This window comes from Hesperophylax consimilis, chromosome 8 (genome assembly GCF_061612785.1).
Source record: "Hesperophylax consimilis isolate HC1 chromosome 8, BYU_Hcon_1.0, whole genome shotgun sequence".
Taxonomy (NCBI): domain Eukaryota; kingdom Metazoa; phylum Arthropoda; class Insecta; order Trichoptera; family Limnephilidae; genus Hesperophylax; species Hesperophylax consimilis.
In genome coordinates, this window is record NC_142843.1 from 36,321,300 (window position 1) to 36,599,629 (window position 278,330).

General features: G+C 34.3%; 1 protein-coding gene and 1 non-coding gene across 5 annotated transcripts; both read right to left on the bottom strand.

Moving 5' to 3' along the window:
- Nucleotides 1-11,638: 11,638 nt before the first annotated feature.
- On the bottom strand, nucleotides 11,639-192,510 carry Traf4 (TNF receptor associated factor 4). 4 transcript variants are annotated; one of them, XM_089634628.1, is made up of 6 exons: nucleotides 192,324-192,510; nucleotides 178,270-178,321; nucleotides 19,238-19,504; nucleotides 17,238-17,555; nucleotides 15,996-16,256; nucleotides 11,639-14,189 (listed from the first exon to the last, which is right to left on the bottom strand). In XM_089634628.1, the coding sequence occupies exons 1-6, from the start codon at nucleotides 192,356-192,358 to the stop codon at nucleotides 13,836-13,838; spliced, it is 1,287 nt and encodes a 428-aa protein (XP_089490754.1). In that variant the 5' UTR covers nucleotides 192,359-192,510; the 3' UTR covers nucleotides 11,639-13,835. The 4 variants fall into 4 exon arrangements, with proteins under 4 accessions (XP_089490754.1, XP_089490751.1, XP_089490755.1 ...); XM_089634625.1 differs by lacking the exons at nucleotides 178,270-178,321; nucleotides 192,324-192,510 and adding an exon at nucleotides 50,864-51,307; XM_089634629.1 differs by lacking the exons at nucleotides 178,270-178,321; nucleotides 192,324-192,510 and adding an exon at nucleotides 30,679-30,778.
- Nucleotides 192,511-231,769: 39,259 nt separating this feature from the next.
- On the bottom strand, nucleotides 231,770-231,841 carry TRNAT-GGU (transfer RNA threonine (anticodon GGU)). The gene has a single exon. It is a non-coding gene; the product is annotated as a tRNA-Thr (tRNA).
- Between the last annotated feature and the right edge of the window lie 46,489 nt (nucleotides 231,842-278,330).

A 278,330-nucleotide genomic window follows, 5' to 3' on the forward strand; every position in this document is an offset into this window, starting at 1 on the left:
CTGGATGAGGAAGGCAACATAATAAGAGTTTTAATGGTAGGTAAAACTCCATCATTATTGTCACTTTTGATATAAAATATAATAAACATAAGCGATTAACTATGAATATTTATATTTTTCCGATATTAAATCACTTATTTTGAGATGTGTATTGACTACACAGCACCGGAACGCGTGGATTTTTGTAGCACAGTATGTGAAAGGTTAAGAGTTAATCCGACCCTATCCTCTTCGGTCATATTTAACTGTATCTTCATACTTCGACGAAGAATTACCAATATCATTTTCATTTTCTTAATGAATAATAAAGACAGCAGCCATTTAAAATAATATAAAAAATAGGCTGAGGTTCTGGGTTCAATTCTTAGACGCGACCGAATCTTTTTCTTCTTTTTTTGATTGTTCCAGTCGCTAATATTATTCAATGATTAAAAAAAGTATAAAAATTGTTTTGGATGAATATAGTAGGGAAAACAGCAATTCAACAGATGACACCTCAATGCTATTGTTGTGAATTTGTCAAAACAAAGTCATATATAATTTAAATGGTTTTGCATGAATATAGTAAGGCAAACAGCAATTCGACAGGTGACAACAGCTCAATGTTATTGTAGTGAATTTGTCAAAACAAAGTCATATACCTATAATTTAAATGGTTTTGCATGAATATAGTAAGGCAAACAGCAATTCGACAGGTGACAACAGCTCAATGTTATTGTAGTGAATTTGTCAAAACAAAGTCATATATAATTTAAATGGTTTTGCATGAATATAGTAAGGCAAACAGCAATTCGACAGGTGACAACAGCTCAATGTTATTGTAGTGAATTTGTCAAAACAAAGTCATATATAATTTAAATGCTTTTGCATGAATATAGTAAGGCAAACAGCAATTCGACAGGTAACAACAGCTCAATGTTATTGTAGTGAATTTGTCAAAACAAAGTCATATATAATTTTAAATAAAAATTTCAAAATACCGGAATTTAAATCCACCCTTAGAGACAAGGAACTACCATAAATAAATAGTACTGATCAAATCAATTCAATCATTATAGTGCATTGTTTTTAGGACACTTTTCAGTACCTAAACATTTCTTCTGTAGGAGGGCAAACCATGTCTTCAACTGATAAGAATGCTGATTTACAATGTTGATGATGATGATGGGTTATGGACTGTCTCCCGCATCGGTAGGTAGAGGGCTCTGCTTGCTTCTGGCGCTTTTCGGTCGCCTAACAGGGCCAACTGGTATTGATGAGGTAAGCACCAGACGGTTCCAAACAGGAACGGGGCGTGGTGAGTCAGCTGATCGTCAGGAGTTACTTTGAAGGTAAGTAAAGGACTTTGTTGAATGGTAAAGTTGAACTGATTTAGTTTGTAAAAAGGTGGTGTTTATGTCTAATTGGGCTGACGCGATGGCTACGAAGAGTGGGGAATCTGCCCCCGCGTGAGATGCTTTATAAGCTGACCAAAAATGTCATTTTGTCAGAGTACTCGACGAAGGCAGTCGCTAAAAATGGGTTTACAAGAATAATTATATTGGCTCACCTGTACAATATATACGATGTTTCAATACATTCCATGTGTTAAAAAGTATGACTTGACAACTAGATTTTTAGTTGTCAAGAAAATAAGAGAAAATTAGTATAAAATTATAAGAAATTTGACTCTCAGACCATCAAATCTATAAAACTCGTACAAATGTTATTTTTCCCTGTGGGGCAGGGCTCGGAAATCTGTTTATTTCACTACGCTACGAGGTTTCTGGATTTTTGTACTCGCAAAAATGTTAATTTTATAACAAAAAAAATTATAAACTGATATTTTCATCGATAACAGTTTAATACTTCCCCATTGGCAGTGTATCCCAAATAGTTTTTATTTTACTGCCGCACAGTGGGCTGAAAATCGCCATTCATAGACACAGATACTTGAATTTTCAAGGGTATTTTTTTTGGCTAGAAATGGATTCTGCTGATCATTTCTATGCTATAAAATTTCGTATGAAGCAATTGCGTGTACAAATGAAGGAGTTATCATTTTTTTAAGAAAAATTTGTATGGCACTGACATTAAAAATGAGGGTATCTCTGGAATCATAAGGTTGGCCATTCTATCCTTACACACATATATACTACTATTTATTTGTATTTTTTTGACATACTTCGTAAGTTGAAATTTTTTTTTTTATGTTGATGATTCATTTTAATGCTTAAATGCTTTACATTAAAAAAAAATCGCAAGTTGCGCCACAATACGAAGTATGTCAAAAAAATACAAATAAATAGTAGTATATCTGTGTGTAAGGATGTAATGGCCAACAATTATGACAACCTTATGATTCCAGAGATACCCTCATTTTTCATGTCAGTGCCATACAAATTTTTCTTTAAAAAATGATAACTCATTTGTACACGCAATTGCTTCGTACGAAATTTTATAGCATATTAATGATCAGCAGAATCCATTTCTAGCCGAAAAAAATACCCTTGAAAATTCAAGTCTCTATGTCTCTGAAAGGCGATTTTCAGCCCACTGTGTGCCGCTGGGGAGATGTACAAGATATAAAGGAAATATAATTGATTTAGTTGATGTTCTCATGTTTTTGGAGAAATCATCATAGAAGTAATTATGAAATGAACAATCCGGCCGCAGTGTGTCGGTAGTGCGGTATCCGTGCTTGCTTGGAATTGGCCAGTAGCGAGGAGTGAGGGTTTTGGCAATGGAGTGTAGTGGAAATATTTTACCAAAAATATAAAATTTTGAAAAATTATAAAATGTCTAGAATGACGCCTGTTACACCGTCTTACCCAGATAATGTGCTTTTATTTTATTTTAAATATGTAATTTCTCCAGAATATCTAGATATATTCAGAAATTGATTTTTTTAATAGTATCCTTAGGGATACGCTGGCGTTAAAGAAACACAAATATGGTATATTCTCACCGTTTTCATAAAAAAACTGACTTAGTGAATGTCCGTGCTGTAGATATTAAAACATAAGATTAACCTTTTCGGGACGATATATATTCTACATGTTTTGTTAGTTTTGTCGTAATAAAACACAACCTAAAACCTTAAAATAATACACATTTACTTCACCAAGCTTTTGAGGTGACCATATTATTATGTTTTTTTAAATAAGTGGAAGGCGTAAGTATCTACATGCAAGGTGTATGGGGGGTAAAGTGCACTTACTTTGGGAGGTGAGAACCACTATATTTAGTTTATTTTAACAAACAAAAATATTTTTGTACTGGAAAAAAACCATGAAATTCCGAAAACAGTTATTTATCAAGAAAATATAGGTCCCGCACGAATTTCTTTAATTTGTTCTAAATCGCTATATCTTCAAAATAATTATAATATTTTAATAAAAATTTCTGCATAGTAACTCAGCATACCCAAGCTATAAAAGTAATAAATGAAAATCAAATATTATATCCTTGTAATATATTTATTACGGTCCGCCTTAAGGTATTTGCCCATACCTGCTTTCTTTAAATACGCCCGACATCTCTCCCTCACTTAAGGCCCGTTCGCATTGGTCGAGTAGTTTAGTCAAGTAGCCAGTAATTTAGTAACTGGACACGTGCGAACACCATAAATTTAGTAGAGTAGTTTAGTCAGCGATTTAGTCAAGTCAATCCATTCTGTTCTATTTTTTCGGGCGAGTAGCGTCCCTCATCATGTGTCTATGGCAGATTTATAGAGTTTATCGATGGTCTATTGTCACTGGCTGCATTAGTCAGTGATCAGTATAGCGAGTATAGCATTAGTAGCCGTCAAAACACGCCAAAATGTCTTGTCGTTGGAGCGAAAACGCTACTGTCAAATTCGTGACGTTGTATTTACAACACGAATGCTTGTGGAAAATAAAGTCGCCCCGATATAAGATCAAACAAATCAGGGAATCAGCATACGCTGAATTAGAAAAAGGGATGAATATTCCTGGATTTGGTGATAGGGAGATAAGAGCGAAAATTAAAAGCATCAGGTTAGTGAAGTTTTTTTATTTATATGGTATATTACAAGTGCCTGTATTATTATAAATTTATGTTAAAGTAGTAGCAGAGTCATTAATCATTAATAATTTCTTTTCAGATCTACCTACTCACAGGAGTTAAAAAAAATAAAGGAGTCAAAACCCTCCGGTGCCGGAACTGACGCAGTATATTCACCATCAGTCAAATGGTTCAATCTATTAGATGGATCCCTCAGAAACATTAATACAATGTTAACAGAAAGTGAAAGCAACTTGGCAAGTACATTTCAATTCTATTCTATCGTTTATACATCAGTTTTTAATGTACCATTCTTGTCTGCCAAGGTACCGATCCATCGTTCACAAAGTAATCTGCATATCTTTCTCGAAGATCTGTAGACCTTCGGGATGAACGATTGGACAGACAACTTGGTAGTGGTTCCAATCCTTGAGGCTCTGGCTCCACCCTCCAATTACCAGGGATAACAGTTCCTGAATCAAAATTGTCTTTGTCTACTGTATATTCCAACTGCTTGTTCTGTAATTTTGTCTCTCTGAGCCAATTATGTAAAGCGCAACACGCCTTTACAATGCAAACAACCTTCTCAGGACTGTAGGGCATCGGTTTCTCAAACACTCTGAATCTGGCAGCTAGTATACCGAAAGCATTTTCAACTATTCTTCTGGCCCGAGACAATCGATAATTAAAAATTTTTTGCTTTGATGTTAATCGATTTCCTGGGAAAGGTTTTAAAAGGTATTCTTTCAAGGGAAATGCATTATCTCCAACTAGTACATGCCCTTCTGGCAGAATACCGTTTTCTAATGCTTGATACAAACTACAGTTTCGAAATACGCCTCCATCAGAAACCCGCCCATTACATCCAATGTCTATATAACTGAAGCAATATTTATGATCTACAACTGCCATTAAGACAATGCTGTTTGTCTCTTTATAATTGTAGTATAAACTTCCTGATTCAGGAGGTGCTTTAATGACGACATGTTTGCCGTCGATTGCTCCACAGCATCCAGGAAAGTTCCATTCTTTTCGAAATCCGTTCTCAATGATATTCCAGTCTGTGGTGGCGGGAACCTGAAAAAAGATTTATAATAATGTATACATTCGATATAAACAACATTCTACTTTATTTTCAGGAAGACATTATACACACGGATACAGATACTGAGGAAAGCAGAATTACTATGAATTCTTTTCGTGAACCCGTATCTAAACCCCCTACAAAAAAAAAGCGGCTTTCCCAACTTTCGAGTATGGTGAGTCAACTAAAGGAGATAACTGAGGTTGCCAACTCTACAGAAGAAGACGAGTTTGAGGTCTTCGGCAGACACGTCGGCTTACAACTGAAATCTTTGCCCTTGCTATTGGCACTTGAAACCCAGGAATATATTCAACTGTACATGAACAGAATTCGACGCCAACACCTTCAAAATTCAACTGAGCAAAATAGATTCACCAGGATAGTCACACCAGTATCAAATGATTCGCAAGACTCTCCATGTAGTAATACTTCGTATTATGATGATGTAATTTATTTAGATGAGCCCCCAGAAGACACATATGAAATTGAAACACATGAAAACCATGACATCGAATAACTTTAATGTAAATTTTAATATTTAAACCATGTGAAAATTAATAAATGTTTCTCAAATTATATTTATAATTTATTTAGAACCGTTTTAGATACAGCTATAATTATAGCGGGATGGCCTATTTTAGTGGCTATTTCAGTGGTCGTTCCATTGGGAATTTATGGCGAATGATATGCTGAAATAAGCCATCTACTATATTTGTAGCTGTGTGAAACAGCTCTTAATCTTACCTTGATAAATTCCTTTAATGATTCATAGATAGCTTCACAAACTTCTATAATGAATTCCGAAACAGTTGATTTTCCAAGTCGAAAGAGATGTGTGATTGTCCTTAAACTACATCCTGTAGCAAAAAAGTAGAGAACTGCCTGTAATTTGGTTTTTGCGGGAATTGCACTTCTGAAAAGGGTATCCGTGCGTTGAATTTGTGACTGCACTTTCATTAGAAGGAAATTAAAACAGCTTTCAGTCATTCTCAAAGTCGCGAAGTATTCTTTCGGATCTTCAAATGCCATTTCCTTCAGAAGAGAATTTGTAGCTCCTAATGCATCTCTTCTATTAATCCATTTTCGTATCCATAGTTTTTTCACTTTCGTCTCACTAATTTCTTCCTCCACCTCTTCTAAAATATCCATTACAATCAGCTTAATTAGCCTATTTACTTTGTTGCGTTGCAGCCCGTTCATCTTACAATTTGACACTTCACTCGTGAAATCTACTCGACCAATGCGAACGCTTTTTGGTCAGTCAAATGGCGAGTAGCGAGCTACTTGACTAAACTACTCGACCAATGCGAACGAGCCTTAACACATAGAAGTTGAGTGGGTGCGGAACAGAGATAGGATTCGAATCAGATTTCACGGTCATAAAAACCCTCATTCCAGGAATTGAATTATTACAATAACAAAATATATTATCTAAATAATATACTATCCGTATTCAGTATCGGGGATCCATAGAAGCCCGAGTAAATCAGGCCTCCAAAAAGTTGGGCGTCTTGTACAGGGCTAGGAGATTCTTCAACAGTGACCAGCTGCTGACCCTGTACAAGTCTCAAGTCCGCCCAACTATTGAATTTGGGAGCCACCTTTGGGCTGGTGCCCCAAAATACTTAATAAACCTGCTTGAATCTGTGCAAAGGAGAGCGATCCATCTGATTGACAATCCGTTGTTAACAGAACGATTACCTTCTCTAATGCATAGACGCAATGTAGGCATGATGTGTCTGTTCTACAGGTATTTCAATGGAGCCTGCTCCAAAGAGCTAGCAGCATTGATTCCTGATGCACCGGTGCACGTGCGCGAAACTCGACGGACACGAACTGAACACCCGTTCACGGTTGACGTTGGCTTCATGAGAACGGGCCGTTTTTACGACTCGTTTTTGTGTAAGTCGGCTCGTATGTGGAACGAGCTACCGGTATTTGTTTTTCCTCCCTCCTATAATCCGAGCCTCTTCAAGTCCCGCATTAACAAATCCCTTCCTACAGCCCCTACCTTATGCCGCCTCACAACGCCGCCCAACCGGGTGGTGACATAGTTCCCCTGTCTGTACACTCCACAGGCAGGGACACTCTTGTGAGGTGTCACTTAAAAAAAAAAAAAAAAAATTTTTTTGTTGAAATACTGATGTAAACGAAAGGCACGAAGATAAACATAAAAAGAAGACTTGCATTACGATTCGATAACTATGTACGTATAGTTGGGACCTTTACAAAGAGATTGGTATGTAATATTCATGTAAAAACATTGAATAATTCCGTCTTTTCTGCCATTGAAATGAGGCGGCCCAAAAGGTAGAACTACCGTTCCTGTCGTTAAGCATCAATCGTCCGAACGGGTAGAACTACCTTTCCCGCCCGAAGTGTGTTAATTATCATCAAACACCAAACAAATTTATGTGGCACTGAGATTTATAATAATAATGTGATAATACATACAACGATTTTTTTAATTAATGGAGAAATTAATATTTGTCTCAAAATTTATGCAAGATGGTCACTGTACACTTGTGTCTTAATCCTAACTATAGACGGGTTAATCTCTTACGAGTGAGCAATAGACAAAATATGAGATTCAAATAATACTGGGAAAATACTTATTTTCGGAAAAATGTGTTTATAATTAAATATTAATTCAATATGAGTAGGCCTCCTTGTAAGGGCGCCAGTGCAATAAAAGAGTGTGATGCACGTGTAGGATTTAGAAAGTAAGTCGATCGACCTAGTTGGCATCAGGGGTCATGTTCCTGAGCATTACCTCGGACCAGCTCTACAAAGACATGATGTGGATTCTCACTCAGGCTCGGTGTCAGCAATCAGCTTCTGCTACCATCATTCAGAGCGAGACAGGGGTTCAGTAGAGACAAAGAGTTAGGTTTCAACGTTATATTATAGCAAAGGGCTATATTACAACATACAAAGGGGTCCTCACAAAGAACACATTCCATACATGGTAAACATTATAGGTACAAAGTATAATCCTATCTAATTGTGATCTCTCTCTCTCTGAATTTAAATTACAAAATCGGTATTGAGTTTATGAAAGCAAATGAATAGGGGGTAGAAAGGTCAAGCTTACATAGTTCTTCTTCTATCGGTGATGCGTACGTGCGGCACAGTTTCTTCTATCGGTGATGCGTCGCGCTACCTGCAATCAGCATGAGTGGAATGGAACATGAGTGAACCAGGTTAGGTTATCAGAGAAATCCGGCCAGGAGTTTATACTATATTCCTTGTCAAAAGGTAATGATTTCAGGGTGATTATCCAGACGCGGTGAGGACAGGATCTCAGAGAGCGAGGCCGGAGAGCGTTTAGGGCCGACAGGTGCTGCTCTATGCGGCAATTGCATGAACTAGTGTGTGGCATATTAGATTGTTATTATTATTAACTATGTTTTAAACTGCTACGTAACAATGTCGTTAAAATTAATAGAGAATTTTCTCCCGATTTCTCAGTAAATGTATTCAAACAGGCTGGACACAGTTCGGCGTACTGTGCGGTGTTATGTATAACCATTCTGATTAAATATGCTTGCCGCGCAGTGCGCGGTATTCTTCCGGAAAGTTATAAGGTGGAACTGTCATCAAGCTATGACCAAACTGCACGGACTATCAAAAAGGCAGAGCCAATGAAATTTATGCATTTTGTGTGTTGGTAGATGCAAAGGCTGTGCGTACATCCGATTTGCAGTGTATAGGTAAAAAACGTAGGCGACGCTTATGTGTATGCGGCGTTATACTTATTATGGTTCTGTGGTCCTTCTCCCTTGTTTCTATTTTTATTCTGAGGAAGACACGGAGAGAGATCGGGGGTGTCGCGAGGCGCCCCTGATGTCTCTACTAAAAATCAAAATTGACATGAATACAAACATTTTATGGAATTGAAAATCTGTATCAACCCTTATTCCACGATTCGAAAAATTGTGCAGTGAGCAGAAGGCTCACCCGTCGCTCTAAACACACACACCTCAAGAGTATGCGGAAGGTGTTTGTAATTATATTTGCATTTTCTTTGTATTTTCCGACCAATAAATGTACTTGTTCATTTTAAATACGAGTTGTATTAGTTTATTACCTGGTTTCTTCTTCATAGTCGTACAAATATGAAATATAACTACCACATATTATATGACTATATGGGTGCCCTGAGAAAATCCAAATTTTCCAAGTGTTCCACGACTTGGAAAAGTTTGGTAACCCCTGCAGTAGGGAAGATGGCACGTTCTCCTACCGAATATTGCCATGATGACAGATAGCAGTTAGCACCAGAAGAAAGCTCAGCTCAGTCTGCAGAATTCTTTCAGCGCCATCCATTACATATTGCAATTCTGATTTGGTCGATTTCAATTTGGTAGGCGGGTATGGGTACCGCCGCTCCGGACACCTTTAACTGGATATCCAATACCTCTGCCACAATCACCCCAAGTGGCAAGCTGTGGCCGGTGACTTAGGTGGGGTTCATGGGGTGAGTTTGTCCAAGTCTTGACAGCAGATGCTTCTTCCCGCCAACTGCACCGCAATGGGAAGGATGGATTCATACATCCTTCATTGTCCCCAACTGACCCCCGATTCCTACTCGCCTCTCATATCTTTTTCCTTCCCAAAACTTCCTCTTCTTCCTTTCTTAAAAATTTCCTCCACACAGCATAGTTCAGAATCAGCTTAGTTCCAGAAGGGATGTCGCATTACTGCTAATAGCTTATAAACTTCTGAATGTTTTACTATCAGGCATAACCTACTAACCATCACGCCGTTTCCCGCAGCGGTAGGCAGAGAGGACGGACCGCCAAACAACTCGGTCTTGGCACACACTTCTTGCCTCATTCACATTCATACATCGTCTTATACATACTCTTCTATTATTCTGACTCTTGACATGGCCCGACTCAAGTATCTGATTCACTTGGTCGTGCCATGTCTTCCTCGGGTGTCCCCGACTTCTGCTACCATTTGCTTCATATATCTTCTTTACACTCCTTTATGGATATCTTACTCATTACGCTTGCACTCTTTGCGGATCTCCACATTTCTCACACGATCATACATGGTTTTACCACACATACGCCTCAGGGATCTCATTTCAACAGCATTCAGTTCTCTTTCATCCTTTCTCTGCCAGTTACATGCCTCACTTCCATACATCAGGGTAGGTACCAGCACTCCATTGTGGACTGCCATTGGAGTTACCTGTACAATAACCTTTTTTTTCATACATTATCTACGTTAAATATATTTTATAATTGCTATTGCAATGTATTGGTTTTTATACTGTTGCTGCAAAATAAATAAAAATACTTTAGGGCCCGTTCCCACTTCCGTTTTCAAATCGGAGGCGGGTCCCGTTTTAAAAACGGATGCCCTAGTGGCTGTAGTGGATGTATGGAGCTGTTCACACTTGTCCGACACGATTTGAAAACGGATCCGACATTTTTTGTCGGATGGCTCGCCTACGCAGCGCGTCCGTTTTCAAATCGTGTCGGAACACGCTCGCTCATAGTGTTGTATGGAGCTGTTCACACTTGTCGTCCAGTCGTTCCGGCAGAGTCCCCGCCAAACCCCGACCCCTCCCCGCCCGCTCCCTGTCGCAAGGAAGCAGGCACGCTGCGTGCTTGTATTTGGTTATTTTGTTAAGTAAATAAATCAAAACTACAATAATGGATAAGGAAATAAATCCCGAAAATTTAATACCACTGGTCGAAGAAAGAGTATGGTAATATTTTATCTTTAACCAAATAAAAACAAAACACTTGGTGTACACAACTTTTGTACATCAAAATTGTTATTTTTATTTTTTTAAGTTTACTTTTTTTAAATTTTAAAGCTTTAATGAGATGCACGGAAGAGCTTATTATTTTAATAAACACATAATAAAAAATATTTGAGTTGTTATTGTTTTCTTACTTTAAAATATCGATAGCCTTTCTTCAGGACAAATGCACTTTCTCAATTTTGTATTTTGATATGTTAAGTTCTCTGAAACTCATTCCAGTAGATGGTTAAAGGAAGTGATAGACATTCTTTTAAGCCATTAAGCGCCCTTGAGGTGATTTTTCATGGTGAAAACGGCGCTATATAAATAATCCAATAATTATTATTCTAAAATAATTAAAGAACTTTAGTTCATCACTTCTCAACTCACCAATTAACACTTGGAAAATTCCTACAGAAAATCATTCGGCTATGATTGGGTGTACCCAAAATTTTCTTTTCACTTTTTTCCTTCTTTTTAATAAGTACAACATGACAACAAGAGCTTCATCGTCGTTCATTGCGCACCATTACTGAAGAATGAGCAAATAACATGTTTTTGTTGAATCGACAATTATTTTTTTTCGTAGAGTATGGTCCGTTTTTAAAACGGTAGTGTGAACAGGGCCATTGGCCATCCGTTTTTAAAACGGGACACGCCTCCGATTTGAAAACGGAAGTGGGAACGGGCCCTTATAATAAGAAATATTACTCCTATTCTTAAAGCATGGTGGTTGTACAGGAGAGCATGAATAAATAATAAAGATAGTCAAACAATGTGATGAATAATTTTTAATTTGTTATTTATTTCTTTGTGATAATAATAATCTTAGAATGACTTAATAATAACATTTACAAATAAAGAAATAAAGTCTTAAAAAGGTTGTATTTTACATACAGCTGTTCTCATATCTCCAGGAATATGAGAATGACCTGAAAACACAATGACATTCAAGAGGTAAATGGAACACATATAAAGCTGTCTTTATATGCTTTTTTATACAATACACCTAATTACTATATGACTGATTATGAAGAACTTTGCATTGAAATTATACAAGTGTTGGTGCAAAGTAATCAAAACAACCTTTGGTTTATCTCCAGCTTGTTATCCGTCCCATTAAACTACATAATACATATTAAAGACATTTTTTAGCACTTCTATATAGAATAATATGTACATTCTAATGCCAGAATTCTCGCACACAGACATTTGAGCGGTGAAAGTCTCACATTACAGTGATGGTATGTCTAGGGAAAAGCACAAACTCTGGGAAATTTTGAAATATCCTGGGGAATTCCGAAAACTTTGAAATTCACCTCATTAATGAAATCTAGGGAAATTTTTTTACTTGGGTATACCATCACTGAAGGATGTGATGCTCATCGACTGCAAATGAGTTTATGCTCGGCGAGCCAATCCGTTGCGTACAATTACGCACAGATCGGTTCATGGCTCACAGCGGACAGATGAACCGGGTCGATCTGTTTGTCGCAGGAATACAAGTGCAGATCTGTTGGAAGTGTGGATTCACATATGTCAGCCAAAAGCTTTCATAATAAATAAATTTGTAACTTTACCATAAATAAAAGGTATTCAGCATGTACCCGAAAGCCGGTGATTCCTGATTAAAAAAAATGATGTCAATGACCTATTTTTTGATTTAAAATAAAACCGAGTGAACATCATATCGTTTTAAGAATGATTTGGAAACCTATCTTATGTGAGTATATTCTATATCGAAGTATGTTTAATTATCTTAATATGCAACATTCACTTATATAAGTACAAAAGTAAAAAAAATAAAATTAATCTAAATAGATACAAAAACCGTTATTAAACAGCTGTTAAAATACTATGTACAGACTTTTCAAAGTACTAAATAAAAGACATGATGTATAATATTATATGAACAGTCTAAATCTATGTGAAGTTTGTATATTTACAATGTTTCTATAAATAATATAATCACTTCTAATTGCAGTCTTACTGCTTATTAATATATTATACGAGAGCATCGCCTAATAGTAAGAGATCCCAGTAGCCTATGTTAATAAATTAATATTATTAATTTCGACTGATTTATATAATTGTGAGCGCCTTTATCGTCGTCTTAAAATAATGTATAACCTTACATTATCAAAATTATATAAATGGCTAGAATTTGAACGATTGAAATAATAATAGTGAAAGTGCCACCTCATCGCAACTATGTGAAAAGGTTTTAGCACAGTCAGAGGATGTCAATATCGACTGTCCCAAGCCAGAACTATGTTGTGTCGTGATGGAGGACTTAGCTAGTCGAGGAATTGAACTCATGACGCCTAGGTGGGACCCAGACGCAATGCCACTGACCAGTCAATGCGTACACTCTACATATACATATTGACGGTCCTGAAGAACTAGGTCGGAGGTGAAAATTTTTAGTTTTAAAGATTAGAGTAGCTGTTTAAAGATTAGTTTCTGCATTTTTACTGTTTTTGATAATATATTTCTACAATTAAATAAATAAGGGTTAATGCAAAACATCAAACAACACTATATTTCTTGATCTAAAAAACAATAAAAATGCAGAAACGAAACATTAAACAGCTTTACTGCAAAAATACAAATTTGTACATCCGACATTGTTCTTCGGGACTGTCAGTATGATTTATATATATATTCATTGATATGAAACAGAAACCCAAAATTGAATCGTCGTCAACTTTCATTCTGTAAATTAAATAGATTCTTATAGAAAAGATCAGATGAGAATGCACCATAAGGAATAAATTATTGTAATAAACACATTTATTCACTGTTTTTTCTCTCCTCAAAAGAAACAATTTGCCTCTTATGCCTTTGTAACTTGGAATAGTCTGTTGATATAAGGTTTGTTCGAATTTGTCGCATTAACAGCAGAACTGCCAACCTGTATTTGTCTGATGCATTCGTTTTTTTTTAAATGGCTAAGTATAAATAAATATAAGACTATTTCAGTTAGACAGCCACAATTTTACTGGGATCCACCTTGACTCTCAGGAACATGACGTCGTCCTTAACAAAGTGGCGCTTCTTGATCATCTCGTGCGAGACGAACCGGGGGAATCCAAAGCCGAGGGTGTCGGGCTCCCGGCTCGGCCGCTGGAAGTTCTTCCACGAGGGGTCAGGGATGAAGCTCTCCACAATGTTGCAGGCCTTCTCGGGGCAGGAGGTCTGATCGAACAGGGTGAAGGACACGGAGTGGGAGAAGGGCCAGCGCAGCAGGGCATCATACTCCCCTGGGAGGATCTTGATGTACACCGACACATGGCTCGCCTCTCCGGCTCCATTGCCGTTAAGGAAGACAGAAGCCTGTAAAAGAAGACATAACACGTTAATTTATTTGCTAGTATTATCTGCCTACACTGTTCAAGCATTTTGATATATACTGGATCTTGTTAGTTCTAAAAAACTCTTAAACTTCTAGTTATAAAATAATGTGTGACAGAGTGTACAGAATCGCTGAGTAAATTTACTAATCGCTAAGTGATTTCCTAGTTTTGTAAAAGGCCCTTGTTGTTTTTAGTCAAGTATTAAAATTATGAATTATGGCTGTTGATTAAAATAAATAGGTAATTTATGAATCGTACAAACAAACAGTAAACACATGACTAAAGTACAAACAGAGATGTATAATTTTTTTATTGTAATATAAGGAATAAATACTTAACAATTTAACATTTTAAATCATCATTGGTTATGTATACCTTATCAGAAAAGAGGAGTTCTTGTGCCTGATAAGGGAGCCACGATTCTTACATAGAATAAATACTAACACAATAAGTGTCGCATGTGGGTGTGTTTCCTGATTCAAATATTTGCTTAACCCATCGGCATCCAAGTCTATCTATCTATATAGCCCATCATCTGCCGCCAAGATTGGGGGCTGCACTTTTTTCGCATCGGCATATTGCCCACCCCATTGGGGCGACTAAAACTTTTCCCACATACTTATATAGTTCAAAATAAAATTATAATCTATATAAAAGCATAAAAAGTGTTTAATCTGGCTAAATATGGGGTGCAATACTGCACAGTAATAATCCTTCTCAAGTATGCACAGATGCCACAAATAAAAATTAGTATGCCGATGGGTTAATCGAGGCTTAAATTAAAATATAAAAGAGATGGAGATCTGCGATGTAAGGCGAGTGTAAGTGAAACAAAGTACTGGGCGTTTTGGGCTAAATGGAACATTGGTTTTTATTCAGATTTGAATGGAAAGCACTCCTAGTGTTACTCCTAATACTATAAAGATATAAAATGTACGGGTAATATTTTGGCAAACAGCAAAATACGGGTTATTTAACAAATTATTTTTATCTGTATTCACAACTGAATTTGAAAGCACACAAATGAACCAATAGTCGATATCTGATAACTGATACAGAATTGGAGTAATGTTTGAGCACTTATGGAAGCAAATATTTAAATGAAAATACATACATATTACGTAGGAATGAATCAGTTAACATTATGTTGATTATCTTGTCAAACAGTATCTCGTAAGTCCGATTGAAAATAAATATTGAGGGGTGATAAAGCATTATGAAAATATTATTTTGATAAAAAATGCCTAATATATAATGTGGACATGTTTATTGCGTAGGTACGATCATATCTCATAATTGATTTTTGGTGAAATTTTTTAAAATATTTTTAAGGCCCATTGTGCTGTATCGCATATTTCAACAATTCCTACTACCTAAAAGATTGACTAGGATTATCGTTGGCTAATTAATTGGTGATGTCTCTTGTTTCCACATCATGGTTTCGCAGGTAATCTGAGCCTTCTTTCCTTCAGGATGGGACATTGAGACCTAGATTTTAATAAATTACAAAATATCTATGACATTTAATGATCATCATGGCGCTACTCCCAGGTTGGGATTTGACCTCCACAAATGTTTAATATTGTGATAGTTATTCCTATTAGAATTTATAGATTTCTCCAAGAGATGTCGCTAGTGTACGAGGTTTGCCCCTCCATATTCAGAACCTAGGTAACTCTTAAATACTCGTTTCTGATTAAGAGTTTCTAGTCTAAATAAAGACAAAGTGTTTGTGAAGAAGGTATACATAACTGTGTGAATCATTCACAACGAATATGATATTTACCTGAAGCTTATATCCATACTGGCTTGTGTAGAAAGGCGGTGACACGAGCTCGGTGCCGTCCTTGGACTTGGCCTCGTGCATCTTGGCCGCCCAGTCTGACAGCTTCCAGATGAGCGTGCCGGAGTAGTTGAGTGATAGGCGTGCCATGGAGGCCTTGAGCGTGGCCAGCTGCTGTTGTTGCTTGGCGGCGAGCGCCGCCACCAGCGTCAGGTGCGTGGCACACTGTTCCTCCAGGTGACGCTCTAGAGACGTCCGTGCACCCTGATACACAATAAACAAATTAATACATGTTTCACAAATTGGAGGCGCTTTGTCGAAGGGATGGTTCCCCGAGCCAAATAGGACAAGGGGAAGAAGATGAGTTATTGTAGAATGAATATGAAAATCACAAGCAAAATAATTAGCTCTTGAAATATTCTGTGAATAATTTTAATGTCCACCCTACTTCAAAATGTGGTCGCTAGATGGCGCTGTACATTTAAAATGGTGTCGTGATTAAGGCAAGCAATCAGTAAAATTCAAAAATCAGGCAAACTCACGTACTCCTTATGCTGATAGCGATTGTTTTAATATGCAAAAAAATAGCCAAAATTTAGTTTTTTTTTGTGAAGTTCAAGCACAAATATTAAAATGTAGGTACATATATCAATCTTAATCTAGATTATAAAATAAAACCATATCCGAAAAGGGGTTCATAAGGTTCACGGAGAAAAATGAGTATTGCTGATTTATTAAAATTCTGTTAAAAACGGGATTGCAGGCCCTTTCTTGTTAAACTTTTCCTAATATTTATTTAACAAATATATCGGAATTGTCCCGATAATATACAATGAACAAATGAAAGTCTATTAGGAAAATCATTTGTTAAAGGTCTGCAATCCCGTTTTTAACCGGATTACGAATAATTTGAAGAGATTCATAAATTAGTAATATATCATAGTAATATAGTTTGTACAGCGCCCTCGAGGTGTTTTTGCACAAAAACGGCGCTATACAAGTCATCCAAGTATTATTATTATCAATATCAGCAAGTTTTCTCTGTGTAGGCGATATTTTTACACATCAAAGCATTTTTTATAGGCCTGATACTTTATTTTTTCTAGACTTAAACGCTCGATTTTAGCAAAGGCCAAGATATTGTGTATGTTTCTCGAAGTATTTAATTAAAATATATAATTTTACATCAAGTACTCCGCATTATATAATAGATTTGAACTGTGATGGTATAATTATGATGCATACCTTAAATCTGCACCCCGCCTCTTTGTAGCTGCAAGGGATGACGAGCGCCGTGCACTGGTCACGCAGGTGCGCGTCGAGCTCCTCGCGAGGCAGCGGCGGTGCGTCGCAGCGGTGCGGGCACGCCACGGGCGCGCGCGAGCACGCGGCGTGGTGCGCGCCCAGCGTGTCCGCCACGAACTCCTTGGCGCAGTGCCGGCAGCCCACTAGTCTCTTGACGCAGTCGTTGGTCTTGTGCGCCGTCAGAAGTCGCCGTTGGATCTTCACCCCGCACTTGTTCTCGCAGTAGGTTGGCTCGTAACCGCAGTTTCCAGAGTGATTCTAAAGAACAACGGCAACGGTTAGATTGCATTCTTCATGATCACAACAGCAACAGTTAATTAAGACGGGTTGTTTCGAAGAATTTGAACAATTCATCAAATTTCAACGTTCATTTCTGGGTTCTGTGAATGTCTTATTCAAGTTCTGTTATTATATCATCATAGGCTAGTTGCTTGACAGAACTGAAATAATAACAGAACTTGAAAAAATCTTTCACAGAACTGGAAAATGAACTTTGAAAATTTGAAGAATTGTTCAAATTCTCCGAAACAACCCGTCCTTAGATTGCATTCTTCATGATCACAACGGCGACGGTTAGATTGCATTCTTCATGATCACAACGGCAACGGTTAGATTGCATTCTGCATGATCACAACAGCAACAGTTAGATTGCATTCTTCATGATCAACGGCAACGGTTAGATTGCATTCTTCATGATCACAACGTTTTTTTTCTCCTATGTTCACTCTTTTCTTGGCTTGGAAAAGCCTTGAATATAGAGGATAGGGCAGTTTTGTTTAATTTGATATTACGGAAATTGAATGAAAACCTAACCAGGCAAAAACCAATAATATACAATATTTATGCCTTCCCATAGCAAAGTTTGGTAATCTTTCATAGTAGCTAAACACAAATAACACTCTAGTTAACTTAACCCCTTGGGCAATTTTGTGAGATATTCTTCACAGACAAGAAACAACCGTATTCTTTTGGGAGATATATCTCCCAACCTGACACGGACTCGTAAAAGTTATGCTATCTCATTTCGTATTACGGTGAGAAATATTATTTAAATTGCGTTAGAAAGAGATAATACGGCGCTTTCAGTTTGCATACAAAAATTTAACGTAAACACTTCCGAAATTAAACAACATTAAGCATTTGAAAATATTTGTCAAGGTTTGCAAATATTTTAATAAATATTTTTGTATTGAACGAAAAAAGGTGAAGCGTCAATAACTTTTATAATGCATTTGTCTAATTAAATAAGTATTTTAGTTTCGTGTAAAGTACTAATTACAGTTTACACGATAAAAACATTCGGTAATCGACTTACAAAACTTTTTTTTTTTTGCGTTCAAAATTTTAATATTTTTAATTCCGTACATTGATTTGTAATACTAAAATCTGAAAGAGTCTTTCATTTACTTCCAAGAACAGTATATTATTTTGAAATACGTTCAAAAACAGCGAATTTATCTGAAATCGAATGTAATGTGAAAATATTTTCCGCGCAATCTGCATTCTTTCAATTCTCGTATGAAAAGTACATTGCAACTATTTACATCGGGAGAAACGGTAAAAGTTCCATTTCCTGTCGCATATTCAAAATTTTCTATTTTTCTTGTTTGACTTATTCATATTGCGTGTCCAGCGATTCTGAAATTTTACCCAACGTTTTATAAGAGTTTCACAACGATATAGTTGGACTAGTTAGTTTATTAGAAGTTATTAAATTCGATTCAACTCGCAAAGAAATTTTGAAACAGTCTTTGGATAACCTAAATCGGTTTTGGAGTGTAAAAACATATGTTGAAAATCATCATCATCATCATTGCGGCGCTAAATCTGAATGTGGGATTTGGCCTCCTCCTGTCCTCTGCTGTCCTTGGACATTCTGATGAAATAAATCTGCAAAACTCATTGATTCAAGTATTGTTTGTTTGTTTGTGTGTTGTTACCTCCAGCATGTGTCCCGAGAACTCCTTGGCGCAGAATTCGCAGTTGGCGCGGCGCTGCGGGCAAGTGTACCGGAGGTGGTCCTGCATGAGCACCCGCGGGATCATGGCGCCGCAGTGAGAGCCGCACGGCACCGCGTCGTGCTTGCACGTGTTCAGGTGTGCCTTCAGCTTGCGCAGCTCGTCCGACCACTTGCATCCCTCCTTGTGGTGGATGCAGTACACCACGGAACCCATGATGGCCTTTTCCGACTCGGGGTCTGGGTAGATCTAACAACAAAAACACTAACATGTTAGAATCCGAATGTTCAGACTGTTTTACAGTTGATGATATAAGAACTGGAAACAACAAATTGCAGGCTGCTCATAGAAAACTCGGGGGCTGAATAGATCTAAGAACAGAAACACGAACATGTTAGATTCCGAATGTTCAATCTGTTTTACAGATATTGTAAAATATCTGTAAAACATCTGTAGATCCAAGAACAGAAACACATGTTAGAATCCGAATGTTCAGACTGTTTTACAGATGACGATGATATAAGAACGGAAAAATACAAATTGAAGACGGCTCATAGAAAACTCGGGGGCTGGATAGATCTAAGAACAAAAACACTAACATGTTAGATTCCGAATGTTCAGACTGATTTACAGATGATGATAGTGGAACGGAAAACAACAAATTGAAGACGGCTCATAGAAAACTCGGGGGCTGGATAGATCTAAGAACAAAAACACTAACATGTTAGATTCCGAATGTTCAGACTGATTTACAGATGATGATAGTGGAACGGAAAACAACAAATTGGAGACGGCTCATAGAAAACTCGGGGGCTGGATAGATCTAAGAACAAAAACACTAACATGTTAGATTCCGAATGTTCAGACTGATTTACAGATGATGATAGTGGAACGGAAAACAACAAATTGGAGACGGCTCATAGAAAACTCGGGGGCTGGATAGATCTAAGAACAAAAACACTAACATGTTAGATTCCGAATGTTCAGACTGATTTACAGATGATGATAGTGGAACGGAAAACAACAAATTGAAGACGGCTCATAGAAAACTCGGGGGCTGGATAGATCTAAGAACAAAAACACTAACATGTTAGATTCCGAATGTTCAGACTGATTTACAGATGATGATAGTAGAACGGAAAACAACAAATTGAAGACTGCTCATAGAAAACTCGGGGGCTGGATAGATCTAAGAACAAAAACACTAACATGTTAGATTCCGAATGTTCAGATTGATTTACAGATGATGATAGTAGAACGGAAAACAACAAATTGCACACTGATCACGCAAGAATCTTTGCAAAACTCAAACTGAAGTTGTAAGAATTCCTGACAAAATCACCATGATATTTTTAAACCACTAGTGTTAGAAGTTGGAAAATATAAAGTATATTATTAATATGTTGCGATGCAAGTGTATTGAACTGTCCACTGCTGAGAAGATAATAATGTGACCGCACTAGCACTGATTAAGAATTCAAAACTTACAAATTCACTGTTGGCTTCAATACAGCTAAATCTTTCTCGCTTCTGCTTGCGAGACTTCTTTAGCTTAAAACTCCCGAACAGACGATTCATCATGCTAAAAAACTATTTGATAACAGAGTGTTTAACGAAATACGATGTCAATCGCACGAAGGACGAGATCGGACTGTCGATAAATGGGGCATCGTATTATTATTAAATGCGACAACAAAGAGGATATCTAGTTCCAAGGATTCCTTAGATATTCCTTTATCGCTGACGTCGGCCAAATGCTGCCAGCAAACGGAAACCGCAAATAACAGTGGGTTTTTTTTCCGGAGCAAAGGGAAAGGATATAAGACCGCCTGGCAGTGGAACTGTCTATAAAGTGGCTATGGGCTGAGTGCTGTTAGCTGTTACCACCAGAGTGCCACCTTACAACTGCTTCCTGCTTCTGCTAGACTGACTGCATCCTCCTCCCTATCTCTGTACCATAAAGCGATAAGGGAACAATGGGAAAGCGCCGCACTTGTAAATTAAACGGGACAACGGAATGCAGCCTTGTTACACTTCTTGTATGTATAATGGTGTCACACAACACAAATCAAATTACGTGGTTGTGATATAAGGAAAGTCCTGGTTCATTTCCATTTCAAGGAATACAATTGTTTGAGGATAATTTGCTCCAATGAATCATATTATTTGGATTACTGCAATGCGTGTCATATTACTGTTTCCTTTTCCTTACTTTGTATCCGGAAGGATTCCTGTATTATGCGGTCACGAAACTGTAACAATCATATCCGTTCTGCGAGTACTTTGGGGTCAATTGATCAAATACAGGTGTTGGCTTAAGTTAGTTCTTACGGAGGAAATATACAGGGGAACACATGCACGTGTTGTGTGCGCGGCCATTTATGATCGTAATCGAAGGCTCTCCAGATATGCGATAAAAACCTCCCGTAAATCCGACAAATTCGTTGATGTTTACATACACACCACGGAACAGTGTTTACACACAGAACAGAAATGTGTGCATTCGGTATAAACTACTCTCAAAGCAGAGATAAGCAGACGTTTCCCCGACCCAGCGCCATCGGATCCGGCGGTGTTTTGGGTTCACTATTATGTAACTGTTTTATTAAAGTGTCATTAAACCCGGTTCCCTATCGTCCTATCAACATAGCTCGTGGATAATAAACATCACATAACTCACTCGGTCGGTTCACACTAAAGAAATTAAACAAAAGATGGATGGACAGATAACTCTTATATTGACCTGACTGGCACACTTCTTTATCATTTCTAAAGCTACCGATAATATGTGTTTTGAGCGATGATTGTAAAACAGCAGTCCACAAACAAGTGAAAGGATTCACACGACCTTCCAGTGCGCCGTTTAGACGTGGACCACCCTTGTGCGTCTTGTCATGGGCGGGGATCTCGCTAATGCAGTGGGCTTAACTGCGACTGATATCTTGAGATCCTCTTTAAGTATACGAAAAGATCACGGTGGCAGTTTATTACCTCCGTTAAATTACCATACAACTCGTGAAATTAATACCCGTTAATGTTAATTTAAAAAATAAGTACTTTTAATAACGGGGTCGCCCACACGTCATTGCGAGAGCTCGATATGTGGCCGAAAACTTAGAATTTCATAACACCGAATAAAAGCCTTCAAAGGCTCCGTGGGAGGCAATACATACTTGTAACAATTATATAAATATTATTAAGAAGTGTTAAATGTTGCGAGCCCAACTCAATTGCCAAATAAATCAAAGCTGCTTGTTGTCTTTGCGTATTCACATAATTCTACTGTTTGGATAGTGTGGGAGGCTTTGGTCTTTTGTTTGGCCGATTCATAAGATTACTTAGAACCTATCGGAGCTCATTCGAGGTATTTTATTATGGAAACCGTGTTTTTGAACGTTTTAACGAACGACGTGACTGCATTTCACATTAAAGGTAACAGTTAGGTTCTAGCCGAGATGGTTTTCAGTAAAAGCACCCGCTGTTTAATTGTTGTCAGAGTTGGAAGGTGCTTTCTGGCTGCCGACACCGATCTACCACCAGATAAGATGTTTGACAGGAGCTGGAAGCTGGCTTGAATTTATCAAATTGTTTCTCAGACCTATTTCAGATGCATCGTTTACTCCATCTAATAATTAGTAAGCATTAATTCTTACAAAAGTAACTGGTTCATTTTGGTAGTAGGTCTTGAGTCTTGCTTTTCAGTTGAAACACGCCTGGGGGAGTCTAATCACGGCTCTAATCAAACTCCTATTTCGTCATCGAACCATATGGTTGATGTTGCTGCAGTTTGAAAATAAACTAACAGTTTTGTTATACCTACATAACTACATATGAGATTCAGGTGATGAACTGATATAACCAGATATCCATCTTGCCGCAACTCTAGAGTCACCGGAAATAACAACGGGTTGAGATTTCAGCGCCACATTACCAAAACACTTGAGTGTTACTCGAGTGTTCTATTACAAGTAGTAGGTAGTATAGGTAGTATGAACGATATTATGCGCATGCACATTACAGTTATGGCAAGAACAAACGTGTATTTTCAGATTAATTACTTCAACTGAGTACGGGAGAAATGTTTGTGGTTGTGTGTATAATTCGATTGTTTCGTCTAATGAAATTCTCCTGCGTTGAAAAACACTTATCATCTCTACAGTTCAACACATTAACGGTATCCAAACATCATTGAAATGATTAAATCAGATTAATTTTTTCCACTTTACGTGTTGATATGATCTAACTGAAACATCAATTTTTGTATGGAAGCAGTTCTTTTGATCGTAGCTATGGCGATCAGATATTTTTAGTTGGTGAGATGTGTGAAGGGGGGAGAGGGAGGGTCGATGATTGATAAAACAATAGAGGACGGTCGTGGGCAATGGAGGAAGTGCGACGCATGACCGGAACGCGGAGCTTTGCCCGAAGCACGTTTTGGTCATTTCCTTCCACGGACTTATTATCTTCTGGTTTATTCACTTTGCTCACCGACTGCCACTGCAAGACGTGGAAGAATCGCTTGTCGGCGGTATTCGATATTAACCGACCTTGGCATTATGAATTTGCAATGATCATCTGCGAGACGTGAAAATTGCGAAATTTTATACTGACGTTATTTTATAAGTAGACACCTGCATATCATTATTCATTATTAGTAATTTAGCTTATTAGTCACCTCGTAAAGACATTTAAAAAAATATTTTCCCACGATACAAAATCCTGCCTGCTAAGTAACCAATAAAGACAACAACGCTTCAAGTACTTCACAATATTTGGTGTGACAAAAGTTTTATGACAATAAAACCCTTAAAAGAAACGCACACATAAATAACGTTCTCTTATATTTTATATTTCTCAATTGGTTCCGAAGTGCCTGTACTTACAATACACAACGCTCGCTTGTGACCGATGTTTCAATTTATTGTTTTGTAGGTATTGCAAGTAAATAATAGAGAATTTGAGCATAAAGCTTCCTAAAGTAGGCCGTTTATGGTTTTAACGACAAAAAATGTGAAAATGTTGTAAATGAGCCTAATGGATGTTTTTGAAAATGCCATAAATCTTCGTGAACATCTCCCTAATTACTCGGGGCTTGCTGTCCCCGCTGTCATCTGCATTTCCCACGCTTCACTCAGGTTTGTGTAGAATTGCGTTACAAAAAGAATTCGCGTATTGTTTATTTTCCGAGGCGTCTCTCCCAAGTTTTGCTGACATGTTTTCGGTCCGACAAAGAGCACATTGAAGCTGGGTTCTTGCATCCGACACATGTCTGCAACGCGGGAGGTTTATTTGTCCCCTCGGCATTATGCAGGATTGGCAGTATTGCACACCCCGCTGATGTATTTATGGTCCAGCAGTCCTGGGATGGTCCTTTATGATATTGTTATCGGCACTCCTTAACAGGGGATTAGATTCTGAGTGGTACCACTTTCAGCGGAAAGAGCTTTTGATGTTTATAATTTCCAAGTTCAGATGTTGGGATAATAGACGTCATAACATAGAGCAGAGTTTAAAATATACCCCATGCGGGAGACCACATACCACAGGCCACCACACGGAGAGTTTAGTTTATACTTCTATAACAGCGAACAATCATAATAATATTGAAGACGTAAATAGCTGACTGCTGCTGAACCAGCTTCGGCATCGGCTCTGCGATACTTTGGTCATGGCGACGGTACGCTAAACGACCGCTCATTTTACGGCAAATATTTACTGAATGCCACACTTATTACTAACTATAGCTCCACGCTGGAGATATTTCCATCTGAAATGGAAATAAAGGTAATAAGATTTTGCACGTGCGTCCAAGCGGCAGGGGACATGACGCGAGCGTACCATTACCCCACCAAGAGACTCTCAACCACTCGAAGAAAACGAGCTTTATTTTTGGACTCTATTTACAATCATAATTACACTGTGCGTGGGAGATCATCAGATTTGTGGGATACGCATTTACAAATTAACTCGTGTTACAACACACCAAGTGAATATCATTTAATATTTTATCCATAGTTAATAAACAAGTTATTGATACATTCAATCTGCTGGTATTCAGTTCAGACTTTGGCAGCAATTGTACACTTTACAAAAGCACGGCTAATTATATTGTAAAGGACGGGGAGTAATACGAAATTGAATATGACAGCAAATGGATTCCGCTTGCCATCTGCCTGTAAATGGAAGCATTGTTGAATTTTCTTTGAATACAAAAAAAGCTTCCGATGAAACCGCACAGAACTTATAATAATTGGTTCTTGATTTTTTTATGAAATTACATTGAATTAGGTAGAATTGAAATAATATCAAGATTAGTTCGGTGACTGTCTTTAGATTAGGTAACTGAATTTGATAAAATACTTGCAATGGATAAATAAGTAACACTAAGACAGCTTTTCAGTGTCTATCATCAGGGCAGATACCCCAAAAATCTACCGACACAAAGATGGCCGTGAGATTATTAAACCTCATCCAAGTTAACAGTGCTTTATGCAATCATGTTTCATAGGCAGATCTGCCAGAACGAATTCTACGGGAATTCTATAGAATTGTTTGGGCGTTGGAGCCGGAGAACATAAAATTAATCAGAGCTCAGAATGCGTCTTGTTCAAACATCGAATTATTTAATGTTCTTTGTTGCTGTGGGTGCGCGTGCGAGTTTGTAAACAATGTTTTATCAAAGGAGGAACTTATATTTATCTCTTAGACTGGACACAAATTGATACGTGGTGCAGTCTGCTATTAATTCTGCATTGATAAGGAAGGAATACTGTTATGTTGTAAAGGTCACCCTAGATTTAGAGACTAAATTTCTTTCCGCATTCGAATGATAGTCATATCAAAATCAGTTGCGTAGTTTACATAGAAGAACTAAGCGCACAAACAGGCAGACGCGAATAGGGACTTTATTTTTTACTATTTAGAGATAAACCTTCGGGAAGAAATTTTCTAAATGATAGTGAAAAACCCTATCAAAATCCGATCCGTAGTTTAAAAGAACTGATCACACAAACAGACAGACGCGGATACCGACTTTATTTTACACTACATATTTAGAGACTAGTCGTTACTACCCATTGTATTAGTTTTAAAGCTTGCCTAATATTTATAATTTTCAAGTTCGAAAGCTCCGAAACTCATGATGGATTTGAGCTGAAAATAATTGCGTTAACCTAGAAATGTGCAAATTTAATGAGGCCAGAGCTCATTGTTGGAGAGTTTCTACGAGAGAATTTTTTTTCAGATCAACTTTCAGATCCTTGCGGAATGCCACGGCATCAAATTTATACATAATATAAATACATACCAATAATATATATATATACCACTTATAGTTAATTATATTAATCTATTTTTTGTTAGAATTTAAAATTAAATAGTTCAATTCCGTGTAAGCCACTATTATTTATCAATTATTCAAGACCAGTTTCAGATCCTTGCGGAATCCCACGATAAACCCCGATCAAATTTCTCCTCGGCTTCTCAGGCTGTACCCGCAATAATATTTATATCTGATAATGGTTCATGTTCCGTGTACCGGATACGACCAACACTCGTGAAATTATAGCTAGACGACCAACAACTTCTAGCCATCTAGCGGGATGGGAGAAAGAGAAGTAAAACGAGTCCGCAAGGTCATTGGACAGAGATGGCACCGGAAACTACCAGGCTATCAGAGGGGCGAGGAGATATACTGCACACTGCCTCAGAGGGGATTGCTTGACCACTCGCAGATATAGGCGTACCATGTTCCACTGATAGCTCAGTTGAAACCTCTCCCTCTTTCTCATGAACGACGCACACAACAGAAAGATAGGTTGCCACGGATCTCTCAGCGGCGGGTCCATAGTATTATTATCGATTACGATCTTTGATACTTAACTGTGATGAATGGATGGTAGACGGTATTATTTATTGATCTGTATCTTTTTATTATATAAACCATGGACCTAAAAGAGGTCTTTTCCATTTTTGGTGTTGTAAAAATCTAAATAAGATAGGTAGGTGATATTACTATAATTTGCTTGTTTCTTAAAAACTTAGTAAAATCTCTGGGAAATTTTAAAAAACACGCAAGTGTCGTAACCTAAATTAGGTAAATTATTATTTTACAGTGTTGTAAATAATGTCATAAAACGCGACGTTTCTACAACTTCGTAATTAAAATAATTATTTTCGTTTTTAGATAATTTAACGGTTTGTCATCAATGAATTTCCATTCAGAAATGGGCATCAAAACATAATAACTATTAAGATTACCATGGGAATTTACTTGGGTGGCACTTGCTGCATATTTTTTAATTTAGGAAGAACACTTATTAAGTACTTCAACTGGGCGTATATGGTAAGTATTGGTTTATGTCTATTTATCTGATAGTTTAATGTCTGTCGGGTTATGCCATACAGAGATCTAAGCCACTTCAACCAAGAGGCCGACATTTGACAGATCTCAGTGTAGGAAGAGATTACACTAATCGACTAATCTCATTAATTAAGTTCGAGTACGTTTTGATTTATGTTAAGAATATGTTTGATTGTTGTTTATTGAGACATACATTATTTATAAAGCCAGTTCTTTCTGATGTCGATTTCGCAAGCGTGTGGGCGCTGCATTCAGTGTTCCCGACATCAAGTATTTATCATTTGATGCGAGGCTAGTAGTCTTTCTTGGAGTTCTGATTCTAGCCCTGTTGTAAGACAGTGAAGCATGAAGGATCTACCAGAGTAAGGACTACAATAGATTGAATGCAGTCAAATTCATGTTTAACCTATTACAAGTATATTCGAATAAGGTCAAGGTCAGTGTACGCACAATTAAAAGTTTGGAAAAAGGACGCTTAGATTTTAATTATTATTTATGATACTTGAATTTATTTCCACACGTCGAAACTTTTTGTATTATTCATGCCACAAAATACAAAACGCGTGTTCTATGTATAACGATACCTCATTATCTCATGTCAAAATCATTGCTAAAGCAAAAATAATTAGATTTATGACAAAGGCAACAACGTTTCATAAGACCCGCGTTGATTTTGCGCTGACTAATGATTAACCTACGAAATGTTTCAATGTTAAAACTTTACTAAAATGTTGGTAGTTTGGAAACACATTTCTAATCATTCACACAACGGCCGAATCTTGTCATCTTTTACCATGCGTTCTGTTTACAAATTTCCACACGAAGAAACATCAAGACCTGGTGTAGGTTTACTTCTGTTAAACTTCATATGATTATAATTTATTCATTTTGGAAGTTTTACGTGCAACAAGTCATATAATTATAATGTATTCATCTTAGAAGTTTTACGTGCAACAGGTCATATAATTATAATGTATTCATCTTAGAAGTTTTACGTGCAACAGGTCATATAATTATAATGTATTCATCTTAGAAGTTTTACGTGCAACAGGTCATATAATTATAATGTATTCATCTTAGAAGTTTTACGTGCAACAGGTCATATAATTATAATGTATTCATCTTAGAAGTTTTACGTGCAACAGGTCATATAATTATAATGTATTCATCTTAGAAGTTTTACGTGCAACAGATCATATAATTATAATGTATTCATCTTAGAAGTTTTACGTGCAACCATAGACATATGAATATTAGTAGACCTGCCCTAAGTGATTAAAAGCGTATTATCCCCACTCCCCATACCGGTTCCATTGGAGCCGGCTGGGCTCGCGTATGGCCTCAAGTGAAATTTGAAAACGTGACGTCATCATTCTTGTGCGAACTATGGTCGAGGCATCATCGGTTCATTTTACGAAATAACACGGCAAAATGTTGACTTGTGATATGAAAACTTGTAAAAATAGATGTGAAAAAGAGAATAAACCCAATTGTCGTATTACATTCCATAAGTAAGCATTATTTTACTTTATTTTAAGCTTATTCACACCGTATTATATGGATCAGTTTTAGAAACATATACTATCACATCACAATGTAGCGATTCTCAAGTGTGCTCATCGTTGTTTACTGGGGTAAGTAAATTATGAAACATTTGTAAAAGTGTCTTAACTAAATACTCTGAAACTAACTACGACTCTGCAAACAGAAGAAATTTACTTTGCCGAATTTGGACTTCGCAAATTAGTTCATAACGTGGCGAGTAATTTGCGCTCCCATGTAAAAATGTCTATTCATTCAAAAGCAGATTTTACTTTTAAGAACTAAATGGTGATATTATAATGCGAGATGCCTATTTACTGTCAGATTGATTTATTGACGAATCACAGTCAGCTTAACCCCCTTCGTTCTTCAACAGTTGATTTTACCCCTCGCCATTATCTTCTCGTCTATTAATTCCTATGTCTGTGCGTGCAACAGATCATATAGATGACATAGACTAGTTTATACCACCATCAAAAGCATTTAAAACGAACTATAGCTTTGTGCCTAACTTTATAGTTAGTAATGAGAAATATCATTGTAGACATATACTATATATTTGTACAGCGCCCTTGGGGTGATTATGCACGAAAATGGCGCTATACAAATCATGCAATTATTATTATTATTTACATTGTACTAAAATTAGAAATGAATCTGATGCATTACAGAAGTGCCTAGTGTATCCTTTGAAAGACGAATTGATTATGTCATGTGCAACTTCGTAAGTTCATAATCTACTTAATAAATATATATGGGTGCTGTTTAATTGTTGGTAGACAAAAAACATTAATTATGTTATTATCTACTTGGTCAGGTAGGTTGCCTTGAGTTATTATAGCTTGCATTGTTGACAAGTTTCAACTGGCAACTGAGGCATCTGAGATGAACTGAGAAAAAAACTTTCGATCTATACGAAGTCACAAGAATGAAAACAGTTACCTGCGTAGCAGTAACAAGTCGCGACATGAAAATGTATCGAAGGTGATATCAAAGGTAATCGTGTTTGTTCAGGTGTTCGTAGTAATTAAATCTGTCCAGACAGAAAAAGGAGAAATGAAACGACTAAGGGACTACCTATAATGATAAGTTGACTTGTAAAATTATAAGGACAATGACCAAAGCATCTGAATAGATTAAGTTAATTCATTAATTAATTTTTTTTTAAAGTTTAATAAAAGTCACCAATATTATTATAGAACATGCATAGTACATATTGTTGTACATATTATTGGTTAAGTTGATTGCGTAGTGAAGCGCACTACGTGATGGATTGTTATAATTTATTGTTATAGAAGAACACAGATAAACTAAGAGATTTATTGACTGGTTTGCACCAGGAGATAAAGATATAAGTGCTAAATAAAAATTATTTGCATCTATTAGAGCCCACATTGTGTCAATAATAAATAGTTGTGAAAGTGTGAACAGAGTGAGGCCATAAAAAAGACGAGAGAAACACAAGTGGAACCATAAACGACTACTTGTGTAAGGCTTTTGTAGAAAAAGAGAAAATAACCTTATTGTGCGGTGGGAACAAGTTCAGACTGGTCAAGAAGGGATGCTGGTTCATCTCGGAGCGGCTAACTGCTAACTGGCTAACACTGCCACAACCTACACATAATATTTACAGCGGGAGCATTTGGCCCGCGGCGCTCGGAGGAGCAGATTGCGCCCGTTTCTCACGATCTGCCGGCTTCGACGACCATCATTTTTTATCCCATCTGTTTTCTGCGTCGTTTTGTTACTGGAAGCACATTACATTAAATAATGTGCAACACACAACACAAACACAAGACACGCAAGATTATACAAGTCAGTTTCGTTCCACACTGACAGACGTGGCATTTCATTACATTTTAATCCGAATGTATTATCACCGCAGATTGAAATGAATTATAATAATCGCCTACTGCAAATTATTTACCAATAATCCGCAAAGTAACAGAGCTGCACACAGAATTGTGGGTGTATAATCACGCAAGCAGGCAGTCATAACTGTCCTTACATTTGTTGAAATTTCACGAAAATATATAAGTATGTCAAACAACGTTGTTACACCATTGTAATTAAAAAGATTCTATTCACAACTGGGTACTGGGGATAATGTACAGATCGGAGTAAGTATTGATGTCAACTACACCTGCGGTACGTTTCCATTTAGTTTTATAGCGGAATGAATGTCAATATCGAAGAGGAAATTATTTGAAATAGCTTTAAAGTTGTTCTTCCTACGCACAACACCCAGCCATTACCGCCGAACGAAAATGTACGTATTTAATCTTTAATACTAGCCAACTCATTAAGCTTGGAGGAACCAACCAATCTATCTGCCGGCGGTTTGCTGGCTTACCATATTAGGGATTATCTCATGAACGTCAGACATTAATTGGCCAAAGTTTCCGACATTCCGCAATAAGTACAAGCAGTCACAAAACGACGACATTTTTTGCAAACCGAAGAACCGAGACCGTGGAAAGGAGACCGCAAACAAAACCATAAATATTAAATTGAAGCATCAAAGGATTATATGGAAAAGTAGATAACGTACAACATTAGATTCCGAACGTAATATATAATATTTAAAAAAATTGATTCCAACTAAACTTCTACATCAGACAAAATATTTATAGATTTGGTAGTTTTGTATTTTTACTGCGGTGTCCACCTAACTAGGTCATTAGAGACCTGTTCTATGGTGAACAATAGCACAGAAAGCAAAAATAATAACCTTGGTGTTCATGCTTAAGAAAACGTATACTTATAACTACGCAAAGAAAAAAAAGGCATAAAGGTTCCTGAGTGGAAAAAAAATCATAAAATATATTTATAAATGGTGTATGATTGTGCGAATCTAATGGCAATAAGGTATTTTTCTGGTTACCCCTTTACGACCTTTACCTAGATCTAAAAGCCCTAAAGTTGATATGTGTTAGAAATACCGAAGGGACATTTGCAACAAGAGGATGGCATAAGACTATATTGAAGGTACTCTCACAGTTCTCATAGGCAAAGTCACTATTTTTCTAGTTTCACTAGTTATAATGGTAGCTTCGGTTCATTTCGACAGTAATCAGGCACCTCATAAGTCATAACACTTCTATTAAGTTCGCAGTGAAGATTTGCATAAGAATATTATACAGCGATGTCATTCATAAGGTTATTATTGCAATAAAACTTTGTGACACTGATAAGTGTTGAATTTGCAATTTTGATTACACATTTTGTAGGTTTGTCCCATGCCCAGGTTTCGGGTAGGAATATAGGAAATGAAAAGATAATCTCTAACAGAATGTTTAAACATTTTGATGTCAATTAATAAATGGTCCTTTAGACCAATGGCAGATTTTTGTAACGACGAGGTTTCCTTTCTCTACAAGTCTGCTGTCAAAAGTTCATAGTCATAATGTAACATTATAATGAATGATTATTTATTTTTGAAGGTACGGAATCAAATCTGCATAACAATTAACAAATTTTTAATTTCGAAATATCAATCAACAACTGAATAAAATTCAAATTAACATTTATATTGGGTTTCTCAATGAAGCCATCGATGCTGTCAATGTGCGGAAGCTGTACGACGTGTTAACATAATGGTAGCCCATAGAAAGTAGTCGTTTAATTCAATAATGGCATTTAAAATGTTAATTTGACCAAATGATGTAACGTGGATCTCTCTGGTCGAGGAATTACAATAAAAATAATTTTTAATTAATCTTCGGTAGGACTTTGAGCTATACTATTAACATAGCCCTAAAACTTCTAACACCCACATAATAATATATTATATAACATCATTTGATGCTATCTCAAATTCTGTAGGAGAATTTCTGTATGGTTTTTTGTGTTATAATCAAGATAAACGTTTGAAGTATTTTGATTTTGCTTTCTTATGTGGTAAAATAAATAACTTATTAAAATTGAACGTTTTTGTTTAGATTGCCACCCAGAAAACTTGTCGAAAAGAGTACATTTCAAAAAATTCTATTTGGATCTGGCTTATAGGATAACGTTCAAAGAGCAAAATAACAAGATAACCACGGCACTACCAGATGTTGTACTAAGGGTCAAACCATTTTCTGTCAGGTAAATAGACAATTAATGCATTGTATTCACGTACAACGGTATGGTATAAGTGTGAATAATAATAGCATTTGTTGTGAATGGTATTGCTTCGCTTTTAGTATTCAGAACATTTAGATTTGAGACGAGTCGGTATGCTTTCTAAGTAAGGCCTATTATTTCATTCAGTAAGGGCATAACTTGGACAAAAAATGTGGCTAATTCTCATGTGAACGGTCGTATGACATCAGCGTTGACACAATACCAAGTTCAGAATAGCGCAACCGTCTACTGAGTATCACAAAGTCACTTGGAAGATGGAATAGAACGGAGGTTCTAGCATTACTTGGCTATCAAGAAGCTTTTAAGAGTGTCACAAAGTCACTTGGAAGATGGAATAGAAGGGAGGTTTTAACAATACTTGGCTATCAAGAAGCTTTTAAGAGTGTCACAAAGTCACTTGGAAGATGGAATAGAACGGAGGTTTTTACAATACTTGACTATCACGAAGCTTTTAAGAGTGTCACAAAGTCACTTGAAAGATGGAATAGAACGGAGGTTCTAACAATATTTGACTATCAGGAAGCTTTTAAGAGTGTCACAAAGTCACTTGGAAGATGGAATAGAAGGGAGGTTTTAACAATACTTGGCTATCAAGAAGCTTTTAAGAGTGTCACAAAGTCACTTGGAAGATGGAATAGAACGGAGGTTTTTACAATACTTGACTATCACGAAGCTTTTAAGAGTGTCACAAAGTCACTTGAAAGATGGAATAAAACGGAGGTTCTAGCATTACTTGGCTATCAAGAAGCTTTTAAGAGTGTTTCAAAGTCACTTGGAAGATGGAATAGAACGGAGGTTCTAGCATGGCTTGGCTATCCAGAAACTTTTTAGTCTGTATCGCTCCTTAATCTTTAAATAGTATAAAATAATGTCGCTATCCGCGTCTGTCTGTTTGTGATCTTAGTTCTTTTAAACTACGCAACAGATCTTGATAGGATTTTCATTACCATTTATTGAATTTCTTCCGAAAGGTTTACATATATGATACATGCTTATTATATTTATAGAAAGTAGAGAAAAGTCGATGTTTTATAATTAAGATATTTTTGGCACTATATTGCAAACGTAATTAAAGTACGGAATTGTATACCTTAAAAAGGCCTACAGACTACTCCGTGATAATATATTTCTATCTCCTAAGGATAAACCCCAGTAACGCCGGGTACACCTTAGCTAGTTGCATTATAAAATAATTGTCGTTCGGCCACGCATAATAAAAAAAATATTCGTTACATCGCGACGGTGAAATGTACAAGGAATTAATAATAATTGCACCTGATTATTTCTTTGAGTAGAGTCTCTTTGTCCAGTCTGTCTATCATTGGTATTATGTACGTTCCGTTGTTATGTTGATACATAACTCCTTTTCCTTGTAGGCGGAACTGCATTCTTCGATAGATTTTCCAAATACGTAAGACACTATCATTAGTTTAGGCATATTACCATGAACCGGCAGTTATACGTAAGTATTTCTGTTTTTTAAACTGGGCTTTGATTTTAATCTGGCATTAAACAAAGTGGCGCGGAATAAAGATGTTTACATCATCTGAGAATTGCCACAGAAGCAGAAATTTAAAAATTTATATAACATTATCAAAAACAGTGGATTTGAGATGTAATTCAAAGTTGATGCTTCATGGATTGCAAAACACGAAGCGATAATCATACTTTCTTGGAAAGTATGAACTCAAAAAACTGGGAGTTATCTCGTCCTAAGACGTTGTTTTAGACTTATAGCATTTATACCTAGGATGATTATAGTATTAGTCAAAATCGATTTTCCAAGGAAATACTTAATAAAGAAGAGATCCGTGACTGGCTATGTTTTTTATACAAATGTTTATTCTTCTATTTTATTCTTTTCATTATATTGATGAAATTTTGCAGACTTGACCTTTAAAATAAGAGGTGACGGTATGCATTAGAAGGAAGAGTGATAGGGCGGCGTGGCTTTGTTTTTTTATAAAAATCTACATTTTTACTCCGAGAATGATGAAATTTTCCACCCCTTTTACCTTCAAAACAAGAGGAAGCGAATATTATCTAAATGAGACATTTAAAAAACCACCCATAATTTCCCAACCCTTAAAGCAGAATGTTGATATTTATTGATGAAATTTTTACACACTTTGAAAATGTTAATAAATTAGAGGTAAATAATTACTTGCTTTTTCGTACACGGAGAAAAATGAGTATTTTTAATTTATTTAAATCTCTTCAAATTATTGGTAATCCGGTTGAAAACAGGATTGCAGGCCATTTCCCGATAAACTTTGAACAAAATCGTAACATATCGGAACACGCGTTTATGCAACTGCATTTGCCTTGATAATACACAATGATGAATGCGGAAATATTAGGATTTTGATGAACACGTGGTACAACATCGTGATAATAGATACTTCGCATTTAACTAATCGTTCATTAGGAAACCTAATTCATTCGCTAAGGGCCTGCAATCCCGTTTTTAACCCAATTTCGAATAATTTGAAGATATTCTCGATAAACAAGCAATATGCGATATTAGTAATTTTTTGTGTTTTTTTTTCAGTTGATAAGTACGTTCCTTTATCTTGTATCCCAAATGTTAATGGCGTCCATCCACAACAACTCTAAGGCAAAGAGTTATAGTAATAACGAGACAATAATAATTATTCGTAAAGGTCGCAGCCGTCCTCCGTATATGGTCCCCACCTGTCCCCTCCCCACCTGCTATGGGGCCGGGGGCGCCCACGGTTCGGGAGCTCACAGAATTACATTATATACTTCATTATCCACGTTGTTAGTCTGATCGGCGTTAAAGTTGGTAGTAGTACTAACAGCTAACAGCTAACAGCCAGTAGTTGGCCGAGATCAAACCTGGCTTCTTCTCGGTTGACGACGGTCTTAGGGCAACAGGTGGAAGGCACAGTCGCCGGTTTGACGACAGATTTCGTCAGATTTTGATTGATTGTAAACTGAATTTAAAATTGCGACACATATTGAAAAATTGTGTTGGTTATTGTAAACAGGACGGTAATGTAGCCCCGTGCTGAGAGTGGACAGATCTTAAGGCGATGCACTACGTAGTGTTTTTGAAAATCATGTGTTTTTGGTTTAAAAATTTGGTAGACTGGAAATGTTTCAGATGCTTTAATTAAATACTGGGAGTAGAATACATTTTGGCCTTTGAAATAATCGAGTATTTTTTAGATAAATATTTTTATAAGCCCAGAAAAGAATTATGTATAAGGCCTATGAAAACTGCTTTAAAGTTCAAAATCTCCTATTTACAAACCCATTTTCGGTTATGATTTTATTGTATAATGTGGAAAATTAAGTTATTTATAAAATGATCGGAAAAAAATTAAATATTTTTCCCTGAACATCCACAAAATAAAATAAAAGGCACTTTTTGGCCATGTTTTTTTCTTGCATAAATCAAAACAGGCGGATGGTGTTAAGCGGGAATTTAAACCTTATCGCCATCTACGTAAGGGGTGTTATTGATAGCGGCTCGATTTAAAATATTACACGACGTATGGCATCGCCTTAATATGTTTGCTCTATGCATTATTGTAGAAAAATACATAGACAATAAACACCAAGGGAGAGTGAGTGCTAACAATTACTGTCACCGAGCAATCACAAAACTTTTACTGCCTTCGCAATTAACTACCCTCTCTCATTTCTTTCTGTCTGACACCAACTTAGTGAACAATGTATTAACACAGCAATTAGTGAAATGTGATATATGTATATAATCTAAGATAAATTAATTGTTGTTTAAATTTTCAGTTAGATGGAAATTTTTGTAACACCTTTAATCAAAATATCATAGAGTTGAAATCTCCGTAGTAAAGCACTGATTCCCATGAAATTGATTTTTATTACATCTGAAAAATAACGTAATTTTATTAAACCGTTACCTTTAGGCTGAATTACCACTTGAGAATTTAAATCGTTTGGCTGAGAGTCGACCTTGAATTCTTGGAACGAATCATTAAATAGAGAGTGAAAGAAATCACTGTAAGTAATAATTTGTTAAATCAACAAATGTTTTGTACCGATGATAAACCTGACAATTATTTATGCAATTTAAACTGCAATTTATTTAGCATTTGAAAATAAATACAGGTTATCAAATTAAATCAAGGTCAAACCTGACACCCTGGAGAGACAGTTTCCGTGGTTTAGTAGTTACGATCCTCGGACTTCGGAAGTCGCAGGTCGCAAGTTCAAATCGCGGCGTGCGCAAGTAATTGTATTTGATTGATTTGTTTAATTTAACAATTTGTTCATAGAATACTTGCGGCACACTTTCAGTATCGCCCTGATGAAAGACCACCATTTAGAATCGAAACTTTACGTACAATTGCTTTAGCCGTGATTGGTGACTAGATCTCAATAGCCAGGTGCTTCCAACCTTTTTATTCCCCAACTTCTCCCCCCCCGCTACCAACAGCCTCAACCTAACATACCACAATTAGGGGTGCCATAGTCTTACTGGCTATAAAGACGGTTGGGAGCAGTTGGGACTCTTGTGCGGAACTTGCATTAAAAAAATAGAAATCTCCCATTTCCTAGTCACACCGTGAGGGACAACAAATAATAGATTAAGGCGCTGTAGGTAACTTAAGTAAGTCTTAGTTAAAAGTCACTAGCTTTAAGTTTTAGTCTTAGACGTACGAGTAAGTCACTAGTTATAATTTGTAAGTTTCTTACTTGCAAGTCAACAGTTATAAATCTTAGTTATAAGTCTCTGGTCATTAATCTTAGCTGTAAGTATTAGTTATAAGTTATAAGTTAAATACATTAAGTTGTAAAGCATCCTTAAGGTGATTTTTCCACGAAAATGTTAAACATAAGTTTAGTATGGATATTATCTTGTACCTAATTCACCAAGTCAGAAGGTGCTGCATGATGCAGTAATAATATAAAGTTTATAGCGTGTCCAGGTGGACAACAATAAACAATAACAATACTCCTGCTAATCGGTTCAACCGGTTGAAACGGGAGAGAACTCCAAGATCCAAGATTGGAGATAGTCATAATTATGGTAAATGAGGCCTCGCGTGTTTCAGAGTCACATCAGAAGACCTTTACACATTACCCCTAACCTAACATTACATCTAACATCTCATCTCCCACCGTACCATTAGGATTAGGGTTAGGGACCAAATCCCTGAACCACGCTTGGATACGTGAGATTTGAGGGGATACACATGAACATTTGAGGTGGGTATAATATAACTCTACCTACATTACAGGATCAGGTGTTGTTCCTGGAAACATGCACTTTGATTAAGTAAGACGAGATGTGAGTTTTTTTAAATTTATTTTCTTGCGTATACTGATTGTGTTTTTTGTTGGTTTCTACTCAAGTATAGTTTTAAGTTGTAATAAACACGATTTCAGTCGTTTAAGTGAAAATAAAATGAGCTTCACAATATCACGATTTCAAATTACCAGTGCTAGAAGGAGGGTTTTTTGTTCACACTTCAAATAAAACGTGATGATAAAATGCATGTAATTAAGTTCCATCTTATGGGAGTGTGTACAGTTTACGGACAATAATATACCTACAAAAAACAATAAAGACAAACTTTGTGAAATTATACAGTGTACATGTACAGATCTCTTGTTTTAGAAAATGTTTATTTTTATTGATGCGATGTATATATTTAATACTAGGTACGTGTTTTTTGTACGATTTTTTTATTTATTTAATAACATGATATTTTTACTATCAACATGTAACTGAATACACTTGATGAAGTTACAGCCAATAAATTGCTGTTATTTCAAATTATGTAAGGAAAACATTAAAAGTGTGAAATAACACACTGAGTGTTTTTTTTAAAGTTTAAATAAAAGGTTCTATTACGGATGAGATAGATACATTCAGCGTCGAAAACCATCGATAATTTATTGAGGATAGAGAAATCATATGAATAGTTTTACCTATATCAAGTGGAAAAAAATATGACGAAATAGAAATAAGTAAAAAAAAACCTTGATAAGGCTTACGCTAAGGGTATATTTACTTAGCGCTTGTTGAATTTAGTATTTGAGGAAATTTTGCATGAATTACTTACAGTAACAGTAGTCTTCCGAGTCCAAAAAAGTATGTTTCTAATTTTCTCTTGTTTAATAAATCAAAACCAAAATTCCCACTAAATAAGGAATAATACAATCTGTCGAACAATATGTCACCATCTTTCTTTTATTAAACTTTCTTTAGGCCGGTAGGTACCATAATATTGAATATTCCGATTTTACAGCTCGTGGTAGGAACCACAATAATGCGAATTCTGGCGGTATAAAAGGGTAGAATTATCTTGAACTGGAACCGGAATGTATCAAACAAATTTACAGATATGAAAATGTAAATAATAATTTTAAAGGTGTGCAAAAAGGGATGAAAGATAAGAAAAGGTAAGCATAATTATATTGATAAGTTTCCAGGTTTCAACACAAGGATAACATTGTAAGCACGTGCAACATGTGGCTATCTATAAATGAATCAGCCACAAGTGTTCAGTGGGAATGTATCGCAGAGGATATTATATAAAATAAAGAAGATATTTGCATGACGCATACGATTTGGGCCGAGACGGCGAAGAAATTAGCTGGCTTTGTTAGAATTCGACCAGAAGTCCCGGGAGGGTAAAAAACTTGATCCAGGGGCCCGAAACTGCCAACACTATTAAATTGTCAACCTAATTCAATTAATTGATTGAATATATAATTAAGTCGAAGGAATTGATCTGACCAGGATTAGACTTGAAAGTGGGCCGGTAATTTGGAGTCCACACCAGGTTCTCTCATATTGGAGAGAGTTCAGAAGAACTTTATGAGATTTTTCTACGATTCGTGGATGGTTTAAAAACTCTGTCATCATGAAGAGCATTTATTTCTATGTTCCCGATGGTTATCTCCGTCACCGAAACATAGACTGTTCTATCTCCCGGTCTGCAGGACTAACTTGCCAATGGCTATGTCGGTGGGGAGATCACTCTTGCTGTTAAACCGGATGAATTCGAATATTGACCTATTTAGCATCAATGAAGCTACCTGTGAAAGCAAGATCTGTTACTACTAGTATAGTTGATATACCAATTTTTTTTATATTTATGTAATAAGTCTTCTTTACAAATGTATTTAAAAACGCACGAAAATGAACAATTTTGTAATGTTTTTAAAAAAAGGCGAAAAAATTAAGCATTTACATTGATCAAACTGAACTTAACAAGCAAAGATTTAAAAAAATATATATTTATTTATAGTGAACGCAACAGAGGGTTAACACAAAAAAAATACATAGAAATAACAAATAATAAATACCAACCGACCAATAACGGTATGTAAACCAAGAACAGCAAAAAACAAAAGACGCTGAAGTTTTGGTCAAGGGAAGTTGAACAAGTGAGAACAAGAGATTCGAGAAATTTTGTAAAGTTCTGGGGGCTATCTACTAAATATGTCCAGAATTTTGCCATTACCGTGGATTTTATACGTCGTCGACAAATTTTAGACAAGAGGTTAGGAAAAGGTTAAGATGGGACTTAAAAAAGGAATATGGAAAGTTTCAGGGTTTCTTAGTTGACGGTGATTGACATTGATTTTTATGAAAATGTGTCGAGGTATTATTATCTGTATGTACAGACGAACAAATACCCTCCAGTAAATTTTTTTTTGAATGAAAAAAACATACACTTAGTAAGACACCACTTTATTTTTGAATTAATAACAATAGCCAACCGGGTTTCGCTTGTCCCAAGCTTCATCAGGACTAAATATCAACTAAAGCAAATTAGATACAGGCACATATAAATATAGGTAAATGAAAACAATGAGTGAAAGAGATACAAAACAGATAGAAAGAGATGCAAATAGAAAATGTGGAGACAAATTATTAAGGATGATGAGGAGGGTGGGGGGGAAGGAAATAACAGTTTCAGCGGCGGAATAAATTTAATATGGGACTATCAGATAAATTAATTTGGTTATTTATTATATTTAAATTATTATTAACTGCTTTTTTTATTTCCCGGTTGGCTATTGTTATTAATTCAAAAATAAAGTGGTGTCTTACTAAGTGTATGTTTTTTTTCATTCAATATGTCACACCCCAAAGTATTTGCTTCCTTCGAAAATTTTTTTTTCTCTGCTACCAGTAAACCCGGATTATGACTGATTACTAATATGATACCTTTAAAATATGCATCATCATTGATCAAGTCTGCATTCGACAAGCTTGTTATAAACACCTCTTCGTTTTCCCTTGAATTTAAATTTCACGGTTGTACAATTGATACGCAATTCAAATCCCAATATTTATTTACCATGTTCTGAACCTCTGCCCGGTTGGGTCGTCCTTTAATTCCCATCAGCACAGTGGCGTACCCTGTCCTGGTCCCACGCCCCCACTCCTGCCACTTCCACTCGCCAGACAGACGCGCACAGGAAACCATTAGCAGAGACCCAAACCCCAAAGGACCAATCCCCAAATCTGCATAATTGTATGCCGAACTACCATCTCCGATGCCCGAGAAATCCGAAGGATTTAACCTAACCTGATCAAATTTGACACAATTCATTCTGAACCCAAGACACATAAAAGAAGCATTGAATTTTCGCAAATAATAATAAAAATAATTGTGAAAAGGTTAAGGTATAACCATTTACAATAAAAAGTATTGTTTTACAAAAATAGGTACTGTTAAGGGATGATGCTTCTCTTTCGAATCGCTCCCACATTGTTATTTATATAGTTACGGCCTAGCGGACACATGTGTTAAGTGCAATTTGAAAATTAAATTTATAAGATTACTCCAGGCTAACTATAAGATGTAAAGCAAACAAAATTAATGTCAATATTCCCTTTTTATCCATTCTAGATGAATAAAGTATTGCGAATTTCCCACGAAACACCTATCTGTTTACAAGTCTTGATAAATGCTTTACAAAATAGGTAAATTTTTTTTAACTTAAAACTGCATTTAACAGCTGCTAGGCCATCGACAGTATAACCCACATTACTTGAAAGCAAAACAGTAATTTTAGTATGAACAAAAAATCATGGTCAATGCGCGATTCATTAAATAGTCAGTGACAATGTTTTAGATGACAAGCATTGTAAGATTTGCACAAAACGTATATAATTATTGAAACAATAAACATTGAAAGACTTATAATCGTAGATGGTATTTAATAATATGAAGTAAAAACGATACATTTTCGCCAGAACTAATTATTTTGGGAAGGGTCTCAATAATTTTAAATGCAGGACTACCCTTTTTGATATCCTGGGAAGCGTTTTGTTAAACAATAACTCAATTCCTATAATTATGCTGTTTAGATATTTGCTAGGCTATCATTTGGTGGCACGAAGAATTCCATTTGTGCGTGATTAATAGGTAATAATGCCTGTGCAATTTATTAGATATTTGAGTAGGAATAACAACGATTAAAGACATGATGGAAAGTGGAAGAAATCAAAAACATAGAAACGGAGCAATTATTAAAGAAGAAACTGAGTTTTTTAAGAAAATATGCGATGACACGGAATGATGGGCAAGATTCAAAGAAAGTGCATTGAAAGAACTTTAATGGTAAGCGCAAATGAGTTCGGTATGAATATTGAATATGGTTTTTGTTCAGCATGTTTCTTAAGCTCTGTCATTAGACACCGAACAATAGATGTAAAAAAAGTTAAATGCTCGTATCCTGGGCTATCCGTATATAGTAGATTGAACCCTTCAGAGAGCACAGCCCGTAATAACAGGGGCAATTAATTACAATAACATGTATGGATCAGATCGGCTCGAAAGATTAGAAGTTTATTTAGGCTTCGGGCTATCCAAGACCATCATCAGGCGACCCGAACAGTCAGGGGTAATTTATGAAGATCCCTGCAATGATCCCGGCCGGGAACTAAGTATTGTGTTTACACGGGTACACCCGTACACCAGCTAGACTTACACATGTTCTAGGTTTAATTCTCCACCTGGGTCTGGGTGCAAGTCAAGTGCCTTCACCGTTACAGAGTATAAACAAAAAGATAATAGACGAATTGATTGCGGAGGTGTGATCTGAGAAAGGTGTGATGCAGTATAAGAAACGATTATAAACATATTAGAGACGCATGATGCATTAGAGCAACAGCTTTAAAGTAAATAAAACGACTGGTTTTTCAAATTAAACATGACAGAAGATACCTTTAGGAAAGACACGAACATATCGTTAATAGAGTGAACTTCGAAAAATTGGTCGGTTTAGAGCAATTTGGTCATGAGTTGTGATTATGGTCGATTTATTTGTTATTATTTGATTCCCAGATCATTGGGTTGTCTGTTACATTATTAGAGCTTCGGGCTATTAATAAACAGTCTTAAGGATGTAGGTAATGTGTGCTTGAGTAGGTATACTGTGTTATCCACCTGAAGGTCAGTGGTTAGTAGTTATGCACACAGCCCCGGGCAGAAAACCGTTCATATCGTGATTCAGGGCGTAGTTATACGTTTGTTTTACTTGAACCATTGGGCAGTAACGAACCGCTTGCTCCTAATTCTTGGATCACGAGCTTGAACACTAGCCAACACTGCCTCGGCACCTGGCCTTACTGTAATACACTGCCTGGTAATAGTAATTAAACAAACTTGTAAGAAAGTATTATACGTTCATTTACATGAGTTCACAATATCATAACACAATCAGAGAAGAAAACAGTAGAATTAGGAAATAAAACACAATGCGCATTTTGTCACAAACAAAGAACAGATAAATAATGAGTTTGTGTACTAATAAGATAAACTGGAACAAGAAAATAAACACGTAGTGATATGTTGAAACAGCAAGTCCAAAAATAAATTCAATCAACAATAAGATAATAAATTGTATTCAACTCGAAAGTCAAGACACAATTGATAAAATAAGGTGCAAAGTAGAGTGATTATTAAATTTATTATAGAAGAGGCGTTCACGCAATTAATACAAACAAAAAAATCAATTATTGGTTTGTCCATTTGACACCACCTTCGTTACATGAAACATCGAATATAAATTAAAATTATAACATACGTGTCGCATTAAACGCATGCTCCACGCAGTGCCTCTCCAATTATCGATCAATTTGGCTACCAACCGACGACGGCGAATGACAAAGATTTTATTGTAAAGTAATCGAATACGGAATGTGGAACTAATAAAATATGTCAATACGTCTCGACGGTAAGTGGTATAATAAATTCAGGTGGGCCCATATGATCTAGAACCCACGCAAGTCTTTGAAATCACAACATGGGAATAAAGACTACCATTATGTTTGCCGTACAACTTAAGTCTAGGACACTAAACTTGTGTAGCTTTGGAAGCGGTCAAATTATTTCACACGACCTGCTACTAAATTGGCATATTAAAAAAGCAAATCAAAATTCTTTTCTCCCAAATCTGATAGAAATCAATTCATTTACACCTCCGCACTTGTACAAGACTCTCAAAGAATGTTTTCAAAACAAAATAAGTATACGTGTACTGTGTACATAAGTATAAAATTATATTGTATTAAACAACATTACAGCCCACATAATGTCGGTCTAGGATGTCGCTCATACATATAACTGATCAATTAAACATTTAACAACCAGCATTTAACAGCTTTTTTTTTAAAATTCCAATGAAAAATTTCTTTAACTATCTGAATAGAATATTTTGAAATGGAATTTTAATGTTTTCGAAAGTAAACAATGTTGCACTCCACGAAGCAAGCGGTTGTTTTTGAAAATTCAGTTGATATGTAAAACATAAAATTACTGAGAAGCACGGAGCGGAACGATCGTAGAAAAGATAAAGGCACTCGAATGAGCCCCTTGAACAAAACTCGTTGAAATTAAACGCATTACGTACTTATTTTTAAATAAGCTAGTTTTATTTTACTATTTTATCAAATTGGATTCGGTAGTTCGGACTCAAACAAAAAACAATTGGCCACATATACAAGAACAACAACACACGAAAAGGCAAGAATGTCCGTGAACTTCGCAATATCACAGCTGATTTAAAGATAACGAAATAGACGTCGCGTGAATCTGGAATAACAATAGAAATAGAAGAAAATAAAAAAAATAATAAAAAAGAGCCATCACACTAAGGGCGCTTTATGTGAAGGAAATAACTGACTTACTTTAATTTACCAAAAATTCTTATATAAAACAAAGTTTTATGAGTTAAACAAAAAATACTAATATTAACAAATGTTGAGGGTCGTGAAAATGTTCATAGTTGTGGGATAAGCTAGCTAGAATGAAGAAAAAATGTACATGTATAGTAAGTAGATAAATAAATAGATAGGTAGATGTAGACAACCTCTGAAATACAGTTTTCAATCATTTTTCAATCATAAATATCTCATCAAAGAAAAACTGAAGTTTTAAAATAATAAATAGAGGATCGTTAAGACCGAAAAATGATGAACAAGATGTCACACTATTTAGCTATATCAATTAAGTTTCGTTCTGGCGACAGGAAATCTTCCGCAGACAGTGTTTACAAAACACTGGAGCGTACCAACTTGTCTCCTAAGTCTAGTTGCATTGCATGAGGCGTATCTGCTGACAAGAGAAATCTTGACACACCAGTCGCGGTCATGGGTCGCATTTCTGTGTTCTGTTTACTGTCCACTGTTATCGGCTTCTCGCTACTTCCGATTGTCAAGCTGGTTGCCACATTTCAAGATGCTGACATTTGGTCGGGTGCTTCCTGGGTTGCATAATTTTGTGTTTTATATTTCGTTAACCCAACGTTGATTTGTTGCATTAAAAATAAGTTAGTAAATATTACAACTCAAGCACCATGCTTAATTCATGACTATATGTATATGAATGAAACGTGTTGTAAGTGTTTGGCAATAAAGATACCTACAAAATTACGTAAGTTTAATAATTTATTCCGGTAGTACAGATTAATTTGCATCAGTTGCTAAGCCATTCTGATAGTAGAACTATAACTATAACTATATAGCGAATATTGATTTCTAACTCAATAAAGTTCAGGTATTGAATATCAGAAGAGATTCGCCATACTTTTCTTCGATTTATAATATCCCAAAGTAAAAGTATATTTTTTGTTAAGTCAACACAATAGACTGCAAGAAGGTAATCACATTTATCGAGACCGGCGAAATTCACTCTTTGAATTTGATTGTGCTCGTGAACACTGGCATTTACTCCATACAATGGGTCTTTACAAAAATGTAGAGCGGCTGGGAATGATTATTTGCAACAACTGGCCAGTGGCGAGTTTACGGCAGTCTAGAATAAGATCGTGCAGAATTTCCGACAGGTGCCGCGCTTGGAATGCTGGGAGCTTTCTCTGGCACAATAGCTACCAGGACCGCAGACCAGGGAACAGACGAAGTTAAAGTTTCTTGCGACCGACCCTCACACGCCCAAGAAAACAGAACTGCTAATCACAGCAACAATGCAATGCGGAATGCACAACCGTTATGCAAAGTGCATCGGCCACGAGCTTGTAGCGGTTCGCGAAACGCATAAAAGACAGACTGCTTAATAATGCTGTTTGTCGGATAAGAGTGCAATGTAAACTGCACAGTGCTCATGGCGCATAACCATTTATCCCACGGTCCGGGAAGACAAGAAGAATCGCATACTTCTCGAACATATTTCTCCGACTTTCTCAAGACGAATGCAGTTTAGAGAAGCTCGATTTCGCATCAAAACTTGGCGATGACTGTTATGGCTTGATGATGATACGATGCAGTTAAATCCCCTGCGCGTGTTTCTTCAATCAAGATATCGGGCCACCTCTCGGCCGCCGAACCTACATAGATACCTAATGTTAATCACAAAAAACCATTTATGTTAGCAAATCGTGATTCTCGCTTGTTTGTGCAATCACTTCAGATTGGAATTCACTTAGAATCGTTTGCCAAATACGTTATTGCATTGTAATAGAAGCAGAGATCACTTATTATCATGGAAGCATTTGCAGAGAAACGAGGCATATACGAATAAATAATTTTCACGTACGTAGCCACATTTTTTTTAAATCAGTCAAATTACCAAGCACACTCTACAATTAACATTTAAACGATAAACGAGTAATTACATGTTGTTTTAAGAATGCGGGTGCAATTACGTCGTTTTTTAAAATTTTTAGTTGACTATTGATCGCACGGCGCCACTCAGAGCCATTGCTGAGGCCATCCCCGCACCACTTTCATCCACACCCTTATTTAATTTACATTAATAGGTTTATCTTTGCGTTTCTCACGAATCTGCCACACCCTACAAGCGTGGCAATACCACTCCCTACAGAAGGGGGATATAGCAAATAGCAATGCTGGACGGTGACGTCACCCCTGACTGTCCCCTAAAAGGACAGATTAGAAAGCAGGGTTGCTATCAGATTAGTTCTTAGTAATACTGTGGCTTAACACGCTGCCTTGCACTTTGCTGATATACTCATTGCCACAAGTGAAATTATTATTATTGTATAGATTCTGCCCACGCCTGCAAACCTGCGGCAAATGTGACTGTTTCACGGTTGTGCAATTGGCTCGTTTGCCTTTTTATTAGACCAGAACCAAATCTAAAATTTAAATTACTCCACGGCTTTAAAAGTGGTTCACATCTGACCCATTATTATGGTGGACTACCACTTTGAAAATAAAACCAACGATAATCTTATTTCATATTACGGTTCATTTATAATAATAAAATTTATGGATGATTTATATAGTGCCGTTTTCGTGAAAATCGGGGCATCACATCAAGGGCGCTGTACAAATATATACATTACATATTCAATAGTGACGTACATCTATATCTAGAGACTTACGACAAAGGCATAAACTACTGATTTAAAACTAGTGCCTTAATGACATACATATTTACAAATGTGGATTAAAGTTAGAGACTTATAACAAACATACTTCCCTTTAAAAAATACATGTATTGGGTTTCGATCGTGTTATCAGTGACAAGTCAATAACATTAAATGATAATAATGAAAAATTAGAAAATAAAATTCATTCATACATAACTCCAAACCCATATAACAAATTCATTCTTAACGTATAGTTGATAATATAATGGATAGAGCAGGTGACCCCACAAACGTATTTACTTTGCAAAAGTCCTCAAATCTCCAATACACACTCGAGAATCAATTAGAGCTAACGGTTAGTGACATATCTAACAAAAGACCTTCCTTGAACAGGCCGGTACCTGGTTGGAGAGTTACGCAACTCTCAAAGACATTAGGGACAACATCTCGAGTTGCCTGAATGACTGAATAGAAGCTAACAACCCCGACTGTTGTTGGGAACTAATAACCGGGTAGCTGTATAGCTACCAGTCGGCAGCAATTATACTAATTAGTGACAAGCATTTCACTTTATTTTCGTTTAAAATTAATGAACTGCCACTGTTTTTCAGTTAGAATTATAACTGAACTTTGTAAACTGCTCTTTTAAAAGAGACATCATTAACATTTTAGTCATTTTAAAAATAAAAATATCAAGTTCTGCCATGTCGTTTATGCATGACAGCTATTTTGTCCTTCGAAGGCACCAAATTTGTATGCATTTTGATACCATAGCGTAAATTAATTAAGATAACAGTTCAATAATGCTTTCCAACTGAAAATACGCTGACAGCATTGTCAAAATATCATCATAACAGATTTTAATAATATACAACATTCACATGATGTTTAGTAGACACAAAGAAAAGACAAACTAAAAATAGACGGTGCGTTTTGTCAAAATTAGTTACATATGACCCAAACAAGATTGTTCGAAATGCAAGGTTGAATGATTGAGAAAACTTTCAGCGTTCTTCTTCCTTGAAGATTCCTTCCAAGCTCGTTGCTTCGTCAAGTTTATTTTTACAAACATCTATCTGTACTCCACGACTAGGTGCCTATAATATGGTATAGCATAGACGGTACTAGCTCCATTCGTCGGCTAGATGGATAGCGTCAGTTTGTTTACATAATTCACTGGATCTATATTTAAAGAGATCTGAAATGTGTTACTTCGGACAAACAGCGCGCAGGAAGATATAATCCGAAATTATTCAATATTAAAACATCATCATCATGGGTTTAGTATGCAAAGGACAAGATGAATTCATCGCAATTCATAGAATACTTGAATCACATTGTATAATGATTGTGTCACGCTTTTCGAAACTCGATTAAAATGGTTTTATCTTTCTAAAATGTTTTGCGGTTTGCTAATTTTGTACAAATATGGAATGTTGCGGTGAGGCTTTATCGAAGTTATTACAGTATTCTAGTTCCATAAAAGGAATTGTGAAAAATTAAAAATTATACTAGATGGTGCTAATTAATTTTGCTTTGTTTAAATTTAACAAATATTATAATAAACTAGCTTTACAACTCGACTTCACCCGAGTTTTAAACACCCTTTTTCGTAACTATTGAACATTTAAAAAAATTATATTTCAAAGCTCCATAGCTCACGAACTGTGAATGGTAGTGTTGTCTAAAAATTTCATGACACCAGAGTTCAGCATTCGAGAGTTTTTGCAGATTAAACAGAGAACAAGCCGTTTTTGGTTTGTAGTTAAAACAAACTTTGTGCTAAACTTTTCGAATGAGAATAAAAAAGATAACGTTGAAAATAGAATGGCCAATATCCAAATTAGTGATGTTTATTATTGCTGGTCCTATTTTCTCAGCGATAAACTTCCAACCGGTTGGAAGTTGTTGGGTAAAGGATGTCAAAAAATGGTGTCTGAGATTAAAGTTGAAGTTTACGATGGGGGCCACCTGTCAGATGGAAGATGGAAACTGTATGGACCACGGCAACAACACACAACACAGACACAACAGATGAAATTTAGAAAATCTTCGACGAACTAAGCATGAATGATTTCAGTTTTAAGGCAATCAATCCAACAATCAATCAAAATAAATCTGAACACAAGAGATGTTAGAGTTGAGCAATGTGTGATAAATGGGACCATAAGATTATACACGAAAGCTTGAGAAGGTTTAAAATATAGTATTATCAAAGATGGCAAACTTGAGCCATCTCTATAAAAATATTAATTTTTACATCAAACAATAAAAGGTTTCGTACAGACTATTTCAATCATACCAAAACAAATTTCTAATAAAACATTAATTATAAAAACTCGATGCTACTAAGCAAAAATACAGATTTACCAAATCCCTGAAAATACTAATATTACGTCCAAATTAAGAACCTTGCGTGGAATGTAACGCTTCAAAGAAAGTAGGAAATCAAAACTTTTTTACATATGGTACTTATATTTTTTTTAACACCACAACTGTTCTTCGTTATAAATGTATTCAAATGATACAATCCGTAATTTAATGGAGTATGAAACACAAGAAGATAGTTAGAAACTATCGTTCGCTGATAATCATCAAGGTCTGAAGTCTAATCTAGTTTTTTATCAGTTTTCTAACAAACAAGACAGTTCAACTGAAGATCGATGAAGAAGTAGACGCCGCACATCATGGCCTACATGGAAAATGCTATCATCTCCGATAAGAGAAATATTTGAAGAGTGTCTTACGATTTGGCTGATCTCCGTGATCTTCTGGTCCGGCGAGCAGGACTGGCGGGGGATGGAGCCCGAGCTGGGGGTAGGAGAGGCCCCGAAGCCAGCTGCCGGCTGCATGTTGATGACGCTCTCCTTGGAGCTCCTATTGGGAGACAGCCTCGACGGAAAACTCAAAGTCTTTGTCCACTGGGATAGACTCCTCACCATCTTGTTGCCTTTTCGATTCACCTTGCTTTCAATTATTATTAAAACCAATAAAAACTCAACGTCAAAATTTAATCACTTTAACACAGTCATATATATTATTATATTCTCCGTTATTTTCCACTGTTCACTTTGTCCAATCTTTTTAGGCTAAGTTTATTTCTGAGAACCGAACGAGTACGAAATGTTATGACGCGAGCGATCAGCTGTTGAACTAGAACTGATCGAACAGACAGACGCACAACCTTCCGTGGCAACAACGCGCTGAAGAATGAATGCTGCGCTCTAAACCAAACGCTAGAGAGCTTTCAAAACGGGTCGGGCCGCGCTGAAATCATATCTTTCAGAAGTAAAGCGGCTTTAATCGAAAAGTCGACTTTTTGAAATCGTTAAAATACTCAGATGGTTTATACTTTTTGATTTGAGTGTAGCATTTTAGCGATCACAACACAGGTTGTATTTCTTATTGCTGTGGGGTTAGATTAGGAGGGGGTAAGGTTGTATTGAAAGGATTCGGTTAGGGAAGGCGAGACTTCCTGAAGAGGATGCATGCACGTGCTTGGTACAGCCTTTGAGTGGCCGTGCAGCAATTCTAACAATACACATAACTGCGTTGGTATTAGTGATTTTGTAACATTTCAAATTAGGAACCCTCCGGATCGAATTGAAAGCTGTTATGGTTTGGGCTGTGTTTTTTTAATTGAAAATTATAGTGCCTACTCATATTGTTAAGGTTTAGTTCTGTGCAATTGTTTTATAATAATTTCATTGTTTTCATTTGTAGAAAAAAACTTAAGCCTTGAAAATCATAATCCACCATTTCCGGAGTAATTTTATGAGGATTGCCTAAATATGTAATTAGGTTTTGCAAATTATACTTTTTGGAAGAAAAAGAATTATGATGATTGTTCCAACCTTGAACTATTTTTTAAACTTAATTATGATAATATTCGTGTATATTGCAGTGAACCGAATTTGACGGTTATAGCGATTTATTTATGGGGTATTATGCCGTGTTGCACTACGTCCTTATTTAGTCAAATTCCCTTATTCGGCAAATTTCGGACAGCATTACAGTGTCTATAGTCAGGGCAGAAGAGTAATGAAATGTGTCAGATTACATATATGCCCTGATGAAGGGCACTGTAATGCTCTCCGAAACGTTGGCTAAAGAAGGAGGTAGCGCAACACTGCATAATACCCAAAAATAAATCATTTTAATATTTTTGGCCGTGAAAGTCTCAAATTATAAACAAATTTGTCTATTGATTTTTTTAACCTAACCTAACCAAGATGGCGACATTTTCTTCAAAGCTATAAATGCTGCAGTTGGTATTCGTTTCTAATTTTCTCTGAAGTTAGCATAATTACCAACCGAGCATACCACAGATTTAAAACCGCATCATAAATCTATACTACTGTTTATTACCTAAATTATGAATTAATTAAATAATGAAGTTGGTTGTGTGGCAGCCCTGTCCCTTCAGGGCTGCTGCAGATGGCAGCTGCCGCCAGCTGTTTGTTGCTCCTCCCCCGACCTTTCCCCAGCCCCTGCCCGCACCCTTACCCTAATGTTAACAACAATAATAATAATAATAATTGTATACACTTCTCTAGCCCTAAGGAGTAAAGGGCGGCCGGACGGACGACCTTTACAAAAAACCCTTAGAATACATTACAAACGTGAATGAGAAATACCGGGTGCCTCAAAAGTATTTATTATATATATTTTATTATTTTTAAACACACTAATCGGGGACGTCCGAGGAAGACATGGCACGATTAAGTGAATCAAATATGTACTTTAGTCGGGTCGTGTCAGAGTCAGAATAATAATAAAAAATAATATAGCATTTATATAGCGCAGTTTAGTGTCATTTCAATTCAAGTGCGCTTAACTATAACAAACTTAATGACGTTAATTCAGTATTAGTGGTCATGTTCGTAAAATTATTCCTACAGTGTACCTTACCCAATATGGATCTAATATTATAACACTAAATATACTGTTTATACAGAGTGATGACAAAACTTAAGAAGAATAACAAAAACAGCAGGACAGGACAAAACAAGAATATTAAAACTAAAACAGGAGGCAGTTTGTGCTCAGAAATGAGAATTTTGCAGACTATTTTAAAGAGGTATAATGAGGAGGCAACCGAAACTAAACAACTACCGGAAGTTTTAGAATATGGCTTATTATAAAATAGAATAAATATGTGAATGGGAAAGAAGCAAGAGGTATTTGCCAAAACAAAGTTGTGTGGCGGTCCCTCCTCTCTGCCTACCCCTGCGGAGAAACGGCGTGATTTTCTAGTTAACATTGATATTTTATCGGTGCCCTTAAGGTATTTTACACTTAAATGGCCCCATAGGAATTATCCAACATTACACGGAGGAAAAAAAAGTGTTGCTAATTTAGACGTTTCCTGATAAAATTTTAGTAAATTCATAATATATTGGCCTTGATAATATATAGTGAAGAAATGCGAAAATATAATTATTTTGATGAACACGCGTTCCGACATCGTGGTAATACATTCGTATTTTACTAAAGTGTATCAGGAAACCTATCAATTCATTCGTTAAGGACCTACAACTCCGTGTTTCACCGGGTAACGAATAATTTGAAGAAATTCCTAATAAATTACCAATACTCATTTTTCTCCGTGTATTAAGTACATATTTGCTATTGCTCAAACCAGAATCTTAATGTAATAAGTGATGAAATCGTGCAAAACAATATTCGGCGCGCGGCCCGGCTTCATTGATGGACCTACGGTCGACTTTGCCCTAGCAGGCTTACAAAATTGATCTTTCCGTGAGGTTTATTTTAATTATTTCTGATGGACGTATTACTAAAATCTTAAATGTTTCCAGAGGGACTTCTCGGGAAGTTACTAATTCATAGTCTAGAAAAATAAAATCTGGTGCTTACCGCTAATTATATAGTTTAAAAACGTGTTACATAAAATATTTTAATGTTTAGGTCCTGTTTTTATTAATTTTTAATATCAATAACTTACATCCGTAGGGATCCCTCTAGAAATATTTAAGATTTTAGTAATACCGTCATCAGAAATCATTAAAATGTAATCGTCAAGCAAACCCCTGTTATTAAAGTCTTATGTCGCCTTCAACGTCGAAAACATTAATCTTATCTTATGTCTATGACTCGCTGTTATCTGTAACTCTTTTGACCGCATTAATAAAATTGTGGTACAAGGGAAAACCCTTAGAAAAGTTACAATTACATTTATTTTATGTGTGGTTTGCTTGGTAAATCCACGTTTGGCTAATAATGAATATAGGATATAAGATAATCTGGTGCGTAGTGAACAATATGAAGAAAAGGGACGCTTATTGGTTCGGACACGTATTCAGAATGGACTGAGAACGGGTGTCCTTAAATATTATACCCAATAAACACCCTGTGCTTGTGTTTCTACTGAATATAGGATGCTTAGCCGACATGAAGGAAAAGGTGGTAGCGACCAGAAAGGTCATTGATCTAAATATTTTTTTATTGTCACTCATGTAAATATCAATATTCTTATCGTAAAGTCATTTCAATTAACGTTTCTTTTGTGGTTAGACTCTAGTAGAATGAAAGTATTATATATATTGATAGCCTTCCAAAATATCAAATTGACAAACTTCAATCAGTGTTTAATGCAGCAGCACGGCTCATAACCGGGGTTTCAAAATATTCGCACATTTCAGAACACCTTCGTAACCTTCACTGGCTCAAGTGCCCTGAAAGAATCCAGTACAAACTGTGCTGGATGGTGTTTAAATCCATCAATGAAATGGCCCCACCCTACATCTCTGAACTATGCTTCCCGGAAAACACTGGTCTGAGGCAGTCAACGCTTAGATCAACAACATCAGCAGCTGTAGGCAGACTGATAGAACCTATGCGCAAGCCAAATACTAAGTTTGGTGATCGCGCTTTCGGAGTATCTGGGCCGAAGGCTTGGGATAAACTCCCTCCGGAACTAAGATCCATAACAAGTCCAACAGAATTCAGGTCTAAACTAAAAACTTACCTTTTTCAGTTGTCGTAACCTTAAATTAAATATACCAATCCTAAGAGAAAGTCCAGTTATATTCAATTTTTCAATTAAGTCCTAAACCCTGTATCTAAATTTCGCCAATAAACAATTATATAATGTTAATTAAGTGTTAATCTCAAGTGACCTACCAGGTAAGTATTGAACTGTATATTTTCTCCATAAATAGTTAAGTAATAACACTGTAGAAATGTATTATAAGTTTGTACAGCGCCCTTGAGGTGTTTTTGCACAAAAACGGCGCTATAAAAGTCATCCAGGTATTATTATTATTATTATTATATATTCGTAGGTGAGTCAAGGTCCAGTTGTTTGGCGGTCCATCCTCTCTGCCTACTTCTACGGTATTAATTAGTTAGTTAATTAGTAAAGAAAATTTTAATACCCACTCGAGCGATGGGTGTTCGGTTTTTGATTCGGCCATTCGTTTCAATCGACTTCGAGTGGCTACAATCATTATTATAAGTTTTTTTTTCATGTATTCATTCCCCTTACCTACTAACTGTCAATGGCATGCCCTTAGAAAACTGATATTCGCATAATTCATGATTACAGGAACTTTGTACCGTACACTATCAATAGACTCTTATCGCATTTCAAAGTCAGCAATTATCGTCATCCAGTTCTAAGCGCGTGCAGTTTGATTGAACAAAGGCATTAGTAAATAGCGAAAGTCCCCAGACCGATAACCAACAGCTGCTGGGCCTATGTGTCAATGCGGATCCACTCCGCGAGGAATGCGCCGCAGGCACACCCACCTAGCAGACAATGGTCCCAGGTCCTAAAGGTCCTTGCCTAGACTAACATCTGCAGATTTAGTCAGCAGTCAGCATCCCTATGGCTACAGCTGGGGAGCAGATGGAAACCCCTAATACGGGGTAGTTTGTATTAGGAAACCCAGTTTAGTTGTATGACTTTGAAGATAATAATACATAATTGGATTAATCCATCGCCGTTTTCTTGAGAAAATCACCTCAAGGGAGAAAATATTGTGAGCATTTTTTAAATTTATGAGTTTTTTAAATCGTCGAATAATTTAGATAAATTGATATATTTCTGTAATTTCGCTTCAGACTGGACTTTCGAAGGCGATTCTCTCTGCATCGCACTGATGGTTTCCTTGCCGGGTAGGCAGAAAGGACGGTTATTTATAATGTCTACCCAATTTAGACAAAGTGATAATTGCCACAGAATTAATCACATTAACTAGCAATTTTATATAATATCTTCGAAGACTTGGATAAGTAATAAAACGAGTAGGTATAGGTAAAGATTATGAAATTACATTTCAATTTGCTTTTACTTTATAAAGTAAATTTAAACTAGGTTGGGTTATTATAGCTTAGGTTAGGTTAGGTTGGGTTATGGTAGCTTAGGTTAGGTAAGGTTGGGTTATTATAGGTTAGGTTGCGTTACGTGAGGTTAGGTTAGGATAGGTTAGGTTAGGTTGGGTTACGATGGGTCAGGTTAGGTTGGGTTAGGTTAGGATAGGGGGGTAACAAGTTAGTTGGACCGTATTTATTACTTTGGCTAACTTTGACCCGATATTATTAGGATAGAGTGATTAATTTATCACATTGTCTAAACAATTTTGTCATTATGTACAATAGCTATTTAATCACTATGACTGTAACATATATACTCTTCCATCGCCAGACTTAAGTATCTGATTCACTTGATAGTGCCATGTTACTTGGGCGCTTCCGACTTCTTGTACCATTCGCATTCGCGTCATATATTCTCTTTTCTTGGTTCATTCACTCTACATGCCTAAACCATCTGAGCGTCCCTTTCTCAATCTTACTCATTATGCTACATGGTTTTACCACACATACATCATCCAGTCTACTTTAATCGTTCCTCTGCCAGTTCCATGCCTCACTGTTTTTATTATTATTTTCTTGTTTAGACATGAAAATAAATACATTAGTGTCAGAAATTTAAAACTTAAATTTTCGGTAGATTTGTATCAATGGATAATGGCTTCTTTTAATATATGTATACAATTTACTGAACACGCCGATTAAGTGAATGGTATATATACATATGTTTAGGTTTGTTTTAACCAAAGAGTTTAAAATATCCACTGGGTTCTAAGTCCCACCCCCGATGAACATCTTCTGACAAACTCCAACCCCTGCCCCTGTTGCGATTCTATTCAACAGTTTCCAGCAGCTGTAACTTGTGAATGTGAAGGTCGGGAAAGAGGCACCTTGCAAAAAACAAAACTCATCTAGAACCACCATTTGAAATACTTCAACTTACATTTTGTTCTCTTTGACTAGTTTGCCTGTTTTGTGACCTGATTTTAGTGTTAGTTTTTGAGTGATTTTCACAGACAAGGCTTTGTCAGCAGCTCACTTCGTGTTAGAGTCTAAGTGAGGTTTTAACAACTTGCCAGTACAAAGAGTCCAAAAGATCTGAAGTTTTTGCTATTTACAAAGTGCCAAAGAATATAAAGAGACACACTGAAATAAAATAACAATTACAAACTAGCAGTTAAAAACCCGCTCCGCGGGTTTTTGCTGCTAGGCCCTGCGGGCGGCACTTGGTTGGGCTGCGCCCAGTTTAAGTGATATTAACAACAGTTACATTTAATAGATAGATATTAGGTCATTCACAGAGAGAGGGTGAGTATATATTGTTAAAACACGGAACAGGAAGGAGTTAATGAATAATAACATGCTCAATTTAGGCATAATAAGAATGACAGTTGTTTGAATAAATGAAATTTTACGTATTTGTGATGGATTATTTCAAATGAAACACTATTATTGACTACATGTCTACAACTGATATTAACTGTTATGGTACCTAATATAATTTGCTCATAGGAGACTTGCAGTGCTTAAATATGTGTTACAACCGTCAATGTCTATAAGTTGAATCAATATCGAATAGTTTGTCACAACAATTAAAGATAGTTACAACAAAGTTGACTGAAATAATACATTATTACATATTGATTAATTGTACCCGTGTTTATGGATAAAAGGAGGGTAATTGTGCAATGTGATAAGCAGTCGGTTTAATTAAAAGGTGTGAATTTTACTCCAACTGGTGGTAATTCTTTTCCTAAAACTGTTACTGTATCTAATAAAGTTTAAAGTTAGATTATATATACACCTTCATCAGGAGAGTAAAAATCTATATATAAAGGTAGATTATTACAATATAGCGCCCCTGAGGTGATATCTCACAAAAGCGGCGCCATGCAAACTGTCCAATTAATAAATAAATATAATGTTTACATTTTATTATGTACGTATGCATTGATATACAATGGAAATAGATAAAATAATGTTATCCGATTAAACTTTATTTTATTAAAAAACAAATAACTTTTTTAACTTCACTTTATTATATACAACCAATACATGTTTCATGAACGAAGTATACACCGAAGTCAAAAATTAAATATAGATTACAATTGGAAAAAAGAAGTGGAAGGAGGGGGGAGGGGTAAGAGTAGGCTGGGTTTATAAGAATTAGGAATTACAATATGAAAGACCAGTTAAGTGGGAAAATATTTAAAAGAGAGTTTATAAAAAAAAATTCTTGTTAATTACATCTACTTTTATAAACATGTTCTCTTATTTCTAAAATTTCGAAATTATTTATTTGTGATGCTTTATATCCTGTGTGAAGTATTTTAAGACCTGAAATTTTTTTTTGCATATAACCATAAAACAATATATTCATAAGACAAATAACATTTAATAACGGTTATTCTAATAAATTGATAGTTGAAATACTAAATAAAATAATTAAACATATTATCTTCAAACGGTATTTTTACCCTAGTTCTTAAGATATAAATAAACAATAGAATTAATAAAGGCGTAGAATTCTGTTTGTGGATAACGACACTTCTAAAATTATATATATAAACATTCCTGGTACTATTCAACCGGCGTTTTACACTAATAACAGAATGAATAAATATATTCTTAATAATATAGATTGCGAAAATCAAACAAAAAAATCAGGAGTTTATAAACTCAATTGGGCTGGATTGTAATTTATTTTACAAAGGTAGAACCAATAGAAACTTTGAAGTCAGAACTAAAAAACATCTCAGGGTTCTAAATGGAAATAGTGAATATGAGTTTGCAAATCATCTTTTGAATCACACTTTCGATAAAAATTCAGGTCTTAAAATACTTCACTCAGGATTAAAGCATCGCAAATAAATAATTTAGAAGTTTTAGAAATTAGAAAACATGTCAATATAAAATCAGATGTAATTAATAAGCAAAAAAAAATTATAAATAATAATGAAAAATGCCATTGCAAAGTAGAACTAAACTTCCAGAAGAAATCTTATTATTAAACGCTTGATGTTCAAGTAATTTTGCATATTTAAATATACGCGCCAGTCATTTGATTCGTTTCTTCACCGCCAGAGGGGCGCTCTGTCGGCCACCTAGCCGCGATGCGTATCGGGTATCGGCCATATTGAATTAACGCGTGCTTTTTTCGTCGAACGTCAAACGTAATCACGTAATTGTGGATAATTTTCACTGTAATGTAATTAATCCAATGGATTATGAACTTTCTAAGACATATTTTCTTCGATATTATCCAAAAATTGTATGAGCAGGAACGATATTTTTTAAGAAATATCGTATTACATGTGGCGATTCTATTTCAGTATGAAATCGTGTCTTAATCTTTAAAGTCTTATTTAAACACAATTTGAATTTGACCAATCACAGGGCCTACACCGTCCAGACGCTGGAGTAATAATATTATCAGATATCGTACATACATACTCTTCTATTATTCTGACTCCTGACATGGCCCGACTCGAGTATCTGATTCACTTGGTCGTGCCATGTCTTCCTCAACCTAATCTAAATCTATGTAATGCTATAAAGCAAAAAAATCTATTTATTTGTGTGGAAAAAAATTTGAAGCTTAAAAAACACTTAGTTCTGGCGTCATGAAGTTTGCACAGCCTGTTCTTTCTGGAATGCATCAATGTTCAATTGCAGAGTTTTTTCCATCATGAGCTATAAATATTAAAATTCTACTATTGAATTGAAACGTTGCTTGAAATGGCTATATTTGTTGACTTTAGGTACTACCCGAACTTCCTCTTCCCCATCTCATTCCCTTCCCCACTACCTTCAGCCGCACAACATGCCCGATTGGGGATGCCATAGTCTCACTGTCTCCAGAGGGATGGGAACAGTTGGGACTCTTGCGGGGTATTCACGTAAGAAATATGTAGTCATTTATCAGTCGAAAATATAAACACACAATGCACCACATTATTCGATTGATATTTTGCAAATCATTCCTCGAAAGGAAATTATCAAAAATACTAATTTCGGTTGTTTGTCTGTGATTGTTACTCCGGTTCAATGAACGAGAATTCACTTTCAATATAAGTGAGATTTTCAAAATTGTAACTGGTTGTGTGAAGAAGTCAGCCAACCGATAAAGTACCTACCTACATATAATGTAATATTTTTACCAGAAAATTATTTTAATTCTATATTTGAAAGTGTATTTCATTTGCTTAAATTTCTTAGGTATAATAATGACAAATAAAGTGAGAGTTTGTGATTTCACGGGTCTGTTCTAGTTTTAATATAAAATTCGAGTCTATGTAGAGGGAAGAAAAATAGAAATAGAACGTAAAGCTCACATCAGAAGATGCAAATATTTGCACAAGTCTTTTTCATAACGGTCTCCCTATCATATTCTTTAGGTTTGTATTTGTTGATGGTGTAGACGAGCATTAGGTTTTTAAGAGGGGGTGCCCTTGAATAAGACAAATACTGAGTTGATGCCTGTCGTGTGCCACCCTTCAGGACCGAGGGTTGTATAGGCAACACCACCCCCCACATCTCACATCCTCATCCCCTTATCTCAAATACTCGGTAAGGGCTTAGGGAATACACTGATGCCATTAAAACTAGATTTTGGTGGATAAGTAAAAGTTGACGAGTTGTTGATTGATTCACATTATTATTGATGTTCACATTATTTAGAATGCAATCGAATATGTACGTAATTACATAGGTATTATCGACACGACATTTTATATTCATTGCAAGTCATGGAAAATGATTTCAAAGCAATGTAAACGTTCACGTCAAGGTCGTTTGACAAAAATAAAATTACCACAACAAGAAATATAGTAGTGTTTTTTTAATACATACATTTATTTTACTTTCACTTTTGTTTTCGTGAATGAATGAATGAATGCAAATCTTGGAAGCGGAAATCAACCCATCGAGCTGTAACTCAATGACAATGCATTCTATCAACTTTTGGTGGCACTCACGCATACACACGTGGACGTATACGCATTTCTCTGAAATTGGATAATATTACAGCAGTTTATTTATGAAATAAAAATCGGGCCTACCCGTTCGGCATTTGGCGAGGTTTGTAGAGTTGTCGACTCCAGTTCCGGTGTAGGAAGATGTTAAATACTCAGTAAAACGAATTTTAAAAAATTGTATGTATTAGAAAAATCAAACAGTTTTCAATAGGTATTGTCAGTATATAAATATAAAAACTGTTACAAGTTAACAATTTTGTGGGGATGGGATGATGGAAGGAATGGAATGGGAATGAGATGAATCTAGTCTGTGAAGATTATGAGTAATATGTATAGTGTGAATTATTTGTTAACTTTAGGTTTGAAGGATATATGATGCAAATACGAATTGTAGCAGAAGTCGGTGACGCAAGAAGTGTGTGCCAAGACCGAGTTGTTTGGCGGTCCGTCCTCTCTGCCTACCCCTGCGGGGAAACGGCGTGATGGTTAGTTAGTTAGTTAGTTAGGTTTGAAGTTGTGAGGTGCTGAGTTCAATAAGTCGAATTCACGGTATGAAGTGTTAAAAATGCTTATTCACGCTGTACCTAATACCTAGTCCTAGTACCACAATAATCTTGACTCGATGGGCAAGCTTAAGCATCATGATTTATGCACAGCTTTCTTTGTTTTAAATATCAGCAAAGCTTTTTCAGTTCACAACATTGTTCCCACCATGAGCTATTTTTTAATGTTTTTTTTTTGTGAGTTCCGCACAAGACTCGCAACTGCTCCTAACCATCTGCAGAGTGAGAGTATGGCATCCTCGATTGTCATAAGATTATAAGGTATCTAAGAAAGACAAGACTCTAAATAGATTGTCTCATTATGTCTCTATCAATCGATTAAAAACAAAAATTATTTGAGTGCATAAATCTCGGCCAAAAGGCGGGTAAAGTATCAAGTTTATAATAAAGAGATCTCACCCCAGTATTACGACATATATATTTGACACCCAGATTTTCATCTGACTATCATTCAAACATCTGCAACGAGAATACATTTAATGGCCACATAAACTAAAATTTAAATACCCCCATAATCCAGGACACGCCATGAAAGCGTGAAATATTAAAGCTACGGTTTTTATGGACTTTTCGGCAAAGAGAAAAGGGAGGAAACGATACCAAAAGTACATAGAGTAGTTGGGGATGCATCTGCATCGTATTACCAACCCTCTAAACTGAAGGGAATCTCCAAAAGGGTGGTCCGGGTCTTCAATACCGACCCTCAGCCCTCATGGCTTTGTGGAGTGCGCTTCCGAGTTCTAAGCAACAGGAATGCACTACACATCCTCTCCAATTTCATCCCTCAACGGTCTGAATATTCTTTCTCCTCTTTTAAAAAATGTTTTATAGGGTCGTAACGGAAATCACTGAATAAAATACATGCAAACGGAAAGTTGGCCTTGGACGCCTAAAAAATAAAATCGGATATTTTTTTCCTTTAACATGTACCTACTTAGGTACAATTTCAATTTGGTAAAGTATGGGTACCGGCGCCCTAGGATCAATTCATTGGATAACCAAAACATCTGTCATAGATCACCCTAAATGGTTCGCTATGTTTAGTGACTTAGCAGGGACGCCCAGGTTCATGGGGATCCGTTGATCGGGAGAGTCCAGTTAAGAGATACCCTTTCACCTCTCAAGCTCTCCAGGAATCTCTCGACCCAACGCCTTGCACCACAGTGGGAGAGATGGACACACTGACCACCAGATAAATATATTATTTTTATTATTATTTAATGAGCTGATGCGCTAATATCTGATTTCACAATAAGTTTACCATGTTTAAATCCTTAACTAACTTAACCATAGTAGGTACAAACTCTGATAATCGAATAAATGTGAAATAAGGCCGATATTTTACACAACAATTGAAAATCATTCATTGCGCACCCCAGTACTAAGATATTCGAACTGCACCACTAGAGAAAACGTTAGGTTTGGCTAAGTATTCTATTAAATAAATTTAATTATTATTAATTTTCTAGACTAGACCTAGACAGTCTTTTCATCGAAAAGGCTTTGTAATTTGATAATATTACATATCTTTGAGTACCTACATACCCAAAGTATAAAAGTTTGAATGCATCAAATTATTCGAATGAAAACACTGGTATTGTGCTTGGTAAACAATGCTAAAGGTTCCTTTGAACAAATCTAAATGCATCTGAAGTGTTGTGTTTCATACTAAAGCCTACCTGCTTATAAAATTCAAATGAAAATAAATACCATTCATGCTCAAAGTGAACCCTTTTAAAAATACAAGTTACAAGTGGTCAGTAGTTAAATCCTTGGGGGACGCCATTGACAATCCCAATGTTGGTCAAAAGTATAGTAACGTATAATTTTAACATATTTGGGTCTAATTATTCTGTAAATGAGGCTTACGATGATGAGATATCGATATGTATACTTGTAGAAACCACGCGAATCAAAGGTCTTGAGTAAATCGGAATGTTTTAAATATTTTTTTAATGTTTTTCGGTCTGAAGAAAATATAAATAATTGACCCATATGTATGTCGGCATACTTGGTACAAAATAGAATTATATTCCTAAAGCTAATACTAGAATGCGCAATATACGAAAATATGTATGCTCAGTTATGTAACATATTTTATAATAAATCACTCGAAATCAGTTATATCTATGTCAAACCTTTGTTGTTTGCACTCCTGTAAAACTGTGTCAGAGGAAGTTGGAATAACCTAATAAAGTTGTTGTTTTGAGATGCTATCAGAATCAGAATGAGCATTTATGATGCAGTGTTGATTGCTAAAGGTTAAATTGCTAAAGAAACGCCTCTTTTTACCCGTTCCACCAGGTCATCACAAGAAACGTGATGAGGTGATGAAGATTGATGAGACCGATATGGGGTGTATATATTGTCTTAGGAGGAGTTCCCTGCCTCTCTGTTCACCACCTTCTGCACTTGACCATTAATTCTGACTGTTAGATAAACACTATCTAGTGCTGATGGACCGGATAATGGATGCCTCGTTAGAGGTAACAAGTATTACTGAACTCAATGGTAATCAGAGTAAAAATTTGATGATAGGCCTATGAAGAGATAATACAAACACCGTATAGGCTTCAGTAAATTTGGATTTAGCAACAATTGTATTTAAATAAATGAAATTAAAAGGTATAGCCGAATCGTGAGCTCGAGAATATAGCGTAGACCTCTGCTATTCCGTCTTATTTATAATAGATAATGCGGAGGGATAAGAACAGGTTAGTAGAAAACGTTACGTATACCGGCCGTATTACTGCAGTATTAGTGGCTATGGCTGAGATTTTTAAACCGTCCGACCGGCAGGATTAGGGACGTATTACTATGGCAAGACGGAGATCACGGACTTTGTAAAAAATCGGTTGGATTTCACAAATATCGATCAGTCGCGCAAATCAAAATGTAAAAAAGTAGTAATACCCATTGGCAGCGTGTTAAAGGAATATTTTCAATCGAAATATCGATTTACCAAAGCAAATATGGAATGCATAATCAAATTGGCCAAATTTCGAAGCAATTCAAAGCAGACCGGGTCAATGACATCGCAAATGTCATCTGAAGAAGTGTGAAATTAGCAACTAAACGCGAAATGCCAAAATTACCGTGTTTTTGAGGATTGGAACAGAGTGGAGAGTAAATATTTTAACTTTAGCAGTATACGACCCTCCTCGCCGTATATCTATATCAGCACTGTAGCAGCATATTATGGAATCTTTATAAGTAAGAGTAGGGTGTTTGGAATGCGAAAAAAACAATAATAAGATTGGTGAATAAATTTGGAATACTTAGATGCTTTTGACATAAGCTTTTATTGGTTAGGTACTGTCGTGTTTGAGAAAAAATAATAGAAAATATGTCAGGACTAAGATTTTAAAAAACATCGATGAATTCACTTATCGGAAACATGGTGTTTTTTATCTAACATTTCAATGGAATGGAACTTTACCTTCTATTTTACTATCAGAGAGGGCACGTGTCCGATGCGATGTCACAACTCCAACACGAGCCGGCTTCCGTGATCATATTGTTTCAAGAGTATTCCCTCTAAAGATTTCCCTTCCATTCTCTTTTGTCTATACTTTGTCGTGTGCCATATCCTCCCTTTGTCTTTGCTTATCTGCATTGTGAGATTTGTGTTAATGAGCGTTGTGTACTTATTATTTGGGGGTCGGGCGGTGAATACAGATGGAAACGTCTCGCTGTCAGGCGCCATTGATATGAACTGTGACCGAAGCGTTGAAGAGTGCAATTACGTAACCAGCAGCACGAATCTCGTGTTTGACAAAAGGGAAATCGTCACGACGTTAATATTATGATTATAAATTAAATAACTAACAAAATACAAAGCAGGGAAGTACTTACTGTGAAGCAGGTAGATGCTAGACATATGGATAACTGCAGAGCATAATAATCGACTGAAGCGAATTCAAATACATACTTCAGCAAAGGGAAAAAGCTTTTACTTATTTTTTACAAGTCAATATGATATCGGAATTTCAATGGAATAAACTCCAACATGGTTTAAGAATGATAACAGACTCGACAGAATCAGAGCAAAACTTAAAACTCATCTTTTCAGGCAATCATCTTCATGCTTTTTTAGACACTTTTTCGTATTCACTGCCCAAATTCAAACGTGGCATCATGTCAATAATTTAAACTATTCAATGCGCATACATACAGACACACACAAACAGACACTCAAACATACATTACACACGTCACACACACACCTATAAACTACACACGTCACCTGGTAATTAAGGAATAAACGTACCACTTACTTTTTTTTATTTTTTATAGTGAATACCTCACAAGAGTCCCAACTGCTCCCGTCTGGAGCCAGTGAGACTATGACATCCCCAATTGGGGGATGTTGTGAGGCTGAAGGTAAGTGGGGAAGGGAAAGAGGAAGGTGGGGAAGTACCTGGCTATTCAGATCTAGTCACTAAACACGGACACTTACTAGACATTACAAGGAATCATATCATGGTTCTCAACATGAAATATCTTATTCTTATATATAGTTTCATCTCTGTAAATCATTAACTGTTTATTTCTATAATATAAAAAAAATAATAATAAATAAATAATAGGTAATAAAAAAAATAAAATAAGCTTTATTTAAGAAATTTGGAACGCTTAATACATGTTAAGTTTTCATAGTGTAAATTTGTTTATAAATTAGGCAGTACATAGAATTAACTACAGAAAATAATAATATAAAAACAATAGTTAATATGTAACAGATAGAAAAAGTTGTGGTTTCTCGTAACCTGCCTATATCTAGCGGCTAGCCTGTGTTGAGGGAGTCACTTTAGAAGTTAATTTAAATACATATAATACATACGCTTATATAATAATATAATCGCTCAATATTTTTGTCGTTTATTAACTGTTATATAATTGTAAATTACTATATGTGTAAAAAAATAAATAACCATCGATAATTTCGTATCTAAACCAATGTAAATTTATTTAAACTTATACATTTAAATAGAGCCCAGGAAGTTATATTTGTACAGCGCTCTTGACGCGATTTTTCACAAAAACGGCGCTATAAAAGTTAGTCAATTATGTATTATTATTATTAATGTTGAATACCTACTGAAGTAATAAATCTCTCTCAAGAAACTCAGATTAATATTATGAATGCATTAGAAATGATATTTTCACTAAACGTATGGTTTTCTCTTCGAAATAAACTCGGTATAAATATAAACAATAATCGATTTGTTCACATGAAAGAAAAAAACATTAGCAAATCGTACTGAACCTTAAATTCTATACGACTCAATTGATTATTATTTTGGGGTATCTAGCAATGTTCCCTGTAAGGTATGCAGCCGCACATTTCATATAAATTGTCCGCACACATGTTTACATCTTCGGCACACACCTCGAAGAAAGGAACGTGTCACAGGTTTGTATGATATACATATTTAAAAAATGTTATTAATTATTTAATGGTACATCCTTTATTACTTAAATTTGTCTACGCATAAATATCCGTATTGGAGCATTTGTATCATTCTTTCTTTAATATCTTGCACAGATAAGATTATGTGCCGCACAAACATTGAAAAAATTAGAGAGAACGTTGGTATCTAGCACATATGTATGTGTAACTAATTAATTAATTCAGACCGTTCAACCCCTTCTGGGAATAGAAAAAACGTTTCCTCCCTTCTCTTAATTAAAATTCACCTCATTCCTTGCACAAGAACAGGCCACAAAATACATTCTCACATAATAAGACCATGTCCTTGAACATAATAAAAACAGTTTGTGGAAGATTGTGTGAATCGCTTCTTTTAAAGACACCTTCGTAATTCTAATCTGAAATCTAAAGACCTTTGATGAATAAATCATAAAAAAAAGTAAAAGAAAATATCTAGGGACATATAATGACAATTATAGGCTTAAGGCGAAGCTTAATGCCAAATCACCATTTTTATTAATCTTTATAACGAATTGGTGTACATTATGAATACCAAATAAATATGCTTTAGATAAATTGAAGGTTTTCCTATCGTTTCTCCTTGAGTAGAATACAAATAAAAAAATAAATTACTCAATAAAAAAAATATATATGTAAACTACAATTTTTTTCAATAGAAATGTATGAACGCGTGAAGGAAACAACTTTTAAAAAATACAGTATTATAGCTAAGTTTATCTGTGACAGTTTCACTTGATTAACTTTTTTATAAAATTATTTACAAAATAAATATAAACGAGTTTTGTGCTTGAAATCGAACGTTTCTAGACTCCGTTTGTCAAGCGATTTTAATGCCTATTACCTACAATATACGGTTTACCAAAAAAATACACAATTTGGCTTGTAGCTTCCTCTTAAAACAGAACTTCTCAAAAAATGGTGTCTAAGAAACTGATACGAAAAAAAAAATCATACACGGATTGGGAACGAGAGATGCAGAGCAAATTAGATTGCCAACAAGTAAGAAATCAAGCACACAAAAATCTCTTATGTATCAGGCCGTTCAACTTTATAATAAAATACGAATAAAATTAATGAGATTGAAAAAAAGGATTAATTTTATAAAGGAATTAAGGAAGTAGGTCTGATTCAAATATTGATGAGATTGAATGTAATTCAATTTAAAATATTTAAAGATATGTTAAGTTTGCCAAATCATGTTAATAATTAGCACACACTACAGATTAATAAATAAATAAGACAACTCTCTTGACCAAGAATACATTGCCTATTCATTTGGAGTTTTAGATTCAAATGGTCCCGATTTGGAGCAACCGACCAAGATTGAGAATGGCTTTGTATTTGAACCAGACGCCACACGTCACCTGTATCGTAAACCCATTCGAAGAAGGTATACAGTATTTGAACGGCATTGTATAAGAACTTTATAAGAATTCGTAGCATTACGAATAAAGTTATTTAGAAAAGGTGACATCATCGCATTGAATTCCGACCTAATATTTTAGGTGCGATCTTTTTAAAAGCCTTAGACCATTAGTTATTGAAAAGAAGGAACAGTTTAGAAAAGAGGTGGAATACCCACCAATCGTATAAGAGGTGTTATTTTGATATTCAATCGTAAAAGATCAATGGTTTCGTTGCTTGTGTGGCACGTAGCGCCATCTTATAGAAAGTAAACGTTGTCCAGATCAATACCATCCAATTCCGGCCATAAAAAATTATTAATCATCTCTCGATAGCGCAATCCATTCACCGTAACTGTTGCTCCAGCCTCATTTTCGAAAAAGTAAGTTCCAAAGACTTCAGCGGACCATAACCGCACCAAACAGTCACACGTTGAGGATAGAGAGGCTTTTCAACAATAATTCTTGGGTTTTCCGAGCCCCAGATGCGACAATTTTGCTTTTTGACGAAGCCACCGAGGTGGAAATTTAATAATTTTAATAATTTCAATGCATTATTGAAGCGTGTATCGTTCCATTTTTATTAATGGCGTAGTTTCTACTTGTCAAATGTAAAAAAATGACAACTTCAAAAGTAACATCTACCGAAATAGCGGGCTATTCAAAATAACACCTATTATTGGAAAACCCTGTACTATCGCAATTATTGTTATCGCTGCAAAATTGTGTGGTTAGAATAAGCGAGGTGGGATTAAATGAATTGCTTTTAATCAAACGTTTTAGAAAATATAGAATGCTGTACTGGTATGATATTATTATTACTAATAAACTGGTACTTCTCGTTGTTTTTATCTGTTCTATTATCTAATTTCTTCTATCAAATTGACGAAGGAGTGGAAGCGGGTTGAATTAAGGTTATTTAATTAAGACATTATATTATTTTCATAAGGGGTAAAATGGTTGAGTGAGAAAATATTCAAAAGAGAATTGGTTTCAATTTTTTACATGATTATTTGACTCATCCTGATGAGGAGATTTTGTATGTTATAAAGTGGTTTAAACAAAATTATTTGATTTATTAGCAATAATAGTATATTATAATTAAATCGTATGTCGCTCATTTCACTAGGAAATTCCCGTGTCGAGATGTTCAGCTTTACATTCATAGTAGATGGAACCAAACGCTCATCACTCCTGGACAGCCTGAACCCCATATTCCTACCCACCCCTCATACCTTTCCATTCCAGACCTTCCTTTCACTATGAAGTGGTATGAACCCTTAAAAAAGAAAAACAAAATTAAAATCATGAATATACATAAAAACAAACTTAACATCATTACAGCGGCGAGTAGCAGGCGTCCCAGGTGCGGGCCAAAACTGTTGGTAAATTTTGCCAACATTCGCGGTCTGCACACTAATTTAAATTCAGTTCATCACCATCTTTTGTCCCAACCAACAACCTTCCCCAACCTTCTTTTCCTATCCGAAACTCAGATAGCCGAGCCGCCAGACTCCTCCTATCTGGACTGCCCGGGCTTTACCCTTGCAAGCAAGTTCCGATTCAAAGGAGGAGTCTGCCTCTATAGTCGAGCTGACGTCAACTGTGTACGACTATTGAGTCTGCATGTCTATACCGCTCCCCGAACCATAGCGAATCAGACACTTCCGAGCTCTTCAAACATTTAAGAGATACTATTGATGATCTCTTGCCCCGCTACCCTTCGGCCGAGTTTATTGTTCTGGGGGACTTCAATGTTCATAACGAACCATGGTTGAAGTTCTCTGGCCCAACGGACTCGGCTGGCCGACAGGCGGAATCCTTTGCCATTTGCTACGGATTAGAGCAACTGGTTCAGGAGCCTACAAGGGTTCCTGATGTCCAGACTCACCGTTCCAATCTGTTAGACCTATTCTTAACTACTGTGCCACACGGTTATAAGATTGACGTCACAGCGCCTCTGGGATCATCTGACCACTGCCTAGTGAAAACATCAATCCCCGTTAGCCTCAGACCAACCAATGAGAGGCTGAGGAGAAAAGTGTGGCACTATAGGTCAGCAGATTGGTTCGGTATGCGGGCCCATTTCAACGCTTTTCCGTGGTCAGCTGTTTGTTTTCGGACTTCGGACCCTTCAAGATGTGCCCAGGAGATTGGTGAAGTCATCAAATCGGCGATGGATGGCTTCATACAATCGACTACTAAAGAAACTGGTGTGGGCTCAAAGCCGTGGTTCAGTCGACAATGCTCCGAAGCAGTTCGACGAAAAAACGCGGCTTACCGAGCCTACAACACATCTCGAACACCCGAAAGCAGATCAGCATACAACAAATCGGCAAAAGAATGCAAGAGAATCATTAATAGGTCAAAATTTGAACACGACCTGCAGATCAGCAAAAAGCTGGCTGCCTGCCCGCATGGCAGCAGAGCATTCTGGTCCCTTGCGGGCTCAATAGGTCGGAATTTTTGCAAACCCAGTTTGCCACCTCTTACCAGACCTGACGGCTCACTAGCAAACACCGCCACCGAAAAGGCTAACTTATTAGGGAAAATGTTTGCGGAAAACTCGACCCTCGATGACGGAGGTGCTGTTCCGCCGTCGGTTCCTCACTGCGGCTTCTATATGAAAAAGCTGAGGATCCGGCATCGGGATGTACTCCACGTCATACGGGGGCTCGATGTTAACAAAGCTAGTGGACCTGATGGAATACCTGCCCTGGTATTGCAGAGGTGTGCTGCGGAAATAGTTCCAGTTTTGACAAAGCTCTTCAAAATGTCCCTGAAGTGTGGCACTGTGCCCTCTGGTTGGAAAAAAGCGTCACAAGTCATTCACCCTATTCCCAAGAAAGGTGACCGCTCCAACCCGGCCAACTACCGCCCCATAGCGATCACATCAGTTCTGTCCAAAGTGATGGAACGTGTGATCAACGACAAACTGCTCACATACCTCGAGAAGAACAAAATTATCAACGACCGTCAATACGGATTCCGGCGGAACCGCTCGTGCGGTGATCTTCTCGCGTATGTGTCGCATGTTTGGGGGCGGTGCCTGGAACGTCACGGTGAGACCCAAACGGTCGCACTAGACATATCCAAGGCCTTTGACCGGGTCTGGCACCGAGGACTTGTCAACAAATTGCCTTCTTACGGACTTGCCGCATCCTTGTGTACGTGGATTGCTGACTTTTTAAGGGATAGGTCGATTCAGGCAGTTGCTGACGGTTTCACCTCATCCTCACACTCTATAAATGCTGGCGTCCCACAGGGATCGGTTCTGTCTCCGACTTTGTTTTTGTTGCACATCAATGACCTTTTGACATGTGCACCGATTCATTGCTACGCGGATGACAGTACAGTTCATGATAGCTTTTTGTTTGACAAGCCCCCAAAGGGCACACAAACTCCAATGGCTCGGAGGGCTTTGAAGCAGAGAATGGACGGTTATCTCGAGAGTATTTCCTCCTGGGGTAAAAGTAATCTCGTCGAATTTAATGTTTCAAAGACCCAATCCTGTCTGATTACGTCTAAAAGGGATCTAAATGATAATCTAGTCTCCTTCAACGGAAGCAATCTTCCGAACAGGCCTTCCATTGATATGCTTGGTGTAACTATAAGTGACCAACTCAGGTATGGGGGCTCCATCGAAGCCAGAGTAAAGCTGGCCTCTCAGAAGCTGGGCGTACTGTACAGGGCCCGCAGATACTTTAATAGTACACAACTGCTGACCCTATACAAATCGCAAGTGCGCCCTACTGTCGAATTTGGCAGCCATCTCTGGTCCGGAGCCCCTAAATACCTGAAAAAAACCCTTGACTCTGTGCAAAAACGGGCGGTCCGTTTGATAGATTCCCCAATCTTAACAAACGGACTGCAATCTTTAGAGCACAGGCGTCAGGTAGGTATGCTGTCCTTGTTCTATCGGTATTACAATGGAAGATGCTCTGAGGAACTAGCGTCATTGATCCCTTCGGCACCGGTGCGTAGTCGGGATACACGCCAAACGCGTGCCCAACATTTGTACACGGTTGACACTTGTCACATGAGAACGGGTCGCTTCTACGATTCGTTCTTAAGTTCAACAGCTCGGCTGTGGAACGAACTGCCGGCCTCTGTGTTTCCTCCCTCCTGCAACATGGGACTCTTCAAGACCCATGTTCACTCCTTCCTCTCCACAAAAAGACCCTCCACACAGCATCCCCAAAGATGACATAGGCCCTGAGGGAAATTATTTTCTTCAGGGCCTCCTGTGTGGAGTTAATATAAAAAATAAAAAAAAAGTAGATAGTAAAAATTACACGTGAACTTATAAAATATAATATTAAAAATACAAACCTACAAAATTATTTCAAATGTTATTCAAACTAAAATCTCAGCTAGTCAGTACGTTTAAAGTTGGCCACAATAACGTTCTACTGACTAAATATGTATTACAAAGTAACAATGTTGGCTTATCAGTCACAATTTTCTTCGAAAGACCATATACATAAAAATATTTCAATTAGGAAAATCACGAAGTAAATATTCATATAGTATTTACAGGCAATTTAAATTATGGAATATTACGCAGAGTAAACGAATTGCTTATGTATTGTTTTCAAGTTTAATTTGTAATTTAATTTTTGGTTTTACTGTTATATATACAATTATATTATTATTAAATTTACAATTTTTTTTTTCTAAACAAGTTCTGCTGACAGGTCACACGTGATAATTACACAGCACAACTTTTGTACTATCTTACTGCATCATCGACCTGTTTTTGAATAATATATTTCAAATACTTGTAGTTAGTAAACCGAAACGCTGCAATAAGCACGGATTCAAATATTAATGTTTCGCATGAGCGGTGAGATTCTTGACCTACTGAATTACTGCCTTGCATAACCCCCGGCGGCCGTTCCTACGTTGTTAATTCTTGGCGACTCAGCAATTCACGAACATGTATTGAAAATTGTAAATCTACATAATTTTCCTTTTTATTTTTGTTCTTGAAACCTTCGGTATTGGCTCGGACTACTTGCCATGGAGGTCGTATAATATATTATTTGCGTTCATATTATGTGTACCCAACCACGTGCAAACTCAACCACCGCAACAAAACAGAACATTACGTCTATTCCGACATTAAATTATCATCATGTCCAGAGGTATTTTGAAAGACATTCTCGCAGAATAAATTATTGGTCTTGCCGGTCATTAAAAGGGAACAATCGTTTTGCACAACTTATTTGACCATGAGATTGGAACTGTAATCAAATTATGTCTTGCTGGTGTACCCCGCAGTACTTCGCTATTGCTGATGTCTTTAATAATAATAATAATCTTGGATGACTTGTACAGCGCCGTTTTTGTGCAAAAACACCTCAAGGGCGCTGTACAAACTTATAATACATTTCTACAGTGATCTATGTTATTACTTAACTATTTATGGAGAAAATATACAGTACAATACTTACTAATTCTGTTGGACTTGTTATGGATCTTAGTTCCGGAGGGAGTTTATTTCAAGCCTTCGGCCCAGATACTCCGAAAGCGCGATCTCCAAACTTAGTATTTGGCTTGCGCATAGGTTCTATCAGTCTGCCTACAGCTGCTGATGTTGCTGATCTAAGCGTTGACTGCCTCAGACCAGTGTTTTCCGGGAAGCATAGTTCAGAGATGTAGGGTGGGGCCATTTCATTGATGGATTTAAACACCATCCAGCACAGTTTGTACTGGATTCTTTCAGGGCACTTGAGCCAGTGAAGGTTACGAAGGTGTTCTGAAATGTGCGAATATTTAGAAACCCCGGTTATGAGCCGTGCTGCTGCATTAAACACTGATTGAAGTTTTTCAATTTGATGTTTTGGAAGGCTGGCATAAATGCCGTTGCAGTAATCGAGACGTGAGACTACGTAAGAGTTGATAAGTAGTTTTGTTGCTTCTGAAGGAAGGTTTCTTCGGACAGACTTGAGTCGGTTTTATCGGGTGTCTCCAACTCCTTCCACCATAAACTACTGTATAGAACAATTTTACAGTAAAAAAACTACATTACATCGACATTAATTCGTCTCTGTATCTCATTCCACTGCAGAGATATTGCGTTAAGTATTAATCGGTCGTCCCCGACTTCCTGTACCATTCAAACTACTCTCTAAACACTCCTGGCACTAATAAGAACAAACTTTGATATTTTCATCGTAGGTCGACTGCTTTTCGAGTTTTGCGAGCACAAACATACGCAGGCTAAATTTTTAGATATACGTATAGATAGAAAGATTCCATGCAAAGGAGTTCGCTTGATAAAAAGGTAAGCACAATTCACGGGCCATCTCACCTCCCACCTGCCATTATTTTAATCAGATTTAAATTTCCGAATGATATAATCAAATGGCTTATCTACAGTCACTTTCCTAAATCAATACCCTTTACCACGCATTACAGCAACGTAACCATCCATTCACAGCTCTCATATTTATAGTATTTGGACTTTTCACCTTTCTTTAATTGAATGTACGATTTACTTTTTAGGAGGAGTTGTTTCATACAATTTGAACAATTCATCAAATTTTCTTTGAAATTCCTTTTCAAGTTCTGTTATTGTTCAATTACTGTGGTTTAACATACCAGCCCATGACGAAATAACTTAACCTGAATAGAACTACTCGTACGTTTGGTGACTTTGAAGGGGTGCCCGGTATCATGGAGGTAAGGTTTTTCCAAGGTCTTGGCCGCGGATGCGTCTACCCACCAACTGCGTGGCGGGCTGGATCGGGAATCGGGATGGACTGAAAGAGACTTTTGACCTCTCCAACAGAACCTAGCCGCATTGCGAAGGAGATATTCATGCGTCCGTCATCCTTCCTACCCTCTCTTATTCCTTTCGTTAAAAAGACCCTCCATAGAGAATCACCAAAGATGAAGTCTTGGAGGAAATTATTTTCCTCAGGGCTCCTATGTGGAGCTAATATAAAAAAAAGAACTTTCACCGAACCTAAATTTTAAATATGACATTTTTTTCTAATTCTGTGAATCAACTCGTCCCTAGAAAGCATGTATAATGTTAATTGTTCCATTTTTTTTGTTCTCAAATTAAATTTCTGTTATGATTTTGGCTCCGTTGTTTTTGCAGCCGTTCTGATAAAAACTCTCTGGGTAAACTGTTTTGGAAGACTTTAGCGTGCTCTCCGAGCGAAAAGAGCGCTCAGCCGCGTTGGAGACGCAGATATTGTAAGTTTGAGCGGAAACTTAACTCAGCGATCATTCAGATTGATTGATGAAAGCGGCTGCAAATTACAATTTGATTTCAATCTAAAAAAACATTTGATTATTTGTCAAGATGACAATATTAATTGACCCAATGACCCTTGATTCATCCGATTATTGTCTGCAGTAGGGGCAGGGGTCAATTGGAGCGGAGTAGGATGTCATTAGATACACACTTAGTTAGTGCTAACAGCTAACAGGCGAAGTAAGTCATTATGACGTTCACTGGGCTATTTCATTGATCATACTTACGTTAGTGCCGATTGATAAATTTTAATTTAGGACATGTTGTTCCCAGAAATTCAAGTGTAACATTGTCCTTAAATGGCCATTCCGAACTTTTTTTTATTTTTTGCCAGCTCTGCCGATTGTAAGTACTTGTACCTTATGTAACGATTGCAAGATTGTAAGTACCTGTACTTTAAGTACCGATTGTAAGATTTCGAACTAATTGTGATCAGTGGAAGAGGACAACTTTCATAACTGAAATGCACCTACAATCGGCAGGACCTTTCGAATTTAAAAAAAAAAATAGATGGCGCTAAATGGCCATTTCATGACAACGTTCTGTGAGACAACTGGCCCTAAGTGATGCAACGATTTTGATTTGCGTGTTTATTTAATTAAAAAGAATACAAATTATTTTTATATCTTTTGCTGACTACTTTTCGGGAACTTCCTACAATACCTACAATACTAAAATCTATGCATATTGTGTTACAGATACGTTTACAGTGGGTTACAAAAAACGAACTGAGCCCCAGGGTAGGACGTAGGTAGATTTTATGAGTGGGATGTGTGCTTTTTATCAATAGGGAACAACTTTAGAAACGTTCGTTTATTTAGGTTCATTTAGTTCTTAATGACTTTACTATTAGTGTTCTTTTTTGCTTTCCTTATCTCTAATACCATTAAGTTGTCTTGAAGAAGTTATCGTCAATTAAACAACTTTAAAATATAATCTAACCGATTTCAAGAAATACGTGTCATATTTCATAACAATTTCAGAGTGAATTATAAAATTGGCCATAACTTCCTGATTCAGAAATTGTTTAAATCAAATTATTAAACGCATTGCAATCTGCAATCTTGTAGTCCTTGGGGTTGGTTGGAGTTTTCCAAGAGATTGATTGACTGGATGGGAATGGGCTCCTGTAATACAGAGGTTTCTCACGTTGCCAGTTCGCTGAGAAGAATCATATTAGCATGCACTCTAGCCGCTGTGCGCTACACTAGTACTGTATATTGCCTCATTATTTCAGCAGTTGCATTCTGCAGGATCCACTGAACAGAAAATCATTAGAAGTGTGATCCATACTGATTTGAAAAAAATAATATTGTCGCCAAGTCAAGGCTTTTCGGTCACAGACAGTCCAATGAAAACGGTTATCTGTTCAAAAAAAAAACTTGAGAACTTTTAATTATTATTTTTTTGGTAAACTAATGTTTAAGAAAAGATTTTTTATGCTTAGCACAAAGGGTAACAATTATTTTACAAGTAATAAATATTAGCCTGAAACACTCATCCAGATTGCATAAAAAATCTTGTCTTAAACATTAGTTTACCAAAAAAATAATAATTAATATTTAACAAGTTCTAGTATCTTCACCAAAAAATGTAGACAATTTGTCTCGACGCCATCTAGTGAGAGAGTTAGCACTTACAATGCATTTCTCATATAAAATAAAGTAGGTTGTTTTCAGGTGAAAAAAATGTAACAAGCAGTAATTGTTGAATGAAACACTAGTATATACTGAATTATTTCGCGGATAAGAGATAAGCCGCCATAGCTCAGTGGTCAGAGCTGTCGACCGGAAATCGAAGGGACACGGGTTCAAATCCCGTTGGCGTTATGTATCTTTTATCAGGAGATTTTTCAATGTGGATGAGTGTTTCAGGCTAATAATTATTGCTTGTAAAATAATTGAGAACTTTTGATCAATTTCGCATAAATGTGGTAATAAATTTGTAGGCACACGTAAGTTTATTTACTTACGCATTTTTGGGCTTTTACAGAACGATTATAAATGAAACGGAAAAGAACAATATAGCATATATAAACAAAATTAAACATAAAGTACAGTACACTTGTTAAGTTATTATCACACTACCATTAAAAAAACCTTGAGATTTAAATACGAGTAATAAAAATTAAGAAATTTAATAAAGTAATCGTGAATACTTTAATAACGCTTTATTTAAATTAACTAAAAAGTGCTGAATTAATTTGGCTTTGAAAGTGTCAATTTTCTAAACGACATCTATTAATTCATTGCCAAGTCTATGTACTCCTCCATAACAGAAATACACACGTTTTTTTGTGATATAATGTATTCCATATAGTTTACTTCGGAGGTACACGTAATGACAACACACTTATAGCGTCAGGTTAGTCCAATATTAAATTAACAATTTTATACAATAGAAGAAGATCAAATATGTTTCGCCTTTTAGATAATTTCGATAAATTGATTTAACTTCGTATTTCATTTGTGTAAATACCAATTTTGAAATTAATCAACCGTAAATAATATTTTTTTAAATATATGCCAACAATACACTTCTGATGGTATACCTCCTCGGTGGCAGGTTCCCACCTACGAGAGTGAAATGAGGGTGTGCGAATTACAGGATTTCTTTAGAGGCACAGTTTTGGCAGGTAATTGCATCAATGCGTCACGATGCGTTTTGTGAGGCAATATCGGAAGTTACTTGGTGCTTAAAATTTCTGGCATTCTGACCTGAGACATTCATTTCTCATTTCCATATTTCTTCCCACGCAGCAATGTGTGTTGAACAGAACCAGAATTTCAAGAAATTTATTCACATACCCTTAATTTATTTATTTGCGGTTATTATGCAAAGTATTACAAAATGTTCAAGCTCTGGGCAATCGTACTTATCATTTTTCGATCATCGGTGTACAATATTACTTGCCAGGATTTATCTTATTACCTGCGTACCAACAGATTTAGAAACGTCGGTTCACTTTAGGATAAAACATTATATTAGAAAGTTTTAGCTTGGGAATATACTATTTTGCGCGCACAGGACTCAAAATTTCTCCTTTGTTATCGATAATACAATATTTATTAGAAAAATTGTAGCAAAAGAAGAGTTGGAATTTAATTTTTATATTTATGAACACCTACACAATGTTTTGTAATATTTTATTTTTAAGTGATTTTCCCTAGCTCATTATCATCACGCTCCATAAACTCAACCTAAAAATGTTTGCGATGACCTAAACAAAATATCCAACCAAAAAAGTTCATAAAATATTACGTATTCACCTTTTGTGAATTTTAGCTGCTTCGGACAACATATTTCTACCACATAGTAATGTGACATTTTTCAAAAATATTTTTCGTTTCGTCATAAATCTTCACCACTTCACCTATGCCTGCGTCAGATTATAGATTAGGTATCGTGGCGTACTCCAGCAGACGTACGATCCCGTTACATTATTTGTCCGTCCATGCGATATTTGTCAAACTCAAATACGGTGCATCAAAATGTCAATAGATAAGAAAACCATGGGGCGATGCTTGTCAAAAATAATGGCCTGCATCAGCCAAGGGAGGGAAATACATATTATAATTGACAACTTAGACCATACCAAAGTACCAGATATGTCATATCAAAGTATGTTTGCATTGGGGCCTGAGGATTATTTGTCACTCTTGGTGGTTTTCTGAAAATTCTAGTACGTTGGGTCCCCCAGAGTTTCGAAGATATTTTTAGATATCATTTTGTAGTTGAATATATAAGGGGCAAACATTAATTGCACCAATAACAACACATTGTAACAGCACGATAAGCTCGGATTTAGTCTCAAACCAACTTCGTTCCACTCGTAACTCAGACGTCGATAATTAGAATTATTAGTAAAATACATTTTATTTAAATTTTTACTTTTTCAAACTTCAGTGCATTAATAGATTAGTGCTCCACATTTAGATTACTGCTCCGCGATATTATATTTGATCAATGAAGTAATTTTGGACCACCTATAAATAATACAAAACAGAGATGTAAATACTAAGGAAAGGCAAATACGCAAAAATTAATCAAATTAGAGAAGACTTGAATTAAATTCCAATGAAAAAGAGACTGTTATATAATAGTGTTCATTTTCAAACATAAAATTATGAAAAACCAATTGCCAAAATACTTTTAGGATGAAATTGTTTTTAATAAAAATCTAATAATCGAAAACTTAACCAAATATATGAGAAAAACATCGTCACAGATAATACATCAATGTCACAGAACTGCTCAATGAATTGAATGCTTACTGTAAAAATATAATTTGATGAACAATGGAGTGTAACCTTGTGCATATTAGTTTAAATACATATATGTAATATAAACTCACTCTATAAATAATTAAAAGTATAGAGGAGTTCAATCGTTACAAAATTTTAGTAGATTAGGTTTTTTACTTACAAATAAGATAGCAGAGACGCGATGAACAAAAACAGACATCAGAATCTTACCTGTAACCAAAAAATACCTTAGTTTAGTTAAAAATCATAAGCAATGCGTCAAATATATTAGCCAGACTGCCAACATTACTGTTTTCTTCTAGTGGAGTATTGTCATAAAAATAGAATTTAAATTGATACTACAGTAAAATACGGAAACGATATCGGGAGCTGAAACTAGTTGGCCTAGAAATTTCAGACATAAAAAGCTGTATCAAGATCATGGATGGCGCTTGATCTATGTTTTAGTGAGACACATAAACAGTTATTCTGCAGTATTTAGTCAAGTTTTCCATTAACAATGTACCTACAAGTATTCTAAGCCATAAAAGTTTCCATGCATTTTATTTGACTTTATTATGCCACAGCCATTAATGAAATTACCTTGGACCGAGTAATAAAACGAGACGATTTCAATTTCGTGGAAAGTCATAAAATAATGTATGGAATTCAAAATGTGAACCGCGTATCTTTATGTAACAAAGTAGGCTGGTATTTCAGGATCCAAATGTATTGAAGTATCGATTGGCTTTAATTTTGGACTTCATTGCCTTGCACATTATTTGATGTATAAATTATTCACACGTGACATTTAGTTACCAATCGTTATCTGGCTTGATTTACACTCTCCAGGAAATGATGCTTCGAAATCGTCAAGAAATTATCACGAATTTTAAACAACATAAGCAGAGCAGGATTTTTCATGGACGTAATTCAGAATTGCTGCATGAAACATGAAACACATTTTTAATAGCAGCTATGGAACATGAAGTACTGCAAGATTACAAAAACATAAATTTGTGACTTTTTAACATTTAAGCTTTATTTACACACCAAATTATTTTGACTAAGAAATGTTAATAATAAAAAAGCTGACAGAATGCATACTACCAAAGTTTTTTTTAACATAAAACAAAATAATGTTTATATTTACAACAGTAGAAGATTCGTACATATTTAACATTTGACGTGTTTGACATGTGAACGGTGTTCTACTAACTCTTGACCGCTGTACTCACTGCTATACCAATACACAGAAGATCAATGTTGTGAGTTTCCCGAGCAGGCTAAATATAATAACAGTCAAACAAATCGTCTCAGCATGCCTACTTTATCCCGGAATTTGCCAATCAAAAGGTCTCAACATGTTATTCAAGTATATTCAGCTTCAGTTCAAAGGTGTCCATCAAATTGACTCCTTTCGGGTACCTACTATTTATAACTTTCATTGGTTTCGGATGTTTATCTCTCATCCTATTTTTTGAAGAAATTTTTCACGATTTGGCGTTCCGCAAGGATCAACAGTTGACCCTATATTAAAATACTTTTTTGTTATTTTAATCAAAAATAAAAATAACTTAGTTCACTTATCTTTATTTTTATATTCACCATATACATGTTTTGTGAACAATGTTCGCTTCATCAGGAGTTAATGCTTAATTGATAATAGTTATCCTGATTTCAACTCTGATCGCTGGCATTCCTATTCTGAAGCCATCACCGTGAGGCGAAGTGAAACAGTCGCGAGGTGGAAAATTTACCGAGAATTTGTGGTTTTGTTTACTCGGAACTCTGAACTCGGAATGTGGCGGACAGTAATTGAATGGCACAGAGATGAGCAACCAACCCGTTACAAGGGACTGATGAATACATAATCATTGGTTACACAATGATAAAAAACACACAAAAAACGTTATTGGTATTATCATCTAGGTTATTGGTATTATCATCAAGGTTATTGGTATTATCATCTAGGTTATTGGTATTATCATTTAGGTTATTGTTATTATCATCTAGGTTATTGGTATTATCATCTAGGTTATTGGTATTATCATCTAGGTTATTGGTATTATCATCTAGGTTATTGGTATTATCATCTAGGTTATTGGTATTATCATCTAGGTTATTGGTATTATCATCTGGGTTATTGGTATTATTAATCAACGTTCCTTTAATTTTGGATATTTTTTTCTTGTATAGTCTTAATAATGCAGATATTTATAATAGTCATTGTTACCGGACCGATTGCCATCTCTAATGCACATACCTAATGTGGGCATGCTGAGTCTGTTCTACAGGTATTTAACGGAGCCTGCTCTAAGGAGCTAGCAGCGTTGATCCCGGGTGCACCGGTGCACCTGCGTGAAATTCGAATCTATTTTTAATTTTCGCCTGTTGTACATATCTTGGGCCGGCTAGTAGCCAATTTCAAAGATTTTTGGTTTGACTGAGGATTCAACCTTCCTCCCAGGGACTGGAGTCAACACCGCTAACACCTGAATCAAATCTTATTAATAAGATATTACCGAAATTTATTTTGTGTATTAATATTATACAAACGCGGTCATAAAAATATGTATAGTTTTAAGTCATTAGTTAAAAGTGTTAGTTGTAAATCACTTACTCTTAGTTATAAACCACTAGTAATAAGTTGTAAGTCTAAGTCATTACCTTTTCTTTTTTGGGTTGAAATTTAATGTTATTATTATATTAAGTTTACATATATGTATTTTTTAAATGATGTAATTGTAAAGCTGCTCATCTTGATACAGGAATGCCCTAGTGGGATGTGCAGAGTATTTTTTTATGTTAAAAACTGTTTTTTGAATAAATAAGTTGATGGGAATAGATCAAATGCATAAATTAAGTTGTTACCGCCCATGATGTGATTTTCTCAGGCTTTACAAATAATCCAATCATTATTATTTAAAAAAGTCATTTCAGAAAAATGAATTTGTGCGCACGTAAGTGCCACTAACACAATGCATTGTCATGATTTTATCAATTCATTAATTGAATAAAAACAAAATCGAAATTCAAATAAGTGTTTTTAAAAATGGAGATCATTTCGACTTATAATGAATGTTTCAATATTTATGATGAGATTTAACACTTCAAGTAGAAGCTAAAAATTTGTTTTATTATTAATCATTCTTGCTTTATAATTTTTATTACGTTAAGAATTGGATACCTATAATATTTAACGGTTACAACATCTTGAAGAGCGATAATTTTTTATAAACCATGATAACGAAGTAGCTTTCAACAATGTGCGAACTGTTTTGTTTACATTGTTGTCACGTTCTTCGGAAGGTATCCCTAACCGAGTTTACAGCGGCTAACAATGTCAGGTAAACACTAAACAAGTAACAAAAACTCCGATATTAGGGTGACAATGTCATCCGCAACAAAGACACCACTTTCTAAGCCCATCCCGTGTTTGTTCTCGTATGTCTCTTTCACTTGCCTAAATTCCAGATAATTCACCATTAGGGCATCACGGCCCGAAGCACAGAGGTTCGAAAAGCAACTCTAGTTGGCCAAAAATACAACACAAAGTAAGGATCTTTAGTTCTTATATTATTGTTAACGAACGCTAGAATAACGCCAGGATTAACATTTTTATTGCATTAGAAAACAAATAAAAAATGTATTGAACCTCGTTCTTCACTATAAATAAATGACACCTATCCTAACCTATCCAACGAAGCAAATATAAGGGGTAATTGAGATGGTTGACTATACAAGGTGTCCGGGGTAAAGTGAACAAAGAGGAGATTCTACATGATGGTAGAAATAAAAGTGATGAATAACTTTTTTCGAAATTCAAACGCTTAAGGGTTGTTTTTCGGTAAAAAAGTTAATTTTTTTGTATGGAAAAAATAATATTCTTCCATTGAATAATATTTTTGTATGGAAAAAATAATATTCTTCCATTGAATAATATTTTCGTACGGAAAAAAAACAATGGAATTTTCAAAAAAGTAATTTATCTTTTTTACTTCTACTGTCATGTAGAATCACCCTTCACACTTTTACCTGTGCACTTTACGCCCGGAAAACCTGTAATCAATACCTGTTTGATCAATAATTAACATTAATCTATCTACATATATGTACGAAGAAGACCGTCCCGGTGAGGGATTGTTTTAGAAAACAAAATCTACAGTTTTATTCCGGGATTGATGAAATTTTGCACACTTGACTTTACCAACAGGGGAAAGCTCTTTGTTTATATGAGATTTCGAAAACCACCCAAATCCCCATTTCCCATTTCTTACAGCAGAGTTTTGATAGTTCTTGATTAAATTTTGCAAGCTTAATGTTCAAAATAAGAGGAAAATTACTGTGACCATATGATTTTTAAAAATTAATAGTAGATGCATCATGCTAAGCACAAAGAGTACAAGTCAAAAACAGCAACTTTTTGGGAGAGTTATTTCAAATATATAAATTTGATTACTTTTATTGTTTTATTTAATATAATACAAAAAAAATTCGAACAAATTATTAAGATAAAAAAATCTTAGATTAATCGAATCGATAAAATAGTTACGACTTGAAGATTTTGTTAAAGAGATTGAAAAAAATGAAATAAACCGAAGTGTATTTTTTCTAATTGTATTCTTAAAAGTATGATAGAACTAATAAATTGTTTTTTTTTTTAACTAAAATTAAAAACGAAATGTTTTTAATTCTGCAGTCATGTGACGGGTGTTTAGCTTTTCGAAGGCATTATTGGCAATCTGTGACAGTTGGACAATTTAAATTGCGTTCGTTGAAACAATGAATACATTTTATGTAATATGGCGAGAGGTTTTTTTTTGTCCAGCTAAAGTTGCGATTGAGATGGTTGTGCGATGGTAGTTTACGTACAGCTTGAGGGCCTTGCGTCAACGGCTAGAGATAAAGTTGATTCACTCCGTAAGTGTGTTTAAATGTTTAAAAGTACCGGCAATAAACTTCTTTGTTCCGCCTTGTTGATTTACGATCGGACCGGGAGTTGTTCCTCGTAATACTTTACGACAAAGGGAGAAGAGTTTCGGTGATTTGCACCACCAAAGGAGAACAACTTCCCAGGGTGCAATGTTCGTAATGTTCATTTTGGGCGGTTCGGCTGGCGTCATAAATTATATATTGCCGTTGGACATTTATGCGGTTTTTGATATTGATTCTTTCAAGTTGCGTTATTAAGGTGATGCACTACGTCGTGTTATATTTTAAATTGAGCCGCTATCAATAAAAACCACTACGTAGATGGCGATAAGGTTTAAATTCCCGCTTAACACCATCCGCCTGTTTTCATTTATGCAAGAAAAAAACATGGCCAAAAAGTGCCTTTTATTTTATTTTGTGGATGTACAGGCATAAACGTATTTTTTTTTCGATCATTTTATAGATGACTTAATTTGCCACATTATACAATAAAATCATAACCGAAAATGGGTTCGTAAGTAGGAGATTTTGAACTTTAAAGCAGTTTTCATAGGCCTTACACATTATTTTTTTCTGGGCTTATAAAAAGACTTATCTAAAAAATACTCGATTATTTCAAAGGCCAAGATGTATTATACTCGCAGTATTTAATTAAAGCATCTGAAACATTTCTAGGCGACCAAATTTTCAAACCAAAAACACATGATTTTGCATTACTACGTATGGCATCGCCTTAAACACATGAGTTTGTATATTATAAACCTTGAGTCATCGAAAAGGTGAGAGAAGTAGGTAATTGTTTCATTGTTAAAAGTGATAACCTCCGTGAAAGTTCATCAATGAGTTCCTCTTTTTTACATGAATCCGTTAATTGTCATCTTTTGGGATGATGTGTGGAAAGGAAGGAAGAGGAAATTCTGGGAAGATACAAGATATGAGAGTTGGGTAGGAATCTAGGGATTAGTGGGTCCAGGAGTGACGGACATATGAATACATCCCTCGATAAGACGATGAGTCGATATACCAGTTGGGGATGTCAAAGGGTTTCCACAAACCAACCTCTCCCGATCTGGCACGCCACGCAGATGGTGGGCAGGCGAATCCTGAACATATCTCACACGATGAAAACGGGCACGCCTGCTAAATCGCCAAACGTTGTGAAACACTTGGGGTGACCTATGTCAGAGGTGTTGGTTATCCAATAAATGGTTCCCGGGGCGGCGGTACCCATACCTGCCTCCCCTTGCTTCTAATAGACCACCCAATTTTGAAATAGAGAGGCGACAAAAAATGGTGTGATTTTATTTCACACAAAAATATTTATCCCTTATTTCACCTGATGAATGGCAGTGAGGATGAAAGTAGACTGAATGCTGTAGAAATGAGATCCCAGAGGCGTGTGTGTGTTAAAACCATGTATGATCGTGTGAGACATGTGGTGATACGCAAAGAACGCAAGGCTGATGTAAGCGTGATGATTTAGATTAAAAAAGGGACGCTTAAGTGGTTTGGGCATGTACAGCGAATAAACGAAGAAAGGATAATATATGACGCGAATGTGAATAGTAAAAGAAGTCGGGGATACCCGAGGAAGACATTGACATTGATCAAGTGAACCAGATACTTGAGTCGGGCCATGTCAAGAGTCGTAATAACACAAGAGAATGTATCAGTGAGAATGTGGCAAGGAGTGTGCGCCAAGACCGTGTTATTAGGAGGTCCGTCCTCTCTGCCTATCCCTGCGGGGAAACGGAACAATGGTTAGTTAGTTAGTTTCAGAATTGAACACTCTATAAGTATCGTCCAACGATTCGCTATGTTTGGTCACCAGATACATATAGCCAGGTACCAAGCCCTCCTTATCTTCAACTACCACTTCTCCTCTCACATATACATCCTTCATCGTCTTAATATCGACCAAATACAACAGCTAGTCTTTTAATAACGGTAATATCAATAGTAAAGAAGTATATAATAGTGACTGTATAATCAATCATACAATGCGAAGAGTTTTTAATATTGTGTCCTATACGTGCAAAATCGTATCGTCTTCAAGCTTAAGCTACCTAATTAGTGATCTGCTATGTGAGCATATTTTTGTGTTCTTCTATCTGTTTGGACATAATTAGATAGAGCCTAGGAAGTCATATTTAACGGCGCGGTGCAAATTATCCAATTATTAATTTCATCAAACTAATTGAGAATGCGAATCACGTTACTGGTGAAGAATTCGATAAAACTTTCCCAAATCACATCCGTACAACTTGCCGTAATAACCCAAGCTAGTAATACATTGATTTCCTAAAAAGCACGTGGAATTAGGAGTCGGTGATTGAAGGGTATTAATTACATGGCAAGAGTTACGGATAGTTAATCTAAAAAGTTGGACATTACCAACAATTCATCAACACCACGCTCCATTATGAGAATAGAGTTCAAAGTTGATCAGTGATCGCTAGATAAGTAAGAAGGATCGCTTTTTTCATCAATTTTGATGTTGAGAAGTATTCTGTTAATTAATGATGGCAATATTTTGAATAAGATTAAGGTTTTGACCTCATTTCTTGGACTACACAAGGTACGGATTGATTGGAGGATACTAAACAGGGGTGCTGCATTCGTACGTGCAATGTTTGCTGTGCACACGGGCGGCCAAAGCCAGTAGCGGGTTCTTTTTGTTACCTCTCTGCACCTGACGTCACTTATTCGACGATTTGTATTCATTCGTTTTCAGTAATTTCAAGTAAATTCTTATAAATTTGCATGTTTGCAAATGCGAAATCATAGAGAAAAAGATTATTTTTAATAGTAAAGACTAGAAATCAAATATTTAACGCGTACTATTAAAAATGAGCACTAAAAGAGAATGCAACAGATATGGACATGGACAGAAATCGATATATCGATATGGACAGAAACTTGCTGAGGGAACTGGTAGGACTACTAACGGGACACTGCCATCTCAGGAGACACGTGCAGATATTGGAAGTGGAAAACACCAATAGGTGCAGGAAATGTGAAGACGATGAAGAGACTCTAATTCACATATGGTGCCAATGTCCTGCCCTGGTTAGAACTAGGCTCAGATACCTGGGGAGACATACAGTGGAACCAGAAGACATAGCCACATACCCAATAACAACCCTGGTGAACTTTATTAAAGGGACTGGGTTGTTGTTAAAGGATTGAGGTAAAACGGGAGATAGTACAATGGGCCTATGGCCTAAGTGCTCACGGGAACTACGAGTAAACCGTCTCCGCCCTTTAAAAAAAATAAAAATGAGGTAAATAAATACACGAAATAAGATATACACTGAGAAAAATGAGCATTGCTGATTTATTAAAAATCTCTTCAAATATTGGCTACCCAGTTAAAAACGGGACTGCAGGCCGCTTCCTGATAAACTTTTAGTAAATTCGTAATAATATCGGAACACGTGCTCATGCACCTGCGTTTGTCTTAATAATGCCAATGTAAAATAGTACCTATTAACTCCCATCTATGTATTGTAAGTTCCTGCCGTCCTAAAATGAGTGTTGGAACTCAACGGGGTCGTTCTTGCAAGAAATAAAAATAATAAAAAATGTACATATAATGACGAAATTCGAAAACGTTAGCATTTTTATAAACACGTGTTCCGACATCGTGACAATACATTAATTTTTACTAAAAGTTTATCAGGAAACCTATAAATTCATTCGTTAAGGGTCTTCAATTCCGTTTTTAACCGTAAAACGAATAATTTGAAGAGATTCTTAAAAAAATTGCAATATTTTTTATCAATTTTTACCGTGTAGATTTAAGCGTAATTAATACCCAGTTATTTGAATGCCCATCCAAATTTGACATTGTCACCAAATCAGCTATCAATAATATTATGAATTTTTTTAAATTGTCACTTAGAATATTGTAGTCTTTGGCCGTTATGGCCTTCTGGACGGCTGATGTTAAATTGACTTAAAACAGTAGCTATATCCTCGTGGCGGTCCTGAAAATACGGATAATTATAGTGATAAAAGTCCATCTCCATCCATCAACACTCGCAGAGAAACTTCTGCTTCGTTTAATACATTGCGTAAAACGTAAATTCTCTCTAATCTGATTAATTAAACACTTTCATTCCAATCTCCTGTTGGTATTGTTCGGCCGATTTCCCAGACACAGTTCACAGCTTGTGATTTCGTTTTAAGTAAACGAAAGATGAACCGATGAGTTTTACAGCCGTTCTCACTAATGGATTGAAGAAAACCTTTCCAATGAACGAATTTACATTTACAAGTATTGTGCGTCGGAGAATGAACACTTTCACTCGAAACATTACCAATGCAGGTAAGTACTAGAACTAACTAGATACTACATTAAATAATTATTTTTATTTCTTGTCGCGACGAAGATTTTGACATTATTTTAGTAACTATTTTTCCGTAATTTCCGGACATTCTTGATGAACTTCCAAATTATGTTCACATAATTATCAACATCTTTCGTGTCAATGGTTGGTTATTATATTCGCAAATGGCTAATTAAAAAAAATCATTTGATAAGGCACCGTAGAATGAGGGTGACTCCGGACATTTTTTAACATTTTTTACCTTTAATTTTTCCGGTAAACTAGCAGAGAGAAGAATCCAAAAATAGGTATTTAGTATATTTGGACCTTAGGGTATTTGAATTATATTTATTTATGTGTATACCTAGAGTAATTGTTAAATAAGCATAAGCATTGTCTCAGAAATATATACACATAAAATAATTATTGATTTAGTAAATAAAAATGTAGAGATCCGTGCATAATAATATGATTCAAATTTTCTAAACAATATGAAAATATTTTTTTAAAAGACAGAAAAATCTAATTTGAAAGAAAGCGAACAAACCTACTCTATTTTTGTTATTTGTTTTTGGGGTGTTATGCCGTGTTGCGCTAAATCCTTCTTTAGCCAACACATCTGCCCTGATGATGGACACTGCAATGCTGTCCGAAACGTTGGCTAAAGAAGGAGTTAGCGCAACACGGCATAACACCCCAAAAACAAATAACAAAAATACTTTTGGCCGTGAAAATCTTAAATCATATTTAAACCTATTCTACAAAATCATGATATAGTGTTGCCTACGTTTTTCAGTGATCTTGTTTTTTTAGTGATGTGGTTTTAAAATATATATTCTGTATTGTGCTTTTATATACGGGATATGTTTCACTCGCAACCCGCAAATTTTGTTTGTTTTTTTTTTCTTTATTCATGGTTATTACAATTATTCGGTGTGTTTAGACCACCAAGCTAGACACATGACCGTGTTATGGTGGTTGACCTCTAATGGACAACTTCTTATTTTGTACCTCCGACACGACATTTTTCAAATTTTTTGGAGACTTACATTGATCCTCCAATCTTTTTTTAATTCGTGGTATGTCCGAAGTCACCCTATATAATACGACTTTTTTAAATTAGTAATAAAAAATACGCTAAACTGCACACATGCTGCAACTTTATTTAAAAGTGTCTTAATAAAATCATTAACAAATCGTATTGATAAATAATAATATTGACATTCACAGTAGTTTAAACACCACACTTAAAAAATCACAGTTTTTAAACATCGATAAAAGTGAATTTTTAAGCAAACTTATGAAGACTGGCCATAAATTAACAACACACGTACATCTATCACGGACGCCGGCATCTAACTGATAACTGATAACCGCTAACCCTTTCTTCTCAAGGGAATGCGATACGTGATTATCATGAACATTGCAAATGTCCGGAGACACCCGCCCTTTCCGAAATTACATCATTATACAGTTATCATGCAAATTTATCGGAATGATAGTTTGAAAGCGATGATTTACACAATCTAGTGCATACCTACGTGGGCACTTAACACATTTAGGATTATAATATTATTCAGGCATATATTTTTACTGTTTCAAGTAGGCTAAATATGTGGTCCGAAGTCCGAAGGTTTTGTTTACTGTCGATATGAAAAGTAACAAAGAAAGTTAAATTGTCAATCATTGCACATTGAGCAGTTGTTGAAACTTGCTTTCCATTGGTTAGACTCATTTCTAAAGAGAATTATTATTTGACTAGATGCTATCGGACATCGGTCAACCTTAGATAAGCTTATAATCTTGAATTGTTTTAGTTTTACTGTTTACCTCGTGCTAAAATGTTTTCCGTGGAAATCTTGGTCGGTTAAGCATGGCATCTTGCGAGAAAACATTGTTTAATTATAGATTCATAAACGGTAAATTTCGTATTTTAGACATATTCAAAATGGCTTTTGGCTCAGAAGTCCAAGAAGAATTGGTTTAATTATGTGCCACCCAATTCCCTCTTCTTATCTTATCTTATAAAGGCTATTATGAATGATCAAATGTATTTAGATTTATTTTTTGAAGACCCTGACGAGACCTTTTAGTTAAATTTAGTTGGCTGTAAAAGCCTTTGCCCTGTAATCTTATTATGAAGAAGCCATTTTTGATGGTCAGATATCTTCAATAGTTGCTACGTCATATCCTGCCGAGCGGAGCCGTCCGAGTTCAATAATCATGTTATTTTGTGCAAATATCATATCGACAAACGAATAATCCTAGTGTTTTTCTAATATGACCTTCACACCTTTCAACGGATCTCTCCTATTCCACGCAGGATTAATAATATAGGTTCGGCTCTCTTTCATCCTTCACACAACAAATCCTGCTCAACGAATCTGTCCCAGTTTTATAATTTCAAATTTTGTTATTGAATGCGAAGATAATATCAACCAACGAATGATCATAGTGTTCCGTGTTTAGATGTTTGTCTTCGGTGACCTTTCCGTTCCATTATTGACATGTGATTATCTTAGTGGTTTATCGCGGCATTTTATCAATTATTAACATAAAGCCATGATCGATCACTCACGGTGGCATATTGTCAAAGTGACTGGCGTGTGACATCCGCCCAGAAGTGTGGCACCAATCCGCCACCGACACGGTACCACTCTGCATAGATAGCTGATGGATTCTAGTTTGATCGTTGTACCTTCCTAAAGAAATAATGTATCACTTTGAGTCTTTGTGGATCACGGAACATCGATGGAGATATATCCGAAGTGGACAATCTTAATCTGATCAGTTTATTACGTCCTATGATAAATGTCCAGTAGAATGACATCCAGAGTAAGAAAAATATGTGTATACCATAGGTACAATAAACCGTATTGTTATGTTTGTACTTAAAATTATTATGGGGGTTGGAACAACACAAAACTTCTAAGCGTCTCTATTCTAATCTACCAGCATTCTTTTCGCCATGCTTTTACCACGAGAGACTGCAGATCTACCATAATGTTATAAATAAGTACCGCATTATCAGCACAGCATTTGAGGCACGTTCCAGACTGGTAGCTACTTTTAGTGTCGCCATGGTGAAAGACCACTGTTCAGAATCGAAACGTTGCTTTTTTTATATTAACTCCACACAGGAGGCCCTGAAGAAAATAATTTCCCTCAGGGCCTATGTCATCTTTGGGGATGCTGTGTGGAGGGTCTTTTTGTGGAGAGGAAGGAGTGAACATGGGTCTTGAAGAGTCCCATGTTGTAGGAGGGAGGAAACACAGAGGCCGGCAGTTCGTTCCACAGCCGAGCTGTTGAACTTAAGAACGAATCGTAGAAGCGACCCGTTCTCATGTGACAAATGTCAACCGTGTACAAATGTTGGGCGCGCGTTTGGCGTGTATCCCGACTACGCACCGGTGCCAAAGGGATCAATGACGCTAGTTCCTCAGAGCATCTTCCATTGTAATACCGATAGAACAAGGACAGCATACCTACCTGACGCCTGTGCTCTAAAGATTGCAGTCCGTTTGTTAAGATTGGGGAATCTATCAAACGGACCGCCCGTTTCTGCACAGAGTCAAGGGTTTTTTTCAGGTATTTTGGGGCTCCGGACCAGAGATGGCTGCCAAATTCGACAGTAGGGCGCACTTGAAATGGCTTTAGCCATGTTTAGTGACCAGAAGAGCCTAATACTTCCCCACATTTCTCTACCCCATCTCCTTCCCCTCCCCACTACCTACAGCTTCACAACATACCCCAATTGGGGATAACATATTCTCGCCCATATTCTCCAGACGTTTGGAAGCAGTACACTATTGTTTGGTAATCACATTAAAAATAAAAAGTATTTTTTTCAATAACATTTTTAATTACATCAGGATAGACAAAAAAAACTTCTGTGGATGTAAGCAGTTATATGGTACGGTAAACTGCATAAGATAATATATTAAATAAATTATAAATATTTATATATACATTATCAAAGATGGTACAATTTACAAAAAAAAAATTATTACTCACCCCCCTCATTATTATTAAGACTAGTCTACCAAACTAGTCGAAAAGTATCTGTATAAAATTTTTAAAACGTTCTTACTGTCGAATGAATCGAAAGTCTAAAATCTCAAGTTAGATTTGCAAATTTAAAGAAAAACATCTCGTGAATTGCGTAAATCGATATGAATTTTAAAAATATAAGTTGATCTATTTCAGAACCACAATACAATTACAATTCCTTGTCAGCGGTTGGTCACATTTAAAAAAATAAATATGTATAGATAATCAAGATTTTTCATTTCAGTGTCTAGAACTACACCTTTTAGTTCTCGAATACAATTATCCAAGTGCAGATGGAAAACTACATCCTTGTATGTTAGGCTGACACAATGGCTAAATAAAATACCCTGACATGAATACTAAACTTAAATGAATCCAACAAATTTACAGAAAAAAATCTCAACGATCCCCTAGAAATACGACACAATTATCGCTTGTGAATATAAAAAAAAAATTATCTCACAAATACAATATCGAAATGACGACAAAATCTACCTCGGCACACGATGTGTCCGATTCTCGCACAGATATGCATCTCCCATGAATAACACATGATTCTATTTCATCTCTTCTGTATTCAGAACCATGATTATTATTCCAATCATGCCTGAAAATGTGGCCAACGTTGCTGTTTCTAAAGCCGAGTGTTGGTCGTCCAAGACTAAAAGGGGGTATTTCACTATGTCGGGCTAAATATCTGACTAGCTATCCGTTGGCTGGCTTTAAAGATCAGAATAACTTCGTTATTCAACGGCGACCGTTTCACCATTGTTTCGAGCTTCCGGATAGATAACACTCGAAATAGTCTGGCAACATCGCAAAATGTTTGCAGTTACTCCATCTACTGCCACGGCTGTCATGCGTCACAGTCCGCACACCGCGAAGTGTGCATTTTTTGGTTATGTTATGTTGATTATCAGGTCATTTTAGATAGATTCGTGTCGAATTAATACATTGTTTCTTATATTGAACACAATCAAATAATTCAGGATGGATCATACAAGCATTCAAATTCATTCAACAATATTCGACTCACTTCTCAGCTGTCAAACTCGGAATGTTTTGACGCCATCTTTGATTCGAGGAATAGCGCCTAACGTGAAGTTCGAGCACTGATTAGTCAAACCGAACTTTAACCCGAGCGTTAGCGTTATTCAGATATAGTGAAAACGAAAAAATGACTAATCCGCGGATTAGTGCTCAGTCAGAACATAAGCAGAGATAGTGAAATACCCCCTAAAGGAAGCACCACGGTTATCCATGTCTACAGCCTGACCCCATCCACATCAACTGTATGAATCATCCTTTGAACGTTGAAACTAATAATACTTGTATATGTAATACGTATTATAATGACGACGATAACACAGATAAACCGGTTACCTGGGAGCTACCACCGAATGCAAAGGTTATTTTGCTGGAACGTGAGCTATGTTACGAGAGGTCAACTGGGACTAAAGAATTATTCAAATGGTGCATTGAATGGAATGAATCAATTTACATAAATACATGTACAAATATATCATTTTTAGAATAGGATCAAAGCGTTAGAACCAAAAGTATAATCGCATGGGAAATATAATATGTGAACATTCTAGATTGGTTATCTCAGTAAATGCATTGTATTATTATGATAAGAGAGGTTAAACACAAAATTCACCTCTTGAGAAAGTCGAAATCTTGTTACTATATATCTCAAATTAGTTTTGAATTCTCATTTTCAAAATTTTAACTGATTTTGAGAAGAATTCAGACAAGCGATAAAGTGAATACATATAATATAATGGGTCAGCAGAAAATTGTTTTAATTGTGATTTTCAAAATTGGGAGTGATATTTATACCCCACGTAAGTATCTAAAGCAAACGATATAATACAATGAATTATTTATTTTTGTACTGAACATCGTCAATTATTATTATTTAATAATAATATGATAATTTATGTAGAGCCGTTTTGGTCAAAAATCACCCATCTCATTTGCATTTTTATATCTCGTCATGCATGGCACTTGGCAAGCCTGCGTTTTATAAATTCACACATTTGGCAAGCGAAATATCTATATTTTACTATATTTGACCAGCCCCAAATGTATGTCAACAAAACGTAAGGTTAATTGATTCATGAAATCCCGAATGACCCGAAGACCTTAATGTTTAATGCTTCAGATACATAAAATTGAATAAAATATGTAATTTGCTCGGCGTTCAACCGTTTTGGTATTTCAGTAACCTGTCTCAAGGGAAGTTCTTCAAATTAAGTCTTAAAAACCATCGTTAAACTCAGTGGCAGTTTTCTCTAAAGTGCATTTGTGCAGTGCACTACCATAAAAAATATAATGAAATAATAATACTCGTACCCGTCTGAATAATACTCGTACTGTCCAAGAGCGAGCCCGAAACGAATCCCAAATCTAATAGGTGCGTTATTAATATCAGCACCTATGGGATCATTGGTCATATTTCTTAGGTTTATACAAAACATACTAGTGAGCTGGAGCGGTAGACCTACAAACCTTGGGAATCTACTAGCTGCCCGAGAGCGCAGCACCTATGAGATCTGAATAGTATTTTGCAAGAATCAACAGATATTTTCTTCTGTGGTTATCGTGTGTAGTTGTTATTAAAATAAGTTAATTAGTGAAACTTATTATTTATTGTACTACCAATCACATAGGCCACGAGCCGCCACTGATTAAACGTCTCGACTCCTTCGACATTTGGGTCACAAATACGTTGAACACGTCCCAAAAAACATGGAATACAAGCCTTTTTCTGACAAGTTACAATATTCGATCATTTGTGTCACAAAAAATGGGTCGGTGGTCGATAGTTTTTGGGATAGAAATAAATTGATTAATATTTCCGTCTAATGACAGGTTTCAAAGGTAAACCACAACAATCTTTCAAAGCAGGATTGATGACCTTGTGGAATCAAGCATTCCTCTTCATTGGATAAAACGATATTTAAAAGACAAAAGGATGTCGACAAAAAATTCAAAGTGGATTTCAATATTTGCCGACGGTCGTAAAAAAGCCATTAACGGTCTTCCAACTTCTTGTTTCAAGAAGACCGATAAATTCAGCATTTTGTAGATATTGTCTACTGTCAAATAAAATACATAAACCTTTCAAAGAATGGTTTTTATCCATGCATAATTGTAATGCTTGGAAAGGGACACAAGAGCCTTTAAAAATAAATTCAGGATAAACAAATTTAATAAAGTAACCACAAAGAGCTGCCGTACAATATGTTCGATAGTTGATTGTTGTGTTTAATTCTCGTATTTTCAATCGCTGAGCTTTATCAAATTTATTATAACGCCACTTTTAACGCTACAAAAAGCTGTTGAACGTCCATTAAATTTATATTCGTGTTACTAGTACAATATAATGAATAATGCGTAATGAAGGAGAGTTGATTTGTTAAATTTGCGAAAACACATCTAAAACAGTTAAGACATGTTTCTTCAAGAATGCACAAAGGTATGTATGGCTGAAAATGGGTGTTTTGATTGAAAATTCTAAATCCATTTTTTCCATATGAAGAAGTAAAGCCAACTCTAAAGCACACTGATAAATATATATTTCCAAATCTCTCATTCTCATAAAGAACATCGCCTCGTACCAGTCTGTGCAAAGCATTTTTTTTTAGTTTTGTTGTGACGTGTGTCCTATCTATAGTCTATACCCGACTCGGCTTCACCTTAGTAGCTTTTAACTTCGGGCGCACCCAGCGAAGTGAAATTAGTCTCCTGCATCGTGTGACTCACAAAATCGGCAAACAGGTTATGCTGTTATTTTAATAAATATTCAAAATAAAACGACCAACGGTCATTTCTTTGTTGATTATTATTGGATAGGAGATATTTGGACTGGAAGCCGGAACGACCTTGTAAATTTAAAAAAGTTATTAACCATTCATTGAATAATTATTTATTCAAATGTTTTTGGTAGCATTGACCAGTGGCCTGTGATTATGTACAGGTGGATTTAAAATTGCTATTTATTCGCGACGTTAATATTAATGCATAATTGATTAACGATTTTTAAGAATCGTTTAAAAAATAATTATGACGACATCTTTGCTTGATTAGCAAACGGAATACATAACTCAAGTCTCAGAAAAGTAAAGAAAGAATGGCATTTAAAAAAAATATATATGTATATATATAGCATTATTTTTTTTTTGATAAAACATTACATGATTTCAAATTGTAAGAGTATGAAAATAAATGTAATTTTCTTTCCTAATTATTCTACTACTCCATAAGGTGAGCTCGTGATTATGGAATGAGTAAGTATATATAAAAAGAAAAGAATGCCTAAAAGGCGATGTGTAAACAATATTCAAAGTCTTATTAAATAACTAAAAACGTAATTCAACATACAAATTAACAAAATTCAATATTCAAATTAACTACAAACATAATTCATCATACACAATTTTAGAGAATCAGTATTATAACAATGGCCAACGTTTCAAAAATTCAAATGCTAGATAGTATAGATTAACTATACGTATATAACGGGTTGTTTCGGAGAATTTGAACAATTCATCAAATTTCAACGTTCATTTTCAAGTTCTGTGAAAGATTTTTCAAGTTCTATTCTTATTTCAGTTTTGTCAAGCATTATATAATGCCTACAATGATATAATAACAGAACTTGAATAGGACTTTCACAGAACACGAAAATGAACGTTGAAATTTGATGAATTGTTCAAATTCTCCGAAACAACCCGTCCTGGGTACAATATATCACTATCCAATTTCATGAAGTTAATTTGCTTTTTAAATTGTTTATATTTCAAAGATTCAGTTACCTTAATTTTGTTTTTGGACAATCATATATTGTTCAATTTCACACCTAAATACAAGTAGTGGTGCTGAGCCGTGATCAAAATGAATGACAAAAGTTGGTCACATGGAATTTTGTGTAGGTAGGTAATAATAATAATAATAATAATTGGATGACTTGTATAGCGCCGTTATATAATACATCTCTACAGTGATCTATGTTATTACTTAACTATTTATGGAGATAATATATTATACAGGAAGAGATCACTGTTTTTTTAAAGTTGGTAGGTACACAACTTTTAAACCAATCGGAATATGAAATGAAAGATAAGTTGTTTTTCGAACATGTCATGAGTGTCAATAGGATATTATCACAAACTTATGAACATCGTAAAAAGTTTGTGGAAGATTTAAAGTATATTTTTCTGATTATGATTATCGTACTAAACGGTTCCAACTGGTTATAACGTCATTATGACGTAGAAACCGCCAATGTCTGGTAAGACGACTGTCACCAACGTCGCCCAGCATGACGTCAATGCCGCCGAATTCACGAATAAAAACGAACATGTCGTTTTGGTTATAGTTAATATATTTGTCAAAATAAAAATAAAAATCTAATTTTTTCGAGAATAAAAAAAACATTGAAAATACCCTATGGAAGCGCTATTTCAAGTACTGTACAAAACTAGTGAATAACTGAAAAAAAAGTTAAATTAGCTTTAAAATTTCCTAATCATATATACAGTGGTAAAATTATTTTTTTAAGCTCTTGGTTAGTGAATAAAGAACGTTGTCAATGTTTGAATTAATACGTAACGTACACTTGCAGAAACTTGTATTTTCGTTTCAGAACATTATTATTATGAATTGTAAAACGTTAAATTCAATAAATTAGTTCTACAAAATAAGAGGCCTATGAATATCAAAGACAGCGATCAAACTAGTTGCACAACTTAATATTCCAATGACTAATTTCACGACTTCTTTGCTATGCAAATCAGGTTATGAATAAAATAAAGCCACTGCAAATGGATACGAGAATGCACTTGAATGCATCTAAACCAGTTATAAGACACCTATAGGAGTGATGTGGCGCAATATTCAGATGGGATACGAAAATAGATAACGTGCTTGTCGTTTGTAGAAGTACATAGTAGATGGAGGATAATCGCAAGTTGCATGATGCAGTGAGATGATGTTGAGGGATAGGATGATTGTTTACACTACCAGATCTTCAGAAATAGAGTTAAGATATCCCGCAATATAAACCAAAGCTAATATCATGATTGTAAGAAGTTTCCCAAGATAGATACATCTCTAATAAAAGACAAGCCCTTTAGAATATTTTGTAAGCCATTTTCAATATAAAACATTGTTTAAAAAAAATTACCAAGGAAGTATATTCGGTTTTAATATCGTGTCAGTAGCGATGGATATTTTGTACGACTATACGAGTATATGCAAGGATTTGCCGTGGTACAAAACTTAAGATGACAAGAGGGCGGATGTACATAAAGGCTGATAATTCACAAGTCAAAAACCTGTATATTCTTAGTGTGTCTTATACCGTCACGAATATATGTAATAGGTACAAAGATCGCTTGCCAAGCGGAGTCCAAAAACGCTGGATTTCATACACAAAAGAGATTTTTATTTATTTTTTGAATAATTTTATAAGAACGAAAAAAAATTTAAGCAAGGGAAACTGTCAAAAATAATCTTCACCATAAGAGTGTAAATTTAATATATTTTTGAGTAGCTTATATTTTTTATAAAGTAATTAACGATTTTATTTTAATTGTTCTCAATCGATACGATAGGAAAAGCTTCAATTCACTCAAAGCATATTTTTGGTATTAACAATGTAAGCCGATTCGTAGTAAAGATTAATCTAAAATAGTGATTTGACGTTAAGCTTCGTCTTAAGTATGTTGAAGCCTACCGAATCGTGTATTCATTGCCGTGATTTTGAGCAAAAGGGATGCTTGTCCAGGTAGGAACAAAACCTAAACTAGATGTTGAGGAAAACATTATTAGGGATTCGTTTGAGACTTGCGATACCAGTTAATCCTCTGCACATATGCCACACCGGTTGCTTCTTCTTTTATATCCTTTCCGAGTGCTAAGAGAAGTGTTAATCGGGTGCTCATAAATTCAAATCGATTCTATAATTAGACAAGTTCGACCGGTGTTGGGCCTTCCCAGAATTTCATACAGCATAGGAAATGCTTTGGCAGATATGTCCGGATGACCGAGATGGCAAACCCGTGAATGTTTCCCTTCTTGACCGCAGCTAATATCGCATACTATATCCATTTCACGAAGGAAACTAACTTGTCCTTCGCAAACCTCGGGAGGTCTTGAATCTTGCTGAGTTCTCAAGAGAGCCAAGTTGCATTAATTCTTCGATATCCTGTATCTGCGAAGCAAGAAAGTACGGCTTTTCGCAAAGTTACAAGTTTACTTCTCTACATTGAGAATATAATTTGACTAACGAAGGTGACACACATAGCAAAAACAATATTTATGCATATTTATTTATTTATTTAACGCCCATAGGGCTTTTACATGGTTGGTAGTATAATTTTAATTTGACAGATACTTTGAAACATAAAAAATAAGAATAAAATTACATTTGATAAAAGCTATGCAACAAGTCATACAAACACAAGAAACAAAAACAGAAAATTACAGCTATTTGTAGGTTTACATGATGTTAAATGGTAAATTAATGACACTGCCGCGAATGCGTCCACAGTGGGACATCGAGAATCATTAGAATAATTTCAAGTTGCAAATTGGCTGATGTCTCATTTATCAGACTGACAAATCCGAAAATTCGTTGATGTACCATTTATGTTAAATGTCACCTAAGGAGCGCTTTTCAAAGCTAGAAGATAACTAAAACGTATCATAGTTAAATTATTTCATTACCAATGCTTTGGCTACTCACTTAAATTAAAAGATTTTTTATGAAATACAGTTAAGAAGTCTCGCAAAAGATTTCATCTTAAAATGACACACTTACTAGACGAGAGTGCTGTAACAAGGTATCTAACAACAAACAAGCACATTCCGTAATCCAACGTGTAACAATACGAAACGATAGCGTTAAAACAGATCACCTGATTAACACACGTTACAAAACACCGGCAAATGCGTGTTGATCACCATTGTAACAATAATTGGGCCAACGAACCTATTCTAAAACAAAACCAGCCAGATAATCTTGTTTTAATTATTGCTGTTCCCGCTGCCATTTTTTGCGTAGATGGAACGATAAAGCCGTTTGAGAATGTCGGTTGGTGACATCATAGACGTTTCGCAAATAAATTCATCCGGCAAGTGGTGCCGAAGAGAACAGAGAACTAAGAACTGATTGACCTCAGCTTCGGGAACTGAGCAGTCTGAGAACTGCCGAGGCAGATTATGTTTTGTCGCTTGGATCGGCAGCGGAAATGCTTTACAATCCTCAGTGCAATTGTGGTAAATGAGATGAATGATATAATTGAAGATCAACAATGAGAAGATGTCCGTTCTTTATTTGGAAACAGCATGCTTCTTAATTAGGGGAACGAGTTGGTACAACTAATCACTTGTTGGGTTGCATAATTGTTGCCACATCTTACACTGGCAAATTTTAATATTCCATTCAGAACAGTTGTTCCTAACCATTGTATTTATTATATATTGTTGTGAAATTAGGGCAGGTAGTTTCTTAAAAGATTATTGTTAATATGATAAGTACTTGAATTGAAGAGTGTGTTAATGTGGGTGATTCAATTAATGGCGTATGCAGACGTGGCTAAATCAAAGTTAACAAAGGAAGCGAAGTTAGCAATCTACAATGTTATTCTGATGCTACATAATCTGCTACATGCCGGTTAGACAACATGGCACTGCAGAGAAAGGCAAAACTTGATAAATAAGTGTAATGTTGATACAAAGGTATTTAGTGGCCCGGCTTTACACAGAGTTATGTTCCTCTTATTTAAAATGTCAAGTGTGTTTGGATTACCACCTTTCTTGTGTTTGTGCTTAAATTTATATATTATTTGTATTTTAATGATAAACTAACGTTTACGAGACAAGATTTTCATGGATAACATATTATTTATGCAATAATTTTTTAATGAAAAATACCAGTACATTTTGAATAATTTGGCTTTTGAATTTTGAATAAGCGTAGCGCAATTGGTAGATCACATGACCGGCAATCAGAAGGATGCGGGTTCAATTCCCGTCGGCGGCATATATCTTTTCTCGGAAGATTTTTTCAATTAATATAGGTGGTAAAAAATGCTTATAAATAGTATATTTTCTTTTTGTTTGTTCCTCTTTTTACTTTTGTACTGTATGGTATGCGAAATTTATACTTTTGATTTATTTTAAAATACCAATAATATTTTGTAAATACCCTCAAGGGCACTGTATGTAAAATTGTATTAACTCCCATTTATGTATTGTACACCCCTATTATTTATTGTAAATCCCTACCATCCCAAAATGAGTTAAATAACTCATCAAGTGTGTAAAATTTCATCAATCTCGGAAAACAATTGCAGATTCGCCCAATCTTTTTGATGTATGTTATACATATAGCTAGGAGATAATTAGTGGCATAACGTATTGTTAGTAAATTAGTATTGTGACCAACGAATGTGTTTCAGATTTTTCAAAGGACTGAACGATACCATTGCTTAGATTTTTACTATAATTTCTCTGATGTTCTTAATAACCAATTAACAATTTTGAAAGTGATAACATGTAATTTGAGTTTCTTTTGACTTCTTTTCTCTTCAACTCTAGTTTCCCGAGAGAATGGTCAAGAAGCGTGTATTATTCAGATGATGAAGGAGCTGCAACTTGACCCAGCATCTGTTACATCATCAATCATCTTCAGTTCTTCGGCAAGATGGTTTATTAGCGTCATCGGTGATCTGGAACTAACTACGTCCATACTGGACTCTACCGGGGAAGGGGAGTGTTGGATGATAGTTAATAATGCACTGCTTGACTATCTTCTTCAGCTTTAATGAAGCATTGCAACGGTTTTCAGTTTCAATAAACGGCAGCTACATCGAAATTCCTGGTCGTAAAACAACTCGCAAGCTCGTAATTTTTAATTTATAAATGATCAAAGAAAATTAGAAAATATTTTTGCAAAATATGTCCATTGTGAAGCTCAATATGAACCTAAATGCAAGGGACCAAAGTGATGGATTTATATTTTTGATTCCTTGAACCTTGAACGTGCAATTTATTCCTGCAACGTCTCAGACTTCTTCGTTCATCCTCTTCCCCACGTGCTCAAATCAACTATTTTTATTTATTTGTTTGCGTGTTTGTTTGCTTGTTTATTTATTTTTTTATTGTTTGTTTGTTTGTTTGTTTACTTACTTACCTACTTGCTTACTAACTAACGTACATAATTACTTACTTATTTAATTACTTACTTATTTAATTACTTACTTACTTATTTACTTACTAACTTACTTACTTACTTACTTACTTACTTACTTACTTACTTACTTACTTACTTACTTACTTACTTACTTACTTACTTACTTACTTACTTACTTACTTACTTACTTACTTACTTACTCTCTTACTTACTTACTCTCTTACTTACTTACTTACTTACTTACTTTCTCACTCCTTAACTTACTCACTCACTAACTTACGCTCACTAACTAATTTCCTTCCACTCACTTTACTTAACTTACATATATATATACAGGGTGTATCGGCACTAACCCGACAAACTTTAACCAGCTATTCCTTAGCACATTTGGAGTAAAAAATGTTATGTGCACTTTGCTGTCCGGTAACGTTTTTTTTTAATAAAAAATTAATTAAACATATTTTCACCACATGTCACCACTGTTTTATCCTTTGTCAAAATTTGAAAGCAACATCGCAACTCTCGCGTGTTGCTGCGAACGAAGCCCGTATTACATAATCCAGTACCAGAAAAGAAATATTTTATTTAACAATAATGATTATTCACATTTTTCGTATGCGAATCACTGATTGTCTTCTTGTATTGTACACATCAGTTTTATTTTTGTATCTAAATTGTTTCACCTCTGGAATGCTTTGGTTTCACCTCTTACGCGTTTCACGTATTAAATAGTCTAATTTTGAAACTAAGAAACTAATTAGTAGATTTCCTGAATTTATAATCGAAGTCCAATAATTCTGAGCACTTTTAAAAACAATTTTCCTCACTTAGGTACTTATCAATAATAATAATTGGATTATTTGAACAGCGCCGTTGTTTTTTAAATCACCGTAAGTGCTCTGTCAAAATGTTACTTGCTAGGCTATCCTACAACGTATATTTTTTAATAAATTTAGTTATTTACAACTTCGCGGAATGTGATTTATGAATATTATTGCTTATGTTAAAAGCCTTCCAGAATTACCGGAATATAACGAGCAGCTTGACACACTTAAGTTTATTTCCACTAATTTGAAGGTACAAAGAATGTATAGTTTTAAAAACAATCCCGATGAATCAAAAAACGGTTCATATAAAACTGCTGCGCAACACACTGAGACAAAGGAAAGCACTCACACAAACGTCATGACTGCATTGGATTGACCACCTGCAAATGAATGCTGCCAGATTGCTAATTTATTTAAACAATAATTATTAAATTTTATTTAAAATATCGCAATTTTTTTAAAAAATCGACAATAAATTACAACTATAATTTTAAAAAAATATTCTTAACCCCACGCTTTTTCGTAATTGATTAATTAATTCAGAATTTAAACGTTGCTTGAAATGACTAGCCGTATTTGGTGACCAGATCTGAATATCCAGGTTCAGAATTTAAACGTTGCTTGAAATGACTAGCCGTATTTGGTGACCAGATCTGAATATCCAGGTTTAGAATTTAAACGTTGCTTGAAATGACTAGCCGTATTTGGTGACCAGATCTGAATATCCAGGTTCAGAATTTAAACGTTGCTTGAAATGACTAGCCGTATTTGGTGACCAGATCTGAATATCCAGGTTTAGAATTTAAACGTTGCTTGAAATGACTAGCCGTATTTGGTGACCAGATCTGAATATCCAGGTTCAGAATTTAAACGTTGCTTGAAATGACTAGCCGTATTTGGTGACCAGATCTGAATATCCAGGTTTAGAATTTAAACGTTACTTGAAATGACTAGCCGTATTTGGTGACCAGATCTGAATATCCAGGTTCAGAATTTAAACGTTGCTTGAAATGACTAGCCGTATTTGGTGACCAGATCTGAATATCCAGGTTTAGAATTTAAACGTTGCTTGAAATGACTAGCCGTATTTGGTGACCAGATCTGAATATCCAGGTACTTCCTCACCTTCCACTCCTTCCCTTAGCCATAAAACTTACCCCAATTCAACATAAAAATTGTTTAAATTATCGGATGTAATGAAATGCATAATAATTAGACCCCAAAATACTTAATTATTCAGGGAAATAAACCCCTGAGTCATCAGTTGGAAATACCAACGACATTAAGTGAAATTAACAATGCAATAATCCTATTATTGCATTGTTTAAAATTTCACTTAATTATTAGCATTAGCAAATAATATTGGGATTAGCAAATAATAATTTACGACAATTTACTCGGAAATCAATAAAGCCAGAATAATAAAAAAAGAAAGTTATCACTTACGTCGTCTGTAAGTGGCTTTACCAAAGTTTGATAATGCCGTCAGAAGGTGAAACAGCTGTCACGCGTAATAATAATTACAACTAGCAGAACTTGTTTATAAACACACTGTTTTTATAAATTTTTTAATAAGACTGTTAAAATAAAAAAAATCTCTAAATTGAAATGGAGTTCTACAAACTAAACTTAAAATCAAATAAATTTATTGCGAAGGTTCAAAGTACTGTACTGTAATATTATATTAAATAATTTTTACGTGTTTAATTATTGTTTAAAGTCAGATTAAAGCGATTAAAAAACCCACCTGGCAATTCTTATTCGAGTTTCGTTGTTTTTACGTATTGGCGCGCTTACAAGCATCAGTCGTCTCATTTTTAACCATTAATATTTAGTGTGTAGGAAAGAGAGAAGACGCTTTTCGACACACTTGTCGAAAAACTTGTTGAATGCCGACGGGCATACTCTTCTACAGATTTTATTAAATATTGATATGTAGGTAATATTGATGTGTAAATGAATGACATTGTGAGAATTTTACCAATAAATAATAAATGAAAATGCGGACATGTAGTTTATGTTAATTTTTTTATTGGAGCATTTGTTCGAAGTGACTACCATTATTTTCGATGCAAGCGTGTAGTCTTGTTATATTTTGATTATTTAAGTTTGCAGGATTTGCTTTAATTTCTGCAGCGGCTTCCATCACTCGTTCGAGCAGTTGCTCTCTTGAGGCTATTGGCTTAGCATACACTTTTTCCTTGAGAGCCCCCCACAGGTAGTAATCCAGGGGGGTCAGGTCGGGTGATCTTGGTGGCCAAGCAATGGCCGGACTTCCACGGCCTATCCAACGACCAGGAAACTCGACATCCAAGTAGTTCCGCACGGCAATCGAATAGTGTGGTGGGGCTCCATCGTGCTGGAACCACATTCTCCGTAGTAATTCGAGGTTCACATCTTCCAGAATCTCGCCCAGTTGCACTTGTAAGAACTCCAAATACATCGGTCCATTTAGTCTGGGAGGCAACTCGATTGGACCGAGTATTTGATTTCCCAGGATTCCTGCCCACATGTTGATGGAAAATCTGTCCTGGCTCGACGACTCCCGAACAAGCTTGGGGTTTTGTTCAGCCCAATGGTGCAAGTTGTGCACATTTAGCACTCCTGTTTTAGTGAACTGTGCTTCGTCGGTAAACAATATGTTTTTCATGAAGTCTGCATCTCTTATGACATTATGCAGCATTCTTCTGCAGTACACGACTCTGGAAAAGTGGTCATTCTCCATGAGGCCTTGGCAGCGCCTATAGTGAAAAGGTTTGAGCCCGTGCTTCTTCAGAACTCTCCATACCGCCATGTGTTCCCTGTGTCCTATCATCAGAGCGACCCGACGCACGGACAGCGTGGGGTCTTCGGTAATTAAGTTCAGGATTCTCTCCTCAACTGCCACAGGAACGATGTTGTGTCCTCCGCCGGCGCCTTCAATCCGTCCGATGCCACAGTCACGCAATTGTTGATACATCTGAAACAAAACAACAAATAACAACTGCTTTTATTATTCAGCTCAGTAATAATGTCAAATAAACAATCGCGGGCTTTTTCACTCATTTTATTTTTAAAGAACACTTATTTTAGGCACATATCAGAAAACTTACGTTTTCTCTTCATTTATTTCATTTTTTTATAGTAAAATGTATAACAAAGTGTTTTAAATTATAATTTTCTTAACTAGGTACGGTTGATATCTTGGATTCACAGGGGTGAAATTGAATTCAAGTAATTTAAATAATCCCATGGTGAGAAAGGGAGTGAATTCAATTGCAGTGAATGATGCATTTATTAGAGATTAAAATTAATTAACTTTTTAAAACGCCGTTTAGTGACCACTGAACACAAATCACCTAAAGTACAATTTACATTTTTAAAGTTGGTGGCCCCTTGTTATGTTTTTAATGTTCCCAGTTTAAATTTCAAAAGCGCTTTTTGGCATTATCAATGAATGTAAATAGTTTCAATAAACAATTGATAGGGTACAAACCTGGACAAAGGTAGCATGGTGTGGGACGCGTCTTCCAGGAAACCTCATGCGATACTCCCTTACGGCTGCTCGTGAATTTCCATTGCAAAATCCATAAACAAAAACAATATCTGCTTGCTCGGCAGGTGGATAATTGAGGGGCATATTTCAACAGTAAAAACTTAGATAACAAAACAAAAACGAAACTAGAAACTTGATGACATGCGAACTCCCAAAACAGCACTGACCACTGATACGAGACGGGGTGGCGGGAACCACACGGGACTTGAGACAGAATATGTGTGAAAGAGATGACAGTAGCGCGGCGTTGCCAATTATTTTACCCCTATACTGTGGGCAGTAGCGGAGTGTGGAAATTTTATTTATTTTTTGTTTTTAAAAGAAAAAAAATGTTACCGGACAGCAAAGTGTACATAACATTTTTTACTCCAAATGTGCTAAGGAATAGCTGGTTAAAGTTTGTCGGGTTAGTGCCGATACACCCTGTATATATTTTTTTGTATTAGGCAATTCACCCTAAAAAGAGTGCTATGTAACGTAAATATTTATTTATTTATATGTTTATTGTGGTTCCATGATAACTCAACACAGTGACAATTCAACACACTTTTAAAAAGTGATATACCTAAAGTCATTAGAAACGATGAAATTTTTTTTTTTTTTTTAACCTAACCTACTTAACCCAGTTAATAAAGTTTTTGTTTCATCACTTTCCATGACTTTATATAACTTTTTAAAGATGTGATGAATTATCATTGTGATGACTTATCCGGTCACCGTTTATTGTACATTTGATATGGCAAATACGGTATTAGTCCAAATAATGTATACAGGCACAATGCTATATTATAATAATATAATTAGTAGCCTGAATAAATGCTTAATGCCTGATGAACGTTAATGGCCCGTCCACATTCGTTTCTAATTAGGCAGTGCCTGTTCTAAGAAACTAACAATGACATTCATTATTAGTAGATAATACACATATAAGACTCAAGAATCTCACATCTACCACATTTTATTTTTTTCCATTCTCTGCCAGTTCCACGACTACTGCAATTTATTCATTTAAGAAATCTGCAATATGTTGCCAGGCAATCCTAATAACAATTTATTAACGACTACTCACTCCAATTCCACATTCATTTAAATTCCTGCATTGACAAATTCAATCACAATGGTCACCTGTGATTCACCTGTTCCAATTCACTGTCACCCATTTAAATAAACTTCTTAAATTATATTATTTTATGAAATCTTAATCCTAATGTTACTATTAAAATAATATGCCAGAGGAAAGGCGTTGTAATAAATATGAATAAATTACCAAAGGCCACATCACGACAACTTTATGCTAATGTCCGAACTGTTTTCTCACTGGAGAACTCACAAAAAAACAAAAATGTTCACAACACTCAACATATTATTATTCAACGTGTTGGAGGAGGTTACGTGAGAGACTTTCTTTCAAATACTTGCTTAAAAATATACGTGGATATACAGGATTTTCCAATAAGAGGTGTTATTTTGATATTCAATCGTAAAAGATCAATGGTTTCGTAGCTTGTGTGGCACGTAGCGCCATCTTGTTGAAAGTAAACGTTGTCCAAATCAATACCATCTAATTCCGGTCATAAAAAATCATTAATCATCTCTCGATAGCGCAATCCATTCACCGTAACTGTTGCTCCAGCCTCATTTTCGAAAAAGTAAGGTTCAATTCTCTTTCTAATATACATAAACGATTTATGTGATGTTATAATCCCTGGTAAAATTGTATCTTACGCTGATGATACAGTAATAATAGTGAATGGAAAATCCTGGCGTGAAACTTTTTTGAAGGCAACAAAATGTATTACATATGTCTCATCATTGCTAAAAAGTAATAGACTCTTCTTAAACTATAAAAAAACATTTTACCTAACCTTTTCTAAAAATAGTAAAAATAAACCCCCCAATAACCTTAAAATTCGAATACATAACGTTAACTGTAATCAAGAAATATGCTCATCTTGCTTTGAACTCGGAAAAGATGAAAAGATTAAATATTTAGGTATTGTTATTGATACAAAATTAAATTGGCAGTCACAAATTAATAATACCGTCTGTAAATTAATATATCTTACATACACATTTTACAGACTAAAAGAAGTGCTTAATGTCGAAAAACTGAAAATTATTTATTTTTCTTTGGTGCAATCTTCACTCATATACGGAATAATAGGATGGGGCGATGCGCTTCATGCACATATCAAACCTTTACAAATAATTCAAAATTATATCATCAAAGTTATGTATAGTCGGAAAAGAACGTTTTCAACAGATGAGTTATACAAAGAATCTAAACTATTCTGTCTCCGTAAACTATTTATTTTGCAAACTATGAAATACATCTTTAAAAACAAAAATAAATTCGAAATAAATGAAAACAGAACCAACATTAGAAATAATAATGTATTTTATACCCCCCAAACGAACACAAAACAAATGCAAACATACTGCAGTTTCATTGGACCTCGTACTTTCAATCTTTTACCGTAAAATATTCAAGTGATTACTAAACTTCCTCAATATTTAAAAGAATTAAAATTATGGCTTTTGGATACAGCAGTTGAAACTTTTTTTATTTAATTTGTATCAATTTTTGTTTCTCATAAAATATTCACCATATATTACACTAAACACTTATAACTTCACTATACACTATTATAAACACTTTTTGTACAAACCGCTTAGACAAAATGTAATCTTGTTTTTATTTTATATGCCCACAATTTGTTTATTTCCAGGTACAATAAAATAATAACTTAAATATATTACCCACGCACAGGCTGCGCCTTAGTGGGTTCCCATTATTCGTATTGATTTATAATATTGTATGTAATTAATGTAAAAATTGGGAAAAATAAAGGAATTTAAAAAAATAATGCAGTGTGTGGCAAGTCTACGCACGACGGAAGTGAAACTTTTAGTATTCTTCTCTCTCTCTTTTCATTTCATTCTCTCTTTTTTCTGTCTATTGACATATTTATAAGTAGCATATGATAAAAAAAAATTAAAGTTATAAAAATATGGGATTCGAACCCGGCTCCTGCATAACGAGTGTTGAACGCTCTGCCTCTAGACCGCGAGGAGAAATATTTCGCGCGACGCGGCGTTATCGGCCTTGATTAGTAATTTTAATGATTCAAAACAAAAATAATGAATCAAAATACCGAGCGACTTTACCGGCTCGATTTGTAAGCTATATTTCGACCAAAATATCATATAGGTACCGTAAATTAAAGTAAAGGTAAATTAACAAATTTATGTAATTTTTTACTACATTATTACAAATCGTTGATAAAAAAAAAAATTAATCAAAATACCGAGCGACTCTACCGGCTCGATTTGTAAGCTATATTTCGACCAAAATATCATATAGGTACCGGAAATTAAAGTAAAGGTAAATTAACAAATTTATGTAATTTTTTACTACATTATTACAAATCGTTGATAAATAAAAATAATTAATCAAAATACCGAGCGACTCTACCGGCTCGATTTGTAAGCTATTTTTCGACCAAAATATCATATAGGTACCGTAAAGTAAATTAAATTTAAATTAACAAATTTATCTAATTTTTTACTACATTATTACAAATCGTTGATAAAAAAATATTAAAAGTTATAAAAATATGGGATTCGAACCCGGGTCCTGCATAACGAGTGTCGAACGCTCTGCCTCTAGACCGCGGTTATTACGTATTCCACCAACATATCATATAGTCAAAATATCTAAAAGTCGCAGCTCGAGAGCATTTTATCACTTTAAAAAAAAATATTATTAAAAAAATCACAAAAAGAAAAAAAATAATAATTAAAGCGGGGATCGAACCTCGGTTCTTCACGACGACAATCGGGCGCTTTGCCTCTAGACCGCGAAGCTGAGTTTGGAGTGCGACCTATAGCGAAATGATCACGGTTTTTGATGACGGTCATGAGTTGGTTTTACTCCGGTCCTCGAAATTGCATAACGCGCGTAGAGAAGTTTCACTTCAAAAAAAAAAAATGACTCCGCCGGACCATAAACAGCACCAAACAGTCACACGTTGAGGATAAAGAGGCTTTTCAACAATAACTCTTGGATTTTCCGACCTCCAGATGCGACAATTTTGCTTGTTGGCGAAGCCACCGAGGTGGAAATGAGCCTCATCACTCAAGATGATTTGCATTTGATTCACTCAAGTGAATTTTAATAATTTCAATGCGTTGTTGAAGCGTGTATTGTTCCATTTGTATTAATGGCGCAGTTTCTACTTGTCGAATGTTAAAAAATGAAAGCTTCAAAAGTAACATCTACTAAAATAACGGGCTATTCAAAATTACCACTCTTATTGGAAAACCCTGTATATTTAGATAATTATAATTTTTAATTAATTTGCCCAGCGAAGTTCAGAAAAGTTAAGTTATTCGTTCAGTACTGTTTAGTTATAGGTTCAATTACTTTTGGTAACAAGTCATAAGAAAGTGTAGAAAAGGTTTCTACTTAAAAATAACGCCATTCAAACACGGTTAACGATAAGATGTGCTATAAAAATAGAAAAGTTGCACCATAACAAACATATTTTACTAGAAGTTTCTCGATGGCATTCCTTGCGTAATGGTACGGCGATGAATTATAATCGCTGTCGTGGTCATTCTCATTCTTCGAGTGCCCTGAATTACACGTATCAAATGGCATGTCTACGTCAACAAAGTACCGCGTTACATCATTATACCTACTCGATCTGCTCATTTCAGAGAGTAAGAGAGTTATTTTTTCTCACACAGGAGGCCCCTAGAAAAACTCTTTCCCTCAGGGCCCATGTCATCTTTGGGGATACTGTGTGAAGGTTTTTTTTAAGGAAAAGAAGGAAAGGAAGTTCTGGGAACGAAAGGGTACGAGGGGTGGGTAGGTATCTAAGGATCAGTGTGTCCAGGAGTGACGGACGTATGAATATCGTATGTCCCACCCGCTAGGCGATGGGTCGAGAGACCAGTTAGAGAGGTCAAAGGGTCTTCCCAAATCAGCCTCTCCCGATCTGGTTCGCCGCGCAGCTAGTGAGCAGGCAAATTTACCAAAACCACTTGGGGTGACCTACAGCATAGGTGTTGGTTATCCAATAAATGGTTTCCGGGGGGCGGCACCCAAACCCGCCTGCCAAAAATGTTTGACTTGTAATAACGTAGAAATAAAGAATTGACTTAAGGCGATGCACTACGTCGTGTAATATTTTAAATTGAGCCGCTATCAATAACAACCCTTACGTAGATGGCGATAAGGTTTAAATCCCGCTCAACACCATCCGCCTGTTTTGATTTATGCAAGAAAAAAACATGGCCAAAAAGGGCCTTTTATTTTATTTTGTGAATGTTCAGGCATAAATATTTAAATTTTTTTCGATTATTTTATAAATAACTTAATTTGCCACATTATACAATAAAATCATAACCGAAAATGGGTTCGTAAGTAGGAGATTTTGAACTTTAAAGCAGTTTTCATAGGCCATTACATTATTTTTTTCTGGGCTTATAAAAAGACTTATCTAAAAAATACTCGATTATTTCAAAGGCCTAGATGTATTCTACTCGCAGTATTTAATTAAAGCACCTGAAACATTTCTAGGCGACCAAATTTTCAAACCAAAAACACATGATTTTGCATTACTACGTATGGCATCGCCTTAAATAAATACTTTTCTATTTTATGCCTTGTAAAACCGATTGGTCGAAGTGTATGTATTTTGACATAGCCTAACCTAACGGGACATCGCAGAGATCTTAGATCATAAGTTTATTATAGGTATGTCAGAGCATTTAGAAATAATCTATCTATTTATATAAAGAAGAGTGTCTGTGGCGGGCAGCCTGGTGGCAGAAATGCTGAAACGGGCGACCAACGGGCGGGCGGCGTGGATCTGATGTTTATACAAATCTACTGTTTTATTCCGAAATTGATGAAATTTTGCACACTTGACCATCAAAACAAGAGGAGGGTCACTTTTTGCATCTGATTTCGAAAAACTCTCCGCAACACCCGAGCAACGCCGGGGACTGCATCTAGTAGAAACTGTTGATTATTTTTTAATTTATCTTTTAGAAAATGGATCACGTCAAGTATGACGAAATATATAATTTAAAAATGATATTTAGGTGAGTCATATCATATTACTATCAAACTAACCCAAATATCATAAAGTAGATCTGTCTAAATTTCTAAATCAATCAACACAGCCCAGTACCTACACAGTATTTACAAATGCTCTAAAAAAATGTAATATTATCTGTTGATAACGTCATACCGGATCACGACATAATCTGAAATGTTGACTGTTGATGTTCCGTCTTACTATTGCACCATTTCAAAAACAGATTTCTGGTTTCAGATTTAATCCGCAACCATCAATTAATTGTCCCTGATTTGATATCTCACAAAGAAAAGCTAAATATTATAATTATGTATGTATATAGAGAAACATTAACACAAATCAAAGAATTAGGCATCACTTTCCAATCAAATCTTTCATTTGTTGACCACATAACAGAAATCTCTTATAAGGGCTTAAAAATGTTGGGATCTATAACTGCTAACCTAACCAGAAATTTTAACAATATAAAGTGTATTAACTTGTTATATTTTGCCTATGTAAGAAGTCAAATTGAGTACAATTCTCCTGTCTGGAACCCACATTATAACATACATTTACAAGCTGTTGAAAGAATACAAAACTAATTATTACGTTTTATAAATTTTAAAATGGGTATTCCTGCAATTATGTTGAACTACAACACTCTGATCAATTATATGAATATGCTCAAATTGTCAGACTCGGTATTTCTATATAAAATTCTAAATGATTTAGTTGATAGTCCGGTATTGCTAGAATTGATAAGCTTCCGGATTCCACAATGTAATACTAGAAGTCAGGATTTATTTCAGTGCAGAAATTCTGGGACTAACTACCATTTGTATTCCTCTTTGCCCAGAATTCTAATGGAGGGAAACAATTATACCAAGTCAGTTGACATCTTCAATTTATCTTTAAACAAATACAACATGTTGTTAATAAAGCAATTCAGTTATGTACAACACATACTTTATATGTAAAAGCCCCGAAAAAGGGCGTTAATTAATAAATAAATATACTGTACTAAGAATATCTTCTACTATAGAACACGCCTCTTATACAGGGTGGGGTTTTAAGGGACGTACTTGACTTACTATCTATAACAGTGGTTCCTGACATTATTTGGAGTAAAAAATGCTAATGAAATTTTGGTCTCCGGTGACTTTTATCAACTTAAATCATAAAAAATAAGTTTTTTTGAACAATTAGGGGTGGAGTGAGTGGTTGTTAGTGACACGAGGAAGAAAATTGTTTTTGGTTGGTTTTTAAAAAAACATTAAAAAAAATCAAAATTAATATCAGGACTTACTGGTTAAAGTAAGTCAAGCACGTCCCAATAAATAAACCCTTTATAAATTAGATGTACCAAATAAAATAATGTAATTTAAATTGTTTTTAATGTCGGCTAATGATCTTCTCTTTCAACAAATAAAAGAAATAAATTAAAAAAGGACGAAGCTATAAATATACTTCGAATGCAGCGTACGAGATGTATGATTTCCTTTTCATGGCGGTGTTGGTCGAAAAGGTTCCAGCGCGGACTTGCACGGACTTGTCGGTTTCGTGAAAGGCTGTATCACTACCTACATACACTAGTATTGGTAGATGCGGTTAAGTATTATTGTGAGTATACCAATTTATTAATGTACCTGTAGTACGTTGTGCAGTATCGTTTGAGGTATGCAAGGCAGTTTCAGCATTCACATTAAATTTACGCGCCAAGCATAATACCTGTTAGGTCAACAATACAACATTTGGTATTCTCTGTCGGCTATGATTTTTATTAATTTATATATTACTAGCTGACGTTTTGTAAATATAATACGCACGATAATAATAATATTTGGCTAATTTGTTGTCATTCCCTAAATTAAATATACCATTCCTGAGAGAAATTCCAATTAAATCCAATTTTCCATTTATGTCCTAAATCCTGTATCTAAAGTTCGCTAATAAACAATTAGTTAATGATAATTAAGTGTTAATCTTAAGTGACCTACCAGGTAAGTATGGTACTGTATATTATCTCCTTATATAGTTAGTAATAACATAGATCATTGTAGAAATGTGTTATATATTTGTACAGCGCAAACCTTCCAGAAGGAATTTTCTAAATGATATTGAAAACCCTATCCAAATCCTTTGCGTAGTTTAGAAGAACTAAGAGCACAAACAGACAGGTGCGGATAGCGACTTTATTTTATACTATTTAGAGATAAAAAAAAAACATCATGAATTATGCATAAGTTTAAAAATACAGATAGAGAATTAATTATAATCTCGAAGTACTTTCTCGTAGGGTTATAGCCACGGGATAAAACAGTGGCCATTAAACAAATTGAGGTGACAATTTTAATTTGTTTTTCTTTTGGATTATTTTGTGTAAAGTCAATTGGGTCCATTCAGGAGACCTGCAGGGGGGTATTATGGCTTCTTGGCGTGAATACCCCGCGGGGTACAGGAATACGAATAGCAGGCTATTTATAATATTTCTTGATTTTACATAATCAAGGTATTATCATGAATCAGGATAATTTCATTAAATAAAGGAGTAAGTAAGGTGTTTTTATACATTTATTGGATGCGTTTATTCAGATTCAGTGGCGAGGTAACAAATCTTTACTTACCGGGGGCAGGGGAATGCAAATATTTTCCATATGGATCCGATAGAGTTTTCATATGGGAATCGGTATGAAAAAAAAATCGTGATAAATGCCCGATGTCATTATTTTCATACTTACGATTTCATAGTTGCCATCAGAGAAGAAATTTTATTTTGGGACGGTACCAAATCGTTAAAAAATGGAAACAACCTGGGCATAACCTTAGGTCACATGAACGCACCTGTCATTTGCCTTTGCCGTTGCCGTCACAAATCATAAAAAATACACGCGCAATTCGCAATACCAATCAGGAATAAACAAATAGGTTTTTTAAAGTGGAGCTCAACTTGTGTTATTTAATTATTAAAGATAATATTAACTACTCTCAAATGAAAGATGAAACAAAAAACCCAGTAAAAGATTCAGTGACATTTAGTAATTGAACCCAGGTACACTTCCTTTTCGGAGAAGCTATTTATTACTGACCTATTTCGACTTTATCAATTTACGTAATTTTTAACGGAATCGTACTTCGACTGAGAAGTTGAGAACTACACGGAGAAAAATTAGCATTGCTAATTTATTAAGAATCTGTTTGAATTATTCGTAATCCGGTTAAAAACGGGATTGCAGGCCCTTAACGGATGAATTAGTAGGTGTTGTGATAAACTTTTAGTAAAATAACAATGTCGGAACTCGTGTTCATAAAAATCCTAACATTTTCGCATGATCACGTGTTGAAATGGCCTGCAATACCATTTTAACCGGATTACTAATAATATGAAGAGATTCTTAATATAAATAAATAAATAAATAAGCAATACCCATTTTTCTCCGGATATCCAATATTATCTAATTCCTAGATAAGACTGAATTCTTTTTTTTTGTTTTATCTCTTTCACATATTTCATTTGAGAGTCGTTAATACATTGATTTTCTTCAATGATTAAATATTGTAGTCTTTTTATCAATACATTAAATACGAATCGTAATAAACATGCAACATTTCCACATGATATAGTTACGTAAAACAATGAAAGACGATAGATGCCAAATAATGTCCGCCATCTTATAAATACGCTAACTATATGGAAATCGTTACCAACCAAACGTCCTTTTTTTCATCCCTAATCTACATGAAAATCTTCCCATACGGCCACTCACTGGACGAAACAAAGCATCGTTTAAAACACCCATAAGCCAAAAAGACGTCAAAAGAATATTATTGTAAAACTTCTCACAAAGCATTGCATAGCGTGGTTTGTTCATTTATTTTTTCATGTTCTCTATAAAATCCTTATGCACCAATACTACATTACTGAGAAGATTATAAATTTGAGGTAAATTTAAGTATAAAAGTTCACGTGGGAGTTTTACCATTTTGTAACATGCGTCTAAAGATAGTTGCTAAACTCTCTGCAAATGACGTCGAAAATTTCCATGGTCTATTTAGAATCGTTAAGAGGAAACTATAACCAAAATGTGTAAGTTCTTGATATACCTTATATCGTCACGAATATAGGTAATAGGTATTAAAATCGCTTGACAAACGGAGTCTATAAACGCTCGATTTCAAGCGCAAAAGCGGTTTATATTTATTTTAATAACAATTATATAAGAAAGCAAAAAAGTAAATCAAAGGAAACTGTTACAGATAATCTTAACCAAAATATTATATTTTTTAAAGTTGTTTCATTTATGCGTTCATACATTTCTATTGAAAAAATACATTTTTAAGTAGCTTACATTTATGTTTTATCTTGAGTAACTAAACTTTTGTTTGAATTCTACTCAAATTAGCAAATTTTTGGTATTCATAATGTAAACCAATTCGTTGTAAAGATTAATCGAAAATAGTGATTTAGCATTAAGCTTCGCCTTAAGCAGTTGAGTCGCTCTCTTGATTGGCGCGTTGCGCATTGCATACCAAACCCAATCATGCCGGGATATATATTTTTTTTCAAAGAGAGACAAACATTCTCGGGTTACGAATAATCTCAAAATATTTGAAAATCTCCTACTACCATCACAATAAGCGGAAAATGTTGTTTGTGTTGTGATGGAAGGCTAAACCAGTCAAGGAATTGAACACATTACGCCTGGGCGGGACCCAAACGCGAAGCCAACTCAGCCACTGACCGGTCATAGATTATAGATACCTTATGATCACTACAAATTGTTATGAAAAGCGATGGCAAGTCAATACCACCAGACCACGGAGCACCTCAGAGACCAATACAAAGAAAAATGAAGAGTATTTTTCACATGTATTAAAAGTTATTTGTGTTTTTGAATGCCCTAGCCTCAGCCAATCGTATAGATTTTGAGTTCAATCAAATTTCGACATTTCGCGACTGCTGGATCAGTGAATCATTTCTTTTTCCAAAAGCCACACCCTTTGTCAGAGAATCAAACTCCAGCATTCCCTTTTTATGTTCCTTATATTGACAACTTCCGCTTTGCTTCTCTTCACGACCAGCATCCGGTTCGGTTTCTGCCAATCTGCTGTCATACCATTGGAAGGATCTTTCCTTGGTATTTCATTTATCAGGTGCGGATACACGAGTATGGGATCAATTATTATTCTAACCGACAATCGAATCAATGGTAGTTTGCTATATAGAATTGGCGCATTATCCTATACGGCATTTGATATCGCAGGAATCGTTGAACGACCCTCGGACAATCCCGATATACAAATAGCGCTATAAAGATTTCGATAGTTGTGTCAGTCGAAGCCGTACTTCTGAGGGACATTCAATATTTCCTTTTATATTGTGTGAGATATAATAGAATACCAAGAAAATAAGGCAATTGTGTATTTTCGTGTGGCCCGCTAAAGTAGTGCTAAACCAAGTAGCAAGCATGTAGCAATCATTGACCTAAAATATGGTAGTTTTTTTCTGCTTTTAAATGTATCACGTCTTTGACACTATTCATAGCCAAGTATATTATACAAGAATCATGTCCGGAGCCAATAGAACTATGGTAGCCCAGATTACTGTGGGAAAGAGGAGGAGTATGGTGAATGATGCAGATGCACGATTCCAACAAGATGGGGATGATTCACTTGCGAACTGTTCCCGAATAAAGTTATTTCTCGTAGAGACATCAATAACTGGCAACTTAGGAGCCCTGACCTCAGTATGCTGGATTTTTTTATGGGGATACCTAAAAAGTTAGGTATGCGAGAACAAACCGACTATTGAAGCAAAACATCAGATCAGAAATGGCAGCCATCTCACGAGCGATGTGTCATCTTGTTGTTGACAATCTTCGTTCAAGATTAGAGGAGTGCCAGCAGTTCGAAAGGCAGCATCTGGACAGCATATTCTTTACTATATAAATTTTCAGATTAGTTAAGTTTATTAGTTAATTAAACAACGAATTAAAATATTTATATTTTTGTTTTATCCGTCTATCAATTACCCGCTACCCTTTTTGGCCACCCTGTATAACCCCGACACAACAACCTACAGTCTGTCTCGGAACATGAAACCCTAGTGAAAATTACTGTGAATATAAAGAACTTATATTATATACCATATGCCATTCAAAAATAATAATGTCGGTGGTGTGTTTCTATGTAAATCCGGATCAATTACCTCTAGAACAGGATTTGCTATGATTTTCAAAATGTGAACTGATTGTCAGAACGATTTAAACAAACGATAAAGTAGGCACCAACATTATTATTTTAATTAAATATTCTATATTTGAAATGTGTAGATATTTTTTGTTTAAATTATTGATGGACGTCGTAATATTTCAGGTTTACTAACGATGTTCATTTTTAAAGGTAAATTTCTGTTCGCCTTTTGAAAGGCAATGATCCTGAGGCAAATGCTTTTAAATACATCTATTTGAATTTAGATTTTGTTTTCTTGACAGAATGAATGAATGAATCAATGAAGTGGAAATTAACCCATATCCCGACAACCTATCGAGCTTAAACTCGGAAGACAGACTCATACACACACACACACTCACAAACTCACCCTCACCACATACACACACACACACACACACAGACACAAACACACAAACACACACTCACAAACATGCAAAAAATTGGATGTCAACGTATTTAAGGCGGTGCACTACGTAGTAATGCAAAATCATGTGTTTTGGTTTGAAAATTTGGTCGCCTAGAAATGTTTCAGATGATTTAATTAAATACTGCGAGTAGAATATATCTTGGCCTTTGAAATAATCGAGTATTTTTTAGATAAGTCTTTTAATAAGCCCAGAAAAAAATAATGTATAAGGCCTATGAAAACGGCTTTAAAGTTCAAAATCTCCTACTTACGAACCATTTTCGGTTATGATTTTAATTGTATAATGTGGAAAATTAAGTTATTTATAAAATGATAGGGAAAAAATTAAATGTTTATGCCTGAACATTTACAAAATAAAATAAAAGGCACTTTTTGGCCATGTTTTTTTCTTGCATAAATCAAAACAGGCAGATGGTGTAAAGCGGGAATTTAAACCTTATCGCCATCTACGTAAGGAGTGTTATTGATAGCGGCTCGATTTAAAATATTACACGACATAGTGCATCGCCTTAATAGGGTATTAGCATTGTTGATTCTAGTCCCTTGGGAGTAAAGTTCAATCCTGAACCAAACCATTTTATTTCCAAGACATTTTAAAAGTCCACAGTAGTTAAGAGCCAGTCCCTGGGAAGACTAAAGATTCAATCATCAATCAAACAAAAAAACAATAAAAAACTATAAAAATGGATACTTAAGTGTTAAACGAAGAAATGATTACACGTGACCGAAAAGATTACAACACGTGAGTGAACTAGTTTCACAGTTTTACAGATGTAAAAAAATGAACCCGGTTTTAAACAATACCTCCTAGAACAACTTTTTAAACTCCTATCCGACCTTCAAGAATATATTAATAATTTATTCCGCGCGAGACCAGCGAGATCACCATCCTCCCCTTTGTCTTCACCGAAGCCAAGTCAAGTCCCAACAAGTTGCTCTAAGTGGGACAAGAGACAAGATCAGTTCCTATACAACCTACCTGTTGAGATATATTGTGAGCACGTTTAATATTATATCACATTAGTATTACTGTGTTGTGTAACCTCTGTCAACGGAAGGAATTTGAAGTTTATAGACGCGGAGAAAAATTCTTTTGAGACCAACAATTAAATTATTGTATAAAGATGAGATCCGAAAGAACGTGCTTTGAATTTTTATAGGGTGAATTTGAATTTGATTTGATAATCGCGATAACCCAATGGTAGGTGGTAGGTATGTGTCCACTTAATATTAAATACTTGGATCAACCTTCTTTCCTAAGGATTAAAACATATGTAATTTGGTGGAAAGCAATTTGGTTTTCACATCAAAAATTAAAGCCATTAAACCAGAAAGTCATATTGACGAACAACTAACTAACTAACCATCAGGCTGTTTCTCCGCAGGGGTAGGCAGAGAGGACGGACCGACAAACAACTCTTGAAACACACTACTTGCCTCATTCAAATTCATATGTCGTCTCATACATACTCTTCTATTATTCTGACTGTTGACATGGCCCGAGTCTAGTATCTGTTTCACTTGATCGTGCCATGTCTTCCTCGGGTGTCCCCGACTTTGACCATTCACATTTGCGTAATATATTCTTCTTACATTACTTTCTTCGTTCATTCGCTCTATATTACCAAATCATATAAGCATTCATTTTCTTAATCTTAGGTAAATGTGATTGGTAGCAGAAGTCGGGGACGCCCGAGGAAGACATGGCATGACGAATGAATGAGTGAATCAGATACTTGAGTCGGGCCATGTCAAGAGTCAGAATAATAATCAGAATGTGAATGAGGCAAGGAGTATGTGCCAAGACTGAGTTGTTTGGAGGGTCCGTCCTCTCTGCCTACCCCTGCGGGGAAACGGCGTGATGGTTAGTTAGTTAGTTAGGTACTCATTACGCTTACATCAAGCCTTGCATTCTATGCGGATCCCCACATTTCTCATACGATCATACATGGTTTTACCAAACACACGCCTCAGGAATCACATTTCTACAGCATTCAGTCTACTTTCATCCATCCTCTGCCAGTTCCATGCCTCACTACCATACATCAGAGTAGGTACCAGCACACCATTGTCGACTGCTAGCTTCGCTTCTTTGGACAATTTTTTGTTAGGGCCAATCGCGTTCAGTCCTACATTAATGGAGTTACCTGAATTTTTCATATTTCTTACATTCGTATCTAATGCCCCAATATTTGGTATATTTCACATAAAATCAAAAAAATTCCACATTATCCGTTTGGTTGAATCTTTCGATGCTAGGTAAACATGATATATCGAGGTAACTCATTGCGTACCTACACATTATCTGTCTCTTTCTCTCTGTTACTATGTTATAATTTCATGCTATCCTATTTTTCATTTATTATATTTTATATTTATACACAATGCACTTTTTGATTGGTTTAATTTGGCAATGCTTGTGCGATTCCAAACCGGTCAGTCTTAAAAAATTCATAGTTATGAACAATGTTTACGTTTTATTTCATTTTCATATCTAAGTATGTATTGTTTAGTCAATCATTTTTATTTTAACAATTTATGCTTTCCTTTTAATATTCGGGAACTTTCTAATTCTATTCTTTCTTGTGTAAATTTATGCGAATTTAATTTACACCCCTAAATCGTGCAAAAGCTGGAAACAAGGCATAAATATTCTAAAATTTTATGTTTTATAAATTAAAATCTGATATGTTTATCCGGCACACTATCTAGGTTACAAACGAATTATTTAGAACTTTGTGATCATTAAAAAAAGCAGCCAAAAATATGGTAAAAATTTGTAAAATTGTTAGTTAGTTAAAAAGTTGCAAGATAATATTGTAAATTCCGAAATTGAAATATGAGATCGACAAATATGACGTATAACAATTAGGTCCCAATGGTCGAGTGGATAGAGACGTTGTCCCGGTATTACGTAGATCCTGGGTTCAATTCCCAGGTGAGACCGATATCTTTTTATTTTCTGCATCTAGTATTAGTGTTATCTTCTTCTATAATGATGTTATGTTGCTATTATTACTGACACTAAATGACACTAAACTGCGCTATATACATGCTATATTATTATTATTATCAGCCCACCTTTATTTTTAGATCAAACTTCTTTGCTACTGAATAAACATCTATTTTTGATTCTTGCCAAAAAAAACTTAAATTTTCAGTCTAAAAATAGAGACATTAATTTTGTGCACGAAAAGTTCTGGCCTAGAAATATATTTGATGTCCCAAACATATTGCTGTTTTGACTGTAGACAACTGGTAATAAATTGTCCCTCGCCTCCCTCACTGTCATTAGCATTTTTTATCCGATCGACTGCACGGAACCTGAAATAACTTGGGTTTTTAATTTCAGAAGTCTACAATCTTTCGGCAGCTATCTTTGATTAAGATTTATTTCGGACTTTTTTTCTCTCCCATTGTCGTTAGTTAGTTTTAAAGGGTCCATGGCACTTTAATCTTTAACATTTTTATTTTGGTACAATATTTGACATTTCATAGTAAAATCCAGTAATGTTGGCCTCGCTGGGTGGCTTACCCGTGATGAGGCCTTCATTTTATAATACAAAATTATATACATAATACATTTAAAGAAAATATATATAATGTTGGTGAAGAAAAAAAAACATAAGATTAAGATGAATTTAACTAAAAATATAGATTTAAAATTAAAGTAAAATAAAATGAAACAAAGTTAAAATCGGTATATTTCTATTGTATGTTGTGTGTTTGTGAGTGATGTGTGTTTTATGTTGGTTTTGTGTGTTACGTGTAGGTTTTATTATTTTAAGTTTTGAAATTTTGGTAATATTGTCTTTTTTGTTCTTTAATCCATTTTGTAATTTTGTGTCTGAAATTATTTTTGTTTTCCTCAATTTTATTTTTAAGTGTTAGACTGTTGAATGCTTTTATAGCATGGTGTTGATAGTGTCTTTGTACAAAGCTTGTATTTAGCATTGGAGTTTTTATGTTTTCATATATTTAAAACAAATTGTCTAGGCACGAGGGGTTAATAATGTTCGATTATAAAAAAAGCATATTTTTAACCGTGAAGGTGAGCAGGTACCGTATTTTACTTTCTCCTGAATCACAACAAATGAGTATTACAACCAGGCACCCAAACTCACATTGAAGCAAAACCTCCTAGATCACAAGGCCGGGACACTCATTCAAAGTAGCCTACTAACTTGTAAGAACAAAAATCGTTTTCATTTTTTTTTCAATTTATTCTTATTTATTATAACATCGTAAAATGTTTTAGTTAATTTAAAATTAAAATACATGTTTTGACGGTTTTAATACAAGTTAGGAGGCTGATTTGATTCAGTGTTCCGGCCTTTTGATCTAGGAGGTTTGATTGAAGTCGAAAAAAAAAACAGCAAAATATTTTTTTCAGGCTGGCAGCTGTTGAGTACAAATAGAATAGTTTATTATTTATCCGATTTGTGGCATTCAAAAACGGCGGACGGACACAACGCGAGTGGATTCAAGATCTTTGATAGAACGGAATAGAAGGATAGAAACCGAGGGATATTTAGAAACATCTGGCGTCGGTGTCTGGTCGTTGGTTGGTGATTGGGTGCGCTCTGGCAACGTGCACCTCGTCCCCCGGTGAAATATTAACTAGTTTTATTATTATTTCTTTCGGAGGAACCAGCTGCTGTGTCACATGGCAGCCTCCGACTGTTGCAGATCTAAATCATTACTGAAATGGATAGTACCATTTATATTTCATTATTTGCCAAGTCATTAATGTTTTTTTTTTAAATTCAAACGGGTCTTAGTCGTTTTGCTAAAACTATTACCAAAAGATCCGTTTGATTTTTTTGAAGCCGATCAATAAATAAAATAAATTTGGATATTATGCATATTATGGTAAGCGGACAAATCAGAACACTTTTAAAAAGCTATGCAAAGTCATAGAGCTATACAATTAGAGGCGTTATTGCGTACTAATACATAATGTATTTCGTCGAAACTGTTACTTATGCGTGTATTGGAAACCGGTTAACTCATCAAAATGACAATTCAACACACCTATAAAAAGTGCTAAAAAGTTATGAAAAGTGATGAAACAAAAGCAAGGTTACATATGTAACTATTTAATCTCGGAGGTCAGTTGGAGGTAAAAAAGCGGAACGTATTTTTTTGCTTCATGTCTCATCTAAATACTATACATCAGCGTAAAAAGTTATTAAAACAGATTACTTAGGTTAGGTTAGGTTACATAGGTTTTTAGGCTAGTTTTTCATCACTTTTAATTACTTTATATCACCATTCTAAATTGTACTTGTTTGTCACTGAACCAATTTCTAGGTTAAAGCATCTATTTTTAACTAATAATATAATTTCCATTATGAGATATGGAGCTTATGTTAAGATGCAAAAAAAGCACCGGCATTAATACACAGTAGTATAATGCATAATTATAAAAAAATGATATAATGTGATGATTAAATATATTTTACAATAACAAATAATTTAAACACAGTTATTCATAAACGGACCAATACCTACACACTTTCATTCATCGATAGACTTCATACATGTTTAGTTTTTCGGTTTCCTTTGAATCTCAACTGTAATTTATTAAAAGAACAAGCTAATTACTCTTCTAACTGTGGAGCTGAAGAAAGGAAGTCTAAACCCAAGCAGAATCATATTATGGCCCTTGTAAAACACTCAGGAAACAGACAAACAGACTAATGGGGGTAGTTTAGATATATTGTCTTAGATAAGTTGCCTCCGTTGGATAATTGCAGTAATTACTCTTAGGAAACAAGCTGTACGCGATGGCGTCATTAAAATTTCACGCAATTATTTGTAGTGCTTCGAATTTTAAACAATCAATTTATAATGTAAAAAAAGTACTTACATAGCTAGCCTAGTGGGGCGGATTATGAGAAACCTCAACTTTATCTATGGCTTACATTATTACCATAGAAAAAAATAATAAAAAGAAGTGCTATAATTTAGTCCAATAGCCAAACAGACCATCTCACTTACATCGCAGATCTCCATCCAAATTTGACATTCTTATAAATGAATTTCTTAAACACATTTTTGTAATAATATTTTATAATTTAAAACACAAACAAAGAAGCGCTTCTCCGTAATAGATATTTGCTACACCTTTGATTAAAAAAATCATTATTTAAGAATAAGTAATACTAATAAATCTTAACGAAACATGAAACAGAACAAGACACAGAAAAATTAAAAGATAACGGTTACAACTAGGAATAGAATCCAGGAACTCTTGTCTTGCTTAGACAGACGTCTTAAGGCGATGCCATACGTAGTAGTGCAAAATCATGTGTTTTTGATTTGAAAATTTGGTCGCCTAGAAATGTTTCAGATGCTTTAATTAAATACTGCGAGTAGAATACATGTTGACCTTTGAAATAATAGAGTATTTTTTTATATAAGTCTTTTTATAAGCCCAGAAAAAAATAATGTATAGGCCTATGAAAACTGCTTTAAAGTTCAAAGTCTCATACTTACGAACCCATTTTCAGTTATCATTTTATTGTATAATGTGGCAAATTAAGTTATTTATAAAATGATCGGAAAAAAATTAAATATTTATGCCTGAACATCCACAAAATAAAATCAAAGGCACGTTTTGGCCATGTTTTTTTCTTGCATAAATCAAAACAGGCGGATGGTGTTAAGCGGGAATTTAAACCTCATCGCCATCTACGTAAGGGTTGTTATTGATAGCTGCTCAATTTAAAATATTACACGACGTAGTGCATCGCCTACTACTGTATAGTGAATATGCCAATAAACGAGCATGCCTGTTGTGTTTCGGCGTCTTTATTACCCTAGCTTCCGCGGGTGTAGCTTCTTTTAGTCTTACGAATTATATTAAAGGTCATTATTCCCTAACCATCATCAATATTTTACTGAGACAATGTATGAATGTGAATGAGGCAAGAAGTGTGTGCCAAGACCGAGTTGTTTGGCGGTCCGTCCTCTCTGCCTACCCCTCCAGGAAACGGCGTGATGTTTAGTTAGTTAGTTAATTAGCCATTATCTCGAGACGAACAATCACCACATCTTGTTAAAGAGACATGACTTAGCGAAAGCCCTGTGAAAAATAACAAAAAAATGAATATTTTATGAACTTTCTTTAGGTAATTCCCACTTTACATCAACATATTATATTCCGTAACAAAATATAATATTTGGTATGTATTACAATTCGTTTACTTCATTGTTTACTCATAATATTGTATTTTTGTCACGTTGCTCTCTTAGGTCCATTTCTTTACAGTATTTTATTTACACAATACAAGTTGGAATGAATAAGCCGAATAAGAACCGATGCGTTTTCTATGGCACACAATAAGCGACCTTGTCAAAGCGTCAGGAATGTCTTTCAAGCGGCGGTGAATATTATCATTACTCGGAATGCCTTTAATGTCATAATCGTTTACCAATAGAATCATTGCCGCCTCTAATCTGCCGAGATGAAAGGCCCTAAATACTTTGAATTTAGAATCTATCATGAACCATAAACCGCACCGGCTCTATAACAAGTACATACATTACAGTAAGTAGTTACCTATTTTGAATTTCGAATCAATCATGAGCCATAAACCGCGTCGGCTCATGACAACTACATTCATTACAGTAGTTACCTATTTTGAATTTCGAATCAATCATGAACTATACTAGCCGTTCCATCTCTTTTGGTCAGTAACAGTGGCGTGCTGTGAGTTGACCTACTTTTTTTTTAAACAAAATGATATATTTTTAAACTCTTTTTATACGCTTTAAAATTGGGTACATTGAAATGTTTAGAGTTTCGTACATATTACAAACAATGGTTGCAAAAAACATTTTTTTACATTACAGTGGTTGACAAATGGATAAATTAAAAAAAAAATATGATAATAGACTGAAATTGCCAGAAATAATAACTTTATGTAAAAAAAATGTTTTAAATATCGAATTAGTTATATTAAAAATGACGATATCATTAGTATAATCATTTGCTTAACTATGTAGGCGGGGAATTGGCGAGTTTGCTACATAATTTGTTATTACAAGTTTTTTTTTTCGAGCTAAGCCTATGAGATGAGATGGGCTGTTTTCCTTGGGACAATTATCAGTTTTGGATGAGTAAGAAGTGAGATCCACCAAAAGTCGGAAAAACTGGAAGCCAAAAAGGTTGTATGAATTATGAATAAGATCACATCTGAAACAAAAATACAGGGTTTTCCAATAAGAAGTGTTATTTTGATATTCAATCGTAAAAGATCAATGGTTTCGTTGCTTATGTGGCACGTAGCGCCATCTTGGTGAAATTAAACGTTGTCCAGATCAATACCATCGAATTACGACCATAAAAAATCATTAATCATCTCTCGATAGCGCAATCCATTCACCGTAACTGTTGCTCCAGCCTCATTTTCGAAAAAGTAAGATCCAATGACTCCGTCGGACCATAAACAGCACCAAACAGTCACACGTTGAGGATAGAGAGGCTTTCCAACAATAACTCTTGGATTTTCCGAGCCCCAGATGCGACAATTTTGCTTTTTGACGAAGCCACCGAGGTGGAAATGGACCTCATCACTCAAGATGATTTGCATTTGATTCACTCAAGTGAATTTTAATAATTTCAATGCGTCGTTGAAGCGTGTATCGTTCCATTTTTATTAATGGCGTAGTTTCTACTTGTCAAATGTCAAAAAATGACAGCCTTAAAAGTATCTATCGAAATAGCGGGCGATTCAAAATAACACCTCTTGGAAAATCCTGTATATTTAAAAAAAAATTGTCAAAGATTAATTATTATCATTCATTACAACCGTTTCGGCCTACAAAGGCTGTAAATATTAAACTACTGTTTGGCCAAATATTGGGTTTTTGTGTATTTTGATAATTAATAAACCTTTAAATAAAAAAATATCTTATTTAGATGATTTGTATAGCGCCTTATTTGTACAAAAAATCACCCCAAGGAAGTGAATTTTAATAATTTCAATGCGTCGTTGAAGCGTGTATCGTTCCATTTTTATTAATGGCGTAGTTTCTACTTGTCAAATGTCAAAAAATGACAGCCTTAAAAGTATCTATCGAAATAGCGGGCGATTCAAAATAACACCTCTTGGAAAATCCTGTATATTTAAAAAAAAATTGTCAAAGATTAATTATTATCATTCATTACAACCGTTTCGGCCTACAAAGGCTGTAAATATTAAACTACTGTTTGGCCAAATATTGGGTTTTTGTGTATTTTGATAATTAATAAACCTTTAAATAAAAAAATATCTTATCTGATAGTATTATTGTCCCAGCGTCTGGACGATGTAGGCCCTCTGATTGGTCAAATTTAAATTGTTTGTTTCGGTTAAATTCCGCTAACTTGAAAATTAAGACCCAATTTCATACTAAAATATGATCACCAGATTTCTTCAAAATTTCTTCTCATATAATTTTTGGATAATATCGAAGAAAATATGTTTTAGAAAGTTCACAATCCATTGGATTAATTACATTCCAGTAAAAAATATCCACAATTACGTTTTATATATATTTGACGTCTGTCAAGAATCAAACATTCCAAGGTTCCATAAATGTCAACCTCTCCTTTACCGGCCGCTGGAGTAGTTTCGCTATTGGCCGACAGAGCGCATAAGAGCGATATACAAATACGTACAATTTCATTTATTCAAACAACAGTAATTATTTACGCGAAACTACCGTTTTAATACGCATTTACAAATAAAACAAACATTTGATTCAACTTAATGACAATAAACAACAACTCTTTGCATGTACGATTTTGAAAAATATTGATATTTAATATTATTTACGTAAATAATAATTTCGCACTATTTGACAGAACACCGATATAAAGTTAACAATACGCGGAAATATAGGCACTGCCAACCCAATAAAATAACATGAAAGACAATCGGAAGATAGAAACGCTTCGTTGATTGTAAAATTAGCCAACAAATCGCTAATCTGTCATGTACTTATATGTATAATAAAACAATCATTTTGCCAGGTATATAATATATATTAAGGTATTATTCGGAATCGCTGGACAAGGATAATACGAAATATTTTTAAATAAAACCTTCGGATTTACCTTAAATAATATAAAAGGAATCTGAATGCATTTGGGATTTTTTTAATTTTAGCATTTCAATTTTTAATTACGTAAAATTAAAATTAGCTTTCGTTGTATTGGATGACAGCCGGAATAATTTCTATTGATGACATTTTCTTTTTTTGGTATTCCTGATATGAGTGGCTAGAATTTTTACCATTTACTCTATGCAAATACTAGGTAGGTGGTACTATTTTAGCCAAGGTCGAAAAATAAAATAAAGGTATTTTGGTTTTTTTTAAGGAAATATTTAAAAAAAAGGTTATTATAGGTTAGGATAGGTTAGGTTGGGTTATGCTACGTTAGGTTAGGTTAGGTTGGATTAGTATAGTTCAAGTTAGTTTATAGGTTAGGTTAGATTAAGTTGGATTATTATAGGTTAGGATAAGTCAGGTTATGTTAGGTTAGGTAACGTTAGTTTGGGTTATTATGGGTTAGGTTAGATTGGGTTATTATAGGTAAGGTTGGATTTTTATAGGTTAGGTTAGGTTAGGATAGGTTAGGTTAGGATTGGTTCGGTTAGGTTAGGTTGGGTTAGGTTAGATTGGATTATTATAGGTTAGGTTAGGATATAGGTTAGGTTAGGTTGGATTGTTATAGGTGAGGTTAGGTTAGGTCAGGTTAGATTATTATAGGTTAGGATATGATATAGGTTAGGTTGAATTATTATAGGTTAGGTTAGGACATAGGTTAGGCTGGATTATTATAGGTTAGGCTGCATTATTATAGGTTAGGTTAGGTTATTATAGGTGTGGTTAAATAAAATAATAATGATGATAAAAGCCAAATAAATCATTTGTGCTTTTTAAGTAGGCACTATTTTGCCGGAATATTGTATTACATTATATTTTTTTAATTTACGTTGTTCAATTGTCTCTAGCCGCTCATTTAAGGAATACCGACAAAAGAAAATGTTATCAACAGAAATTATTCAGGCTGTCATCCCATACAGCGAAAGCGAATTTTCATTTTACGTAATTAAAAATTAAAAAGCTAAAATTGAAAAATTTCCCAAATGCTGTTCGATTCCTTTTAAAGTAATTAAAGTAAATCAGAAGGTATTATTTAAAAATATTTCGTATTTTCCGTGACAAGTGATTCCAAATATTTACCTATATTAATTTACCTTTAGCCATTTAGGCAATTATTCGGGAAAGGTAAAGTTTTACCCGAACAACTGTCATTCTTATTATGCCTAAACTCCTTCCTGTTCCGTGTTTTAACAATATATACTCACCCTCTCTCTGTGAATGACCTAATACTACCTATCAAATGTAACTGTTGTTAGTATCACTTAAACTGGGCGAAGCCCAACCAAGTGCCGCCCAAAGGGCCTAGCAAAAAAAACCCGCGGAGCGGGTTTTTAACTGCTAGTTTAGATGATTTGTATAGCGCCTTATTTGTACAAAAAATCACCCCAAGGGCGTTGTGCTTGATAATTAAGCTGTATTGATATGAGATCATCATTTGTAAGATAGTATTATGTGCGTAACGCGTAAGTTCCTACCCAATACTGTTATCGTAAAATCACAAAACAGCAACATTAAACCTCTTATTCAGAATCACGAAATTCGGAAAAATGCCCAGGCACGCTCCTGCTGTATTACAACGTTAAGTAGGTACCTACTTAAAATTTTGAACCAATTACAGCGTACCGACTCATGCGTGGTAGTTTATTTGACAAGATACAATATTCCTCTATCCAGGTATGGGGATATTTGTATACAAATTCATGGTGCATTACGTGTTCTAGGGCATAAGCGCTGTTGATATGACATCATTCATCATTCATAGACGTCCACTTTCAAATTACAGTACCTACCTAACTACTTGAAAATTATCCAGATTTAAAATAAATCATAACTAGCAGTTAAAAACCCGCTCCGCGGGTTTTTTTCTGCTAGGCCCTGCGGGCGGCTCTTGGTTGGGCTTCGCCCATTTTAAGTGATATTAACAACTGCAGTTACATTTAATAGATATATATTAGAACATTCACAGAGAGAGGGTGAGTAGGTATATATATTGTTAAAACACGGAACAGGAAGGAGTTAATTAATAATAACATGCTAAATTTACGCATAATAAGAATGACAGTTGTTTGAATAAATGAAATTTTACGTATTTGTGATGGATTATTTCAAATGAAACACTATTATTGACTACATGTCTACAACTGATATTAACTGTTATCGTACCTAATATAATTAGCTCATAGGAGACTTGCAGTGCTTGAATATGTGTTACAACCGTCAATGTCTATAAGTTGAATCAATATCGTTTAGTTTGTCACAATTAAAGATAGTTTTAACAAAGTTGACTTAAATAATAGATTATTACATATTGATTAATTGTACCCGTGTTTATGAATAAAAGCAAGGTAATTGTGCGATGACATTAGCAGTCGGTTTAATTAAAATGTGTTAATTTTACTCCAACTGGTGGTAATTCTTTACCTACAACTGTTACTGTATCTAATAAAGTTTAAAGCTAGATTATATATACACCTTCATCAGGAGAGTAAAAATCTATATATAAAGGTAGATTATTACAATATAGCGCCCCTGAGGTGATATCTCACAAAAGCGGCGCTATGCAAATTGTCCAATAAATAAATAAATATAATGTTTACATTTTATTGTGTATACACCGAAGTCAAAAATTAAATATAGATTGCAATTGGGAAAGAAGAAGTGGAAGGAGGGGGGAGGGGTAAGAGTAGGCTGGGTTTATAATAATTAGGAATTACAATATCGTTAGACGGGAAAGACCAGTTGAGTGGGAAAATATTTAAAAGAGAGTTTATAAAAAAATTCTTGTTAATTATATCTGCTTTTATATTAATATGTTTCCTCATTTCTAAAATTTCAAAATTATTTATAGTGAAGTATTTTAAGACCTGAAAAAAACAAATAGCATTTAACCATAAAACAATATATTCATAAGACAAATAGCATTTAATAACGGTTATTCTAATAAATTGATAGTTGAAATACTAAATAAAAAAATTAAACACATTCTCTTCAAACGGTCTTTCTAAAGATAGAAATAAACAATGGCGTAGAATTCTGTTTGTGGATAACGATACTTCTAAAATTATATATATAAACAATCCTGGTACCATTCAACTGGCGTTTTACACTAATAACAATGAAGAAATATATTCTTAATAATAAAGATAGCAAAATTCAAACAAAAAAATCAGGAGTTTAAAAACTCAATTGAGATGATTTTAATTTCTTTTACAAAGGTAGAACCAATAGAAACTTTGAAGTCAGAACTAAAGAATATCGCAGGACTATAAATGGAAATAGTGAATCTGAGTTTGCAAATAATCTTTTGTATAATGATCACACTTTCGATAAAAATTCAGGTCTTAAAATACTTCACTCAGGATATAAAGCATTGTAAATAAATAATTTTGAAATTTTAGAAATTAGAAAACATGCCAATATAAAATCAGATATAATTAATAAGAAAAAAATATATAAATAATAATGATAAATGCCATTACAAAGTGATAAGCTTCCAGAAGAAATCTTCTTATAAAACGCTTGTTAATGGTAAGTAGTCAAGTATTGTGAGCTGCATATTTAAATATTCGCGCCAGGCATTTGGTTCGTTTTTAAACCGCCAGAGGTGCGCTCTGTCGGCCATCTTGAAGAAACGCGTGAATTTTTATAAACGTCAAACATAATCACGTAACTGTGGAGAATTTTCATTGTAATGTAATTAATCCAATGGATTATGAACTTTCTAAAACATATTTTCTTCGATATTATCCAAAAATTATATGAGCAGAAACGATGCTTTTGAAGAAATCTCGTATTATTATGAGGCGATCCTATTTTAGTATGGAATCGTGTCTTAATATTCAAGTTACCCGAAACAGAAAATTTTAATTTGACCAATCAGAGGGCCTACATCGTCCAGACGCTGGGACAATAATACTATCAGATTTAAAAAAAATGAAAATAATTTTATCTATGCATTGCTTATCCTACCACAAACCTTCAAGCTAATTTATTCGCTTTTACAGCTCATATGGTGTCATCGAAATCGTCGGTCTCCCTTACTGACATGGTGAGAAATATGATCTAAACGGTGTTAGAAAAAGAAAACACCACGCTTTATATTCAAATCTAGAAATTGACCGTAGAAAAATGATTATGTACACTTATGGTGACATGTTTTTGGGGTATTTTGCCGTGTTGCGCTACCTCCTTTAGCCATCGTTTCGGACAGCATTGCAGTATCCATCTTCAGGGCAGATGTGTAATCCAAGTGTAAATTCAGATTCACATCTGCCCTGGTGATGGACACTGCAATGTTGTCCGAAACGTTGGCTAAAGAAGGAGGTAGTGCAACACGGCATAACACCCCAAAAACAAATCAATATAATATTATTGGCCGTGAAAATCTCAAAAAAAAAAAATATTTAAATATATTATGTACACTTCTACAAAACCAAAGATTCCGACCAAGAAAAATTTCGTAAATTTCTTACTAATTATTTTTATATGGACTGAAAAAATGAGATGATGGCAATACATTTGTCTAGTAAAAAGTGTATTTTCTTTATCAGTAATTTTAGCTCAGTGTTTAAACGAAAAAAAATTTTAAAACTTTTCTTTGTTTGCATTCAAAACTTTAATATTAGAAATTAAATGTTTATTTCTAATAATAAAATTTGGAATCATATTTTATCACCTTTCAAAATTAGTTTTAAGTTTTAGGATACGTTCAAAATTATTCAATTTATTTGGATTATTACACAACATAAATTACTAGACAATCATTCTGAGTTTACGAAAAATCTCTCAATATTTGAATTCCTCCTGTTACCATCATATTAACACAAAAATATTGCTTGTTCAATGATGGAGTACACATAGAGACAGATAATTGAAATATTGAAGACAATATTAGTGATTTCTAAACGAAAATCTGAAACAGAAAAATCAGAAAAGGGATGTGACCGTTTCCTTTTCTGATTTTTCTGTTTCAGATTTTCGTTTAGAAATCACTAATATTGTCTTCAATATTTAAATATTACAATTTGAGGTTTTACTCAATAAAGTTATTCCGAAAAATAAAATACAGATAATTGAACCTGCGACGACGCAGGGGGGACCCGACGTTTAGATCTGCTCAATTAATTAGTCAATCGATTGATGTTATTGTTTCACGTTGATAACTTACGATTAATAACATACGATGAATTCATAAAACATAAATTTTCACTTCATTAAACTTGAAATGGATCCCGTTCGCAACCTAATGGGCGTTTTACACGGTGCTTTTTTCATACCGATCCCATATGGAAACTATATTGAGACCTATATGGAAAATCTTTGAATTACTCCATTATTATTATTATTTTTTTTTTTTATTAAAATTATATTTTCATACATAATATTTCATATAGATAGTTGCTAGAAGAAATAATATTTTGGGACATCAACTAAATCGTTAAAAAAGGCAATACCTTGAACATAGCCATGGATCAAATAAAAGCATCTGTGATATAACTTTGCGGTTGAAGTCAACACCTCATTAAAAATACACGCGAAATCGCGAATTACAACAGCGAACAGTACACATTCATAATCACTATAATCAGTAATGAATATATTTTATCGTCTTTTTATCAATATTTTTAATATAAAAGGTAATAAACACCTTCAAAATCAGTAATAAACAGATATAATGGTCTTTTTTTAATCAATACATTAAATAAAAAATGAAGTAAGCATGTAATATTTCCACATAATATAGTTACGTTAAATACCCACAGCGCCCTTGAGGTGATTTTTCACACCAATTAGCGCTGTAAAAATTATCTATTTATTATTATGACAGAGTTAAATAATTTCGCCGCCATCTTAAACTGTACCAAAATCGGAAATAAAAATAGATCACCTCCTGTTTTCATCCTTTTTTCAAACTGGACGGCAAAAAGCATCTTGGTAAACAAATACCTTGCTAGGATGTCATATTCAGGCCCAAAATATTTAGTAAACGGGCTGCTGGGAAATTGGAAATATAGCCTAATATAGGAATTTTTTTACTATAAACTTTGAAGTAAAAAAATAGTTAGTGTGGAATATATTTTGAATAAGCCACAAAACATAGGTAGGTACCTACTAAGTCCAGAATATTAATAAGACACATTCATTATCAAATAAGCCATAGCTATTGTGGAACCTAAGTTGAAAACTATGCATTGTTGTTCGTGGGTTTAGGGAAATTAAAATTCCTATGCTAAGTACCAAGTAGGCCTAAAATATGTCTGGAAACAAATTTGGATTGAGAAATAAATTTACAGTTAAGTGCTCTTTGTACGTTTACCGTCAACGGTGGTCAAAAACCATCATCAAAAAGATCTTGACTTAACCGTCGTCGGGTTAATGATTCTGATGACCAGATTCTTGAAGAAGAGAAATTATAAAACTATGGACAATATTGTGTACATTTTGTTTTGATCAAGACAAAAACTGTTCGTTTCAATTAATAAATAATTGGTGTTTTATTGGCGTTGATACCGTTTCGCATAAAATGTGAATCATTTGTTCCAACCTATTTATTTATTTTTTGGCAATGTTTTTTACTGTCGTTTATTTAAACCTAGGGCTATCTCTATGGGAGAGTTCTCTCGTTATAAAATTTAAACTTCTGTTTGGAACCTAACATAACAAACTACCATGCCATTACCCGAGGAACTGGTAGATGTTATTTTCGCCTTGAAACTTTGTCTTGGCCCAAACCATTTGCCTCGTTTACATTCTTACTTTTATGTAGCTCGGCTCTTTTGACACCACAGGCCCAACGAGTGTTTTTTTATATGATCGTAATAATATGTCTGAGGCGTAACCGACTTCATCTTCCACCCAATTGCTTATCAAATATTCTCCAACCCTAGATGGCTAACGTTCGTCAAAATGACGACCATCAAATGCAAATCCACCCGTCTCGTGTCAACGTAGAGGTCGTGAGACTCGTGCGTGAGGCGGTTGTTTTTGGATTTTTTATTGATTTTGTCGGTGGGCGGTCTTAAGGTGAGCTAAAAAAACAAAAGTAATTCGATTGTCATTGTTGATTGATATGTTTTCTCTTCACGTTGTCAATTAAAAAAGGCAATATTTTCCAATGATCATAGTTCTGTATTTAGTGTTGAAAGGCGAAATATCTCAAAATCTAGGGCCGTTTTAGATACGCCATTTTGAAAATTGAAAAAAGATCCGAGTTTTTTTATCACGTTATTTAATATATAACCTCGTCATTCTATATATTATTACTCAATATAAATATAATTAAAATATAATTTTAAAAAATGAAACATCAAAAAATGTTCGTCAAAAAGTCGAATGGTTAGCTTATTGATTTAAGTAACCTAGGGTTATACCAAATATGTCCAAACCGGTTCCATGACAATTCAACACACCTTTAAAAAGTGATATAAAGTCATTAGAAACGATGAAAACAAGATAATTTAAACCTCACCTAACCTAACCTACTTAACCCAGTTAATAAAGTTTTTGTTTCATCACATGACTTTATATAACTTTTTAAATATGTAATGAATTATCATTTTGATGATTTATCCGGTCACCGTCCAAACCATCTAAACATCGGGACGAAGCTTGGAAATCTAATTATTATGATAGATTTGTGGGGTATTATGCCGTGTTGCCTTTCCTCTTAATTTAGCCAACGTTTCAAACAGCCTTGATCATCAGGGCAGATGTACAGAATGAGGTGAGAAGTATGTTGATATTCGATTGGTAATCGAATACATATTTACATATCTCGCGGACATGTCATGCAGTGAAAAGGTGAACATCCGTGGGACAACTGTCCAGAATTAAGGAATGCATGATTAGGTCTGGGTCTTCAATCAAACCAAATATGCAAATGATATAAAACGGTTCCCATGACAGTCACTGACCCCATCTAGTTATATCAAGCGTGGTATGGATAATTTACGACAAGGAATACATTAGTGATACGTGTTTACAAAGAAATCGTATCAAACTGACACCCATTTACTCTTGTGTGAAGGATTGGTATCCCGAAAGGATTAGGTCTAGGTCCCAATTCATGGACATCATTTGTGTATTGTTCACAGCTTAAGGCTTGGAGCTTAGTGAGTCAATGCCAACATCTTAAAAATTGGAAGGGCAGCAGAATAGACAGGGGCGGATTGATTGATTTAAAAAAATAATAATTTAGTGTTATAATGACTGGAGAAGAAGATAATAGGTACATAAATCTAATCATGTTTCTGATCTCAATGGATGAATGGTTAAGGGCGTTGTCCCGACCGTTACCTTTTTTTATTTTCTGTGTCTTATTCTGTTTCATATTTAGTTTATTTATTAATATTTTCTTCTTCTGTAATGATTAAATGTTATATTGATTGGTATAACCTTAAAAAAGTTGTATTACTATATAAAATATATTCTTTATAGATGTCTGGTTTTTCCATTTTAGTATTATTATTAGATCTTTTTACAATAAATATCGCACCAGAGTCCCAACTGACCAGAGCCAGTGAGACTATGGTATTCCCAATAATAATTGTAATTGAGGCTAAAGAGAATTTTGTGAAGGTGAAGGAAACGGTAATGAGAAAGGTTGGGAAGCACTTAAATAAATATATTTTAAGAATTTCAATTGCAAAACTAAATGATTGCAATTACTTTTGACTCCCAAATTTGATTTCTAAAAACGATTAAAGAAATGAAAACATTAGACCTGACAGGATTCACTTACGAAATTGTTCATATTTTAATGATAATTAAGCTAGGAAGTATAAATAAAAAAATTTAGGGACTCACAAATATCATTGATACGATGGGTGCAATATATTTTGTCTTCAACGTGCAAAATGCACAAAATTCTCCTTTAACTCGCAGACAGAATAAAGCTTATTACCTGCAAAAAAGTAAAAAATGATTTTAATAGGTATATACTATTAAAGGGCGTTTTATTTACCTGTACACTTAATACAGCCCTGTCAGAAAAATATAAATCACCCCTCTTCAAAATAAATAAATATCCTTTTGATATCCAATTTTACGATTTATAATAGGGCAATTCCTTTACAATTAAAAGTCCTTTGTATTTGAGACCAGATCATTCGAATAGACTGGACTAGAAGACTCCATAGGAATTTCCTGGGGAAGAACTAGATCGGAACAAAACCATTCAAATTCCTAAGTGACACATAACTCACAAGGGAAACCCTCACTAAAGAAAGATTATAATAAGGGTCAAATTTGCTTACTGCAATTAACGGACTTATTCCCTTTAAATGAGAAGAATATACGTTTGAAATCCGAATACAATAATATAAATAATTGATCATATTCAAAGTTATTAGAATGGGATAATGAATCTTATGTCCTAGACATTAAGCGTGAACTTTGCTTGTATCAATATTTTGTTATACGTTTTTGAACGGGAAGGTTTACGGTTTAGAATTTTTGGATTTATCTTTCTGAATACAAAGAATCTGGATGTATTTTTAAACAAATATGAGATGCTAATCATTTGAATATGAATCGAACAGTTCTATTCATCGGGAGGCTGGATTCAGAAGAGGTCTGACATGTGAAGGAGATAAAGCTATACAAGGACGCGACAACAAAAGGGAGAAATGTGTAGAGGAATCTTATTATTATGTGTGTAATACGATATTTTATCCCGCCATGAAATATTACTACACGAATAGGATATTTAAACAGATTTTTTTAAATAACGAAATAAATTAAACGGTATTCATAGTTTGTAAAAATACTCCATTTTGAGAGGTAATTATTTCAATAGCATTAATAAAACCATGTCGTAGGTATTTCAATTGCATTTATACAAACATGTCATAGTTATTTCAATTGCATTAATACAAACATGTCATAGTTATTTCAATTGCAACTATACAAACATGTCATAGTTATTTCAATTGCATTAATACAAACATGTCATAGTTATTTCAATTGCAACTATACAAACATGTCATAGTTATTTCAATTGCATTAATACAAACATGTCATAGTTATTTCAATTGCAACTATACAAACATGTCATAGTTATTTCAATTGCATTAATACAAACATGTCATAGTCATTTCAATTGCATTAAGAGGAAGTTACAAGACAAAAATGTGTATATTTTTGGTATAAAATATATTATTTAATAAATATATATGTATTTATTTAGGTAGTAGGCATTAAAATCGCTTGACAAACGGATTCAAGAAACGTTCGCACAAAACTGTTTTTTATTTATTTTGTAAATAATTTTGTAAGAAAGCAAAAAAGTTAATCAAGTGAAACTGTCACATATAATCTTAGCTATAATACAGTATTTTTTAAAAGTTGTTTACATTTAAATACATTTCTATTGAAAAAATGTTTTTGTTTAGTAGTTTACATTTATATTTTTTTATTGAGTAATTTATTTTTTTATTCGTATTCTACTCAAGCAAAACGATAGAAAAACCTTCAATTTATCTAAAACATATTTTTTGGTATTCATAATGTACACCAATTCGTTATAAAGATTAATCAAAATAGTGATTTAGCATTAAGCTTCGCCTTAATACAAAAATATCACAGTTATTTCAATTGCATTAATACAAACATGTCATAGTTGTTTCAATTGCATTAATACAAACATATCTAAGTTATTTCAATTGAATATACTATTATAGTCCCAATTAATTTAAAATATTTATTTTTGCCATTTTTACTCCATTTATTTTTTAGTTTTAAGCGGCCCAGTGCGTGTCGTGTGGACGGAACATATGACTATACCTACAGTTTTTTTATTTTATTTTTTATGTAGTCCTTCAATGAAAACAAATACCTAGATCCTCGACCAAGTATAAAATTGAAGAAACGCGACTAAAAATTATAATATATAATTTTTTCAAGATGCAATAATTTGATTGGAAATCGCTTTACTTTCAGTTTTGCAGGTTTGCGATATCAACGCAGGGACAAGCGACAAAAATCGACATATGGCGAACCTTAATATTTATTATTTATTTATTACACATAAATACAAATACATCACAATTAAAATCATAAGCCGCTCATCTCACTATAGAACTCCTGTGTCAAGATATCTAGCAACACACTTATAGTAAAGAATAAGTTTAAAAAGTATACGTGAACTAAGTATAATATTGAGAATATATTTTTACAAAAATAAACACATTACAAATTTACAGCCGTGCAGTACGTTGGCAACAATAACATTCTACCGACTAAATTAGGAATTACTTACAAAAAAATATATAAATAGGTAGATACTAACAGGTAAGTAATAAAAAGTAAATAGCTAATTAACTAACAAACCATCACGCCGTTTCTCCGCAGGGGTAGGCAGAGAGGACGGACCGCCAAACAACTCAGTCTTGACACACACTCCTTGCCTCATTCACATTCATACATACTCTTCTATTATTCTGACTCTTAACATGGCCCGACTAAAGTATCTGATTCAATTGATCGTGCCATGTCTTCCTCGGGCGTCTCCGACTTCTGCTACCATTCACATTTAATTACAAGTTTGATGAGAGTTACAATATATGATAATCTATAATATTTCATTTGTTTATTCTTAGTCCTCCTTACTAGGTAGTCCTGTGCTGAGGCGGACTGGTAGATTTCTTTGATTTTCTGTTATTTAGTTTCTATGATGTTTTTAATACATTTTCTAGCAATTTAATATTAAATATTTTCTATTAATTTCTTTCACACATGTTTTGATTTTTTTCCTTAAGCTTATTTATCTTTTCTATCTTTTACAAACTTGGAGGAAGGATGTTGTAAAGTTTGGTTGCCAGATATATGTGGTTTCTTTGGCCAAAACTTGTCTTGAATTTTGGAACATCTCGTATATCCCTTTTTGAGGCTCTTGTATCATGTATCCGAGTTTCATTAGGAGATTTTCTGTTGTATCACATATTCTCCTTACACTCATTTCTTTGCTCTACATGCCCAAACGTTCTAAGCGTCCTTTTCTAAATTTTACTCACCGCGCTTTCATCAGTATTTCATTCTTTGGAATCTACGAGGTTTTACCACTCTCACGTCTCAGAGATCTCATTTCTACAGCATTTAGTCTGCTTTCATCATTTTTCTGCCAGTTCCATGCCTCACTGCCATACATCAAGGTTAGTACCAGCAGTCCATTTAGCCCAGTCAATGGAGGGAAAAAAAGACCCAATGTCGGAACTAATTCCCCGGAAGTTGAATTTTTCACAGATGTTAGAAGACCTTTAGACATGTATTTTTACAAAAGTCCCCGACTTTCCCCCTTGTGCTTCCTTCCCCACCCCCTCTTGAATATATTTTTCAAAGCCTTTCGGAATACGCTAATATCTCCTTAATGGTTTTATTAAATCAGATTATTTATTTTTTGTTTAGTTTCTAATTAGTTACTCTAAAAATTGTATTCTCTATTTTTTGCGAGAAAAGCTATACAATCTCTACAATTTATTAGTAAAAGAAAAATATCAGTTTTTAAAATAGTATTTCAGAATATATTTGCACATAACTTTTTTCTGAGCCTGTTAACGAAAAAAAATAAATCAATAAAACTTGTAGAAAATATTTTTAGCTATAAAATAATGTATATCATAATGGGTTTTAATTTATAATAAGGCACGTAGGCTGTTAATAAGGAGCACGGCGCGCGGCGCGGCTCGAACGCTCAGCGGCTCGCGGCGCAGCAAGAAGTTACAAAAACTTAAGGAAAATAATGATTAATTCATGTGTTTGCTTTATTTTTATAACAAATTCATCTAACGTTGAAGAGTTTTATTGTTATTTACCAGTTATAGTTCGGAGGGGTGGGGGGGAATATAAATATTTTCCCCTGCCCAATGAAGCGCTTTCATTATCCACCAACCGTCGTGCCCCGGTCTGGCTAAACAGTCATATTATATTGTATGATTGTTTGTAACTTATTATTTAAATAAAGGTATGTGGGAAATTTATGGGAATCAGTTTACGCGTCCTCAACAGTAACCCACATGCTCCATGGACATGAATATTCTCGGGCAAACAGAGCCTACACTTTAACAGCAGCGTCTCTTGTCCACGTAATGAGAGAAGAATACTGAGATATTGATGGGAAATTAAGACAAATAGAAAATATGTATCAAGATTTAGTTACGTGGAAAAAACATATGAAGGAGGTTAATAATGATGACAATCTAAAAGAGACGATTCCATATACTGAAGCAAGTGAAGACAGGATTAAGGAATCTTTGAGTAGGACTGCCAAGTTGTGGCTTTACCTTCTACATTGCATCGACCTCATGCTTAGATTTATATTTGCAGAGAAGTCCGGGAATCGGAAAATGCACTTAAATACTATTGTTGATATGCTTTCATTTTTTCACCCGGCAGGACATTTACCATACGAAAAATCAGCACATATGTATGTTCAAAGTATCTTGCAACTCGAATCAAGAATAACTAAAGAAGAATATAAACTATTCACTGAAAATGGGTACTTTACCATAAGAAGAAGCGACAGATATTGGTCCGGTACGTGGACGGACATGATCATCAAGCAGTGTCTCATGCGACCAATGAAGTCAGTAGGAGGTTTGACACATGGGCGCGGAATCACTGAAAGCGCTTTGTCAAAGTGGAAACTTTGAACCATTTACTGGGTGAAAGTGCAAGAGAGCATTGAAGAATTTCATTTTACTGAACAGCATGTTGAGCTGCGCGAATCACAGAAGAAAAGGGATGAGCTAGATATAGGAAAATATACATCATGGCTAAGACACCTCAGCCCGTTCACCAAGCTCTCAGGGGAGCTGATGTCCTTTATCTTCAGGGTTTGTTTCAGATAATAATGTCAATTGTGATAACGCTTATGAGGTGGGCCTGGCAGCTATGCAAAAAATGAAAGGATGTAATTTTGGAGATATACGACTGAAAAGGAAATACATATTGACTACCCAGCAAGATTCAAATCCGCAACTGTTAGGACGAGACAAGTTGCAGTAAACCACCAGCAGCTATTTAACAGAATACTGTGCATTAGTGATAGTCCTAGCAAGCTTTAGACTTACTTAGGATATGAATTGGCTTCAAGACCCCTCCTATTTTTGATGAAGTCTCCCTTCGTAAAGGAACAAAATCATGAATGGCGAAAGTATTTAGCGAAAGTATTCTTGATGAAGTTGATTTGGAAAGTGCTGCAATAGTCATCGATGGGGGATACCTCCTATACTCTGTTGTTTGGCAAACTGAAACTACTTACGGAGACATCATTAAATCATACTCACGTTTCGTCCATACTAAATTTGGCAAACATTCTATTGTCGTTTTCGATGGATACCTTGAAGAACCAACTATAAAATATGAAGAGTAAATACGTATGTCGGCTAACAACTCATCGTGCGATATTGAATTAAACTTCACTACACGTTGTTTGACTAAGAAGGAAGCTTTCTTATCTAATAAGAATAACAACAAAAATAATGATTGAAGCACTGTGACATGAATTTAGTGAATCTGGTTTGAAAACTGTCACGGCCGCAGGTGATGCCGATATTGACATTGTACTAACCGGCATCGAACAACTCAACATCTTCTCACAAGTGATTGTTGTTGGCAAGGATAGTGATCTTTTGGTATTACTTGTAAGTCTTTCTCCTGAAGGAAAATCTTTTTTTTTTCTGTAAAGATGTTGGTGGAAAGGCCCCTTCAAGAACTTTTTACATCATAGAGAAACCTATAATGTTACATAAAGGTATTCTAAAACACATGCTATTTACCCATGCCATTACGGGCTGTGATACGACCTCATCTTTATATGTGTTAGGAAAAAAAAAGCTGTTGATATGATGAAAAACAATCCCAAAGAGAAGAGAACTTGTTGCAAAATGGAGAAAAAATCGCTCTCGCCATGTATGGTCTTGGTAGCTACTCTAATTGAAACGAAGCTCGATACTATAAGTTTACCAGACTAACGACAAAATCAGCTTTTAAATCTAAATTTGACTTGGCAAAACTACCACCGACTTCAGAATCGTGTCATCAACATTTGTTGAAAGTTTATTTGCAAGTACAGTTTTGGTTAGGAAGCAAACTAAATCCTATAAACTGGGGATGGAAGTATGAAAATGTAAATGAAAATGGTGGAAAGAAGAAATTTTTTAAACCATTTGCTCCTGATGAACTTCTTTCTCTGGTGTCCTGTTCCTGCAAGTCTGGATGTGCAAATTACTGTGGCTGCAGAAAATCTGGATTTACCTGCTCTGCCACGTGCTACAACCGTAACGGATTATCATGTCTGAACACACCCCAGTATGACGAAGAAATGGAAGACTCTCTTGACTAGAAAATTATTTGAATATTTGCCTAATTTTGTCATAGATAATATTGATAAGTATATAATATAATTTACAAACCGTTTTGTCATTATAATATATTTTTAAGGTATATTTTAAGAAGCTTGTTTGAAAGTAAGCCATTTTAGATCTATGCTTTATTTTAAGTGATTTGTTGTTTCGGTATTTTATTGTTGATAGGTGCACATAATAAAAAAGTGAGAATTACCACGAAAGATTTTTTAGAACTTCGCCATAACATAAGGTCTGCAATATTTTAATGTGGTGAAAGGGTAGTCCCACGCTGTCGTAGGTATTTTTGGCTTATTTCACATAACTTCATTTAAATAATAAGTTACAAACAATCATACAACATAATATGACTGTTTAGCCAGACCGGGGCACGGCGGTTGGTGGATAATGAAAGCGCTTCATTGGGCAGGGGAAAATATTTATATTCCCCCCCACCCCTCCGAACTATAACTGGTAAATAACAATAAAACTCTTCAACGTTAGATGAATTTACTTTCCTTAAGTTTTTTTAACTTCTCGCTGCGCCGCGAGCCGCTGCGCGTTCGAGCCGCGCCGCGCGCCGTGCTCCTTATTAACAGCCTACGTGCCTTATTATAAATTAAAACCCATTATTATATACATTATTTTATAGCTAAAAATATTTTCTACAAGTTTTATTGATTTATTTTTTTTCGTTAACAGGCTCAGAAAAAAGTTATGTGCAAATATATTCTGAAATACTATTTTAAAAACTGATATTTTTCTTTTACTAATAAATTGTAGAGATTGTATAGCTTTTCTCGCAAAAATTAGAGAATACAATTTTTTAGAGTAACTAATTAGAAACTAAACAAAAAATAAATAATCTGATTTAATAAAACCATTAAGGAGATATTAGCGTATTCCGAAAGGCTTTGAAAAATATATTCAAGAGGGGGTGGGGAAGGAAGCACAAGGGGGAAAGTCGGGGACTTTTGTAAAAATACATGTCTAAAGGTCTTCTAACATCTGTGAAAAATTCAGCTTCCGGGGAATTAGTTCCGACACAAAACCTTCATTGACTGGGCTAATTGTGGACTGCTAGCTTCGCTTCTTTGGACAATTTTTGCTAGCGCCAACTGCGTTCAGTCCTCCATTAATGAAGTTACAGTTACATTCAAAATAATAATATTGGATAAAATAGATTGTCGGTCGAATTTGAGTCGGTATTTAATTAAAGTTCAAACAGTTACTTTAATTATGGCTAAACTGTTTATTTACTGTTATAATGTAGTGAGTAATTTAAAATTAGAATGCATCCATCAACATGCAAATAGATTAATATATGTGTATTAAACTGCAAAAATGTACGGACAAGCATCAGTCAATAAAATTCACCTATTTAATTTGGTAGGTAACTGGATAAAACGGAATATAATACAAGAATAGTCTAAATGATGTACAACATAGTCGTGAATTTGAGTCGCAAGTTTGTGTATTTGAGAAGTATGTTTACGATAGATAGAAAAGCTGAGGTATTGAAAGGAGGGTAAATGCAGGAAACTTCATTAATGGAGAGCTGAACGCAGTTGACGCTAACGAAAAACTGTCAAAAGAAGCGAAGCTACCAGTTAACAATGGAAAGTTGGTACTAACCCCGATGTATAACACTATGCATAGAACTGGCAGAGGAACTGACTGAATGCTGTAGAAATGAGATATCTGAGACGTTTTTATTGTAAAACCGTGTACGATCATGTGAGAAATGTGGAGATTTGCAAGGAATGCAAAGCTGATGTAAACGTAATTAGTACGGTTAAGAAAGGAGGGCTTAGATGTTTTAGGAATGAAGAAAGCAGTGTAAGGATAATATACGATGCGAATGTAGATTGTAGAAGATGTCGGGGACGCCCGTGGATGACATGGCACTGTTAAAATCAAGTAAACCAGTTACTTGAGTCGGAATAACAGAAGCGTATGTATGCGACGACGTATGAATGTGGTTGAGGCAAGGAGTGTGTACCAAGACCGAGTTGTTTGGTTAGTAAGGTTTTGTTTGTTGGTTCTTTTTCTTTAGTTTTCTTCAATGTTCTTTAGTTCTGTCATATAACACCTTTCCTGTACTGTGGTTGCCTACCTGTCTAAGTAAAATGGAGTTTTATTCTAAATCTGCATGTATATTTGGCACATTAAACTTTTGGCTTTCAGAACCTACTATTCTTGTCTGTCTATGATTACTGTTATCGTGTTGTAATCATATCCGGGATCTTTGCTACAACTGGTATCTATCTACCAGTAGTAAAGTGGTTGTAAACCGGTGATTTCCGAGTTGAGAGTGTGAATTATTTATCAAAACGTTACTATCGGGAAGCACGGATATTCAATTTGGTCTAAAAGCTGCGTTCTTTGTACTCGCGGAACAAAATTAAGTGAACAACAGACAGGCAGAAGAATTTTCACTGACTTGGTATTTCTATATAAAATTCTAAATGATTTAGTTGATGGTCCGCCGGTATTGCTATAATTGATAAGCTTCCGGATTCCACAACGTAATACTACAAGTCAGGATTGATTTCAGTGCAGAAATTCTGGGACTAACTACCATATGTATTCCTCTTTGTCCAGAATACTAATGGAGGGAAACAATTATACCAAGTCAGTGGACATCTTCAAGTTATCTTTGAACAAATATAAAATGTTGTTAATGATGCAATTCAGTTAAGTACAATAAATAATATATATATTTCTTAATATTCATATGTAAAAGCCCCGAAAATAAATTAATAAATTAAACTTAATAACGATATACAAAAATGTAGGGTCTTTTATGAACATGTGCACGGACATCGTGAAAAAACATTGGTTTTTTAATTAAAGTTTAAATAAGTTTTATTTAAGAGATTATTAATAATATAGCAATATTTTTATCAAGAAGTTTTCTCAGTGTAGTATACAGTATAACATGCCCCTGTAATTTAATGTGGATGTTATCTATGAAAATCATGAATTTATAAAATGATGTTCATTAAATGATTTGGAAAAAAAGATTTTCGATCATCAGGTCTTCAAAAGGACGGCGACCAAAAATTTGTTCACTGTTTTCAGAAAAGGTTTAGAACCACTAATCGACTATGTAGTGATTATCGACTTACGGTGGTAAAAAATGTGTAAGAACACTTATACGACTCGTGATTACAATAAGCGTAATATCACGTCCTGATTGAAGTGCCTTTGGATATTCGCTGGCCAACAATGATAGGTGATTATGAGTTCAAGTCAAGAGATGTAATAACGTTGGTACGTTTTACCGCGTTAAATGTGTTTCAAGGTCACGGCGGTCATTACTATAACGGGATGAATTATATTAATTAATTATTCATTTGTTTCAATTTGAATATTCTTATTTTAAATAGGCTTCAATATTATACCGTTTATCACATGCCAAAGACAAAAGTATGATTTTGTAAGATTATGAAAGAATAAATATGATATTCCGAAAAAGTGTATAGTTACTTAACCCCTCAGGATAATTTGTTCGCTTTAGGAAACAGTTCGTATGGGTCTCATAGAAATTGTTAAGCCCCCCTTATTGTCATGGTTAGAAATATGATCTAAACAGCGTTAAAGTGAGAAAATACCATCCAAAAGAATCAAATCTAGAAGTTAACCACAGAAGAATTAAAATGTGCATCGGATAGCACTTCTTTGAAATATTTTTTTCCAGCTAAAATTTGAGAAAATTTATGAAACTTCCTGAAGTGTTTACTAATTATTTGTACAAACAAGTGAGGTGATAGAGACGTTTTAAACGTTTGTCTAACAAAACGTGAGTGTCTTTAAGTTTTTTTAGTTATCAGTAAGTTTGGTTAAAAAAACCTAAGGTTATCCAATTATAAAACTTTTTCATGTTTTTTATTAAAAAAATAATAATTCAAGGGGTTAAATAAATCTAGTGTTAACTATCGTGAGATTATATATCATTACAAAATAATGTCTTACGTTTTTTATGTTTTAATATTCCAGCATCTTTTTAAATGATACGAATACGCTAAACTACAGCACTCGTTTAAATGATATAAATACGCTAAACTACAGCACTCTTTTAAATGATATAAATACGCTAAACTACAGCACTCTTTTAAATGATATGAATACGCTTAAATTGCCGTAGACAAGCATTTTTTAATGACTTGATATTTCTATAAAAAAGTTTTAAATGATGGATTAGATCGTCCAGAATTGCTTGTATTGAAAAGATTTCGGATTCCACTATAATAATACTAGAAATCGGGATTTATTCAGGGCAAAAATTGTGGAAGTAACTACCATAAATACAAATTCTTCATTGTCCAGAATACTAGTTAGGTATATTATTACCGAGGTGACCTACAATATATGCACAATAAATGTATAGTTTTTGGATACTATTTATTCTATGTAAAAGCCCTTAAAAAGGACGTTACTAACTAAATGAATTGGTCTCCTTTGTGTTTTACTACTAGTACACATCTTACAGTATGTATTAATTGTTTTTGTGTTTAATTCGCAGAACTCTGTATAAAAAAAATTAATATAAATCATATTTGATAATGATTTTATTATGTTCTGCAAGTATTTTATTTGTTATTATTGTGACAGCTGTTTCGGCATTCAAGGCCATTTTAAAACGGTGGTTTGGCCACGTCGCGGTCGTGGCGACTTATTTATATGATTCTATTTACCCCTGCCCAATTTGAGTGTTTATGATGTCTAAAATGATTTATTACTGGTTAAACCTATTTCTTAGAAATTATTTGTAGCAATAGATTTTCTATTTTGTGGGGTATTTTGAGATCTGTTTTACTCACATGACAGTGTTTTCTATTATGTGGGTTATTTTGAAGTCTTTTTTCCCCACATGGTAATTTTTTCTATTCTGTGGGATATTTTGAAGTCTGTTTTCCCCACATGGCAATGTTTTCTATTCTGTGGGATATTTTGAAGTCTGTTTTCCCCACATGGTAATGTTTTCTATTCTGTGGGATATTTTGAAGTCTGTTTTCCCCACATGGTAATGTTTTCTATTCTGTGGGATATTTTGAAGTCTGTTTTCCCCACATGGCAATGTTTTCTATTCTGTGGGGTTTTTTGAAGTCTGTTTTCCCCACATGGCAATGTTTTCTATTCTGTGGGGTTTTTTGAAGTATGTTTTCCCCACATGGCATTTTTTTCTATTTTGTGGGGTATTTTGAAGTCTGTTTTCCCCACATGGCAATGTTTTCTATTCTGTGGGATATTTTGAAGTCTGTTTTCCCTACATGGCAATGTTTTCTATTCTGTGGGGTTTTTTGAAGTCTGTTTTCCCCACATGGCAATGTTTTCTATTCTGTGGGGTTTTTTGAAGTATGTTTTCCCCACATGGCATTTTTTTCTATTCTGTGGGGTATTTTGAAGTCTGTTTTCCCCACATGGCAATGTTTTCTATTCTGTGGGATATTTTGAAGTCTGTTTTCCCTACATGGCAATGTTTTCTATTCTGTGGGGTTTTTTGAAGTATGTTTTCCCCACATGGCAATGTTTTCTATTCTGTATTTTAAAGTATATTTTCCCCATATTAAATGCAATGTTTTATTAATTGTTAAAAACCAATATACTTGTGGAAGTTAAAAATAACATTACTAAATATGATCTACATTAAATATTGAATTTTAAAAAAAAATTCCAAGTTAGTACCTAAATACTTTATTTACAGGTAGAAATAATCATTTTAAATCTAAACCAAACATGGTGTAATTCAATTTAGAAACGGACGAGATTTCTACGAAAACGTCAAATTTATTATCGATGTTTCTTAAATCAGCACTTCCTCAATAAATCTAATGCTTGTTCTGAATTATGTACAGTACGTATAAATGTAACGTATATAAATGTGGTTGACTATCATATTACATTTCTGAAAAACAAACCGTGAAACGATGCCGAATGGAACTAAATAAGTGTGTCAATTTAAAATAATATATTTCTGATTTTACATTTATATGTTTACTAGCTGATGCGTACCCGGCGTTGCTAGGGGTTTTCCTTAGGAGATAGACATATACCATTTTAGATCTTTCTGTAGGCCTTTTTAAGATGTACAATTCCGTATTACATTATTTTGATGTATCTCGTAGGGTTTAGCCAGCTTTAACAATGTAAGGCCCGAAAACATATTCTTACGATTTGATTATAAAACATCGACTTTTATCCACTTTCTATAAATATAATATGCATGTTTAATATATGTAAACCTTTCGGAAGAAATTTTCTAAATGATAGTGCAAACTCTATCAAAATCCGTTGCGTAGTAAGAACTAAGCGCACAAACAGACATACGCGGATAGCGACTTTATTTTATACTATGTGGAAATTCAGAATAGGAATAATAAAATAAAAATATTATATAGTCTGTAGCATTAACGCTATCTACTTATACGATTAGTAAGTCATTTAGAATAGCAACCAAATAATTTACTTGGGCAAAATATCATAAAGAAATCTGCATGGTGGGAAAGAATCAGTTAATAAAATATAGAAATGGGATCCCCGAGGCGTATAATAATAATAATAATATTTGGCTAATTTATATAGCGCCGTTTTCGTGAGAAATCACCTCAAGGGCGCTGTACAAATATGTTCCTTAAATATTTAACACTAGAACTACTGGCCTATAACTATGTAGTAAAACCACGTATAATCGTGTCTGAAATGCGAAGATTCGCTATGAGTCAAATTAAGAAAGGTATGCCCAGTTTATTTGGACACGTACAGTGAATGAACAAAGAAAGGAGTAAAATGAGAATATATGACGTGAAGGGTAGAAGCAGTCGGGGACGCTCGAGGAAGGTATAGCACGAACAAAAGTACCAAATACATCTTGGCCTTTGAAATAATCGAGTATTTTTTTAGTCTTTTTTAAGCCCAGAAAAAAAATAATGTAAAGGCCTATGAAAACTGCTTTGAAGTTCAAAATCTCCTACTTACGAAACCATTTTCGGTTATGATTTTATTATATAATGTGGCAAATTAAGTTATTTATAAAATGATCGAAAAAAAAATTAAATATTTATACCTGAACATCCACAAAATAAAATCAAATCACTTTTTGGCCATGTTTTTTTCTTGCATAAATCAAAACAGGCTGATGGTGTTAAGCGGGAATTTAAACCTTATCGCCATCTACGTAAGGGTTGTTATTGATAGCGGCTCAATTTAAAATACACGACGTAGTGCATCGCCTTAAGTCGGACCATGTCAAGAATTAGTATGTGTGAATGTGAGTGAAGCAAAGAGTGGGTGCCAACACTAAGTTTTTTGGCGGTCCATCATCTTTGCCGATCTTCTAAAAACGGCGTGGTGGCTAGCAAATAGATAATAATCCTAGCAATAACATTATTAAGTGTAAATACCATAGTTTTGAGCAAAGAAAAAATACCAATCTGAAAATAAACGGGATTGAGAAATAGAAAAACATGGAATGAATGGAATACAGTATCGTTAGTTTGGATTTATTAAATGTACTTTATTTAATTCCATTGTATAATGCGACCTAATAACGCATCCTGAAGACAATCAGTTGGGTTCGGCCTTTAAGTAGTGCGAAATAGGATAGTGAACATGAAAACGTGCTTAAATCTTTAATACTAGGGTCCAAATAAGGCCACGTGGAACTTTAATATTATACCGGAGAAGGTGAAAGTCCGCCAGGCCAAGAAGTATGAAATGCAATGGTAGTGGTGTCTTGTTCTGCCAGTCTGCCTGCTACAGCAGCTGTTGCAGGGGGAGAGGAGGTGATACAGGTTGCGGGAAGGGGGATCACCTGTACCCCCGCTCTATCCCCCCCCCGTCCTCAGCTCAATCCAAAACTAATAGCGTTACCCTCTCCTTAACAATAATAAGTCGTTGCACTGTGCTTGCGTTATCCACGTGAAGACAATAAACCATTTATAATTATTTATTAATGAAATTACTATATAATTTTTTTTGGCATTAACTACGTAAAAGAAACGGTAGTTAATGACACTGTTGTGTCGAATTTATTGTGCTTACATTATCATCATATTTGGTCAGTTCCGCCTTGGCCATAAGGGTACGAAGGGCACGAACCCAGGGACCCCCGATCTTAGGAGTGTTTTTGTTGCTTTCCTGTATATCTATGGCTTTCAAAAAGGGTCCTATACCCAGTGCAGGAGCCATGGCGATGTTGTGCAATTAAATTTTCTTTCAAATTTTCTAGCGAGACCCCCCAGATAAGAAAATGAGAAGCCCCAAACTACACCCAGTGCATCCATGGCCCCTAACGTCTTATTCGGCCCTGGGTGAAATACAAAAGCTGGCCTGAGAAAATCCGAAGGGAAACGGAAGGATTAGAAAATGGTTGAATATTGTTTGATGATTTGAATGAAGTATATATGAAAATTAAGCCAACAACAGGCAACTACCGATATTGAAACTCGTGAAATCATTATTTCAATCGAAACCACTCGTATTACTAATTACCATCTTTAGACACATTAGTAACAAAGGAATCTCAACATTAGTCACATATCGCAAATTATGTTTTAGGAAATTGTACCCTCTTACCAGATAATCTGTTTATATATTTACAAAAATAATTTATAATCTACCATACGTAGTTTCACCAAAATAGCTAAATATATTCAGAGAATATATTTATGAAAATAATAATACATAAGGATGCGTTGGCACACAAGAGGTTAAAGCCAACTGATTTTGTATAGTAAAAATATCTCAATTATATGGCTAGGTACTTTTGTATCGAAATTTACATTTTAACCCCTATTGTGCGACTGGCTATATTTACAGTTCAGTGAAATAATCACTATCTTCTGGTGCACTGTAGCGTACAGTATGTAGACCTAGGTTTTAGAAGTATTAAACTTATTTCGTTACTGTCCATGAAAATTTCAAAGGATTAATAATGTAGAAGTGTGCTTATTATTTCAAATACATTTTTCAATTTTAAATTTAGCTTGGAGATTTTTACTAAATTTCACTCGTGCAATAGAGGTGAAAGTGGATACCAAAATAAAAATATAGGTAATTTTGACAAATAAAAGAAAGGGAAGTAATAAACTTTTAAGTACACATAAACGGACCGGACCCTAACCAAACCAGGCAACTAATCGATATGGACAGAAACTCACTGACGGAACTGGTAGGACTATTAACGGGACACTGCCATCTCAGGAGACACATGCAACTGTTGGGAGTGGAAAACACCAACATCTGTAGGAAATGTGAAGAGGAGGAAGAGACTCCAATTCACCTATGGTGCCAATGTCCCGCTCTGCTGGGAATAAGGCTCAGATACCTGGGAAGACACAGTGTGGAACCAGAAGACATCGCCACATATCCAATGACGGCCCTGGTGAACTTCATAAAAGGGACCGGGTTACCGGCAAGGGAATGAGGTAAAATGGGAGATAGTACAATGGGCCTATGGCCTAAGTGCTCGCGGGAAACGTAAGTAAACCGCCTCCGACTTTAAAAAAAAAAAAAACTTTTGGTTAGATTAAAAAGTCGTGTATTAAAATATAAATATTATGCATTTTTGTTATAATTTATCTTTGCTATGTATTTATTAGTTTTTTTATTATTATTAATTTATTAGCGCAATAAGACGTAGATAACGGATTTTCGTACCAGTTAGCATTGGCAAGGCCGCTTGCAGTGTCGCTTACCTTTGCAGCGGGCGGTGAGGCGGCAGGGAGGGGGTATTGGTACAGCGGGGGAGGAAGGGGAGGGGAGACAGGTGATCTCCGTGACGGGCCCAGTGGCGTAGGCCACTCGCTGATTAATACCTTCCATTAATACTAATATTCATAAATCTTGTTATTTATAGAGTCGGGTGTGTCGAGCAATTAATCTAAGTACATTTGTTTTGGATGTGTAATTTATCAGTATTGTGGAATAGAATCATTGATTTATTAATTGATATAATTTGATGTTACTTGGATTACTCAATAATATAGACTCGGTGGCGTAATAGCGTACGCATTTAACTTTGCAAACATATTTATTTTTATTACCGCCCATGCGGACTTTTACAAACATTCTATCCGCGTCTGTCTGTTTGTGCGCTTAGTTCTTCTAAACTACGCAACGAATTTTGATAAGGTTTTTACTATGATTTAAGAATTTTCTCCCGGAACGTTTTTATATTTAAAACATGGAAATTATATTTATAGAAAATAGAGAAAAGTCAATGTTTTGTGATCAAGTGGTAAATAATCAATAATAATAACAATAATCATGAAGTAAAATGTGCTATTTAAATTATATAGAATCCATGCAGATGAATAGTGGCATGCTAAATTTTTTTATTATAATTATTAAGGTATGTTATTATAGCCTTCTTCTAATTATATTTCGTGCAGTTGAACACATATAATACAATTTCCGAGAAAATATTGCCAACTGTATGAAATCTTGGCACAAGTTTTTTTCGCATACTTTTCAAATATTATTTTATAAATTATCTCTAAATACAGGGTTTTCCAATAAGAGGTGTTATTTTTAAAAGCCCGTTATTTCGATAGGTGTTACTTTTAAAGCTGTCATTTTTTGACATTTGACAAGTAAAAACTACGTCATTAATGAAAATGGAACGATACACGCTTCAACAACGCATTGAAATTATTAAAATTCACTTGAGTGAATCAAATGCAAATCATCTTGAGTGATGAGGCCCATTTCCACCTCGGTGGCTTCGTCAACAAGCAAAATTGTCGCATCTGGGGCTCGGAAAACCCAAGAGTTATTGTTGAAAAGCCTCTTTATCCTCAACGTGTGACTGTTTGTCATTGGACCTCACTTTTTTGAAAATGAGGCTGGAGCAACAGTTACGGTGAATGGATAGCGCTATCGAGAGATGATTAATGATTTTTCATGGCCGGAATTGGATAGTATTGATCTGGACAACGTTTACTTTCAACAAAACGGCGTTACGTGCCACACAAGCAACGAAACCATTGATGTTTTACGATTAAATATCAAAATAACACCTCTTATTGGAAAAGCCTGTATATCTGCACGGACTGACTGAGGCACAGAAACGCGTAGCGGGATACAGTTCTAGTTGGTTAGGCTGTACAATTATACATAAAATTAATGAATAAGCATATCATGTGATTTTTTCTGTTTACCGGTCAGTGGCTAAGTTGTCATCGCATCTGGTTCCCATTCAGGCTTTGTAAGTTCAATTCCTCGGATGGCTAAGCTCTCCATCACGACATAAGCTACATTTTCCTCTACTGTGATATATTAGAAAATTATATATTAGTGAAAATAAAAACAAAATTCTCTTTTTCATTAAAATATGTTTATGCAAAATATTAAATTGAAATTCGATCACAAACTGTTCAGAAGACTTGCAAATTGAAATGATACGTAGTGCGGAGAGTTAGATTAATTTTTTTTTTTTTTTTTATTTATTTATTTATTTAATTCAAAAAACAGTTTTTACATAAAAAGCATACTCTGCACATCTCACTAGGGCATTCCTGTATCAAGATGTGCAGCTTTACAATAATATCATTTAAAAAATACATATATGTAAATTTAAAATAATAACAACATTAAATTAAATTTAAACAAAAAAAGAAAAGTTTATGACACGGACGTTTCGAGACCGGTAGACAAAAATAAACAAAATTTTAGTAAGAAATGTATGAAAAAAATAAAAACAAAAAACAAAAAAGTCAACAAAAGAAAAGAAAAGAAAAGAAGCATTATTAAGTAAGTTGGCAACAATAATATTCTTCTGTTAACTAAAGTACAAGGTACCTGTGCTGGCTTATCAGACACAGGCATAGGAAACCATACTGATAAGATAAAGAAATAAGAAAAAATAAAAAATAACTAGATAAAAAAAGGTAAATAATAACCGATAGGTAAGTAGATAATATTATAATAAAAAGTAAGTAAGTAAATATTTTATTTTAGCTAGACAATAATTAAAGTAAATATTAATACGATAATTAAGTAGATAATAATAATAATAAGTAACATAATAATAAATAACCAAAAGTTATTTTAGAAGTAAATAAGTGCATGCGCAGTAAGTAAATAAGGATTGTATCGAAACAGAGCTTCCACAAGGAATTATGATATAAGCGACAACATGGGTGATCCAAAATCATCATTCTCAGCTAGTACGGAGATTTTGACCATTTTCTTGAATGAATTTAACGTACCTATAGTTTTTATATTTTCTCCAAGCATATTATATAGCAACGGAGCTTTATATGAAAAACTCCTTTGTCCGAAGGATGTTCTGGTATACACCGGCTGATACATTAAAGAAGAACCCATTCTAGTGATGCGCACTTGTTGAGATCTTTTGGCAGTAATAGTGTTGTTGAAAAATTTACAGAGAGCCTGTATTATGTACAACTGCCTTATTGTCATAATTTTGCTTTCACTATATAATAACTTTGATGGATACATAAAATTTCTCTTATACATTATTTTTAAAATTAATTTTTGCGCAACATTCAAAGGCTCTAAGGTAGTCTTGTTACAAGAACCCCAACAGACAACATTATATGAAAGCATTGATTGAACTAGAGCATAATATACAGTTTTTAATGTAACTTTGTCCAATATGTTTCTTAGATTTTTGAAAATGTAGGCTAGCCTTCTTATTTTGTTTCTTAATGTAGTAATGTGATTGTTCCATTTTAAATTTTTATCAATAATTAAACCCAGGTATTTGATGTTGTCTACTCTTTCCAAAGATTGACAGTTACACTCCTGCACACAACAATGTATTTTTAATGAACGTTCCAAAGATGGTTGATTTACAGAGGAAATGCTAAAAGTAATATATTTAGTTTTGTTCATGTTTAAGGTTAACAAGTTTTGATCAAGCCAATTTTTGACTGCCCTTAATCCTGCCTCGCACTTAGCATACGTTTCGTTCCACGTGTCAGCAGCAAACACCAAGACAGTGTCATCTGCAAATACAATTGAAGATCCAGAAAATTTCAGTTTACAGAGGTCGTTAATATATAACAAAAATAGAATTGGACCCAGAACACTACCTTGAGGAACACCATATACAATTGATTTATTTGAGCTAATGTGATCATTAATTATTACTCTCTGTGTTCTATTTTCAAGATATGATCTGAACCAATCTAAAGATTTATTAACAATACCCATTGAACTGAGTTTTTTTAAGAGTAAACCGTGGGATACGGTATCAAATGCCTTAGACAAGTCTAAAAAGACGGCCATTGCTTTATTGCCAGTATCAAGAGCTTCTACGACTGTGGTAATCATTTTTAAAGCAGCATCACTTGTTCCCATGTTCTCTCGGAAGCCAAATTGATTATCTGAGAGAATTTCATATCTTTTTACATAAGACATCAACCTAATTTTAGCTAATTTCTCTATTATTTTTGATAACGTATTTAGCAAGGAGATAGGTCGATAGTTATTTACATCTTTGTTATCTCCTCCTTTAAATAAAGGAATAACTTCGGAATTTTTGCAATGATTAGGGAACAAGCCATTCTCAAAACTAACGTTTACAATGTGTGTAATAGGTATTACTAGTTCAGAAGCATTTTGTTTGTAGACCATTGCACTTATATTGTCATTTCCACTCGAAAAACCTGATTTTAGCTCATTAATCACATTTAAAACTTCATTACAATTCGTTGGTTTGTTAGAAATTAGAGAAATTAGTTGAAAATAAATCACTTTGTAAACACCGCCAGTTTATCAAAATAAATTGAATTTGCTATATGTTGTAATGAATATAGTATGAAATATCTGCAACAAACAGGTCTCAAAAACCGACGCACTCTCGTGTGACTGGAATTGCTTTGCTCTATGTAGGTGCCTACTATATTTTAGGTTGGTTGTCGCTATTATACCGATATCGATAGAAGGTTTAGTGCATTCACCCGGATGTGGAAAGTTCCGTAGTTCGATTCCAGTTGCTGCTATATCCCCTTTTTTCTCGCATATTTTTCCAATCAGGCATGATTTATTTTAAAATATGATTTCTAACACATGCTTGCTTATTTATATTTTTCATGTCGTAGCTACCAGCTCTCGGGTTGTTTTAAATCACATGATGCCACTAGTTAAATAAAGTATGCCAAAATTGTATCTGGGAGAAGGAACATTAAAGCCCTTGACAGACCACGCTATAAGCGTGCCTATTTTATGCATATCGCTCGCCATAATTTCCCATTGATAGTGTATGGCGAGCGATATGCTGAAATATGTCAAACCATGATGCGTACAGCGTAATGTGTCGCCTACCTTAATCTTTTTTGATTCACTTTATTGTGCGACAGATTAATTAATCATCCATTTGAACAAGATTTCTTATTTTAACATTCTCAACATCTTGGAAGATAGGTGTACAAAAAAGTTTGTTTAGACCGTTTTAGAAATATCATTCAATAGCATTCTTATTGTCATTCCATGCTGTGCTAGAACCTTTGTTCTGCCGTGTGGTATGGTGAACAAGTCGTGACGACTACAGCTGAAAGTTTTCAGGCAGTTAATGTTTACATTCATATGTTGTTTTATTATTTAATCAAGTAAGTGTACAGCAGACAGGGGGTTAATTTTAAGAAAATTGCTAAGTAATAACAAAATATATATCCAACCGTCCAATGACGGTGACTATTTGTAAATTGTATAAAAGAGTAGTTCAAAACAAATTAATTATTTGTTTAAATTATAATGTCAAGCCACAAAGATGATGCTTTCATACGTACTTCATTATGTCTTTCGTCTTGTTATTTTTTGGACATGCAACTACTATTCCTATATACACCATACAATTTTCTCCAGTTCACACAAGACTACATATATGTCCTTCGATCATTCCAGGTCAACTCCTTTCACTTCCATTTCACCCACCTTGTTCCTACTTATACATAATCACCTACTTGCCAATCCACATATAGAATTAGAAAATTGTTTTTTAAACGATGTTAAAAAATAGCATTAAAATTAAAGGCGGTACGTGATAACCAATTATGTTGGTCATCACGTACCGCCCTCCTCTTGGCGTCCGCTGCGCCTAACGGTGCACTTCCCTTCCCTAACACACCCAACACACTCTCCTCTCCAACACTCCTCTCCACACAACTCCCCTCTACCTCCCACTTCCAAGACCGCCTCACAGAGAGCAGAACCGGCTCATCCACTATCCAGCACTAGCCACTATCATCTGTCCGCTATATCCACTATAATCCACTGGCCAATGCAACCAGGAACAAGGTACCTATCTACTGCAATATTAGTGAAATGGTCAATTATTGCAATGTGCATTGACTGTGCATAAAGATCGACAGATGAAGATTCGTTTCCAAGATTGTATAGATTACCCTTTTCACTGTGTGTATTCCTGTTTCCTGGAATGTTATTAATTTATATTTAAGTGTCGTAATTAATGTAAGCAGATCCGCAGATATTTTATTAATGCAATTAGGTTTATCCCGACATATCTTAATTACAAGTTCTATTTTTGCCTGTCCGACTAAAAGCTATGTAGCGATATTTACTTTCTTTTGAGTCTTTCTAGGTCAGCGTATATATTTTCTGCTTTGTGTCGTTTTAATTCCAAACTATGATTATCAGCAGTTTCCATTGAATGATATTAACATATTATGTATTCAGATTACATCGTGTTGTGTTGGCAGAAAGTTGCAAATAAAAATGTAAGAATAGTATTATGTTTTTTAAATGAAAATAAATCACTTTGTAAACACCGCCAGTTTATCAAAATAAATTGAATTTGCTATATGTTGTAATGAATATAGTATGAAATATCTGCAACAAACAGGTCTCAAAAACCGACGCACTCTCGTGTGACTGGAATTGCTTTGCTCTATGTAGGTGCCTACTATATTTTAGGTTGGTTGTCGCTATTATACCGATATCGATAGAAGGTTTAGTGCATTCACCCGGATGTGGAAAGTTCCGTAGTTCGATTCCAGTTGCTGCTATATCCCCTTTTTTCTCGCATATTTTTCCAATCAGGCATGATTTATTTTAAAATATGATTTCTAACACATGCTTGCTTATTTATATTTTTCATGTCGTAGCTACCAGCTCTCGGGTTGTTTTAAATCACATGATGCCACTAGTTAAATAAAGTATGCCAAAATTGTATCTGGGAGAAGGAACATTAAAGCCCTTGACAGACCACGCTATAAGCGTGCCTATTTTATGCATATCGCTCGCCATAATTTCCCATTGATAGTGTATGGCGAGCGATATGCTGAAATATGTCAAACCATGATGCGTACAGCGTAATGTGTCGCCTACCTTAATCTTTTTTGATTCACTTTATTGTGCGACAGATTAATTAATCATCCATTTGAACAAGATTTCTTATTTTAACATTCTCAACATCTTGGAAGATAGGTGTACAAAAAAGTTTGTTTAGACCGTTTTAGAAATATCATTCAATAGCATTCTTATTGTCATTCCATGCTGTGCTAGAACCTTTGTTCTGCCGTGTGGTATGGTGAACAAGTCGTGACGACTACAGCTGAAAGTTTTCAGGCAGTTAATGTTTACATTCATATGTTGTTTTATTATTTAATCAAGTAAGTGTACAGCAGACAGGGGGTTAATTTTAAGAAAATTGCTAAGTAATAACAAAATATATATCCAACCGTCCAATGACGGTGACTATTTGTAAATTGTATAATAGAGTAGTTCAAAACAAATTAATTATTTGTTTAAATTATAATGTCAAGCCACAAAGATGATGCTTTCATACGTACTTCATTATGTCTTTCGTCTTGTTATTTTTTGGACATGCAACTACTATTCCTATATACACCATACAATTTTCTCCAGTTCACACAAGACTACATATATGTCCTTCGATCATTCCAGGTCAACTCCTTTCACTTCCATTTCACCCACCTTGTTCCTACTTATACATAATCACCTACTTGCCAATCCACATATAGAATTAGAAAATTGTTTTTTAAACGATGTTAAAAAATAGCATTAAAATTAAAGGCGGTACGTGATAACCAATTATGTTGGTCATCACGTACCGCCCTCCTCTTGGCGTCCGCTGCGCCTAACGGTGCACTTCCCTTCCCTAACACACCCAACACACTCTCCTCTCCAACACTCCTCTCCACACAACTCCCCTCTACCTCCCACTTCCAAGACCGCCTCACAGAGAGCAGAACCGGCTCATCCACTATCCAGCACTAGCCACTATCATCTGTCCGCTATATCCACTATAATCCACTGGCCAATGCAACCAGGAACAAGGTACCTATCTACTGCAATATTAGTGAAATGGTCAATTATTGCAATGTGCATTGACTGTGCATAAAGATCGACAGATGAAGATTCGTTTCCAAGATTGTATAGATTACCCTTTTCACTGTGTGTATTCCTGTTTCCTGGAATGTTATTAATTTATATTTAAGTGTCGTAATTAATGTAAGCAGATCCGCAGATATTTTATTAATGCAATTAGGTTTATCCCGACATATCTTAATTACAAGTTCTATTTTTGCCTGTCCGACTAAAAGCTATGTAGCGATATTTACTTTCTTTTGAGTCTTTCTAGGTCAGCGTATATATTTTCTGCTTTGTGTCGTTTTAATTCCAAACTATGATTATCAGCAGTTTCCATTGAATGATATTAACATATTATGTATTCAGATTACATCGTGTTGTGTTGGCAGAAAGTTGCAAATAAAAATGTAAGAATAGTATTATGTTTTTTAAATGAAAATAAATCACTTTGTAAACACCGCCAGTTTATCAAAATAAATTGAATTTGCTATATGTTGTAATGAATATAGTATGAAATATCTGCAACAAACAGGTCTCAAAAACCGACGCACTCTCGTGTGACTGGAATTGCTTTGCTCTATGTAGGTGCCTACTATATTTTAGGTTGGTTGTCGCTATTATACCGATATCGATAGAAGGTTTAGTGCATTCACCCGGATGTGGAAAGTTCCGTAGTTCGATTCCAGTTGCTGCTATATCCCCTTTTTTCTCGCATATTTTTCCAATCAGGCATGATTTATTTTAAAATATGATTTCTAACACATGCTTGCTTATTTATATTTTTCATGTCGTAGCTACCAGCTCTCGGGTTGTTTTAAATCACATGATGCCACTAGTTAAATAAAGTATGCCAAAATTGTATCTGGGAGAAGGAACATTAAAGCCCTTGACAGACCACGCTATAAGCGTGCCTATTTTATGCATATCGCTCGCCATAATTTCCCATTGATAGTGTATGGCGAGCGATATGCTGAAATATGTCAAACCATGATGCGTACAGCGTAATGTGTCGCCTACCTTAATCTTTTTTGATTCACTTTATTGTGCGACAGATTAATTAATCATCCATTTGAACAAGATTTCTTATTTTAACATTCTCAACATCTTGGAAGATAGGTGTACAAAAAAGTTTGTTTAGACCGTTTTAGAAATATCATTCAATAGCATTCTTATTGTCATTCCATGCTGTGCTAGAACCTTTGTTCTGCCGTGTGGTATGGTGAACAAGTCGTGACGACTACAGCTGAAAGTTTTCAGGCAGTTAATGTTTACATTCATATGTTGTTTTATTATTTAATCAAGTAAGTGTACAGCAGACAGGGGGTTAATTTTAAGAAAATTGCTAAGTAATAACAAAATATATATCCAACCGTCCAATGACGGTGACTATTTGTAAATTGTATAATAGAGTAGTTCAAAACAAATTAATTATTTGTTTAAATTATAATGTCAAGCCACAAAGATGATGCTTTCATACGTACTTCATTATGTCTTTCGTCTTGTTATTTTTTGGACATGCAACTACTATTCCTATATACACCATACAATTTTCTCCAGTTCACACAAGACTACATATATGTCCTTCGATCATTCCAGGTCAACTCCTTTCACTTCCATTTCACCCACCTTGTTCCTACTTATACATAATCACCTACTTGCCAATCCACATATAGACAGCTACATAAGTAATACACGTAGTTACTTGTATTAAAATCGCATTATGTTTCTTGTATTAATAACACATTACACCTATCTATTAAAATAACCCATCAAAATTATATGCATATTAACATAGACTTATGTATGTTTTAAACTGGGAAAACACACCTGTTAGTCAAAAGATTAATAATATCGTAAATTGATGGCAACGTGGGTTGATCCGACATTCTTATGACAGTGTGTTTTCATCATTGTAAAAAGGATATAACACCAAGAAAGGAAACTTGTCTTAGGCGGACGTGTTTGAATGCAATCTATCAAATAATATGTTTTTTGCGCAGTTTGTCGACTGTTTTGTTCACAGTTTTGATTAGAATATATGTCGTAAAATATAACGCCGTTTTTGTCCAAAATATCCTCAATTGTGCAGTACAAATATTACTTGTCAAGATTTATCTCATTATGTACAAATAAAGAAATTACCTTTAGTATAATTATCAATAATTCTGTATTAAGGCTATGCACTACGTCGTGTAATATTTTAAATTGATTAATACCGCTATCAATAACAACCCTTACGTAGGTGGCGATAAGGTTTAAATTCCCGCTTAACACTATCCGCCTGTTCTGATTTATGCAACAAAAAAACATGGCCAAAAAGTGCCTTTTATTTTATTTTGTGGATGTTCAGGCATAAATATTTAATTTTTTTTCGATCATTTTATAAATAACTTAATTTGCCACATTATAAAATAAAATCATAACCGAAAATCGGTTCGTAAGTGGGAGTTTTTGAACTTTAAAGCAGTTTTCATGGGCCTTATACATTATTTTTTTCTGAGCTTATAAAAAGACTTATCTAAAAAATAGTCAATTATTTCAAAGGCCAAGACGTATTCTACTCGCAGTATTTAATTAAAGCATCTGAAACATTTCTAGGCGACCAAATTTTCAAACCAAAAACACCCGATTTTGCATTACTACGTATAGCATCGCCTTAAGTTTTTTTTGCGTTAGCTCTACACAAAGAAAAGAATTTCCCTCAGTTCCTATGTCCTCTTTAGGCACGCTGTGTGGAGAGTTTTTTAAAGAAAGGAAGGAGAGAAGGGTGGGAACCCAGGGGACAATGTGTCCAGGAATGACATCCCCCTGCGGTGCAAGGCGATAGGACGAAAGAGTCCTGGTGGAGGGGTAAATAGATCTTCCTCAACCAGTCTCTCCATATCCAGCCCGCCACATAGTAGGTTGGCAGACGTATTTGCCGTCAAGACCTAGTCAATCCTCACCTCATGAACCCGGGCACCCATGCTTAGTCACCAAATGTAGCAAACCAGCATTTAGCATGGGGTGACATGTGACAGAGGTGTTGATTATCCAATGAATGATTACCGGGGCGGTGATACCTACACCTGCCTCCCAAATGGGAATCTACTATGTCGAACTGTTAAAAGTTTCAGGGTTTCTGTCATGAACCCAGGTCCCCTGTAAGGTTACTTGGTTCCAGAATCCTGTCATGAACCATGTTCCCTGGTCCCAGAACCCAGGTCCATGAGCATAAGCAGTAGATCGACGCATTTGCGCACTAGTGAGAGAGGTCCCGCAGTTTGCGGCGAATTTATACGGAATCGCGTTTAATGCGAAAATATTTTATCTCGATCGCATTCACATCTGTAATGTGATTTTTAGTTTCGTATAATGTGGTAAATACAGTTTACAAGAAGAAAGCTATCGGTAAGCGATTTTAAAAACTTTTGCTATGTTTGCGTTTAATTTAATTATTTTAATGTATCTTGTCGCGATGGAGTATTTTATATATTTTCAAAAACAGTAATTTATTTCCGGAAACGTTAAAAAACAACGAACTTATTTGAAATTGAATTTCAAGCGGGAATATTTTGCTGACAAATTATTTTTTCTAGACCCGGGGGGGTTAAAACATAAAGCGTTCAATTACATTAAACGAGCCTTATTTGTTATGTTTCCATTATCTCCGGCCAATGACAATAGAGAAGTGGAGAGAATAAGTGGGACATGGGAATTGAATATGTAGAAGGGATTAGAGGAAGAGAAATAAACGTTTACAGAAATGTTGACATTTTTTAGAGCCCGGCGGCCAATATTACAGGACCAGACTAAGAATTGTATGCAGTTGTGACTATTATATATTAATTTTCGATATAATTATTTTAATAATCTAAGATTTTTGTGTATTGCATTTTAATGGGAGGAAGTTGTTGCGTGTAAAAAATGTATTTTATTTTAACTAAACATAAAAGTTTAATAAACACAATATCTAATATTACTATGTGCTTGCACATGAGGTCACTGGGTAAAATGTAATTACCGTTAGTAATATTTTTTAGAAATTCCCACAAGATATCAAAAAAACAAAATAATAATCACGGCTCCCGCATCAGGCACAAAAGCTCTTTTTTTGACATGTAAAATATACGTGTGAAAAAAAACTTTTTTTTTAAATTATAAAACTCAAAAAAAAACAAAAATAAAAAAATGTAAATGTCCATTTCGCCTTTTTTCATACTTCAATTAAATATACTGCTATATTGAACTGATGAAGATTTAAATAACTAAGATAGAAGGAAACGATAATTAGATATGTAAAATAGTTTTTTTATAATGTGTAAAACATATTTTTTTAATTTTATAAATTAAACTTAAATGAAAAAAAATTGTCCATTTCACTGTAAAAAAAATAATTATAATTTTTATACGTCAATTAAATATGCTATTATGTAAATTGAATTGGAGTACATTAAAAATAACTTAAGATAGAGGGAATCGTTGAATACTTTATTTTTTTAAACCAACTTAATTTCTTGTGACTTTTGATATATAATAATGCCAAAATTGTTTATGTTTATAATATGCAAAAAGTAATTTAACGCCCGAGGAAGACATGGCACGATCAAGTGAATCAGATACTCGAGTCGGGCCATGTCCAGAGTTAGAATAATAGAAGAGTACCTATGTATGAGACGATGTATGAATGTGAATGAGGCAAGAAGTGTGTGCCAAGACCGAGTTGTTTGGCGTCCTCTCTGCCTACCCCTGCAGAGAAACGGCGTGATGGTTAGTTAGTTGGTTAGTTGTATATGTTTTTCTGATGATCATTGAAAAACACATTCCAAAAGGAACTTAGAAATGTATTATCTACAACTTCCGAAAATAATTTGTTTTTGACGAACCTTAATTGTGTTATATTTATATTTTAATTTCAACCCTGCACTGCTGTCCCAATCACAAAGCATTCACATAGCAATGAATGCACATAGCACAGTGCACACATTGACCGCATCTGTTAAAGTTGCATCCGTAACACGATCTGACAGCCAACAGCTGTTCGCCAACCGAGCCCGAGTACACAGATCCTACGGTTTGTCTATGGGTTTTATATGCAAGCACATGCACAAACCTTGCAGTGTCCCTATAGTACTTAACTGCCCTTACCTATCAGTGTTTCTTTGTTCCATCGCGCCACGACAGAAGAGAAGCATAAAAGAAAGACGAAATGTGACAGACAATAGAGCGCCTTCAATAATAAAATGTCATAAAAACTATCGTAAAATCTGAAATAGAAAACCAGATACAACATGCTTACACCAGATACACAGATCTTTGGTAATATATAAGTATCCAGTAGATTACGTTCGTGTTTTTACAAACAATTTAACGGAGCCCTCGTTCTAAAACCATCTCAACCCAAACCTGGACACTGAAACGAATCGGCCTCTTATTTCAATATTTCGGGAGGCGCACAGTGGGCTGAAAATCGCCTTTCATAGACATAGAGACTTGAATTTTCAAGGGTATTTTTTTTTGGCTAGAAATGGATTGTGCTGATCATTACTATGCTATAAAATTATACTGTTTTGGCTTGCAGTGTAAATAAAATATTGTAAACTAGACAAAGCATACTCATATTTACATTTAAGTATCAAAATGAATCATCAACATAAAAAAGTTTTTACAACTATGAGGATTTTAAAAAAAAATCATTATGTTGCGCCACAATACGAATTATGTCAAAAAAATACAAATAAATAGTAGTATATCTGTGTGTAAGGATATAATGGCCAACCTTATGATTCCTGCCTCATTTTTAATGTCAGTGCCATACAAATTTTTCATAAAAAAATGATAACTCCTTCATTTGTTCACGCAATTGCTTCATACGAAATTTTATAGCATAGTAATGATCAGCAGAATCCATTTCTAGCCAAAAAAAAGACCCTTGAAAATTCAAGTCTCTATGTCTATGGGAGGTGATTTTCAGCCCACTGTGAGGCGGGCCGCCCAGTGAACCATTCATTGGATAACATATACCTCTATTATCTAGTAGATCATAATAAAACTGTATTATATATTTGTACAGTGCCCTTGAGGTGATTTTGCACAAAAACTTTATAAATCATCCAAATATTATTATTATTATTACTATAGTGTTGCGCTACATTTTGTGACTTAGAAAGAGTGCCCGGATTCATGGGGTGGCTCAATGCTCACCAACTGCGTGGCAAGCCGGATCGGGAGAGGCAGGTTGAGGGAGACCCTTTCACCTCTCCAGCCGGACTCTCTTGACCCATCGCCTAGCAGCGGGATGTATGGAGGCACTGAGGGATGGATTCAAACGGCTGTTACTCCTGGACACACGGATCTACCTACCCATCCACTTACCTTTTTCTTTCGCAGAACTTCCTCTCCTGCATTTTCGTAAAAGACCCTCCACACAGCTTCCCTAAAGATGACATAGGCCTTGAGGGAATTTTTTTCTCAGGACTTCCTGCGTGGGGCTATTATAAAAAAAATCGATGTTTACTGTATTAGGTAGAATGGCTTTTAACAATATTTTTTTGACAATTAATTATTGTTTATTTCTATGATCCATAGACCATGATGAAAATGACTTTGCAAGCTAATCTAACATCTGCGTCTTTACCCTCATCCTATATTATTTTGTAAGAATATATTATTTACAGCGCCCTTGAGGTGACTTTTCACAAAAATGACGCTTTATAAATCATCAAAATATTATTATTATTATATGTAAGGATCTTATAAAAAAAACATTTTGTGTTCTGACCTGGCTTGAAGTGATTTAGCTTGTACTGACGTCTACCAAAGCGTCAGTGTTTTCTGTTGCGGCACAGGATTGGTCGATTGATCGAATCGGAAGTAAACTATAGGGTGTTTTTACAAACAATTTTACGGAGCCCTCGTACTAAAACCATCTACAAGCCTGGAAACTGAATCGAATCGGCCTCTTATTTCAATATTTCTTAAGAAGTAAACTTTTTCTAAAATATTTCTACTAAATTATTAGAACATTGCCGATTTACGTTTAACTATCAGTATGTTAGTATCCTTTATAAATTAATGTAGATATTATTTTTTATTTGACCGGTCGGTGGCCGAGTTGACATCGCGCTTGGGTCCCACTCGGGCGTAGTGTGTTCAATTCCTCGGCTGGCTAAGTCCTCCATCACAACACAAGCAACATTTTCAGCTTGCTGTGGTGGTAGTAGGAGATTTTCAAATATTGTCAGGTTATTAGTAACCCGGGAATGTTTGTCTTTCTTTTTAAAAAAAAAAAAAAAAACCTAATTCACAAAACTAAGCTAGCCCATTTCTACCTAAAGTCATATATTATGTAGCTATGTTAGCCGGTTGCTACCTAAAGTCATCTACGTAGCTATGTTAGCCGGTTGCTACTTAGAATCATCTACGTAGCCATGTTAGGCTAAGGACTCACGGAGCGATTTTTACCCGCGCCCGCTGCGGTGGCGGAATGGAGTTTTATTTTCAAAACTCACGAGACCGCTCATTTTTGTGGTGACGCAGCCGCCGCGGTCGCGGTTATCGCCCGCAATCTTGGCGGTTGATTATCGCAAGACGGGCGGTTGCAAGACTTGAGTTCCACAACTCGCCCGCCAACCGATCGCAGAGCGCGCGGGGGCAACCCGCCGCGGCCGCGGGACCGCGACCGCGCCGCCGGTACAAGATGACCGCGGGTGCAGCGGGCCCCGCAAACAATCGCACACGCCGCGGGCGTAAAACGCGTCGTGAAATGTGCTTTAATTTTTTACATAAATATCTGCATTCTACAGAGGCTGCGGGCCCGCAACCGCGGCGGGCGCGGATAAAAATCGCTCCGTGAGTCCTTAGCCTTAGCCTATTGCTACCTAAAGACATCTACGTAGCTATGTTAGCCTATTGCTACCTAAAGTCATCTACGTAGCTATGTTAGCCGGTTGCTACTTTAAATCATCTACGTAGCTATGTTAGCCTGTTGCTACCTACAGTCATCTATGTAGCTATGTTAGCCTATTGCTACCTAAAGTCATCTACGTATCTAAACTAGTCGGTTGCTACTTAAAATCATCTACGTAGCTAAGCTAGTCGGTTGAAGACATGGTGAATAACTAAATATGTTTGTAATATAATATAATATAAAGAATTTTAGTTAAAGAAGTATGTTAAACTTAGTATGTTTTTTGTATCTGTTTGTGCAACTAGCAGGCAATATTTGTACAGCCAGTTTGAGATAATTTTTCACATAACGGCGCCCTAAAATTTATTAAATATGAACACTTTTCAAAATCATTATTATATGGTTTTCTATCCATACAATATCACATCTACGAGACACAAAAATGTAAATGGTTAGTAACTAAGTAGGCCTATCTAACAATTATTTTTAAAGTACACACATAAATATAATTACAAACTAGTTTAAACTAATGTATGGAGTTATTCAAATAAATTCCTCCCTCCTCACAAAACCTACAATGATTTAATTACCAGATTAAACAAACTGTACGTATCCAAAATTTAGAGTACCACAATATGAATAACTACCATCAACTCAAGTTTTGTATTTGCATAATTGTTTCACTAGAATCACCGCGCATTAAAATATTTCTGAATGAAGTAGATCTTTGATATTGTAATCACCGTTTTAATTACCTGTTGATTCAGTGGGAGAAAGACAGACAGATTAGACAAATTCCTCACAGGAAATCGGCATTGTTTTGAGATGCGTTAGAATGCTTTCTATTATATCATCATGTGAACGATGAAAATGGAATTCGTTCGCACTCAATGCCGAGGTTAATTTCACACAGAAGTTGATACATCCATCGTAAAACATGAGACTACCTTATTTTGAAAATTAATAAATAATAATAAAATAATTGTTGCACCACACATACGCTGTTCTAGTATTCATTATTTTGGTAATGTAGGTAGCTATAAAAATCAAATGATCCAGAATTCGGCAATGAGACAAATTTTTAAGTGCAATACATTTAGAGTAAAACAAAGAATTTTCTACAACATTTTAATTTTTAACTTCAATTCAACAACTTTCTATGCAAATATATCTATACTTTACAATAAAGACTTACACACACACAATACGGAAAGAAAAAATTACACTCAAAAGTTTGTACAAATCAAAAAAACTAAATTGTTTACGGTACAAAGGTATCGGAAGTCGAAATGTATAGTAAAATTGAAAATGTACCTAGATAAAAATTATTTAAAGAAAATTTTTTTGATTATGCATGCAATAAGCATAGAATTAATTTCAATTAAAATGTACTAGTTTATTATACTACATGAAGCTTAACCAAAATAAATAAATAATAATAATTGGGTATTTTTATATCACCGTTTTTGTGAAAATTTTCTCAAATAGTATAATGTAATTTTTTACATTAACGGTAAGCACCATTTCTAGACTATGAATTAATAACATCAGAGATTTTAATAATACGTTCATCAGAAATAATCGAAATAAACGCCATAGAAAGATCGGTGTTCAAGGCCTGCTAGGGTAAATTAGACCGTAGGTTCGTCCATTACGCCGGGCCGCGAGCCGAATTTTTTTGACACGACTTCTTCACTTATGCCGTTAAGATTCCCATTTTATTTTAGAGATTTGCCAGGGAAAATTCAACAGTCAACTGTCCAATACATCAGGGCCGCGCTCCGCACACTTTTAAAATACAACAAACAAATGTGATATTATTCAAATGAATTTAACATAAACCGTAACAGTTGTCATTAAAAATGATTTTAAAGTTGAACAATAGACAATAAAATTGAGTTGGCATCATGTGGATTAGTACACTGTCCGAAAAGGTATTATTTACATAATAAATTATTTTATATGGGATGAAAACCGTACCTAACTGTACATTATTTTAAGTGAACAAATTAGCAACATACCGTGAACCGTTATTGAGTTTGCTTTCTATAAATTTAAAAAAGCTTGGGCGTTTTACACGATGCGTTTTTTCATACCGATATATAAGAAATCTTTCCTGTACACGATAATTATTTTATTTTATTTATTAGTTTCTTTGGCTATGTTTGTACTAGAGGTATATAGCATAGTATAAGTAAAAAATCAATATTTTCACAGTCCTCCTCACCAGTGGCGGCTGACTTTTGAGTGCGTTAAGTTTGAAAAAATCGACATTATTAATCCATTTATTTTTCAAAAATACTATATTTTTACGAAGATTTTCAGGAAATATCAGTTTTACAGTGTGGTGAATCAAATTCCTGAAAAACTACATATAAAAAAAAACAGAGTTTAAAAAAATATATATTTTACCGAAATAATATTTTGGGAGTAATATAGTAAATCGTCAATAAATGAAACCCCTTGACAATAATCACACGATGACTGTCATTTGCCGTTGCCGTCTACAAATTATCAAAACTCATCAGAACTTCCTTTAAATGTTAAGGAAACCAAAAGTCTTGTAGTTTTTTCTGTGTTATGTCTCAATGTTGCAAATTTCAAATATTAGTACGTAGGTATATAATAAGTTTATAGTAGTTTTAGAATAAATGTACACTAGATATAAAATGTTGCATTTTATAACTAAATAAAATACACACGAATTCACAATAAAGAAACAATTCTATATACACCTTCACAATCAGTAATAAATAGATATCATGGTATTTTTTTCAATATTTTAAATATTAAACGAAAAAAAATTGCAATATTTACACGTCCTTTTTTTGTTCATCAAGAATACATATTATGAAAAGACGACCCATAAATATAGAAACTGTATGAAAAAAGCATCGTGTAAAACGACCATTAGGGTGGGCCAATAATTTCTTGTAATAAACATACATTTGAACTAGCTTTAGGGTGGGCCATTACTTCTAATCAAGATTTTGTGGTCATAAATATTAAATTAGCCTATTATTAAGTGTTTCTGAATATTTTGAGTTGGGATACCTTATTTTTAGAAAATAAATTTCACATCCCTCAAAAGAACGTTCGTCACGAAGTTTGGTAATTTAGCCAAAATTTTAATTTAGTCTTATAGTAAATTAGTGTTGTAATCGCTTAAAATGAAATAATAATGCCTTTTGACACTTCCAACCCGCATTTGTTACAGATTTCAGCGGATAAGAGGGCGGAACAGTCGATTCAAATTAAGAATAAAATAATTGTATACCAGCATGACAACGACTAATCTATTTAAACAATCGACGGAAATACAGAGAGGTTGTGCAAGATCGGATATGGGGTCAATCGATTACGATTATGGCGATTTGTGATTTTGGTAAGCTGAGAAATTGACCATTGATGCAATAAAGGGAGATGTGGCGTTGAAACGTGCTGAATGTCGCCGAACTACGGCCAAACTCCATGAACTATCAAAGCGGCAAAGCCGGTTTATCGGTAGAAACTAGACGGGACGCCGCCAAACGTATATTTGTAGTAATATGGATGACAGATGTTGGCGACACTTTTTGGGCGCGGTTTCATACTATTAATGGTTTTTAGATAACAGGGGCCTGTGTTATCTTTAGGGATGCTGTGTGGGAGTATTTTATATGGTAAGGAAGTTGAAGTTCTGGTAAAGAAAAAGGTATGATGGGTGGGTAGAAATCTAGGGATAGTGTGTCCGGGAATAACGGACGTATGAATATATCCCTCCCGCTAATGCGCAATGCGATGGGTCGAGAGACCAGATGGAGAGGTCAAAGGGTCTACCCAATCCAGCTTCTCTAATTGACATACTAATAATTGTTCATAGCTCTTGGCCCATCTCTCCCTTGTTTATATTATCCATGAATGCAACTTGTGTCTGCCTAAACATTTGACACTAAATGCACGACCATTTTACATTGGTGGGTAGGTATAGGTATATTTCAATTGCCATGAAGAAAACTTCGGAGACATCAAAGAAGGTTATGGATTAAGTCAAATTTTAAAAATAAAAAAAATGTGAATAACACACAGTACCAATTGCTTCCAACCGTCTGGAGCTAATGAGACTACATCATACCCGATTGGGGTACGTTGTACCAAAGACGGCATTCATTAGACAAAGAAGACGAATAGGCATCGGTATCCATTTTGCGGTTCAGGATTAGGAAAAAAAATGTTTCCATAAGACTGTCGGTTGCGGAACCATTAATTCACCAAACGACTTTAACATTGACAGGAAGCATAATGAACTCTTTGACAATGGACAGTTGACTACCGCTAAACGCCGTTTGTCTTAAATAAACTCAATAACAACTGGTTACTGTCTACAAAAAAATCAAAGATAATTCGGTTTCATCTACTTAGGCTGTCCCAAAATCTAACCTCTTTGTCTCTGCGGTCCCGTTTATAGCCTTCGTCTCTCACCATGTTCTTCGGTATGCTCGGAATGAACCATCTTCGGGTCGGAAGGGAAAATAATAATAATATTTGGATGATTTTTATAGCGCCGTTTTTGTCCAAAATCACCACAAGGGCGCTGTACAAGTATATAATACATTTCTACTATGTTATTACTAACTATATATGGAGATAATATACAGTACAATACTTACCTGGTAGGTCACTTGAGATTAACACTTAATTAACATTAACTAATTGTGTATTAGCGAAACTTAGACATAATTGGATATAACTGGACTTTCTCTCAGGAATGATATATTTAATTTAAGGGTATGACAGCTTAAAAGGGTAAGTTTTTAGTTTAGACCTGAATTCTGTTGGACTTGTTATGGATCCTAGTTCCGGAGGGAGTTTATTCCAAGCCCTCGGCTCAGATACTCCGAAAGCGCGATCACCAAACTTAGTATTTGGCTTGCACTTAGGTTCCATCAGTCTGCCTACAGCTGATGATGTTGCTGATCTAAGAGTTGACTGCCTCAGACATCATTGTGCGCACAATTAGTGATTGCATCCGGGAATATCCCCCAGCCTAATATTAAGTCCCCAAAGTCGGGGACATATTTTTTCTAATTAAAAAAAGTTATTCTCATTGAGGTTCTCTTTTTTATGAAAATGTATTAAATTTAAATAGTTAATGACGACAGTAAAATGAGTTTTTTCAATTATTTCAAAAATGACGAAGTTATGAGCTTTCAAAGTGAACTTGGGTAAAACGTACCTATACAATCGTGTCTCGTGACGTCACACGAGACCAATTCAGTACAGTGCATATATCGAATGGCAATGCTGCAGTACTTACTGCTGGGCCAGTTATTGTATATATCGAGATATCACACTCTTATAAAATTAATAAATATTATCAACATTTTGACGGCTTATATCTTTGGTATTATTCGGTATTATCCAAAAATTAGCGCAACACGGCATAATTCGCCAAAAAGGAATCACTACAGTGCTTTTGGCCTTAATCTCAAATCATATCTAACCTCAACGAGATTTCACAACTCCCGCAATATTCCATATTTGGGAAATATTCCCCAAAAATTCACGGGAATTTACCCAACACTACACATAATGGCCGGTGGGGAGTGAAGTCTTGTTGTTGAACAGAATCAATTCGGATAAATATCGTAATATATAGCTTCGATGAACATGTTTTTTTAGGTTAGTAATAAATAAATATAGTATGGCTGATTTATTGAAATCTTGTAGAAAAATGTGACGGCAATTCATATCCTGAAAAATAGTCCTTTCAGAATATATCGGAACACGTGTTCACGTAGCTGTCCTTTTCCTGATAAATATTTTGAGAAAATGTGACGATATTTGTATCTATATGAACACGTGTTCCACCGTCATAACACATTCGAGTTTTATTTATACATTTTTGAAATCTGTTCATTTTAAAAAAGAAATTCATTCGTAAAAGGCCTGCAGTCGCGTTTTTAACAGGAATGCGATTATTTATTTTAAATTAACCAGATTAATACTAAATTAGCTATTACATATTTTATATCAGTAAGTTCTCTCAGTGTAGAAGGTAAAAAAAATTATATGTCACGAAGTAAGGTCAATTTTTCCTTATTTCTCGTGAAAATGGTTGACCATTTTCGAATATCGATTTTCTTTCTTGAACAGATAATCTTTTTCTTTGGCCTGTCTGGGGTCTAGAATACGAGTATTTAAAATACTTTTGTAACTTAAGTAAGTCGAAAATACTTTTCGAACATATGTAAGTCTAAAATACTTTTATAACTTAAGTAAGTCGAAAATACTTTTCTAACTTATGTAAGTCTAATATACTTTTGTAACTTATGTAAGTCGAAAATACCTGTGTAAATCTTCTACGTCCTGTCCTGTTCACAGTCTGGGTGGAAGTACCTAGTACTTTTTATATACCTAGGCTACAAAAATGTATTGGAATGTAACATATGCAAGTGTGTGAACGTTTGTAATAAAATTGCTTATTATGCTACTTTATGTAATACAACAATAACTGCATTACTGTAATAGCATAGATTATTATGGAACGGATTTGTACAATTATGGAAAAAGGCTTACCTTGGCGTAGTCTATCGGCGATGCGTTGACAGGACACGTAAATAGTCCCTCACTGGAATAAACAAAAATATAGCTTAGACATTACACATTACTTACATCATAACATGAATAAGATAAATAATATGCCTGGGAAACAAGCAGCACAACAAATATACATTTCAATCAATACACATCATTTAATTACTGAGCCTTACATATAAACCTGATTTAAATTATACATCACTGATAAATTGATGAAGAGAAATGGTTATTTATCAGTTGTTTAAAACGCGTTTATTAGTAAATGGGGCGGTATTTAACTGTTGGTTATAAGCAGTGGCTTTTGGGTGTATTATAGTGCTAATATTACAAAAATGACATTATTCGATTTTTGTATGAAGATTTTCAGAAAATCCAAACTGAAATCTTATGAAAATCTTAATACAAAAAATATCGTTTTCAACTACAACAACATCAATAATGCCATTTTTGTAATATTAGCACTCTAGAATACCCAAAAGAAACGAGCCGCCACCGGTTATAAGTACTAGTATATTTGCAAATACTGTCAGGTTATTCGTGTTCCAGGTTTGTCTTTTTATTATAAAAAGACTAGCTGAAGTCCACGGCGTAAGGTTTTTACGCAGAGTTTTTCAAAATTAGATGGGGACAATAATCTTCCTCTTATTTTGAACGTCAAGTGTGCGAAATTTCATCAAAAAGTATTAAAATACTGCTTAAATGGATATGAACAAGGGATGGGGGTAGTTTTTATAATTTTCATATTGACAGTGACCTTTCTCTTGTTTTGAAGGTCAAGTGAGGAAAATTTCATCAATCTCGAAATAAAACTGTAGATTTGAATAAAGATCAAATCCATCCCGCCCGAACGCAGACGCTCTAGTTTATAAAAAAAGATAATGATATTAAAAATAATACGTATATTATAAAATTGTAGGTTGATCGATATTTCTCTTACGTATATGTAAAAATATATATTTTATTAAGATAGTAGTTATAGGCCTTAGTCGTAAGTCTTTAGTTTTAAGTCAGTAGTTCTAGTATTAACTATTTAAGGAATATATTTGTACAGCGCCCTTGAGGTGATTTCACACGAAAACGGCGCTATAAAAATTAGCCAAATATTATTATTATTGTTTATTCGTTTGATTTTTCCATGTGACTTTGCCATTGACCTCAAGAAATGTAATGGACAATGACCATCAACATATACAAGCACACTTAAATTATGGAATTTATTTTATGTCATAAATAAAAACAGTATGCGTTTGTGTGATACATAACATTCCGGTGCGTAATAAATACATCGTTAGAAGTGAGAGAAAAAAGTGATTAAAAAACAACGTGTTACATCAACTATGGTAGTTATAAAAGAAATAACAGAATAAATTAAAACCATCTTCATTGCCCATCAAAGCGACGAAATTACCAGAAATTGAATACCTACTTCCTATACAACGTGTGAAGAGAATTCTCAAAAGCAATTATGAATGACATTAAAAAAACGAGTAAGTAAATAGATTCAAAATCTTTTTACAATTTCCATTGAGATTTTAATATCGTATTTCGTAATTATCCACCCACAAAAGGGGGAATATAGCCTCATTTACGCTTTACGACATCTTTTGAAAGATCTTCGTAATAATATCACGATAATGATAATAATGATGGGGAACCGCTATTTCACACTGAGTTGAAAAGAATTCCGTTCCCAGTTGAAATGCGTCTGAAATGATCATTCATTATAAAATCGAAAACATTTATCTGGATTTTATTATCTTTTAATACAAAGATATTGAAAGTTGTAAGAACCTCTTACGTTGATAAGTAGGTACTTGAATTGTACTAAAATAAGGCCCAGCGCTGTGGGGGTGAAAACTGAGGATGCACAATGAACTTGACTTTCCGATGTGCGCTAAACGTACAAAGCCTTTGATTAATAGCTCTATTAAGCCCCCGCATTCCGAATTTCTGCTGATTCATAACATATTTTGGAACTGGCGTAAATTGGCATAACCGGTAACGTACTATCCTGGTTTAAGAATTATCTGTCTAATCGAGAGCTTACTGTCTGCATTAAAGGTCAACTGTCCTACACTTTTTCAGCTACAAGCGGTGTGCCCCAGGGATCACATCTAGGACCCATTCTTTTCAACATATTTATAAATGACGTTACAAATGTATTTAAACGTGTCTTTATTTTGATGTTCGCAGATGATATGAAAAATTACCGAATTATTGACAATATTAATGACTGCTTATTATTACAATCAAATCTCATTAGCTTTTCTGATTGGTGTATCCTAAATAAATTAACCCTCAATGTAAAAAAGTGTCAAGTCATGAAATTTTATAGGAAGAAAAACCCATTGATTTTCACATACTGTATGAATAATCAAGTCTTAGTATCTGTACCCGAAATAAAAGACCTGGGGATAATATTTGACACCAAATTAACATTTATCTCCCACATTAACAATATAACCACTAAAGCGATGCAAATGTTGGGTTTCATATTAAGAACTTCAAAAGATTTCAAAAATTTAAAAACTTTAAAAATATTGTATTCATCCATTGTCAGAAAAATTTTTACGTAACATAAATTATAGATTAGGTATTCCTATTGAAAACATTAATTACACCTCACTGTTGAAAGTCATGGGCCTTGCCACATTAAAAGAAAGAAGAATATGTTCTGATCTCTTTTTTCTTTATAAAATTGTTAATAACATGTTTGACTCCCCTGAACTCCTTAGGTTGATCGACTTTCATGTGCCTAGTAGAACGGTTCGTCAGAAGGTACCTTACCATTGTAACATTGCAGGTACCAAAGCAGAAATAAATTCAGTAATGAACCGACTACACAGTGCAGGGAATAAATATTGCGTGAACACTAACGGTACTGAATGTCTATCAGCCTATAAACACATTATTATTAAATCTGTATGTCAAAAATGAACTTGGCAAACATTAAACGGAGTATGTGCGAACTATTTCTACTACTCTACAAAATACGTTTAAATAAATAAATATTATAATACTTGGTTTAATATTATAGTACTTAACTTAATATTATAATATTTAACTTAATATTGTAATACTTAGTTTAATATTATAATGCTTGGTTTAATATTGTGATACTTGACTTAATATTGTAATACTTGGTTTAATATTGTAATACTTAACTAAATGTTTTTCTATTAGACTTTTTGTCGATTCTTATCCTAATCTTGCGTAATAGAGATTGTTAATTAGAGTTACATAGTTTATAGGCTAATGTGAACAACAATTTCATCCTTTTTTATTCAATTGATTTGGAGGATATTGGCAGATCATATATTTTTATTTCATTTACTTAAATTTCATGTTACCTAAGTTTCGTAAACTCTTGTTTCATGTTACCTATATTTTGTTAACCTATGCATTGTAAAATCTTATATTTTATGTAATCTGTATATTCTTAGATATTATGTAAACTCTTTACTGTTATTGTATTTAAAAAACATAATTGCATTGTATGTAAAAACCCATGGGCGTTTAAATGAAATAAATAAATAATAAATAAATAAATATTTCTCTCTAACAAGTTTTTAAGTTCCTAAAAAAATATGTGTTCTTTTTTAAGATAATATCCATACATTTGTAAAGCCGAAACGGTAATTATATGAAATTCCTCTATTAAAAAATCGCAAAGCAAGCTCCGAAAATTATTAAAAACATGTTTTGTTCTATTATTTGATATGTTGCAGGTATGAAAAAACTCACACTGTATCTTTAAATGCAACTTAAGCATTTACCGTCAGATTTTCAAACGAGTCGTGTTTTATTAAATATTTTCACTATTTTCGTAAATACAAAATACCTCCAACATTCGTATTTACATATCTCCCTTTCAAACCATCTTTGAACTTTTACTACGGAGCCGTAAGGTATATATATATAAATGATTCTATGTGGAGGACCACAATTTTATTTATGGGACAATGTCTATGTGCATATATCATTTAACAAGCGTAACCTGATGCGTAAACTGACTGCAAACATGCCAAGGGTTAATGAACGCGAGGTGCAATCCATTTCCTTCCACGTCATATATTCTCCCTGCACTGCTATCTGTGTTCATTAGCTCTGCATACCCAAATCTATTACAAAATAATTGTCATGGATAACTATTAAGTATATGGGGTAAAAGAGAACCCATTTTAATGTATTTTGCGCACCAAACGGCGAGAAAAAATGACTTTTGCCAATATATTAAAAAACCATAAAAATATTGGTACTTGACTTAATTTAACCATTTCTACCTGACATTATTTGGAGAAGAAAATGTTAATGAAATTGTCTCCGGTGAGGTTTTTGAGTTTTTTATTTTTATATATTTTTTTATCTTAATAAACAATATTTTTTTAAATCCACATGTCGTTACTGGTCATTCAGTTGAGTAACCACCCAACTTCTCACATAAAAGTCACTGGAGATCAAAAGTTATTTTCGGGTGATTTTAATTAATTTTTACTGGTTAAAGTAAGTCAAGTACGTCCCTTAGAAGTAGTCCCTTATCTTGGCAACAAGATCTGAATAGCCACATCCACCTTCCTCTTCTCCATCTCCTTCCCCTCTCCACAACCTTCAGCCTCACAACATATCTGCTACCTACCTAGAATGTAAAGCAATCACCCCACCTCCATTAGCACTACAATGGGTGCGTTATAAGAATGTGTTTATTAGCTAATTGTTTGTGCAGAACTTTTAGAACGGACCTGCTTCCCAGGTCATTTGCCTTTGTCATAAAGTTTTAACCTTTGGTTCGTATGCGGCTCGTTGGAAAACACCTCAAAGGCAAAAAAAAACAGTACCGTAGTATGGGACGAATTATAAATCGGGGGGCGACTTCGATCATCGTGAATATCCGCACAATTTTCGCTACCTCTCAGAAATTACTCGCTTCTTCTTCATTGTTCTTTTCGGGCAACTTGGATACAATGACACTTCGAAAAAAGTGTCGAATTAGTTAGTTTCTAGTTATATTCAAATCTTTCTTTTTTTAGAGGGAGAATAATGTTAAAACAAGTTAGGCTCCATAAATACCAGGCAATAAAAGCATTCAACAATCCTTTACTGGAAACAAAATGTGCGGAAACAAAAGGCATATGAGATTAAAACAATGACCAAATTAAAAGATAGATAAAAGAACAAAAAACGAAAACTTTTATAACATTAAATAATAAAACGTATTTAAGTAAAACACAATTCCTTTAAAATACACACATCATTACATACAACCGTACGAATTTTTTTCATTGATGCCTTATTATTGTATTTTGTTTTATTTTATATCAATTTATAATTTTATATCACATTTTTATTGAATACTATTAAATTTTAAAATGGGGGCCTCTGGACGGTAAAGCACCCAGTGAGGCCCACGTTATTGTTGTTATTGTTTATAATAAAAAACATAGTTTCGTGTCATTTATATTGTAATCAAATCTTTTTCGGAATTGGCGTACAATTGTAATAAGCTTATAAAAAATAGTAGGTAGGTACATCAAAGTCGTCCCACTACGAAAGGTCTGATCACGTTTATCTTTTGACTTCCCAAACACACATACGTGATTTACGCAGAGTTCGTCAGGTGAAAGATGTATGCATACACATACACAGCAAGAAAAATGAAAAATATTTCAAGAAAAATTGATTTTATGAAATAATATATTTTGTTTCAAAGTTAAACATTGATCAAAGTCACCCCATTTTACGGAATAAAGTATTGAATGTCCAAAGTATTGATATCGTTGTCTCGTCTGAACTGATTCAAGGTAGATTCAAGGACTCCAGGTTGTCTGTGGTCTTAGATTTCTATTATGACTAGTTGTCATGTACCCGTCCAGCGCCCTTGAGGTGATTTCTCATGAAAACGACGCTATATAAATTAGCCAAATATTAAATATTAATATTATATAAATCAATACGAATAATGGGAACCCACCAAGGCGTAGCCTGTGCGTGGGTAATATATTTAAGTTATTATATTATTGTACCTAGAAATAAACAAATTGTGGGCATATAAAATAAAAACAAGATTACATTTTGTCTAAGCGGTTTGTATAAAAAGTGTTTACAATAGTGTATAGTGAAGTTATAAGTGTTTAGTGTAATATATGGTGAATATTTTATGAGAAACATAAATTGATACAAATTAAATAAAAAAAAGTTTCAACTGCTGTATCCAAAAGCCAAAATTTTAAATCTTTTAAATATTGAGGAAGTTTAGTAATCACTTGAATATTTTTCGGTAAAAGATTGAAAGTACGAGGTCCAATGAAACTGCAGTGTGTTTGCATTTGTTTTGTGTTCGTTTGGGGAGTATAAAATACATTATTATTTCTAGTGTTGATTCTGTTTTCATTTATTTCGAATTTATTTTTGTTTTTTAAGATGTATTTCATAGTTTGCAAAATAAATAGTTTACGGAGACAGAATAGTTAAGATTCTTTGTATAACTCATCTGTTGAAAATGTTCTTTTCCGACTATACATAACTTTGATGATATAATTTTGAGTTATTTGTAAAGGTTTTATATGTGCATGAAGCGCACCGCCCCATCCTATTATTCCGTATATGAGTGAAGATTGCACCAAAGAAAAATAAATAATTTTCAGTTTTTCAACATTGAGCACTTCTTTTAGTCTGTAAAATGTGTATGTAAGATATCTTAATTTACACACGGTATTATTAATTTGTGACTGCCAATTTAATTTTGTATCAATAATAATACATAAATATTTGATCTTTTCAACTTTTCCAAGTTCAAAGCAAGATGAGCATATTTCTTGATTACAGTTAACATAATGTATTCTAATTTTAAGGTTATTGGGGGGTTTATTTTTAGTATTTTTATAAAAGGTTAGGAAAAATGTTTTATTATAGTTTAAGAAGAGTCTATTACTTTTTAGCCATGATAAGACATATATGTAATACATTTTGCTGTCTTAAAAAAAGTTTCAGGCCAGGATTTTCCATTCACTATTATTGCTGTATCATCAGCGTAAGATACAATTTTACCAGGGATCATAACATCACATAAATTGTTTATTTATATTAGAAAGAGAATTGAGCCAAGCAGCACAGTTCCCTGTGGTACTCCATTTTTAATTCCCGTTTCAGTACTATAAAAATCCCCTATTTTCTGTTTTGTAGATTGTTTGTACTCTCATATATAAGTATATAAGACCAAAAATGCCCTTAAATACAATATTTTGTAAAATATATGAAGAAATGCAACTTACCTGTATATTTTTTTAAATATTACAATTAACTAAATTAAAAAAACATCAATTCATAATTTTGAATTAAACCTTTGTCCAAATATTTGAACGACGGGAAATGACACCCATGACATAATAAAAAGGAAGGTTATTATTTTTGTTGTTATAATCACCGATTTATATTTTTTAAATTCCGCCATGCTTCGATACGCCGCATTAGTGTTTAGGATATTAAGTTAATTTATTGAGAAGTGCGTTTCATGCGTAGGGTGGTTGAAAATAAAATGATATTTTGTTTACCTAATGAACCTCAGAATAGATAAAAAGCTATAAATCTGAATTCGGTGTGTCTTATATCAACTCAGAATAAACAATATGGAAAGACAGACTGGCGGGGCTGACGATGTAAGATTTAAAAATTCAACTTTCTAGATGTAGTCCGAAATAAATATAATTTTTTTATGTATTATTTGTAGCGGCAGCTACTACTAAACTACAATTCGCAGTGCTACCTTGAACGATCGAGAATTTCAGTATGGGCGGCAAACCAACTAGACCAACGTCAAAGGCGCCCCGCCCCGTTTGGAATGTTCCCGGCTTTACAAGACGCAAGCGAACATTCGCAGCATTCAGTCCAGCCTCCGCCCGCTTGGCGTCGATCTACCGACTACGAAGTTAAAATAATCGATGAAACTAAAAAGACAACCAATCATCCCAGAACCTCAGATCAGCATACAAAATTACACAGCACAAGACGTATGACAACCTCTCCATAATATTCGCAAAGTCCGCACGTAACAGAAAGAAATGCTATTTGTTTATTACACAGTACAAACTTAACAGAGTACATTTGACGTCAGATTTCGTTCGACCAATCACGGAGCGTTTATAGAGTATAGCTTTTAAATAATTTTTCAAGAACAATTCTAAGAGTAAAAATATGCAAACATACAAATGTATTCAGAATCGCTGTTTTTTGATCCACGTGAATATATTTTTTAAGAGTCAAAAATTTTCTTGCTCGATTTCCTTAAAAGATGATAATTAAATGTACATTTAATTATCACCTGATATCTTGATGCACAATTCATAAACGACTTGAAAAACTACACACATGCTACCTGCTGAGTTCAAAGCGAACATCAAAAATATTTTGTAAAGAGAAGTAATTAAATTTTTTGCCATAAATATGCACCATCACGACACATGCAACATTTGTTCGCTTAATGTGGTGGTAGATTTTCATATATTATCAGGTTATTTGTAACCCGGGAATGTTTGTTTTTCGAATGGTTGACATTATTATTTGTTGATCATTCTTTTTCTACTTGCTGACGACAAATCGCTGCTCAACAGAGTATATAAATATGCTAGCAGAAAACATTTAAGAGCTGACCAATGTAATGCTGACCATTCAAGTGGCAGCCATTTTGAAATGCAAGATTTCGTGCAAAAATAGCAGCCATTTGAAAAATTTCAATATAATATATATACCAAGAGGGCGTATTACCACCCTGCTGTTTATTTAATTATTTTAAAAGTTTTTCACAATGTGAATTCGAAAAATTGATACAAACAATTTGAACTTCCTTTTATTATTCAACTTCCAACAATTATTCATCTTCTAACAATTATTCAACTTCCAACAATTATTCAACTTCCAACAATTATTCAACATCCAACAATTTGAACTTCCCTTTATTATTCAAATTTGAATGGTGTCATTAAAAAAACGTGAAATTGAAACAAAATAATTAGAGCTCGACCGAACATTCAATTTCTATTTCGTCCAAAATTTGCTTCTGTTTCGACGGAAAATAATGTTATCGATTTATTTTGGAAGTTCAGCACATTTGAAAACGGTCGATTTGTTTATGTAAAAATCAATGTTTATAAAATAAATTAGCTTGTAAACTAAGATAATTTTTGTTTTAAATAATCGTGAATATTGCTCGTTTTAACGTTTATTTGATGCACAATAACTTTCTGATTCAGCTTTAGATTAAAATGGACACGATTTCAGCCGCATTTAAAACATACTGTTTCGGTCGGACTACAATCAATTACCAATAATTTCAGTAGTAAATAAATTTTTCTAATGAAATTCAAATGTTTTACGATCATGGAAGCGCGTGAGATGTGGCGAATTATTTTTCTGAGCTACTTTGTAGTTTTATGCATTGCAAGCATTTCTTCCAATTATGTAAGTAAATAGTTGCTTAAAAAGTTTTAATATGTACGTTGTTCATTTTCTTTGAATAAACCCTGTTACCGTTTTGTTTTCCCTTTGAGAGAAACTCCATTCAGTAGATTGTAGTGCGTGCAGAATACAAAAAGGGTGGAAATATTAAACATTATGCCTTTTAACTGCAATTTCAGGGAATATACAAAACAGATTTACGGTCCCTGAAAGCCTTCATGGGGCCCATGAGAAGGAATCTGACAAACTGGCAGGCGGTGGTAGCGGTGGTTCAAGATGGGAGCATTATCGCTGACATTAACATTACAATCTTAAGAGATACTGGACCTTTAAGGGTGGGTAAATACCAGAGTTCTTGATATTGATCTTCTAGTCAACTGATCCTACCGGCTGCGCCACTGTTGAATATTTTTTATGTATACTATTGTGTGTGGATGATCAGGTAGTCTTTAGTAAGTACTTCGAGATAAAGATATTTACATTTATTAGACCTAGTAGAGGGTTGCAGACCCGTCTTGACTAGTTGCAGTTGGAATGTGAGAGAGGTCGAACTACCTACCATAATATTATTTATACTGTTTTCTATTTGACTCACTCTATCTAGCCAGAGTCGACCTCACTACTTATTATCCCGCATCTAATCGTTGTATTATTGATTCAACTCATCGCTTTCAACAACCTCTCTCTTAGACTCAGAAATAATGACCTGTTCTTCCTCAGTCAATACTCAACTAACTATAAATACCTTGGGAAAATATCTTTTAGAATTGGTAAACTCATCTTTTTGGTATAAGTCTAAGCGATTCTTGTCTGTCACTAAGCCAGTGAAAAAATATTATAATGGTGATACATTCTAGCGATTTTTATAAAGGTTTATTTCTATCTTTATTTGCCATGGTTTAATCCATATACCATCCTTTACTTACTATTATCATTTCTTCAGTAGGCACGAGAAACGAATGTTGACTGGGCCATAATGCATGTTACACATGTAGTACAGCTTATTCTCGACTGCATAGGCAAGAAAAATGAATGTTGACTGGGCCATAATGTATGCCACACCTGTATTTCAGCTTATCCTCGTCTGCGTAGGCAAAAGAAACGAATGTTGACTGGGCCATAATGCATGTTACACCTGTATTGCAGCTTATCCTCGTCTGCGTAGGCAAAAGAAACGAATGTTGACTGGGCCATCATTTATGTCACACCTATATTGCAGCTTATCCTGTAGGCAAGAGAAACGAATGTTGACTGGGCCATAATGCATGTTACACCTGTAGTACAGCTTATTATCGACTGCATAGGCAAGAGAAATGAATGTTGACTGGGCCATAATGTATGTCATACCTGTATTTCAGCTTATCCTGGACTGCATAGGCAAGATAAACCAAAAAATCACACGCCAATATTTATTATATTATATCCATTGTGTATATGACCATGTTTTTGTATCAAATGTATTCAATAAATTAATGTTTTCTCAAGGCAACTACAAAATACTTTAAACACAATGGGCATCGGTTCGAGCGAATTGTAAGTACACCATTTTCCGATGTCTGCGAATTTAAAGAATTGGAAAAATGTTACAGGTCACTAGGAAAAATGGATGACCATTGTGGATTGAAAAAGGTTTGTAAAATTACACTCTTCTTTTTATTATTATCGTCATACTAAATTTGAAAAGCGTTTTTCAAATTATTTTTAAATTATTGACAATCTCTTCAAATTATTCGTAATCTAGTTGAAAACGGGATTGCAGGTCCTTAACGCATGAATTTATAGGTTTCCTGATAAACTTTTAGTAAAATACGAAAATATTATCACGATGTCGGAACACGTATTCATGTAAAACCTTAATATTTTCGCATTTCGTCATTATATATATAATCAAGGTAAATTCAGGTGAATGAACATGTGTTCCGATATATTATGAATTTACTAAAACTTTATTAGGAAACGGCCTGCAATCCCGTTTTTAAAAAAATTATCAACAATTTGAAGAGACGGTTTCTCATTTCCTATTTTCACCGCCTCTCATAATTTTATTTGATTTGTAATTTAAATAAGTGTAATTAATTAATTTTTCCGGTTCACAGGGTACTAAATCAGGAAGGTTTAATATAACTGGAACAATTCTGTCACTTTTTCTTGAAAAATGGTATTATGGAGTATTCAAGATACATCACTCGACGCATTCAAGTTTAGGAAACGTCTTCGCAATTACAGCGACTTACGAAATGTCTCCTTCAAATATAACAAAAATCGTAACGGCAAAGGCACTAGCCAGTGATCCTTGGATTTTTCCCTAGAGAGCAATATTTTTTTTAAAATTAAGAATATTTTTGATTCTATATTTTTGAAATTTATGAATTTTTTTCTAACCCTTTCAATACCAGTGTTCCTCCTGATGTTCCTCCTGAGAAATATGAAATAAATATCTCTTGATTTTGTGAAACAAATCACCCGTATTTTGCGCATTGCTTGTGAAGGATATTTTCTGCTAGTTTGCAATCTTCATTCCACCGACAAATACTGTAAACATAATGCCAGATCCCGTCCTGGCTGTTTTGCTTGGACTGGGATCCATTATTATATATATGTTATCTCTAAATAGTATAAAATATAGTCACTATCAGCGCCTGTCTGTTTGTGCTCTAAGTTCTTCTAAATTACGCAACGTATTTTGATATAATTTTCATTTAGAAAATTTCTTCCGAAAGTTTTATATAATATATACATGCATGTTATATTTATAGAAAGTAGAGAGAAGTCGATGTTTTATATACATTGCTAACGCTGGCTTAACCTTATGAGATACATCAAAATAATGTACGACGGAAATGTATATCTTTAAAAGGCCTACAGAAATGTCCACGATGGTGTATTTCTATCTCCTAAAGATAATCCCCAGCGACTCCGGGTACACGTATGAAAGTCTTTAGATAACTACAACAAATACATACAAATAAATTAATATATTTTCAAATTAAACAATAGATTGTGTGATACGATTTTTTTCCTTACTATTAAAAAATAACCCATTAAAGTCTTAAGATAATAAAAATCAAATTAGAAAAAAAGTATCAATTAGTAAGCAAAAAGGAAACTAAATTTTACAACAAAAATTTTCAAATAATTATTTAAGGTAATTATGCAAAAAATGGTCTACATGTGGAAACGAAGTGTGGTACTGAAAGAGTTAAATTAATTATGTTGTAGTTTCTTATTTGTTTTTGTTTGTTCAATTCAATACTCCACAAATCACATCTCTAGCTAAACATCCCATCTTATATTAACAGCTGACTGGTTCATCAAACGTGCTTTTTTGTTTTAATTTTTAATTTTTTTTTATTTTGTACAATATTTTTTACATTTCAAAGTTTTCCAGTAATGTTGGTCTCACTGGGTGGCTTTCCCGTGCTGAGGCCTTCATTTTATAATATGAAAATATAATCTACATAATACATTTAAAGAGAAAATAATACATTTAAAATGTAATCTTGTGTGTTTGTGAGTGATGTGTGTTTATATTGGTTTTGTGTGTTACGTGTAGGTTTTATTTTTTATGCTATGACATTTTGGTAATATTGTATTTTTTGTTTTTTAATCCAAATTTTGTAATTTTGTATGTGAATTTATTTTTATTTTCCTCAATTTTAATTTCAAGTTTTACACTGTTGAAAGCTTTTATAGCATGGTATTATTTTTATTATTTACAGATGCCTAATTAATTGTCCTTTGTCGCCATTTCCGTTATTAGCTGTTGTTTCGAGTGTTTAAATTGTTTAAAAAATAAAATATTTAGAGAAAACTGTTGAAAATTGGGAAAAACTGGGTTCAACGAGCCAGTAAAAAAATGGTGAAAACTTTTCCTACATTTCATAGCTAAGACATTATGATGCAATATATTTTATCATATTTAGGTCTGAATTATTGCATTTCAACCCACCTCTCCATAAATATAACTATTAAGTTTGTAAAATAAAAATATTAATTTTGAAACTATGTGGGTAGGTACTTACACCTAAAATAAAAATTCTTACCTTGGTTAATCTTAAATAATCAAGATTTATGTTTAAGCCATCTTTCAAAATGTTGGTTCTTTTTTAACATTAGCTCCACACAGAAGGCCCTGAAGAAAATAATTTCCCTCAGGGCCTATGTCATCTTTGAGGATGCTGTTTGGAGGGTCTTTTTAGGAAAGGAAGGATGGTAGGTATCTGAGGGTCAGTGTGTCCAGGAGTGACGCACGTATGAATCCATCCCTCCCGCTGCGGTGCAAGGTGATGTTTCGAGAGAGTCCTGTTGGAGAGGATCCTCAACCAGTCTATCTCGATCCGGATTATGGGATGTGTGGGATTGCAAAAACTACCCACAATCCGGAATTGACTCGTTAAAATTATTATAAACCTCACGCCTCATGTACCCGGGCGCCCCTGCTAAGTCACCAAACGTAGCGAACCACTTGAGGTGACCTATGGCAGAGGTGTTTGTTATCCGATAAATGGTTCCCGGACGGGAGTACCATTACCCGCCTCCCATCTAAGAAAAATATTTTTTTCCATAAATAAATAAAGTGTCTTTACCTGGTAACTTTGAACATTAGTCCAACGGGAGTCATGTCGTTAGAAAGAACTGTTTTTTCCCTTAATTCAAAGTATGCAACAAGTTAATTAATGTTATTTGCCAAGTAGTACAGAAACAAATCCAATAGAAACAAACCAGTCTTTTTCGATTTCAAAATAAGCTGCACAATATCGCACTACTGTCAATGTATTGTTATAATTTTATCTAACGAATAACGCGGGAAGTTAAAAAAATCGAGCGCATATTATGTACTTATTTAAAAAATAATCGAACGCGATCGATAATGCACTGCGTGTTATTTTATTTAAATTTGTTTTCTTAAAATAATATAGGCGTCCCAATTTCAATTTCAAAACAAGCCGCACAATGTCGCACTACTACCAAATGTTTTTATTGTTTTATCTATGACGGATCACGATCCGGTAGGTACTTATTTAAAAAGCAGAATGTGTTTTTAAATGCACGGCGCGTTCTTTTTATTTAAATTGTTTTTTCGAGTGATATCAGTTAGGTAGGTACTGATATTGTAGAGATCAGACAAACTAGTGTTCCAATTTCGGTTTCAAAACAAGCGGCACAATATCGCACTACTATTAATTATTTTATCTATGACGAATCACGCGGGAGCCTTAAAATTCACTAGCGTTAGGTACTTATTTAGGAAAACAGAACGTGTTTGAAAATGCACGGCGCGTTCTTTTTATTCAAATTGTTTTCGAGCGGTGTCAGTGAGGTACTAACGTTATTACAGAGTCAAAGAGAACAGTCCGGCGCGACTCGCTACGTATGAACTTCTGAGGCAGGTCTTCTGACAGGAGAGTCACCTGCGGCGAAGCCAACGGATGTGTAGTGCGCCTGTGTTAGTATTTCTGCCTACTTCTACTTGCAATGCGCGCAGTGTTTATTACATCTGCGTGGTGCTTACTACAGGTGAGTACCGGATTAATAGAAGGCGGAAAGCACCGGGAGAGACTGCTTTGAGGCCACTTAAGAGGCCGATTCGCTATCTTTACGAGCGGAATAGAAGAGGTTAGACTGAGCTTATAAACAGTATATAGTTTTAATCTTCGTTCTAGATTCATTGGTCAGATTTAACGCAATGACTTTTTTATAAATCAAATTGTGTTAATTATAATGGGTCGAGAGTTTTTTTTAATTTATTTTTAATCTAGCGAATGTTAGGTAGATAGGTTATACCAGCATAATATATACCACTTCTGTACCATTATCATAAAAATAATTAAAAATGTAGGGTTTAGAATAATTAATTCAATACCAAAAGCTATTTTAAAAAATCTAATGTATCAATAAAAAAATTAAACATGTGTTTTATTATACAAAAACAATGGTGACCGGATAAATCATCATAATGATAATTCATCACATCTTTAAAAAGTTATATAAAGTCATGGAAAGTGATAAAACAAAAAATGTATTAACGTTAAGTAGGTTAGGTTAGATTAGGTTAAAATTTTTTAATTATTATTTTTTTTTTGGTAAACTAATGTATAAGACAAGATTTTTTTATGCATAGCACAAAGTCCCGTAGTCCTGTTGGCGTAATGTATCTTTTATCAGGAGATTTTTCAATGTGGATGAGTGTTTCAGGCTAATAATTATTGCTTAAAAATAATTTTTAAATTTTATTTTTTTTCATCGTTTCTATTGACTTTATATCACTTTTTAAAAGTGTGTTGAATTGTCACTGTGTTGAGTTATCATGGAACCAAAAACAATATATGTTTGTTTAGTTAAAATAAAGACAAAATATGTATTGCCAAAAACAAAACATAGTTTTCCTGAGAGTTTTGAGTCCCAGATATCTGAAACCATAGTTCCTACTTCCTATGGCTTCCGCAAAATATGAAACCAAAGGTAGCTCAAATTGGGGAAGGCTGTGAAACTAACGGAAGTGGGAGATGAGGAAGGACGGGAAATGCACAATAAATTGCTTAAGGCGATGCACTACGTCGTGTAATATTTTAAATTGTGCCGCTATCAATAATAACCCTTACGTAGATGGCGATAAGGCTTAAATTCCCGCTTAACACCATCCGCCTGATTTGATTTATGCAAGAAAAAAACATGGCCAAAAAGTGCCTTTTATTTTATTTTGTGGATGTTCAGGCATAATTATTTAATTTTTTTTCTATCATTTTATAAATAACTTAATTTGCCACATTATACAATAAAATCATAACCGAAAATTGGTTCGTAAGTAAAGTAAGATATATCAGCAGAATCAGCAAAAGAAGAATAAAGTATAATAGTATATCTCTAACGATATCTACCCGCAGCTCATTCCTGAGTCTCCATTTTCCGGGTCGAATTTCTCACGATTGTGTGTTTGAAAATATCCGCTGTTCGTGAAACTACACGGTGTGTAGTACGTAAGTATTTACTTTTATGAACACGCTGTCAAACAGGTGGTTTATTTTACTAAATGAAACCGTATGACTATTTTTATTCTGCCATATTTTATTGAAGCCGACCAGCAAAATGTATATTAACTTAACATGATTAATATTACAAAATTATTGGTGAAGATATATTAGGTGTTAAAGTGGGGGTGGAGACGTAACGAGGGATTAGTGAAGAGTGGGAAGAGGAGAGAGAAACATGGTGAATATGGGAACACTTTCTAAGATTGAGCTGTGAGTTTTTTTCTTAATATGGAGGATATTGATCCTTGTAAAACTAACATTATTTGCAATAACATGATTAGCGAAATTGGTAAAAATACTATTTTAAGACATCTTAGATGTTTTTTGATTATAATTTCGTAATTACGACTTGTTTTTTGTTCATTTCTGCCACATAGGTACTCTGAGTCAACACTGAGTGGTAAATGCCTAGTGAAAGTTGTTGGGTTAGCTGGAAGAAATAGGATGTAACCTATAAGCTATACCCTTTGTACTCTTTTTGTGCAATAAATATTTTTTTGAATTTGAATTTTGAATTTGAAAGAATTTGAAGGTTTCAGTGTTAAGCAGATCTTAATACACAGGTACTTCATAACCATCTTCCCCATTCCCTTCATAGCATCACAATATGCATTTAAGGCGATGCCATACGTAGTAATGCAAAATCATGTGTTTTTGGTATGAAAATTTGGTCGCCTAGAAATGTTTCAGATGCTTTAATTAAATAATGCGAGTAGAATACATCTTGGCCTTTGAAATAAGTATGAGTATTTTTTAGATAAGTCTTTTTATAAGCCCAGAAAAAAATAATGTATAAGGCCTATGAAAACTGCTTTAAAGTTCAAAATCTCCTACTTACGAACCCATTTTCGGTTATGATTTTATTGTATAATGTGGCAAATTAAAAAATGATCGAAAAAAAATTAAATATTTATGCCTGGACATCCACAAAATAAAATAAAAGGCACTTTTTTGCCATGTTTTTATTTCAAAGGCCAAGATGTATTCTACACGCAGTATTTAATTAAATCATCTAAAACATTTCTAGGCGACCAAATTTTAAAACCAACAACACATGATTTTGCATTACTACGTATGGCATCGCCTTAAGTTTAACCGCCTTTAAGATTGAGTAAAATCTTGTTACTGCTGTTATTTTACGATACAAAAGTGCAAACATACATCCCTGACAATAACTGACAATACGGTGTGACGCTATCAAACTAACTAAAAAGAAAAATGCTCATATGGTCAACAAAATTTTGACGCAAGTGTTTGCTTCAAATTATATTTAATTAACCAATATTATGAGGGTCTAAATTATCTATTTATTCCGTTAACGCTGTAAAATTACAACAATCAAACCTTTTAAACAAACAAAACCAAAATTAAATGCGGACATTTTGAACTGGTTCCGTGACCTGTGACGTCAGAATAAACAGGTTCAGTCATGACAACCAAACCTAAGTCTTAATGTGATGATGTTTTATTGATTTTTAAATTACGATTCATAAATTCTACATATGATAATACATAATAAAACTTACAAGTTTAATATTTTTAGGTATTCTTATAGATCAACAAACGCTGATTCTAAATTTGTTGATCTATACGAATACCTTAAAACATATATGGTATTCGTATATATCAACAAATTTAGAATCAGCGTTTGTTGATCTATACGAATACCTAATATTTTTTAAGCTATATAATATTTTTCACTGGAGTGCGAGTTTCACCGGGCGGTCGGAAGTAGTTGTGATTCTGTTGTTCTAAAAGTGATATCATCGTACGTATGCTTTTTAGTTTCTAGACTGGGTATGATGTCAAACCAAACACCCTGTATACTGTGTGTATTGGAGAAGAGTAAGGGGCAGGTAAGGAGACTGACTGTATGTAAGTGAGTGAGCACTCGGCACAGCACGCGAATACATTCAGCGGGGAGAGATTGCGAATCTCAGCTGATCGGAACAATGCCCCTATGGAATTCTTCAATCATTATTATAATTACCTACTTGTAAATAACAAGGTTTTTATACACTTGACAGGTACACACTGCATAGCCAATTTATTTGCTACCTTTTCGGACAATTGTGGAAATTTTGAAGTCAACGTTTATTACGACAGTTTAAAAGTTTCGCAAAATCCATCATATTTCACAATTTGCAGATTGACAGTCTAATTAGAGTTTATTGTTAATTAGAGTTTATAGTTTACCTACCGCACAATAGTTCCAACCGTCCGGAGCCAGAGGCGTTCCCCCAGCATGGCACCCGAACGAATACATGTACATTGTACGTACAATAGTTGTAAAGAAAAAAAAACAATGTAATTACTCATAAAAGGTTACCTATATATTTATACGAATACAGACTGCTAGGCTGAGTAGGTACTGTCAGTATCGCCCTGGTGAACGAATGCCTTTCGGAACTGAAAAAATTCTTTAACTTTAAAAGGCTTTACATGAGTTTGGTGATCAGTTCTGAATACCCAGGTACCTCATCTCCCTCCTTTCCCCACTCACCCAGCCCCACAACGGTTCAATGCTAACTCAACACAATGGCAACACACCTTTAACAAGTGATATAAAGTCATTAAAAGTGATGAAAATAAAACTAGGTTAAATACTAACCTATTTAATTTTGTTCAATTATATTAAACCTACGTTAATACCAATGTTTTGTTTAATTAAATGAAACCTATTCAACCAATGTTTTGTTTAATTAAATTAAAACTATTTAACCAATTTTTTGTGGTGGTTAGTTAGTCAGTTAATTTGTAACCTGATGATGCTTGTGTTAAGCGAAACTGGTCGGTCGTAATAAGTTAAATAAATTCGTGGTTAAGAATAAAGGTACTATTTTTTTATTTCATCAATTATGTCCAACCACAAAATATTATTTTATTTTACTGAGTTTCATTATTTCATCAATACACGTGTTTAATACATTAATACACGTGTTTCTTACATCAATACAAGTGATACACTTGCTTAATACATTAATATACGTGTTTAAAACATAAATATCTGATAGTATTATTGTCCCAGCGTCTGGACGGTGTAGGCCCTCTGATTGGTCAAATTTAAATTGTCTGTTTCGGGTAACTTGAATATTAAGACACAATTCCATACTAAATTAGGATCGCCTCATAATAATACGAGATTTCTTCATAAGCATCGTTTCTGCTCATATAATTTTTGGATAATATCGAAGAAAATATGTTTTAGAAAGTTCATAATCCATTGGATTAATTACATTACAATGAAAATTCTCCACAGTTACGTGATTATGTTTGACGTTTATAAAAATTCACGCGTTTCTTCAAGATGGCCGACAGAGCGCACCTCTGGCGGTTTAAAAACGAACCAAATGCCTGGCGCGAATATTTAAATATGCAGCTAACAATACTTGACTACTTACCATTAACAAGCGTTTTATAAGAAGATTTCTTCTGGAAGCTTATCACTTTGTAATGGCATTTATCATTATTTTTTATTTTTTTTTTCTTATTAATTATATCTGATTTTATATTGGCATGTTTTCTAATTTCTAAAATTGAAAAATTATTTATTTGCGATGCTTTATATCCTGAGTGAAGTATTTTAAGACCTGAATTTTTATCGAAAGTGTGATCATTATTTAAAAGATTATTTGCAAACTCAGATTCACTATTTCCATTTATAGCCCTGCGATATTCTTTAGTTCTGACTTCAAAGTTTCTATTGGTTCTACCTTTGTAAAAGATATTACAATCATCTCAATTGAGTTTTTAAACTCCTGTTTTTTTTGTTTGAATTTTGCTATCATTATTATTAAGAATATATTTCTTCATTGTTATTAGTGTAAAACGCCAGTTGAATGGTACCAGGAATGTTTATATATATATAATTTTAGAAGTATCGTTATCCACAAACAGAATTCTACGCCATTGTTTATTTCTATCTTTAGAAAGACCGTTTGAAGAGAATGTGTTTAATTTTTTTTATTTAGTATTTCAACTATCAATTTATTAGAATAACCGTTATTAAATGCTATTTGTCTTATGAATATATTGTTTTATGGTTATATGCTATTTGTTTTTTTCAGGTCTTAAAATACTTCACTTTAAATAATTTTGAAATTTTAGAAATGAGGAAACATATTAATATAAAAGCAGATATAATTAACAAGAATTTTTTTTATAAACTCTCTTTTAAATATTTTCCCACTCAACTGGTCTTTCCCGTCTAACGATATTGTAATTCCTAATTATTATAAACCCAGCCTACTCTTACTCCTCCCCCCTCCTTCCACTTCTTCTTTCCCAATTGCAATCTATATTTAATTTTTGACTTCGGTGTATACACAATAAAATGTAAACATTACATTTATTTATTTATTGGACAATTTGCATAGCGCCGCTTTTGTGAGATATCACCTCAGGGGCGCTATATTGTAATAATCTACCTTTATATATAGATTTTTACTCTCCTGATGAAGGTGTATATATAATCTAGCATTAAACTTTATTAGATACAGTAACAGTTGTAGGTAAAGAATTACCACCAGTTGGAGTAAAATTAGCACCTTTTAATTAAACCGACTGCTAATGTCATCGCACAATTACCCTCCTTTTATTCATAAACACGGGTACAATTAATCAATATGTAATAATCTATTATTTAAGTCAACTTTGTTAAAACTATCTTTAATTGTCACAAACTAAACGATATTGATTCAACTTATAGACATTGACGGTTGTAACACATATTTAAGCACTGCAAGTCTCCTATGAGCTAATTATATTAGGTACGATAACAGTTAATATCAGTTGTAGACATGTAGTCAATAATAGTGTTTCATTTGAAATAATCCATCACAAATACGTAAAATTTCATTTATTCAAACAACTGTCATTCTTATTATGCGTAAATTTAGAATGTTATTATTAATTAACTCCTTCCTGTTCCGTGTTTTAACAATATATATACTCACCCTCTCTCTGTGAATGTTCTAATATCTATCTATTAAATGTAACTGTTGTTAATATCACTTAAAATGGGCGAAGCCCAAGCAAGAGCCGCCCGCAGGGCCTAGCAGAAAAAAACCCGCGGAGCGGGTTTTTAACTGCTAGTATGTGTTTAATACATTAATACACATGTTTGATAAGTAATACACATGTTTAGAAGTAATAAAAGTGTTTAATACATTAATAAACGTGTTAAACACATTAATATACGCGTTTCAAAACTAAAACATTGAGGCGATTTAATTATTATCCAAAATGAATAAAGTTTATGGAAAATTCATAAATTCTACGACTGGTAGGAATTTCGCGGGGGACTGTGACGCTAGACTAGACGTGGGAACACTGGGGAAATTAGATACTTGTCTACATTTCTAGTAGCTCAATTTAGACAAGGTAACATTTTTGTATTAAATAGACGCATTACGCAAAGGTCGTCTGACCAGTTACACCTACTGTAAATAATATATTAAAGCGTTAATCAAGATTTATTTAATGTCTTTAAGTCTTCAATCGACAATTTGAGCGAACTGAAAATATGCACGAACCAATCTGTAAGACGCCCGTAATGGTGGATTATTTTAATATTAATAAATAAACGGAAATTAATATTTAAAAAAATAGTACGTAAATAAAAATTTTTGTGCTTTAGTGCGGTTTAAGTGTGGATTATCTGGATATCCGATGAAAGCGACCATTTTGCTTTTTTGAAGTGAAACTTCTTTACGCGCGCTATGCAATTTCGAGGACCGGAGTAAAACCAAATCACGACCGTCATCAAAAACCGTGATCATTTCGCTATAGGAGCCTAGCCAATATTATATACCTACTTTCGGTCGTTCTCCAAACTCAGCTTCGCGGTCTAGAGGCAAAGCGCCCGATTTTCGTCGTGAAGAACCGAGGTTCGATCCCCGCTTTAACTATTTTTTTTTATTTTTGTGATTTTTTTAATATTTTTTTTTAAAGTGATAAAATGCTCTCGTGCTGCGACTTTTAGATATTTTGACTATATTATATTTTGGTCGAATACGTAATAACCGCGGTCTAGAGGCAGAGCGTTCGACACTCGTTATGCAGGACCCGGGTTCGAATCCCATATTTTTATAACTTTTAATATTTTTTTATCAACGATTTGTAATAATGTAGTAAAAATTAGATAAATTTGTTAATTTAAATTTAATTAACTTGACGGTACCTATTTGATATTTTGGTCGAAATATAGCTTACAAATCGAGCCGGTAGAGTCACTCGGTATTTAAAAAATCGGTATTTTAAAATTGAGATATTTTCTTTTTTCAGACAGTTTCTTATTTTTATGTTACACCCATTAATGTAATATATCATTAGAGAACACTTATAAATCTTTGGGGATCTGGTGAAAAGAAACAATGAAAGAGGTTGTGAAGGTCAGTGTTTTTATTGAGTCAGGATACAGCATGGGAGATGACTTCGGGACCGAATGGCGATGACACCGGACGCAGGTCACCATGTGGTCTAGGCAGTAGTTGGTGACGGCGCGTTGAGACCGGACTCGTGGATGTTTCAGGAACTGGTGAAGACCATGGGTCTTCCGGGTGCTCCAGTGCTGAACAAGGTAGCCGAAGATACGATGAACTTGTCGGCGGTTGAACGGGAGATGCAGGCCGGCGAGGATGCCGCGAGGACTAGGCGCGTGGATATAGCGCTGGCCAGGGATGCTGAAACCAGGGCGCTGTGACGATCCCGTTGGAGTCCATGGTTGAACTGTGCAAAGCCGGGTGTATGTTTCGAGGTCCGAGGTCGGGACACTAGACTGTAGGTAGCTGGTACATATTTACGTTACGCAATTAATTGTGCCTTGCAAAATGTCTCGTACGTTCGCGGCCCATGCATTTTATATCGGTCGTCTTTCTGGAACCTTCTAGGAGCGTCGATCGCTACAGATCTAAACGAAACAAAAAATTGAACAAGACACAGACTAATAAAAAGAACGGTCACAAGTCACAACTAGGAATCAAAACCAGTTCGATATATGGGTTCGATTCCTAGTTGTGCCCGTTATCTTTTTTTATTTTTCTGTGTCTTGTTCTATTTCATGTTTCGTTTAGATTTATTAGTATTATCATCTTGTTCAATGGTATAGGATATATTTTTTTGGCGAAGTACCTATTAATATTATATTTTTAACAGAAAATTACTTTAATTGCCATTTTCAAAATTGCAACTGATTTCTCGAGAATTCAAACTATCCGTTATTTTTATGTGTAATAAGTAATATTTATTAATATTTTTTATTTATTTTAAAATAAGATGAGGTCCCCGTTGTTGCTCGGGCTTTAAACAGAGTTTTCCAAAATCATATGTAGACAGTAATTATAAAGTAAGTAAAACGTGCAAAATTTCATCAAGAAGTGATAAAATCCTGCTTTGAGGGGTGGGGAAAGGTGGATGGGGTGGTTTTTTCGAAATCTAGTGTAGTTAGTGACCTTCCTCTTATTTTGAAGGTGAAGTGTGCAAAATTTCATCAATCTGTTATTTCATTGAATAAAACTGGAGACATGTATAAAAAAAACAAAGCCACCCAGAGACACTCTTATTTCTATATGTATACAGAAAATTATTCTTTACGTAAGTCGACTTGCTCGTTTAGGCAAAAATTGTTAAAACAAGATCAACGAATGTGTGTTTTTTTTAATCGATTATTATATTGAACGTTCCATAAAACAAAATTATTGGGTGTAGTGAAATGATTGACGGTCTTCTTTGACAAAAACAAAGCGATTATTAGCAGCATGCCGATACTCGAAGAAACGCCCCGGATGCTTGCGAATCTAATCTAACTAAAGATTTCCGGGCGTTTAGTAAGCGCACCAATTTCGGAGATTGGTAGAGAATATTTTATCGAACCAATTTAGTTCAGCCGCTATTTAATGATAATTCACATGCCGGATAGCTCTAATAAAAGGTGAAAAATAATTAAATTTAAGTAGTGCTAATAGACGTTCATTATTTCTAATCTGAACTTAGACTTTTCAATCAATGACATTCCGTTCTTCATTAGCAGTGTCATCTAGCGGTCGATTATTATACTAAAATTGATATATTGTTATTCGATTTGAATTAGAAATCGTAAAATTTTCCTACGTTGAAAGTACAGCGACCAGGATCTCAAGATGTTGAGGATGTGACAGATATTGCGCATAGCTTTCCGCATGAATTCCTCAGAATCCACTCGAGTAGTGTTCCGGTGGTTATCCAGTAAACCTACATTATATCTACATTGTAAGCACTATATTATACACTATACGTACACGTACACAGATCAAACATTGGCGTTGAAAAGTTCCACAGTTATAAATAAACCTTCACCCCAACCAATCTATCTAAACCAAATGGACAAAGAAACTGAATTTTAAACTATTCTTGGTATTAATTTAATCCAACCTATGGACAAAGAAGCACTGAGTTTTTAGCTGTAAAGTTGTAGATCAAACTCTCACCCAGTATCAAGCAAATCAAATATAAAATAACTACATTAAGTCCACCAAATCTTGGTTGAGAAATTATCATTAAAACAAATACTAGTATTTTAAAAACATTGTCATGGAAGTTACTGAAAAACCATATATAAAACATGAAGTTGAACCACAGAAGTTGCTGAAAACCCTTTTTCCAAAATCTAGTTAGCCTTATCACAGGATGTCCCGGTAAGGAATATCTCCTAATAGAAAACATTATATATCTCTTTTTGGTGACCGGATAAATCATCAAAATGATAATTCATTACATCTTTAAAAAGTTAGATAAAGTCATGGAAAGTGATGAAACTTTATTAACTGGGTTAAGTAGGTTAGGTTAGGCTAGGTTAGGTTAGTTTTAATTTTTTAATCCTAATGACTTACACAATCAACTATCAGACACACTCACTAACCACTAGGATGCATGATCTGGGAAACAATTTTGAAGGTACTATTGATATATTCACTGACTCCATTTATAGAATTAAGCACTGTTGAATCCTACAAATTATAGTAGCGTTCGTAATGTAGTTTTACTGATCTGTCTTGTATATAGTATTATTCTAGTTTATATGTTATTTTTTTCCACTGTTACATGTTTTACTAATTTTGCTTCATATTCAGCTTATCAGTTATTTCATACTTGAAAAAACTTTGTGTATAGTTTTCGATAGCTCACTAGGTATATTCTGTTCTTAAAATCCACGTAAAAGCCCGGCTGGGCGTTTACGTGGTTTGGTTTTAACCAAACAAAATAAAATTATATTGGCGTTTTACTCAAAACTAATTAGAAATAAAATTCTGTGTTTTAAGCGTCAAGCGAGTTGAAGGCACTGTGGATTTAGTGTCTTTTAAAAGACAACCTGATTGTTTATATGAATAAAATAAATTAATCAAGTGCAAAAAATTATCTTATTTACCTTGATTTTAAGCGGCTTTCGATGAATTAATGCAAACATTGATACAATCTATGGTCGGTATCATAGACTAAACATTCAGCTAGAACTTAAGCAAAACGTGTTCACTTCCTGTCTTCCTTTTCACGTACTTACCTCCCACGATCTCCCCCGTTATATAATTATTATTACTGCCACTAATTCACTATTAAAATAATCGCAACTTGTACAGAATACAAAATGGGGAACAATCCCAAATTTGCCATAGATAAACATTAATTCCGCAGCCATTTAAAGGAAGCGATCAATAGACAAACATCGGATCGAATGCCCGCTGAATAGAGTGAAGAAATTATACTCCTGGCATGTGAACATAGTCTCATGACATCAGCTGGCCGGTAGTACCTAGGAAACATTTAATTAAACAGGTTGTTGACATCCCGAGCACCTTTGCTTTCCTGGTTGGTACTGCGGACTGTGGCACGTCCGAAGCACGCGGAAGGAAGGAATTACTTACTACTGAAGATGTGAATATATTCCTGGAATGCACTGTTCATTGTACAATTACTGAAGGTGACAAAGGGCAATCATCTAATAAAAAAACCAAGAAAAAAAATGTTTAAGTTAAAAATACGTGAACGTTTGCTATCTTTCAAAAGAGAATAATTTGAATTTGAAAATCAAGCTTGCAGTTGATCATATTTATGCATAAACAAATCGTCTATATAGTGTAAAACTGTCCCAAACGACATACACATCCAAGAGTGCTAATTTTGTTCACCTAAAATTGTGTCCAGAAGGAGAGGTTAAAATTGATTTAAAAAATTATTTTATCAAATGTCTCATTTTATCAGTATTTAGGTTTACGTTGATCATTGAAACTAATCGTTGGTGCAACACAATCCTAACCGACATTACGACGTTTGGAATTGTTTTACACGCGAAATTTCGAAATAACTTATTTTTTAAATAGGTATCTGTTATCGACCGAGAAATGAAGACAATTTTGAATGTTAAACGGTGCCAAATACCAATATATAAGAAAGCTTTACACTTACGAGTATTTATATGAATGTAGAACTGTGTTGCATGCTTAGCACAGATTTATACTTACAATACTCTGATTCACAATACTCAGTGTGTCATTTAGGACTAATTTACATTGTCAATAATGTAACCTAAAAATATTTCTTTGATAAATATTTCGAGAGTAGGAAAATATTGATACGATCCTACTGAACCCGAAAAAATTATAAAATGAGAAAAAATTCGTATATAACAATTTTACACTATATGGACAAAATATGTGTGGTAACATAACCACGATGTCTATTTTTTGTAATTATTTTTGTATTCGAAACATGCTGAATGAACAAAACCGAAGCTATCAATAATAATAATCATATTTATTTTCGTTCCATGTTTCTGACAAGACAGTTACAAGACAATATTATACGCCTATAAGACGAATCCAAAATTTGGGAAACACATACTCTGATGTTGTAGATATATGTAGATCAATAATAATATTGCTTTATAAGTTGGCTTCAATACATTTTTTATCTTCGAATAAAAAAGCTGATTTATTTAACTCTAGATGTTCAAAATAATGTTGCTTGATGTCCGATAAAATTTATAACAAAAAAATTTTCCTTGATGTTCGTAAACATATTGTATAAAATATACAAACATATGTACATATATGTAAAAGTCTATTTAACGGGAGTAATTAAATAAAATTATAAAATTGTTAAACTCCTTTATGCAAATTCTACGTTGATGTAACTACAAAGTAGGATGAAAAGTATTTTTTGTCCGTATATTATATTTCGGCATTATGTATAATTTTGACTTGTATTATATCTGTAAAGACACTATGGGCGTTCAATAAATAAATATGGCTGTATGTACATAGTATATATATTAGATTGCTGACAATTCTATGAAAATGATATAATTAATACGTTTTGCGTTCTCTCGTTTACTCCCCTTTAATTTAATTTATGTACTTTTTTCCTCGCCTAGTTGATTGTTTTTATTTGTTATTTATTACTCAATGCAGCATTTGTTATTTTTTAATTAGATTACCCACACACAGGCAGTTCCTTTACCGATCGCTTGCCATAATGTACCAAATTAAAAGAACCTAAATACATGATGATAAACGGTGAAATCTAGGTGGATTCATTGTCTTTAAACCGCAGTAAGCAGTTTCACATATTTCCATATTAATATTTTGATGAATCGTGATAATTAAATAATATGATTAATGTATATATGACACCAATGGCTCGAGTCGATATTTTGTATTTAGTTTCAGTTGTCTTCATGATGTAGCAATTGTCGATGTAACGATTGTCTTCATGTTTGTCATTCCGTTCTCAGCTATTTTTTTTACTTTAGTTTTAAATACATTAATTTGTAATTTTTTGTTTAATTTTGTATAGCATTATATAGTTTCGTCGCATGAAATTTAATATTTCTCTGTTCAAAGACGTTTTCAAACTGGGAACAAGCAGTATATTTTGGCTTATTGCCCTGGTTGAGTATTTATGTTTGACAATGCAGTATTCAGCTACTTTTTTTTTCAATGTAATATACAGCAGCCAAAAAATTGGGGAAAAATAGTTGAGGATAATATTGTTAATTCTGAATTAAAAATAATAAGGTCCAATGACCGAATGGTTAGAGGCGTTCTCGCGGTAAGGCAGGGATTTCGGAGTTAAGACAGAGAGACATGTTGACACCGTTGCTCTTTTATTTTTTTGTCTTGTTCTGTTTCATATTTCGTTTAGATTTATTGATGTTAGCTTCTTCTTTAATAAAACGTTCACCAGGCCTCCATTACTTTGTTTCGCAAGAGTTTAATAGTATAATATAGCCTCCTTAAGTAACTTGCTTGCTCTAGCCGGGTTGATTAATTGTTATTGAAACCAGTCAAGACTTGAGCAGTTGGAACGTGTTGGAACTATACAGAAGTTTATAGTTGTTTATTGCACGTATGATGGTATGAACATTGTTTAACGGAGGCTTCTCATGCGCGAGGCGTGTTGCGCACAACGCGACCGGATATGGCGGTGGGAAGTGCGGGAAAGAGAAGGGACAGGGTGCGCACAGACAGCAAGGAAGTTCTTTTAGTGATGATGTTGTGATGTCCAAAAAATTGTTTCCACAGAAATTCTTCACGTTTACAGTACCGCCATGATATCAAATGAAATAATAATTTCGTTGTTGATTTGGGTGCAGGGTAGGTTGGGAAGCGTTAGTTTACGTGTTAGTAGCTAAATTGATAAATGCACCGTGGGTTTAATTTGTCCAAAGAAATTGGTAATATAAGCAGTAAAAATAATTTCGCGTTCTTCAGGTGTGTATCGCTCCATTGCTTATTGTCAACTAATTCTCTGACTGTATACAACAAAAATGTCAAAGTACGTGACACGATTCTTGCTGCAGAGTCTCCATTTTCTATCTTCGTCGAACGTCACAGCGGTGCTGCCAAGGTCTGGTATCTGTGAGAGGATATTGTGTCAGCGCTTTGTTAGCAGCAGACACATACCTGGACGGATGACGAACCTCGTGCTGGCACTGTAGGTGGACTCGCTTCAGCAGCTGGACGAGTTTCCTCACCACCTAGGATTCTTGCTGCAGAATCTCCATCTTCTATCTTCGTGTCACCTGTTCCTGTACTTCATTTTACTTAACTTAACTTCAATTTATTTTTTATTTATATTTTTTGTAATACCTGCATCAACTGTAAAGCGCCCGTGAGGTGATATCTCACAAAAGCGGCGTTATACAAATTGTCCAATAAATAAATAAATAAAAATTGACGCCATTTGCAAAGATTATTTATGGCACATCACACTTTGACATTAGTTTTGCTCCAACTTGTATTTATCCAGAACCACAAGTTCCTTAAATTTTTTTACTGTTTCCAACGTAAATTTTTTCAAAGATTTAATAAGAATTTCCTCAAATTCGGAATAATTTACCAAATCTTGAGAAATTCTTAGCGCCGCGCCGACAGCACTTCAAGTGCGGAGTTATCAGGGAGAGACAGAAGCAGGCGGTGAAGGAGATACGGGGTAAGGCGGGTGCTGTAAGAAGGGGGACATCCGGTTGACCATTCTCACGTCGCACAGCGACCTCTTCCACATATTTATTATCATTTCAATATTCCAATGGACGCGTAGAGGCGGCATCATCAGATTTGCATATTTTATGCATTATTTTTTTATGAAACAGCCTTTTAAAATTATGAGTTTAAACATCGTTTTTTACCAACACTCCATAAAAATGAAGATTCTTATAATAATATATTGAAACCGAGTAAAAAGATAATAATATATAGAATGTAACATAAATTTATTTCTAGTATTATTTTTTATTAATCGTAAAGCTGAAATCTGAGAAGGAAAAGTCTCAATTCGTAACTTGATATTAATTATGTAATTTGATTCCAAATTTGTATAAACTAATTTTTAATTTAATTCTTGGAATCTTAACGGGATCTACTACCTACAAACTTAAAAACTAATGCGTGTTTTAATGAACATAAGTATTTATTAAAAAAAAATTATTCCTGAGTATTATACAAAACCTATATGTATAATACCAAGTCACATTAAAAAATTACAAAATTGTAAATAACAAAAAAAACATTAAAAATGTTCAACAAAAACTTATATAAGATATAAGATATTATTGAATAATTATTGCGTGTTGGAAATAAGCCGACGTAGCTCAGTGGTTCAGAGCACCTGACCGGACATCATAAGGTGCGGGTTCAATTCCCGTCGGCAACATTTATTTTTACTCGGGTTTTTTATTTGTATTTATATTTCAGGCGACTAATTACTGCTTATAATAATTTGTTAATATTGAACAAATTTAAAGTACTCTAATTTATCAATAATGCAGGAAATAATGAAATATTAGTTCTATTGTCAGAAATTTTAAAATTTAACTCCTTCGCTCAGCTTCATCTTTGGATATTCTGTGGTTATGGGTGAACTGTAGTGAAAATATTGCATTCCTTGTTATTGAAACCAAAAGCTCAAAGACGATGATGTTGAACTTGAAAAAGTCTACAAAATTAACCGTCCAATAGCGGCGTACAACAATAATGTAAACAAAAAAAACTAACTTCTCCACATCATACTCTCAAAAACTAACTACCCACAACATTAATTTTTCAGAAAGACTTCACAAAATACAATAATATTTTTTCAGACACTGCCATAATTAGAAAATAAAATCAAATTGTTAATCACGAACCCTCTATTCCTGTTGTTTGTAAGAAACTTAAGTTACTTTGCCATTTCTATTATATTTTTTTTTCTTTATTTATTAGGTTTATCTTTGAACAATAATATAATTATGTACATTTTTTATTTAGGTCCTTAGTTTACATTATCTCTCTATACCTAATATACTTTTAAGTATGTTTTTTTTTAGATTTTCCTTTTTTGTCAATTCCACTTTAAGTTTTTCTGTACATAATATGAAATTTATGCGATAACTTTTCTGGTTCATGCAACTACAAGATGTAACGTGTAATTATTTCGATAAAATATTTATGACTGTTTATTTCCCTAATAAACTAAAATAAAACAAATTAGGGAAAACACAAAAGACAATAATATATATTTTTTTTATGTTTGTCAACAGTGATTCATATCAAAGCTCTCGCAAATACAATTACATTAAACATGGTTGATACTATCACTAATTACAGACAAACATAACATTGATGACATAATGAATAATATGCTACACAACATATTACTTACTTTTGACTGCGATTTATTAATTTTTTGTGGAGCTAAGTACTTAAGTTATTACGGAGCTAATTGTTACATGATTAGTTAGTCAAGTTAAAACAATAGTTTGGTGAAATTTTGTAAAGTTCTGGAGATTATTTCTAAATATGTCCGAAAGCTGCCAATCTCAAAGCACTCTTTTCAGGGTGAAATGCCTAAAACCCAAAAAAAAGCTGCCAATACAGTGGTTGTTGTTTATGCGACATATTCATACAAAAGGTATGGTAAATGTTAAGTTCGTACCTAACATTTGGAAAGGAATATGGAAAGTTTCGTATTTTCTTGGAAGACGGTGATTGATATTGATTTTGATTGTGGCCAAGAGGGAAGATTTGATGGTTATTTACAATGTTTAAAAGAAATTTGACGTCATTTATCGTCACAACGTTCATTTAAGGTTTCTAATTTGAAATAATCTTGGTGTTTCTTAGAGTCTGTAAATATGATACAAGAAGTAAGGATTTTTTTCGTTTTAAAGAAAGACAAACATTCCCAGGTTACGAATAACCTGATAATATTTGAAAATCTCCTACTACAAGCAGAAAATGTTGCTTGTGTCGTTATTGAGGATTTAGCCAGCTGAGGAATTGAAAACACTTCGTTTGCGTGGGACCCAGACGCGACGCCAACTCAGCCACTGACCGGTCAAATAGTACCTACTTTGAACGCACACGTTCATAACATAATTATATCGGTTTATATCTGCATTGCTCTTCTATGACAACCGGTATTGATTGATGATAACAATTTTAGACTTTTTCCAAGGAAACAAGGGGTGGCCATTTACACTTTCTGTATCTGACAGAAAATATTGTCGGCCCTTGTTGACAATCTTACCACTCTGCCGCGGAGGTCATTAAATTACCGTCATTTGTAATTAAACCTAATTCAAATATAATTTATCGTTACCTCCATAAACGTCTAAGCCCGAGACGTCAGTTGCATTACAATACGAGCGTCTGGACCTTTGACACCCGTCAACATTCCTCAGCCGCCATCTTGCCATTATCGTTGTTATATTATCATGATTCCCGCCAAAATAAGACGACAGGACAGCGTTTTGTATTCAAATAATTTTCTGAATGTGGATGACCATTTATGGACCGCGCAGGGGACAATGTCATTTCACGAACGGCACACGCTGAATGGAAGATGATGTTCACGAAAATACGTGGAAATTTTATACGATTTCGAACACTTACTACCTACATTTCAATAGGTACGTAAATTAAAAAAAAAGAACAGGTGATATGTTTGTGCTACAAGGCGAATACTGAAAAATATTTAATAAATTAAATTGTTGAATGCTGAAAAGGGTGAAACTATATTTAATTATGAATTGTTTTTCTAACCTAACCCAATAATTAAAATACCAATACAAATGTTAGCTGCTCCTAAAAAATGTAAAATAGAGTAATTGTACCGGACGAAGTCGTGGGTGAAGTCGTGGGCGAAGTCGTTGGCGAAGTCGTGGGCGAAGCCGCGGGCGAAGTCGTGAGTGAAGTCGTCGGTGAAGTCGTGGACGAAATTGAAGACGAGGATGGGAAAGTTTTCGTTTTATTTTTTTCCGCGCTACTCGCCACTCTACTCAAATTTACTCCCTCGATACTCATGGTTTGTGAAATGGGCGATACGGAGAGAGGGGGGCTCTTTTAATTTCAGTCCTCGAAAACAAGGTCATAAGCTGCCACTGATAGCCGACTAGATAAGTAATTTATGCATACCGACACAATGCATAGGAAAAGAAAATTCCTGTCTAGACAAAATGCCGAACAATTATTATTAAGTGACCTCAGACGACAAAGAAGCTAAATTACCTACCATCGCTCCTACAATCTAATTTACGTAACCAGAGGTTCTCATTTACAATAAAGGAATAAAAAAACATTGAATGATTTAAATGAAAGGCAAAAATTAACAAATTGCAACAACTAACTAGGTTTAAAATTATTAATTCAATGTCATATACGACACGGAGAAAACTTACTGAATTACTGTTTTTTAAATCTGGTCAAATTATTCGTTTTCAATTATTCATTTTATTTCGTTTATATCAAATGAATTGAAAGAGTTCCTAACAAAGTATCAGTCAAAATCAAATGTTTTGTGAGGACGGCGGAACAAGTGTTCATACCAATACTGATATTGATACTGACATACTTACATTGTAGCATTCCGTCGGGATATCTATTAGAAAAAGAACACGTGTTCTTAATATATTCTAAATTACTAATATTTTATCAGGACTTTTACGTGTTCCCGACAGGACAATTACAATAAAGTACGTACCGTATTATTGTGACAATTCTACTTCAACGTCGCAAAATTAAATTGGGGAAACGATTACTCAAGCATTCAATTAAACGGGTAATTATTATTTTAGTTTTAATAATCTCATCTATTTCATCAAATAAATTGATTTAAATGTGCAAAAAATGAACGTTAGCTCGATAGCCAAAAGTGTTGAATATTATTGATACTTTTACATGAATATGTAAAGGTACTTGTGCCGTCAATAAATAAATAAATCATTTTATGTAAGTCCTTATTAAGTCTTTTTCTTGTATGCGAATTTAAAATATTTGTGTTTAAATCATACTAATCTACTGCAATGTTTATAAAAACGCAAAAAATAATAAGAAGTGATATTGTAAATAAAACAACTCGAAATCTTAAAGTAAGTATGTAAATGCATACAATTATTCATGTTTTTTACAAACCAATAAAACGGAAATTTAAAAAAATAATTTACTTTTTTTTTATTTATTTTTCGCAATGACTTTATTGAGTAAAACCTCAAATTGTAATATTTAAATAATTTACTCGTAAAGTAAAAAATAAATTATAACAGAGAAGAATTTAAAAAAAAAGTAAAAAAGTATCAGTTGTACTTATAGAAAAACTAACACAAATTAGTAATAATTATGGAAGGTTTTATTTAAGTGCTCGTCAAATGCTGAATAATTTGTCTGTATGGCCAAGTTTGTCCTCTCCATCGTGTTCTGAGATCATTCTGGCCTATATGCACTTAATCACATCCCAAGCAGCTGAAGCAGGAAAACAGTTTTTTTTATCACAATATTCAGTTAATATCCCACAGTCTGGTAGCCATTGCCGAGTTAACGTAAAACTGATAAATATGTGAGGTTAGGATCGCCACCGCACATCCGGCTCTAGGGTCCGCGGGAACCTTCCCGGCCACAATGAAGGCTACATTCCCCAAATTCCTTTCCACAATGCTTTCATAACTCATACCACACCACTTTTCTACTCCGCCCTCGCCGGGATCGAAGTCACCAAGGACTGACACATCTCTCAATCGATCGAGTGACTGATCATCATTGTTATTTTTTAAATGTGGTTTTGTACTAGGGTTTCAACTTCCAACGTAAAGCCAGCAATGCTCGTATGCTTTTCTAACGGTAATATCGCACAATAGTCTCAAGTGTTCGGAGCCAGTGGGACTATGGCATCTCCAATTGGGGTATTTTATGATGTCAAGTAGAGGAAGGCTGGGAAGCATCTGGATATTCATTTCAAGCAAAGTTTCGATTCCGAACGATGATCTTTAGCAGGGTGAAGCTGTTGATTTACCAACAACTGAACATTTTAAGACATGCAAGTGGATTGTTAACTAAATCAAAAAAATATTAGAAAATAAAACATTATAAAAATTAATTAAAAATATGTATTATAAATAGATATTGATGTTTAACAAAAAAATATTTTTAACTTCGGATTTTATTGTCCGGGTTAAATCTTCCCCATAGGAAAAACTAAACCCTTCCACACACTTTTCCACCATCTAGTCAATCAACATTATGCAAGTGCATTATATAAGCAAAATAAATACAAAACAATACAAGAACAACACGTCAACTCACCAGAGATCAAATGGGAAAATAATTCACCGACTCCAGATATTTTCATATCAGAGGATTCGGCTTGGTAGAACTTCTAACAGGGCCTATAAATCCTACTGATCCCTCAACATAAATATTTAAAAAATCTTTTGTTATCCTACATGTATTCAAAATGACCGACTTTTGCATCTTTATATATAATTTTTTTGATAGATCTAATACGCCTAAATTTTTAATTAGAGAGCTAGGTATAATGCCAGTAGCCGAAATAACGAATGGTAATATTTTTATAGTCCGAGAACGCCAAATTCTTTTTATTTCATTTCCTAAATCTGTGTATTTTCTTATTTTTTCATTAACAGATTTTTGAATATAACAGGAATTTGGAATAGCGACATCAATGATATAAGTTTTTTATAAGTGTTTTATACTATTTTACATTTATTTTTATTAAAAGATTTTTTTTTTAAATACTAAGGGTTGAACCTTTCTTTCCATGGACTGGCTCTTAACTGCAGTGAACTTTTAAAATATAAAAATTAGTTTTTTTTCAATTTGACTGAGGATTGAACCTTTCTCCCCAGGTCGGACTAAAATGAGTAAGCTTACGCCAAATTCTAATCCATGATTTATTTCGTGTATCAACTGCTGTAATTTTCTTATAATATTATAATAAGTGCCACCAAAAGTTGATAGAATGCACTGTCTGGTCTATCTGTCGAGTTTCAGCTCGATCGGATGTCGGTAAATGGGTTAATTTCCACTTCCAAGATTCCACTTCGTTCATTCATTCGAGAACACAAAACTGAAAATCAAACCTTTATTATTTATTTAAAAATTTAGTCACAAATAAATATGTACTCGCCTTCAACTTGACCAATTGCTTTAAACTTTAGTAACGTATTACTTCTGGACGAAAACTGGTATTAGGTAAATACGTACCATAATAAATATCAACGCACCTTCTTATAATATATAGCCGGATTATAAGTAATTGAAAATGTTGTCATAACTATCCGTTGGCAGTTATTTAAACCTTTAACTGCGTGCTAAATTATCCTAAAGCTCAGATCCGGCATTCAATAATATTGAACCTGTTCAAATTTTATGTTGGAACTAGTCGAGGTCGCTCCAAAGCCGGGATAAGGTTTGACTCAGGACAACAGGATCACCCTTTCAAATAGGTGTCTTCAAGATTAATGCCTACTACTTCATTCGCTCGAAAAGGCCCTCTACACAGCATCTCCAAAAGATAAATTTGGACCTTATAAAAATTATTGCTCTCAAGGCCTTCTTTGTAAGTAAATAAAAAAAATACACTAGTGGATCCTCACAACATACCAGGTAAACGATATCACCAGAAAATATATAAAAATAAATTGTAAGCTAACTTGACGGCTACAACAAAACTAAACGCCGAAAACCACATTCATGTATTGAAAATAAGCTAAAATGCTGGCCCAAAGATGATGAACGTGCGCAACAAGGTATTACTTCTACGGTGACCGGATAAATCATCAAAATGATAATTCATTACATCTTTAAAAAGTTATTTAAAGTCGTGGAAAGTGATGAAACAAAAAATTTACTAACTGGGTTAAGGAGGTTAGGTTAGGTTAGGTTAGGTCAGGTTAAAAAAAAATCATCGTTTCTAATAACTTTATATCTATTAACTGGGTTAAGTAGGTTAGGTTAAGTAGGGTTAAAGAAAAAATATCGATTCTAATTACTTTATTTCACTTTTTAAAAGTGTGTTGAATTGTCACTGTGTTGAGTTATCATGGAACCTACTTCTACATACTGCACAAATACACGCTTCACAACAATCTACACATCTGCCCTGATGATGAACACTGTAATGTTGTTCGAAACATTTGCTTTAGAAGTACACGGCGGAATAGCCCGTAAATTCACGATGAACTAATTGTTGCTCACTGTATCTTGTTCAAGACAATCTTTTTTTTATACGAAGAGAGTTTGTAGCGGGAAGCGTGGATTTAATTTGTATACAAATCTATGAATTTATTCCGATTTTGAAAGAATTTTGCACACTTGACCTTCAAAATAAGAGGAAGGATTGGAAGAAAAGAAAGAAGCAGAATTTTGATGAAATGAGGCAAACTTGATGTTACAATAAGAGGAAAATTATTGTCTACATCTGAAAGCCCGGGCAAAAGCGGGAACTTCAGCTTATTTTAATATAAACTAAATTAACTTGCACTAAAAATGATTCTGTTTTATTTTCCATTTTCTTATAGTCATTTTGTACTCAATTCACACACGCAGAACCACTACATACTACAACGAAATTAGCCTCAAGAAAATCAGTAATTACGTTTGCCCCTGATTAATTTGACGTTTATTTACCTCTTTTTCCCACAAACCACAGACAAGGTAAAACAGAGCCGTAAATCGCTTTAACTTACCTAGAAATAAACAACCCATAAATTCATATTACAAGTCAGTTATGTATGTGCAAGTACTTGTAACTTATACGACTGCGCATCCCACAAACATAAAGCCGTGAAGTGCAGCGGACCGCAAACAATAATTTATTTTATAGCATAAGTCCTGGAATGGATTTAATTTGCATAAGTACTGCTGATATTTTTTTCCGAGGATTTAGATTAAAAATAAATAAAATCATAATATAATGTAGGTTCTTTGTTCTGAGGAAAGAGCGGATGTGACTTGTCCGAGCGTTGATGTCTTTTGTATGAAATTCTAGGAAAATGTGAATTAATTTTTAAGAGGAATACACAAGTCAAAAATGTGTATATTCTTATTGTTCCTCATATCTTATATCACCCCATAGGTAATAGCCGTAAAAATCGCTTGGCAAACGGAGTACAAAAACGCTCGATTTTAAGAAAAAATCGGTTTATATTTATTTTTTGTATAATTATAAAACAAAGATAAAAAATGTTATCAACAGAAACTGTCACAGATAAACTTAGCCATAAAATTGTATTTTTTTTAAACTTTTTTTTAGTTGATGCTTATATTTAAATATAAGTAATTAAAAATTATATTTTAATTCTACGCAAGTGAAACTATGGGGAGAGCTTCAATTTATCCAACGCATATTATTTGGTATTCATAATGTAATCCTATTGGTATAATTCATTTGAAAATATTATCAAACTTATTAATTTCGGTTGTCTGTGCTGTTAGTCCTACGTGAAATCTCTTTTATTTAACACAAATTTTCTTTGAATTTAAATGTCATTTTCAAAATTGGAACTGTCTGTTTTAAGAATTCAAATAAGCGATAAAGTACCTACCTACAACATAATTATTTTTCCAAATTTATTTCAATTTCCATTCTCTAAATTGGAACTGATTTGTCGATAATTCAGAAAATTGCGTGATTTTTCATTATGTTGTCTATGGTTTTTGTGAAACATCACCTCGTCGTATGGTTCAACAAACTTAAAAATTACAATCAAAATTCTTAACACTGCTCTACTTAATTACATGAGATGATACTGTGTATAAATTTGAATGGTGTTTGAATGTAAATGAGGCGAGGAAGATGTGTGATGAATGAGTTTTGTGGCTTTAAATGATTTATTTTTGGGATACTATGCCGTGTTGCGCCACCTCCTTCTTTAGCCAAAAGGAGTGCCCGGAGTGCATTTCAGTATCCATCATCATGGCAGACGTGTAGATTTTGGTGAAATATGTATTAATTTAATATGTAGAAGTGATATTGTGTTGCCCGCATTCATCATCATATAAGGGACGGCATTTCGGTATAAAAAAATGGTTAAATTAACGTGGTTTTTTGCGTTTTGTTTTGATGTAGCCGTCAAGTTAGTTAACTTTTTTTTATATTTTCTGGTGATAATATTTACCTGTTGTGCTGTGAGTATCCACTTATGTGACTTTTTTTTATTTACAAAGCAGGCCTTGAGAGTAATAATTTCTCCCAGGTCCTAAATTATCGTTGAAGATGCTGCGAGGAGGGCCTTTTCAAGCAAAGGAACTAGTGAAAATGAATCTTGAAGACACCCATTCCAAGTGGTGATACTATTTTAGGCAAACCTTATCCTGTCCCTGGAGTTAACATGATTATTTCCACCATCAAATTTGAACAGCTTCAATATAATTGAATGCCGGATCTGAGCTTCGACATAATTTAGCATGCTGTTAAATGTTTAAATTACTGCCAACGGACAGTTATGACAAGCTTTTCAATTACCTGTAATATGGCTGGATATAAGACGGTACATTGATGTTTATTACGGCATCTGATAATATTATTACTCCAGCGTCTGGACGGTGTAGGCCCTGTGATTGGTCAAATTCAAATTGTGTTTAAATAAGACTTTAAAGATTAAGACACCATTTCATACTGAAATAGAATCGCCACATGTAATACGATATTTCTTAAAAAATATCGTTTTTGCTCATACAATTTTTGGATAATATCGAAGAAAATATGTCTTAGAAAGTTCATAATCCATTGGATTAATTACATTACAGTGAAAATTATCCACAATTACGTGATTACGTTTGACGTTTGACGAAAAAGCACGCGTTAATTCAATATGGCCGATTCCCGATACGCATCGCGGCTAGGTGGCCGACAGAGCGCCCCTCTGGCGGTGAAGAAACGAATCAAATGACTGGCGCGTATATTTAAATATGCAAAATTACTTGAACATCAAGCATTTAATAATAAGATTTCTTCTGGAAGTTTAGTTCTACTTTGCAATGGCATTTTTCATTATTATTTATAATTTTTTTTTTTGCTTATTAATTACATCTGATTTTATATTGACATGTTTTCTAATTTCTAAAATTTCTAAATTATTTATTTGCGATGCTTTAATCCTGAGTGAAGTATTTTAAGACCTGAATTTTTATCGAAAGTGTGATTCAAAAGATGATTTGCAAACTCATATTCACTATTTCCATTTAGAACCCTGAGATGTTTTTTTAGTTCTGACTTCAAAGTTTCTATTGGTTCTACCTTTGTAAAATAAATTACAATCCAGCCCAATTGAGTTTATAAACTCCTGATTTTTTTGTTTGATTTTCGCAATCTATATTATTAAGAATATATTTATTCATTCTGTTATTAGTGTAAAACGCCGGTTGAATAGTACCAGGAATGTTTATATATATATAATTTTAGAAGTGTCGTTATCCACAAACAGAATTCTACGCCATTGTTTATTTATATCTTAAGAACTAGGGTAAAAATACCGTTTGAAGATAATATGTTTAATTATTTTATTTAGTATTTCAACTATCAATTTATTAGAATAACCGTTATTAAATGTTATTTGTCTTATGAATATATTGTTTTATGGTTATATGCAAAAAAAAATTTCAGGTCTTAAAATACTTCACACAGGATATAAAGCATCACAAATAAATAATTTCGAAATTTTAGAAATAAGAGAACATGTTTATAAAAGTAGATGTAATTAACAAGAATTTTTTTTTATAAACTCTCTTTTAAATATTTTCCCACTTAACTGGTCTTTCATATTGTAATTCCTAATTCTTATAAACCCAGCCTACTCTTACCCCTCCCCCCTCCTTCCACTTATTTTTTCCAATTGTAATCTATATTTAATTTTTGACTTCGGTGTATACTTCGTTCATGAAACATGTATTGGTTGTATATAATAAAGTGAAGTTAAAAAAGTTATTTGTTTTTTAATAAAATAAAGTTTAATCGGATAACATTATTTTATCTATTTCCATTGTATATCAATGCATACGTACATAATAAAATGTAAACATTATATTTATTTATTAATTGGACAATTTGCATGGCGCCGCTTTTGTGAGATATCACCTCAGGGGCGCTATATTGTAATAATCTACCTTTATATATAGATTTTTACTCTCCTGATGAAGGCGTATATATAATCTAACTTTAAACTTTATTAGATACAGTAACAGTTTTAGGAAAAGAATTACCACCAGTTGGAGTAAAATTCACACCTTTTAATTAAACCGACTGCTAATCACATTGCACAATTACCCTCCTTTTATCCATAAACACGGGTACAATTAATCAATATGTAATAATGTATTATTTCAGTCAACTTTGTTGTAACTATCTTTAATTGTTGTGACAAACTATACGATATTGATTCAACTTATAGACATTGACGGTTGTAACACATATTTAAGCACTGCAAGTCTCCTATGAGCAAATTATATTAGGTACCATAACAGTTAATATCAGTTGTAGACATGTAGTCAATAATAGTGTTTCATTTGAAATAATCCATCACAAATACGTAAAATTTCATTTATTCAAACAACTGTCATTCTTATTATGCCTAAATTGAGCATGTTATTATTCATTAACTCCTTCCTGTTCCGTGTTTTAACAATATATACTCACCCTCTCTCTGTGAATGACCTAATATCTATCTATTAAATGTAACTGTTGTTAATATCACTTAAACTGGGCGCAGCCCAACCAAGTGCCGCCCGCAGGGCCTAGCAGCAAAAACCCGCGGAGCGGGTTTTTAACTGCTAGTGTATATATCTAATACCCAATACGAGTTTTCGTCTAGAAGTAAAACGTTACCAATATTGTGTTAGTTTAAAACCAAAAATAAATCGTTATAATAAATTTGGCCGCGAAAATCTCAACTCATATGTGGGTTAATATTAATAATAATATTTGGCTAATTTATATTGTGCAGTTTTCCTGATAAATCACCTCAAGGGCATTTTATAAATATATTTCTTAAAAAGTTAATACTAGAACTACTGACTTAAAACTAGTGACTTACGTCTGAGACTTATATCTAGAGACTTACGACTAAGGCCTATAACTACTATCTTAATAAAAAATATATTTACATATTTAGAAACTTATAACTAAAATTAACATTAACAATCTAATTTTACTAGCGCCAGAAGAAGGATAAAGTTCTATTATATTAGGGTGTTTTTAATTTTAGATTTTATTATTAGTTGCAAATATATCTTTAATGAATTAATGAAATTAACAGTCGATCTTTAACGCATTCATCTGCTAACAATTAAACCGATTGAAGTGTTATGTTCCCGCTGATATTGTCCATTGTCCATTGGTAGGCAAGTCAATAGCATTTTGACTTTATCATAAGTAGTTGAACGCAATCGCTAGAGAATGTATGTGTGTGAATCATCAATTACGGTATAACAAAAGGAAAAAAATGCAATAATTGGATAGAATGACGGATTTATGGAAATGAGTGTCTGAAAATGTGAGTTTTTGATTTGGATCTAAATTCTGTTGGGCTGGTTATACATCTCAATTCTGTAGGAAGTTTATTCCAAGCCTTAGGGCTGGATTCTCCAAATGTACGATCACCAAACGTAGTGTGCGGATTTTGCTTAGGCCCTTTCAACCTTCCAATTGTAGATGATGTCGCTGATCTGAGAGTTGACTGCCTTAGACCAGTATTTTCCGGAATGCATAGCTCAGAAATATACAGTGGCGCCATTTCGTTGATAGTTTTAAACACCATCCAGCATAATTTGTATTGGATTCTTTCAGGACACTTCAGCCAGTGAAGATTTCGGAGATGTTTCGAAATGTGCGAAAACTTGGGTACCCCGATGATTAGCCTTGCTGCGGAGTTGAACACTGATTGTAGTTTATCAGTTTCGCATTTAGGAAGACTTGTATAGATGCCGTTGCAATATAAGTTGTGTGACGTTTAAACCACCCTGTCTACCCCCCTACATGATGATTAGTTTGTTAGTGGAAATGAATAAATTAATTTGTACCATTATGAAATTATGACACCCGTATCTAAATACTAGTAAAATATTGTCTAAACAACCGCAGAGCAAGAATTTGTGAGTCCACTTAAAAAAACATGCAAAAAGCATTTATCGTCGTAATGCATTTAAAAATATAATTTGCATTGCACATGAGGATAAAAAAGTGTTAACGACTTAAAAAAGACGCATTCCTGACGTGCCCGCGTGACATTAAGCGTTTTTTTATAAAATTTCCGGGTAATTATCCCGAAAACTGGGCGAAATTCTACATCGCATTACAAACACGCTAATTACCCCGAATAGTGGTCCATCGAATAGTGCGCCGAGGGCGGTACAGTTTCACCGGGGAAGTGTGCTACTTGCCGTAACTACATAAAACTACTCTTACAGGGGCGCTGCATCCGTGCGTGCAAAGCCTGCGGCGCACACGGGCGGCCGAAACAAGAGGCAGCCATTCAAACTTTACAACTGATTTATTCGGTATCACTTTTAATTAATTGCAAATAAATTCTTACTATCGAGTATTTATTTATTCTTGGCTAATTTATATAGCGCCGCTGTTGTGAGAGATCACCTCAGGGGCGCTTTACAGTTGATGCAGGTATTACCCAAAATATAAATACTACAAAAAGAAGAAGCTAAGTTAAGTAAAATGAAGTACAGGAACAGGTGGCACAAAAATATAAGATGGGGACTGCAGCAATTAGAATAAATGCTCATCTACTTTCGTGGTGTACTGTAATTATTTGTTCAAAAATGATATATTACAAAAACATACTGGGTAACTCCTGTGTAGAAATTTGCAGCCTTACAATTATAGTAAAAAACAACACCAAAAAATACATCTGAGTGAATTCAGTATAATATTGAGAACACAAACCTACGAAATTATTGCAGAAATAAACACTAAAATTTAAAACTCAGATTACAGCTGGGCAGTACGTTGGCAACAATAATATTCTACAGGCTAAATACGTATTACAAAAAATAAAAGTAAATAAATGAAAATAGAAATAGGTAAATACCAACAGGTAATTAATAATAATAGTAAGTTAATACATGTAATCTAATTAATTGCATAATAATGAGAAAATAATTGGAAGTAAATAATAATACATACGTAGATGATATTTTATTTTGTTTTAATTTTATTTTTTTTTAAAGAAAGACAAACATTCCCGGGTTACGAATAACATGACAATATTTTAAAATCTCCTACTACCACCACAGTAAGCGGAAAATGTTTCTTGTATCATTATAGTAACTACATTAATTAGATATAATAATAAGTTCATTTAGTAGATGATATTATAATAAGTTCATTTAGTAGATGATATTATGATAAGTACATTAAGTAGATGATATTATAATAAGTACATTAAGTAGATGATATTATAATAAGTTCAATAAATAGATGATATTATAATAAATACATTAAGTAGATTATATTATAATAAGTACACTTAATAATAATAATAAATAAATAAATTAAGTTCTTATTGAAAAGTTAATGATACAAAATAAGTAAAGCACATAATAGTAGGTAGATATGGATAGTATCTATTATGGGGCTTCCGCGCTGATTTATGACATAAGTACCATCGGACTACTGCGGGTACACAAATACATTCAAACGTTCGCTCTTTTAAGTTATTAGCCAGTGCATATGTATGTGTGGCAAAATGACTGAGTAATTTATTGTGTTCAAGTTTAAATTGTAGAACTCTATTTAAATTTAAAAATTATAATTTACAAATGTATTCAATAATATTATAAGTCAATTTATAAAAAAACAGTTAATTCATTAACAAGTTCTGCTGTGCAATTATTAATAGGCGTTACAGCTGTTTCGCCTTCTGAAGGTATCATCAAACTGTTAGGCCACTTAAATAAACAAATGATATGTTTATATTATTTCCATATAGAAACTAATAATGAAAAAAGTTGGCAACGTCGCATTTTGGCAGACTGACACACGAGGTTCCTACTCTGTAAAGGTAGGTTATTTCTGACATATTATTTTCTAATTGACTATTACCGGGTGAATTTATCAAGAATTCCACAAAAGTGATATTTTTTTAAACTTAACCAATTATTGTATTGTTTAAATTTGAATTTACTGAATGTTTACAAGTTTCTCAACTGCTCCCAATCGTCTGAAGCCAATCCTATCGAAAATATATTTTTAATAGAGATGCAAATAAAAATTAGATTCCTGAGGCGAAGATAAATATTAAAACCAAAATTAACCAGCTATTAAAAGCTAACATTAATATTTATTTTGTGGTATGTTATTATAGCCTTATTGTAACTAAATACCGTGCAGTTGAGCATATCTACTATATCTGAGAAAGTATTGCCTACAGAGCAATCTAGGTAAAACGAGCATCTAAATGACTGACTCTGTGATGATATATTTTTTTTTTTTTTTTTTATAGTTAATACCTCACAAGAGTCCCAACTGCTCCCGTCTGGAGCCAGTGAGACTATGGCATCCCCAATTGGGGGATGTTGTGAGGCTGAAGGTAAGTGGGGAAGGGGAAGAGGAAGGTGGGGAAGTACCTGGCTATTCAGATCTAGTCACTAAACACGGCTAAAGCCATTTGGAGCAACGTTTCAATTCTGAATGGTGGTCTTACACCAGGGCGATACTGGTAGTATCTTCCACTCTGGAACGTGCCGCAAATATACTATATATTATTTTAATTAATTAATTGTGAAATAACACAAATCAATCAAATAAAATTTATTTGCGCACGCCGGGTTTGAACCCGCGACCTTCGGAATGGCAGTCCAATGCGTTACCACTGGACTATGCCGGCCGTCATAATATAGTTGTTGCAATAAAAAATAATTTTTGATCGAGTATTTCTTGTTTGTATAAGGTAGAAATTTTCACCTCCACACCATCCAACCACCTAATAAAGAATAATAATAACAATAATTGTATAAATCACCTGGGAGGGCACTCTAAAAAGAGATATTGGGACTCTCGTGTGATACCCACAAAAAATTTATTTCTTCGGAGATCAGCTTTCTTAAATTCTCGCTACGTGTTGCCCAGCGGAGCCATCCCAGTTTTAAAACCTTGATATTTGTGACTTTCAAATAGTATACTACGAGTATTAACTTAAGGAAATGTTATTTCGCACATTGGTGGCTTTACCCCTGGCGGCGGCCCTGCCACTTCTACAACTGCTATTGACTTGGTTGTGGTTGTATCAGGTTTGTAGTTGAAGAGTGAGGGGGGAGCGAAGTGCAACTCTGCAACTTTCTGCGCAACACCCGCGGCAAGGTTGCGCATGCTCCGACAACCACTTGCGCAACCTAAATACTGGTACAATCAAACAGGATTCTGTGTGGACCGTTAGGAAGGGGTGGGAAACGTTATGGTAGGCGAAACGGTAATTTACTAGACATTTATTAACTAGGTATAAGTTCATCCGAAGATGTTGCCAAAATCATAAGTTTACGAAAGAATCAAATTCGCACTTCATTGGATTGACCAAAGAAGTAAAGCTAACAGTACACAGGATTGATGGTACCTACGCTTATGCATGGCAGTGAGGCATGGAACTATCAGAGAAAGGATTAAAGTAGACTGAATACTGTAGATATGGGATTCCTGTTGTAGTATTGTTGTAAAACCATGTATGATCGCGTGAAAAATGTGGAGATTCGCAAAAAATGCCAGGCTCGTGTGAGCGTAATGAGTAAAAGAAAGGGACGCTAACGGGTTTGGACATGTAGAGCGAAAGAACAATGAAAGCAGCAAGTTTATGGAGAATAACGCAAATGTGAATGATACAAAAGTCGGGGACACCCGAGGAAGACATGGCAAAATCAAGTATACCAAATACTTTATGTGGGCCATGTCAAGAGAAAGAAAGCATACACCAACATACAAGACCAACTCGGTCTCCTAAATACTCTTCTGTTACTTTTTCATCTCGTATCTGATTCACTTGACATGCTTGATAGCCGCAAATATCAACATTTTGACGGCGTATATCTACGATACCTTTCGCCATTTTTCAAAAATTCAATGCTCCATTCTGACACATTTGTTTACTTAATATTTATCTTATAAATTGTAAATGGTAGTATAGAGAGCCTTTATTTAATTTAACTCATTGTTTTCATATACCTAAGAGACCTACCCGTTCCAAAATCATGTTAAAATGTAACAATTCCAGGACTGAGCATTTCAAATACTCGCTTGTACCTAGATTACATAAAGTTAGTAATAGATACGCTAGACGTGGCAGATCTATTCAACTGCACTGAAAGTAGGTATACAAAGGCTATCCTATCACATCTTTTCTATCAGTATAAATTAAACTTAAGTCTATATAAACTTGTACACATAATATTTTGTATGTACTTGTACCTCCTACTTTTATATCCTTCTAGTTAAAAAATCTAGTGACCCAATTTTGATAAATTTCCTTTTTACATTACCATCTGTTGCATATCTTAAAAATATTTATCGCAAATATAATTTTTAAACATGCATTATTACATGGGTAGGATAGATAGAGATTGCCTCAAATATGGCACGAACTGAAGGTGGATAGTCTGATACAGTTTTCTATACAAACTTTGAGATAGAAAATATATAATTCCTTTATTAGTGTCTTAATTTATTTAAAAACTAACGAATAAAGCGTCGAATACAATGATTTGTTATAAAATTTAAAAACTTAAAAACTTATAAGACTTAAAATACAATTTCTTATTAAATACTCTAAAAATACATACATTAGAAGATAGACGTAAAATAAACGATTTAACGTTCTTATTCAAAATACTTAACTCTAAATTCGACTGTTGTGAACTCCTGCAACTTATAAACATTCATACACCCACAGTAACAACACGACAAAATACAATATTCTACAGCAGCACACATAAGCGTAACTACATTGCCCACTCTCCGATACAACGACTTCACACCATGGGAAATCATTACTTGGGTGATGTTGACATATTCAATACCAACTTGGCAAGTTTTGTGGATCATTTAAAACATTTATTTCAACAATACTCCTAAACACATCATGTAAACCAACAAATAGCTGTAATTTTCTGTTTTTATTTCTTGTGTCTGTATGACTTGTTGCATAGCTTTTATCAAATGTAATTTTTTATGTTTCAAAGTATCTGCCAAATTAAAATTATACTACCAATCATGTAAAAGCCCTCTGGGCGTTAAATAATTAAATAAAAACAATGTTTCGTTCAGTTCTTAATAATTTTACAAAATAATAAAAGCACAAAGATTATATATTAAGAGAACAATATTGTTACATTAACGTTTTGAACGAATTGGGTACCTACATGGTAACTATTAATCTAATTCCAGCAAATTCATTACAGTATAATGTAGTAAACATGTAGAGTGACAATGATTTACATTGATACTTAATTGCAAGAAAAAATTTAATAAACAATTATTTTAAAAAGTATAGAAGAAAGAAAGAGAAAAAACATTATAAAACGAAAAGGATGAAAAAATATACATGTATAGCATAATATGCCACAATTTAAAAGTACAAAGATGAAAGAATATGTTGGAAATCCTCGGCTATTTTTTTTTTTTTTTTTTTCATTTAACGGCTATATAAAGTAAAGTAAAAAAGATACAATATTAAGTCAAATATATATTATATATATATAAATCCCGCTACCGATGTGGCGACCTTTCACTTCGCATCCTTTTGACTACCACCGCTTATGGTAGGTTTAGAAACAAAAACGCTGTGAATGTTCACTTATATATAGTTATAGAATAAAGTGATCGTAACAGAATTTGCCATAAATCGTGTTTTAAGGGTATTCATATTTTTGCAAGGTACATACATTTTAGAGTCTTTTGGACACCCTCTCATATTGCTGCCCTTTTGGTAACCGCATATATCTTACGAATATCACAGTACATTACGTTTTTAATAAGGCGTCCGTTCATTACGAACATTTAACGACTTCCGTATATTCCCGTATGCCATACGTTTATATTCCGATGCTTTCAGAATCCTTTTAATTTGGTCTTGATTTGGCACCGGTGTATATCCTATGTATATAACGATACGCTGTCATTGAAAAGACGAGTCCATACAAACAAAGGTTAATTTGACGACATAATACATTAATTTAATTTGCTTGTCTAGAATGATGCAAATTTAATTTTAAAAGAATAGCATTCCGAAAATTCAAAATGATGGACGATTTTATGATACATTTTATATTAGAAATAACAGAAAATAACGTAATTATCTCCCTTCACGTCTGTCAAAATTGACTATCGATTTTGGCTTGTATTTTAACGAACCGCTTTGGCTCTAGCGTTATGTTTGTCACCAATAAGTATTCTGACTTAGTAGCTGCCTTTCTACGATGGACGACAATTGCGAAAAGGTTTATTTCTTAAAAGAAAGATAATCATTCTCGGATTTCGTAAAACCTATCACTATTTAAAAATCTCCTACTACCGTCATTATAAGCGGCAGATGTTGGTTGCTTATTCAGTGATGGAGGACTTAGCCAGCCAATGAAACCAGCCAGGCCTTGACTGGGTGGGAACAAATGGTATTAGCCAAATGAATTGAATTCACTGACAGTGAAACCGTAAGGTTGGTAGAAAAGTAATTATTTTTCTATGCTTAGAAACAACAACGAAATTTTGCCAAATTTCATAGTTAGCGGCGGTCATCTCAAGTCAGGTCTCCAGCGACAAAATGTTTTCAAAACATCCGACAAAAACAAAAAGATTGGGACAGGGCCTATATATCCATCTACATGCATAATATATAAAGATGTTTGGTTTGGCTTTTTATACAAATCTACAGTTTTATTCCGATGTTGATGAAATTTTGCATACTTGACGATAAGAATAAAATAAAAATTACTACCTACATCCGAATTCTAAAAATTGTGTGTAAAGCCCGGCTAATTTAATATAAAAATGTTTCAAAATTTTATTTTAAAATCTGGGAACCCTTTTAAAATTAATCTCGCGATAAAGGCAAGATAATCTCTCTATATATCTAAACAACACAAAATCCGCATTAGTAAACTAATCATTTTCTCAACTTGTTTGGCGAACAATAAACTTATCACCGTAAATAAACAAGTTATTGTTTAGATAGAACTGAGTTGGATAAAATTATCACGTAATGGTCATATTATTATTAATTTGATTGATCCCCCTTATATTTATTGGAATCGGTTTCGTCAAAGCTAACAACATCTGACATTAGCGCCCTACCAAATGTTTGTTGGGCGATTGCAATTTTTTCTGATTTTAGGTAAAACGATTTCGTTCATTGATATTAGTAATTATCACGAATATTATGTACCTATTTTATGACTCTATTCTACCATTCTAACGAGAAAAAGAGTTGAGTTAGTAATTTCATAAACAATTGATTAAGTAAAGGGACCATCGTCCATATTACATCTAATGTCAATAATCATTTTTCTTTTCATTTAGGACATAATTTTTGTTTTAATTTCCGGCAAATAATCATATTATGATGGTCCGATGCTCTGAAAGGAACCCGCTTGCACAGCGCGGGTGTAAACTGTGCAACCTAAAGTTTAAGTTTAGACTTACGGATTTCAATACTTTTGTTTGTGTGAAAGCACTATGAAATAATACATGATTTTACTTCAATGACAAGCCATAGATTATTAAGATAAATGTAATGATTACATAATATAAGTACTACAATAATATCCTGTTATTATCATATAACGTCATTCGATGTGAATTATGCTGACAAATAATAATATCTTTTGCATTTATTTTGAAAAAAAGTTATCCATCTGTTATATAGTTGGCCATCTTCCTAATATATTTATATCTGTCGCATGATTATTAGCTTTTCTTTAATTTTTTTGTGGTCTCGTGCTCAACAAATTGTTTTATTTATTTTATGTGTAATAACACTTTTTCATAATAATATATGAAAATCACTGAGGATACGTGTTCAAAGAATAGCTGGAATGCTTATAATAATTTCTCTATCATCATAAATAACATGAATCTTCGTAGACTCTACCGGCTACCCAGATTTCAACTTGCCAATTAAAGAATATTGTACTATTATATCTATCTTTTACGTATCATATTTTATTTTTTATGTACTTTTTTTACACAGTTATTATTATATTATGTACTTTAAACTTGTCATACTACTTTGCACAACTTACCTATAAAAACGTACCTAAATTTGTAAAAGACTTTATTGTGTGGCATTTAAAAAAAACAACATAAGATGAAATAAATGATCTGTCTTTGAAAAAATATTAATGTCACGTGATATTTTAAGATATAATAAACGAATAATCCTGCCATAAGCTAGTTGTAATTTCAACAAGTCCTGGGGAAGGTTACTTGCTAATTCATCAGTTATGCTAATCCTGAAAATCCTCGAAGGGTGTCGTTGTAAGGATATGCCATAGTATCACCATACCATAGTTTCAGCGCCCATGAGGTGATTTTTCAAAATACGATGCTCTAAATATTATCCAATTATTATTATGCACTCTTAGGACCGGTTGTTTCGGAGAATTTGAATAATTCATCAAATTTCAACGCTCATTTTCAAGTTCTGTGAAAGATTTTTTCAAGTTCTGTTTTTATTTCAGTTTTGTCAAGCAACTAGCCTACAATCATATAGTAACAGAACTTGAATAGGACTTTCACAGAACCCGAAAATGAACGTTGAAATTTGATGAATTGTTCAAATTCTCCGAAACAACCCGTCCTTAGTGTACACTGTTCACACTTAAGCACGTAGGAACTACCTACCTAGTAAAAAAAATATTTTGATTATTTGTAGAGTGTTTGTGAAAAACCACTTCAAGGGCCTAAGATATAACTTATTGCAGGAAAAAAATGTTTACTTTACTTAAACCCATTTTTTACATTGAGGCCCTGAGGAATATAATTTACTTCTGGGCCTGAACATGTCTTTTTGAGGAGAGGAAAGACTGTACATGGGTATTAAAGAGACCCATGATGCATGAGGGAGGAAAAACACAGGCCGGCAAATCATTCCACAATTACTAAAATAATGTATTGATCAATAGATTAATCAGTAGATATATACACAATGCAATTTGCATACGTAAAATATTTCTCATGTAGAACAATAAACACATTAGGGAATACAGGTAGGTATACGAACCAAGTTTTGAGGTTATTTAGAGTAATTAAATATATATACTGTTTTTACAATATTATTCAATAGAAAAATTCATATTGTCATGCTATGCTATGCTTGAAAATCTATTCTGCAGTTTGGTATCTTGAACAATTCGTGTCATGATGACGACTACCTACTGCTCAAGTTTTCAGGCACGTAAATGTCAAATAATTCCAAGAGTAATAGGCTATCAAATAGAGATACGCACTACTTTATTAAAACTAAGTATTGCAAGATATGTATGACGATTTTTTCAATTTTTTTCAATGTACCTACCTGCCCAGCTGCCTACCTACCTAATTAAAGTCAACTCTTTCTTCGGATATTTCCTTAACCTCATCTGTATGATTGGAGGTTGGCTGAGTGTTTTACACCCGCAGAGGGAGGTTTTCCTTGAGCAGTTAGAGACAAGAGTTTAAGTTCAAAGTGTCGCTTATGGGTGGATTCATTAAGTCTGAACTGTACGCGGCATTGCACAGTGCTGAAATCCCATACATGAATAGGTACAAAATTAAAAATGGAAACACAAATTGTCGCATAAATAAATAACACTCCAGCAGGTTTGGTGACTAGTGCATGGCGCTAATTAGCAAAGAACTATTTCTCAAAAATAATCTTAGGTAACTATGACAAGGTAATTAGACAATAGTAAAAGTTAGGTTGCTTAACCATTTATTTTACAAAATTCAGAGTTCGAGCATCAGTGTACTTATATTAATATTTGTTTTTTGTATTTAGTTTTTGAGTATGGAGGCTACTAACAAAGAATACCCATATTATTAACTAAGACTACCAAAACATTAACCAAGATTAACTTAGATAAACCAAGATAAACTAAGATTAATCAAGTTTAACCGATAATAACCATGATTAATGAAGATTTTTGTAAACCTCTCGGTTACAAATTATTGTAAGCAATATTATTGTAAGAGAAAAAACTTACAAATTGAAAAAGCTCCCGAGAAAAAATGCATGTCACCAATGGGACTCGAACCCACGGCCTTCTGATTACCGGTCGGCAGCTCTACCACTGAACTATGGCGGCTTATTTAATACCCACCAAATTAGTCAATTAATCAAGACATATATCTCGACGCCCTTAAGTGGGAGAATTAAGCACTTATAATTCCTTTACCTACAAAAATGAAGTTGGTTTTTTCAGGTAAGAAAAAAATTAATAAGCAATAATTTTGCTTGCAGAACACTAAGTACACATTGACTAATTTGGCGGGTATTAAATAAGCCGCCATAGCTCAGAAGTAGAGCTGCTGACCGGTAATCAGAAGGCCGTGGGTTCGAGTCCCATTGGCAGCATGTCACTTTATAGGTGACGTTTCGATAGATAATTTTGCCTTAACTCACTTACGGTAAAAAAAACTTCCAAGTGTAACCGCAGCCTTACAATAATTATTGCTTATAATAATTTGCAATCCTTTGTGCTATGCATAAACCTTACCTTATAAACATTAAGTTAATTCAAAAGAAAATTAATAACCTCTCTGTTTGCTGTGTTATTTTAATTTTTGTTTGTTGTATTTGTTTATCTAATATAGTTTTATTTTTATTATTACTAACTTTACTTTGTTTTAAAACTTTCTGTGATGTTAATATTGTACTACCAACATGTAAAACCCCTCAGGACGCTTGTAAACCCACTTCCAGTTATATTATTTTGTTCTTCTACTTTTTACGTCTATTAGTACATTTTTTAATTGAATACCACACAAGAGTCTCAATCGCTCCCGTCTGGAGTCAGTGAGACTATGGCCTATCCCTAATTGGGGAATGTTGTGAGACTGAAGGTAGGTGAGGGGAATGAGACGAGGAAGAGGAAGGTGGGGAAGTACCAGGATATTCAGTTCTGGTCACCAAACACAGCTAAAGCCATTCCAAGCTAGCTTAACACACTTTAATCGGGAAGGGTAGTTCTTCCCGTTCGCGTTCGGTCGATTGATGCTTAACGTCGGAAGTGTATTTCTACCTTCTGCGCCCGACGCATTTCAATGGCAGAAAAGAAGAAATTATCCGATGTTTTTATATGAATATTATAAACCAATCTCTCTGTAAAGGTTCCAACTATACGTACGTAATTATCAAATTGTAATGCAAGTCTTTTTTTAGTATTTATCTTGGAATCTTTTGTGTACATCGATATTTCAACTAAAATGACCTATATTATTAACACCTGACACTTGATAGGTATTGCGTTTGAAGTACAATGAAATAAGTAATTTAGATAACATATTCTGTTATTATAATAGTTCAATTCCTGGAATGAGAGTTTTTATGTCCCTGGAACTCGAAACAAATCTCTCTATCTCGGTTCCGCACCCACTCAACTACCGAGTGTCTGGCGCATCTAACAAAAGCAGGTATCGGCGAACACAGTAAGGCGGACCATAATAAATATTTACAAGTGCATGGCAGGTTTTAAAAAGCAAATTGTCCTACGGTTGTGTTCCGAGGAGATTATTTTAAATTTCATTTTAAAAAATAACCAATATTATTAGCATGTTCCGATGGTTTTTTGGGTGGCAATTGCACACGTGGTATTTGAATGGGTAATAATGTGTTACTCTGACGATACTAGTGATGTGGCAGTTGTTTTTGTTTTTATAATGATTTGGGCTTGGTGAAAATATAATAATTTGTAATTTTATAAAATTGAAACCTAGTTTATACTTTAAAAATTGAACCCTAATGACCCAACAATGATTTTGTTTTCGATTTATTAAGTTGCATTAGAAATAATACTTGGTTTTCGGCTAGAAATTTTATAGCTTGGGTATGCTGAGTTAGTATGTAGAAAATTTTATTAAAATATTTCCATTATTTTCGAAGATATAGCGATTTAAAACAAATTAAAGAAATTCGCACGGGACCTTTATTTTCGCCCATTTTCAGCGGTCTGCCGGTGAAAAAATAACCCGATCAAAGTGTGTTAATAAAACACCAAAACATCATACAAATAAGAATACTGAAGGGGTAAATAAAATCATATAAATAAGTTGCTTTCGTGTGGCGTAGCTGAAATTTTATAAGTACTTAAACCCCGAAACAGCCGTCACAATAATAAATACAAAAATATTTGCAAAACTCAGTTAGGTATCTGTTTTTTCCGGAATGCGACAAATCCTATTCCAAATAGTTTTTGTCATAAGAATTATATTTATTCGTCATTTCTTTTTTAAAAGTAGCATAAAAACATATATTATTTCCTCACATGTTCACAAATAATGTCATAGCCTTATATTGTAAAGTACAGTAATATTTTTGGCATGGTATATTTATAAACACGGTGTCTTACAACTATATTATGAAATTCTAAAATGTTGCATTGTAAATATCATTTTTAGGACTTATTTTTAAGTGTTAGGTAAACTACTTACTGAAACCCTTATCTATTGTCTATCTCAAGTAGGAAAAGCAATAAATCTCCAACATTATATGGCAGCTTAAAATTAGAAGTGTTGAAGTCCCACCCGCTATATTATCGTCCGAACCATAATAAAATTAAATTTGCATCTTCCGAAAAAAATATTTACATTGCTAACGTCATGTTCAATATCTTTTATATTATTATTTCTGTTTTACTCTGTACCCACTTATATTGTACCTACTTTTTATTTTCAACTTATTTTTTTTAAATTGTTTTTTATTTAAATTTATTTAGGAAACTTATAGTCGTACAGTGAAATATAACAATAAACATGAATATGTTATAGACCAATTAAATTCCATGAAATGTTAAAGAAGTACATAATATTATTAAAGATACAGTTTTCGCATGGTTATAGGTACTAATTGAAAATAATAAAACAAACTACGGAAGACAAACGAATCAGTTAATTTGTTAATTATTAAATGTGCGAGGAACTTTTGATTTCATCACTGAACACATGATCCTTCCTGAAAGATTCGTAAGTATCTTCGACTCCACACGAAGTAAAGTTCCCTCCACATAATAGTATAATTTTCCCAAAAGTAAAAGTATTTTTAGTTATTAATTATTAATTTAGTGAGTTGCAATTTATTTGATTTCAAGTTGAAAATCTCGTAAGGTATTAGAAGTTTCACACATACGTCCTATTATAGAGTTTTGCGCGTATTTGGATTTACAGTGAGATATTCTAAATAAATCGTTCGATCTGGTGTTTTGTTTGGGGCAACGAAATGCAATCTTTTCTAACAGATATGATGAACGAACAAGACAGTTCACGATTTTGTATAAGAATAAAGCATCATAGATTTTTATGCGTTTATATAAAGCGATAGGGTCAAACCGATGATCACTAAAGCGATACGATAGGTGTTTTATAAATTTGTTTTGGATATTTTCGATACGATCAATATACATATGTTTGATATTGAGGATTCCAAATGACTGCGGCGAACTCAAGTTGTGACCTTACATATGACATATAACATAATTAGGGTGTGTGCTACGGGAAAGGCTTTGCTATGCTTATAATAAAGACCATTGGTTTATAAGCTTTTTCTAAAATATTTTCAATATGATCCTTAAATAAAATTTTAGAATGTAGTATTAGTCCAAGAGATCTGATTGTTTCTACCCATTGTAATGGTACAAGGTTTAATTTGTAAGTATAATTAATTGTACATTACATTTGCTTAGGTTTAGAAATAGTTGATTGTTTTCGCAATATTGTTCAATTTTGTTAATGTCTTCTTGTAACTGGTTGCAGTCATCTACGGAGTCAATGCATTTATATAATTTCATGTCATCCGCGTAAAATAAGAAACAAGAATGACTAATATTACGTTCCATGTCATTTATATGTAAATTAAACAAGTGTTATGTACTAAATTATATACACTTAATATTGTGATCCTGATAAAGTATCCTTGTAAACGTGTATTCATGTAAAAGCCTTCAAGGCGTCAATCAATAAGTAAATAAATAAAAATAAAACTATTTTGTAAAGGGTGGTTATATAAGTACAGTGGAACCTCTCATAACGAGACTAATTCGTTCCAGAATCTTACTCGTTATGTGAAACACTCGTTGCGAAATAATTTTTCCCATATAAAACAATGTAAAATACAACAATGCGTTCCATACCGAAAAAATAATCAATTTTTATATTTTTAACATTTATTCAAATAAAATTACATACTAATAAATTGTTAATGAGCCTTACCCTTAGGAGTACAACCTGGAATGCGATTTTGATTTAAAAAAAACTATAAAAAGATCGAAAAAACTAGTTTATTACTTGTGAATTTATGACAAATAATTGCAGTACAACCCTAGTATGCTATTTATATTTATGAATTAATAATAAGAATTTTGTTATCCGCCAACTTGTCAATGTAACGGTTTTATTTATTTTTGTTTGTATGATCATTTTGTATTTTACTTTAAATCTGAGATACTTGCCAGTATTACCAGAAGCATTCAGAAAGGTGATTGTATTGTAAAGACAGTTGTTAGGTACATGCGTACCTATTGTTTAGTATTATTGGAGACGCCATGTGAGACTTTGTAGAGAAATTGAAATTAGTTCTTTTTTAATTTTTTTATTTTAATAAATTGAATACAAAGAAGATGATACCATAGAATTAAAATGCTGTAATTTAATAATAAAATATAAAAATAATGGACTGGAGTTCCTTATGGTTGTTTGTTTAATGTTTACCAGTTAATTGTTTTCTTATTTGTACATTTTTCTGCAATGTTATGAAGGGAAAGGAAGGTCTGGGAAGAAAAGGGTATGAGGGGTGTGTAGTAAACTAGGGATTATAGTGGACAGTAGTGATGATTGGTATGAACCCAACCCACCCATTGCGGCGCAAGGCGATGAGCCAAGAGAATCCGGCTGGAGAGGTCACCCCAAATGTCCCCGAACGCTGTTGCTGGGTCCGTTTCGGTCACGAACCGGCACAACAGTTGCCCAACTAGTTGATGAGGCAGCACACCCTCAGTCGTCAGTCTGAGGCTCAGGCCCCGGCATTACCAAGCGGCCCTGACCGCGGTAACCGGTTGTAAACAGTCATCGCACCCACCACCCAGACCCGGGCAAACATTACCCCATGAAAACAGACACACCTGCTAAATCACGAAACGTAGCCAACCACTTGGTGTGGCCTATGTCAGGGGTGTTGTGTCATTAAATGGTTTCCAGGGAAGTGCTACCCATACCCACCTTCTAAATTTCTATTTGTGCTTTTTAACTTCTATTTAGAACGAGTTGCTTTCATTGTATCGACAGTAATCAATACTGTATGTAAACAAGACATTAAAATGGTTGGTCGCCAAATAAACTCTAAAACGTACAGACGTCAATACTCGGTATTAAATTGAAAATAGATACATTTGAAATAGTAAGACATTCGGGACCACTGGCAAAACATGTGCTGCAACGTCGCAAATAACCAGCCACCGCGAGTTGAAACGAACCGGCAACATTGTTTCCTGTCGCCACTAGCTATGAAATGCAAAAAAACGTACCCTTCACGGTCACCACAACAGGCTAGATATGAAATGCAGAATACGTCGTTTCCAGTCGCCACTAACGGCTAGGAATAAAACGCAGAATACGTCGAACACGGTCGCCATTTTAGTCTAGTTATGAAAGGTCGCCACTTTAGGCTAGATATGAAATGCGGAATACGACGTACCCAGTCGCCACTAAAGGCTTGTTGTGAAATTAAGAATTCGTCATACCCAGTCGCCACTAAAGGCCAGGAATGAAATGCGGAATACGTGGCTGTGTATATAACCTAGCGCCAAGCTGCCTGGCGACAGACTCCGGAACTTAAATATTCGAAAACGTGCACCCCCAGCCCAATTTGGCGACCAGGACTAATTTCGCTGAGATGCTTGTAACGACATCTATTATTGAACTGTGTAAAAATTTTGAGAAAACAAAGTGGCAACCGTATATCGGTCGTCAAATGTCGGTGGTCGCCACTTTAAATGCATATTTTCCCATGCTGGTCGCCAAATAGGCGGTGTGATATATATATATATATATATATATATATACACGGTGTCCGGAAACTCGTAGTACAAGCGGGAAACTGGAGAATCTACACCACATGGGGAACCCAAAAAAACATAAAGTTTTTTGATTTGAGCATTTTCAAAAAAAAAAAAAAAAACAAAAAAAAATATTTTTCGGCTATTTTAGGGTTAAAGTTTTTTATGGTGTTTAGGGTTGAATAACAGATGTTTTAACCCTGCAGAGCAGAAATATTTTATGATTACACCGGGTTAAATGAAGGGTGATTTCAAAATAATGCTTCAAATCCGAGTTTCTTCATTTGTTTTACTTTCAAATAGTTTTAATTAGTTGGGTACTTTGATCTTCAGTAATAATTTATAAGAATTTGATTAAAAAAAATAAAAATAAAAAAAAATCAACTTCAAACTCGATTTACTCGATAACGAAAGCTCAAATAAAAAAAAAATATACTACAAAATCGACTCCAAATGTGATGTAGATTCACCAGTTTCCCGCTTGTACTACGAGTTTCCGGACACCCTGTATATATAAAGTGATGTAGTTTGTTCTCAGTCCTCCTCACTAGGTATTCCTGTTCTGAGGCGGACTGTAGGTTGTTGTATGTGTGTTGATCATGATTTCCTTATCTCCTATTTGTTGGTTCCCACAAAATATAAAATAAATTAAGCAAAAAGTATTTATGTTTGTTGTCTGTAGGTTGCGTTGGGGTTACTTCATAAATTAGTCAGCCATAATTTGATGTCTTTTTTAAACTTTTCTATATCCATTTTTCTATTAATTTCATTCTTTCTGTCGTCACTTTACGATCAAATGCCAGTCAATTCTTATTTTTGTTTAATTTATTTCTAATATTTGATTATGCCTGTATACTGTGACATGCAATGTGCAGTTTATTTATACCATGAATCTCGTTGTAGGAGACCTCATTCCTTAAACGTGTCATTCCTGTTATTGTTTGCCACCACTGTATTATTGCTTCTTTGTATAGGTGTAGGTAGGACTCGTGCCGTAGGTATATATACTTTATATAATGTAATTTATTTAATAATACGATATTGAAAGCATTATTCACGAGAATCGCAAGCCAATCAATTCATTATCCATTGTTGTTTTTAATAAACATATTTATTACTCATTCAAATTGCACTTTGTAAAAATGAAGAAAAAAAGTCTCAGCCTTGGAACATAAAAACCATGTTTTGATAGCCTGTAATTTGCATATTAATAGGTTTTTAGGTGAGAAAAACTTCTACTTATTTTTTTAGCATTGCATACTTTGCAGCACTACTTTACGGATGCGAAACGTAAACAAAGGTTAAAAAAACTGAAAGTAACGAAAAGTGGGACTAAAAGATGCATTACGTAACAAGGAAGTCTAGTGAAAAATATAATGGCTTAAAAAATATATTTGGGAAGTATGTTTACGAGAGATGGAAATGCTGATAAAGATATTGAACCTAGGGTAAATGCAGGTAACTCCATTAATGGAGGACTGAACGCGGTCGGCGCTATCAGTAAAAAATTTCAAAGAAGCGAAGCTAGCAGTCTACGATGGAGTGCTGATACCTACCCTGATGTTTGGCAGTGAAGCATGGAATTAATTTAATTTAATAGTTTGCCGGCAATCCGGTGGTTTATTGTATTGAAAAAAAGTTTTTTGACAATGTTAGTAAGTTACCCGTCTCACTAGACAACGTCCGTTCCGAGACGGGTAGTAAATAAATAATATAGAAGAGATTTGAAGGAGAAATATTACATAGAATTTATACAGAACAAATTTGATTCAATATAGTGATCAAAAGAATATATGTCTCATCTCTTGCAGAGGAAGGATGGAAGTAGACTGAATGCTGTGGAAATGGTATCCCTGAGGTGTGTGTGTGTAATCGTGCGAATGCAAAGCTGGTGTAATGATGTAATTGGGTACTGAAAACGATTAAGAAAGGGACGCTTAGATGGTTTTGTCACGTATATCGAATGAACGAAGAAAGGAGTATAAGGAGAATATATGACGAGAATTTGAATGTTAGAAGGAGTCGGGGACGCCCGAGGAAAACATGGCATGATCAAGTGAACAAATACTTAAGTTGGGCCATTCAAAAAGTCAGAATAACTGAAGAGTATGTAAGAGATGATCTATGAATGTGAATGAGGCAAGGAGTGTGTGCCAATACCGAGTTTTTAGCGATCTGTCCTTTCTGCCTACCCCTGCGTGAAAACGGCGTGATGGTAGTTAGTTAGTCGTAAAAAATACTCATATAGATCAATAAGCGCTGATTCTGAATATATGTAGTACTATCATACATAGAACTGATAAATCGTGATTTATGAACGGATAAAACACCACATTAAAATACACCATTTGGTTGGTACGATTTGGTTTGGTTCTATATCTATATCGTAACATATCTATGGCCTACAAGGTCCACATTCACACCATTTCTTTCGTAGTAATGCAGTTTTTCAAGGATATATTTTTGCACTTTGGTTCAATACAATAACATTAGTGACGAGTATTATTCAAAATTTCAGCCCCCATATAAAATACAGTGCAGTTTAAAAAAAAACTTGGGCTTTTTGGAACTGGTGACGTCACACGCCACGTCCATAGATTTGGTGCGATTTTGGAGGACCTGAAAATTGAAAGTTATTTTAAATATAAAAACTAACTATGTATAACAATAAAAAATATATACTGGTATTTATGTTAGAAGATCATTATTGATAAAAAAATTAAAAGGGGACTGGAGTTCCCTATTATAATTGCCAAATTTCTATATAGCTATTATTCTTGAATATACAGGGTGTATCGGCACGTACCCGACAAACTTTAACCAGCGATTCCTTAGCACATTTGGAGTAAAAAATGTTATTGGCACTCTGCTGTCCGGTAACATTTTTTTTTTAATAAAAAATTTACTATTCATATTTTCATCACATGTCACCAATGTTTTATCCTTTGTCAAAGTTTTAAAACCTGTCTGGCAATATTTTGTTCGAGTTTCGTTGAATAATGTACGTACGTACCTACGTTGGCGCGCTTTTACAATCACAACGAAATGGCACGGCACTATTCGTCTCATTTTTAACTATTATTATTTAGTGTGTACGAAAGAGCTAGGACACTTTTTGACACACTTGCTAATAACAGCTGTTGAACACGAGAAACAATGCAAATAACAGTGACGGAGTGTGGATTTGTTATTTATTTTTTGTTTTTAATGGAAAAAAAATGTTACCGGACAGCAAAGCGCCCATAACATTTTTTACTCCAGATGTTCTGAGGAATAGCTGGTTAAAGTTTGTCGGGTACTTGCCGATACACCCTGTATTGTTAGAGGAATGCTACACACCTCTGTTCCTACATCTTGTTACGTTCATATATTTACGTTTTTTCATTCATACTTGTAAGTTTCTCCAATCCCTATTAACTGACGGCCTCCGTGGTCGAGGGTTAAAGCTAGCGACTAGTGTTCCGGAGATCGAGGGTTCAAATCCCGTCGTGCGCAAATAATTTTTATTGATCGAATCTTTCTTTCATTGAAATTCCGGCAATCATCCTTCTGCTAATGTCCTATGAAAACCTAATGCTATGGCGAGCATTATTTTAGCACACACTTCCTCCAAGGATTTATCGTTCACAACATAATTACATAGTGTTTGTATACTTTCCATTTCTTTCAAATGTCATGACTTTGCACTTAGTTGCATTCATCAACAAATCATTCTTGATACATGCTTCGTTCATCTTTGATGACCTTGACACGAGATAAAAGTGAATAGTTTGGAGTGTAAAGCCATTTTACAACTCTTTCAAGATGGCAAATGTCGAACACTTTCATAGGTACTCTGATAAGGCTAAATGTGACAGGTTACACAGCTAAATAGTCAATTTATGACTTTTATACCCAAATAAATATCAATATTCACGGTGTCCGGAAACTCATAGTACCTATAACAGGGAAATTGGTGAATCTGTATTCTACTCGTAGAAATGTGAGTAATGCTAGCTTAGTAAAAATATTTTCAAATCATTGGTAATCGTGTTAAAACGGGACCGCAAGCCGCTTCCTGATAAAGTATAATTGAATTCGTAATAATATCGGAAAACGTGTTTATACACCTGCGTTTATATTAAGTGTATATATTGAGGATTTGTATTTTACTTAAACTTTATCAGGATACCTATCAATTCATTCGTTAATGGCCTACAATTCAGTTTTTAACAGGAATACAAATAATTTGAAGAGATTCTTAATAAATTAGCAATATTCATTTTAGGAATACATCTCAATCTGAACATAATAAAATAGTGACACATGTTCATAATACAAGACTAATTGCAAACGATGGACTTGTAGTTCCCAGATACCTGAATAAATACGGTCAAAGAACTCTAGGATACCTCGTTCCAATAATTTACAACATGTTACCAAACTCAATAAACAGCTGTGAATTGACTATCAGAAGGAAATGTATTTAAAAAAAATGGTTATGTGAAAGAATTTTTTTGTACTAATGTAATTATGTGTATATTTCATTTACTTGTTAAAATTGTATATGAAACCAAAAATATATGATGTATGAGTATGTGACCGATCGGTGGCTGAGTTGACATCGCGTTTGGGTCCCACCCAGGCGTAGTGTGTTCAATTCCTCGGTTGGCTGAGTCCTCCATCACAACACAAACAACATTTTCCGCTTACTGTGGTGGTAGTAGGAGATTTTCAAATATTGTCAGATTATTCGTAACCCGGGAATGTTTGTCTTTCTTTTAAATAAAAAAAAATGTATATCAAACTAAAGGGTTCAAATACTTTTGGAACCATGTCTACGCTTTCACGCATTTTAAAGGGCATTAAACAGCTGATATTAACACTCTAGCGTCCCATCTTTTACAAATTTGACTAATGAAATCAAAAAATAGGACTCGATTTACTCAAAAACGAAAGCTCAAATCAAACCTCTTTAAATGCATATTTGTAAATAGAGTCCGGAATCTCACATAAAACTAGTAAATCTACATCATATTTGAAGTCTATTTTGTGGTAAATGGCTCCAAAAGATTTTTATTAAATAAAATAAAAATTATAAATCGCAAAGTTTTTGGCCAAAGATTCTTTTAATATTGTCCCGTTAAAAACAAGATTGGAGACCATTAACGAATGAATTGAAAGTAGGTATCCTGATAAACTTTAATAAAATAAAATTTTCATATGAAATAAATTTAGTTATGGCATGGGAGCATTCTGACTGTCGCCGAGCAAAGACCAAACTGCACGGAAAAGGGCGAATCCAATGAAAGCTATACGTTTGGTGTCAGGTAGAAACAAAAGTGTGGCGCCGCTTTGAATAGATGCGATTTGCAGTATTTTGGGTGAACGCGTACGCGTACGCGGTGTTATTTTAAAAATGTTTCAAGGCCCATATCCCATTTTTCTTTAGGGATGCTGTGTGGAAGTTCTGGGAAGGAAAAAATTATGAGGGGATGGTAGGAATCTGGAGATTAGTATGTCCGGGAGAGTCCTGCTGGAGAAGTCAAAAGGTCTCCTTCAACTAGTTTCTCCCGATCCCACCTTCCACGCAGTTGGTGGGCAGACGCATCTGTCGCTAAGACCCGGACAAACTTCACCCCATGAAGTCGGGCACCCCTGCTAAGTCACCAAACGTAACGAATCACTTGGGGTGACCTATGGCAGAGGTGTCGGTTATGGTTCCCAGGGCGGCGGTACCCACACCCACCACCCAAATATTAATAGTGTCATGTCATGTCTACCATAAAATTAGCGAAAAAATGTCATACTCGAAACGCATTCAACAGCTGGCCATCTTGATAATATTGCGTGGAAAGCACTTGTCATGTTTCAGTTTCACATAATATGCTTTATAATTACAGCTATAACCCCGTATCACCGTGTCCATTGTCCATAGAAGGAAGAAGGATGTAGACATGAACTTCTGGGGCCGGTATAAAAAAGGTGTGTTCCGTCGAGGGGAACCAGCTGCCGGCGCATTCCTTTCCGCAAGGTGGGCAAAGGTTTATCCGTCTTAAGTAGATAACTGGCTAATGTAATGTATGAATTTGTTAGACGTAAAGGTTGAGACAAGAGAGCGCCGCAATGGTGAGGGAGCTCAAGGGTAAGGCACAAAGAAATTTATGAAAAGTTTTTTGTGTCAAATACCGAACATCTCAACTGCTCCCAACTGTCGGGAGCCAGTGAGACTATGGCATCCCAAATTGGGGTATGCTGTGAGACTGAAAGTATGGTGGGGGGGAAGGAGATTGGGAAGAAAAGGTGGGGAAGTATCTGGCTATTCAGATCTGGTCACTAAACACGGCCAGAGCCATATCAAGCGACGTTTCAATTCTGAATTGTGGATTTACAACAGGGCGATACGAGTATCTTCTACTCTGGAACGTGCCACAAGTATACTATATTTTATTTAATGTGAATAATTTGTGAAATAACACAAATTAATCAATTAAAATTTACTTGCGCACTCCGGGATTTAAGCCCGCGACCTCCAGTTTGCTTGTCGAGAGCCTTACCCCTCCACCACGGAGGCCCTTGGGCGAGAGATTATCCGGCATAATCGGCAGCGAATAATCGAGTTATGCGTTGGACTAAATTTAAAAAATTGTTTTGTTAATTTTTTTCCATCGTTTTCAGTTTTTGTTTTTGTGATTTAATTTTTTGGTTTGTGTTTTTATCTTGCTGTGACTTATTCTTGATAATAAAAACTACATTTTCACAACAAATCACGCTTCCTTTATTTAGACCAAAAATTCTTATGACCAGGAATTAGTGAGACTAACAGGAGCATAAATAAACCAATCACTAGATTGATAACTTCGGCCTTTAGTAGGGAGAAATTTTGTCCACTGATGACGTCACATCCAGAATTGAGGCATAAACAAACCACTCAGCAAAGTAGAGGAAACAAAAAAAAAACGCGGCCATAGACAATATGATCTTCCCTAGGTAGGCACCTAGGATAGATAATATTGTGCTATTAATCAGCCTAAAATATTATTTTAAAAATAAATTTTAGAAATGTTAACAGATTCTCTCAGGACGACAAGGCTCTAACTCACAAAGTGCGGTCCTGCGAAAATGAGCTATAAGGTATCTTTCCTTACGGCACATTTTCTCAGGACGGCGCTTTGTATGTTGAAAATCTGTCGTCCCGAGGCCGTCGTAAAATAACTCAAAATTACTTGAAATTTGAATTCCACTAAGGAAAAACATTTTCAAACAATGATTGTGCTTTTCTACGACAGCATTGAATGTTAACATTTCTCTGTTAATCAGAAAAATGAAAAACTTTGTTACATGTTGTAAAGTATTTTTTATTTTATTTCAGTAAGATAACAGAAAGAAACAAATAAATTTATAAGCACAAAACATATTTTAAATGTTTACGAAGTCTGCGACTGAAGCTTTTTCTGGTTTAAATATTCATTTGAGTCGCTAATATTGTTTTAAATTATTAAATATTTCAATTTGAGGATTTAGTCATGAAGTTATTCAATTCTTAGGTGAAATTAAGTTACACATTACATGGAACACTGAAGACAAACAAATGGATATTCACACCTGTATTTTCGTCATAACGGGTCCGATACTGTCTTAAATCTGCATAACTACCGATGCCGGGTAGATTTAAAGTCAGCAGTGCGCATCTTCGAAGGGATCCATTTGGCATTTTTGTTTCTTTTGTACTTTTGTAACTTCCGTATTTTGGGTATTTATGACGAGTGGTCTGTCTGTCTGTACACACAACACAGCTTCATAATTTTAGACATTTTCACACAACAACAACTCATGAATTCACGAAAGCAAACAACATAAATAAACCACGCAAACAATCTGAATCTGTCAGAAGGACGCAACCATGACGCAATAATGGCGTCACATTGGTCACATTGTTTCCGGGGGAAATGGAGCGTAGCCTCTCTCTCTTTGTTACACGGGAGAGAGTGAGAGATCAAACCAGGATGGCTTTTCATTGGATAGTCTGGAACTGACGTCATCAAAAACCAAAAAAGTATCGGAGTTATACCCCCCTGAACTGGAGACTAACTTATTATGCTCTCAAAATCTCTATGCTCTCATTATACTCTCCTAAGACCATATTTGTCCCAGAACGACCGCACATTATTAAAATGCATATATCTCTCTTCCTCTCATCTAAAAATTAATTATTTCTTTTATGTCAGAAAGAGAACGAAATAGTGCTTGTTATTGTCTTTGAAAAAATGGAAGCTTGTAGAAGGTTCGATCCGTGCAAATCAACAACGTCTCAAGGGTTAAAACCTCACGGCTTCTCGAGTACCTTAATACACGCCATGGAGAGGCGACCCTATATACTACCGACATCTCTCGAATAACTCTTTAACATCTATAATGTATCTACATTAGAGTCATCTTTGACTGAAAGCTCCAACTGTCACAATTTGTTGGTCTGTTTTGTTTCTTGTCTCATTGACAGATCTTTCATCTACTTATATCTCCATGTATCCTGTCTTTCTGCCTATCTCTGCATACATACATGTTGTCTGCCTGACTGTAGCAGAGGTGAAATGCGTTAGTCTGTAGGCCAAATATATGCGAATTTAAAACACGGTTGAATTTTTTTATAAATAAGTTCGGGATCTCCTACTATAATAAGGGGGTACTAAATACAAACAAATAGAGGTTAGGGTAGGTTATTACAAGCATATAACGTGGGCTGTGGCGTTACACGCGAATGCTGTACACGTGTCCATTCCTGCGGAATGTAAAGTGACCGAATGACGGAGTGATCACTCAACCGGAACGGAAGCATCAAAGCAGAGACGCGTACCCACCTTTCTGTAGGTCGTAGGTGGCATATTAACGTTCTGGATCTAAAGTTTAATAATAATAATAACACAATATTTATATATCGAAGTTTTGTGTTATTTCACTTCAAGTGCGCTTTACTGTAACAAACCTAAAAATAATATATTAGTATTCTATATTTTTTAAATTACTCCTACAGTGCTTACATAATTCAGATAAAGTAATATAACACAAAATATACATTATATACAAAACGATGACAAGATAACTAAAAATATAAATAATAGTGCTATTATAGCACAGGACAATAATAACTAACATGATATAAAAATGTTCTGTACACACAAAGCGATAAGAAAACAGATAACCATCAAAACAGTATTATTATTATTTTTTTTTTTTTAATGAAAAACTAACATTTATAAGACAAGGTTTTATGCATAGCATAAAGGATAACAAATGCCCCTTGGCGGCATTTATTTTTACTCGGGAGATATTTTCAATTTGTATTAGTATTTCGGATGACTAATTGTTGCTTATAATTATTTGTTATCAACAACAGTGTTATTAAAGCACAGGATAATAATACCTAACATGACATAACTCAACTAATTTGTTCTGTACACACAAAGAGATAATAAGAGAACAAATATTGTTACAATAATAACTAACATGACATAAAAATGTTCTTTACACACAAAGCGATAATAAGAGAACAAATAATTAACAACAAAACAGTGTTATTATAGCACAGGACAATAATAACTAACATGACATAAAATGTTCTGTATACACAAAGCGATAATAAGAGAACAAATAATTAACAACAACAGTGTTATTAAAGCACAGGACAAAAATAGCTAACATGACATAAAATGTTCTGTATACACAAAGCGATAATAAGAGAACAAATAATTAACAACAACAGTGTTATTATAGTACAGAACAATAATAACTAACATTACATGAAATGTTCTGTATACACAAAGCGACCATAAGAGAACAAATAATTAACAACAACAGTGTTATTATAACACAGGACAATAATAACTAAAATGACATAAAATGTTCTGTATACACAAAGCGATAATAAGAGAACAAATAATTAACAACAACAGTTCTATTATGGCACAGGACAAAAACAAAAACATTAAAACTAATACAAATTATAAAACAGGAGGCAGTTTATGCTGAGAAATAAGAAAAATCAAGTAAAAAAAGTAGAGATAAAACATAAAAAGGAACATAATTTAATTTGGAGGAAACCGAAACCAAATATCGCTTATCATAAAACATCGAAAAGTAGTTAAGAATTATGAATGTCAATAATTTTGTTTTATAAAGCCCGTTTAAATTCAGCTAAATTCTGGATATTAGTAAGAGCTGAGGGAAGTTTATTCGAAGTGATCGGGTCAATTACACGAAAAGAGCGATCATACTCTATTGAATAATAGAAGCAGTGTTACCAGGTGCATGGTTTTTACCATGTTTTCATGGGTCATCTATACCTCCATGGTTTTTTACCGGTCACGAAAAATAAAGATAGGATTTTTTAGCAAGGGTCGCGTGCGCGAAATCGCGAATTCAGGAATGTTTGTTCTTGAACTTCAATATGGTTCACGTTCACAATGTCTCTTTATATAATTATTATTTTTGCTAATAAATAATAAATGTATCTCGTAACTTTAATTAGGTACCTACGCCGACCACCGTAATATATAGAACTAAAAAAAATATTAGAGTTCGGGGAGAATTTTTCCTCATGGATCTGAAAAACCTTTTTTTAAGTTATTTAAAATAAAGTTCTACAAATTAAACTTCATAACAGAAATAAATAAATTACAAAACTTTATTTGTGTTTGTTTTTTTTTCCAAAAACACTTTTATTTTCTATTACTCAAAGGAAAATTATGATAAAAATTATTAGCATTATTTAAAATTTACTTACTGTTGTTTCTTATTTAAAATATCAATAATAAACTTACGAAAAACATGTTTTTTATCCATCAAAACATGTTTGTTACCCCTGAACATGTTTTTTAGGATATGGCATCACCGATTAGAAGTGTTAGAGTAATAGATAATAAAAAAAATGAGATGGGCCATGACACATTATTAGTATGGTAACACTGCTTCTAACCACGCACAAATGTGTCGCCAACATCGTTCACTCATACCAGTGCAAATAGCAACTCCGCCGCTTTGATATTATATTTCCCTATGTTTCTATTATCAATGGTTTTATTCAAATCTTTAAAATCAAAAATAACTCGGGAACACAGACGAAAACACTCGTGAAATTTTGATATACATGAATATCTGAATGCCGTTATTTAAATGATTTATTTATTTAATTAAGAATCCAAATATAGATTTATATATTATTGAAAGACGCCATTCTTTCTCACTAATCTCGTTTAAGGTGATGCCATACATAGTAATGCAAAATCATGTGTTTTTCGTTTGAAAATTTGGTCACCTAGAAATGTTTCAGATGCTTTTATTAAATACCGCGAGTAGAATACATCCTGGCCTTTGAAATAATCGAGTATTTTTTAGATAAGTCTTTTTATAAGCCCAGAAAAAATAATGTAATGGCCTGTGAAAACTGCTTTAAAGTTCAAAATCTCCTACTTACGAACCCAATTTCGGTTATGATTTTATTTTATAATGTTGAAAATTTATTTATTTATAAAATGATCGAAAAAAAGTTAAATATTTATGCCTGAACATCCACAAAATAAAATAAAAGGCACTTTTTGGCCATGTTTTTTTTCTTGCATAAATCAAAACAGGCGGATGGTGTTAAGCGGGTATTTAAACCTTATCGCCATCTACGTAAGGGTTGTTATTGATAGCGGCTCAATTTAAAATATTACACGACGTAGTGCATCGCTTTAATAAAAATATTGTATCCTTAACGCATCATTAAAAAACCTATAAAACTCTTCAAAGCTTTTAAATGGCGACAACAACCGTTTTATTTTCCATGTGAAAATAATAATGTAGGCATATAATTGACTAAATTCTATATGAAAACTTTATTAATATAAAAGCAGTAATTTTTACACGATTAAAACGGGAAATCTTCCTAGTTGGACAGTCAAAAGCTTCCTTTCATATAGTGTAATGTATCTTTCAAAATAAATAAATAAATAAACAAAATCCCTTCAATATTATAATGTTAGGTACGTAGGTAAATCATGTACAACTTTTTGCAGATATTACATAATTGAGAAATCTTATAATAATAATATGGACCCAGGAACCCAAAAACACCTGTTTACCGTGTGGCCAATATGTAACAGGTTCGAAAATTGAATCAATCAATACAACAGATGTCGGGGGAACTGGTTTAATGGATATACTATGTATAATTAAAACATGGCGTTATTCGAAACATTGAAGTACATAAACGAATAATTTTGAAGTCAACATAAAAAAAGTACCGTGACAAAATAAAAACAGTTACAAACCAGATCTTTGAAGAAAAGTGGAGGAAAAAACAAACCTACCCCTGGCCTATGATTTGAGATATTCACGGCCAAAAGTATTATCGCGATTTATTTATATGTAATCTATTTGAATTTCAGTTTTGTGTTCTTGAAAGAAGTGGAAATCAACCCACTTCCCGACAATCGATAAAGCTGAAACTCGCAGATTGACTCGTTGGCGATGACATCGCATACTTACAATATATATTTGATGGCAATCAAGCATAAACGCACGCGGCATACATAGGCAGCTCTCTGAAATTAAATGTCGGAGCTACCCAATCGTAAGTTAAAAAAAAAGTTTTAAAAGAAATTTTTAAAGATCATAGCAGTTGAGAGATATTCCTTGGGGAGGAAGATTCAACCCTCAACCAAACCAAAAAAAATAATTTTTATTTTAAATACATCTATTAATTAAAATGAACTTTGTTTCTACTGGTTGATTTTTGTGTTATTATGCCGTTTTGCGCTTCCTCCTGCCATCAGGACATGGCTTCTTTCTGGACAGCGTTACGTCCATCATTACAGTGTACATGGTTACATCTGCCCTAACGTTGAACACTGTAACGTTGTTCGAAACGTTGGCTAAATAAAGAGGAAGCACAATACAGCGTAATAACAAAAAACTAAATCAAGATATCATTTCATTTATTCCTTTTCGGGAAATCGATATAACATTTTGTCAGATTGTACCTGTGTAGTATACATACAAAATAAAACCAAGTATGGTTTTACTCCTTGTCACTTTACCTCTAATAAGACCACATAAAAAAAATAATGAGACAATTTATATAAAACAAAAATTCGCTCATGAGATGTCATGTCAAGTAAGAAAAACATTAATTTATTTTACACCCCTTATTCTGGTGGTAATTGAAAATATCATGTTAAGTCAAGATATCATATTATTAAAATAAGACAGGATTTAACATTAACAAAGTTCAATAAAGATTTATATAAAACAATAACATGATCTAAAATATGCGTTAATGACGAAAAAAGCTCACATACCTATGCACAATATTGATCAAAAAGGCATTAATAATTTATGCGTTTCAGAATCAACATTTTGTTACTTTATCAAATAGGTGACCGGCCATATTTAGCGATAATTTTTTTTCATGAATACAGTTATAAACCTCAAATTTCTATAATTAATATTTGAAACCACATGATAATAATATTTTGTTGAACCATTGATTTGAATACCACATAAAAGCGGTAGGTACCTGTACCTACAACCAATCTTATGAATTGCCGCATTTACTTTAAGATCAAACCGCCCCTGAAATCGGCAGGTGGTAAATAAATTCCAACTTCTGACAGATGGCGTCAGGTGCCTGAAGGTCCCTCAAGGTGGCGGCATTCCGAATTTGAATTAATTTGAATATATCTAATGGGTGCAAAACGGTTTTATGATGGCCAATATTTTATATGTCAAAATAAACTGTTGTTGCTTTATTGTGGAGTTGACGTATAATTAGATGGGGTTTTAATGATGTTATGATGGTTTGTCGCTCAATTTATGTTATCTGATTGTTCAAGTGCTAAAATAAATTAAGACATTACAAGAAATGTGAGACATCATTTGAGATGTATTAGTAGATAGATTGGAGATTTTTTATAGTTTTAGATTGTTTTTGAGTATTTTTGAATAGTTTTTTTTTGTATTTTCAAATACTTGCGAGCAGGTTTGAATATTTATATGCCTTTAAACAAGAAGATAATACTAATGAATGTAAACGAAACATGATACAGAATAAGGCACATAATAATAAAAAATAAACTTAAATCGAGTGGTTAAAGACGTTGTCCCGGTAGAAAAGTTTACAGGTGACAGTTTGCTCTTTTAGGATTTTTTATTTCTCTAGTACCTATTTAATAAAAATAATATTAATGATTGGATTTTTTTTTTTTATAGTGAATACCTCACAAGAGTCCCAACTGCTCCCGTCTGGAGCCAGTGAGACTATGGCATCCCCAATTGGGGGATGTTGTGAGGCTGAAGGTAAGTGGGGAAGGGAAAGAGGAAGGTGGGGAAGTACCTGGATGACTTGTATAGCGCCGTTTTTGTGCGAAATCACCTCAAGGGCGTTGTACAAATTTATAATACATTTCTACAGTGATCTATGTTATTACTAACTAAGTATGGAGATAATATACAGTACAATACTTACCTGGTAGGTCACTTGAGATTAACACTTAATTAACATTATCTAATTGTTCATTAGCGAAATTTAGATACATATCGACCCCTCCTACGTAAACTATTGTATCTTCAAAATCCCGAGTGTTGAGGAGAACTTTCAAGTTTATTTTGATCGCTACAAATCCAAATATAAACCGATTAAAGTCAAATTTTCAACACATTTATTTATTTCATTTTAAATAGTATTGCAATACGATGTCGTGTCTATAATTCTTTCAGTTTTTGTGAAATTGCACATACAACTTTATACGTGGGACAAAAAATTACGAAAAATCTTTCACTTTTATCTTTATTAAATAGTATAAAACAAAGTCACTATCCGCGCTTTGTGCTCTTAGTTCTTCTAAACTGCGAAACGGATTTTGGTAGGGATTTCACTATCATTTAGAGATTTTCTCCAGGAAGGTTTAAATATATAATACATTCATGTTATATCAATAGAAAGTAGAGAGAAGTAGATGTTTTTTAATCAGGTCGTAAAAAATATTTTCCGGCGCTTACATTGCTAGAGCTGGCTAAACCTTATAAGATACATCAAAATTATTAACTATGAATTTGTATATCTTTAGATTGCCTACAGAAAATTCAGCGATGGTAAATAACTATCTCCTAAGGATAATCCCCCAGTAACGCCGGGTAGACGTCAGCTAGTTTAAGTATATTACATCAAATACAACTATTCGCACCCGAGTTAATTGAATGTGTTTTATTGTATACTGTATCTTTTCAACACACCTCCCGCGTAAACTATTGGAAAAATACATACGATAGTGTACTCTGTCAAATTATATTGGATTATTCAGTTACGTTAAATGACACTGAAAAACCCTGTTGTATACATATGTATTTATTTATTTTGTTAACTATCACTTAAAATTAATATTATATCCTAACTAATTACACTTTAAATAAGCATTTCATGGGTTACGATAGTTTACGTAGGAGGGGTCAATATTATTGATTTCCAAAACAGTAAAGGGTACCTAACACCCGTTTATAATAAAAATAAATTCTGTCATTTTTCAAATTTAGAACCAATGTTCTTTTGCTTTGATTTCCCGCCAAGCTTTAGGTGCCAAAGCGTGCGCGAGGCGGATTGGTTAGAAAATAAAGAAAAACAAAGAAATAGATCGACAGACGGGTGTTTCTGGTTCGATGTCGGTATTAATGGTTTGGTTTAATGGTGGCCGATGATAAAGCCGTGCCACGTTGCAGCTGCGCGGGACAGCTGCGCACTTCACCAGAACAGGGCAGCATTATTAATTTGTCGATGATTTTGCGCCATGTTTGATTTTTTGCTTTGTGATGATTAGGGCGAGTTTGACAAATGGCAGCATATATAATGGTTAAATTTTAACTAATTTACATAATTTCTTCAGGTATTTTGAATGTAAGCCCTCAATCTTGCAAAATTAGGCGGGCCAATTGGTGGAAATTTACATAAAGGAAAGATGAGAACAAAAAGACCACAAACAAATCAAATTAACACGTCAGTCCCTCACAAACGCCCTTTTAACAATTTAACATAAATAATAAATATAAGTTCAGATTGGGTTTCAATATTTACAAAACAATTTTCGAGAACATTGAAAAAAAACAGAGTTTTTTTGTGTGGTTACGTACTGCCGGAATCAATAATATTAATGGAACTATCGCATCCCCAATCGGTTATTATAAATTGCTACTAGACAATAAGTCTGCCAACAAAAATGTCGCTATTCCAAATTCATGTAATATTCAAAAATCTGTTTCTGAAAAAATAAGAAAATACACAGATTTAGGAAATGAAATTAAAAGAATTTGGCATTCTCAGACTATAAAAATATTACCATTTTTTTATTTCGGCTACTGGCAACCTGGCTCTCTTATTCAAAATTTAGGCGTATTAGATCTGTCAAAGAATTTATATATAAAAAAGCAAAAATCAGTCATTTTAAATACATGAAGGATTACGAAAGATTTTTTAAATATTTATATTGAGGGATCAATAGGATTTATAGGTCCAGTTAGGAGTTCTACCGAGCCGAACCCTCTGATATGAAAATATCTGGAGTCGGTGAATTATTTTCCCATTTGATTTCTGGTGAGTTGACGTGTTGTTTTTGTTTTGTTTTGTATTTATTATGCTTATATAAAGCACTTGCATAGTGTGGATTGACTAGATGATCATTTGTGGAAAATTGTGTGGAAGGGTTTAGTTTTTGTTGTGGGGAAGATTTAAGCCCGCAAATAAAGTCGGAAAACAATAAATAATAATATTTGGCTAATTTATATAGCGCCGTTTTCGTGAGAAATCACCTCAAGGGCGCTGAATATATAACGAGGTGTTAAGAGACTTACCTGACTTTACCAGTGATTCCTGAGATTATTTGGAGAAATAAATTGTTTTTCTTTTTCTTTTTTAAACTAAATTTTATTTTTTTAATCAGGAGGGATCCGTCTGTTGGGGTCGAGGGTTATTGGGCGGTTATTCGGCGGAGTGACCAGTGACTTCATTTGTGAAAAAAATAATCTGTATGTTTGAAAGAAAAAATCAAAAAAGTAGCCATAGACCATAATTTCATTTGCATGTTTTACTCTAAATAATGTCAGGAATCACTAGTTAAAGTATGTTCTTTTTGGCCCTATTAATAAAATTATAATTTTATAATGTTTTATCGATTTGTCATGATAATATATTCCTAACTTACTAAAAGTTTATCCGGAAACCTGTTAATTTTTTCGGATGGCCTGCAATTCGGTTTTTAACCGGAATTACAAATAATTTGAAGAGATTCTTAATAAATATGGCAATAGTAATTTTTCCAGAAAATTATAAAAATATCTTAGGTACATTGGCATACAGGATTTTTTTAAATTCATGTGTATGTCAACCTCACGTTTGTATGTGTACCCATACAAACGTGAGGTTGTTGGATGTCAGCACTGTCCATGATTCTACATGTTGGTAATAATTCATTTCAGTTCTTAACTGATATCGAAATTTTTAATGCCAAATTCCCCCAAATACCCCCCTGCCCATCGACAGGTGGCACGCGCCCTGCACGTGTTACCCATACGTTCCATACCTTCTTCTTGGAAATATAATGGCCCCCATATAACATCAAATTATAACGATGCAGACATTTCGCTCACTTGAATTGTAATAATACGATAACCCTTTTGTTTCAATTTCTATATCACTCGTCGTAAGATTGTCTGGGAACCATTGCATTCGGGATCAGAAATACATAAAATATATTCCTAGTTATCTTTCCTTTACTCTGCGAAACGTTTTATAGCATTTTGTATTCAAATAATATTTTCTTACTTAACTGAGACCTAAAACTAAATTTACTAATCAGAATGGTTTGCTGTTATGTTGTCTTTATTCTTATGTACGGCATGGAAATCCAGACATTAAGCACAATAATTAAGCATTAATGTGAAAATAGCCTCTTAAAATTTTACATATGTGTAGCGATCTGAAAATTTCGTGTTATTTTTGGCTTAATTCACATTATTTTTTGCAAAATTCGCTTTATTTTTCAACAAAATCGATTGGATTTTGCAACAAAAGTGGTGATATGTTCAGTTTTTGCAGAATTACAGTGGCAAAAGTAGTGATTTTTTTTTAAATTGATAAATGAATGACATTACGCGGCATTTTCGACGTTAAGTTAGTCGCATTCCATTTATTTGGAAGCTTGTCAAAACCATAGATAAAAAATATTTAGAATGTAAGAATAGGTACCTTTTCACACGTTACAACTCAACTCAAAATTCTGATACCATAAATATGTATTACTTCGTGTTACTTTGTTCAGGCAATAAGTCTATATAGAAATAATTAATATATCGACCAGGCAAACATAACGGAAAATTGAATATACAAGCACCTAAATTTATAATAAATTAATTATTAGTTGTGTTTCTAATTTTAAATAGAAACGTAACGTAGAAAAAACCAAGCCATAAAAACAAAGTTTTTTTGCTGTTATACATACCTTGAACCTTGAAGTTAACCGGGCTAATAACTGAGCCAAATTTCCATATGGGTTGGACAATTTGTTTAAAATATTAACTGCTGTAATTTCAACCAATATGTTCGCGTATGTGTGCGTTATTACCACCAAAAGTTGATCGAATGCATTTTCAACAACAACGAGTCTCTCTGCCGACTTTCAGCTCGATCGGAGGTCGGAAAGTGGGTTAATTTCCACTTCCAAGATTTGGCTTCAATCATACATTCATTCAAGATAACAAAAGTGAAATTCGAATATACGTATTTAAAAAATAATAATACTATTTTAAACACCAGCAAAAATTACAAATGGGCCAAAAAATAACGAAAATTCGCGTTATCGCTGACGAGAATTTTCAGGTTAATAAGTGCCCAGGATAAATCAATAACTTTACAATGTCCGTTCGATAGGCGTGACTATCGATGATTTTATAACGATCAATTAAGCCCAATTTCTATATGGTATCGTAACCATCTTTCTTAAATTTCTTCCAATGACCATAAATTGTGAAATTGTAGATACTAGATAGTTTTAAAAAAGGAAAGTACCTAATTCGATTCATGTTATAAAGATTGGGTGTTTTTATCCATGAGAGGACTAACTACTTCTACATCGCATTTCTCCTAAAAAAAACTAAGTGTTAAGCAGGAAGGAAGAACGTTGTAAGTCTTTAAACTAATCCATGAAATAAATTGTAAAAATCTGCTTCCCCCCCCCCCATAGAGACAACACAAAATATCATAAAGCTAAGTCCTTTTATAATGTACAACTTAACTTTTAATATAGCTTTTAAGTACCTACCTACAACTACTCAAACATCATAATGTTTCACAAATGTATTAATACAGAGGAAGGAGTATGTTTATAAAAAAATATTTTAAACGTGTAAGCCGTTGTAAAGCGGGAAAATCATTGTAAGACACTTCGTGTCTGGGATTAATTTTTACGACGCACAGTGGGCTGAAAATCGCCTTTCATAGACTTATTTATGAAAGGCGATTCATTTTAATCAACATTAAAAAGTGTTTTTTCAACTTTGAGGATTTAAAAAAAAATCGCTAGTTGCGCCACAATACGAAGTATGTCAAAAAAATACAAATAAATAGTAGTATATCTGTGTGTAAGGATATAATGGCCAACCTTGTGATTCCAGAGATAACCTCATTTTTAATGTCAGTGCCATACAATTTTTTCTTAAAAAAATGATAACTCCTTCATTTTTACACGCAATTGCTTCATACGAAATTTAATAGCACAGTAATGATCAGCAGAATCCATTTCTAGCCAAAAAATACCCTTGAAAATTCAAGTCTCTATGTCTATGAAAGGCGATTTTCAGCCCACTGTGCGACTAGAGAAAATATTTACCAATAATGATAATAATAATTGGGTAATTTATATAGACTCGTTTTTTCGAAAAAACGAGTTCATGAGCTCTGTATAATTTATTATGTGTTCTAGGGATCTATTTAATTTTATTGTTTGTATTTTTAATATAATATATCTATTTTAAAATGTCTTTTTTTTATTTTACTGAGGATTGAACTTTCCTACTCAGGAACTGGAGTCAATAACTCTACCAATTGAGCCAAATACCGATTGGATATGACTGACATTTATTCCTTATATTAACTGCTGTAATGTAATCGAATTCCAGAGAACTGCGTGTGTTTGCGCGTGTGTCTACGTGATTGCCACCAATGGTTGATATAATGCATTGTCATCGACAACGCGTATATCTACCGAGTTTCAGAAAGTGAGGTAATTTCCACATTAAAGATTTTCATTAATTCACGAAAAATTCAAATGGATGCATTTTTTAAAGTATATTTAGTTTAATTCAAACAATAATGTTTTTATGATACATATTTGAACAAAAAATATTTTTGCAATTTTTAAAGGTGCAAGTTAAATCCATCGATGTCTGTGCATAATCTATTGAAGGTGCTACTAATAAATACATTATCGATATATTTAGTGTTGCTTTTTTCATATAAATTGTGTCTTGAAATCGAGTAATTCTTAATAGACATTTGAAATTAATAATAACAGCTCGCAAAATATGAAAATTAAATACATGTAAGATTTTTGGTCAAGTTACAATTAAATATTAATATTTCTTTTTTTTTATGATTAACTTTATACGACAAAGTTTTGTGCATAGCACAAAGGATTATAAATTATTATAGGCAATAATTGGTCGCCTGTTATATCTATATAAAACCGGGTTTTCCAATAAGAGGTGTTATTTTGAATAACCCGCTATTTCGGTAGATGTTATTTTTGAAGCTGTCATTTTTTGACATTTGACAAGTAAAAACTACGCCATAAATACAAATGGAACGATACATGCTTCAACAACGCATTGAAATTATTAAAATTCACTTGAGTGAATCAAATTCAAATCATCTTGAGTGATGAGGCCCATTTCCATCTCGGCGGGTTCGTCAACAAGCAAAATTGTCGCATCTGTGGCTCGGACAACCCAAGAGTTATTGTTGAAAAGCCTCTCTATCCTCAACGTGTGACTGTTTGGTGCAGTTAATGGTCCGGCGGAGTCATTGGACCTTACTTTTTCGAAAATGAGGCTGGAGCAACAGTTACGGTGAATGGATTGCGCTATCGAGAGATAATTAATGATTTTTTATGGCCGGAATTGGATGCCATTGATCTGGACAACGTTTACTTTCAACATAACGGCGCTACACTTACTACAACGAAACCATTGATCTTTTACGGAAAAAGTTTCTTTGAATATCAAAATAACACCTCTTATTGGAAAACCCTGTATAATATCAGATGCTCTGCACCACTGAGCCACGTCACAATTGCCGTCGGCGGCATTTATTTTTACTCGGTAGATATTTTCAATTTGTATTGATATTACAGGCAACTAATAATTGCATATAATAATTTATTTTCAATTTGTATTGATATTACAGGCGACTAATTATTGCTTTTAATAATTTATTATTAATATTTCAGTTGGTGTACCATTTCAACCATTATTATGCTTTCAGTAAAACGATTTTTCTAATTGGTCTCAGGGGTGGATAGTAACGCCTCAGCTTTCACCTAATTGGCATTTGGTTCGAGAGACACCTCATACATAATAATATTTACCTAAAGGGTGCTAGCTGCATTCCAGTGGCGTACCGGGCACGTGGGCTGACAGAATTAGTCCCGTGAAGAGATTTACGCCAGTTAACATTACGGTTAGGATTGTACTGTGAAATAATTTATCTGTCGATTTAAAGGGTGGGAATGTGTGACATGATGTGCTATGTGTAGATAAGGAATGGTATACTTTAACGTATTTCGGTAAATAATTCGGAAAGAGTGATTACCTACGCTTTCTTAAAATAATTATACAAAATGGTTCATTGGAAAACAAAAGAATACATTAGACACCAATTTTTTCTGGTCCCTTTTACAATAAGGATATTTATTTTATTAAGTATTCGTTAACTGTAAATTTTGTTTACAGTTGTGATGATTTTTCCGTAGTGATAGTACTAGTGGTATTTTATTTAAAGCCAGAGGAACATCTGGACAATGTTTTCCAGATTTCATAACTTAAAAAAATTCTAGTTTCAATCGAATAGGCAAATATAGTACTTTTATTTTTTTGTATGTGTTTTTATATTTATTTTCCACATTATGCAAGTGCATTATATGTATAGGCGTAATAAATACAAAACAATACAAGAACAACAACACGTCAACTCACCAGAGATCAAATGGGAAAATAATTCACCGACTTTAGATATTTTCATATCAGAGGGTTCGGCTCGGTAGAACTTCTAATTGGACCTATAAATCCTACTGATCCCTCAGTACAAATATTTAAAAAATCTTTCGTAATCCTACATATATTTAAAATGACTGATTTTTGCATTATTATTATTATGTATGAAAGCTGTTCCGCTTTCCGTTTAAAATACTTTCAAAAAAATTTAATGTAATTATATATTTTTTGGATTTATTAGTATTATCATCTTCCTCAATGATTAATAATCATTTATTAAATATTAAAAAAAAACTGTAAATTAAAGATGATAAAAATAATTGTTTAATATGTTATATCGTGTTACAAAGAGACCAGGTATATTCATGCACAGTACAAATAATGGCGCTAAAAATATTTGTTCACTTAAATAAATCTAAAACAAAACATTAGAAGAAATGTAAAGGTACTCAAATGGGATATACCGCATTGGGTGACCGGATAAATCATCAAAATGATAATTCATCACATTTTTTAAAAGTTATATAAAGTCATGAAAAGTGATAAAACAAAAACTTTTTTAACTGGGTTAAGTAGGTTAGGTAAGGTTAAAAAAAAAAATTATGATAGTTTTTAATGACTTTTTATCACTTTTTAAATGTGTGTTGAATAATCACTGTGTTGAGTTAGCATGGAACCATCGCATTGGGTGACTCGATCTAAAGCCAACGCGACCTCTAGATTTAAAAATGGACGTTACTCCCATCGCCCCCATGCATTGACCGTTTGTAAATAATTTCACGTGACTTCTGCACACACCCGTGTGCTGTACACGTGTTGTGTGATGACGAAGTCTTTTTCAACACCTGGGCACGAGCTGAGCTACACAATAAAAAAAGGTCCAATATCCGCCTTAGAATCGCCATCCATTAAGTTCAAAGCCCGCCAAGAATAAACCTTTTACGACATTATAAATAAGAAATTCCTCAAAGATACGTAAGTAGGTAACGATCGTAGCAGTACCTACTTTAATCGTACGGATATTTGTCTCAATTTTAACCCTTTAGGCCATTGCACATTGACCGATACATTTTTTAAAGATGCTGGCAAAAAGCAGAAGAATTTGTGTTTTTCCGTTTCCCAATAAAATCCAAATAAATGGAATATTTCTAAACGTATCTAAAAACTGTTTTTGAAAGGTGATGAAATAAGTTTTCAAATTATATTATTAGAAAAAATCGTATATATGTTTTGTTATTAAAATTTTGAAATCAAACATAAAAAAGCTTTAAAAATGGCTGATCTTAGGTTTTGTTCATCTAAAAACTAAAGTAAAATTGAAGATAACGAAAAAAACGCATATTTTAATAGAAAGCTGTACTATGAACATTATTGTTACATCTACACTACACTTTTTGTCGTTTCTTATAAAAATAATTAGTAAAAAGTTTCATAATTTCTTCACAAATTGCGGTCGAAACCTTTGGTTTCATAGAGATGTACATTTAATTTTTTCTGTGTTTAACTTCTTTACGTGAAGATAAAGCGAGGTATTTTCTCTTTTTAACACCGTTTAGATCATATTTCTAACCATGATAGTAAGGGAGACAGAACGATGTCTATGAGTTCATATGAGCTGTTCCGAAATACGAACAAATTGACTCTACGGGTAATAGCTCTTTGTTCGCAAAACCGAACAAATTTGCCTGATGGGTTAATAGTGTCTTGTGAATGTACCAAATCTTTTTGTTATTTTTATCGATATAAATATTATGTAAATGAATTCACTTACCCTTCGAGAGAGACATAAAGAGGAAGCGTAGCCATTGGTATTCAGATGATGATGTCAGTTGAAAGTTTCTGTGAAAAATTAAGACGAATTAAATAAAGAGGAGAACGGAGTGCAAATACCATTTCAATGATTAGAGGAAGAATAGGCAAGATGGGTACATTTGCTAAGTTTGACTAAGAATAAATTGCCGATCTTTCAAGAAAATAATGTATTTAGATATTAAAATATCAAATTCTTTAAAAACTAATTAACCAACCATCACGCCTTAGTAATAGAGGAAGGACCGCCAAACAACCTGGCCTTGGTACACACACACTCCTTGCCTCATTCACATTCATACATTATCTTTAAAAACCATAAAGTGTGAATATATTTCAAAATTATCTTCTTCTTCGTATGGTTCGTATAGTTGGTGGAGGTCAAAGTGGGAGGTTCAGATTATTCAGCCAGTCGACGGCTTCGAGAATCACTTAGTTCATCACAGGTGTGCCTCCGGGGAACTGATGAATGGGACATTAATATATGGTATATTCCGTTGTTTAAACATGTCTAGATTCATACAATTCATGCCCCATGTATGCGTCGTATATGCACAACGGCTGTGACTGCACAGAATGCGGCTTAAAGAGGTCCACGTCTTCCGAGGGAAAGAGAAACCAGACATTTTAATAGCTGGATCCACAACAAAGTGCTTGATTATTTTTTTTTCTAAAATAAAATCTATTCATTCGTTTTGCCAGAGTGCCAGCAAGATGGATATAGTTGTCCGATAAAATGAATGATGATGTCTAATCATGGCATTCGTCAAAAGTATGATCATCCCATGTACGCCAAACTGGCTTCATGGGTCCATTATTGACGCCACACTGGATCCCACTTTCAGTCGATGGCTTTGCATAATGCTCTTTGCAGATAATACAAAAGAATTCGCTGTTCTCTGTCGTTTGGGAAAGTATTTTCTTTTGTTTTACAGGTTTTTTCCTATTGGATGGTCCAGGTTTATCAAACGTAACTTTTTTCTTGGCTGTATCAACTTCCAGTTGTCGTTTTTATCAATTTTTAATCGGCAACCAGGTTAACATTTCCGCTTTCTGTTTGTTTCTTACTGCCTTTAATGTTTCGCTATTTGACTACCAGAGGTGGGTCGAAATTTGTAAATCTGATTGTTCAGCTGGATTTTTACCTTCTTTAACGGGACCGGTAGCTTATGGAAGATCACCATATTGGTTCGTTGGGAAGATTTTCTTGAAGCGAAGTCACCTGTCATGAATTTTTCGCTCTGACATACTTCAGAAGGGGTGATGTGTTAAATATTCATTACCAATCTATTTTTCTGAGGATATATATACTACACCGATCGCATTCAAAGGTGTTTCTCCTGAAAAAAGCTGAAAAAAGTTTTGCAAAGTCGGCATCATACGTACTGCACGGAGAAAACTTACGGATATAAAATATTGCCAATTTATTAAAAATCTTGTTAAAACGGGACTGCAGGCTTTTAATGAATGAATTGAAAGATTTCCTAACAAACTATCTGATTCACTTGATCGTGCCATGTCTTCCTCGGGCGTCCCCGACTTCTGCTACCATTCGCATTTGCAAAATATATCCTCCTTACACTCCTTTCTTCACTCATTCGCTCTATATGCCCAAACCATTTAAGCGTCCCTTTCTTCTTTCTTCCTTCCTTTTCTTAATCTTACTTATTACGCTTACATCAGCCTTGCACTCTTTGCGGATCTCCACATTCCTCACACGAGCATACATGGTTTTACCACACATACGCCTCAGGGATCTCATTTCAACAGCATTCAATCTACTTTCATCCTTTCTTTGCCAGTTCCATGACTCACTTCCATACATCAGGGTAGGTACCAGCACTCCATTGTGGACTGCTAACTTCGCTTCATTGGACATTTTTTATTAGCGCCAACTGCGTTCAGTCCTCCATTAATGGAGTTACCTGAATTTATCCTTCTTTCAATAGACGTACTCATTTTTCTCCGTGTGGATGATCTTTTTGGAAAGCATTTATAATTGTCACGCCAATGGTAAGAGTGGCATTTGTGTTGGAATTCAAGTTCCCTTTTTGAGTTGGAGCCACGTGATAACGATAATAATTACGTTACATGTACTTTTGTGTAAAGATCCATTATCTGTGTTGTGAATATTTTCAAGTGGATCGTAATGTGAGATTTCACGAGTCAATCGATCGAATCACATTGCGTAATGTTTAGCCACGCACGCAATAATTGCAATTTCAAGTGGTGACAACTGACAAACAAATAGATATTGCTGACGGTTTGGGTAAACATTTCGTGGCATTATACTTAAGTTATTTGTGCGTAGGAGCGTTCTATTAAATATCCGACATAAGTGGCAACGCTACTGTGATGACATCCAATAAATTTATTTATGTATTTACGATGAAAGCCGACGTGAATTAAATTTTTTTAGAAGAAAAACAAACATATCCGGGTTACGAATAACCTGACAATATTTGAAAATCTCTTACTACCACCACAGTAAGCGGAAAATGGTACAGAACACAAAAGTGAAGTTCAAATAGATTTATTTAAAAATATTGTTTTCTACCACAAACCAATAATTTCGATTTTCGGGCAAAACAGAGAGGACATCTAATTCCGATCTCCCATCAAATTTATTAAAGCGATGCCATACGAAGTAATGCAAAATAATGTGTTTTTGGTTTAAAAATTTGGTCGCCTAGAACTATTTCAGGTGCTCTAATTAAATACTGCGAGTAGAATACATCTTGGCCTTTGAAATAATCGAGTATTTTTTAGATAAGTCTTTTTATAAGCCCAGAAAAAAATAATGTAAAGGCCTATGAAAACTGCTTGAAAGTTCAAAATCTCCTACTTACGAACCCATTTTCGGTTATGATTTTATTGTATAATATGGCAAATAAAGTTATTTATAAAATTATATTTAAAAAATTAAATATTTATGCCACAATAAATATATTACATCCACAAAATAAAATAAAAGGCACTTTTTGACCATGTTTTTTCTTGCATTAATCAAAACAGGCAGATGGTGTTAAACGGGAATTTAAACCTTATCGCCATATACGTAAGGGTTGTTATTGATGGCGGCTCAATTTAAAATATTACACGACGTAGTGCATCGTCTTAAATTAAATCTATTTAGTGCATCGCCTTAAGTGAGATTTTCGAAACGTGATATTTTTTTTTTTTTTTTTTTTTTTTTTTTTTTTTTTTTTTTTTTTTTTTTTTATTGTACGACAGACAGGTAAGTCCAATTATGGTACAATTTTATTAAAACTAACAATACATGTACATATATTTTTTAAAACATGGTATAGTGATATTAAACACATCTATATCCGCTGGTAGGGCATTTAGTAAGGTCATACCTCTTGTCATGCTATGTCGGGCAATGACATCTGTCCGACCCTGCGGTATACAGAATAGGTCGTGGCTACGATTTCGACAGTATTTATCAGGAACGAATAATCCACAGCATGACAGGAGATATGGGCAATCGATAAGGTTTTTTAGTAACTTTAATTCAAATACCATGAGTCCGGCATTACGCCTAGTCTCCAGGCTTTGGTAATTTGTCTCCTTTAGCAGTTCCACGTGATGCATGAATTTCGGATATATTCCGTATGATCGCATGTAAACATACCTTAGGATTTTTTTTTGAATTTGTTCAATCATATTTATGTATTTAAGTTGATAAGGTATCCAGACAGTACTGGCGTACTCCAGCTTGCTTCTGACCACTCCGTTGAACATGGAGGTCATTGCTTCTTTGTTATTGAATTGTTATTTAATTGTTATTTAGTAGTAGGTTAACGAAATTAACGAAATCACCTATTTTTATTCACTGTACTCTTCTCGTGTAGATAGGTATTGTTTCGATAATATATTTTGTGTGTCCAGTCATCACCAGGGGGAGCACAGTGAAATCGATAACTTTACAATATCGGATTGACAGATGATTTTATACCGATTTCCCTAGCACGATCGCTCTATCGTTATCCATGCCGATATTGATAATGCAAATCGACACACGCGGTCAACACTGGCGAATCTGTCTATGAATTGACATTCCTAAACCTCAGATGGCTAATAATACTAATAAATTTACAGTCAACATGTAATTTTTTTACTCTAAGAAGTTCAGTTAATTAGTTCAAGAGGTCATTAGTCATAACTAATAATAATGTTGATTCTTGATGTTGGAAAGGAATCAATTGATCCGCGTCTTATGAATTAATTAAGTCTATGGGTCTTGTATAAAATTTAGTTCAGTTCTAAGAGCTTAGTTAGTACACCCCTCTCATTAACAAGCCAGTTATTTTGCATAACGAACGACATTATCCAATAAGTTGTGCATATTAGCAGCATATCCGATATCCGAGGCCGCGCTAAAAGAAGTGGCTTTTGTCTACCGACTGTCAGAATCACATTCTGACCTTGCTCGCAAATATCGAAAAATAGACGACAGATTTCGCCAATATCTTATTGATATGACCTTCTGACCCTCAATGTTTACAAGTTATTCTATCCGAAGCCAAAAGCCATTAGAATCAAAATAAAGCACACTCAGGGCGAAATATGACTAAAGTGCGCAAAATATCATCGTTACATAATTACACATTGCGACCGTGGGAAATACTCAGTTATCTGAATTTAACGTTAATTCGTTTGTCATATTATTTGCTGTGCAGTCATAATAGATTGCGTCGTTCGCAAATAGTGCACAGAACGTTAATATTAACACCATTACGCACTGAAACGAAAGCCGCATGCTAAATGCTGAAAAGTTAATGCATTTGTGCTGTTAACGCCATTATAGTAATTGTCTATGGTTCTATAGAGAGAACACAGCATGGCACCGTAGTGTTTATGGGAACTCCTAATTACGATAACGCATGACTAAATTGACTAATCTCGTAGCTTAACGATAACTACGGTGTTAAATCTACGGTCGCATGCAGTTAGCACGACGATGTTCATTCTCCTGAATAGCAAATATATGTACCTAATTATTTATAGCAACAGAAAATTCATTTCAAAGATTGTAAATTTACGTCGGGAATGTAATTATATTTGTTTTTATTACACTTCAAAGGATAACACAGGTAAGGAATCGGAAATAACGATACGAATGCCTTGTCACATAGACAATAATTCATAGATAGAAATCATGGACAATAACACTTATGAGGAATGCAATAATAATGACAATAACAGATGCCGTGCTGTCAGTATTGACGTGCCACCACAGTCATAATAATATCTTTTTCCTGACAGATGTGGAGTAGGTTCCTCGAAACAAATATATTCGTGTGTTTCCATCGCCAACGAGTGAGGTGGTTCACCCCATTAGAATTAAAATAAATGAGGTCACCTACGAAGTCACACTGATTTGAATGCACCAAAATAATATATTTATGGCGTACCTCAAGGGTTGACGGTTGGACCGGTCATATTTTTTTTATTATCTTGTGAACAGACAAAACTAAAATATGGAATGTGAATTATTTATAACACAACTAGTAGTAAACTACCCAACTTCGCCTGCGGTTCAACACTATAACTTTTTTTTTTAATTCACTCGAAAAACTGAAAAGCATCTTCGAGAGAGCATTATTGAAAAATTTGTTGGTTGACCAAGAAATTATAAAGAGAAAATCTGCGCAAGTTTCACGTCACTACTGCTCACGGTCGATAGTTTTTTTACGAGACAAACTAGAAACTAATTAACCCTAAAAACAATGATAAGAAATCGCCCTTGAAGTAAGCTTATTTCTTAAAAATATATAGGTAAAACCTGTCTAAATTTTACCATCACTAATTGGGAGGGAAACATACCTATCCCTAAAATAATGAACGTAATAGAAGTAATAACATACATAGCTCTCAGCTGCAGAACAATGGCAGCTAAACACGAAGAAAGCATTCAATTTTCACTAGGTGTTTGCAAATGCAATAAAACCAGCAACCTTTTTTCCTTGGGGTTCGAAATTCTGCAGATAGAAGTATAAGATGGTAGGTTATTGATAATATTAATAGTATTTTGGTGGCAACCCTGGAACCTACTCACCTCCCGTGCTTGATCGGAACGGGAATACAAGTCCGCCTGAATTATTTATGGTACCTAACAAATCTTTTTATTCATTGATAATCGTAAAGACCATAGACGTTTTCTTTTCACGTTCAAACGTAGAATGACAAATGGCGTTTTGGGGGGAACCGCGCTGCGGGGTTCACACAAACGTCACTTTGAGACGTTTCGAAGAGAGGTCAACCGCGGGGCATTCCTTATTCCTTATTCATTTATGACTTCTTCTCTTTGTCTTCTTGTCTGTTTGACGAGAGGCCATGATTCACCGCCTCATTCCGAGCGTAATGTGTAAATGCATGTGAGTTGATTTATATCACCAATTTGAGGATTAAAATCAATGGCCATCCATAATATGAACCCATGGACATTGCCCATAGATAATTCAGAATAACATTAAAAAAGTAACGTTCCCACGACTCTTGAGACTGCCTCCGACATTGACCCGCGCATTGTGATATGGAAAGAGTCGAGTAGAAAAACATTTATAATATTATGTGCGTTGAATAGTAATCACGTGGAACGAATCAAATATTCAAATATAAATTGATGACACATATTGACACATTTTACCATTTCACAACGAGAGTTATTATTCTAGCTAATGAAAACATTAATTGAGATGTCTCTGATTTTGTTATTCATCATTGTTGGTAGGTAATCATTTACAAACTTAATGATTTTATGGTGAACTAGCTGACGTGATTACTATTCAACGTTTACCTGAAAACTGGGTGCATTTTTAAAGTTGAGATGATATTATTGCAAACTTTTCAAGTATTTTTTTTTATTTTTTATTTAGTTACCTTTTTAAATAATTAGGTAAATTTTTGTATGGCACATTAAAAAATAAATAAATTTCATTGAAGTCCTCCTCACTAAGAGATCCTGTGCTGAGGGGGACTACATATATGTTAGTATACGTTTCAGCGACTAAGATGATGTTTTTAATATCTTAGCTAGTTCTTCTTCCGATATTTCCTTAAGCCAAGATTTGATGTCCTTAATGTAGTTATTTTTCGTTTTCCTTTGTTTGATGTCGAGAGGGAGTTTAATATATAATTTTATTGCTAAAATATTCAGAGCTTCTTTGTCCAAAGGTAGAATTACATTTAGGAATATTTAGTATGTCTGTTTGCTTGGCTCTGGTTTTATGATCGTGAGAGGGGTTTGCCTCTGGTTTATTTTTTAGGTGATGAACTAGAATATTTTTAGCAAAGATTTTTGTAAACTTGGAACATCAAACAGATTAAAAATATCAGTAGTTGGCGTCCTTACGGGGAGCTTTAATATGGTCTTTATTATCCAATTTTGAGTTTTCTTTAGTTGTTTAAGATGGTTTAATGATGCTGAGCCCCATCCTATTATTCCATATTCCAATAGAGAGTGGCATAGAGCATAATATACTCTTTTTAAATCTGTAGTTGATAACATATTTCGTAATTTTTTGAAGAAATATATGAGTTTTGTTAGCTTTTTTGAGGTTCCTTCGATGTGTGCATCCCAATGAAGTTTGTCGTCAATTACGATCCCAAGATATTTAATTGTTTTAATTTGGACTATATGCGGGCAAGAACATTGCGGATATTTGTTTAGACATTCATATTTGATTCAATTGATCATGCCGTGTCTTCCTCGGGCGTCCCCGACTTCTTATACCATTCACTTCCACGTCATACATCTCAATCACAATCACAATCTCCTTGCACCTCTCTCTTAGTTCATTACGTACCTACGCCTCGTTTTATCAAAAATAATTATTTGATTCGTGTCATCCTTCTACCATTAACTTAATGTAGTTGTCATGAAATCCACATTGTTACTGTTATATCTGTTATATTATATTATATTACTGTTATATTATATCGACTTCAATTCGACTTCGTATCTCATTCAAAGATAATGCGTTAAGTCTTTCTCTGGCGTCCTTCTTCTACCATCAAACCCCTCTCTAAACACTCCTGGTAATAATAAGAAAAAACTTTCAAAAATAAAAACTTTTCTTTCTAAATTTTCAGTGAAATCGGTCCAGTAGTTTTTGAGTCTGTAGGGCACACACACACGGACTTTTGATTATATAGATTGTAATGTATTTTTGATTATATAGATTGTAATGTATTTTTGATTATATAGATTGTAATGTACTTTTGATTATATAGATTGTAATGTATTTTTGATTATATAGATTGTAATGTATTTTTGATTATATAGATTGTAATGTATTTTTGATTATATAGATTGTAATGTACTTTTGATTCTATAGATTGTAATGTATTTTTGATTATATAGATTGTAATGTATTTTTGATTATATAGATTGTAATGTATTTTTGATTATATAGATTGTAATGTATTTTTGATTATATAGATTGTAATGTATTTTTGATTATATAGATTGTAATGTACTTTTGATTATATAGATTGTAATGTATTTTTGATTATATAGATTGTAATGTATTTTTGATTATATATTATTTATTTATTGTTATATGCACCCAAATAATATTGTTATATGCACCCAAATAATTCATAGCAATAAAGTCATTAGTAAATAATTAAGAACCCATTACCATTTACTGAGGGGAAAACATAGATTGGTTTAACCAACAATAGATCATGTCATCGGTGTAACCAGTAATAAATCAATGTATGCACCTTCAAAATTTACATTTGAAATAGTATAAAAACGTCGTCTCAATGTGGACTAACCACAGTTTGAAAATGGCCTTGTAAGCCGAAACAGCTGTCACAATAATAAAAAACTAAAACACTTGCAGAACTTAATAATAATATTATCAAATTTAATCTAAATTAAATTTATATAAAAAAATTTGATTATATAGATTGTAATGTATTTTTGATTATATAGATTGTAATGTACTTTTGATTATATAGATTGTAATGTATTTTTGATTATATAGATTGTAATGTATTTTTGATTATATAGATTGTAATGTATTTTTGATTATATAGATTGTGATGTATTTTTGATTATATAGATTGTAATGTATTTTTGAATATATAGATTGTAATGTATTTTTAAGCTACAGTATAACTAGAAAGGGGAGAGCAAATAGGGGCGGATATAGATATTATGCCTAGCGACAAAACTGAACATTTGCAGATACCATAATCCTATCAACTCCGGACATTGAGACTCTTATAAGGAATTGAAATAAAAAATCTTCTAATACATCTGTTATGTCGTCTGTTATTTAGAATCTAACATAACCCATATCGATCATTTGATATCCTTGGTCATGCCATGCAATTTCTTTCAGGGGTTTATCACCCTTTAACCCTCAGTTCTAGACAATATAATTTCATGTTAATTACAAAATTTGTCAGATTAACATATATCTTCTATATAAATAAAAAATTTATGTATTTGTTTGTTCAAAATCTTAAGTCTCCGAAAGTTCTTAAGCGACAACAGCTTGACAAAACGTTGCATTCGAATACGCGTGTTTTATATACCCATATTATATTGATGTCATCTGTGACAGGTAAAACATGTTTTTTTTAAACGCCATCTTTTGAACTTAAAAGCAACACGCGCTATTATTACTCTAACTGCACAGACAGACTGAGCCACAGTAACTCATGGTGGGGTACAGCTAGTTAATAATATAATGGTAAACTTTTAAGTGCAAATAGAAATCTTTGAATTCTCAATTTCAAAATAAAGAAAATAAAATAGAACGAGTTTTATGGTGACAGATGTAGCACAACGTGACTAAACACATTTCGATATTTCGTGACAAATAAAATTTACAACACTGAGTTACCCAAGAGTTTAGAATTAATAAATAACATAACGTTAAGTTTTATTACGTACACACCTTCACTTATGTTCCAACGATGAATCTTTGTTCAAAATATTTCAAAAAAAACCCGAACCATGTGAACCGGGAGAACGAAAACTGAATTTTAATTTAATCCGATAAATCCTTAATCCGCACAGATTACACAACTAAAACGTAGCAAATCCTCTGCGATTTGAGAGAAGACTAAATCCAAAATATGCACTCTATTCTGTCCATCTATCCAATGCCACCCCTTGCGTATTAATTCAACCTTCAACTTCAACCCCATTTTTATCACCCCACCCTCATTGAAACGCAACCCACTGATTGTGTGATTGTTGCAAATATCATATAACAAATGGCTCACATTAAAAAGGATGAAATTAACTTCATAGTGGTGCATAGAGTTACTTGAAATTCAAACAATGTTTTTACTCTCTCATTAAACTTGATTGATGTATTTTAGACAAGTTTTTATCTATGGAATCGTGGATTTTTTGGGGGAGTAATTATATGCGAAGAGGCCTCGGTAGGTACCTTATATCGCATGTACGCTTAAAGGGATTTTAATTAATTAAATGCAGTGAGCAACACTTTCACAATAGGGATGGGCATTAGGCAATGGGCACAATCCAAACATTTTGGTAACTGGTTGATATTCCGAAATAATAACTCAAAATGTTTGTTCTCGATAAATAAATTAGATATAATGCAACAATTATTTATTTTCTTTAGAATGATACAAATTACAGAATCAAGATATTTTAGCCTTACACGCAAAAAACATCCGTAATATAATATTTATAAGTCCATTGTTGAGGAATTCTTTGTACAATACATTCAGAATTATACTGTTTAAAGTTCACATGGGTAACATATAAAAAATAGCGTTATTTCCACGCAGTTCATAACAAGGTGGAGGAAGCTTTTGCGAGTGTGTTAGTTATTTTATTATCAAACACATCACAATTGGTAAAAACAGTTACAAATGACGAAAAAAACTTTGTTTAAAACCACTTTATTTGAGTTATACACGTCGACCGCTTTTGATTGATCTAAACCTTCATCAGGACAATAAACATATATTAATAAATTACAGTACAGAGGAAGATTATAAGGTAAGCAAACGAGAAAGAGAAAGTTTTTTCAAGGGAACTAAATACTTTGTGTTGTGCCATTAAATATTAAATGAAAAAAAAACACACAATTTGTAATACACAACTTTTATTTTTGAATTAACAAAGATCATTTATTTTGGCGATCTTTGCTAATTGAAAAATAAAAGTTGTGTAATAAATAATAATAATAATTGGATAATTTGTAGAGCGCCGTTTTTGTGAAAAATCACCTCAAGGGCGCTGTACAATTTATTTCCTAGGATCTACATTTGTTATTTAGACCAACTGTGCCAACACGAGGTTCGTCATCCGTTCAGGTATGTGTCTGCCGCCAATATAGCGCTGACATGTGTCTGCTGCCAATAAAGAGCGCTGACACAACATCCTCACATAGATAACAAACCTTGGCAGCACCGCTGTGACGTTCGACGAAGACAGAAGATGGAGACTCTGCTGCAAGAATCCTAGGTAGCGAAGGAACTGTACCAGCTGCTGCAGCGAGAGAGACTATCCCGTCCACCAACTGTGCCAGCACGGGGTTCGTCATTCGTCATCCGTTCAGGTATTTACAAATTGTGTTTTTCTTCATTTAATACAGAAAGAGAAAGCATACAAGAGAGGGAGAGATCGTCAGAGAAAGGCTGTTAGAGAGGTGGGGGGGAAGGGTGGGGAACAACTTTCGGACTGTCGGTTAATTCTATAACTGTTTGTTTAAAATTGGGCAATTGTTTTTTATTTTTATTTAACTAACTAATCATCACGCCGTTTCCTCATTTTCCGTACATCGTCCCATTCATACTCTTCTGTTATTATGACTCTTGACATGGCCCGACTCGAAGTATCTGATGAAGTAACTTGGTCTTGCTATGTCTTCCTCGGGCGTCCCCGACTTCTGCTACCATTCACATTTGCATCGTATATTCTCCTTACAATCCTTTCTTCGCTCATTAGCTCTACATGCCCAAACCATCTAAGCGTCCCTTTCCTTATCTTAATCATCACGCTTACATCAGAATATTGTATTATTTTCCTATTTTTATTTGATTTTGATATATCTAATGCTTCTAAATTATTGATGCATATTCCTATTTTTATGTATTACTTGGACTTATGTATTTTTATTAAACGTATATTTAGTAGCAATTAAATGTTCGGCAAATTATGAAAAATTACTAATAGTTAACTGACGTGTTCTTTTACTCTAATATGTTCGGTTAATCGTTGTAATGAATGCTATGAATGCCAGAAATTATTAATAAATAAAATTTCAAAATAGAAATTGGAAACAGAAACAATTTCAGCCTAAACTTTAAAAAGGAGTGTTAGGTACACATCTAAAACGGTTAAGAAATGGGGAGTGGAGGATGAAAGGATGTAGGGCCTAGGAGATTTTCTGAAACATTGTGAATTTTGTGGCTAAGGAACAATTATTATGATTCTGTTATCCCCATCTTATTAGCTGAGAGCAGTTTGACAAGATGGTCGTCAATTTTTTTTTAAAGATAATGGGGCACCCATTGATTAATGTATAGTACTTACTTAAATAATGTATAATACTCAAAGGTTTTTTATGCATATATTATTTTTTAATGATAAAGTAATGTTTATAAGACAAGGTTTTATATGCATAGCACAACCAACAAATGTAGATATAATATGTCTCTACGCCATCTGGGAAATTTACCACTAATAAAGCCTTTCCTACAAAAATAAACTTGGTTGTTTACAGGTGAAAAAAAATATTTATATAAGAAGCAGTAATTGTTGATTGAAGTACTAGAACATATTGAATTATTTGGCGGACTGGGAATAAGCCGACGTAGCTCAGTGGTCCAGAGCACCTGCCCGGACATCAGACGGTGTGAGTTCAATTCCCGTCGGCGGCATTTATTTTTTCTCAGGAGATATTTTCAATTTGTATGGATATTTTAGGCTACTAATTATTGATTATAATAATTTGGTACCCCATTATGTTATTTAGGGGTAGACTGTAGAATTATAGAAATAGTTTTCAAGTACACGACAAGATTTATTAATTACGCGATTCAAGTAACAATGAACATTTCGAGAGCTAACATCTGAGCGAGTGAGTTCTGTGTTCAAAAGGGGGCCTGTGAGCACGCACTACTGTATATATAAACCTTTGTCTGTTGCCATCTCACTTTAACACTGCAGAATTCAAACCGACAACTTTATCTCACAGGACGAATAGTTGGTGATGTGATATTCAATGATAGTGTTGGCTGCACGGACGTATATAAGGGGGGGGTCTTGGGGGTCCGGACCCCCCCCATTGCACCGCGCCGATTGTAGAATACGATAGTTTCTTAAGTCCGCCACAGTGCGGGGAGCGGGGGAATGGGCAGTGCCCCCGCCGCGGCGCGCCGCCGCCGCCCGCGTTTCGGCCGCGCGCACCATACCAAGCTAGAATCTAGTTTAGTCTATTTTGTCTCTTCGCGTTGCGCAGTTGTCAGTTGTTTTAATACAGAAAGAAGTGTCGCATTTAAAAAGTATGAAACGATCAAATCAGGTATCTCTTTTGAGTTTTTTGAAGTGAAACTTCTTTAGGCGCGTAATGAATTTTCGGGGACGGAGTAAAACCGAGTCAGGATCGACACGAAAATGCGGGTACCCCCACCACCGCTCACTGTTCACTGTCCCTCTCTCACCATATGCGCTTGTTGAGGTGGGGGAGCCGCTCACGAACGTTCTCTCCCGACACGGGACAACAATCGATGCAGTTTTTGCACGATTCATTAAGGATTTAAGTGCTCATGTATATATCTCGCACTTTAGTTACCATAACCCAATTATCACGACATTAGGAAATGATATTCATGAAATTGACAATGAAAATGGCACATGATTGGTAAATTGTCATTGTAATTTCTTTGTAATTTTTAATTGTAATATTGTTATTTATGTAATATTGTATACTTGTGAATAAATTGAAAATTTTTGGAACTATACATTAATCGAACGTCATTCATCTATAAGAAAATATTAGAAAAAGCAAATCCATGCTTCGTCGTTGAATTATTTAACCTCTAATTTTCAAACTAACCTAAGAGAGAAAATAGAGATGATGAAATGAAAATAGAGAGAGAGGAATACTAGAAGTTTCACTTCTGTCTTGCGTAGGCTTGACACACCCACTTTTTTTTTCTAAGAAAGAGAGACCAAATCCCAATGAACTTTTATCAAAAGACAATGTGGAATCCTGTCATATTGAAGAAGTAGGAATAAATAGAGCGGGGCCATCCACAGATACTGATGACGATGAAGTGAAGAAAGGTAAGTCTCTTGTTTATTTTATTAGGAAGGAACCCAGTTACTAGAATTTTAAAAACTTTTATCCTGCTCTTATTTTTATTCCCAGAGAATTTCTGTAAACAAATGTTTTGCCGTGAGCATAAAATATTTGACAAATGGTAATTTCAGTGTATATGCGACGTGTACCTAAGTGTTATAAAATCATTTCGCCTTTTAACAGAAAGAAATACAATTATATTTAACTAACAACTAACTGGTGCCCGCGACATTGTTCGCGTAGACTTAATTTTTAGTTGAAAATTCTTATTCTTAACATAACTTTTTAGTTTATGAACCGATTGGAATGAAACATAGACTAAAATGTTAAACAAAACCGCATACAAATCGATTAAGCCGTTTCTGAGATTAGCGTGGTCAAACGCACAGACAAACAGACAAAAATTTTAACAACTATTTTATTGACCTCAGTAACATAATTATAGTGCGTATGAATTGTTTTTTTTTTGTAAATATTTATGTACTTACAGAAACGGAACGCTTACGATTTAATTATAGTATGGATTAGAGTATTAGAGTCACAAATTATTATTATTATTCTTACAATTAAATATGACCAAAAAGCTGTTTGAAGATGGGTATGTGCTGTTGTTTTGTTTTAGTCAAATATGTCTTTGTTACAGCCATGATGGATTTGTGTTCGGCTACGTCCGCAGCCGCAGCCAGGACGGGTTATGATATTGCGCTCTACGTATGTCATCCTCCAAGCAATGACGAGGAAAAGCTGAGAGCATTAAAAGAGCTTTGGACCCCTCCGGATACATTTAAATTTCCAGTCACTATCACTGGTAAAAAGAAACTTTCTTTTCAACGCCATTGGACTACCAGGTACTCATGGCTTGTATATTCAAACTGACTGAGAAACTGCCGAAATATACTACCGACGAAATGTGTTTTACCCTTTCATTGATCATGTTATTACAGAACTCGACGCTCGTTTTAAACCACATGAATCGACGATCGAAGGAATTCAAATGCTGCTACCTGAAAAAACCAGTAATGACTCCAGGATAAAAGAAAATCTTAACAAGATTACACAAACATTTCTGGGTGGGGAAAATAAAGGCACAATATTTCTGAGTGAATATGAGATATGGCACAATCACTGGAAATCTGTAGCACAAAAACCTGCAACTGTGATCGACACCATCGATAACTGCGATGATCAGTTTTTCCCTTTAATAAAAAAGCTTCTAATTATTTTAGCCACACTCCCAGTGTCCACTGCAACCCCTGAAAGATCTTTCTCTACATTAAAGAGGTTAAAAACTTACCTAAGAAATAAAATGGGCGACGAAAGACTTACTGGTCTGGCTTTAATGAGCGTACACCGAGATCTGGCGGTGCAACTTGATTCCGAAGAAATTATTAATCAGTTAGCAATTAAACGTAAAAGACTAAATGTATTACTTTAAAGTAGTGTCCGACCGAACTTTCGGTTTCGGTTTCGGCCTAGTTTCGGCCAAAAAACGAGTTTCGGCTTAGTTTCGGTTTCGGCCGCCATCCAGCCGAAACTACGGCCGAAACCGAAACTGAATTCGGGAGATTTCGTCCTGCGGTCGGACATGTTCGGTGCACTGAACTGCGAGCCACGAAAACACTTTTTATTTTCATTATATTCAAATAAGTATTATTGCATTAAAAATATTTTGTCATTGTAGGTAGGATGGTACTTTTTAATTTTAATTATATTGTTTTTGTGATCTGGTGAGGAGGCACAGAATGAAAGATGTTGTTGTGAAGGTCAGAGTGTTTTATTTGAGGAGTCAGGTAGCCGTGATGAGATGACGTTGGACAGATGTAGTATTCTCCGGATGCAGGCGGTGATGGCAGGTCAAGCGCGGGTCTGTGAGTCGACGCCGGGCGCTGGTGACCGGACTCGTTGACTGTCAGGCACTGGCGATCTTGGCAATCAGTACTCCAGTGCTGACGAGAATGCCGAAGGTGCGGTGGACCTTGTTAGGCGGTTGAGTGGGAGTTGAGCAGACCAGTGAGGATGCTGCGTGTCCTCGTGGTGGTCATGGTGAGTGGATGAAGCGCTGGTCAGAGACGCTGGAACCAGGGCGCTGTAATCCATGTAGCGTTGGCCAGGAACGGCGATCTGGGCCAAAGCGCTATGAT

Coding starts and splice junctions, on each gene's coding strand:
- Traf4 (XM_089634625.1), bottom strand. CDS start 51,058: ATGGTGAGGAGTCTATCCCAGTGGACAAAGACTTTGAGTTTTCCGTCG. Junction 16,257..17,237: donor AGGCGGGGTGCAGATTTAAG/GTATGCATCATA, acceptor ATTGTGTATCAG/GGTGCACGGACGTCTCTAGA. Junction 14,190..15,995: donor AGTATGGATATAAGCTTCAG/GTAAATATCATA, acceptor CTTCTTTTACAG/GCTTCTGTCTTCCTTAACGG.